This window comes from Lissotriton helveticus, chromosome 5_1, assembly GCF_964261635.1.
Source record: "Lissotriton helveticus chromosome 5_1, aLisHel1.1, whole genome shotgun sequence".
Lineage (NCBI taxonomy): Eukaryota > Metazoa > Chordata > Amphibia > Caudata > Salamandridae > Lissotriton > Lissotriton helveticus.
This window is the reverse complement of record NC_136065.1, coordinates 1374070852-1374359209: the sequence shown is the minus strand read 5'-3', so window position 1 is coordinate 1374359209 and position 288358 is coordinate 1374070852. Positions and strand designations below refer to the sequence as shown.

The 288358-nt window shown below is 47.4% G+C and overlaps 2 protein-coding genes across 7 annotated transcripts; one reads left to right on the top strand and one right to left on the bottom strand.

Annotated features, from left to right (window-relative positions):
* Window positions 1-65794: 65794 nt before the first annotated feature.
* On the bottom strand, window positions 65795-243123 carry FANCE (FA complementation group E). 2 transcript variants are annotated; one of them, XM_078644313.1, is made up of 11 exons: window positions 242996-243123; window positions 215781-216015; window positions 186697-187426; window positions 185649-185693; window positions 143014-143073; window positions 118549-118692; window positions 107100-107223; window positions 103115-103190; window positions 71437-71503; window positions 67419-67544; window positions 65795-66934 (listed from the first exon to the last, which is right to left on the bottom strand). In XM_078644313.1, the coding sequence occupies exons 1-11, from the start codon at window positions 243120-243122 to the stop codon at window positions 66830-66832; spliced, it is 1839 nt and encodes a 612-aa protein (XP_078500439.1). In that variant the 5' UTR covers window position 243123; the 3' UTR covers window positions 65795-66829. The 2 variants fall into 2 exon arrangements, with proteins under 2 accessions (XP_078500439.1, XP_078500440.1); XM_078644314.1 differs by having other exon boundaries at window positions 242992-243070.
* On the top strand, window positions 243117-260232 carry LOC144755420 (uncharacterized). Of its 5 annotated transcripts, none has more exons than XR_013594891.1 (4): window positions 243117-243244; window positions 251145-251322; window positions 251781-255673; window positions 258121-260232. XR_013594891.1 is itself a non-coding variant. In XM_078644315.1 (3 exons), exon 3 carries the CDS (start codon window positions 256863-256865, stop codon window positions 258090-258092), a length of 1230 nt encoding a protein of 409 aa, XP_078500441.1. In that variant the 5' UTR covers window positions 243117-243244; window positions 251145-251322; window positions 251781-256862; the 3' UTR covers window positions 258093-260232. The 5 variants fall into 5 exon arrangements, 3 of the variants coding, with proteins under 3 accessions (XP_078500441.1, XP_078500442.1, XP_078500443.1); XR_013594890.1 differs by having other exon boundaries at window positions 251781-258221; window positions 259123-260232; XM_078644315.1 differs by having other exon boundaries at window positions 251781-260232.
* Window positions 260233-288358: the final 28126 nt, after the last annotated feature.

The following is a 288358-nucleotide window of genomic DNA, read 5'->3' as shown; positions in this document are numbered from 1 at the left end:
GAATTTAGAATCACTCAAAAACACCCAATTCCAATTTCCGTTTTTATCCACATTTAAAAATAAATACAGACAGGAATATAAATTGTTTTCTGTCTGTATTTATCTGTAAAAAACAGGGAGCCTTAATTACAATACATTAGCTACAATTCCCACAGTAAAAACGTCTGCAGGATTGATAGAATTTAGAATCACTCAAAAACACCCAATTCCAATTTCCATTTTTATCCACATTTAAAAATAAATAGACAGGAATATAAATGGTTTTCTGTCTGTATTTATCTGTAAAAATCAGTAAAAACGGAAAACAGGGAGCCTTAATTACAATACATTAGCTACAATTCCCACAGTAAAAACGTCTGCATTTTTCATAGTAATTTTCTTTTTTAATGTTTCCTTACCAGTGGTTTGGTAGCCATAGTTCATTCAGGGCACCTTTTCTCTTTTAAACTGCTAGTCATTGTTGGATTCAAATTAAACAGCTCTGAGCTCCTGGAGGTAGGACTAAAATCTACAGATCTCCTGTGAGAAGCTGGCCTCGTATATGATGTCCACTAATGTAAGTGGAAAAACGAAAAAAGGCTCGTGTCCTGTCACTACCCGGCATAGACCTCTCAAATATGATGCAACAAAACATTGAGCGGATAGGTTATTACGGATTCTTCCTGTATGAGCTTAGACAAGCAATTCTAAGTTCATGTGATTTATTTCACATCACTTGTGACTTATTTGATGCACCTGTAAGATAAAACATTAATTAATGTCATAGGACAGAAAACACATCATTCAGTAGGTCACACTTATGAAAACATCACAAAATTCAACATTACAACAAAAACACATCAATGAAAAAACACAAAAAGAAACATATACGCCAAAGCAATTGCAAGTTTCCTACAAGTGTCCTACTAACAGTCAGTCCATGTTCAACACAAAAAGCACAGGCGGACAATTAACAGTTCTAGAGGTCCTGCCTGTGTGTGGGGCAAAGCGCTATACAGTTGTCACAAGGGTTGTCTGCCCAAAGGGAAAGACATTTCTTTTAACTAATTCCCATACACCAGTTCTTCCTGACTACATGATACCTCTGTGGACAACCCTTTATGAGGTGTATCGGATGCAGTAGTTCATACCTGTGGACCACCCAGCCACCAATGGGGCTATAGTGCCCTTCATGCTCTTACAATGCCACCCTTAGCAATTATGAGCCCCAACCAAAGTAGAGCCTTCTTCTACCTGTCCCCCCCCATGTTGTCCGTAATATGTAACAGAATTAGTTTGGGGTCTCTGGGAAATGTCCACCTCAGAACTGTCTCCAAGGTCCCCTACACCTCCTTCCAAAAATGTAACAACACCAGAATGTATGCACAATGTCCCTATGGGGTCTCCACATCAAATGCAAGCTCCCAAAGCAATCAGCCCCATTTTGAAGAGCTGTGGCCTCATGAGGTATGTGCGATGTAGTAATTTAAGATGAATTAAGTGAAACTGAGAGGCTATCAGAGCCTACCTGGGGACGGCCACTGATTCGAACCAGTCCTCTTTTTCTAATGGCCACAAGTCATGCATCCATGCTGCCTGCACTCCAACCATGGGATCTAGTTGGTTAAGCATCAGCATCTGATATAGAATGGATAATTTGTGTTCTTCAGAGTCAATGAGTAGGATTTTTGCCTTCAAAGTACAGCTTTCAGGAACAACCGCATCCTTGAGCAAGTATGGTGCGAGTGCATGGCGGAGCTGTAGGTAGCGGAAAAACTGGGTGCGGTGCATGCAGTACTCCATCTGCAGCTCCCAAAAGGACTCGAGGGACCCATTATAGAGCACATCTCCCACGGTCGATATGCCTATAGTGTCCCATCAGGCAATATCGCGGAGTACTGCAACCTGCGGGAGTCTGTTCCTCCTCCACAGAGGCGTTTCCAGTGCCAGTCTACCCGCCCATCTCATGGCCTTCGTCCAATCTTTTTAAGTATATTTTTCAACTCCCTAACTCTACTAGTCACTGCAAGAATAGGCTAAAATTCAACCAAATACAGTCATTATTAACACTTATGGTACAGTTTTTAGTTACTTGCCACAGGCTAAGATCCCATAGGGCTTCTTCTTTGAAGGCAGCAATTTAGTCTGCCCTTTCTTCAGACTCTGCATGGAAAAATTACTTTAAATCTGCAATGATCACAATGGAGGCAGAAACACTCTGGCGCTTACCCACATCAGCGGCACCGTTTAGGAAGCTGCTAAAGAAGCAAGTGAAACTTCTCTCTCACACATTTGATCTGGGTGCTTTCAAATGCAAAAAGATTTCCTTTTACATGGCCACTTCTTTCATAGATAATGTACCCTTTGCCTATCTGGTATTCAGCAAGTCCAGGCCATTGAGACATCTTTTCATGTGCAGATCTTTTTAGTCCCACTACTAGAATTCCGGCAAGAGAGGGCCAGATATAATTATTCTATTATTAGTGGTCACCTGTATACCTACAAGATCAAATCTTTGACATGTGTTGCGTTCATATGCTCTCATTTGTTATGTGAAATAATCTAATAGTTTAGACAGGTCTTCCTAAAAGTGGTTCTCGTAAGGTGACTGAGGCCATACAGTACGCCTTGAATGGTGAAAATATGCAATTATTGTATGCTCTAAATAAATTCATGCACCAAGCAACTAAGTTATTAACTGCAAAGAAGGTCCATACTTTTAATTCAGTCCTAATTTGGATTACAGTAGTAAAGGGGATTAACTGACATCATAAGTGACACAAGAGAACAACTATAATAAATGCCTACTTAGATCTAGGCTTTTTTTTTTTTTACAATAGCGAGCCACAACACTAAAAGGTTGAGGCACACGATTGCCTCGATTTTGAGGGTTATCTTAGAAGTTATAATATTTATTGATTCTTTCAGACAACAGTGGTCCCTTACAGGAGAGAGAATTAGGAACAATGAATATAGACTCAGTCGTTACTATATTGATTTAACATGTCCAGCCGGACAGAGGTCTGATATTTACTTGTAAGTAATAGAGAAAAGGCATTACACAGTAACACACGGTGGGGCACAAGCCTGTGCCCTACTTAACACATGAAAAACACACTGTAAAGGACAAAACAGGGAACAAAGGGCTTTTAGGCAAAAGCTTAAGGTTCGTTGCACCGGTAATTGCACAGTGTGAAAGTACAACAAAACACAACCTACACCTTTACACTTTAAGTACACATAAGGTTTGGAATGTATAAGGTGTTTACAAATGGTCGACAGCGTTTCGATCCGTTAAAGCGTTACGCGGATCATCATCAGGACATAGATATTATGCCTGTTGGACCTGGGGTCTCCAAGTCACATAGGATAGCCTGGCACCAAGTGGACAGTCCTAAACTAGAGTTCAAAAGTGTTAGCTTGCGTCACACCCTCACAGTAATCTAGCGTCCATCCATTCAAAAATAACGACACTACACCAATTTAGAAAAATACGGCTGTTTTATAAAGTTCTCTTTGATCTCTCTCTTAGTTTCTTAGCAGTATTTCTGTTTCAGCGCAAAATTAGCTCCACATGTAATTATTGACAATATGATAAAAATTAGCAGTATCTTTGTTTCAGCGCAAAATTAAATCCACATGTAATTATTGACAATAGGATAATTCTTAGCAGTATCTTTGTTTCAGCGCGTAATTAGCTCCACATGTAATTATTGACAATAGGATAATTCTTAGCAGTATCTTTGTTTCACAGACCTGGCAGTCTAACAACTTAGAACTCACTTACAGTTAGACTTAGGCTTATTCATTAACCATCTTCTTTCATTACCAAATTGAGCCTCTACCACCTACCACACCGCTGGAAGCGCGCTGGAATAGCGCTGTGTAATATTTTTAATGCGACCTCGTTTTTGTATTTGGGTTTTGTTGTGTTGTGTGGTCTACTGACTTACCTGTTTTTAAAACTCGCTGTTTGCAGCTTTGCTCCGCTCCCCTTACTGCATATAAAAAGGGCACCCTTGTGCCTCCAAAGCACCACTATTTCGGTGGGTCCGGGTCCGGGTCTCAATTTCGGCAGCCATCTTGGTTTGGGGCTTGGGATTCGGCGGCGGCTGCCATCTTTGAGCGGACTCGCGCGCCAAGGGCTTGCAGGTGAGCCTATTTAAGGCGGTCCTTCGTGTGGTCGGGTCCTCTACCACCTACCACACCGCTGGAAGCGCGCTGGAATAGCGCTGTGTAATATTTTTAATGCGACCTCGTTTTTGTATTTGGGTTTTGTTGTGTTGTGTGGTCTACTGACTTACCTGTTTTTAAAACTCGCTGTTTGCAGCTTTGCTCCGCTCCCCTTACTGCATATAAAAAGGGCAACCTTGTGCCTCCAAAGCACCACTATTTCGGTGGGTCCGGGTCCGGGTCTCAATTTCGGCAGCCATCTTGGTTTGGGGCTTGGGATTCGGCGGCGGCCGCCATCTTTGAGCGGACTCGCGCGCCAAGGGCTTGCAGGTGAGCCTATTTAAAGTCGCTCCCCTACGCGCAGCGGTACGCGCAGGTGGACGCCCTCGCTTAGCCTGAGTCGTGCCGGAGTCCTGCCCGTCTGCGCCCGTCAGCGTCCCGGAGGCGCCGGGGCGGCGGAGGACTGCGTCACGGCCGGTTGATGAGGGAGGATGCGTACTTACACCTCGGCGATGTTGCGTGCCATGCGGACTTTCTCATGCTCTTGCCGCTCGGTCTTCCCTGGGCGCTGTAACGGCAAGCGGCGCTGTCCGGCCTGTGGCTGGTCGCCCACGTGGACACCGGTCAACGTGCATAGACCTCCTGAGGCTTCCGTTAAACATCTGTGCTTGTTGCTGAACACAAGGTCGCTGGGCTGTCACGCTCTACACTTATTCGATCTTCTTGTGAGGGAAAACCCTTTGTGTCTTCTCCTTACCGAAACTTGGTTGGGAGAAGCGTCAAACCCTGACATTTTCTCTGCTATTCCTCCGGCTTATAACATCTACCGGCAGGACAGAGAGAAGGGCAGGGGCGGTGGAGTGGCGGTGGTGGTGAGGAAGAGTGTCTCATGCTCGGTTCTCCCCCCGAACCCCATTGGGAGCTCGGAATCCATTGCCCTCACGCTTAGACTGTCCCCGTCCCAAGCACTTAAGGTGCTGTTGGTTTATAGGGCACCAGGCCCTATGGGTTCCTTCCTGGAGGATCTGCAGGTTGCCATCTCTGAGCTGGCACTGACCACTCAGCATTGTATAGTGGCGGGCGACTTTAACTTCCATCTTGATGTGACAGGCGACCCGGACACAATTAAACTGCTGGATATAACATCCCCTCTGGGTCTTGTCCCATACGTGTCTGGTCCCACGCACGAGAGAGGGCACACTCTTGATCAAGTGTTCTCATCAGTTCCGGTTGCTGATGTAGAAACCTTGCCTGTGCTCTGGACAGACCACAGGCTGATCAAGTTCTCGGTGTCGGAGATTGGGCGGCCGGGTAATATTGCTCCCGTGTTACCTAGACCAGCCTCGAGAGCGCTGCACAGAGTGACAGCCGACATGCTGGAGCAGGCGCTCGCGGAACACCCCTGTCAGCTTTCGGGTGTTCTGGAAAAAGACACGGAGGCCTGGCAGTCGTGGCTGACCGAAAGGTTGGACGATCTTGCCCCGCAAGTTGCCCCTCGGTCCACGGTAGCACGGCAATCTGCGCCGTGGTTTACTGAGGCGTTGAGGGTGGCTCGCAGCCAGTGCAAGGTTGCTGAGCGGGCCTGGCGCCTTCAGTATAATGGGGAGGCTAAACTTGCCTACAGGGCGGCTATCAAGGCCTATCACCGGGACATCTTGGAGGCCAAGAAAGCATACCTGGCTAGGAGGATTGAGGCAGCGGCGAACTCCTGCAAGGAGATCTTCACGGTGGTGAAGGAGTTCACGTCCCCCAGCTCCCAGACACCCCCGTTAGTATCATCGGAGTCGTGGGCTTGTGATCTTGCCAGCTTCTTCACCAATAAAATCAAGGCGATTCAAGCCTCCTTCTCGGAGAGCACCGTGGATAGTGATTGCGGCCCCGGTGCGGGATGTGAGCTACCGCCCACGCCTGTCGCTGTTTTGACAGATTTTCCTGCTGTCACGAGCGAGGCGTCGCGGGTGCTGCTTGCCAGCCTTAAATCGGGTTCGCCACTTGACCCCTGCCCTGCCAGATTTTTGGCTGAGATGGCGGCGGTGGTGAATCCTCTGGTTAATCCTATCCTCAACGCCTCCTTGAGGGAAGGGAAGGTGCCTTGTACCTGGAAGAGGGCGATGGTCATTCCCCTCTTGAAAAAGCCAGGTCTTGATGCTGAGGTCTTGGCCAATTATAGGCCAATTTCACTCTTGCCGGCGTTGGCTAAGATCACCGAGAAACATGTTCATGGCGTCTTGTCGAGCTTTTTAGAAACGAACCATCTGCTCCATCCTTCCCAATCCGGATTCCGTCCTAATTTTAGTACGGAAACGGCACTGTTGGAGGTCTCTGAGATCATCAGGGAGACTCTGGATGTTGGTGGCAAGGCCATGCTAGTCATGTTGGACCTGTCGGCGGCCTTCGACACCGTCCCTCATGCGGCGCTCCTCGCCAGGCTTCATGACATCGGCATTAGGGGGACGGTGTTCAAATGGTTTACATCTTTTTTGGAAGGCCGCCGCCAGACGATCTGGGTCTCGCAGCGCTCCGCCGAGATGCCGCCTTTGGGGGTTGGGGTTCCACAGGGCTCTGTGTTGAGCCCATCATTATTTAACATCTTTATGACCCCTTTGGCGGTGGCGGTGGAGGCGTATGGGGCCCAGATCGTGTCCTACGCCGACGATACGCAACTCCTCTTCACATGTGGCAAAGACCAGCCATTTGATGGAGAGGGTATTCGGGCCTGTTTGGCCATGGTATTTGATTGGTTCCAGCATAACAACTTGAAGGCCAATTCCAGCAAATCTGAGGTTCTCTTTTTTGGATGTGCCACTGACCCTGAGTGGCGACAATGGTGGCCGGTTGAAATGAATCCCCCGGCACAGTCATCTTTGGTTGCCAAAAATCTCGGGGTTAAACTTGACAATAAATTGTCATTGAGAGCCCATGTACTTGGTCTGGTGGGCGCCTGCTTTGGTGTTCTGAGGATGCTCCGCAGGTTTCTTCCATTGCTCTCTGCGGAGCATAGGCGGATTACCGTGCAGGCGCTCATTGGATCCCGGCTGGACTATGCCAATGCCCTTTTCCTCGGCCTCCCAGACTACCTGGTCCAGCGTCTACAGGTTGCACAAAACTCTGCTGCCCGCGCGATTTTTGGCCTGCATAGGCGATCGCGAGCCTCGGGGCTGCTTCAGAAGCTCCACTGGCTGCCTATCCGTAAGCGGATTATGTTCAAATCCCTTACGGTGATGCACAAGGCACTGTTTGGCTCTGGGGCCGGATATTTACGGCGCAGGTTGATTTTCTATCGCCCTGCCCGCCTACTGCGCTCTGCAGCTCTTTTTACTGCCGTGGTTCCTCGCGTGCATAAGGCCCGCACTGGGGGCCGCTCCTTTGGCTTTAAGGCACCTCAGTTGTGGAACTCCTTACCACTGGCGTTACGCAGTACTCCTAATTTGCTTCAATTTAGGAAGAGCTTGAAGACATGGCTTTTTAATGCTTAGTTGTTTTTTGGGGGGTTTTTCTTTTCTGTATTGTTTCGTGTTATGTTATTACACACTGATTTGTTTGTGGAAAGCGCCGGGACACTCTGTCGGAGTAGCCGTGCGCTATATAAATATAATTTAACATAACATAACATAACAGGTTACAGGTCCCTTGAATAGTGCTGCAAAACCAGGCCTAGAGGGAATGGTGCTCTGATAAACCCTTATCCAGAATATTCCCTTTGTTCCCCACCAGCCCTCTTAGTTCACACTGACCAGCATGACATTACAAGCTCTCACAGTTCCATTCATTGGTATCAAAGATTTGGCGTTATAGCAGTAACCCTGTTCTCCTTAGGCTGCAAGTTGCCCTTCACCCTGGGTTATGCTTTCCTGAAGGCAGCCTTTCCGTGTATGACTGACCAGTTATGATGTCGCACAGGGCATGAGGTTAGTTCTTTCAATAACACGAAGGTGGAAAAAGAGATTATTCCAAGCCCGTCAGCTGTAAGCCAGTGAAGGCGGGCTCTTCAGTCAAATTCGAGAGGCTCACCCCTCCCTCCACTATGCCGAAGCCGGGTAGGAGGCCTTCTCTGACTTTGGGCCCCGCTCTCCACTCCCTGATCTTACCGCGTAGGTGGGGGGCTTGTCCCGGTTCCACACTCTCTTTTGCTACCTCGTTCCACTCGTAACTCCGCTCCGCGTCGTTTCCGGCCTTAGCGCTGCAGGACGCACAGCAGCTGATGGGGGTCGGAGCTTTGTCGATTCCTCCTCACAGCTTCCTGCTCCGTGTCCCGCCCTCCTCGCGTTCGTCAGAGGGGAGGGTGGAGAATTACGCCGGCCGGCCTCCTTCAGGTTCACGCCTCTTTCTCTTCCGGGAACCCGCTCGCCTGCCTCACTGTTCCCTGCAATACGGTCTGCCGCGCTCGCTACACCACGGCGCTCAGGCAGACCCTCCCGACTGTCCTTTCTCCTCAGGGGCCCAGGAAATAGCGTCAGTGGGATGAGGACGGAATTGCCATTTTCCGGCGCCACCGGGTAGGTCTATTTCCTTATGATCAGGAAGTTGATTAGGAAGGGAGCGAGGGGGTTCTTAACGCCGCAGTTCCTCAGCGAGCCTTCCCGGCGGGGTCACTCAAAAGGAGGAGGGAAAAATGAGGGCAGGATAATCTTCCTTTGCTTAGTCCGGTCCTGTCCCCTGTGTCTTGCCTAACCAGTTAACTTCGTTTTTAAAAACAGAGGCTCTACGGCTGTTAGGAGCCTAGAAGGTTAAAATGCTATCAGGGCTCAGTCAGAAGTTAGGGTCAGCAGAGTAGGGCAGCTGAACCTAGGGACAGTCTACCTCTTAACTTTGCGCTGGCCTCCCTACACTAATGCCTCACTCCAAACAAGGTTCTCTCAGGCTCTCTGGTCGCTCTACAAAATGGCTGTCCTGTCCTTGGTCTTTTTATAGGCTAGCTCAGGACACTAGAACCAGCTGGAAGGTTCTAGAGTCTCCCTATGTTGTCCTATGGGCCCCTTTCCTGAGGTAAACAGTTGTGGCAGTTACTGACCACCATTTTGTGTAGCCAAACTTGCCCTAGAAAAAGGAGGGATTTCTAGGCCTATGAGGAACCATAGGGTCAAGGAGTACCTAACCCCCAGGTCAACACCTTAAAAATTCCAGTGGACATCAAAAATGAAGGGAATTGAGGGGCAAAAAGGGGACAAAAATAAATAAATAATAGGAGGGACCACCCAAAGGGCGGACAGGTCTAACAATGCCTAACAATAGGCAGACCCTCCAGGATTTAGCGATTTCGCGATTTGCCGCGAAATCGGCACTTTTGGAGAAATGCCGCGATTTTTACAAAAGTGCCCGCGAAATCGGCACTTTTGTAGAAATCGGGCAGCATTTTTACAAAAGCCGCTGTATCCTGGGGGGTCTGACGCAGCTCATCCAGTTTCACGCTGTGTGAGCCGCGGCACAAACATACCTCAGACGTACAAACAGGGCACAGAGGCAGGGGGAAGCCAGGCCCCCTCGCGTGCTGATGGTTTCTGCCCTTCATTTGGGGAGAAGCGCCCCCCCACCTCCTCCGGTTCATTTTTAGAGCTGGTTTATTTCGGGCTTTTCTTTTTTCGTGCTCTAGTGTCAGATCTTTGTCGTTCTGCGAGACCTCGGGGTTTCTCTCCGGAGGATGCGAGCGGCAGTTACCATCGGCTTCCTGCACGGAGGACCACAAACCGGAGGGAGAGAGAAAGAGGGGGTGGAGGCACATGTGTGAGGAGAGGAAAGGGGTGAAAGAAAGGGAGAGTGGCTGGGGGCACATGTGTGAGGAGAGGAAAGGGGTGAAAGCAAGGGAGAGTGGCTGGGGGCACATGTGTGAGGAGAGGAAAGGGGTGAACGCAAGGGAGAGTGGTGGGTTTAGAAGGAAAGGGTAGGGGTGAAAGAAAATGGGAGGATAAAGGTGAAAGGTGGAGCGCAAAGGTAAAGAGGGGGAGCAAGAATGAAAACTGAGGGTATGGGGCAGGTGAGACGAGAAAGAAGGGGTGAAAGAGAGGGGGTGTGAGCAAAGAAGTCATAGAGGTAGGAAAGAAGGAAAGGGTAGTAGGGGGTGAGAGAAACTGGGCGAATGAAAGTGAAAGGTGGAGAAAAGTAGAGAGGATTGAGCAGGAGAGAAAGAGGGAGGGTGAATGCGCGAGAAAGAGGGCGAGAGAGGAAGGGGAAGTAAGACAGTGTCTGGAAGAATGAAAGTATGAGAGTTAGAGAGAGAAGAGAGGGCAAGGAAGGGAGAGTGGGCGACAAGAGAACTAGAGAGGCAGGGTGCTAGAGAGATCCGAAGATGGAAAGAGAGAGGGACGGGGGAGAAGAGACTGGGCTGATGAGAGAGATATCGATAAGGAGAGAAAGATGTGTGTGTGTGTGAGAGAGAGAGAGGATGAGTGAATGAGGCACAGAAAGAAGGGGGCATGAGAAACAGAAAGCTGAATGGGACAGTGGAAAGAGTGAAACAGGATGGAAGATAGAGGAGCTAAAAGCGGCAAAACTACAAACTTGAAAAAGAAAACATTTCCACATATGTTTCGTTCTTCTGCACTCAGAGAATGTGTAACCTCCTGATAAAGCACTTCTTTATAAAAATGCGCATCTCCCAGCTCCAACATTAAAATAAAGATGCCTTATTTTCTTAAAAGCGTAACACATGAAATAAGAATACCGTGCTCTGCAGCCCCGAGGTTCAGCCGGCAGTTGTACAAAATCGGATGAATTGAATTCTCCTTATTTAATGCAACCCAATATAATTGCATCCTAGACGCTAGCAATTACAGGCCGGAATTTTCTGCAGGAGGCGCATTGAGAGATATGTTAACTGTACTGTTAAGGGCTTATCATTTTTTACCCTTTTGGCATTCTGCTAATCTCCGATCTATGCCCTGCTTGACAGCTACTCACTCTCCATGCTATTGAGCCCTTTGTTGTAGGAAAAATGGCCCAATAAAATGCCGCAAAATTGCCGCTAAATTTCCATATTTGTGCCGCTAAATTTCCATTTTTGTGCCGCTAAATTTGCTAATCCATGCCGCTATATCCTGGGGGGTCGCCTCAATTGCCTATGGGAAGGAAAATACAAATTTGCAGAGGTTAGGGTTCGCGACAATAGACGGCAGGTTACAGAAAGGGTGAGACAAAACTTCATACACAATAGGAGGAAGTAACGTGCGCCTAATGCAGAAGGAGTAGTTTCTGTCCTGTAACTCCAGTTCTGTAGTAGGGGTATCTCTGTTATAGTCATAATCTAGTCAATAGTCCCGCCCATGTGCGTGGACCCCGGAGCAATCAAAAATAATCTCTTACAGTGTCAAAAAATGCAGAACTGCACAGACACTTAAGAGAGAATTTAAAGACAGATAATGCAGCCTAAAAGGCTACACTGTCCAGTACTTCAACTAGAAATCCCACCACAAAATCCACAAAAACAGCAAAGCCTGTACAGATTTCCCTTGCTTTAACAGCAAAATCCCTCTGGAATGATAGAGAGAAGAACCTGGACAGACAAGCCCCATAGGCTGCCATGATGTGGCTCAGAACAGGATACTGTGCCTTTAAGAGAACTTTCCAGAACTTCACAGTATCCCAGAATGCACTGCAGGTCCCAGTTACTTTCAGTTCTTTTTGAAGGCGTAACACGCCAGACCTGTAGCATTCCGTACATGAATATCTCTCTCCACCAGGGAGGAGGGCGGGCGCTTATGACTATAACAGAGATACCCCTACTACAGAACTGGAGTTACAGGACAGAAACTACTCCTTCTGTAGTAGGGGATCTCTGTGTATAGTCATAATCTAGTGAATAGAATGGCAAGCCCATCCCCACACCAAAGCGGCGGTGGAGAAACGACCACTAATGTGCGAACAGATTTCGCGGCGAAGCCTGCCCAACCTGAGCGTCTGCCCTGGCATCAGTGTCCAGGCAGTAATACTTAGCAAAGGTATGGACCGACTTCCAAGTGGCCACCTTGCAGATTTCTGCAATGGGAACATTACGAAGCAAAGCCGTCGTGGCAGCTTTGCCCCTGGTGGAATGAGCCTTAGGTTTGCCCCCTAAGGTCTTATTAGCTTTGTAGTAACACAATTGTATGCAGGACACAATCCACCTCGAGATGGACTGTTTAGAGGTAGCAAGACCCGTCCTGACTGATCCACAATTAATAAACAATTGGTCTGACCTACGAATATCTTTGGTTTTATCCAGATAAAATTTCAACACCCTCCTAACATCCAGGGAATGTAAAGACCTTTCCGCTGGAGATGAAGGATTCTGAAAAAACGTAGGCAAAGTTATAGTCTGGTTGACATGAAAATCAGAAATAACCTTGGGAACAAATCTAGGGTGAGTACGCATAACAACCTTAGAAGCATGAAATACAGTATAAGGTTCTTGGCAACACAACGCCTGAATTTCACTCACCCTGCGGGCCGATGTAATGGCCACGAGGAACGCCGCCTTCCAGGACAGGTGCTGCAACGAAGCCTTATGAATAGGTTCAAAAGGCTCCTTCATCAATCTGGACAGCACCACGTTCAATTCCCATGAAGGCGAAGGAAGCCTGAAAGGAGGGAATACTTTCTTCAAGCCTTCCAAAAAATCTTTGATCACAGGGATCTGGAAGAAGGAAGTCTGTGAAGGGCATTTCCTGTAGGCAGTCAAAGCAGCCAGATGAACCTTAATGGAATGGACATTAAGGCCAGACTGCGCCAGATGTAGTAGATATGGAAGGATAACATCCTCCTTGCATGTCGTAGGTTCATAGTTCTTGGACTTGCACCAGATGCAAAACCTCTTCCACTTGTAAGCATAAGAAGTCCTAGTGGAAGGTCGCTTAGCCTCCTTCCGTATGTCCATACAATCCTCTGGGAGATTCAGATTGCCATATTGTACTATCTCAGGAGCCATGCCGCCAAACTCAAAGACGAGAGGTTGGGGTGCAATATCCGCCCCCCGAACTTCGTGAGAAGGTCCGGCCTGCACGGCAGCCGCATGTGAGGAAGGAGAGACCGGCGAAGCAGGTCCGTGAACCACCACTGTCTGGGCCATTCCAGGGCAATCAGTATCATCCGCGCCCGGGACTGGGCCAGCTTGATGAGAACCGTTGGAATCAGGGGAATGGGTGGAAAAGCGTACAGAAAGCTGTTCGACCAGTTGATCCATAACGCGTTCCCCAGCGTCCCCGGCTGGTAGTACCTGGAAGCGAAGTCTCGGCATTTGCTGTTTTCGGCTGTGGTGAACAGATCTACGTCTGGAGTTCCCCACCTTGCGAAGACGTCTCCGAGTACTTCGTCGTTTATGACCCATTCGTGGTTCTCCTGAATCAGTCTGCTCAGTTCGTCTGCCTGAACATTCTGCACACCTGGCAGATGGGTGGCCGTTATCGTCAGTCCTTGGGCCAGGAGCCAGTGCCAGATCGCCTGCGCCTCCTGCGACAGAGTGCGGGATCTCGAGCCCCCCTGCCCGTTGAGGTAATACATCGTGGTCGTATTGTCCGTCTGTACAAGCAGAGAGTTGGTCTGGAAGGACGGGTGAAACGCCTTCAGTGCCAAGTGAACAGCTCTGAGTTCCAGGAAATTGATGTGGTACGTGGACTCCGTCGGGGACCACGTCCCTTGAATCTGTAAGTCTCCGGAGTGCGCTCCCCATCCCTGGAGAGAAGCATCCGTCACGATAGTCTGTGTGGGAATGTCCTTGTGGAAGGGAACCCCTCTCAGGAGATTCTCCGCCGAACACCATCACTTCAGAGACTGAAGAGCATGCAGAGACAGTCGTATCTTGTCGTCCCAAGATCCTCTTCTCTGGTCCCACTGTTCCTCCAAGCACTCCTGCAGCGGTCTCATGTGCAGCCGCGCATGTGGCGTCAGGAAGATGCAAGACGCCATCGATCCTAGTAGAGAAGACACCTTCCGCACTGTCGTAGATGGAGTGGACATGAGAGCCTGCGCCTTCCGAAGGAGTGATAATCGTCGCTCCTCCGAAGGAGACACGCTTGCTGACAGCGTATTGATGGAGGCTCCCAAGTACTGAATGCACTGGATCGGAGTCGGGACAGACTTGGACATGTTCATGTGCAACCCCAGCTTGTTCAAGAGAACGCACGTCTTCTGGAAGTGCGCTTGAGCTTTCGAGAAGGAGGAGGCCTTGATCAACCAATCGTCCAGGTACGGGTAGACAAACACCTTGTTCTTCCGCAGGTGTGCCCCTACCACCGCCATGCACTTCGAGAAAGTCCTGGGCGCAGACTTCAGCCCGAACGGAAGTACCGTGTACTGATAGTGATTGGTGCCGACTTGAAATCGCAGGAACTTCCTGTGTTTGTGTGCAATGGGCACATGGAAGTACGCATCCTGTAGGTCTATAGCACATAGCCAATCTCCCTGTTGCAACTGAGGATAAATCTGATGCAACAACAGCATGCAAAACTTTTCTCTGCGAATCCACTTGTTTGCCTGTCACAAGTCTAGAATGGGCCTGAACTCGTTCTTGTCCTTCTTGCGGACCAGAAAGAACCGGGAGTACAGACCTCTTCCTCTTTGAGACAGAGGTACATCTTCTATCGCCCTTTTCCTTAAACGGATATCGGCCTCCGCCTGGAGCTCGCACAGTTGATACTGCGAGCTGACCGGCGAAATCGATGGAGGAGGGCTGGTGAACCGAAGACTGTATCCATTGCAAACAATATTCAGCACCCACTTGTCCTGAGTAATTTTTCTCCACTCTGCCAGAAAAAATTGAACGTTTCCCCCACCGGAACGGGTAACGGATGAAGGGGAAGTAACCACTCAGGATCGAGACCCGGCCGGGCCTTTGTTCACGGTAGAGGACTGTTGGCCACCTCTACCCCTCTGGCGTTTTGGAAAGGGCCTCCGGAACTGCTGCTGTTGTTGCTGCTGCTGTTGTCCCGAAGATTGTCCTCGTCCTTTCCCCTGCGAACCGAACCGCCGTTGGAACGTGCGGTAGGGCTTCTTGTCTTTGGGCTTCTCCAGACCCACAGCCGTCAGGGTCTCAGCCTTTATACGCGCCATTTCATCGTCGGCATGTTTCCCGAATAGTGTTTCACCGGAAAAAAGGCAGATTGGCCACCCGCTGTTACGCCTCAGGCTCGAGTGACGTAAGCCTGAGCCAAGCATGGCGGCGCTGGTTGACCCCGTGACAGTAGCCATGTGCCGCCAACAGTGCGATATCCGCAGCGGCGCTGGTGGCCTGGTTCAAGACCAGCATCCCTTCCTTGACAATTTCTTGGAAGTCCTCCCTTCTGTCGCGCGGTAGAAGGTCCGCGAACTGTTCCAGGGAGTCCCACAGCGCACGGCCGTACCGCCCCAGCAACGCCGAATCGCTTGAGGCCTTCATAGTAGTGGAAGAAGTCCCACAAGCCTTCCTTCCAGTCGAATCAATCCAGCGGCTTTCTTTATCCGGTGGCACGGTGGAGGACGGGGAGGTAGAATGCAACTTCCTGGCTGCCGTCACTATCACGGAATCGGGCACTGGGTCCATTCGCAGGAATGCCGGGTCCGAATCCGGCGCCCTGTACTTCTTCAGAAGTCTGGAGGGAGCAGCCTTCACCACCGCTGGTGTAAGGAACAGCTCCTCCGCAGGTTCGACCAGTCCTGGCACCAACGGCAGCAGAGGGCGAGACAGGTGCTTCTTGTGAAGAGTCTCGAATATCACGGACGTCGTAGGTGTAGGAGCCGTCACCGTGATACCCAACTTCGCAGCCCCCCTCAGGAGAACCTCCTGGAACGTGCCGATGTCGTCAACCGGAGACACCCTAGTCTCCGGGGAGTCCGATAAGGTAGGCGAATAGGAGCGAGTCCTAGAGGAGGCCGTACGGGACCTCGATCTATGCCTCCTATGGCGATGTCTAGATCTAGTGGAAGACCTGTGTCTACTCCTCGATCTTCCTCTCCGTCCGGAGCGTGACCGTGATCTCCTAGGTCTGGGACGCTCTGCCGGCCTCCCCGGGGCGGACGTCCTGGGCTTGGACGGGTCCTGAGGCTTAGGAGTCCCTTTGGGAGGGGTCGGAAGCCTTGGTAACGAGACTGACCTCGGTGGAACCGGGGGCAGCTTGTCCGGCACATGAGGCCGCTGTCCCGTTGGAAGTGGAGGCAGAGGAGGCAACGGAGGAGGGGTCGGAGCCCTCGGAGGGAGACCCCTCCGCAACGGAGGCGGAGGCGTAACAGTCTTCTTTGGAATATACACCTCTGAGTACACCGATCCCGGTGAACCGCCTTCCTTTCCAGATCCGGGCCGTGGGGAGCCCCCCACAGCCTCAGGCCTCTCATCATGATCCCTCAACGTCGAAGAACGGTGACCAGACGGCGAGCGTAGGCCCCTCGACGTCGAGCGCCCCTTCGGCGTCGACCGTCTTCCATGCCTCGGCGTCGACCGCCTTCCATGCCTCGACGTCGACCCTGACCATCTCGACGATGACCTCTTGTGTCTCGACGACGACCTCTTGCGCCTCGACGGCGACCTCTTGCGCCTCGACGTCGACCTCGACCTCGACGGCGACCTCGACCGCCTCGACGGCGACCTCTTCCGCCTCGACGGCGACATCTTCCGCCTCGACGGCGATCTCTTCCGCCTCGACGGCGATCTCTTCCGCCTCGACGGCGACCTCTTCCGCCTCGACGGCGGCCTCGACGACGAGGATCCCCTCGACGACGATCGCTTCCTCTCCGTCGACGGCGGTGTCGCCTCGACGGCGAGCGCCGACGCCGGGCCCATCGACGCCGATCACTTGACGTCGACGCCGAAGACGACGATGACGAAACCGTCAAAGGATTCGACGGTGGCCTGTGCAACTTCCTAGACGCCGACCGTCGACGTTTCCTCGACCCAGAGCCCTGGGGAGACGGGGAGCAGGCCGTGGTCATCCCTCTCGACGTCGTGGTCAGTGCCACCGACCCAGACGGAGAATGGTGATGTTTGCTGGACTTCCTGCCCCTGGGGAGCCCCCCAGAGGCCTCAGCATGGGCAGAAGAAGCCCCTCCAGACCCACCTTGCGCCTTCAGCCTTCTTTCCTCGAGGCCCTGAAGCCTGATCTTCTGTCTTTCCTTCAGGGTCCTGCCAGAGAAGCCTTGACAAATCCCACACTCCTCAGGTATGTGGGAAGAGGGAAGGCAGAGGAGTCTCATTTTGCCTTCTTCCTGGAGCACTCTGGGCATTTGTCAAATAATGCAGGCATATTTGACATCAAAAGGGAGCAAATACCAAGAAGAACAGCACAAAAGTACTTTAGAAGCACTAAAATCGAATTTAAACCAATAAACCCTTGAAAAGGGAGAGCTCAATGCTCCAGGGTCCTGCTTGCAGGAGCCGGAAAAAAGAACTGAAAGTAACTGGGACCTGCAGTGCATTCTGGGATACTGTGAAGTTCTGGAAAGTTCTCTTAAAGGCACAGTATCCTGTTCTGAGCCACATAATGGCAGCCTATGGGGCTTGTCTGTCCAGGTTCTTCTCTCTATCATTCCAGAGGGATTTTGCTGTTAAAGCAAGGGAAATCTGTACAGGCTTTGCTGTTTTTGTGGATTTTGTGGTGGAATTTCTAGTTGAAGTACTGGACAGTGTAGCCTTTTAGGCTGCATTATCTGTCTTTAAATTCTCTCTTAAGTGTCTGTGCAGTTCTGCATTTTTCGACACTGTAAGAGATTATTTTTGATTGCTCCGGGGTCCACGCACATGGGCGGGACTATTCACTAGATTATGACTATACACAGAGATCCCCTACTACAGAAGGTTTAGAATATCAAACAATCAATTAACTGCTTATCAAGTTGGGAGTTAGAAGTGTAAAAAGTAAAGCATGCACTAGCAAACATTGGACTCATGGTGAATTAAGGGAGTATATAGAGTAACCGTTCCACAGACATATTGCAACTCTACATAACATGTTGGGCAATGGACTAACAAACGATCAAGTCAAGGTCATATCAATATTTGGTCATTCTCGCATAGACCGACCATGGTGTATTGAAAACCAGTTAGATCTTAAGGTGTAATTGAGAAAAGTGACGGAGAACCAATTTGGCGAGTCGGGGTGTAATAGGCGCCGTGATGTGACTAGAGCAATCATGCTATGAGCCGAAGTGAATGCGGGCTTGCTTACCGAAATAGTGAAGGTGGGACGTGGTGAGCCGCGATGCGAATAGGATCCAGTGAGACTTGAGAACCGCGTCAGTCAACTCAGACGTGCCCCACCTTGTGTATTGCTGTGTAATACCTTTTCTCTATTACTTACAAGTAAATATCAGACTTCTGTCCGGCTGGACAGGTTAAATAAATATAGTAACGACTGAGTCTATATTAATTGTTCCTAATTCTCTCTCCTGTAAGGGACCACTGTTGTCTGAAAGAATTTACTCCCAAGGACCCTTTTCGACTTTATTGGGTCCCCTTGTTGTTCTCAAATATATAATATAATATTTATTGAAGCACTCCCCCAAAGTTTGGGAGGTTTTAACTGATATTTTAGGCTGGTTTCATTATAATATTGTCAGGGAGGTCCTTAAGTGTTTTTGTAAGGATGTCCTCACTTTAAATATTAATGGATTTTGCACTGATGTGATTGGTATTGTTGATGCATTTCTGCCCTTTCCTTTTGTACAGTGGGAAGCCCTACAAAGCAGTGAGTTAATATAAAATGTAGAAACTGGCTCTATTGTAATCAATCACATTAGTTACAATTTCTGTAATCATGTAGGCCCGAAGAATTGCTATTCACATTCTTAATTTCAGATTGGTGCAAATTTACTTTATAATATTATGGCACTTCTCAAAATATTCAGGCTTTCGCCTTATAAGCTGCGACAGTTGTAGCTTCTCACTCTCATATACTATTCTAACCAGTGTTTTAAATGGGCCGGTACTGCCCGGTACAGAGTACCGGCACTTTTTTATTTTGGGAGGGAGAGTACCGGCACTTCGCAAGAGAAATGCTATACTTTTAATTGGAGAGTACCGGCACTTCTCAGAAACAAGCAGGTACTCTGTTACAGAGTACCTGCACTACTATTTTTCCATTTCAAGCACTGATTCTAACAGAAACGTTGTCGAGGATTGTGGTTTACTTTCCTTACCCATTATTCCGCAGCAGTTCAATAACAAAGAAAAACGACAATGTCCATAGCATTAAAATAGTACTAAAAATGTTAGCCATTGAATCAATCAGCTCCCTGAATGCCCATAAGAATCTGTGGTAAAGACATTTTTCTCTTTTCTTTACTACAAAGATAGCACCTCCTTAATCAGTTTAGAATGATCTTTTTTTTCATTACTTAATATAATAATAAATATGGAACCATCAAAGAACAATTCACTTATCAACAGGCAAACTAAAATATCATAGACCACAGGTGTATTAAATCATTTTTTTAGAATATGAAGCACAGCAATAACCCAATTGGAAAAATCCTGGTCGCGGTGTATTTAATAGAATAAAAACTTGGACTCCCAATTTTTTTTTTTTTATATTCCATGACAAACAGTAAGCTAGAATTATGCTAGATCGAAGCTTAGGCACCACCTGTACAGCCATGGATGCAATTCGTTGAAAATAAAACTTTTTAAATGTGGGCTTCTTTGAGCAGCGTTCGGCCTTCACAATGTTATCTAATATTACTCCTGATAAGATACATTTGGTAGCCATAGCCCGTCTGACCAAAGTGTGCTGGAAGTCTCACCTCATCAGTTCCTGCATGAGCAATCACAATTTAACTTTGGTATTGAGCAAGTAGAGTTTCTAGGGTTATCTGATTTAGAGCCATCTGACATGCATAACCCCATGTATGTTAGTCATGGCCCACTCTAACACATTTCTTAGAGATGGGATCTCAAAGCAGATTGTTCAGCCTGTCTCAGATCATCAGTAAGGGAATTAAAACATGTCGACTCTTTCAGCCATCAGCTTACTAGGGAGCATAAACCAGAGCAGAAGGTATATCTCTTTAGCACCTCACTTCAAGGTATTGGAGAGCAGGAGTACAAGGGTTACTCAGGGAAGTGGTGTGGTGCTAGACTCAGAATGTAATAAGCCATCCAAAATAAGTTAATAATCCATAGTCTGTTCGGTGCTTTATCTTTAAAAAGTAAGTACTTTACTATTGATACAAAACTCAATATTGCAATGTAGTTTATAAAGCTTTCATACACTAGAAGGTTTCATGTTACTGAACTATCATGTAAATTTCAGCAGATGACAAAAAAGAAATTTCAAAGTATGCTAACCGGTCCAGGAATTTAGACCAGAAAGCGCCAAACCTGTAAACGGGTACACTAGGAGGGTTTGGAGGCAGTGGCTGCTGAGGGGTGGTGGACTGACCTGACCGCTGGCCACCCGACCCACAGGGCCGGTAGGTACCGCATCCACGACCGCACAGAGACTGGAAAGCTTGTGCAGCACAGTAGCTGGGTGGATAAGGACGTGGCTGTATGCCCCTTCCATGGCCGTGAAAAGCGGATTGAGAGTGATGAGGGGCCATAGATAGGCCCATGGGCCTGGCGGTAGCCCTGCTGTCCTTAAAGCGATCCAGTGCTGAATCCACCTTGAAGGGACTGGAGCAATTAAAGGGCATGTCCATGATTGATGTCTGGACATCCCCAGAAAAGACAGTAGTCCTCAACCAGGCGTTGCCTCCCAGGGCCACTGTCGACAAAACCGCTCTGCCCAGTGAGTCGGTGGCGTGTAGTCCATATCTAATGGTAAACTTAGCTGCATCTCTCCTGTCGGCAACAGCCTGGGAGAGCATGGCCCATGCTCCGTGGCTGTTGGCAGCACCTGCAAACCGTATCCAACAGGGCGTTTAAATAGCTGCCCAAAAGGCATGCAGTGTTCACTGACCGCAATGCCAAGCTGGTGGAAGAAAACATTTTCTAGCCTAAATTGTCCAGCCTCTTGAATTCCCGGTTCGGCAGGGCAGTTAGAATGTGCCAGGATTTTAATGAAAAGCTGTCTCTTGGACTATCAATCCCTCCGGGGTACGGTGTTCAGTGAGGAATTTGGGGTCCACTGGAGCGAGGCGGTGGGCAATAGTCCTGTTCACAGGAGCGTCTGAGCTGGGCTTGGACCAGGTCCCAAGGACGACATCAGTAAGTGCTTCATTAGATAGGAGAAGCAATTCTGAAGGAGGCACTCCCAGCTGAAGCACTTCCATCAATAAATAGTCTTAACTGCCACTGAGGGCAAGCTATGGTCCAGGACTTCAGCTGCCCTCCGCACGACCATTGCTTTCTTCCCCCTACTGTAGCCACAGTAGGGGGAGAAAGCATGCCAGCATCTGGAGAAGTATCCAGTTAGCTGACTTCACCCAGATCCTAAACAGTCCTAGGAGTCATAAGGAGGGTATTTTTCAGGGTTCCAGCGATCCCTCCCATTCTTCCCAGAGTCCTAACCCATAGGAATAGGAACTCAGGCTCCGGCCTGAAAGGCACAGCTCCAGTCGGTGCCAGCATCAGATGCAGCCCCTCCGGCTTCGTGTCGGAGTGGGGAATGAGAATGGGGAAGGCGCTGCCAGTGGGCACCTAGAGCGTCAACCTCAGGGCCAGGGCCAGGGAAGGTCGTCATGACAACTGGTGCCGATCCAGATCCATCTGGGGATTAATGGAGCCCGACTTGTTCCCAAAGCCACCGGCGTGGATTCATGAGGGACCCACTCCTGAACCCGCAGGGCCCGAAGGCACATCAGACTGCATGGGCCACTCAAATATGAGGGGCATGGCCTCCTAAAACTCTTGAATTTTAGCAGGGGTTGCAGTGGCTCCCGGAAGTCAGGGAAGGTATGGAGTTGGCCCAGGCTTAACTGCGAAGCCAGGACTTGACTGACACTCCCTTGTCTCGTTGACTGGTGGACACGTTGAAGTCGAGGCATGCTTCGACTTCTTTTTCTTCTTGTGGGACCGAAACTTACCAAAAAGGCTTGACTACTTGGAGTGAGATGAAGACCTCGAACTCTGTGACCGACCCCTGGGCCAGCCCTCTCACCCTGTACCTCAAGTGACGTGCATTGAGCCACCAGGAGCTTAAGGGATCGCTTCCTCAAGGCCTTTGGATGCATGGTGTGGCATTCAAACAGGCCTTTGTGTCATGGTCTTGTTAAACGCAAACAGGGTGCGGATCAGTCACTGATATCTGGCGGTGACAGCTGCCTCGGGGCTTGAAGCAGGGCTTCTTTAATGACGTTCTACCAGCACATTCTCTGAACTGCACAGCAAGTATCACCTAGCACCCACTGAAACTTATCGCTATGTGCAAATACGACATGCATTGTAGAAGGCGCTGTAAAAGGAATAGGAGCTCCCTGAATCCTTGTAGCTAAAGGACAGATTGTAAGATTACTACATGCCCCTTAGAGCAATCTCCCTCGCTTATCAAAAATTTATTAATTACGCCCGATACCTTAACTCATCTATATGAACAACGGGAGTGTGATCTTGAGGGCCTAGAGGATGATAAATGGCCTGAGACCCTGGCATCTCCCAGGGAAGTGGCTGTAAGGTCTAGGTTCCGCCTAGTGCAATAGAAAAGTGTTAGAAGGGCGTTTCCAGGGGAGGCTAGAATATGTACCTGACCACCCTGTGACCAACCTCTCCTACGAACACTGCCGAGCACTGGCGTGAGACCCTTCAGGGGAAGAGTCTCGGATCCAGGATCGCACGTGCTGAGCTAACACCACTCGACAAAGGGACACCACACCGTAGATTTCAGGAGAACGTATTCTTTATCTCTCAAGCAAGAAAATGGATCTTTATGATCCGCAAGATTCTTATGTACAAGCAGAGCAAGGGCTCAAAGAGTCTCGGTAGGGATTAGGGTAGTGGGACAGTCTTAGTTTTTAAGCTCGATGCAGGTGCGTATCCAGCGCAAGCTCTCAATCCTCCAGATGGGGGATACGAGTAGATCTTGGGTCCAGCCTAACCAGGATAGTCTCTGTGCCGCGACTATGTCCGCAGGGCTCGAGCAAGGATGTGGCAGTTCTTACGGTCTTAGGGGAGCCGCAATCGAATCAGCAGGGCTCAGGTGTTTTCAAGGTTGCAAGGGAGCCGCGAACACGTCTGCAGGGCTCAGATGGTTCAGGGCAGAAGTCCTTCTCTGCCGGGTAGGAGCCGCGACGATGTCAGCAGGGCTCAGATGGATTCGGGCATAAGTCCTTCTCTGCCGGGTAGGAGTCGCAACGATGTCTGCAGGGCTCAGATGATTTCGGGCAGAAGTCCTTGTCTGCCGGGTAGGAGCCGCGACGATGTCAGCAGGGCTCTCGTAGTTCCAGGATACAACTAACTTGATCGTCCCAGAGCATCCCTTGATATATGACTGCTCCTCTTTGATGTCTGGAGTCCTTGCAGGCAGAGGTCTTAGCACCTGGGGGCCGCTTGTTGGGGGTTCCTCCCACGCGGCCTCTTTCATCCTTTCAAGTTGGGTCTGGAGGGATCCCAGACATGCAGCAGGCTTGGAGCCAGCTCTCAGGGAGGCCGGATGGGCGATCGAAACTCATCTCTCGAGGGGAGGTGGGAAGTGTGTGATCGAACTACTCCTCCCTCTCTCGCTCACGGGGAGCGCTCTACCCCCCAGCAGGGTATGGCCCATCTAGGGCCGAGGTCGTGCTGGGGCCGGGGGCGGCTATCTTAGGTGCATGGGAATGGGCACCGGAGGCCTTTGGGGCCTATAGGGTTTGGGTGCGTCCGGTACCGGGAAGATGGAGGGGGGAGGACGGGGAAGTCCAATGTCGTGGGTGTGGATCATGGAGGGAATGGTCGGGTAGGCCGTGATAATCAGGGGCCTGGTGTGGTGCACGGGTCAGGGAGGACCACGCCACGAGGCCGGGTCTAACACGCGTCCCCCCCAGCTGAAAGTTGGGGAGAACTACCCATCCTCTTGGGGGTTCTCTTCGCTGAGGCGGAAGAATCTGGAGAGGCCGTCAGCGTTGGCGTGGTCAGTCCCAGGGCGATGTTCTACTGTGAAGTCCATCCCCTGGAGGGAGATTGACCATTGCAGCAGTTTGGTGTTCTCTCCTCTCATCTGCATGAGCTACCGTAAGGGTCGATGATCTGTTTGCACTCGGAAGTGGGTTCCGAACAGGTAGGGTCGTAGTTTCTTGAGGGCCCAGACTACGGCGAACGCCTCTCGTTCGATGGTGCTCCATCTCTGTTCTCGGGGCAGTAACCTTCTGCTAATGAATGCTACGGGCTGATCTATGCCTTTCTCATTGAGCTGGGACAGTACGGCCCCAATGCCGTGCTCGGAAGCGTCAGTTTGGACTACAAACTCCTTTGAGTAGTCGGGGGCTTGAAGCACGGGGGCAGTACGCATGGCGGTCTTTAAGGCGTCGAACGCCTCTTGGCATGGGGGGGTCCACTGCACTCTCTCTGGCTGTGTCTTGGAGGTTAATTCTGTGAGGAGACCCACTAGGCTGCCATAACTTTTTATGAACCTCCGGTAGTAACCGGTGAGGCCCAGGAAGGCTCGGACCTCGGTTTGTGTGGTGGGCGGTTCCCAGGCGAAGATGGCATCGATCTTAGGCTGGAGAGGGGCGACCTGCCCGCTTCCGACTTGGTGCCCTAGGTAGACTACTGACCCCTGCCCAATCTGGCACTTGCTAGCCTTCACTGTGAACTCTTCCAGCCCGGCCAGGACTCGATTTACCAGTCTTTGAAAGGTGGCCGGGGCATTTTTCATCCCGAACGGCATCACTTGAAAGCGATAGTGCCCGTCCGGGGTGGAGAAGGCGGACCGCTCCTTGGCTCCTTCTGTGAGCGCAATTTGCCAGTAGCCGCAGGTCAGGTCGAAGATACTCAGGTAGTGAGCAGACCCCAGGCGGTCAATGAGCTCATCTGCGGGGGAATAGGGTGGGCGTCTGCTCGGGTGACTGCGTTGAGCCCCTGGTAGTCCACACAGAACCTTAGTACGGGGGCGACACCAGGGGTCGCGGCTTTTGGGACCAGTACCACCGGGCTGGCCCAGGGACTGTCGGAAGGTTCGACCACCCCCAGGGTGAGCATTTTTGAGACTTCGGCCTGGATGCAGGTCCGGACTCGGTCGGGTACGCGGTAGGCTCTGTGTCCCACCGGTGGGCTGTCTCCGGTGTCCACGTCGTGGACACACCAGTCGGTGACCTTGGGGACCAGAGAGAATAAATCAGAGAACTGCCCCAAGAGCTGGCGGCAGTCTTCACGTTGCTGGGGAGTGAGGGAGGGAGAGAGGCTCACTCCCTCTATGGAGCCATCTTTCTCCTTGGCACACAGGAGGTCAGGGAGAGGCTCCGTTTCCTCTTCTGCCCCGTCGTCTTTGGCCAGGAGCAAGCTCAACTCCGTCCGCACAAAGTGAGGCTTGAGGCGGTTCACGTGGAGGACCCGAAGGGGGTTCCGAGGGGATTGGACGTCCACCAAGTATGTCACTTGGCTCTTCCGCTCCACGACTTTGAAAGGCCCTGTCCATTTATCTTGGAGGGCACAGGATTTCACCGGGGACATCACCCAGACCTGCTGGCCCGGTTGAAACTCGACCAGAGTGGCATTCTGGTCATACTAGCGCTTCATCTCCTCCTGGCTCGCCTCGAGGTTGGCCTCGGCCAACGCTCGGAACTTCCGAGGTTGGTTTCGGAGGGCTAGGATGTATCTAAAGACATCTGGGGGTGGTTCTTGGGGTGCCGTCTCCCACCCCTCCTTGACCAGGCTGAGGGGCCCCCGGACGGGTTGCCCGTAAAGCAACTCAAACGGGCTGAACCCCAGGGATTTTTGGGGGACTTCCCGGTAGGTGAACAGGAGGCAGGGGAGGAGGACATCCCACTTACGCCGGAGGGGCTCGTCTAGACCCATGATCATCCCCTTCAAGGTCCGGTTAAACTGCTCGACTAGGCCATTTCCTTGGGGATGGTACGGGGTGGTGAATTTGTAGGACACTCCACATTGTTGCCACAGGGACATCCTGTATTTGGAGATGAAATTCGTGCCGCGGTCGCTCACGACCTCGCGGGGAAAACCTACTCGGGAAAAGAACCCCATCAACGCCCGGCCCACCACGGGTGCCGTCACTGTGCGGAGGGGAATGGCCTCAAGGGTATCGGGTGGCATGGTCCACCAGGACTAAGATGAATCGGTGACCTTGGGAGGTTCTGAGCTCTAGGGGCCCCACAATGTCGATCCCGACCCGCTCGAAGGGTGTACTGACGACGGGGAAGGGTTGGAGGGAGCCTTGGCCGTTCTTCCACTTTTTCCACTAGCCTGGCACGTGGGACAGGACTTGCAGTGGGCCTCTACGTTCGCTCGCATCTTGGGCCAATAAAAGTGCGTAACTAAGCGGTGATAGGTCTTGTCCTGGCCCAAGTGTCCCACCAGGGGTACATCGTGGGCCAGGCCTAGGAGGAAGTCTCGGAAGCGTAGGGGAACCACCAGCACCCGGGCTGACCCTAGCTCGGCAGACTTCTGCTCGCTGTACAAGAGGTCATTCTCCCAATATACCAAATGGGTTCCGGACTCGTCTCCCGCAGCTTGGGCTTCGGCCTGTTGCCGGGGTCCGACCAGGGAAGGGCAGGTGGCTTGCTCCCGGCAGAACTCCTCTCGGGAGGGGCCCCCCTCGTGACGCCATTGTGCCAACTGGGGCAGATCACCTAGCCCAGTGGTCTGTACGGAATCGGGATGCAAGGGTTTGTCATCGGCGACGGGTTCTCCTCCTAGGGAGAGGCCGTTGGGCTCGGTTCGGTCATCCCTGTCTTCATCTACGGGGTGTGGCTGGGAGGCTCGGCTTCGACTTCCCCGAGGGGGGCAGTCGGGCCGACATGGATCGCGTGGTGGCGCACACCCATTCCGGTAGGCCCATCATGCCTAGGTGGGTCTTGCGCTCAACTTGTCCCCACGGGGAACTTTCTAGGTCGTTGCCCAGGAGACAGTCGACAGGTTGTGAGGTTCGGACAGCTACGCGTAACTTGCCTATCACTCCCCCCCATTCGAACGGTACCAAGGCCATTTTACACAAGCTCTCTGTATTGTCGGCGGAGAGTACGGGGCACAAGACATTCGGGATGATTTGGTCCTCTTTGACTAGGTGACTGAGGACACCTGTGATGCTCGCCCCGGTGTCACGAAGGGCCTCTACTCGGTGGCCATTAACTGTCACTAGCTGCCGGTACTTTTTGGTGTTATCGGGTAGGGGGGCTCCGGGAATCATTTTTTTTTTTTTTTAAAAACCTTTATTGAGAAACAGGTATAAGTACAAGCGCAGGCCTACAACCACAAGGGCCGGCCGCAAAATCAGGAGAGTCAAAAGAGAACAACATCAATGTGTACGGTAGGATGGATACAGGATAGACGAGTAACGAAATCGTCACACAGTAAGCGCCAGGATAAGAAAGGTTTCATTTTATGATGTATAGAGGAGGCAGAAGCCATATCTACCCATGTGTCATGCAACATACTCAGAAAAAGAGGGGGGGGACGAGAGGGATGCAGCCCCCTACGCAATCAAATAACCACAGTAGAGCAAAGCCCAGATACATCCAATGCCCATCAAAGGTTCAAAAATAAAGGACAAATCGTAGCAAACAAGTAAATGGGTCACCGCATAGACCGCCCTCCCGCCCCGAAAAAGGAGAAAGTGCAGACACTTACGAAACGAAGGAGAAAGAACAAAGGGACATAGCCCACCCCCTAGAAAGAAAGCAAAAAAGGGACCATAGAAGAAAACAAACTAAAATAACAAACACCCCCCCCACCCTACATCACTGTAATGGCTATGGCCCATCCCACTAAACAGCGTGCCTGTCGCCCAGAGTCACCCGAAATATAGAAGAGAGAGAAAGGGAATAATAACGAAGGGAAAAAAGAGAAAGGGATAAAAGGAGAGGAAAAAGAGGGAAGAGAAGGAGAGGAGAGAAGAGAGAAGCCAGCGACCGAAATACAGAACACCACCCCACCCGCAATAACGGATCACTAGTCGAGGTCAAAAAAGGACACTGAGAAAAGCCTACATAAAGGATGAAGACAGGGACTGTCCAAATGATGAGGCACGGAGATGCCAATTAACAAAACAAAAGTCCCGCAGGCACCCAGGCACGATCACCCCTGTCCACTTCTATGAAAAGCAGAGCTGCCAGGCCCCGCCATGGCCAGGAAACAGCATGATACAGTGGGTCCATACCAGTCAAGGAAAGCAAGTGGGATCTTCACGGAACACCGTCTCGGCGAACAAAAAGCAGCCAGGAAAACTCGGCAGCAGTCAGAACGCAGAAGTAACCCAAAGATCCACGTGGCCAAGCACAAAGTCCGGGCTGTCCAGAACAAAGCAAAGAAATCAGGATGTAGGAAATACTGCTGCATCGGCACCGGGTCCACTTGATCCCATGGAATCGAACACCCAGCCGGATATCCCAGCACAGCAGCTGGAGAAGTCTCAACAATACCAACTCGGGGAGACGACACCGCGTCACAAAATGGCTGAACAACCATGGCGGCGATCCACAACTCCAAGTCCCGGCAGTGCAAGGACAGGTCGATCCGCAGAGCACCCAGGGCGAACAAGACAGTACTCCGTGTAGGGGCCGCCCGAATCAAACGAGGTCTGGGGAGAGCAAATGCAGCAACGTCCCTGTCTCCAGGAGGAAGACACTCCGAGGGGCCATCCGCCATCTTGTGCATATCGTCCGCCGCCATTGTCGCATCCGCCGCCAAGCCCACCAGGAGTGCCGGAGGCCCCAGGACACACAGCCGATCCGCGGCGGATGGCGCTCGGCGGAGAAAGGAGAGTCACCAGAAGAACGGGCGTGCTCCCCACAACACTCGGGGGAGCCCTGCACCGGATCCCAGGCGGGACAATCAACAGGAGTGGGCTTCTCACCCGAGGGGTGCCGGACAACGCGGCTTCTCTTCTTCGGGCCGGCAGGCAATCAGGCATGCGGGGTGGCCCACCATCGGGGGTGGGTCCGCTCCGGCGCCTCCGGCTCGCGGCTCTCAGGCTCCCACCATCGGGTCTCTTCAGCGGTTCCGGGCCGCCGGCACTCCGAACACCTCCGGGCAGACACAGCACTCGAGGCCCCGGCGTCAGGGCCGGGAAGGCCAGCAAGGTTACAAGGGCAGAACGCAGAAACCACTGCACGCCAGAGCCCCGGAAAAGGACGGTAAGTGAAGGCTCTTCCCAGGTAACCAAATTCGGAACACCCCGATCAGGATTAAAGACAGGATAGGCGGCGGGGAGGAAGGGATCTCGGAGCGAGGCGTTTATGCGACTGTTCCGATCGCCATCTTGGCTCCTCCCCTCCGGGAATCATGTCTTGGTCTCCTAGGGAGACTAGGGCCATGGCAGCAGGTTCCCAATCTTCGGTGTCCTCCATCTCCTCCCCTAGGGCTGTGTTGGCCATCTGTCGGGCTGGGGGTGCTGTCGTGGTGGGTCGCTGGGCCATGGGACACAGGGGGTCACTGGCTGTTGGCAACGGAAACATGTGATGGTGACCCGGTGCCCATGTCTACCTGGGGGACCGAAACTGGCTGGCGGGGGCGCTGGAAAGTTCTGGGGTTGGCTTCTGGGAGGACTATGCTGGGGACCTGATTGGGACTCCCTCTGTCTTCCTTGGTTCTCTCCCCCTCTCTGGCGGGGAGATCCCTGACTATTTCGGGGGTAATCTCCTATGGGGCCCCGGGGGACCCGGGTATTTACCCAGCGATCTGCTTCGACGGCCAGCTTCCTCGGATCTGCGAGCTTGCTGTCCAGCAGATGCTGGCGTAGTTCCACAAAACAGTTCGAGGACAAGTGTTCCCATGCAATGAGGTTGGTTACTTCTTCAAAGGTGGTAACTTTGATCCCCTTGATCCACCCTTCTAAGGCTCGGCTGTAAAAGTTCACGTACTCCACCCACGTGGTGCCAGGGAGCTTCTTGCAGTCTCGGAACCGCTGGCGATACATTTCGGCGGTGAGCCCGTATCTTGTTAGGAGGGCCTCTTTCATGTGGCTGTAGGAGGTCTGCACTGAGGACGGCAGGTCGAGCAGGGTGTCTCTTCCCTCGCTCAGGAATCGACCCCACAATCCAGCTCCCCAATCCTGCTGTGGGACTCGGTGGGAGGTCATGGCGACTTCGTAGGCTTTGAACCACTGCTGGATATCGTCGTTTTTATAGTATTCTTTCACCACATCCTTGGGGATGTGGACTTTTGGCTCTACCGGGGGAACGGTCTCTCGGTTCCCTGGGGGCCGGCCTTCTTCGCTTCGGGCCTTCAGTTCGATCTCCTTCAGGCCGCACTCATGCTCGAGTTGAAGTCTCTTGCCTTCATGTTCTTGTTGGAGTTTCTTTTCTTCCAACTCCCCTTGCACTCGTAGCTGTTCCACCGCTAGCTTCTTTTCTGCTAATTTTAGCTCGCCCTCGATTTTTAGCTTGGCCATTTCAAGTTCGTCATTGCGGCTTCTCCCTCTGTCCGCTAGCTCTTCTGGGGAGAGGCCCACATCTGGTGCGTTGCTTCATACCTGGGCGCTGCTGCTTCCTCTTTGGGTGAGTCCGGGTTCGGGTGCTGCTCCGCTTCTCCTCCTGTTTGGGAAAGGGTTGCTCCGGACTCCACCCAGGCTTGTAGGGCTTTTTGCATATCTTCTTTCGTATTTAGGCCTGTGGTAGCGATTTTCTGTTCTTTGCCAAATTCCTTCAATTCTTTGTGTGTGTACTCTTCAAGCTGTTCCGCACAGAACATAGTACTCGCATCGGTTTCAGTGGGACTCTTGGTGTTTCCTTCTGCCATCTTTGTTCGGTAGTGTGTCAGCCGCTCACTGTACGATCTCTAGATTGTGGGCTCGGATCCCGTCGCTTGCCACCAATGTTAGAAGGGCGTTTCCAGAGGAGGCCAGAATATGTACCTGACGACTCTGTGACCCACCTCTCCTAGGAACACTGCCGAGCACTGGCGGGAGACCTTTCAGGGGAAGAGTCTCGGATCCAGGATCGCACGCGCTGAGCTAACACCACTCGACAAAGGGACACCACACCGTAGATTTCCGAACGTATTCTTTATCTCTCAAGCAAGAAAATGGATCTTTATTATCCGCAAGATTCTTATGTACAAGCAGAGCAAGGGCTCAAAGAGTCTCGGTAGGGATTAGGGTAGCGGGACAGTCTTAGTGTTTAAGCTCGATGCAGGTGCGTATCCGGCGCACAGCTCTCAATCCTCAAGCTGGGGGATACGAGTAGATCTTGGGTCCAGCCGGACCAGGATAGTCTCTGAGCCGCGACCACGTCCGCAGGGCTCGAGCAAGGATGTGGCAGTTCTTACGGTCTTAGGGGAGCCGCGATCGAATCAGCAGGTCTCAGGTGTTCTCAAGGTTGCAAGGGAGCCGCGACCATGTCTGCAGGGCTCAGATGGTTCAGGGCAGAAGTCCTTCTCTGCCGGGTAGGAGCCACGACGATGTCAGCAGGGCTCAGATGGATTCGGGCAGAAGTCCTTCTCTGCCGGGTAGGAGCCGTGACGATGTCTGCAGGGCTCAGATGATTTCGGGCAGAAGTCCTTCTCTGCCGGGTAGGAGCCGCGACGATGTCTCCAGGGCTCAGATGATTTCGGGCAGAAGTCCTTCTCTGCCGGGTAGGAGCCGCGACGATGTCAGCAGGGCTCTCGTAGTTCCAGGATACAACTAACTTGATCGTCCCAGAGCACCCCTTGATATATGACTGCTCCTCTTTGATGTCCGGAGTCCTCGCAGGCAGAGGTCTTAGCACTTGGGGGCCGCTTGTTGGGGGTTTCTCCCACGCGGCCTCTTTCATCCTTTCAAGTTGGGTCTGGCGGGATCCCAGACACGCAGCAGGCTTGGAGCCAGCCCTCAGGGAGGCCGGATGGGCGATCAAAGCTCATCTCTCGAGGGGAGGTGGGAGGTGTGATCGAACTACTCCTTCCTCTCTCGCTCACGGGGAGCGCTCTACGCCCCAGCCGGGTATGGCGCGTCTAGGGCCGATGTCGTGCTGGGGCTGGGGGCGGCCATCTTAGGTGCAGGGGAATGGGCACCGGGGGCCTTTGGGGCCTATAGGGTTTGGGTGCGTCCGGTACCGGGAAGATGGAGGGGGGAGGACGGGAAAGTCCAGTGTCGTGGGTGTGGATCATGGGTGAATGGTCGGGTAGGCCGTGATAATCAGGGGCCTGGTGTGGTGCACGGGTCAGGGAGGACCACGCCACAAGGCCAGGTCTAACAAAAAGTCTGCACAGATCCTACTATGTATGCACTACTATGGTAAAGATGAGCATGGCAGCGACCCTACTGTGTCAAAGGAGCTGGGGTCAAGTGGGGGCGTTTTTCCACATTATTTGCAGCTGTCCAGCACATTGAGAAATAATGGGAGTCAGTGGTTACTTGTCTGAATAACATTCGTAGGAGCAACATCGGAGCCTCTGCAAAGTGGTGCCTCTCGAATGTTTGGGATGCTACAGCCCTTACCCGTGTGAACCAGATCTGGATGAAATTGGGGATGATGGTTGCTAAGTGCAATACTGCACGCTTATGAAGCGCAGATCGTAACAAACAACTGGGAGATTGGGAGCGGGACATTACTGGTGCATGCTAGTGGAGAAAGGGGTCTGTGAGGGCAGGGGTTGTCCCCAAAAAAGGGGCCAAAATATGGGGGGAGTGGATTGCACATCGAGGAGGCCAATGTGCCTCCGTTAAGAGTACCGGTTTCGATGCTCACTCAGATTCTAATGCAGCCATGTGAAACGTCAAGAAGTGAGTGGAGATAGGGGTTCCTAATGGCTGGAGGGAAACTGATTTGGTTTGACTGTGTCTCAGTGCTACAGTGCATTATGTTTATTGTCCATGTATTTTTGGTTGCTCTGTCTGCAATAAAAAGATCTTTAAAAAACAAAACTTCGACAAAACGTCAAAGAAAGCGTATTCAAAAGTGACTAAGGGGTAGCTCTTCCCGGATCTGCACGGCCTAGCGTGGAAAGAAATTAACTGACACCACCGCACTTAGGTGTCACCTACATTACATAGTGAATGATGCCAACAATGCCACACAGAGATGAATGACACCACCTACCAGCACCCAAGGGCACTGTTCACGGAAAACTTCCAGATCCAGTCTGATGCCTGGGAATAATTCGAAGGTAAGACATCTGCAATCTCTATCAGATTCAAGTATTCCTGCCTGTCTCATTTGAAAGGGATGATATTTTCACTAAAAGCTGTATAATCTGTGAACATTAGTGCAATCTAGCAAAAAAAGGAAAGACGAGTGATCTTGGGTTAGTGTAGTTTTGAGGAATAATAATTTGGATCTGTTTTTTTATAACAGACTTCTGGACCATGTAGGGCTCTAATTTTGACTTTGGACTGGCATGTCCAATGATTTACATAGTTATACACCTCCCACACTTGGTAGGCATCGGTGTGGGTTTACAATCATCTTTAGGGAGATGCTGGGCCTAAGGAAGATACATTTACAGTCCATTAGCAAAGTTGAAATTTTAGGCTTCTCATTGTAATTTTCTGGTTCCTCCTCCCTGATGAGCTTACTTTGATACAGGCCTCCTGGGTCTCCGGGACATTTTGTAGAAGATTTCTTGATATTTTTGGAACCTATACATTTTTCCAATGCTAAACGTCTTTTCTTAGGTAACTTTATTTATGGACAGACTCAGCCAACAGGGTACTGACAAGAGATGCTGGCCACTCTCTGGATGCAATAGGTCTAGTGCAATACATTTATGGCACAACATGTGTAGCAGTCCATACACTAAACCTGATTGACACACAAGGCCTTATTAAAATGTTGATAATACCTCAATCCCAGACAGGCAATGTTTGACCTTCTTTAGTATCAAAGGAAGGACTCTTTCAGGGCAGAAAGTGAGTTACAACATGACATTATGAAGCACCCTTGGGGAAGAATTCACATAAAGGAGGTTGACAGCCAGTTAAAAACATTCTCTCCCACAGTTAACCCACGTCAGTTGATTTGATGGTGGTATCGGTATCTGTAGGAAAGTAGGATCTGCTTTCATGCTTACCCCCAATTTTTGCTGGTGTTATTCGTGTTTTATGACTAGTCTGACTGGGATCCTGCTAATCAGGACCCCAGTCATCAAGCTTTCTCCCTAAATATGACAGTGGTAAGTACTTTGGTACCTTCCCAACTGACTATGGTGTCTCCTTCTAAGTCCCTAGTATATGATCCTAGGCACCCAGGGCATAGGTACACCAGGGGCCTTCCCTGGGTTCAGCATGTATTGTACCTCCCAAGGGAGGCTACTTAAACTGTGACTGCAGGCCTGCCTTTGCTGCCTGTGTGAGTTGATGCTTGCACCTCTCATAGCAGATATACGTTTCCTTTTATTTGAGGTCACTACACTTAAAACCTATAAGTCTCCCCTATGGCAGGCTCTTCAGTCCTGAGGGCAGGGTGCTTGGTTATAAGTGTGAGGGTGCCCCCCTGCATGATCAAGACACCCCTATAAACCCCAGAGTCAATTATCCAGGCATTGTAAGTGCAGTCAGCCATGTCACACATTTAGAGGACATCGAGTCAGTTACGAGATGTCTAAATATTGGCTGCACCAAAACCGGTCATGTTTGGTATCTAACATATTGGAATCCTACCCCAACACCGATTCCAGTGTTGGATGTAGGATCCCATGTACTAGGGTGCCCCCCTGTATTCCTGGTATCAGCCTTTCAGGGTCTAACAGCACGTAGTGCTGCTGCTGATCACAGACACGTTTCTGCCTTCCTGCAGCTGAGCTGAGCTGAGCTTCAGCAATGGAAGGTAGAACAATAGGTTTCCTGTCACAGGGAGGTCTGACCACCACCCAGACAGTACTTGATGTATTGGAGTGGCGGGCACTTGTCAGTGCCACCAGACCGCCTAGAAGGGCACATTCGCTTCCATCCTTGCATACTCCTATAACCAGTTCTGGGAGCCCTTGGCTCACACTCTGGCACGAAACTGGACAAAGGACATGGGAGTATCCTCCTCTCTTATAATAACTGGACAACCAGAATAATAGATAAGATTTGTACAGCAGCTCGACTACCAATTAATCTTCCAAGAAGGACCTCCATCTCCTTGACACTAAAAAAGCTGCATTACTTACCAGGCTAAAAAGCCTTTTAAAAAATCACGTTATAGTGTGTACAAGGCTTTACATATGATGGGTTCTATCAATCTAAGAAATAAGCTCAGGAATTGCCAAACAGGTCACTGATTAAAATGAACTGAAGAAGGCCTTCTGGTTTAGAGAAGATTTGACTCTCCCGGTTTGGAGGCAGAGTGTTTTTGGTACAGGTAGCATTTTCTGGAAAATTTTACCAATGGCACCGCATAAATCACCTGATCCTGGACAGTTCAGGAAATCTCTCAAAATGTGGCTGTTTACTAGATAGTGGTTGGGGTAATGAATGACATAGAGATTCATGCTGCTTAGCACCAGGTTGCCTTTTAGGTAATCGTGCACTTTAGAAATATAATTACTAATAATAATGATAACGCAGGAGTCTCTAATATTTGTACACCTACTCTTAATCCCAGTCATCAAGAGCCTATCTGTGTACTTTAATATCTGAAAGCATATATTCTCACTTTCACTCAGTAACACTCCAATAATTCTTGGGAGACAGCCTGGGTTATTCCTGTGGGACAATTCTCAAAGGTACCCTTAGAGCACGGGCACTCATAGTACGGCCCGCTGGCCGCCAGCGGCCCGGCAAGCCTTCCTGGGCGGCTCACGGACCTTGCAGACAATTTACCCGTGTTTAAAAAATAAATAAATAAAGAGTGTCTGCAAACAATCGCGCAGAGACTCTGCTGCTCTGTGGGGGCCCGGGCATTCCAGTGATAGTCAGAGTGGAGCTGCAAGGGTGCTAAGAGGTGAAATACAAAAGCCTCATTAACATACAAATGGTCTTTGAAAAGGCCTGTGAAGTGTTCGGGTGCGGCTGTGTGTGTTTGTGCCCAGAAGCTGTCTCAGCCCGGGCACACACAGGTAGGGTGAGATGAAGAGGGTGACAGAGGGAGGTAGAGGGAGGTAGACAGAGGGAGGGAGGGGGCGGGAGAGCGAGGGAGGGAAAGGGTGGGAGAGGGAGGGAGAGCGAGGGAGGGAAAGGGAGGCAGACAGAGGGAGAGCGAGGGAGGGAGGGAAAGGGAGGCAGACACAGACAGAGGGATAGCGAGGGAGAGCGAGGGAGGGAGAACGAGGGAGGGAAAGGGGGCAGAGAGAGAGCGAGGGAGGGAGGAAAAGGGAGGCAGACAGAGGGAGAGCGAGGGAGGGAGACAGGGAGGGAGGGAGGGAAAGTGAGGGGGAGGGAGAGCGAGGGAGGGAGGCAAAGGGAGGAAGAGGGAGGGAGAGCGAGGGAGGGAAGGGGAGGGAGGGAAAGGGAGGGAGAGGGAAGGCGAGGGAGGGAGCGAAAGGGAGGCAGACAGGGAGAGGGAGGGAAGGAAAGGAGGGAGGGAAAGGGAGGCAGACAGGGAGAGCGAGGGAGGGAAGGAAAGGAGGGAGGGAAAGGGAGGCAGACAGAGGGAGAGCGAGGGAGGGAGGGAAAGGGAGACAGAGAGGGCAACAGAGAAAGGGAGAGGGAGGGAGACAGACAGAGGGAGACAGACGGAGACAGACAGAGGGAGGGAGACAGACAGAGGGAGGGAGGGAGACAGACAGAGGGAGGGAGAGGGTGACAGAGGGGGACAGACAGAGGGAGGGAGACAGACAGAGGGATACAAACAGAGGGAGGGAGACAGACAGATGGAGACAGAGAGAGGGCGACAGACAGAGGGAGGAGGGAGGCAGAGGGAGGAGGGAGACAGAGGTAGGGAGACAAAGAGAGGGAGAGGGAGGGAGACAGAGGGAGAAAAAGAGAGGGAGAGGGAGGGAGACAGAGACAGGGAGAGGGAGGGAGACAGAAGGTGACAGACAGAGGGAGGAAGGAGGGTGACAAACAGAGGGAGGAGGGTGACAGACAGAGGGAGGGAGGAGGGTGACAGAGGGAGGGAGGAGGGTGACAGAGGGAGGAGGGTGACAGACATAGGGAGGGAGAAGGGAGGGAGGGAGGGCGACAGAGTGAAAAGGGCGACAGAGTGAGGAGGGAGACAGAGTGAGGGAGACAGAGAGGGAGAGGGAGAGTGAAGGAGAGGGAAGGAGGGAGAGGGAGAGGGAAGGAGGGAGAGGGAGACAGAGAGAGAGAGAGGGAGACAGAGAGAGAGGGAGACAGAGAGAGAGAGGGAGACAGTGAGAGAGAGAGGGAGTGAGACAGTCGGAGTGAGTGAGACAGAGGGAGTCAGGGAGAGAGAGAGGGTGAGAGAGGGAGTGAGACAGTCTGAGTGAGACAGAGGGAGAAATAAGGAGAGAGGGAGGGAGAGAGGGAGAGAGGGAGAGAGGGAGAGAGGGAGAGAGGGAGAGAGGGAGAGAGAGAAAGAGAGATGTGTGTATGCCGGGTCTGGTGGCCTGCAGGGACCTACCTGTGTTCAACCTCATGTTCAGTTTCTTTTGTTGCTCTAGCCCTGCCCCTCCCCCACTGACTCCACCCCCACCGGTGCGGCCCTCAGACACAAACCACACTGTAAATTTGGCCCCCGAGAGAAAGTACGTGAGTACCCATGCCTTAGAGGAAAGTGACAACAGTCTCTGAAACTCTTCCACAGATTTAAAGGCAGTTGATGTCTATGGTTAGCACGACTTGACCTCTGCCAATATGGGCAAATCATTTCCTCTGATACAAGAGTTCTCCCATATATTTTCCCCTTCTAGCGCAGTACCTTTTTGTCTGTTACTATATTTTTGCATAGACCTCACCTACAATGTCCATGGACCAGCAAGGATAGTGCCACTTGAGGCGAATGGCCTCTTTATGGTTCAGGGTAATGCCACTGCACTCTCACTTTGTGGGTACACAGGTTTTAGTCAATACTGCAAGGATGGTTCTGGCGAAGTAGTGCTAGTCTTGCCCCAAATTGCAGTAGATTTCTTCAGTGTCCCCCATTCTCGTCTCCTTTGCAGACCTCCATCTTCTATATAGCCTCGTATTTGTACAAGGGCATCTGCAGTGCCCTTTCCCAGCAGTCGCTCAGCCACAAGGTTGAGGCAGTGTCAACTGGCAGGCTTAATTGAACTCTCCAGATTACTAGTTCCAATTCTGGCTCGGAGAGTTAGAATAGTTACCTCAACCCTGGAGCAGAGAGTGTTTCTTGGTCGCAACTGGTGGTGACATCCAGTAATCTGGTAGAGAAACTTTGGATTCTGTCCCATCTTATGGCAAAGTTGCTGGCAGCATTTGTGCTCTCTAACAGTCGGCTTTGACAGTGGTTCTAGTTAGTTTTTACCAGATTGGTTGCTCCATAGTTTTTGCTGTCAGGTGTTACTAGCGAGGTGACATGGAGGTGGAAATCTGAAGTCAGTAGAGACCCCAAAAGAGAGGGGGCTGACCCCTTAAATTCCATGTTAAACTTGTGAGGGTACCTTCCAGAGAACAATGGAGCATAAAGCAATAGAGGACACTTCCTTATTTTAAAAGGGGCCTGTCTCCTCTCCTCCACACCCAAAAGTCCCTCAGGAATGTCCCAGAGGAGCCCTGCAATGGCATGTAAATAAACAAAATTGATTTCACTGTAACTACAGCCATACAGCATATGCTCCACCCACTTCTTCTATACAGAGTAGTATACGCTTGAAACATCCATGTCCTACAGAGATGGGCGAAGGACCCAGTTGCAGGGGACTGGTAGAACAATTTAAAAAGATGGGAGAGGCCAAGAAGCAACTCTCCCTGGTGGAGACAGGAAACAGTGTATGCCTTGCCACTAGTCTTATCACTGCAACTACTGTCAGTACTCCCAAGACCACGGGTAGTTGAATTTGGTATAGAGAGTGCATATGGTATGCCTCTCAAGACAACAGAGTGCTGCCCTGAGTTACAATCAGATAAAGTTGTTCTTAAAAAATCTGACTTTAGACCAAAGGGATATGGAGGTGTCACCATTGACCTACTTGGTTACTTTTAGGGGGTCAATACATTTCAAGGGGAGAGTGATCTCTGTGAAAATGTATGTCAAAGAAAGGTGACTAACTTATAAGTTGGCTTCACCAAAGAGATATGCATGTGTTTCTTGATCCCAACAAAGATCCTCAGGTCTGTCTGAAGGAGTTGCTGCCTGTTAGGGTGGTTGACTATTTGGTTAATGATTTGATGAAAGATTTTCCTGCTGTTTTTGCAACTGACCTAGGCTGTTTTAAAAATGATGTACATTGCATAAGACTTAGCAAAATATTATCCCTAAGGTTGCCAATGTTAGGAGTGTTCCTCTCTTAGTAAGAGACAGCATGAAGAGTGAGCTGGACAAACTTCTGGCGAGGGGTATCATCCAAGAAGTTGAGGCAACATAGTGGGTCTCTCCGGTAGTGATGGTACGTAAGGCAAATGATGAGGCCCGACTCTGTGTGGACTTGAGGGAACTAAACAGAGCAGTGGTCGTTGACCACTGCCCTCTACCCAATATTGCTGTGCTCCCGTGAAGGGGCGAGGCACTTTTCTTCATTGGATTTAACATCTGCTTACCACCAGGTTAGGCTGCATCCTTCCTCTCAAGAATACACAACCTTTGTGACACCCTTCGGTACGTTCAAGTTTCTAAGAATGCCCTTTGAACTAATTTCGGCTGCCTCAGTTTTCTAAAGGGTAATGGAGGGCATTCTTGGAGATGTAAAGGGTGTGAAGGTGTATCAGGATGATGTGCTCATTTTTGGAGTTGATTTGGAACAACGTGATTTGAGGTTGAGGTCAGTTTTAGGGAAGTTACAATATGCCGGACTCACCCTTCGAGCTGACAAATGCATGTTCAATGTCAAGGAAATTGAGTACCTTGGACATTTTGTTTCAGCAGAAGGAATCAAACCAAAGAAAACTCTTGTGGATTCTATCCTAAATTTGCATTCACCATCTAGCAAAGATGAACTTATTAAATCTTTGGGCATGGCTGAATTTTATCATAAATTCATTCCGAATTTTGCAGGAAAAACCTTATCCCTAAGGTCATTGTTGAAGAAAGGAAGAGAATTTGAGTGGTCAAAAGATTGTGAAAAGGAATTCATTGGAATTAAGAATCACCTCAACAATGCACCATGCCTGAGTAGTTTTGACCCTGCAAAATCATCTTTTCTCATGACCGATGCCAGCTCAACTGGTCTAGGGGCAGTACTGTTACAAAGGGTAGATGGTGTAGAAAAAGCCATCTTGTTCATCTCCAGGCCCCTAAGAGGTGCGGAACTGTCTTCCCAGTTCAAAACAGTGCTAGGCAACCTTCACCAAATTCCAGAACAAGGAACCTGTGGTTTACAAAGAAGGTGTAGAACACCACACAAGCACCTTGACCAAGAGGTCTGATCCCATCTCTGAGCAGAATGCCCCCGGCCTGCCTTGGAGGGTAAGGTGGCGTAACGCCCGAGATAGACTCTCGTATAGCCACCTTCTTCGCCAAGTACATCAAAAACCCCAAGAAGGGCATCGGCTGCTGGCAGTCGTGCCAGTATAAACTCCTGGACATTACTGTTCCCTTGATTAAAATTTGATATGACAGAGGATGCCAAGGCGTGTTGACCAGTTTGGCCGAACGGGCAATTATCTTTCTCGGCAATGACAACTGCGCCAGCTCTACTGAGAGGTGCAGGTCGTTGCTCATTAAAATTTATCCTAGGTTAGGGGACTTGGCCACATCAGAGGCAGGTTAGGTGGCCCAAGGTAAGCTCTTTGGCGATCCATTCCTCAAGGAGTCGAATCTAGAAGGAGCGTTGCTATTTTCGAGAAAAAAAATTCCACACTTAAGTATAAAAGTCCAAAAGAAGATCCTCGAAGTGTCTGATGTCAAATTCTTGTTCTTTATTTGCATCAAATCAAATCATCAATGTCAGCCAACTTGACAAACAGGTAATACTTTTCACAGCCAACGTGTTTCGTCCCCTTCTGGGACATCATCAGGGCTTTAATCAATATACCTCCAATAGGTCCTTGTCTGATCTCACCCGTAATATCTGATCCGACCATGTGATCCACAAGCCGGGACACCTGCTCTTTTCGGCTAAGCAACGTCTCAAAGGCATCTTACCTTCATCACGGTCTCACATACTCCCAGTATGTTCCTCCCTCAGACGAGGCCAAGGAGGAACTCAATTGGTAGCTCTCTCATTTGGTGGCATGGAATGGCTGCGCCATTTTTGGCTCACAGCCAGATCTAGTGACTGAGACCGATGCCAGAAGTTCGGGCTGGGTGATTATTGTGGGGAGTTCACCGCCAGCGGCAGATGGTCCGCCGTAGAGCAGTCCCTCCATATCAACTACCTAGAGCTGTTGGCGGGTTCAATTGTCGTCAGTTATTGGACCAGAGACAGGGTATAGTCATGTGTTCTTCTGAGGATGGACAACCTGACGGCAGTCGGCTACATTAATCATCTAGGGGGTACGTGGTCCAAAAGCATTTGCAGATCTGGCCAAGAATGTCTGGGAATACTGCCTGGTGCATAACATCTCAGACATGTGAATTATTTGTCTCATGAAAGCCACAGAGGTGTCTCTGCTACAAAAAGGTTTTTAAGAGAAAAGATTTGGTTTCCCAGATTAGATAGTCAGGTCGAAGAAGTGATTCAGACTGGTCACTTATGTCAATGTACTACCAAAGAGACAGGGGTGGAAGAATTACACATGTCTGGGTTGCCAGATGCAGTATGGTCTAATATAGCAGCAGATTTTTATGGACTATTTGATTCAGGGCATTATTTATTAGCAGCGATTGATGAGTATTCCCATTTTCCTATAGTAAAGGTGGTGTTGTCAACATCAACATCAGTTGTACTTCCTGATCTTGATGAAAAATCTTCAACCTGGGGAATACAAAATGTATTGAAAACGAATAATGCACCACCGCTCAGTGCCAATGAATATCAGAAATGTATGAATTATCTGGGGATAATGCCCAGATGAGCGACTCCAATGTAGCCTCAGGCGAATGGAAAGGTTGAAATATTGATTGCCACAATTAAAAAGGCTGTCCAAAGAGTAAAACATTCACAGATTTCGATAAACCAAGCTCTATGTCAAGTTCTACATGATTATCGGAGTACTCCTCATGGATCAACGGGAAAATATCCTTCAGAACTGATGTTTGGGTAACAGAGAAGAGAGATAAACTTGGATGCAGCATCTCACAGCACATCCACCAAAAGATCATGCCGAGACAATGGAAAAGGACAAAGAGGCGGAAAAAAATGAAACACTATGCAGAATGTAAAAGTTAAATTCAAGATCGAGAGTATCAGATAGGTTACTTGGCACTAGTAAGGCAACAACAAACACAAAAATCTTAATGTAGATTTAACCCTGTACCTATTGAAATGACAAATTCAAGGGACGGCAGTTACAGCGTGGATTGATAACAAGAAATAAGAACTTTTTCAAGAAGTTTAATGGTCGAGTGGCTGCACAACAAGATGTGCAACTGAATAATCAACTAGAGGAACAGGTCTGAGAAAATCTGTAAGGATTTCAAGATAACCAGATTGACTAATTGAACATTGTTAAATTATCATATATATATTTTTTTTCCTCACTCTCTATTTTCTCTTTATATCATCTTTTCTTAAAAAACAAACAGGGGGGAGGTAGGAGAAATGTAGTAATGTGATGTTATGGAATGTAGGGAAAGCTTTCCTAGAATGGAAGGGGTTTAGAATATAAGCAAGTCACATGTAAGGGACTAAGGAAGGCTACAGGCAGCTTCCTCGTGAGAAACTAATAAAGATATTCAAGCCCACCTGAGAGTTCGTGTATTGTGTACAATTTGGGCTAGCACATGGATTCTCAGGCTGAGTGCAGATTAAGTATTTATGCATAAACTTGTGACAAATAGGATACCTAAACATGCACTGCGCATACAAGAATTGGAGTTACTTTTAAATTATTTGTGCTTTGAGCTACCATTCTTCTGAATACCCTAATTTTCCACAATTGCCCTATAATTCAGGGCATCTATGGTGACTTGTTCTCAGTTGTCTTGATTCTAGTTTGTATTTCCTCATACCCTTCTTGTGCTTGTACAACCGGTGCCCAACCAGTGCCATGCTTCAGTAATATTCAAAGAATCCATAATGATTTAATTACTCCTTTTTAAACCTTCCTACAAGCATTGACAAACTATAGAGCACCATCTTCAAGCAGATTGTCTTACCCTGACCACCTTGAGTAAGCCCATTGCATTACCATCCAACCCTTCACATAGGCAACCCTCTCCTGTTGCTGGCCCTCTGCCAGATCCACCATCTGGAGCCCCCACTTCTTTATCAGATATTCAAGCTCATTTCTAATGTTCCCAAGCCATTGGAGAGCACTGGTAACACTCAAATACCAGGTAACAACCTTCACCACACCGTCATCCCTTGGAGTGGATGGTGTAGTTGTTAACTTTTAAAATCAACTAAATCTGAAAATTCACAAGAAAGTATAGCTCATAACAAGGGCTGAGAATCTCATATGTCCCCTCAAACACTCACTGCTTGCACTTTCATTTGCTTCCATCTGGGTATAATGCCAACTTTGCCAATTCTCTCCTTGAGTGCCTTTCAATGTTCTCAAATGGAAAATGACATTCCCAGATTATTGGGAGAATTAACCTCCAAAGCAGCTGCCTTTCAAGGTTCTCAATTGGAAAATTACAATCCTAGATTATTGGGAGGATAGAATTCTAAAGCAGCTGATCAGTGTATCAAAAAATACGTCTTTGCAAATCATATTTATCAATCTCAGATGAAATGTGTGGACTGAAAATCATGCTCTTTTCTTCCACTACTTTTTTTAGGCTTACCTAGTAATAAAGAAAAGATCAACCCAGCATGCGTTAAAATTCCCAATAAAAACTCTGAATACCCAGTGATCTTTTTCCTGTCCAGATAATGTGCTTTTCACTGCAATGTATGGCAAGCTTTTGTGCTGTGTTGGCAAGCTCTTGGTAGTCTAGTTTTCAAAACAGCCAGTAGAGTTCAATGCCTTTGACAGCAGTTGGATTCGCCTGGATTAAAATGATTTAAACAAGAGAACAATCAGAAATGAAGTGGAGATAGAAGTGTCTGTCCACCGACTGTCTTGTGTATGAGGAGCATTTCAAAATCAGCCATAACATGAAAAGATTGTGTTAACAAAATATTAACACTGAAATTATTCCACTCAAATTTTAAGAAACAGGTATTCCATTCTGTCAATACAACCCCGTTCACATCTGTGCCTCCCAACCCAACAGCAGCATTGTCTCAATCATTTAGTGACTGTACCACCTCCACCAACAACGAAAATAATAAGGAATCAGATGTAAGACACATAGGGGCACATGCCTCAAAGGTTTTTGCAATTGCAAATGGTGCGATTCCGAAAAATCGGCCGTTTGCGATTGCAAATCGGCCGTTGGAGATGCATGAAAGTATTTCCCATGCGCAATTTAAGAATTTGCAAATTGGTGGAAACATGGCGGCAGCCTGCTAAGCTGCCGCGGTGCTCCGTGACCGAGCTCCTGTTAGAAGCCACCCTGGCAAGTTTTCCCGGAGTGGTGCGAGTATGATTTATTGAGGATGATCGCGGAGGCTCCCTGGAAAGTGAAAATCTGTGTTTAAAGCTGATTTTGCGGGGGAAACGCGGTGCCGCTCTTATCACCCTTATCGCAAATAGTCTGTTTTTCCTCTCTATGCCGGGTCTTCACTGTTGTGCTATCATCGGAGCTCCTATACTGCTCTATCCTCCTGTAGCGGACTCGGCGCTTCCCGTATTGCAAACAACCCCGCTGGCCTGGGCTCTGGTCTTCGGCCGCCCTGGAGGACAGAAGGGGCAGAAAGGCACGAAGTCTTGTGCATGTTACTTGCAGCGGCTCCGTTGGAACTCAGCGGTGTGAGGCGGCGGCGGAGGAGGCACAGCCGGTCTCCGCCGTGGCGGTGGAGGGGTCAGAGGTAGTCTGTTCAGAAGAGAGCGGTAAGAAGGGCGTTTCTGTTCACCTTCCAGCGTTATTTGTGTCACCCCATCTGCCTAATCACAAAAATTAAAGCAAATGTGGGCGGAAAAAGAAAGAGGTGCTTGTAAAGGCTGTCCCTTTGGGTTTGGGGTCCGTTGTTAGCCCTGTGGAGTCCTCAGTAAATCTGAAGCCTTCTTCATATCTATGCACTGAGGTAAAGACAAAACAGACAAGGTCCTCTAAAGCCCCAAAAAACCTCAAGGCGGTGCTTAGTTTGGGAACTAAAATTACTCCATCACTACGTTCCTATTTTAAAGCAGCCCAGCAGGTATTAGATCTTACAGAGGATCGGGTTATGTCTGGTCCATTACATATTGCCACTGTAGCTGCCCCTGCTTTTAAGCCAACCTCTCTTTCTGCAGATGTCGATCCTGAGTCTTCATTGTTGTTATCATCTAGCCCATCTCTGTGCAGCGTGTTGGAATTGCCCTGTCTTGGTGAAAAGGTCTCCCTTGAATTGGGTGCAGCACTTGTTGGTCCGACCCTAGAAATGGCTCAGTCATTGTTAGACCCGCTGCTACCTTTGGGGCAACTTTCGGGGGATGACGAAGCTCACAGCAGGATAGTTGGCGAGTCTTCTACTTCTAATGAAGGGCTTACAGGTGGCATAGGAGCACATGCAGTTGCAGGTGTAGAGGATCAGAATGATAAAGGAGGCTTTCAGCAAGGCGGTCCTACTATTCTCAGCAGCACCGATTCAGAGGGTCCTGATTCTGGCATTACTGCTGCCTCTCTACAATCAATGTTCTCCTCTTTGTCTTTGGATATAAAGAAGGGTTTTGATGAGTCTTCGGCAAATCAGATTGAGATTAGGAACTTTTGTGAATCCCTGGACAACAAGATCGACGGTCTCTCATCAAGAACAGGGAAATTGGAGGAGACTGTAGCTGCATTATCGATTCATTTGGATCAGGCTAAAGAGGATAGTGTAAAGCTTAGAAGGGAGGACCTGGCCTTGTCCGATAGGATGGAAACGTTGGAAAATAACGCCAGACGGAGTAACATCCGCATCCTTAATGTTCCTGAAGGGTCTAAGGGGTCAGACATTAAACAGTTCATTACCCTACTATTGAAGGAGTCACTATGCTTAGACCTACTGCCTGAAGATCTGGCTACTGACATCCAGCGGGTTCACAGGGATCCTTTCAGACGAAACCCTCAAAGGTCTAAACCTCGTAAAATCCTCGTAAACTTCCACACCTATTCACTTAAGGAACAGATCCTTAATCTGGCCCTAAAACATAAGTCCTTGGCTGGGAAAGGATTTATCTTCCAAATAAGGTCTGATCTCTCCAGGGTCACTTTAGAAAAGCAGTGGGAGTTTGGCAGGCGGTTAGACGCATTTAGGAAGTTAGGTGCAACCGCACAACTCATGTTTCCTGTTGCTTTAAAAATAATGCACAATAACAAGATGTTTAACATCAGATCAGTGCAGGCAGCAGATGAGTTATTGCTGGATCTGGGCAATGAGGGCTCTTCTGAGTATGCCTATCTAGGCTAGTATCTTCGTGGCAGCTATGTTATTGTCCCACTTAATTTGGAATGGAAGCTTGGATAAGCTTGAATAAGTAAAAAAAAAAAAAAAAGAGTACGAAAAAGGAAACAAAAAAACAAGCATTTACAATGCAATAGGTCTCGGGTTAATTAAGTTTGAGCTATTGGCATTGCTAAATATTGCAACAACAACTGCAACAAAAGCTATTGGTGTTGCATTATTTAGCAATGCCAATAGCTCAAACTTTAATAATGCAAGAACTATTGCATTGCAAATGCTTGTTTTCCTGGTCGTTGGTACCTGTGGTGGGGCACTACGTGAGTCTATGCGCTGTACAGCAGAACACAGTTCTCAAGAAGTGTATAGTGCCCCACACTGGTATACCCCAAGACACTACGAAGGCCAGTCCGATGCTGGCGTGGGGGGGATGGAAGGAGGGTGGGGGATCGGGGGAGGGGAAAAGTTAACACCGTTCCAGATGAGGGGGCTTTGGCTGTGTGTGGTGGGGTCGAGCTGTGGCTGTGTGATGGGGTCGGGCATGTCAAGGGTGGATGTATGTATGTGGTGCGTGCGTTCATTCAGCGGGGATCAGTGCGGGCTGCATGGCATAGATGAATGTATAGGGAGGGCATGCATAGGTGGGGACGTTCGAAATGGATGAGGGACATCCCGGGGGCTGGCGGGAAGTGTTGGCTTTCTCGTGTTCGGCCTTTTCATGCCTGGTCTGAGCTGATATGTTTCCGTCCTGTAAAGAGCGCTCACGCAGTGTGTTCATGTGCTGGTGTGAACACTCCTCTAAGAGGTTGTGGGGTTCAGTGCTACAAGCAATGGGCTGAGGGGAGCTGTACCCCTAAGTTTAAATGCTGCCTTGTTGCTATATTCCACAAGAGTGGAATTTGAGACCTCTGGACAAGAATGTATATTTTAATTAACGTTGCAACGCAATGCTCCGAAATGGGAAAGTATGAAGTCTGGCAGTGAAGCTACATCACCAGCTAAGGCCGCTTCCGGTCACACATTCTATGATGCATGCAGCGCCTCGCGGTCTGTCACCCACTTCCACAGACGGGTATTCTGCGTGTCTCCTCCTCAGTTTCCAGCCGGTATATCTTACACGCCTACGAGCAGTGAACGCGCCGCTTCTGAGCGCCCTTGTAGCGCTGGTCTCCACCTCCGGGGGAAGAGCTGGGTCCGATCCTCTGCTTCGCTACACCCGCCCCTTCAGACCCGTGCCAAACATTTTTTATTTATTTATTTTATGCGTTTTTATATAGCGCGGACTTTACCCGAATGTGTCAGGGCGCTTCACAGTAGGAAAAGAACTGATACATGAAGGAGAAACATTACAAGTTTACAAATTAAATAAAAAAGCCAACGTTAAGTTACATGAGGCAACAAGTCAAATACCGCTGCTTCCTGAAATAAACCTGCCTGTTTATCAGCACCGTGCGCCCCTCTGCAGACTCCCCCTGCATTCCAAAGTCAGTCACGTGACCTCTTCCCGAGGCGCGCTACGCGATCCGATTCTTTCTGCCATGCTGAAAACAGCAGAAGTTCACGCGCACAATGTAATCCTATGGCAAAGTGATGCGCGTGGCCAGCTCTTGTCTCCACTTTCCTCTCGTTGTCGGCTGAGCGGACAGCTATAGTTCTCTGGCGACAACGCGCTTCGCGCGTTTCTAGCCGAGACCTAAAAAGGGGGGTGACGGTAAAGAGAAATCTTCTTCACTAATGATATGTAAAGGGGAAGGGGAAAAAAAAAAAGGAGAGTATAACCCTGTTCAAATATCTCATCAGATTTTTAGTAGTGGGAGGACATGTTCTCGCCATATTTCTATAAAATGATGAGGGGTGATTCCGGCCTTCCCCTAGTTTATATGTCACAATCTGTAGTAAGTAGAGTTTGTGGCAGGGTGGCCTAATGGGAGCTTGGGGTGGGGTGCTATCTACTGGACATGTTCCGCTTAGATATAGGAAGGGTTTTCCGAGGGGAGGTTGTGGGGGTGGAGGGGGGGGGGGCACAGGGGCAAGTGGAGGGTAGGGTTGTGGGAAAAATTTAAAAACCTCCTCATTTACCAATTGAGCTTTGTTGGGTATGGTATTAAGCAGGTAAAGTTTAACAAATTATTTTTACAGTTAGGGCAGGATACTGGAAACCTCCTGCTACATGGGTGGTTAGGTGGAGTCTGGGTTAGTTCTTATGGGTAGTTTAAAACTTATCTCCTGGAATGTTAATGGCCTCCGCACCAAACCAAGATCAGATAAAATTATGCAGTATTTGCGTGATTCGGATGCGCAGGTCATTATACTCCAGGAGACCCATTTGACCCAGACTGAAATGCTTGCTTTAGGTAAGAATAGGTGGATTGACTTTTCGGTATCCACATCACAAACTATGAATAATAGAGGTGTGTCTGTCATCTTTAAGAAACAATTAAAAGCTAGGTTAGTATCCCAGTTGGTTGACCCAGGTGGCAGATGGGTCATTACCACGGTCATCATTGCTGGGGCGCAATTTACAATTCTGGGCTATTATGGGCCTAATCAAGATGACCCCTCAACGTTAGAATCTATTTTTTCTCATCTATTGTCCTTTCCTGAACCAATTATCCTGGCGGGGGACTGTAAGATAGTATTGGATCCGTTTTTAGGCAAAACTCCTAATAGTCGTCCCCTAGTCCTTTCTAAAACTAGGACCTTTTTGCTTAACTCTATGAAACAATATGGGTATGTAGATATCTGGAGAGTAAGGTCAGGGCAGCAACAGGGTATCTCTTTTCGGAATTATAAATATCATCACCAGTCTAGAATAGACTTTGTATTAATCAGTCAGAGAATGGTGGATTCCGTTAACAGTATTATTTACCTTCCTTTACATCTATCTGACCATTCAGCAGTGTTTATAGAACTTGTGGGGCTTCCCAAGGCTTCCCCTAGGAGTTGGTCATTTGACCGCTCTTTACTTCCACACCCAAATGACATTGTGTTTCTCAAAACCGAAGCCCAAAACTTTATGAGCATTAATATCGGTTCAGCGGCAATTGGAGTTGTTTGGGACTCCTTCAAGGCTTTTTTGAGGGGTCTCATCACTGGTAAGGTGTCATATCGAAGGAAACAGTATAAGGAAGAAGTTGCCTCCATTGAAGCAGATATAGCTAAAACACAACTTGATATAGATGCCAATGCTGCTTACCCTGACTCCATTCTAAAGCCGCTACATAATAAATTATTTTCTCTGAAGGGCCACTTGGGCTCGGTTTTAAACCAGAGAATTCAGCAGAAATGGGAGGCTAGTAAGATGGCCCATTTTCAGTATGGCGAGGGTGCAGGGAAGCTATTGGCCTGGAAGGCTAAAACAGACCAGGTCCGCAACAATGTTGAGTCTATCACCGTTAGTAATACTATATTCTCCTCAGATGAAGATATCAGACGAGCCTTCAGAGAGTTTTTTCAATCAATCTATCACGAGGACAACAAGATCGATCCAGAGCTTATTGAGGGTTGGTTGAGTGGAATCTCTCTCCCAGCACTCTCTGCGGAGCAGCAAACATTCCTTGATAGTATTATCTCGGAGGAAGAGGTCAGGATAGCCATCCAAAGTAGTAAGAAAGGGAAGGTGGCAGGACCCGATGGGCTCCCAGCCGAAATCTATAGAGGCTTGGAACAAGAAATAGTAACCATCCTCACCATTTTATTTAATCAAATCTTACAGGATGGCCAGCGTCCCCCAGTATCCTGGGACAGTGCATCAATCACCCTGATTTTAAAACCAGGGAAGACAGCTTCTTGCTGTGGGTCTTATAGGCCAATTTCAATTCTAAATGTAGACTACAAAAACTTTGCTACAGTTCTCGCAAAGAGGCTGGCGTTGGTGGCCCCCGATATTTTACATCACGACCAGAAGGGGTTTGTTAAGGGGCGTCAATTATACGAGCTGACATATGACCTGATAGGGGCTATCAACATGGCATCAGCCGAGGCCCTCCCTCTGGTCACTCTTACGTTGGATGCAACCAAGGCCTTTGACAGGGTAAATTGGTTATACCTGTCGGGGGCCTTGGCCAAGTTCAACATCGGTGGGGGCTTCCGTCGGGCTGTCAGTCTTCTGTATAAGAGCCCTACAGCTCGTATTCTGGTCAATGGAGATCTATCGGACCCCTTTAACATCACAAGGGGGATGAGGCAGGGCTGCCCACTCTCCCCTCTCCTATTCGATTTATTCATTGAACCCTTCGCTCAACGTTTAAGGGAGGATGTTAATATCAAACCTTTTATTTATAGGGGATGGGAGAGAAAAGTGGCCCTGTACGCGGACGATGTTCTTATCTTTTCATCAGAGGCACATACTGCACTTCCCGCAGTACTCAAAACCGCTCTAGAATTCAGGGAAGTCTCTGGGTACGAGGGCAATGCCTCAACAACCGAGATGCTTGTCTGGAAGGATGATGAATGTGATATTAGCATACAGCCTGGGTCTAGTATGCGTTATCTAGGTCTCAATATTGTGAAAGACATCAATCAAATTGGTATAGCTAATTTCACAGTTGTCGCAAAAGCTTGTCGTAAACTTATGCGATCATGGGCACAACTTCCACTATCTTTATTAGGGAGAGTTACTTTGATTAAAATGACTATGTTACCTAAAGTTTCCTTTTTATTTAATACCATCCCCCTTCATTTTGATCCATCTCTGTTAGTAAAATTACAGGCGGAAATTACTTCCTTTATCTGGGATAAGCACCTTCCGAGGATTGCTTGGAAGAGACTTAGGCGGCGCAGGGAGAAGGGCGGGTTGGCAGCTCCGGATCTGCAGATGTATGCATGGGCGTTGCAGCTCTCCCATGTCCGAATGCTGTTAAAGATGCCTACAGATCTTGGAGTTGGGACCTTGTTTTCAGCTCTGCTTAAAGGGGAAGGAGTTAGTCAGTCAGGCTTTCTGATTAAATTCGGTGACCCCAAGTTCTTTAAGAAGATTAAATTGAAGGTCTTGCAGGGGATGGCAAAAACTTGGGCTAAGCTAACGATGTCTATAAAGATGGGGTACTTCTGCAGTAGGACACCTCTTTGGGGTCTTCCTGAGAGCCCAGTGTGGCTGGGAGACAGTTTAGCTGTTCCGTTGAGAGAAGCAGGGCTGGAGGTTTGTCTATAAAGTTGGGGTACTTCTGCAGTAGGACACCTCTTTGGGGTCTTCCTGAGAGCCCAGTGTGGCTGGGAGACAGTTTAGCTGTTCCATTGAGAGAAGCAGGGCTGGAGGTTTGAGGAGATCTTTTTATGGAAGGGGGCTTGCTCCCATGGGAATGTTTAAGGAATAAAATCGGCCCAAATCTTGCAAGGTTTAAATATATGCAAATTGCTAGCTGGACCCACTCTTATATTTCCTTGCCATCCCGTGGGAACAGATTCCCACTCGGTGGTCACAGTAAGTTAGTATCCCTACTAGTAGACAAACCCCCTGCCAAGAAGGAGATCTCCCTATGGTACAATCTGATCCTGGAAGAAGTTGATGGCGATTTTCGGCTACCAGATTTGCTGTGGGGCTCCCTCTTTACTGGTCGCTATGTGCATGACCTGTGGATTACATCGTGTAAGGTTTTATGGGACATCGTCAAGCCTGCATGGTTACGTAGGAACCATCGTTTTACACTTCATAGAGCATACTATTCCCCTCTAGACTTTCAAAATTCTCTCAAGGGAACTCAGTAGCTTGCGCCAAATGTGGACTGGTTGCTGCCTCGGACGCCCACATGTTCTTTGAATGCCCCCGCTTGGCTCCATTCTGGGATGCTATAAGTAACACACTTTCTGCATCATTGGGCTTTCAAGTAGTGCTAGAGCTCCCTCTTGTGATTTTTGGTATATTGGACGGGGTCCAGAGCCCGGCAAAAAGTTTGCTGTTTTATTCCATCTTACTTGCCAGAAGGGAGATCTGTAAAAAACGGAAAGATCCTATATCACCTTCTCTCAATGACTGGTATTTTTCAGTCTTGCAGGTCTCCAGACTAGATCTGGCTAGGGCTGGCAATCAAAATAAGAGAGCATTCCGGCATCTGTTGGTCTGGGAACACTGATCTGGCCAGGGTTTGTTGTCCCGCCCCCCCCGGGTCCGATGATTACACAGCTGTGGTTCATTCTCCTTGCAAAGCCTCTATCCGGTTGGGAGCCCGGTACCTAATGGCTGTATTCTCCACCTGGTATTATACTCTTTTTTTGGTTTCCTTGTGTTTGTCTCTGGAGGAAGCGTCATTGCTGAGGGATGTCGATAATCCACCTTAGTTAATCCCTTAGTTAATCCCTGCCAGTTTTACAAACTGTGACAGCATGTCGTATTCCCACCTGCGGCTACACCTGAAACCATGGTGGTAAATGAGGACCAAAAAAAAAGAATTTGCAATTATTTACGAATTCCTAAATTGCGATTGCATTTAAGGAATTTGCAATTCCTTAAATGCAATGCTAGAAGCACTTTCAAATAGCGATTTCGCTATTAGGGACCGCATATTACAGACAAATCAAACTTGTCTGTAATTTGGAAAAACTATGAAAAATTGCACTACAATGCATTTTTAAAAGTTTTAGGTCACATACACCCCCCCTTGGGGTATGTGTGCGCGCAACATGGGTGCACATCACAATTTCAGTGGTGCGTAATTTGCGAGTACCTACTAGTACTCGCAAATTGTGCATACAATTTCCCATTCATTCCTATGGGCCTATAGGAATGATTGGGAAGTCATTCCTTAATTGCGACTCGCAATTTGCGACTCGCAATTAAGGAATTTCCAGGAATCGCTATTTTTTTAGCGATTCCTACATGCATAGGCTTTTGCGATTCCTTATTAGCGCATCCTTATTTTTCGCTAATAAGGAATCGCAAATGACATGTTTGATGCATGTGCCACATAATTCGCTACCCCAAGTTGAAATTCACTTTTCTCATTCTAATGAGTTTAGATGCGGAGATGGAATTTTCTAATGTTGTCTGGTAATATTTGTTTGGCACATTGACAGAATGAACTTCGGAAACATTTTTATTAGTAGAATCAAAAGAGTGAATAATGGGAAAAAGGCGCCTTAAAACAAAAAAAGGGTTATATTGAGCGTTATCACAAAGTAACCCTACCAGACTGCTTTCTCTCACCACTATTTAACCTGCTGTTGGCACCCCAATCAACAGGATAAGTAATGTCATCTCAGGTGTTAAAATTGAAGAAAAAAAAAGTATGGATTGTAAGTGATAAGTTGGTCACGATACGTTCCCCCACAGACATCTATACCAGAATTATTGAACTTGGTAAACGTATTTTTTCTGTTTCACGCTTGAAAATAAACTGGTCAAAATTGTCTCGGATGCCGATTTCCAAACTGGTAAAAAAAAAATTTGAATGTAAAGGCTGATAAATACAATGGGAAGCAAGCATGTAATGTATCTAGGTGTGTGTATACCCTAGGAGTTGCATTTCACTGTACAAATTAAACCATGTAGAGTTAATAACATTCATCAAATTAAATTTAAAACATTGGCACAAGCTTAATTTATGTCTTTACATAAAAACAACACAATTACAATTAATTAATGTTTTACCATGCATTTCTCTAGCGATTTCAAGGTATTTGTGCATCAGGTAAATGTTTTGTAACTTAACATCGAAAATCTAACAATTAATTTATTCTGGAGGCAAAAAAGAGTCCATCTTCTTTGGGTAGATTTTTTTGTTGTAAAAAAACAGATTTTGATTTTCTTTACTAACAAAAGTACATTTTGTTTTCACATTTTTTCAGACGACACGTTGTTTTAAACTGAATACCAAAGAATTACATACATTTGCCTGTATTAAAAACAGGTTATAATAGAGCTTTCAATAATTTTCTTTTTACAAACAGATACAAAAAACAGACATTAAGTGTTGTCAGTATGATTTGATACAAAAGTGCTTTCAAATTAGCCATACATTTTTGGATATAATCTTAGGAAATTACTATTGTTTCCTAATTAGGGTAATCCACACATTCCTATTTATTGGAAATCTTGGATAGGCTCTCACATAATCACAGTAAAACAAATACTGTCTGTTGGAACCTGGGATGACAGGTCACCTAGGGTAGCCTGGCCTAGGGTAAGACATGCAATTCTAGAGGCACAAGTGTGAAGGTTGCAAACCACCCAGCAGTAAATCCACGCAATAACACTTAAAAAGGACACTACACTAATTTGTTAGGAAAATATGTACTGGTTTATAAAAATAATATTCTCTTTGTTTTAGTTCTCAGTATTCACAATTGGAAATTACACCTTTAATCAGCAGAAGTTAATAACACTTTTCTGTCTGTGGGGAAAAAGAAATTACAGTCTAAACATTCAGATGTCATGAATTCAAAAATGCTTACTTTTAGTAATGTGAACTTATCTCAGTAGGATTACTTTCAGCAGTATTACCTTGCATTAATGATCAACAACAACAATTCATCTCATTACATTAACCTGCCAAATCCACTGGCTTTGTCTTTACTACAGTGTTAAACTCTTTTCCTCCCGTATCTGCACCTTTATATACAAAGTGAATGCACACCCAGTGAAATGTAGGGAACTCACAAGTTCTCAGTAAGCATCAGCTACCTCCATAAGTGTCTGAAGGGGGGTCCTCAGTTGATAGGAACTGTCAGCGCTCTTCTGACTATAGATTCAGCCCCCCTGGTTTCTGGCTTGGTAGATGTCTTTCTCAGACCTGTCTCAAGGAAGCTGGAGTTATGTAACTATTTCCCCCACCTACTAGGGCACAGCTCAGGAGTAAAGACGATCAGAATGTCGGGGCACCTTTCTAGGCACTAGGATTCGTGATATGAATATCCCCAGAGAGGGCTCAGCACTTTCCCTCCTCACCCCCACTCTCCTTACTGTCTGTGTGTCTGTCCTGCCCCAGTCCCCAGGAGTGGGGGCTGACACACGGCTCCGCTGTAAATGCCACCGGCAGCGGTAACGGCCGCCTATCCCCGCCCAGCCAGCCTCTCAACCTTGGTGCTGGTGTGGTAAGGATTGATGACGGCGGCCCTTCGTTCCCTCACTCGCTGTCTGAGGGCAGGCGCCAGACGAGCTGCCTCTGGTCCGGCTATGGCCCAAGTTCCCCGCTTCTCTGGGGATGTAGGCTGCACCTTCGCCCCTGTCCTCACCGGAATCGGAAACGCTGAGGAGACCGGAGACGCGTTGCCGCTTGGGAGCCCCTCGCTCCTTTCTAGACGTAGGCCTCAGCCGCGCAGGCGCGGGGGAATCAGTGACACGGCCGGCGCCGCCTCCTTCACCCGGGAAGTACACGCCTCTGCCCTTGCGCGGAGGAGCAGTGTCTCGCTGCTGTTCTGCCCGCCTCACCTTCAATTTCACCGCGGGGCTTTGACAGCTGGCAGCGCCACTCTCCGCGGACTGTACACCTCAACGCCCCCTCACGCCTCCCAGTAGAGACGCTTCAGCAGCGCGAGATGCCAGAACACACCAGGCACAGTTCTTCCAGTCCGGGTAGGCTGGAACTTCAGAATGAAGGCGGGGAGCCAATTACTAAACCAATGGGGGGTTTGAAGGTGGATGTAGGACACGGCCCAAAACGGGAAAGTGTCCAAAGTTCTTGATTGCTTGACTGACCCAGATTAATGTCAGACCAATGAAAGGGTTTGGTCAGGAGCACAAGGGGGAACGTCTTCTGAAAGATGTTGTCAATCCAGTAGACCAACTAACTTCTTCTAGCGCGTCCTCCTCCTCACACTGCTGCCTCTCTCCTCTCACACTCTGGACTACCCAAAATGGCTCCCTGCCCTTTTATAGATAACCCACACAGAGTCCAGTAGGGTCCAGAAAGTTCTGGAAGGCCTAAGGTTATCCTATGGGGCAGTCTAAGATGTGGCAGTTGGAAACAGTTAGGGCCCTCCATTTTGTGAACTACTGCATTTTCCTGACAGAACAGGCCTCTAGGCCTGAGGTGAAAAACTATGAGGGAGAAAAGAACACCTATCCCCTTGACTAACACCTAGAAAAAGTTAGTGGACAAAAATTATTAAAGGTATGAGGGCAAAAGGGGGACAAAATAAATAATAAATTGGAGGGACTACGCAAGAAGCCAGACAGGTCTAACACGCGTCCCCCCCAGCTGAAAGTGGGGAGAACTACCCAACCCCTTGGGAGTCCTCATCACTAAGGCGGAAATACCTGGAGAGACCGTCTGCATTGGCGTGGTCCACTCCAGGCCGATGTTCCACCCGGAAGTCCATTCCCTGTAGGGAGATGGACCACCTCAACAGCTTGGGATTCTCCCCCTTCATCTGCATTAGCCAACGAAGGGGTCGGTGGTCGGTCTGAACCAGGAAGTGCGAGCCAAACAGGTATGGCCGCAGCTTCTTCAGAGCCCACACCACCGCAAAAGCTTCCCTCTCAATTGCACTCCACTTCTGTTCCCGGGGAAGCAGTCTCCTGGATAAGAAGACCACAGGCTGATCCAGGCCCTCTTCATTTAGTTGCGATAACACTGCCCCAATGCCATGTTCTGATGCATCTGTCTGGACAATGAACTCCTTGGAGAAGTCTGGGGCCCTCAGGACCGGTGCTGCACACATTGCCTGCTTCAACTTTTCAAAGGCTTGCTGACAAGCCTTCGTCCAAACTACCCGTCGAGGTTGTTTCTTTGAGGTGAGCTCTGTGAGGGGCGCTACAATAGTGCCATACCCCTTCACAAAGCGACGGTAGTAACCTGTGAGGCCCAGAAAAGCTCGGACCTCAGTCTGTGTCTTGGGGGGTTCCCAGGCCATGATTGCCTCAATCTTTGCCTGCAGGGGCTGCACTGACCCCCTACCCACCAAGTGTCCAAGGTACACAACCGACCCTTGCCCAATCTGGCATTTGCTGGCTTTGATGGTCAATCCAGCTTGTTTCAGGGCCTGGAGAACTGCTTGCAAATGCTGCAATTGGTCCTCCCAACTGCTACTGAAGACAGCAATGTCATCCAGGTAAGCAGCAGAGAAACTCTCCATTCCAGAGAGGACCTGGTTCACCAGCCGCTGAAATGTGGCAGGGGCATTTTTGAGCCCAAAAAGCATCACGCAGAACTGGAAGTGTCCCTCAGGCGTGGAGAAGGCTGACCTTTCCTTTGCTCCATCTGTCAAGGAGATCTGCCAGTACCCCGAAGTGAGGTCAAAGGTACTTAGGTATTGGGCAGCTCCTAGCCGGTCAATTAACTCATCCGCCCTAGGGATCGGATGAGCATCAGTCTTTGTAACTGAGTTCAGTCCTCGGTAATCCACACAGAACCTCAGTTCAGGTGTGGTGCCTGGTGTCGCGGCTTTTGGCACGAGCACCACCGGACTGGACCAAGGGCTGTTAGAAGGTTCAATAACTCCCAGCTCTAGCATCTTGGCAACCTCTCCATGGATGCTAGCCTTCACCTTGTCAGACAGCCGGTAGGTCTTCGACTTCACTGGTGGGCTGTCCCCTGTGTCCACATCATGGGTACACAGGTGAGTCCTTCCCGGGACAAGGGAGAACAACGTAGAGTACTGCCCCAGGATCTGGCGGCAGTCCTCCCGTTGCTCAGGAGTTAGAGTGGGAGAGAGAATCACTCCCTCCACTGACCCATCCTTCTCTTGAGACGAGAATAGATCTGGGAGAGGTTCGCTTTCCGCTTCCTCTTCCCCATCAGTCACCATCAACAACATGACCTCGGGCCTCTCATGGTGGGGTTTGAGACGATTGGCATGCAGCACCCGTAGGGGCTGTCGCGGGGTCTTAAGATCCACCAAGTAAGTGGCCTTACCCTTCTTTTCCAACACCTCAAATGGGCCTGCCCAGCGATCTTGGAGGGCACTAAGCTCTCCAGGCTCCATCACCCACACTTTCTGGCCAGGTTCCAATTCCACCGGGTGAGCATTATGATCGTACCATTCCTTCATTACTGCCTGGCAGGCCTCCAAGTTGTCAGAAGCTTGCTTCCACAACTTTGCCATTTGGCTCCGGAAGGCCAGCATGTAGCTCACCACATCTTGAGGAGGCTTTCTGGGAGACTTTTCCCATCCATCCTTCACCAGGCTGAGAGGTCCACGCACAGGGTGCCCGTACAACAGTTCAAAAGGGCTGAAGCCCACTCCCTTCTGCGGCACTTCTCGGTAGGAAAACAGCAAACAGGGCAGGAGGACGTCCCATTTCCTCCGTAGGCTCTCAGGCAGACTTCTTATCATGCCCTTCAGGGTCTTATTGAACCTCTCTACCAGTCCATTCGACTGGGGGTGATAAGGAGTGTTGAACCGGTAAGTCACTCCACACTCCTTCCACATCGCCCGCATGTAAGCCGACAGAAAGTTGGTCCCCCTGTCGGACACAACTTCCTTAGGAAATCCTACACGGGTAAAGATTCCCATCAGGGCCCTAGCCACCACAGGTGCAGTGACAGTTCTCAGAGGAATGGCCTCTGGATAACGTGTGGCATGATCCACCAGAACCAGGATAAACCTGTGACCAGCTGTGATTGGTGGATCTAAAGGCCCTACAATGTCAATGCCCACCCTCTCAAAGGGTGTGCTAACGACGAAGTGGTTCCAGGGGAGCCTTCAGCTTCACCCCTGTTTTCCCACTGGCCTGGCAGGATACACATGTTCGACAGTAAGTGTTGGACGCCACTTTCATCTGAGGCCAGTAAAAGTGGAGGACAAGCCGTGCAAAGGTCTTGTCCTGGCCTAAGTGTCCTGCTAGGGGTATAGCATGAGCCAATTCTAGTAGAAAGGCTCGGTATTGTTGCGGGAGTACCAAGGCCCTTGATGAACCAGGCAAGGGTACCTTGGGTTCACTGTAGAGGAGTCCATCCTCCCAGTAAATATGGTAGTGTCCCGTAACATCACCTGCTGCTTGGGCTTCCGCCTGTCGCCTCAGTCCCTCAAGGGTAGGGCACTCCCTCTGCCCCTTACAGAATTCCTCTCTGGTAGGACCTCCCTCCACATGCCACTCAGCAGGGATGGGTAAATCCTCCAGAGAGTCTACTTCCCCCTCCACAGGCTCCTGGTCCACCATCGCGGGTGGCCGATCTGTCACATGGGGTGTGGAAGCCGGAGCAGGCTCTTCCTATCTCCGGGTCTGTCCCTTTTTAGCAGCGGGTTGGGCCATTGTTCCAGGCTCCAACCCAGGCGAACTCCCTCTCCGGGCAGTCGCAGACCGTGTGCTTACACAGGCCCAGTCAGGTGTACCCAGCATCGCAGAATGCGTCCGGTATTCCACCTCTCTCCAAGTGTTGTGCTCCATGTCATTCCCCAACAGACAATCGACTGGCACGGCAGGGCTTACGGCAACTCGAAGTGAACCTGCAACCCCCTCCCACTCAAAGGGAACCTCAGCCACTGGATAGTGGCCCATTCTGCCGTCAGCCATCGCAGCGGGGTGGAGTACATTGGGAACCACCTGCTCTGGAGACACCAGTTGACTTCTCACCATAGTCATACTGGCTCCTGTATCTCGCAGAGCCTCCCCTCTTTGGCCATTGATGGTGACCCATTGCCCATACTTTGTAGTATTTGGGGGCACCTGGATCTTTGGAACCATCTCCCGTTCTCCCAGGGACACTAAGGTGACACCCGCCCACTCACCCCCCTTATCTAAGGGCAACTCCTCCCCGAGCGCTAAACTAGCTACTCCCGGTGGTTTTCCTCCGGTGGGAGGGGGTGGTCTCTTTGGGCATCTGACATCTCCCTTATAATGTCCAACACCACCACACTCAAAACAGTGGAGAACCCTTGGCTGCTGGCTTTGGCCAGGATTAGGGTTTCTGGGCGGGATTGCCTTAGGGGTGAAACCTGTTCCCTTCCCTTGGAAACTGTTTTGGGGACCTTTAGAGAACTCCCTCTTTTTGTCTCCCCCCTCCTTCTTCTGAGGGGCGCCCTGTCCGGCCTTTTGGGAATCCCCTCCAGTCCCCTTTGAGGACACCCGGGTACTTGCCCAGATGTCCGCCTCCTCTGCAAGCTTCCGGGCATTGGTCAGCTTGCTGTCCACCAGGTGTTGGCGCAGCTCGGGAAAACATTTCTCGAGGAGGTGCTCTTTCAAAAATAGATCATACAACCCCTCATAGTCCTTCACCTCACTGCCCTTGACCCAGCCCTCCAATGCCTTACGTGCGTAGTCAAGGAAGTCCACCCAGTTCTGGGTACCCAACTTGTGGATCCCCCTGAACTTCTGACGGTACCTTTCTGGGGTAAGCCCAAACTTCCTTACTAATGCTAGCTTCATGATGGGGTAGTTGATTTGCTCCTGTGGTTCCAGGGCCAGCAAGGTGTCCCGACCAGCAGGAGGCATGTATCTATACAAACCACCCCCCCAGTGCTTCTCCTGCACCCCATGGGCTCTTAAGGAGACCTCATAGGCAGCCAACCATTTGGCTATGTCATCTCCCTGACTAAAGCTAGCAATTAGGTCTTTTGGCAAATAGGGTCTGGACTCCCTGGCTGTCTCTTTGGATTCGCTGCCACCATTTATTACAGGAGAGGGCCCCCTTTGCAGGGCCTGGAGTTCCAACTCTTTCAACCTGAACTCATGAACCATCCTCCGCTCCTCTTTCTCCTGCTCCAGCTTAGCCAACTCCCATCTCAATTGCCTTTTTTCCCTCCTGTCAGTAAGCTCGGCTTCAGTTAAGCTTCCCCCAGAGGCGCTACTGCCCTTGCTGGAGTAGGACACTGGTCCTGGGAGTAGGTTTTCCCCCTCAGGGTGGAATAATCCCTCTATCTCCACAACCGTGTCCCGGTCTGCCCCTTCATCCTCCTCCTTCCCTTCTTTGTGTGCCTCCACCCAAGCCCTTAGACTGGTCTGGAGTTCCCCCTTCTTGGCACCATGCTTAAAAAATACCCCCATTTTCTGGCAGAAATCTTTCAGCTGAGCCACAGAATAGGTATCTAGGTTTTCTAATGCAAACTCCATTTTACAATAGGCAATACCAAGTTATACACACAAGGAAATTAGAGTTGCAAGGGCAACCTAAAGCCACCTCCACCCCACCACCAGGAACAAATTTGGAAAAACAAAAGGACAAATTAGGAGGGCCGCTAGGAGAAAGCTCCTGGTGTAGGCTTAGTGTATTACGTTCAATTACTACTGAGTAGCTGCAACCACAGTCCAATCCCACCGCTAGACACCAATCTGTTGGAACCTGGGATGACAGGTCACCTAGGGTAGCCTGGCCTAGGGCAAGACATGCAATTCTAGAGGCACAAGTGTGAAGGTTGCAAACCACCCAGCAGTAAATCCACGCAATAACACTTAAAAAGGACACTACACCAATTTGTTAGGAAAATATGTACTGGTTTATAAAAATAATATTCTCTTTGTTTTAGTTCTCAGTATTCACAATTGGAAATTACACCTTTAATCAGGAGAAGTTAATAACACTTTTCTGTCTGTGGGGAAAAAGAAATTACAGTCTAAACATTCAGATGTCATGAATTCAGAAATGCTTACTTTTAGTAATGTGAACTTATCTCAGTAGGATTACTTTCAGCAGTATTACCTTGCATTAATGATCAACAACAACAATTCATCTCATTACATTAACCTGCCAAATCCACTGGCTTTGTCTTTACTACAGTGTTAAACTCTTTTCCTCCCATATCTGCACCTTTATATACAAAGTGAATGCACACCCAGTGAAATGTAGGGAACTCACAAGTTCTCAGTAAGCATCAGCTACCTCCATAAGTGTCTGAAGGGGGGTCCTCAGGTGATAGGAACTGTCAGCGCTCTTCTGACTATAGATTCAGCCCCCCTGGTTTCTGGCTTGGTAGATGTCTTTCTCAGACCTGTCTCAAGGAAGCTGGAGTTATGTAACTATTTCCCCCACCTACTAGGGCACAGCTCAGGAGTAAAGACGATCAGAATGTCGGGGCACCTTTCTAGGCACTAGGATTCGTGATATGAATATCCCCAGAGAGGGCTCAGCACTTTCCCTCCTCACCCCCACTCTCCTTACTGTCTGTGTGTCTGTCCTGCCCCAGTCCCCAGGAGTGGGGGCTGACACACGGCTCCGCTGTAAATGCCACAGGCAGCGGTAACGGCCGCCTATCCCCGCCCAGCCAGCCTCTCAACCTTGGTGCTGGTGTGGTAAGGATTGATGACGGCGGCCCTTCGTTCCCTCACTCGCTGTCTGAGGGCAGGCGCCAGACGAGCTGCCTCTGGTCCGGCTATGGCCCAAGTTCCCCGCTTCTCTGGGGATGTAGGCTGCACCTTCGCCCCTGTCCTCACCGGATTCGGAAACGCTGAGGAGACCGGAGACGCGTTGCCGCTTGGGAGCCCCTCGCTCCTTCCAGACGTAGGCCTCAGCCGCGCAGGCGCGGGGGAATCAGTGACAAGGCCGGCGCCGCCTCCTTCACCCGGGAAGTACACGCCTCCGCCCTTGCGCGGAGGAGCAGTGTCTCGCTGCTGTTCTGCCCGCCTCACCTTCAATTTCACCGCGGGGCTTTGACAGCTGGCAGCGCCACTCTCCGTGGACTGTACACCTCAACGCCCCCTCACGCCTCCCAGTAGAGACGCCTCAGCAGCGCGAGATGCCAGAACACACCAGGCACAGTTCTTCCAGTCCGGGTAGGCTGGAACTTCAGAATGAAGGCGGGGAGCCAATTACTAAACCAATGGGGGGTTTGAAGGTGGATGTAGGACACGGCCCAAAACGGGAAAGTGTCCAAAGTTCTTGATTGCTTGACTGACCCAGATTAATGTCAGACCAATGAAAGGGTTTGGTCAGGAGCACAAGGGGGAACGTCTTCTGAAAGATGTTGTCAATCCAGTAGACCAACTAACTTCTTCTAGCGCGTCCTCCTCCTCACACTGCTGCCTCTCTCCTCTCACACTCTGGACTACCCAAAATGGCTCCCTGACCCCTGCCCTTTTATAGATAACCCACACAGAGTCCAGTAGGGTCCAGAAAGTTCTGGAAGGCCTAAGGTTATCCTATGGGGCAGTCTAAGATGTGGCAGTTGGAAACAGTTAGGGCCCTCCATTTTGTGAACTACTGCATTTTCCTGACAGAACAGGCCTCTAGGCCTGAGGTGAAAAACTATGAGGGAGAAAAGAACACCTATCCCCTTGACCAACACCTAGAAAAAGTTAGTGGACAAAAATTATTAAAGGTATGAGGGCAAAAGGGGGACAAAATAAATAATAAATTGGAGGGACTACGCAAGAAGCCAGACAGGTCTAACACTGTCCATAGACAATAAAGTTGTCCGCTAAAAGAACTTTGCGACCTTATGAATCTCAGACAATATTTTCAGGACAATGACTGCAGATTTTGATCATCCTTATATGGAAATAGCCCTAAAACCTGTTAGGATGATTATAGATGTATAGAATTAAAATGTATACAAATACCTGATAGAGGACAATGTATGTCTTCTTCCAATAAAACAAAAAAAAACAATATTGGGAGACAATTTAACTGTGACACCTTTGGGGAAAGACTTGTTTATATACGTAAATAAGCAACACAAAAACACGTGGTAATATCCTAATCGTTTTGGTTAAATAAAAAATTGTACAGCAACTTTACTGAACTCCATAACTGAGAAAAATATGTGTTGCTAAACTCCCCAAGCAGATTTTATTCATAATTTTCTTCCATGGCCAGAAGTGTCTCAGTAGCACAATAAAATGTACGCTTCTAGGAAAAAGCAAACAACTTTGGCTAAAGCAAAGTCTTACGATGACAAAAAAATGATTATTTTGACAAGCTGGAAGTCTTTCAGAAAGCTACATGTTGATAATTGGATGCTTGAAATTGCAAATTTGTCAAATAGAAATATCATAGATTTTGCTTAAGCTCAGGGGCATCTAGAACCATTTAACTTTGGGAAGATGTTATTGATCTTTAGGGCTCAACGTACTGACTAAATTAACAGCCTAAGAACTCAAGATATTTCATATTCCTGTTTTACATGTATATGTTTAAATACATTCTTGTATGGATAAAAGGGGCCACATTAAGACCACTGGTAAATGTTTAACTCTTTGTAACATGGTGCCTCTTTAAACTTCTTTCCATATTGATGAAGCTTTTTTTTAGAAGCCTCATAAGATCTCGCTGCTTTACCCTCAGCAGTCATGTTTACTATCCTAACTGTACTATCCATCATATCATAGAGGAAATAGGTGGCCCTCTGTCAGGTAGCCTGAAAGACCGATTTGGAGAACACAACTCTACTATGGTTTTTGCACAGTTTTCCTTCTTTTTTTGCTACCATCACTACTGTCTGGATTAATAACATATTTGAGAGGAGGTAGTGGTATCGTTCTTGTTCAAACATGTAGCAGTTTCCCCTCTTTTTAAAAACATCAAGATTGCCCCAATAAGATTATTGTCCAAAAGTTGATATCTCAAGTATCATTAAGATTTTGGAAAAGGTAGCCATTTTCAGCTTAAGATCAACTGGACTTTTTTATCTTCTCAAACTGTTAGCAGTAAGAATTTTGACCTAAGCATGAAACTGAGGCTATATTGCTTAAAAGGTAATCTTCATCTGGCTGACAATTTGAGCTTGGTGGTATATGCTTGTGGTTCGCCTGGACCTGTACCAGTATTGAATAGGGGGCACCATGCCATACTTCCCCACTGATTCCCAAATATTGCAGGTTTTTCAGATGCCTCATTTGATGGGTTCATTGTGTTTCTTCCTTAAATAAGCTCAAGAGTTAAAACATGCCAATTCATCTCCCGTAGAACATTGTTGTAGGATTCCTCTGGGTTTGCCTTAATCCAGAGGACACCATTTTATTTCTGAGAACTTGGATCAAGACTTCAGGAATGTTTATGAGACATATTAAGTACTAGTATTAACTCACATTGCTGTTAACTCTCCATAGACACGGACTGCTCCCACAGAACGAAACATCCTCCATTTTGTATATAATCTAACCAAGCCATTTTAGTGTGCCGGTTGTCCCTTCTCAGCATCACATTTCCTACAATCATTATGCACTAAGATGATCTCTCGTAGCTACCCCTTCTTTACTGGGTTAAACTAGAAAATGGCCACTAATCCGCTTTAGATCTTATACACTTCTGTCAAATTTGCAGGAATGCCTATCCCTAACCCTTCACCTCTAATTAATCTACTGCAAGATTTTGCGGCTGAGCATTGTCTCAGATAGAAGCTCATTCACCACGGTCTTGCTCTATTCCAATCAATAAGACACAGGAAAGGGATGTTTCTGATCTGTGTTTAATTCCAACAGCAAAGTAATTTACCAAAATGCAATGGCCTTGCAGATCTTTCTCGTAGTCAGGGAAAGAGTGTTGGTGTATGGACAACACATTTTTTTTCTCCAGATCCATAAGGTTGTGGCAATTGGATGATTGGATGTGAGCACACTTTGATGTATTCCATCCTGGGGATCCAAGCATGACTTGGCTGCTATCACTCTAGGAGACCTAAGCTTCAGCACAACTGCCAGCCAATATGTTTAGCTTTGAAAATGTCCCTATCCAAGGAGAAACCCAGAGTTGTTGCAGTGCTTCCTGTTGACGAGTCCTTGAGGTTTGGGAGGCGAAAATTAGCCCTGGGGCAAATTAATTTGCAGAGATAGGATTGACCACACACAGAGCATGTAAGGGCCAGCGTTTTAAACAGAGAATAGTCTACTTGGTGTTCCAAGAGTTATGTATACTGGCACGGTGACTGTCCTCTCAGTTTATCAAGTGCCATTATGTCTTTGGTTGGAAATAGGGATAGAAAGGTGGTTACTGACTGATGCAATGCAAACAAATACAGTTTTCCCACAAGGCTTGTAATAGATGTTTATTTCTGAACGCACTACCAATTTTCCAGGAGTAATATTGCATTCACCAGAGTAATCTGCTCCACACTCCTTCACCAGTTCTGTAGAATACAAGCACTTAGCCCTACTGCCTAGATTTTGATTTGCTTATTGCACGTTTGCCGGATTGCCTAATTTCCAACAGTAGGGTAACCAAGATCTTTGGAACAAGCAGCAGTTGTCAGGTGGATAGGCTTGGAAAGAATGCCGGTTAGAATTCGGAGGAGGCAAACAATATATTTGGCTCAAAAGATAAATTGCCCAAAAGGTATCTTGAGTGTGGTTTCCTAATCCATGGCAGCACCTGAAATCTGCCAGGAAGTCCACTCTGCAACATTCAGCCTTGATGTTTTGTCTTCGGTCAGTGTATAAACATGTAAAGTCTGGGGAGATGTAGAAAGGTTCAGGCAAAAGACATAATTTCAGGAAGCAAGCAACCGCTTCAGAGCAGCTTGGAGAGATTTTTTCAGGAATGTTTCATTCAAGGCTAGAGCACTGGACAGTGGCTTATGGTGAGACACCAGGATCTGTAAGAAACACAAAAAGGTTTGTCAAGACAATATAGTTTGAATCAAAGCCACTGCCTGAGGCCACTGGCAGGTCTGGGTCATTGTGTTAAAGCTTCTTCTGCTATGCCCAGGCAAAAATAGTCATTAATATCCTGGAACCAACACAACAGCCACCATTCTACAAACAAAACAGATTATGTTGATTGTACATGGAAAAACACCAACACTACAACCACCTACATGCTGGGACTACACAATCACAAGAGCTATCACTGCTCTTCAACAGCCATTGCCATATTATTTCCCACTGTCACAATCTGAACAGCCACGTGACACCCATCATAGCCACTACCGTGCCACAAACACAAAACATGCCACTGTCCAAGAACAGCTGCCACTACATTCTCTCAGAAAAGCCTGTCATGCACGATATTAGGTAAACACTTGCACATTGAGTTGTCTGCCTCCTGTTGGTGTACACTGCCTACAAGACAGTACTCACATGATTCTGGTATTTGGTCAACAAGTTCAGCATCAGTTTGGCAAATTTCATGGAACTGATAAACTTTGGTGACCACTGGCTCAAATTCTGGATCAACAGATCAAATGTACCAGATGGCAGCTCCACCTGCAAAGAGACCGATAAAGAGTAAACAATCACTGAGACACCCAGATGTAGAGATAGGGGCTCCTGCGGCATACAGCTTTTACTGTGATGCTCCGGGGAATAACTGCAGAGGTTGTTCCAGGGACACCCAGTTGAAGGAAGGGCAAATGCTAATTGTTTAACAACTTGGAAAGCAGTAAAAGACTGAATGTGATAACATGGGAATTAGAACAAGCATTGGCATAGCCAATAGGTCTCGCCTTTGGGACCTTATAAGTATTTAGTTAGGCAGCACAATGTCCTTGGTGCAACTACATCAACTGTTGCATGGCTAAACACTTATAAGGTCCCAAAAGCGAGACCTATTGGCTATGCCAATGCTTGTTGCTATTTCCATGTGTGCTGCCCTGTGCAGCACACATGGAAAAATCAAAATTCCTTGGTTTGTTTATGTACAGGAAGGTGTCCCTTCCTGTACATAAACAAACGTTAAAAATAAATGCCATGTTGTCACTTCCATGTGTGCTGCATGAAGCAACACACATGAAAGTGACAGAATAGCATTTCTAGGATTGTTTATGTGGAGGAAGGGACACCTTCCTACACATGAACAATACTCCCCTGAATGCAGATACCCATGCACTCTGGTGCTTAGCGCCATCGCAGGGGAAACGCAAGGCTGCACCAGATTCTTCTAAATATGGTGCAGCCTTGCGTTTAAAAAGTGGAGGAGAGAGGCGTTAAGCCAGGAAGGCTAATGCCAGAGGAGAGAGGTGGGAAGCCAGGTAGGCTAACGTCTCTCTCCTCCACTTCCATGTACATATCCCCCAGAGTGTTCAAAACGATTTCCAGAATTATATTACCTTGACGCCCTTGTCTGAGTTTATGGAAAAAGGCCCCGCGAGGGGAGTTGAGGGTTTTCAAACGAGGTGCTGACAAAGCCGCTAAGCCCCCCACCATGCCTGCCCCCACCCCCCTCGGGTTCCACGATCCAAGCCCAGACAACTTGGCCTGCAGCAGCTTTGGGCTTGTCCTCGCACCGCAGCTCTCGAATCAGGGTCACTTTAATTACACTCTACACGTCCTTAATTACATTGGTCACGTCTCTTTGAAAGACCCCCACCCTAGTTGTTTCATCCCCCTTCAAGCCCTGGATAGAGCCCCCTTCTCGGAAAACCAGACAGCAAAAGATGCAGCTAACAGGAAAGTCGCCCCACATTCCGAAAACCCAGTCTACAAAACATGCAACTAACAGTAGGCCGTGATGTCGAAGACAATCTGCAGGCCAGAGAGAGGGTTAAGGGACCGACAGAAAAAAAGTTCCCCCTACCCTGCTCAGTGATCTAGGGCCAGGAGTTCAGGCAACTGTGAGGGCAACAGAGCCTCCTTCTCTAGCCCCAATATCGCAAAATAAACAAAATGATGGGAGATAATATCAAAAGAAGACTAGACACCATAAGGGACAAAGATCCTCCTATTGGGACCCACAGCAGCATCAATGGCAATACAAGCAGAATCATTTCAGATTATAGTCCCTGCATCACCCACTGTAAAACAATGTTTCAAATCCAAGGAATGCGTAGATGAAAATACAGTGAAGGCCTATTAGTTTATTGCTCATATCTATCAACTACCTTTACAAATCACTAAATAGGCATAGAAGGGAAATACAATTATAAAACACGTAAGTATCTGCTATCGTGAATCAGTAAGCATTCGTTTGCCACACACATATTACAAAAGAATATCATGCATGAGAATTATTTTCCATAAACAAAAGGGTTTACAAAATCGCCATAAATTATTTATTGTACCCAGTATGAGGTCTCGAAAATGAGGAGCTGAGTGTGAGTTCCTTCTCACCAGGAAACCGGTATCTGTGCATGACAATGCACTCAAATAACAAACACATCAAAACACATTCTTTAACTTAATTGTTGCACTTTGTTAACTCAGCAGTCTCTCCATTAAAGGTAAATGAAAGCAGGGCATTTTATCTACAAACCCAACCTTATCAAGGGGCATTCCAACACATAAACACATCTTTTCCTCAGGGTACCCTCTGTCTCCATGCTTGGTAGCATTCCTGAAAATAAGCTGTGTGAGGAGCATATCAAATGACAGCAATTTTGGTAAAATATATATAAAGAAACAAGCAGTCTTAATCAACTTTTAATAAAAAGGTAACATTTATTAACTGGACGTCACACAATATTTGATTAAAAAAAGGAAAAATAAAAAAAACATGAAAAGCTAGAAAGGCAGTCTTTGGAAGCATAATGACCCTTGTCTCATGTGGCCTTAAAGTTGAGAGGGATTAAGAGAACAATTCAGCATAAAAAATTGTGTGTTATCCAATGAGCCCACTAGAAGGTAGCATCAAATCAAGATTCTTACTACAGCACATGCGTGGCCAGTAGAGTTCACAGGAGTCCGGGGCAGATTTACGAACTTTTTAAATGTAAAGCACACACAGCAAGCAGAGCTGCTGCATTGTGCTAAAGGAAAAGAGTACACACGGTTTCACTGGAACATAAGTAGGTGAAGGGCATTAAGGCTCCTGCATTGGTTGTTTCTTTCAATAAAATCTAAGCAGAGTATATAAACGGTGTTAGAATGTTATAGGAAGAAAGAGGAATCTTTGCTTCCAAGGGATAGGAAGTTGAGGGCCTTGCAGACAACAGTTGTGAACACCTTTTCGTTTCTGAAGACAAAAGGAGCGCCGCGGCGAAAGTGAGAGCACCGTGTTTTAATGACCCGTGACGATGGAGGAAAGACAGATAGCGGTGCGTGCACGCGCGTAACCGCACGCTGGTGGCCTTTGGCAGAACTTTCAAAAGCCAGCTACTAAATGTCTCGGCCAGACTAGCGCATTCGCTGGATCAGGCCGAGACCTAACAAGGAACGGACCCTGGAAACACCATAAAATAATCTGCTGAAAAAAAAATTGCTATATGACAGATGCTTACAAAGCATACCAAAAAGTAAAGTAAAGGGCCATCATTGAATTAGTCTACATTGAAAAGTTTTTACTCTAGTTTGCGTAAGTTGCCTCTTGGGAACACTTCTCTTATTGATAAGTTTCTTGCGTTTAAATATCACTCTAGGGCCGAGAAGCTACCCATTACCCTTGATTCTGCTTGTGAAGATTGGTCTCCCTCAAATTAATGGCCCAGTCTTTTTTCTTGAGCCTCCAGACATATACGTTTCTGAACTTCTGTTTCATGGAGTGGTTTCTCCTCCTGATTTTACTACTAACTTAAGATGCATCCCTGTGCTTTAAGAAAGGAAATTAACACTCTCACTCCGTTCTTACTCCTGCGATCCTGCTTCAGAGGATGAAACACTCCTCCATTGCTTGTGATCTTAGAAATGTGACATTTCTCTAGAGGGTGCAGCCTGTGTTTGACATGTTCCTCTTGAGGGTGTATGCCAGTGAATGACATGTTCTTTCGAAGATAGCTCAGCAACTTCATATCGTGGGCATGAACTACTTGATATATAGATTGAATCCCTTCAAAGCCAAAAGTTGATAAACTGTATACCATTACATTTGGGTAGTCACAGCAGAGAGAAGCTGTAAAAAGCATGGTATCAACTGGCCACATACACGCCTCTTCCTCTCTCTTATTGTAAGAACATATCATGATCTACAAGGTAGATCCAGTTGCTGTTATATTGAAATATTCTTTTGTTATCTTGAAACTAATGCTCTATTGGTTTTCAGTTGGTATTTTTTTTAACTTTGAACATTTTATTTCCAAAGTCTTGCATAATCTAATGACAAATAAAATGTATACACTGTTGTGGAATCCAAAAAAACATATGTAACTTGTCAACTGGAATTTCTGTCAAAAGTGATCTCATTTCTCCTTCTGGGTAATAATGAATTGTGGGAATATCTTTCACTTACCCCTCTTTCCAGCAGCGAATGAAGCACTGCAATGACATCTTCAGACCATGGTGCCTCGAAAATCTCACTGCAGAAAAGAACATTGATGCCTTGTAAGAGCCAAACAAGAAAACACAGATGAGAACTGCTGAAACTACCCCAGACGCACATAGCTTGCTGATCATGTCTACCTTGGTAACTGGGTCCTTATGCATCATATTTACTAAGGAGACTTTTCAGGTGGGTGAGATAATCCAATTTACAATTATCCTAGGTCACACCCATTAATTTTTATGGTGTCACCCACTGAATGGTAAATTTCAGGGTATTTCGAACTCAAAGGTTTGAAAATAATGAAGAGTGGGAGAGGAAGTGAGGGATAATGGGGAAGGCAATGTAGTCATGTGAGGTAAGTGTGCAAGCAAAAGAAAGGAAATGTCAGGAAGAGAGAAAGTAAGGAGAATGAAGAGGGGAACAGAAAGAATTGAAACGAGATTGAGAAAGTAGGAAAAGAAAGGGAACCAGTGAAGGGACTGTGCATAAAGGTGGTGATGTGGGACAAGAGGAGGAAGCGAATGAAAGGAAAGTTCAAATAAGGTCACATGGTAGATGCCGATATGGAGTTAGATACCATGCCATCATGGTCCATAAGTGCCTTCACCTCTGTATTCAGTTCACCTAGGAATGAATAGGTCACTCTCCTGATATGCGTGAAACGTCTGAGGGATGGTGGCACAGACAATACAGCAAACACAACAAGATGATGGACGGAGTGCTGAAACTTTTCAATCACACAACACTTGGAAAGAGAATGAGCTAGCATCTCAATTCCATTTATAACAAACACTGGCAAAGCCAATAGGTCTGGTGTTGTCTTTTGTCTTTGTCAATGCATTTTTTGTCATGGTTCTTGCTGAACCTTACTGTTGCGGAAGCTGTTGGGCCCTCGTCCATGTAAAAAAAAAAAAAGAACACTGCCTAAAAGCAAAAATACGTTTTGGTCGGTCTCAAAAACCACACACTGCCATAGTAGTCCCTGGCACTGGAGAGAACTATTTCTGTGCTTCTAATGAAAGAGCAGAATGCCGTCACTCACTGTGAAGTTAGTGAATGGCTAAAGTGGGCCAACACTCTGCCCCATAGTGTATGCTGTAGTGGGCCTAAGAAAGATGTGAACGCTACATTAACAGACCAATGGATGAAGAGTGCTAGGTGAAAGTCCCTAGAAGTATTTTATGCATATAATTTTAGTAAAGTTAAAAGGTATTTTCTAACTCCAGGCCTAAAAAGTGGCTCCTCAGGTGAGGTCTGTTGGTTGACTTAAAGTCTGTGAGTGACTTGGAAGCAAATGAATCAGCTATGCCAAACGTATACATTAAAGTTTGAGTGTAGAGCAGTTTCTGCTCAGTATTCCTGCATGTCTGGCATGAACACGAGCAATGATCCGTCTGTCTGCTTCTGTATCCTCAAAGAGCAAATGGACTCTCTTTTACAATTTCCTGAGCAGCCTATAAGGAACTACATCACCCATAATGCCCCGTTTTGTCAGGACTTTGAAGACAGTCTTCATTTGCTCTAGTGATCCCCAGAGACATTTTACTTTTTTGTATGCCAACTCTAGTGCCCGACTTCATAGATCCAACAATGCAATTTCAGGTGAAGTATTGATATCCCTTTAGACCAAGTTCGTTCTATTCTGTATGTTTTCGCCTATGCAACCTTAAATTCCCTTGGCGCCTGTTGGACTTGGCCCTTCTGGCAGGTTCACCCCTAAACTTTTTGCTTTTGATATGTGACTTGGTGTTAGTCATTTTTGGTTTCTGCGCACTTTACCACTGTGTCCCAGGGTAAAGTGCGTGCTTGTGGTAAGGTTGGCCTGCCCTCCCATAGGAATGTATGGGGAATGTATGTGTCCCTGGTAGTTCCTGATGCGTGGGGAGTGCAGGGGTAAATTTGGTATGTGCGAACTCGCGAGAGTGAATGCTGCGCGATGATGTGTGCGGCGTTATTGTGTCTAGTGTGGAAGTGCCACTTCTAGAAGTTGGCCTGTCTGTGCAGTGACTGTCTGGCTTGTGATTGGCTGGAGCTGGCTGGTGTGCCTGGCTCCAGAAGTCAGGATGGATCTGCCCCGGTGGTGAATGGGGAGATCTGCATGTTGATGGCAGGGAGGGGCTGCACCTGGGACCTGAATATGGCTGGGCTTTCCCTCCACAATGCTGGCTCCGCCCTCTGTGGTGCGACTGATGACCCTAGCCTGGCCAGTGAATGGGAAGAGGGGCTGAGCAAAACAAAGTGCTCCAGAACCAGCTGCGTCTGGTTTTTCCTACACCCTAGAGACAAAGGGATTTTGTGTATAAAAAGAGGCTGTGACCTCATGTTAAAGGTTCATGTTTTTCCGGACTAGAATCTACCAGGGGCGTGCTGCTGCTGGGGCCCAGGGGAAGGCTTGCCTCCCTGGGCCCTGCCCAGCCCCTGGATTGCTGATGGACTTGGAGGCTGGAGGACTTTCCTTTTTCTTGGGAGCTGCTTGCTCCATCTTTTGGTATCCAGGACTTTGTGGGACCCTCCTGCCCTCTTCACCTATGACGGCTGTGTTCCTGGGACTCTCCTTGATGTAGGGGTCCTTTTCTGGGGCCATTGGTGCTTTCTGTGCCCCCAGCACCTCTGGGAGCACTTTATTTGAACTTTGCAGCATGGAGCTGCTCTCTGACCTGCTCGTGTTTTCAGGCAGGAGCCTACCCTGCATATTGCCCGCATTTTAATTATTTTTATTTACGGGTGCCACCCTGTTTATATGCACCGTAGCGGGTGCACACCCCGCTTCTACGTTTATTTTTAAAACCGAGGGTGCTCACCCCTCATTTTGCCCCCGTTAAATCACCGCCGCGGCACTCGCGCCGCAAAATAGGAAGTCAGGCACCGTAGTGCCTGACTCGGGCGGGACTTCCGGTTCTACGAGGAAGTCCCGCCCGCCGCCGTGCTCCGATTGGGGGAAGCCGCGCAGAGCCCCGACGGCTCTGTTTCAAGTCCTGGTCCCGAGAAGGGGGACCGGGTGAAGATGCCCCCGTGCCTGCCTAGCAGGGCTCCCAGGAGTGAGGGGAGCCCCGGAGACAAAGTCCCGAGCAACGCGAGGTGCAGCGGATCCCAGCGAGGCTCTCCAGAGAGCGAGAGCCCCGCCCGCTGCACCGGCCGAGAGAGGAATGCTGCCTGCGCCCCCCAGAGCTGGTGAGTGGCCTTCCGGTGGGGCACGGTTGGGTTGTGCCTGTTCCAGGCTCTTGGACAGTGCTGGGCGGCCCCATTGGGCAGAGGGCTGCCCCAGCGAGAGTGCAGAGTCTCAGTGGAGGCTCCATGGCCAACAGAGCAGCCCGTCTAGCAGCGGGCCGCTCCCACAGGTGCTGCATGTTCATTCTGAGCCTGCGGGCTCCGTCAGAGATGGCATGATTATTTCCCGAGCCAGATGGCTCCCGTAGGGGCAGTGTTAGCCTAGAAGGGCTCCCGAAAATGCCCATTAATTCTTAGGGCCTCGAGGGCTCCACCGTTGTGCACAGTTATTCCTAGAGCCAGCGGGCTCCCAAACTTTGCACAGTTTTGCTCCCAAGGGCTACTGAGAGCCCCTGTCGCAGTTATCATTCCCAGCTGCCCAGCAAGTAGTGGGCAGCTGCAACGTTTAGGTTTTCTTTTTAGGGACATGTACTTTGGACTCAGGAGTGAGTCGCACTCCTTCGCCCCTACTTGGCCTTCCCCAGCTGCACAGCACTTAGTGCCAGCTGCAGCGTTTAGGCCCTTGCTATTGTCCCCAGCTGCCCAGCAAGTAGTGGGCAGCTGCTATGTTTAGGTTTTTGGCGCAGTGGCGCAACCTGGACTTTGATTTGAGTTATGTGCTAAATGTGATTTCTGCGCTAAATATGATTTATGTGCTTCTTAGGTTGCTAGGAAATGTACTGTGTGTAGAATGTTTTGCGCACCCTGTTCTGATACCTCTAGACATATGTTTATGCTTAGGAGGTTGTTTTATCTAGTATGGGTCATACTAGTGTGTTCTTGTTTCCCTGCGTGATATATGCCTAAGGTGGTTAGGATTGCGTAGGAGGTATATACCTGTTACCAGTGGTTACTGGCTGTGTGCTACCTTTTGCTATTTTTGGTGCTACAGTTATTATATGTGCTATGTGCTAAGTGTTATTCCTTCAAAGTGCTAGTTCTAAAAGTGATTATTCCTGACAGTGGCCCATGTGGCCCTGTCCCCTGTAAATTCTGCCTGTGCCTATGGCACATTGTAAAGTGTGTGTTCATTATCTAATGTGTTTGGTATAATACAAAGGCTATTTTTATATAATCTTGTGTGGAGTTCCTTTTGTGGGGGGCCTTGGATGTTGTTGCTGGTGGGTGCGTGCGCAAATACTTAACTTACATTGCCTCCGGGGTAGGCCTTACTGCTCGTGTCACGCTACAAAGGGGGTGAGCAGGGGTTATCTTGGCGTGTAACTCCCTTGCCCTGACTAGAGTGGTGGTTTCTGCCTGATTTTGGCGCCAGCCTTAGCCAACCGGAAATCCCATTTCTAACAGCGCCTTTGCTGGTAAGCCCAAGGCCTATCCTTGGTCTCTGCCATCCCTAAGTGTAGCGTTAGCTAGTTCTAATTTATTTCAAGGGGCAGCAGGAGGGTGCCCATACCTCTCAAGGCCTAGAGTGTCCTAAGAGGGTGAAATTAAGTTTTGGAGGGTGATCCCAATAAAACTAACAGATGGTTTAGGGGGCGAACACTGCTGTCAGGACAGGTCCTATTTCACTTTGTGGTTTAAATCTTTTTATTAAGTTTCCCAATAACAATATCCGCCACCTCCATCCAATGGCCGGTGGGGAAAGCATTATAAAGCAAATTGAGAGGTTAAAAAAAAATAGTTATAGAATAGAGAGAGAAGGTAGAGGGAAGGCGCCATAGGGAGCTTGTGCTGGTTTTGGGTTGGGGAAATTGTGTATTCCTGTTCTGTGTTCACAGTACCGCTGAGAGAGATATCTAATGGTCCGGAATATGATCCCTGGTGAGTCCTAGCATCCGAAGGTACCTGGGGCATGTGAGTGCATAAAATTCAGATGACAGAAACTCTAAGGTGGAGCCCCATGTTTTATCGAAGCGGGGAAGCCAGAGTGTCAATCCTGCTCTAATCTTTTCCATCCCGATTACTTCCCATAGCTTGTGCAGCCAGTCCAGCCTTGTTGGGATTTCCTCTGTACCCCATCTAGCCAGTATCACCTGCTTGGCAGCCCCCAGTGCTAGTGTAATGGCTTTACCCCTGCATGATTTTAGGGGATATGTTAGGGCGTTGGGGAGGTCTAAGAATATGCAACTCAGGACGCTTGGTATGTCTGTGTCATAGGTAGCGTTTTTGTCAGGTAGTATAGAATCCCAAAAGGGTTGTAACTTAAGGCACTGCTACACCACGTGGGTCGGATTTCCTACCTGGCCGCAGTGGCGCCAACAATCAAGTGTCACTCCCTGGCCTACTGGGGGCCACTCTTTTGGGGGTATATTACCAATAATATGCTATCTTGAGGAACATCTCCTTTCCTGCCGTACTGCAGGAGGCGGCCCTGGCTGTGTGCACTATATCTTGCCATTCTTTTAGGGAGAACTCTTGTTCCCATTCTAACTCCCACCTGCGCTGGTGTCTTATTTTGCTGTGTGGGTACAAGCAGAAACAAGTCTATATCCGAGAGCAGGCGCTTGTCTGAATGTCGGGTTATGAGCCATTTTTCGAATTTGGTTAAAGGGCGACTTGCATGACTGCTGATTTGTGTTTGCGTAACCCAATGCCTCAGGGCCAGGTATTGCCAGTATGTTGTCTTAGGTAGGTCATAGTTTGTAACTAACTGGGGGAGTCCATTATCCCATCCTCATCAAAGAGATTGCCCACCCTTTTGCAATTGGCCTCCTGCCACTTAAGGTAATTCTGCCTGGTTCGTGCGGAAGGGAAGTCCGGGTGACCAATGAATGGGGTCAAGGGAGACGTAGGGGTGGACAGTCCACAGGACACCTGAACCCTATCTCACACCATCATCGTGGCTCGCATAACTAGATAGATGTGGACCCTGGCAGGGTGGTGACGACTGGGGAGCCAGGGCACTTTCCACACATGTATGCCCGCTATTGCACGGTCAATAAAACACCAATGCTTTTCCGCCATTTGCTTGTACCCTTCGGTCAAATACCGAAACTGTGCGTCTTGGTAGTATCGCTCTAAGTGTGGAACTCCCAGTCCTCCGTCCTCCTACTTCAGATACGTTTGGGGGTGTGCCATCTGAGCCTTCTTTTCGCCCCAGATAAAGTCTGCTATCAAGTGCTGCAGTTTGGCCAGGACCTGGATTCCAAGTTGCAGTGGCAGGGTCTGCATTACGTACAATATTCGGGATAGCAGCGTCATCTTTATAGCTGCTAGTCTACCTAGCCAGGCCAGTGTAAGCCTCCTCCAGTTTTGGAGTTCCGTCCGGGTGTTGGACAGCAGGATACCATAATTCCCACGTGCCGTGTGTTCCACCGTGGGATATATCTGTAGGCTCAGGTAGGTAATCGTACTTCACTTTGTTGAAGATTAAGGCAGAGAGGCATCCACCAGCTGATTAAGAATACAGCTGTTGAATAGACTGCAATATATTCATTTAATTTTGGTACACAGCCAAACGCTCCTGGGAAATAATCAACACCCTTATTATGCAGGCCCTGATATCCCCAACCACAAAAGCAAAAACAACCTGTTTCTCCGACAAATTGATAAGTTAGTATGACAGGTCAAAAGACAGTAGATCAGGTGTAAGGGTAAGTTACACCTTCCCCACATATAACTCTTTGGTATGACTAGAACAGTAGATGGGCAGTCCCTCATTGAGATACTAGGAAGAAGTACATTTTGGGTCATGACCCAAGGCTCTCTCAGGATAGATGACATGGCAAAGCTTCAGCCTCACTAGTCAGGCTTCATGAAGGTCCTCTTGGCACGAAATCCAGATGTTTACAACTTTTCTTCACATACCGCAGCTATCTAAAAACATACAAACCAAATATCGAAAACCACTTAGTCCAATCACACCTCAAATAGCCACAGATCCATCAGTTTTTCAGCAAGCAAGAAGCGGCTTGCAGCAAAGAAAGCAATTTCTAGTCACAACACAGACTATAGTCTACATTCAAACTGAATACACCAAAACCTCAAAAACAAAGTTAAGGGGAAAAAAGAAAAACACGAGTTAGAAAACCAAATTTAGTTTACCTATTTATTTTTACTGCACTTAGTATATCACAAACACGGCCCAAAGACTTTAGAGCGCTTTACACAAGAGAGGACATTTACAACAGAAAATGCATCGACCCCAGCAATTAACCCCACGATCCTGTGCGCAGAAGTCGTAGGAAGATGAAGATAGTTAGGTAAAGACTGTGTGTAGACAGTGATGTGATGAAAAAGTGGGATAGATGAACAGTGTGGAAGGAGGCTTAAGAAGAATTCAGCTAGTGTGTGAGGGTGAGGAGAAATAATGGGCAGTGACTTAACCAGAGAAGAATTGGGGCAGGTTTTCGAAAAGGGTGGGTGGTCAAGGGAGCCAAACGTCTGAGTTACATTTAACAAGGGCTGATTGCAAACTTTCTACGGAAGAGAAAACGTTTGAGCTTGTGTTAGAATTTTGGGGTAAAATGTGGTTACCGCTTTCCTGAGCGTTGCTGGGCCTGTGTTCTTGGCCACGTGTTGAATCTGCCTTATTTGGAGCTTTATTGTAGCTACAGACATCACGGTTGGGGTCAACGTGGCGCCTGATGCGGAGAATGATGCCAACACCGCATGCCAGGTTAGTTGGCAGCATTCATGATGTTGGATTCCTTGTCAGCATTCAGATGGCACCAGATCCACGTGTTTTTAAAACAAATGTGACTCATCTGGCATCATCTTGGGAATGAAGCCTTTTTTCTACTGTAGTATTTAGTGCCAGCCCAATCCACGAAGGTAAAACACCTTCCGCAAAATAATCAGGGAATGCTGTGTAATGCGTTGCAACATTGATTCTTGTCTGTTCCTCGCTCAGACGCATTTTGAGGCTTATTTTTTGCCTTCGGGTTGTATGATTTCATGCTTGCCTGTTCGATTGTGCCTGTATTCAGAGTTGGTATTCTGAACTCACATTTTTTTCCTCTGAATACTGGAATTTTCCAGTGATTTTCTGCGATCTGCCTTTAGCTCCTGTGTTTATACCACAGTGGATACGAGACCGATCTAACCTGACAAAAAAAATATGTTTTTCAAGAACTGCAACCAGAAATCAAGCGCCTGACAGCTCGGTCTTCTAGGCAGCCAAAGGTGATTGTTAAGCTTGGGATGGAGAGAATTATATATCTTATGGTTGCACTCCCCGAGACGGATCGTGCACTGTGTGCTCTTCTTTTAAAGCTGGAGGTTCTAATTAATGAGCAAAAGTTGCATAACCTAGCATAATTCTGGTAATTTCACATTACCCTTGTGCGAAATTCCAGAAAACATGCTATTACGTCATGTAATTACATTCCGTTTATGGTAAAAATGTAGCGTAAGTGCATTGGCATAACACGAACAAAAGAAGGCACACACCTGTTGTTCACAGTGCTTGTTTTTTTGTGTGTGATTTTTTAACCATGAAATTCCGGTTTTTCCTTCTGTGCGATAATGCGTAATTTTGTGTAACTTTCCCGAACGTCTGCATAATTACGCAACAGCAATTTATGCTTACTTCTCATTAGGTCTGGGCGGTAAATTCCGTTCTGTTCGTGGAATTTAGCGTTCCGCAGAGAACGGGAAATTGCCCAAAATTATGCATTCCGCGACTTCGCAAAATGTTTTGCTTGTTCGCGTTCACAAAATGCGTGTTCGCAAGATATTTCCCTCCAAGCACGCAAACAGCGATTGCGAACAGTAAAAAAGCTTCCCAAACAAGCAATTCCACGTGTTCGTGGAAATTCTGCGTGTTCGCGGAGATTTTTTACCGTTTTGCGGAGAATTGCGTAACGCAATTACGCAAATTTCGCCCACCCATACTGCTCATACAAGGGTTTCCGAACTATATAATCTGAGCCTTTCTGACATTTTCAGCGTCACTGCTATTTTTTGAGGGGTAGAAATACGTGTGGAACGCCCTATGGGTGGTGCAAGCTGTGTTATACAATGCTCTGGCTTCTAGAGGTAAATATTTGACTGCCAGTTGTTCAGAGTAATGTGGGAAAATATTTTAGTGCCTAAGACACAGTGTGCTGCCGCATGTAACACTGCCTTCAGGGGGCTAGCTGTGCTTCAGCAGGACCAGTCAAACTGACACACTCTCTAAAGACGTTGCAATTGAAAGTGCGCGCTGTTTGCCATTGCACTGACTTGTGCTTGCCGATTAAGGGCCTGCCTAGAATTTGCCAGAGCAAGACATTTGCCAAAAAGCGGCTCATGTCGTAATCAATGATGCACTCTTAATTTAGCAGATGTGACATTCAGATGTTTTTGACTGATGTTTTGCATCTGCATTACATTAAATATGTCTTTTTAATTAATATTATTTTTTTTATCAAGGAGGACACCAAAGGATTTTACGTTTTCAATGATGGCAAGTTTGTAGTCAAGAATACTGCATGGCTCGTTCCAAGAATAAACTGGTAAAGTGGATTGTGACGATGATGTATGGAAACACTTGGTCGGTAAAGGGTTGAGTTTCAGGTGGTTAGAGGTCACACATGGTTGCACCGTTTGTAAAATTAGGGCACAATGTAGCAGGTCTTGGGGAGAAGAAATCTTTAGAATGACCCGTGTGGCAACTATATATTGATGCTAAAAGATCTGTTATCTTTACGGTTCTGGTTAAAGAATACGGCGACGGTGTGGGCGATTAGAGAAGAGGTAAGGGGTTAGGATAATGTTATGGTTAGGTTGACAATTGGTTAGAGTTAGGGGTACAGATAGGATCAGGAAATGAGCCAAGGTTTAGGTTTGGGAGGGATGTGGGTTAGGGTATGCAACAGTAACAAGTATGTAACAGTAGAGGATAAGCAAAACAGTTAGTCTTAGGGTCTGCTTTGGGTTAAGGTACCTTCCAGCAAGAGTTAGATCCTATGGAAAAAAAAGTAATTTATTTCCGAAGGTGTTTAGCTTTCAGATTTTATGACTCATACACAGGGTGCATTAACATTTGAAATTGTGGCCTCTCACTTTTAAATTATTTTGTTGTCACTTTTTAAATAAAACATTTCTGGCATGATTCCCTGCACTGGGGGCTCCTCAGAGAAGCCCCCAGTACGCCCGGTAACAGCCTTCCAGGGTCTGCCAATAAGCTTGTGCTGCTGCCGACTCCAGGCACGATTCTGCCCTCCTGCTGCTAAGCTGAGCTCGAGCAGGGGATGGTAGAACAATAGGGTTGCTGTCACATGGAGGCGTGACCACCTCCCAGACAGGACTTAGTGTATTGAGCTGGGGTGGGCGCTTGCCAGCACCACCAGACTGCTTTGAAAGACACATTTGGTGCCCTCCATGTACATTCCAGTTGGAACCAGTTCTGGGGGCCCATGGCTTCCGCTCTGGAGCGAAACTGGACAAAAGACATGGGAGTATCCTCCCCTCTGTCCAGCTCCTCCTCTGTGAGGGATCCCTGAATCGTCACAACCCTTTTCATAGGGTACATAAGGGCTTACCTTGGGTGGCTCTTCAGATTCGTCGAGGGACAAGATTCAGACCCAAAACCACTTCAACTTCAACCATCTGGGCACCTTGGACTTCGACTGGAACCAAGACTGCATCTAGGAAGGCTCCTGCTGCTCCTGGTCTCTTTATCCTGCCAGCCTTCTGCGTCATCTGTGCCCATCCAGGTTCTTCTCCAGGCCTGTGGGCATCAAAGAGACCCGAAGTAGTGAAGGAGTCACTCCCCAGCATCTGCAGGCTCCATAACTAAGCTGACCGGTCTGCGGCTCCTGACATCCAATGGACTTCGAAAGGTTCAGCAACACAGGTGGTTGTTCTGCAACTCCATCGAGGCTTGACCTGTACTCCCTGTAATTTTGAAGACAGTATCCCTCGTCGGAACTGCTGAGACCAGACCCCTGTGCACCGCATCCACTTGCCATTGCCTAGGCTTGTTGGCTCAGCACTCCAGAGACCTTTGAGCTACAAAAAGCTCCAACCTCCAACATCTCTTCCTGTCAAGTTTAGCGTCCGTACCGTATCCCCTGCACCGTAGGCCTTCTTCTATTGTTGGCTGCTCGAGGTTCTCTTGAGACTTCTGTCTTCGGCCTGAGGGTCCGCCTGGGAGTCTTCTCTTGATTCAGTGGGCTTTTCTCATGCTTGGGGCCTGCCCTGACTCTCCTACACTTGGTGAATCCCTTGGACCTTGCGGGTCCCAATGTTGCTCCTTCATCGTTTTCCATGTTTGTTGCTACTGCCAAGAACTTGTTGGTGCTACCCCTAGACACCGACTCCCTGGGTCTTGATTTCCGATGTGGGACACCTTGTGAATGTTTTCTAGTCTTCCTCAGGGTCACCTGGTCCGCACAGCTGCAGTGACAAGCGCACCGCCATCACTCCTGCATCTTCTGTCATCGGTGGGCATTGCTCTTCCTCTGAGTGGCATAGACTCTGTGCCCTCTGCTTGTATGTTCTTCTCTTCAAGAATCCACCATTGGATTCCACCGGACTCTTGCACAGTCTTCGCCAGCGACATCTTTTCTGAAATCCTTCTTTGCGCACTATGGCGGTTTCCGACGTCACTTGGCACCTATGCACCCGGCTTTCCTGGTGTAGGTATCCTGGTTCCTGGGGTATGCACGGGTGGGGTGACTCTCCAACCTTCTGGGTCTCTTCAAGGTCCAGTGTCTTCTGGTCTTCAAGGTGTCTTCTTCAAAACTGCACCTGCGACTTTCCTGTTGACTTCTATGGAGTATGCGGCTATGTTTCCACTCTGCACACAGCCTCCGTGGGTTCCTAGATACTTACCTTGGGTGGTTTCTTGTTTCCCAGCTCTTCTGGGTCTCCTGGTCCAAGTCCTGACTTCGGTCACAGTTCTCATTCCACTTTCTTAGTATATGGCTTGGTCGCCCACTGGAGACCACTGTGTATTGTGCTTACTTACCGGTTTGCAATTGATGTATTGTGTGTATTTGTGTTGATATCTCTGTGTAGGAGATATACCAATGTGTTAGTCAATGTTGTGTACAAAATAGACATATTTTTATAACTGCATTGTGTGGTTCTTTTTCGTTTAACCTACACTACGTGATTAGATCTGGTAAAACAAGCTGCTTAATACTGCTTCTGAACTAAGCCTGAAGACTGCTGCCCCCCAGCTACCACTTAAAGAGATTTCTAAGGGTGTCTACGACCACTAAAAGCACCATAAGGGTTTCCTAGATTAGTGCAAGGTGCTTCACTTAAATAAGTGTGAACCATATACTAAGCCAGCCTCCTACAAATTTTTATTTTATTGGAAAACCATGTTCTTCCATATTATCACTCCTTACTCTTCCTGTACACATCCTATTCATCACATCAGTTCTTTGATTCTTGCAGGTTGGTGTGAAATAAACCCAGCGTAGTAGTGCTTAAATGCTTATTCCGTCCCCCAACTCATACACACAGGTATGGTAGGCATGTTGAGGGCAAAACATATGTACTGGGATTTTCAGAGGATAGGTGCTATTTGACTTGCTTGGACTGAGGAAAACACAAAGGTGATGTGGAATGCTTGCAAAAGTTGGTCCACATCCTTTTGGGCGGGGTGCAAGCAGTGACAGAGTACTAGCACTTATTGATTTACTTTGAAGATTGTCCAGAACATAATACTGACCAACAGCAGTGAACACTTAAAACAGAAAAGGGGAAGGAGGAGGGGGGGAGAGGGGGAGTTAGGAAATAACCAAGATCACCACTACTTCCCAACTAGAACGCATTCCACCATCATGAAAGATGCGACCCATTAAGGGTTTTGATTGACTACTCAACCTGTCCCAGGCTTCGAAGGGTCAACACGTATGCCTGTACGAATGGCTGCCATGCATGAATCTAGCCCAGATAAACGGTACACATGATCCCTCAATGGCCTCCTGGTTCATCAATAGCATTGTCATCAGGGTGGGGGTCAGGAATGTTTTTAGGTTCATTTTTAAAAACTCTCACTTTTAATAGACATATTACTAAAGCATGATGCACTGTCATTTACAGACTGCACATTTCCATTGAAATAGCCACAAACTTTCCTAAAGACATGCAGTTTTACTGATAAAACTATATAGCGTATGAACGATAACGGGTAAATTGAGTTTCAGGAAATATTTATCATTTGCCCATCACCAAGTAAAGTGTTCTGATTTATTTTGATCCTATTAAATATTTGTTTTCATCACACATCATTACTTAAAAAAGTGCTTTCCCAACTACTGAAATATATTTTGAAATATTTGTACAGTTCATTTGCACGGTATTTTAATGTTTTTGTTTTTAAAATAAACTGACATCCTATAGCCTTTTATTGCACACAGCATGAGTGTCAGACAGTTCACTTTACTTTTCTTTCTGTGACTGAAAAATTAGAGGATTTTGTAAACACTTCCTCAAGATAAAAAAAGGAACAATATGTAATAAGACATAAGCAGATGTCTGACCTCTGTCTTTGAAAGCACAGCAAGTGTTACAAGATTTAATGGCATTGTTATGGTTTTGGTTTTTTTACTTTCTTACTTATAAGTACACCTATTCTTTGTCAGTTGGAGTCTCTTGCCAGACCAGGCCAGTAGTCCTTAAAAATAGCTCACCCTAATACATCTGACTCACCATAGTATGTGGGCAAGTAGATTTTTCGAGTTCTGAGTGGTAACCAAAAAGGTTGTTAATAAAAGACTACAATATTAGAAAATTGCAAAACAACTGTGGATGCATAAGGAATCCACCATAAAAGGTCCTGATGGAAGCCACGAGACTGTGGTAGCAAGGTGGCTGAATATCTTGACCATTTGATGCCTGGGACATAATCTCCCATTGGGCGTCCCATCTTGTTTCTAATTTTACCAAGGAGCAACTTTTTTCATGTAAACTCTAGATAACTCCTTAGGTCATTTTAATTTTAGGATCCCCTCCATCAGATCTAAAACAGCTCCCTTGTGTTCACAAGATAGAGCCAGTGTGTGTGTGACAATGGGTCCCAACATCAGGACTTAATGATGAAGCATTCCTCTGTCTGATGGTGAGAGTCCTATAAAAACACAAGATGAGTGTCAAGGGATAAGTTATCTTTAGTTTGGATTTGATAACTTAGCATTCACGGGGCACCTCTTTCATGTTGCTGCAAAAAGGTGGATTCCATGCACTGTGATTTGGATAAATAAGTTCTAGATTTCTGTAAGTCAGGTACAGCGCCATCAATTGATAAACATGTAGAATGTCATACTGCTTTTAAAGAGCATCAAAAAAGGAAAGTCAAGTAACATATTAAAGCATATGGCTGACTTTTATAAATTACCTGTTTAATCCTATAAGTGTAGTGGATGAATGATTCACATGCACCACATTATCCATATATATGCATCACATTATCTATATATTTCAGTGGATGTGAACGGTACGTCCACCACACTAAAGAAGAAAATCCTTCTGGTGCTGGCTGTTTACAAAATAATGCCAGGAATCAAGCAAGGTGCTTCCCCTAGGGCACAGAAAGCCTACGCTAAGCTTAAACAAGCATTTACAATGCAACGGTCTCGCCTTTGCAAAAGTTAGAGCTATTGGCATTGTAAATGACAAAATTTGTATTTATGTGTTGGTTTTGAAAACAGGTAAATAAATGGCATTGTCATTTACAATGCCAATAGCTTAATCTATCGCAAACGCGAGACCTAAAAACATTCCCCCTACTTGAGAAGTAAGGGCACCTCGCAAAGAGAGCAAAGGTTCAGATCAACAAAATACTGACATATTCAATCAGACTCGAGACGAGGACCCTCAATTTTCAGGTGTCTCATTCTCTGCTACTCTCTCTTAACTTTGCCACATGTAGAAAACAAGTTCGGCTCTTTAAGACTGCACCCAACCACCAAACACATACAAATGGGGAATGCAGCGCTCTTAGACCCCTGCACATGCAGGACGCATCTCCAGTGAGTACGGAAGTCGCACTGACCACTTTAAGATCCAGCACGCCGTCCTTAGCTTCCTGTAACAGGGTGACGAACTTGGTAGTGAGCAAACCCAGGCTCTTCTCGTGGCGGCCGGAAGTGCCGCTCTGGCACTCAGTGGCAGCGGCCATCCTCCGCGCTCGCCTTCACGAGCCCTCCTGCGTCGCAGCCTTCTCTTCAGTCGGGATCGTACACGGCTGCCCCGTGCGGAGCAGTAGAGACAGCACGCGAGCCCTGGCAGAGCTTTCACAGAGGAAGTGACGTCGCAGCCGCTCACGGTTGCCAGAGTAACAGGATTGTTGGCCCGTGTATGGCATGAAAGCTGCCGTGCTATTTACACCTGACTCGTGTGCTGAAACTATTCCTAGTTTTCAACTTAGAAGTAAGAAGAATGGCAGCGCCTGTTGAGGGGAGGACTCAAGCCCTACACTCCGTGCCCGTTAGGAGGCTCCGGGCGGGGACTCCTAGGAGGCAGCAGTGAACTACAGGCACAGGGTCCTTACCTCTTCTGTTCCGGTCCATCAACGGCGCGCCGTGGCAGCCAGCGTCCAAGACCAGCGTCCCTCGGGTCAGAGTGAGTCCAGGCTCGGCCGCTGGAGGAGGCTCGGTCCCGTGTCCACTGGCAGCAGCTCAAACGAGGAGCCTACTCTCCAGCTGCGCCTCCATTCAGCCAGGCCCAGGAACAGATGGGGGAACAGACCAATGACCGTCCGTGGCTGGGGGTGGGGAAGACGCGCAGGAAATAAAAGAAATTACTCTTTAAAGCCCCGTCCCTTTCAGACTGGGTGCCCCGACTTCCTGCTGGGGTAAAAGGTTCCTTATCTTCTTTATGGGGCCATCTGGACCCTTAAAGAAGATAAGAAACCTTTTACCGCAAACGTAAAGCAAGGAACCCAGTCTGAAAAGGACGGGGCTTAGCGAGAAAGGAGAACGTCACTAGGACCTCTTCTCCAATGGCTGGCCACCGTTTAGGAGGCCACCCAATGGAGAAGAGGGGCGGGGCTTAACCCTCGCTAGTGAAGTACTCCTAAAAACATAAAATCTCGCAAGCTCGACTTCGCATGTGCGCAGTACGCCAAGCGAGACCTAAAAAAGAAAACAAATCTATAAAAAGTGGGGGACTGCCTTCTCTTCCCTGGAACTGGGCCTGTCCTCACACCCAAACTGCAACATCTGTCTTTCTGTCCACTCCCCCTCCTCCCACTCTCGGCAGATTGGGAAAGTTTAGCAGGAGGCCTACTCAACGACAGGGAAAATTTGCTTTAACAAAAGGAAAGGGTGGGGCGGCCTGCCCAGGCCTCAGGTCATGCTCCCACCCCATAATATTCATAGCAGTCTTCTTGCTAGGAGAAGCTTTGGGAAATCTCGAGGAGTTATCCAACAATCTGATTCTGGGGGCAAGGGGTGGGGGGTGGGGGCAGGAAAGCCCCCTAGACAACAAGATTCTTTTTGTTTTGTTAAAGGAAAATATGGTGCAGAGTAGCCCACCGAGGCATTGGGCCTTACCCCCATATCTAGGGGTCCCCACAGTCTTTCTCCCTCCCATTCTGGGAGGTGGGGGAGGGGAGAAAAAGCCAAATGAACTCCAGGGTTCATTTATAGGAAAAAATATAGGTTAGGTGGCCCACCTCGTCACACCTCCATTTCCTCCCACCCCTAATGCCCCAACAGTTTTTCAGATATTCTGTGGGGAGATTGGAGATTTTACCCTACCAATCTGCACTGAGGGGGTAGAAAACCCACTGGATGCCAGAGATGTTACAATTTTAAAAAACTGTGTGGGGCTGACCAATCATTAGGCCACCTCCTCACCACGAAGACCCCAGTAGTCTTTCTGCCCACCTTGGCATTGAGTATCGCCATGGCAAGTAAAAGGAAATGTTGATTCTTTTGGGTGTAATTCTGACATATGCACTAGGAGAGAGGGGTAAATATCATTTTCCTCTCACTTGCCATGGTGAATAGCTGCAGTATGTTGGCTCTGCATCAACCAGGAAACTCTACAATCTCTGGGCATTCCTGAAACCTAATGACCCAGGCTAATTCATTGTGGCTTTGTTTGTGTGGATCCCACTCTGTTTTTTCCCGCAGAATGTCCTGCAAGCGTCAAACTTTGACTAAAATTCCACATATTCTTCACATTTCTATGAAGGAAAGAAAGTTCTGGAACAGTGGGAACCATAAAAATTCCTAAAATAAGTCGTTCCCCTACTACATCTGCTAAAAACAGCGCCCTATTTGCACCCTACATGCATTATTGGCTGATAAAGTGAATGTATTATTCATATGACCTTACGGAAATATGACTTGCTGGATGTTGGTTCATATTTGGAGCATTCTTTTTTATTATGAACGATACATTATGTTACAAAAATAATACAAGACGATTGATGCTTCTTGTACAACTCGATTTTCCTGCCTCATTCAGTAGAACCTGAGTTGCAGATGTCACAAAATGCTAAGTATTTTCTGTGATTAACCTGCTCAGAGCCTGCATCCAGTTGGACCTGCCGTTTTTGTTCCAGACGTGCACCAAAGTCCTTCGGCAGGTCTCCTCAGAAGTTGCAAACATAGGGAGAATAACTTCACAGGAGAGTACTGGCTGCACGAGAAATCAATAGAGAGCAGACTTGGATAGAGCGCTGCCCCACAGTTCGCAAAGGCTTTGCTCCAGAAGCAAAGGGACCTGGGGACCTCTTCAGACGTTCCCGCCGCTCCGGGGTGAAGCAGCCTCCACTGCAACGAAGGAGGATGAGCGCCACTCCTTCAGTGTCCAAGGTCTTCCAAACCAGTCTTAGAATTTACTGTGGCCAAACAGACTTTTAAAAATAGGAACATGTAAGCGTAAAAGGCACTCTACGCTCACAAAGCAGGGAATCATTCTTGATAGACATTGTAGAAAAACCCCAAGAGACGGGAATAAGGAATTTTAAGAAAATCACCTGGGGACAGGGCTTTAGAGCCAGCCAGCACCAGACAGGTTTAAATGCTGCAAAGGCAGCGACAATTACATGAACTGATTATGAAGCATTTGATTGCACACGCACACGAATATAATAAGTGGGACATAGAAGAAAATTGGTATTTCAGACTATCAATCACATACAATTTTTTATTAAGGTTTGGCACAAGGGCAAGACGATGCAGTGCACCGTGGCTTGAAAAGATCTCACATTAACTTGCTGGTCAAAAAGCTATCCCTTCTTTAAATAAATAAAAACAAGCCACATAAGACAGAGGAAGGAGAGTGCAGTCATGCTCCCTTCAGAAGCACAAGAACGACAAAGGCATGATTTTAAGGCTGCTCTATGAGTTTACAATCTGAGGCGGGCATGAAGGGTTGGAAGGCGAGAGGTATGGGTGAAGTCAAACCTTATTCAATGCAAAAAAGTGTCAGGAAAATACTTAGGAAGGGAGGTCAGCAGCCCAAACATTTTATTACTAAATGGACGTGGCTTTAGAAACCTGTGTTGTGAAGCCTTTCATCCCTTACTGTTTAGAAACTATCTACCTGAAAGTGTGGAGTGTGCTCAACAGATTGCAATTACAGATGGTCTCGCAGCAAGAAACTCTGCTTCAACAATTTCTCTTCAAGCCACATAGCAATGAAGACAACCAAACGGTAAAGTCTATGTACTGACCATAGAGTAATGCGTGATGTATGGTCAGTAGGAGAGAACAAGTACAAGACTCTGTGTAAGAGTATGACTGGATGTTCATATCAGGGCGCTCAAAGCGATGGAGGAATTTAAATGTAAAAGGTTTCCTTCTGAAGGAGCGACAGAGCACAACACCTCTTCAACTTATATAGGAAGCAGCCAGAAGAAGGACATCTTTATGTCAATGCCTATCCTGTGAACCAACAAATATGCCCATAGTCAGGGCTTTAAGTGGGTGGGGAGAGAGAGAGGCTCTCAAAGAGGCGTGGCCAATGTAATTTAGGGCATGGCTTATAAACAGGTAAGCAAAAAATCTTTGCTTAGCCTAGTGAGCCGCCCCACTTGTATTTTGCTGTTGCTATCATTGCATCCAGATTTATGATACAAGTGACACCATACCTACAAGTCAGGACTATTGGCTTTGTCAATGGTTGTTAGTTGCATAAGATAAATAGCTTGTATTTAATATTGAAAAAGCTTCCACTTAAAGCCCAGGTGAAACCACGACGATTTTGCTGCTCCTGAATTTCAAAAGAAGAAGGGAAATCCAGAGAGAAATTGACTCTTTCAAATACTCCCCTTCTCCTACAACGCTCACCTGGCATGACATCATGCCGTAACCTCTCCACTCGTTATAAGTGAGCACTGAGCAGTGTGAGCACGCGCACATCGATGTGCCTGCTGTCACTGCAGTTCAGAAACAAACGGACTGCCTGTGCCAGGGCATAAAACAGAGCCTGATAGGGACCCGTTTCGCGGCCCCCTTTAAAAAACTGCTGGTGCTCAGCACAGGTGAGACCCGGTTCACTTAAAGCCCTGCCCATAGGGCTACCTTGTGACAGGATCCTCCTCAACTTTATTCACGAGACAAAGGAGTCATGTTAGAGTTATCAGAGAATCAGAGAAAAGTAACGCCACCACTGGGCAACGCAGCCCAACAATGGAACCTTTGTAGGAATGAGAAGTAGCTGCCGGTAGAGGTAGAAGACAGACCTGAAAGACAAGCCAAGGTTCATAATCCATGGATGAATGCGACACTGCTAAATGGCCCAGAAAAATCAAAGAGAGGACATACAGAAAAAGCAACAGGCAAACAAGAAAGTAGTAGAATTTAAAGGATACAGTGCAAACCCCAACGCTGCCACAATCTATATATTTAATCTGTACCTAGTCACCTTAAATACTTGGGATTATTTGACACAGAGGCTAAACAGAGGCTGCACAACCCATCCTTCCCCTTTGACACCTATAGTAGGCAATTCAGATTTTATTCTGGGGCTGGATAGATGGAGGGTGCTAACTCCTTAGGGATTTCTACCAAACTGGCATTATCAAACCAAGATTTTACGTCCATGTTACAGATACCAGAAAGAGAACGATACCACTACCACTAAATGTGTCACCAAGTCTCTCATGAGGATGTTAAATGAGCAGTTACCCAGCCCCTACTCACATTTGTGAAGTTTTTTCAAACACCACAACATTTGGTCTTGAATCACAGCCACAAATAATCATATCAAGCTTAGCTAGCTGAGAAAAATACTTAGAAACACAATTTGATCAAAAACAACGGGAAATGATTTATCTGCAACACAAACTTTGCGTATCGGTCACAGGGTCGAAAGCCCCTACATAGGATATTATACAGGTTGCATTACACCCCTACCAGAATGCATATTATGAATCTGACACACTCTGAGCTCTGCTGGAGGGGTGTGGAGACCACTGTTCCACATCTACTATGGTCATGCCCTAAACAAAAGACTATTTGGTCTTCTATTCTCTCACGCTTCTTGTGTGTCTCCTGCACTGCTGCGTGTTGGAGGAGCGCTGCTTATCTTTTAATATTTTAAGGCTTTTACATTGATTTTATCTTTAAGGAGGTCTCTCACCTGTCTGGTTCGGGTGGAGAGGGGCTCCTGACTTGCCTCATTGTCACAGACATTTTTATTCGTCCTACTTGGGAAGCTGCTAGGCGACATCTTCAGGGTCGATGGTCTAGTCTTAGACCGACCGGTCCGACCTCCTACTTATGGAAGCCGCAAGCCCGTCTGTGTCCAGACCACGGCCAGCATCAGCCATGCTGCTCAAATTTTGAGCTGGACTCATATTACTTGGTCCAGGGACCAGCTGCTGTACATGAACAAAGCGGCCTGCTCGGGTAAGGCCAAGGCAGACCTGGGGACAGGAGCCTCGGAGTGCTGTTGCAGCACTTGCACGTTTAAGCTAGTGGTTAATGGAGGGAGGAATAGAGGCAATATTGCCGCCGCTGCACCCCCTTAGCCAAAAGTATTAATATCAGGGCCTACTTGATCAATTGTAGGTCTTTGCCTAAACATGCAGAGGATATCTGGCTCTCCCTGGAAACAAACTTCTGGGATCTCATGTTATTTACAGAAACTTGGCTGAGGAAGGGCACAAACCCTGACCTGATGCTGGCGGAACCCGACAACCTTTGGATCAGGTGCACTATTGGGGGGGGGGGGGCAACAAGATAGGTGGGGGTGTAGGAATTATCCTCAGGGACGGTGGGGAGATCTCCACTAGGAGAGTGGAGCACATGGGGAACATTGAGGCTCTGACCTTCTGCGTTAGAATCTCATCCTCCTCCTCGGTGGCCAGAATGTTAGTTTACAGACCCCGGCACCCCTTCTAGCCACTTGTAAGAGCTTTGCGACATCACCGCTAAACTCGCTGAAGTATGCCAATCTTACTGTGCTTGGCGACTTCAACGTACATGCGGATGATGAAAACTGTTCCCAGGCCTCACTGTTAGTGTAAACTTTAGAGGGTCTAAATCTTTCGCAATTGGTTACCAACCCATCTCGTACTGCGGGCCATATGTTTGACTTAATTTTTTCCAACAACACTACCCTTACAATGGAGGCATCTTTGCGCCTGACTTGGTCGGACCATTTCTTGGTACCGTTCAGCTTCAGTTTAGAATCCAGGCCGACTAAATACTTGTCGATCACTGACAAAAGAAGAAACTGCAGAAAGGTCACCTCAGAAGCTATGGGCCTATACTTCAAGAAGCTATCCCACAGATGACTGGTGATCCTGACAGTGATCCATCCAGCTTTAATTGCTGGGTTACCTCTGCCTTATACACGGTCGCCCCTCTCAGGCCAGTGACTTCTTCTAGACGGAAACCCTCAGCCCCCTGGTTTTCCACGGAACTACGAACAGAGAAAGTCCTATGATCTGGCTGCTAAATGCTTCTATAAAGAGGCTCTGAAAAGATTCCATAGGCTAAAGCGCAGCATGATGAGGTAATCTTTTTCTAACCAAATCAGTATATCAGACAACTCAGCCAAAGAAATGTTTTAAATTGTCAAGAGCTTTACCAATCCCGCAGCTTTGGATAGTACAGTTGTGCTCTCTCCTACTCTCTGCTCTGGCCTGTCAGACTACTTTGAGGAAAAGATCCAAATTATCTATTCCGCCTTCCATTTACCGGCGTCTCCCTCCTCCCAAAGTATAACTTCCGACTCCCCCGGCACCTGGTCAGAATTCCGCACACTGCCTTTGGAAGTCACTCCGGGAGCTGTCCAGTTGAAAGTCGGGCTCACTAGGAGATCCATGCCCTGCTCGGTTCTTCACATTTTTGGCCCCTTGGCTTAATCAGTTTCTGAACCAGATTCGGAGCTCCTCCCTGAAAACTGGTATTTACCCAGTCGCCTGGAAACAAGCATTTTTGCTGCCTTCATTAAAGAAACCACAGGCTGATCCAGCGGACCACAAGGATTTTAGACCCATTTACCTACTGCCAGCACCGGCGAAAATTCTGGGGAAGGAAGTCCAGAAGCAACTGGCAGTTTTACTAGAAACGAACAGTCACTTCCATGACTCGCAATCGGGTTTCAGAGCTAGGTAAAGCATGGGGACCGCACTCCTTGAAGTCTCAGAAACAATACATCTGTGGAGCAGGGCGCTTCAGCGATGCTGGTGTTACTTGACCTATCCGCATTGTTCAATACTGTGGCCCAACCGATTCTGTTGAGAGATTGAGACAAGTGGGAGTATGGGAAATAGCTTGGTCTTGCTTTCTGTCGTTCCTGGAGAATCGGTTGCAACAGGTGTTTCTACGTCCTTTTGTTTCATCCCAGAAACCCCTTGTTTGCGGGGTTCCCCAGGGTTAGGCCCTGAGCCCGCTACTATTCAATGTCTACCTTGCCCCACAGGCTACCCTGGTGAAGACATGGGGTGTGAGGGTAGTCTCCCATGCTGACGATACACAGCTGGTGTTCTCTGTCAAAGAACACTCAGAGGCGGCCTTTCACAACTTTAAGCAATGCCTGAAATACATTTCGGCTTGGATGAATGAGAAGTGCTTAAAGTTTTTAATGCCGAGAAATCTGAGGTCTTGTTTTTCAGTCAGGTGGATCCTCCATCGTCAAGTCTGTGGTGGCCCTCAGAGCTGAACCCACCACCTAACCCACTGGAATCCGCCATACATCTGGTGTTCAAATTTGATAATGACCTCTCGTTCAAGACACAGATGCGCCATGTCGCTTCCAAGTGCTTCTGGAAGTTAAGCGCACTCAGGAAATTTTTACATTTCCTGCCGGAAGACTGCAGGAAGACAATGGTCCATGCCCTGGTGACCTCTCAGCTTGACTATGCGAATAGCCTGTATCTGGGGATGCAAGCATATCTTGTGCGCAGGCTGCAAGTAATTCATAACGCTGCGGCCAGACTGATTAGGCAGGTGCTGCTTCGCCATCACATTTCCCCACATTTGCGGAAACTGCATTGGCTTCCTGTTAGCAGGAGGATTGAGTTTAAGTCACTCACTCTGGCCTACAGAGCCACCAGGGACTAGGGCCTCGGTTATCTCAGGCAGAGATTGCAAGTATACCATCAAGAGCGGGCCCTGAGATCAAACCATCTGCGACTTATGCGGGCTTCCGGCTTTTTCAAAGCCAGGATAGGTGGCAGTTCTTTCGCGGTGAAAACCGTGAAACTGTGGAATGCTACGCCCGTCGACTTCCGTATGTTGGATTCTGAACAGGCTTTTAGGAAAGCATTAAAACCTGGCTTTTCAACAAGTCGTAATTGACCCGCTTTGACCCCGCTTACTGAGTCTGCGACTAGTGCCAGGACACCTCAGCTAAGGTAGCCGTGCACTGTATAAGTTTGCAATATTATTATTATCATTATAAAATAAATTGAAGAGATAGACTTGACAGACAAAACAATGTCAGCTTTACTGTAGATGGCATTTACCCACTACATTCTACATGAGGCAAGATAATAGCATCTCCTTCTTGCGGGAAAGCAAACAGCAATATGGCTGTGGGGAAAATCTGTTATTTCTACATAAGAACTCTGGTTGCCGAGACGATGGCAATAGATAGCCAACAAGATGACTACCGACCATCTGAGAGATGAACCTAAGGAACCCGTTCCTTCAGCACCTTAACAAGGACAATAGAGGCCTTACATGCCCAACAAGATTAAGTGCTCTAGGGCCTCTTGGCCCCAGATGACCACTCCAGTAATTAATGTTAAGGACATGTTTTTACCCATGGGATACACTGTTATTACTGGCAGAATGCGGCTTGACCAAAGTGAGAAAGGAGGGGTGAGTGTGGGCGGTTTTGTGTAGTGTTTTATTGTTGGCAGAACACGGCCTAAGTGAGTTACAAAATCCAAACAACATTATTGAACAAAAGGATGTAGTGAATGTGCTGTCCAAGACAATGAGATTTAAAAACATTGTCCTTTTATCAAACAGTATCCAATCTAACCACAATCCAGGAGCACAGCTTCAAGTAGATCATGGAAGGAAACAGACCATGCAATGTAACACAGATGTGATATGTGACTACCTTTGCACAGTGAAGCAATGGCAGTTCGTCCAGACTGTAAAATGTTATTCTACTGTTACAGACACTTTAATTCACCTACGAACAGAAGACTTTTAGTTTATTAATAGCTGCCTAGAAGAAGAGAGTGGCCCCTCCTGACTTTGGAGTAGTAGCGGAATCGAATAGTTTTCTTACCTGTCGGTGTAGTTTTGCAGCTTGAAGATCTTTCTGGATTCACTATGCTGTGCATTATTCCGCGGTCTTGTGGTTGGGTCCGGATTCGTAGTCTTTTCTTTGTTTTTTTTTGTAGCCCAGGTGGGCGTCGGCGTCACACCCCTTTGGGTGTATTTCCGGTGACGTCGGCATGCTTCCTGCGGAAGCTCCCACTCTTGGGCGCCATCTTCGGGTTCTTTTTTTCCGTGTTTCTTTCTTTTCCGAAGTAATGGCAATGTTCTATTCAGGTGATATTTTACCGCTTTGTACCTTCAAAGTCTTTTCCACTTTTCTATTTCCACCTCTTCTCTCTCCAGCCTCATCTTTCTGGCGGAGGTGGGTGGGTTCGCTAGTGAATCCAGAAAGATCTTCAAGCTGCAAAACTACACCGACAGGTAAGAAAACTATTCGTTTTGCAGCGTGAATCTTTCTGGATTCACTATGCTGTGCATAGATTTTGTAGCGGTTTCTCATCTCTGTGGCGGTTGGGTGGAAGATGAGCGTTGGGTATTGAATATGTGCTGTAGCACCTTCTGTCCAACTTGAGCTTCCTTGTTCATCTGTATGTCCACACAGTAGTGCTTCGTGAACGTGTGCACCGAAGCCCATGTTGCCGCCAGGCATATGTCTTGTATGGGTGTGTTAGCCAGGAAGGCTATTGTAGCCCCCTTTTTCCTAGTGGAGTGGGCACGTGTCCCCTCTGCTAGCTCTTGTCCTGCACGCTTGTGGCAGAGTTGAATTGTCTGTGCGATCCATCGTGCAATGGTCTTTTTGGTTACTGCCTTTCCCCATGTAACTGTTGGCGAATGACACACAGAACTGTTTTGTTTTCCTGTGTCCCTTTGTCCTCTCAATGTAGTGCATGACTGCCCTTCTGGCGTCCAGGGTGTGCAGAGCTCGCTCTGCGGCAGTTATCGGTTTTTGGAAAAAACTCGGTATCTGTATAGACTGGTTCATGTGAAATTTAGATACCACCTTCGGCATGAAGTGTGGGTCAGTCCTCATCACAACTCTATCATTGTGTATTTGTATGTAGGGCTCTTGTAGCGTCAGAGCCTGAAGCTCGCTTACTCTGCGTAAGGACGTTATTGCAACCAGGAAAGCTGTTTTCATAGTTAGCATCTTTAAGGACGCCTTGTGGATTGGTTCAAAGGGCTCCTTCATGAGCTCCGTTAGGACTACGTTTAAGTTCCATGCAGGTGGCGGCACCCGCTTGGGTGGTGCGATCCTTTTCGCTCCTTCTAGGAATCTCTTCACCACCTGTGATGTGAAGAAACTCCTGCAAGTTTCTCCCCTTGTGTAGGCGACTATCGCTGCCAAGTGAACTCTCAAGGAGGATGAGCTAAGGTTCTTCTCTAGCAAGTGCGTCAGGTACTTTAGCACTGTGGAGTCCTTCTTCATTTTATTGTGAAGTCTTTCTTGTCTGCACCATATTGTGAACCTTTTCCATTTCGCAACATAGCACTTCCGAGTGCTAGGTCTTCTTGCCTCCCGAAGTACCCTCAGGGTACTTTCTGGCAATCTTAAATGTGCGAACTCTATGTCCTCAGGAGCCACGCTACTAGGCTCATGTTCTCTGGCTCTGGGTGGAGCACCTCTCCGTTCTGCATGGAGAGTAAGTCTTTCCTCCTGCTGAATCTGTGGGGTGCACACTGTGTCATCTCCATGATCTCCGACTACCATGTCTGCCTCGCCCACTGTGGTGCGACCAGTATCAGTGTCATGTTGCTCGCTCTGCATTTGCTCAGTACTCTGTGCATCAGTGGTATCGGGGGAAAGGCGTAGGCAAATGTCCTTGACCAATCTATCCATAGGGCATTCCCTAGTGATCCTTCCTCGGGCTGCCTGGATGCGAAGTTTTGGCATTTTGCATTCTGGCGTGTGGCAAACAGGTCCACCGATGGAGTTCCCCACCTGTCGAATAGGCGCCTTGTCTCCTGAGCATTGAGCTCCCACTCGTGGGATGCCGATGTCTGCCTGCTGAGCCAGTCTGCTTGTATGTTGTCCTTCCCTGGCAGGTGTATGGCTAGCAGGTCTATCTTGAGAGGGATGGCCCATCTCCATATCTCCTGCGCCAGCGTTGAAAGCGGGGCTGACTGTGTGCCCCCCTGCTTGTTGATGTAGAACATCGCAGTGGTATTGTCTGTTTGTATCAACACCTTGTGTTTGTACAGTCTTGTTTGAAAGGCTTTCAGTGCAAGGAAGATTGTCTTCAATTCTAAGTAATTGATGTGCTTTGTCGCATCGGTTGGTGTCCACAGACCCCTCACCTTGAGCTCCTCCATGTGAGCGCCCCATCCCTTCAGGGATGCGTCTGTGGTGATGGTCACTGTTGGCGTTGGGGGCGTTAGAGGCTTTCCCCTTGCTATGTTCTCCATGGTCCACCATGTCATCTCCTTCTGCACTGCGTGCGTTACAACCACTAGATCCTCCCAACTGCCTGTAGCTTGTGACCATTGCTCCTGTAGCCATTCTTGAATGGGTCTCATGTGGAGTCGTACATTCGGTACCAGGTGGATGCATGATGCCATCATCCCCATGATCTTGCTCGCAGTCCTCACTGTCCGAGCTTGTCCCTTCCGGTAGAGGCGAGTTTCCTTCACCAGCGCCCTCGCCCTCTTCTCGCTGGGGAACACCTTGCCCTGTAAGGTGTTGATCTGTGCTCCCAGGAAGATCTTCACTTGTTCTGGCTCCATTGATGATTTCTTCCAATGGATGGAGAACCCCAGGCTTATGAGCGTGCTTGTCACTGTATGTGCGTGCATCTTGCATTTCTGGTATGAGTTTGCTTTCACCAGCCAGTCGTCCAGGTAAGGGTATACGTGTATCCCTTGCCTTCTTAGGTGCGCTGCGACTGCTGCGAGGCACTTTGTGAAAACTCTTGGTGCTGATTTTAGACCGAAGGCCAGTGTCGTGAACTGGTAGTGGCTTTCTCCGATGGTGAACCTGAGCATGTGCTTGTGCTTTCTGTTCATTGGAATGTGCAGGTATGCGTCTTTGAGGTCTATTGTGACCATGAAGTCCCCGATCTGCAATTGTGGGAGCACCTCTTGCAGGGAGGTCATTTTGAATTTTTGCGTTCTTATGAATTTGTTCATGAACCGTAAATCGAGAATGGGTCTTATTGTTTCGTCTACTTTTGGTACCAGGAAGTACGTTGAGTATACTCCTGTGTTTCTTTCCTTGAAGGGTACCCGTTCTATGGCCTGCTTCTGCAGGAGTTCTTTTGCTTCTTCCTGAAGGCACTGCAGCTGCTTCCTTGCTAGTGGCTTTCTTTTTGGTTTTCTGCTTGTTGGCCTCCCCTCCAACTCTATGCAGTATCCGAATTGGATAATGTTGAGGATCCATTTGTCTGATGTGATTTCTCTCCACTCTTGTAGGTGGAATCTTAATCTTCCTCCCACTGGTGTCATGTGGTCGTAGGTGTCTAGTTTGTCTTGATCCATCTGTACGTGCTGCCCCCTGGGGTCTTTTTTGTGGGCGGGCACACGGATTTTTTTGAAGTCACTTGGAGGTGGGCTGCTGCCCCCCCTCTTCTATTTTGTCCCCGTCCATTTCTCCCTCGAAAGGACTGGCCTCTTTGTTGGTACTGCCAGGACTGCTTCTGATGACCCTGCTGAGTCTGCGAGTCTGCCTGGTGCGTTTGCTGGAAAGCCTGGTGTGATGTACCTGGCTGGTTTCCGCCTCTCCCGCCGGGCCTCCGTGACGGGGTGCCCCTCTTATTCCCTCTGAACTGCAATGCTCCCATGGATCTTGCTGTTTCGTTATCTTTCTTCAGTTGGCTGAGCGTTTCATCAACTGTTGATCCGAAAAGCGTGCTGCCGTTGAACAGATGCTGTGTTGCACCTCCGGTTTGAAACCGGATATCCTGAGCCAGGCGTGCCTCCTTTCCGTGACGCCCATCATCATGAGCCTGCTGGCGGTGTCTGCCCCATCCAGGGCCGTCTTAAGGCAAGAGTTTGCCGCGTTTTTTCCCTCTTCAACCAGCTTTTCGGCTTTCTGTCTGGCATCCTGGGGCAAGTCCTTCACCAACTGCCCCAGTCCCTCCATGATTTGGTACATGTGCCTGTTTATCAGGGCGTTGGAATTAGCCATGCGCCAGTGGGTCGCGGCATTCCGTTCGATCCTTCTGCCCACCAGATCCATCCTTTTGCTCTCCTTATCCGGTGGTGGGCCCGAGGTAGTGGGTACGTTAGCCCTCCTCCTTGCTGTGGCCGTGAAAATGGAGTCTGCGGAGACCGTGCCCTGAATGTAGGCCGGGTCCTTAGTGGCATGCTTGTACTTCTTCTCAGTTCTGGGAGTTACTGCCTTGCATGTTGCGGGCTCCCTGAAAGCTTCCTTCCCCTGAGCCAAGACGCTCTCGAGCATTGGAAGGAACTGGCTCCTCGTTTGTGTTGGGAGCAATGTTTCTAGAAGGAAGTCTGCTTTCTGCTTCTCTTCGTCGAGCTTGAGCTTGAAAGCTGCTGCGGCAGCCTGTATCACCGAGTTGTAGGCCCCGATGTCGTCCGGCGGCGAGGGCCTCGAGGGGTAAGTGTCGACCACCTCCTCCGGGCTGTCGGTGTCGACATCTATGTAATCTACCTCCTGTAGGTCAGAGGGTGTCGAGTCTGCGTCTGTCCTGCTTTCCTCTTTCTCCCCATAGTTGTAACTATCGTAGGGATTCTCGTACTCCTCCTGGTCGTCGATCACCTCGACGTCCTGGTCTTGTTCCTCGACGACTTCGGCGATCTCTTCCTCCTCCTCGACTGCCTCCACCACCGGTGGCTTGGTCTTGTGAGGGATCGTGAAGGCCTTCATCTTTGCATCGAAATCTTTCTTTCTGCAGGATGTTCTCCATTTCGGCCTCGAGGCGCCTTCTCTTCTTCTCCATCTCTGCCGCGTGTTACGCGTCGGATGGGTCGGCCGTTCTTTTCGGCGGATGGTTCGTCGCCGTACCTTTCGGCGTAGAAGTTTTCGACGTCGACGTCGGACCGGATCTTGGGTCTCTGGTCGTCGTCGTCAGTTTCGGGTCTTTCTCCCTCGGCGTCGATCGATCCTTTTCGGGGACGATTTTCGACGTTTTCTGCTGATCAGCAGCCCTCGGCGCCGGGGACTCCTTCTCGGAGGATCCGCTGGGCCTGGGAGTAGTCGCGGACGCCGCCTTTTTAGGCGTCGGCGCTTTCGGGGTCTTGCCCTCGATTTTTCTAGACTCAGAGTCTCTCGGGTTCTTGGGGGCCGAAGAGTCTCCTACCTTGTCAGAAGTCTACGTGTAATCGGTCTCTACGACCGTGTAGCTGTCGTCTTCGGCGGCAGCGTTGTCTTCTTCCTCGGAGGACATCCCCAGCTCGTAGAGGGACGGAGTCGGGGCCTTCCCCTGCAGGGTGGCGTGTGCTACCCTCTGCCTCTTTCTCACACGAAGGGTCTTCGGGGCGAAGGCGGAACAGGCGTTGCAGTCTCCGCTTTCGTGGTCCACCGGTAGGCAAAGGTTGCATACCGGGTGCTGGTCCTTCTGCGCGTACTTGTGGTGGCAGTTACGGCAGAACTTGAACGGCGTGTTGTCCATCATCGAGCGTCCAGGGCCTCTCTGGTCGCGTGTTCGTCGACGGTCGTCGATGATCTCGATGAAAAACGCCTTCTCCTCGCGGCTTTTCGTCGATGAAGTCCCCTGTAGTCTTCAGATGACTTCTCCTCGTCTTTTCTGTATTTTCTTTCTTCTTTCTCCAAAAATGTCTGGAGCCCAAACGGGAACGATCCAGACCCGACCGCGGAAAAAAAGAATCTGAAGATGGCGCCCAAGAGTGGGAGCTTCCGCAGGAAGCATGCCGACGTCACCGGAAATACACCCAAAGGGGTGTGACGCCGACGCCCACCTGGGCTACAAAAAAAAAAAAACAAAACAAAAAAAAAAAAAAACCAAAGAAAAGACTACGAATCCGGACCCAACCACAAGACCGCGGAATAATGCACAGCATAGTGAATCCAGAAAGATTCACGCTGCAAAAATAAGACCTACTCTTTGCATGTACCATTTGTACATCTGTCTCTTTGTAAGGGGGATATGACCATGATCACGGTACGGACGGTTTAGTCCGTACCGTGAGACGGCGACCGGGAACCACAGGAGGAGGGATACCTAAATACGGCGCACTGCCACTAGAGAGACGCACCCGTTTCTAGCGAGCCTTTTTATTAGACGGATCCCCTTCCGGCTACCTCCTGACACACACCAGTAGTCAGAGTGCATAAATTCGAGAATTTTTGGCAATCAATAAGGCAGATTGCCTGGCCACTAGTACTTTCTACGCGACTATCGTTATAGAACTTACTGTTTCTAAATAGTCACATTGGACCTAACAGTGTCTCTCTCCTATATAAACGTCCAACATATGAATACTAGTCCAGACCTATGGTCATATCACTACGACTGAACCGAGCCCGAAGCCCTGAAGAGTCGTGTTGACTCAACTGTACACGACGAAACACGTGTCGGCTGGCTTTGTATGACATTCCTCAAGTCTGGAGAGAATAAACCAACGTCTTGCTGTAACCAAGAACACAACAAAGAATCTGCTTCTGTCTCTTTGAATACTCATCAGTCACTGTACTGTTTATGTGATACTGTACTGTAGTAGCGAGAGCATAACTGTATATAGTTGTTTAGTCCCTTGACTTCTTAGACGGTTAAGGGTGTTTTTCCGCCTGCTCTTCACGCACTACACACCAACCTGTCACTCTATACTTTGTAACGTATAACTGAGGTAGTGCGCCCGAGTGATCTGAATCTCAAAAAAACCCTTTCAATTGTTTCTCTTTGTAAGGGGGGTTTGGGGGATTTACTTTCTTTATCCACCCAACCACCCTTATATTTTTTACAATATAAATTTACCTTAACACCAGGATTAAATGGTCCAGCTCTAGACATTCTTCGATAATTCGGCACAACAACTCCACAAGCACGGGTCCTGCGAGGTAAAGATAGGCAGTCACCAGCTGAAGTCTTTGGAGGGATTGGAGTGACAAACTGAGGAACTTAAGGCTTGATTCACAAAACATGAGCAACGTGAACACAACTGATCAATAACTGCACACAATCAAAGTATACAAGCATTTACACATGCATAAGCTATGTATGGAACAGTATTCACATACACATATGACTGTTCATCTAACATTGAACGTACCTACTTTATGCATTACATACATCACGGATAAGAGGGTTATCTTAATTGAGAAACTAGTGAGAAACTACTTCATAATAACGTTATTTCGATCACCAGGATAATTAAAGTGCAATTTGAAACATAAAAGCATCTCAGCAGCATACATTAAACGAGCAATGTGATCCTCCTTGCCATCACCTTCACACGGTGTGTCAGTGAGCTTCAGAGTCTTTGTGTTAAATCACCCATACACCACCCTCTTCCCAGACAAACTGGTTCTGCGGACTCAGCTATCTTTTCTGCCTAAAGTTGTAATGTCATTCCATATTGATCAAACCATCACCTTGCAGGCGTTCTATACTCTGCCTCACCCCTCAAAGGAGTTAGGTGAAACTCCTTTGTTTGGACCCCAAGAGAGCGCTGAGCTTCTATACGGATCTTACCAAACAACACCAGGTGGATGTACAGCTCTTTGTGGGGTTCACTGGAACGAAAAAAAGGCAAGGCTTAGCAGAAGAGAACTATCTCCCCCTGGACCGTGCACTGCCCAAAAATCTGCTTCCCACTGACTAAAAAGCAGCTTCTGGATGACTGCATGCTCAGTCCACCAAGGTTGCTACTACAGCTTTAGCACGTGGAATCCCTGTCCTAGACACATGTCAGGCAGGTACATGGGTTCCTTCAACACATTCACAAAGCATTATTATCTGGACAGGCAGGTTTGCAGAGAGGGACACTTTGCCCATTCCGCCCTGCAAGGTTTGAGTATATTCACAGACCCTGTCTCCTATACATACCGCTTTGGTATGGTTGATTAATCTGGGGCTAGAAGTTTCTTTGGTAACGCTCTTTCTGGTAGAGACTCTATCTAGCTACAGATTCCTCACTGACCCTCTCATCCTCCCCGTTCTGTGATTTGACTCTATCCATTAATAAGATCCCAAGTCTAAGACTCTGCACTCATCACATTCGAATAGTCCTTGGAGCTTTGCATCCAAGTGCATGCACAGCCTCAAAATCAATTGAGGTCAGTTTTCATGAGTGGAGCCTATATTGGCGAAGCACGTGTTTTCTGGAGCGAAACAGAGTTAGTGGAGAGCCGCATAATGCCACCTGACGGAGCGCCAAGTTTTGGGATCCAGTCTGATGCCTGGAGAATATTCAAAAGGTGAGGAATCTTGCTAAACAGAGTCTCTATCAGAAAGAGCATAACTAAAGGTAAGTAACTTGTTCTTCTGAGTATCGAGACAGAGACATGGGTCTCACCAAATTGAGCATGGATGTGCAGTGCAACAAAACTAAATTGGAACCTTATGATATTTTGATGTATAAAGGCCATCCTTCAACAGGGGGCCTGATCCGGATTGGTGGCAACCTGCAGATACAGTATCCACCAAAAAGATAGTTACTGGAGGTATCTTTTTATCTGATGGATGCTTCTTCTTGTTTATTCCTCATCTGTTGAATAGATACCACAGCAGTATGCTCTGCCAGGTGGTGGGTCTGAAGGAGTAGTCCGACAAGTAAATCCTGCAGCACTGAACAAGCAAAATGGTCTTCACTTCTAAATTCAACCAATAGGGTGGTGCAGAGTGTGTGAAGGAAAGCCCAAAAGAGACTCATCTTAGCCAAGGAACACCCTGGCTAGTGCAGATGCTAAAACCTTCACTCAGGTGGAATGAAGGCCGATTCCGTATGGTGGGTACTTTTTTTGCAAGGGCATAACCAATTTTAATACAGAAGACTATCCTCTTCTGTACTGCCTTGCCCTTTTTGGTGCCTACATAAACACTGGCTACCCTGCAAGGGTCCAGCCGGTGTAGTCTCTCCTCATCCAGGTGGAAATGGTGCAGAGGGTAGAAGGTGGATAGGATAATGGTCTGCCCCAACAGGAATGGGGTAACTGCCTTGGGCAGGAAACACACTTTAGTCCTTATTGTTAGTTTGTTTCTGTTGAAAAAGGTGTTGGGATAGGGGTTGGACACACTGATGCAATGCACTGAAGTGATGACAACCAAAAAAATACATTTCCCAGGGTCAACAACTGCAGCTGACAAGGCCCCCAACAAAAAAAAGTCAAAACGAGATTTAGGTCCCAATGGGACATGACAAAGGAAATAGGGAAACTTATGTCGCACCTTTCAAAAAAAGGTAGAACAATTAATGACATAAACAAGGATGGCAGATCAGGAAGGCAGAGGAATGCAGAAGCCACCGCCAGATCCCATACACCTGCACCCAAATCCAGAGCCTCAGAGAGGTTCCCAGCAGAGAGGATGAGAACCCACATGCTAATTGGCCAGTCCTGCTCTCTGTCAAGATTTGGACAGCCTGTCTGTAAAGGGAGGACAGGAAGGCTTTGAGGGCCAATCGAGTCACCCAAAGCTCAAGCAGGTTCATTTGCAATACCTCGAGACTCAAATCCTGAGACCTCTAGTTCCGGCTGATGCACACCCCACCATAGGGTGACTGCATCTGTCACTACTGTGGCCACTGCTGGTAATGCGCAAAAGGGCTTCACATGTACCAGGCAGTCCCTTAACTAACACCATAGCAAATCTGTTGCGACGCTGGAGAGATTCTGATGGCTGACAGATCACTCCTGTTTGGAACCACTGTATACACAAGCACTACTGGACAGCCCTCGTGTGCCAAGTTTCTTGAGGCAGAGGAGAAGCCTCCAGCACAACTCCTGCAGGTAGGACACAACATTGAAACTAGCTCGTACAGAAGGAAACCTCAGAGACGGTATCCCAATCAAAGGCCCAAATCGTTTCATGAGGACCTTAGGCACAGCAGAAGGACCCGCAGCACTCCAGAACAATGCCACCATGGCATGTAGGAACAAAGCCGGATTGGTACCTGTGATGAAAATTCAGGGCAGGATGAGAAGGATGCTGGCATGGCACCAAAAATGGCGTTGGGGGTCGGGCCTGGCAATGGAGGTTGGACTGGTACTGAAGCCGGGTGTGGGACCAGACACTGCCCAAGGGCCAGAGTCGATGGATCCGGTGTGATGTCCACAAGCTCAGTCTCGAGGAGGACTCCACTGGGGGTGGAGAACGCAGAGCCAGCCTGCCATTCGAGCTACAGCAGTGCCTGGGAAAGGAGCTTTCATGAACCTTTTTCTTCTTGTCGTTCATCGTCTTTTCCTTAGAAGATTTTGAAGAAAGGGAGGAATGTGCTATCAACTGATTTCGAACGCGAACAATGCTGAGCCAGCCGCTCATCGCGCACCATCATAAATGTTGCCTCCTGTTCCTTGTTCACTTTAGTTTGTATAATCTAATGATAGTGCTTTGGGCCGAGACATCAAAGGCATACCTCGTGATAGTCTGAAATGACACTTGTCCATAACCCTAACTTCTTAGGAAGAAACATCCCTAACACACTGCGAAACGTTTTAAAGAGAAAATGTTTGAAAATGGGAACATTCTGGGACAGCAGCTTGAAGCGCGCAGAAAAAGGGGAACTGGTGTCAGGATGGTGCCAGGATAGCTCCAGGAACATTACACCTGCATCCTGACCGGAGCCAAGATAGAGCCATGGCCACTTATCGGCGACGGAGGCAGAGGTATAACAAGTTGAAGGATCCCATCCGGTGCCTGGGGATATTAAAAATGATGAGGAATCTGCAGGCAAAAGTAAACATAAGGAGGCCAGGTTTAGAAAAATGAACAAATCACATGCAGGAGCCGCCTCCGAAATTACCTTTCTCTGGAGTCAACAGCAACGGGCCAATCAGAGCGCTGCATGTTGCGTGCGCGTACTTTGAGCTGAACAAGCTAAGGGCTGTGAGGAGAAGCCGTGACGCAGGTTCGGTGAGGAGTAGCACCTACAGGGAATGAGAGACATAACCGGTCATTACATACATTTGTGGGATAAAGAGATGGACACGAGACAATAGGTAACAGACAGACTGTGACACAATCGAAGAAGGTAGACTGGCTCAGACTCCGAGTTTGCCGCAGGTTTTTAAAATTTTTTTTTAGGAGGGATGTCCAAGTATGTATTTTTAGGTCTCGCCTGGCAAAGCAGAGCATGCGCTGCTCTCGCCATGGAGAGGACCTTTTGCAATCGATTCAGCTATGGACCTTTTGCAAATGCCAAAGCTGAATGCACGCGCGTGGAGATGTACAAAGATGGCTGCTCTCGCTATTCACAAAGGTAAACATGCACGCATACGGACAACAAATTCACGCGCATGTGGACAGCCCGACGCCATCTTTGTTTACTTTAATTTTGTCCGTACGCGTACATGTTTACCTTTGTGAATGGCGAGTGCAGCCATCTTTGTACATCTGCAAGCACGTGCCCCGCCCCCTCCCCTTCAATCCGTTTACTAACGCAGCGTGCTCTCCTCTCAGCCTCGAGAAGCGTCCCGAGCCCGGCCAATCAGGTTTTCTGTGTATATATTTGCCCCCCAGTGTATGTAAGGCAGTAGGGGGAGGACCTGAACTCTGGGCGGGCCTGCCATATGTTGGTGTCACTTCCAGGTTCTTCGGGCCTGGCTGGCAACCACTGAACCGCATGCAGGCCGGTCATGCTATTGGGGAGTAGTGAATCTGCGTGTGTGGACTTTTGGGCTTCTGTCTATCATGGTGCTGCTAGGCCCCTCCCACCCGGTGTGCAAAGCTGTGGGCCAGGCCCAGACACCCGGTTATGTCTTTTACTCTCTGCCAGTGGGGGCACTGCCAATAGCCTCCTCTCTCCGAGGGGGCGTGCAGGGTACTTCATCAGGCATTCAACCCAGGCCGCCGTATCGGACACTGACAGTGAGAGCAGTGTGCCCACTGTGAACGGAGCAGTGGCGCTAGGCGGCAAGATGCGACAGCCAATCAATGGCGTGCACTTGAAAGCGTTTGCATGGGTTTGACTTATGGCTGTTTTCTTACGACAGCCGTGTCTCCAGGGACTGCATGGCAGCGAGGTTGCCGGTGACAATCAATGAGCTGCACTGGTAGCCAAAGTGCATGCCCCAATGTCTGCATGGCAGTGTGTGTGTCTGAGGTTGTTGGCATGACTCTTACGTCCGTTGGTGAGACCAGTGCTACGTCGGGGTCACAGTGGAGTGCTGCAGTCACAAAATCCCAGCTGGGTCTGCACATGTGTGCCGGTAAGAGCGGCACCTTCCTCAGTATGTAAAGGGTGGTGTAGCTGTCATCTCGGAGACGCCAGTCACAGTGAATTGTGCAGGCATGTGTTGCACTGAGTGAAGTGTTGTCGTGGCATGGCTGTGTGGGCAGTGGTGGGTGCCTCGAGTGTGGTGGTGTGAAGGGCGGCACAGGTCAGTCCTGTCGCTGTATGCGCACACTCTGGTGTGCAGGCAGTGGGAGACCTCTTTACACAAAGACGGGCATGCGGCCGTGTGCTGGGGGGGCGTGGGAAGTCAGTGAACAGCTATTCCGATCAGGGCACCACTGTGAATATGAAAGCAAGGATCAACCCTTAGTATGCAGAGCTGCATAAGCCACAGCATAGCCCCATCTCAGTAAGTGAGCGCAGTGGTTCACTCTGGTTTGCAGGGCAGTGGCCACAGCAGAGTTGTGCTGTTGTATGCCTGTGAGAGCCACGCCACACTCCTAGTGTGCAGGGCAGTGGGCGTCTTGCTCCTGGTGTGCAGGGCTGCGGCATCCATTTCCCACAGCGCAGGCCTGCCCTTGTATGCCTGCGAGAACCACTCCCTACTGCTAGGGTGCAGGGCCGTTGGCAGCCATTTACCACAGCGCAGGCCTGTTGCCCTAATGGTGAGATCTTCTCACTCTGTGGTGGTGAGAGCCGTGCCTCACACTGAATGGGTGGGGCGGCGGCATGCATTGATCCTCGTTCCTAAAGGCCTCTCACTATGTTCTGGTGGAGGCCGAGGACTGGGACTTGCACCCTTCCAAAGCTCTCCTTCTGATAGCTGTTTACATGCCAGTGCTCACAACACCACCGATCCACCATTAGACACGGAAAAACAACACAGGAGCAGCAACCCGGCCAGGGAGCACCTGTGGGGCTTGAGCTTGTACGATTCCCTCCCGATTCAAGTCCTGGCAGCAGCAGTAACAAGCATTTACAATGCAACGGTTTCGCCTTTGCCAGTTAGAGCTATTGGCATTGTAAATGACAATATTTTTATTTATGTGTTGGTTTTGAAAACAGATAAATAAATGGCATTGTCATTTACATTGCCAACAGCTTAATCTCTTGCAAATGTAAGACCTATTGTACCCTACTGGATTTCACTGAAGAAATTCAGAGTCTGGTCTGCAGGTGTCACGTGACAGATGCCCAATTGACAGCTGAGGGGGTTAAATCGTGCTGGGGTGGCACATTAAGGCAACGCTTGCTGAAAGCACTACACTACCCTACTGGAGTGTCAGTCTTTTTGGACATGGTCCACTCACTCAGCCTGTCTGGGCTTTTGAAGAGTATTTTTGGGCTTCTGGCTCAAACAGTGGGTATAGTGAAACTACATGTTCCAGCATGTTTGGACCAGAAAACTGCAAAACTAGTAAAGACTTTAAATAGCCCCAAAGCGCTTGGGCATTTGTTGACATAAACGCTATTTGTCATATATAACACTTTCATCGACCTGGTTGAAGGCAGTGGGCACCTACCTTGGAATAAAGAATTGCAGGACAGGTTAGTTGTGAGTAGACCAGCAAAAAGCCCCCCCCGTACCCTCCCTCCAAGATAGTTTTGATTTTCTAGTTTTGTTTAGTATTGTCCATTTACTTTTCTTTTTGGTTACAGATTTGTGATTGATCGTTTATAGATTTTCCACATGTTGCTGTGCGGCATGTAAAAAACTTGACAGACCAAATTGATTTCGCATAGGTGTAACCTATTGGCTTTGCCAATGCTTGTTGTTTTTACACATCAAATTAGCTAGTTCATGGAACGATATAGAATGTGGCGTGATCTGCTTTACTAGCTCACGCTTGATGGCGCGCGGTTGCCTTTACACCTCCTTAATGTAATAATGTAAGTGGGCATGTAAATTTGCTGTGCTGATAAAAAAATATATATATATATACACACACACACACACGCTTTGAGAGCAGCAACTACATTACCAGTAGGTACTAGCTCAGTTTGTCTACTGTGTAAAAGTTTAAATTAGTTCACAGCCTCAATATACTTTAGCCTATGCATATTGTAATTTGGTCCGGCTTTAGTGATACTTTAGGTGCACTGCATACATAAGTCAATAAAGCTGTGCTTTGCATACATCTGAAATACATTTTCATTTCTGGATATCTGTGGTGGCATTTTCAGAATTGGATGCTATTATTTCTTTATTTGCAGCCTGTAACTTTTGGGACCCTATCGCAGTCCACATGCGTTGTCTGGGGAAGAGGATTGTGTATGAAGTGAAAGTAAAATAAAACATCTGAGTTGTAATTTACAGTATCACACGTTTCCTTTACACGTGGTTGTGCATGTGAGTAGCAAGCCATTTGCTGCTTAGTTTGTGAAGAATACATATTTGTACAGTCGTTGGGACAGGAATAGTCCAGATCCAAAACAGAATCTGCAGACAGGGCCATGTTGTGCAGTGTATTGAAATTTTTTTTTTGAATTGCTGCCTCGTGAATTCCTTCTATAAACAAGCATTGGAAATGCAATAGGTCTCGCACCATTAGAGTTAGTGCTTTTAGAATTGTTTATGGGTTTTTTTTGTAAATGTTTAGCATTTTTGTTTCCTGTAGCCAATGCTAAAGTATTACAAATAAAAAAAGCCATAAACATTTCTAAAAGCTCTAACTGAAATGGTCTGAGAACTATTGCACTGTGTGAGGGTGAGGGTGAGTGAGGGTGAGGGTGAGTGAGGGTGAGTGAGGGTGAGTGAGGGTGAGTGAGGGTGAGTGAGGGTGAGTGAGGGTGAGGGGTTGAGGTTGAGGGTGAGGTGTTGAGGGTGAGTGAGGGTGAGGGTGAGTGAGGGTGAGGGTGAGGGTGAGTGAGGTGTTGAGGGTGAGTGAGGGTGAGGGTGAGTGAGGGTGAGGGGTTTTGGGTGAGTGAGGGTGAGGGGGAGTAGTTGAGGCTGAGTGAGGGTGAGTGAGAGTGAGGGTGAGTGAGGGGTTGAGGGTGAGGGGTTGAGGGTGAGTGAGTGAGGGTGAGGGGTTGAGGGTGAGTGAGGGTGAGGGTGAGGGAGGGTGAGGGGTTGAGGGTGAGTGAGGATGAGTGAGAGTGAGGGTGAGGGGTTGAGGGTGAGGGGTTGAGGGTGAGTGAGGGTTTGAGGGTGAGGGGTTGAGGGTGAGTGAGGGTGGGTGAGGGTGAGGGGTTGAGGGGGAGGGGTCGAGGGGGAGGGGTCGAGTGGGAGGGGTTGAGGGTGAGTGAGGGTGAGTGAGTGAGGGTGAGGGGTTGAGGGTGAGTGAGGGTGAGGGGTTGAGGGTGGGTGAGTGAGGGTGAGGGTTTGAGGGTGAGGGGTTGAGAGTGAGTGAGTGAGGGTGAGGGGTTGAGGGTGAGTGAGGATGAGTGAGAGTGAGAGTGAGTGAGGGGTTGAGGGTGAGGGGTTGAGGGTGAGTGAGGGTGAGGGTGAGTGAGGGTGAGGGGTTGAGGGTGAGTGAGGGTGAGTGAGGGTGAGGGGTTGAGGGTGAGTGAGGATGAGTGAGAGTGAGGGTGAGTGAGGGGTTGAGGGTGAGTGATGGTCAGGGTGAGTGAGGGTGAGGGTGGGTGAGGGGTTGAGGGTGAGTGAGGGTGAGTTTGAGGGGTTGAGGGTGAGGGTGAGGGTGAGTGAGGGTGAGGGGTTGAGGGTGAGTGAGGGTGAGGGGTTGAGGGTGAGTGAGGGTGAGTGAGGGTGAGGGGTTGAGGGTGAGGGGTTGAGGGTGAGGGGTTGAGGGTGAGTGAGTGAGGGTGAGGGGTTGAGGGTGAGTGAGGGTGAGGGGTTGAGGGTGAGTGAGGGTGAGGGGTTGAGGGGGAGGGGCTGAGGGTGAATGAGGGTGAGGGGTTGAGGGTGAGTGAGGGTGAGGGGTTGAGGGTGAGTGAGGGCGAGTGAGGGTGAGGGGTTGAGGGTGAGGGGTTGAGGGTGAGGGGTTGAGGGTGAGGGGTTGAGGGTGAGTGAGTGAGGGTGAGTGAGGGTGGGTGAGGGGTTGAGGGGGAGGGGTTGAGGGTGAGTGAGGGTGAGGGGTTGAGGGTGAGTGAGGGTGAGGGGTTGAGGGTGAGTGAGGGTGAGTGAGGGTGAGGGGTTGAGGGTGAGTGAGGGTGAGGGGTTGAGGGTGAGTGAGGGTGAGGGTGAGTGAGGGTGAGGGGTTGAGGGTGAGTGAGGGTGAGGGGTTGAGGGTGAGTGAGGGTGAGGGTGAGGCTGAGGGGTTGAGGGTGAGTGAGAGTGAGTGTTGTGAGAGAGGGGTGATGAGGCCTGGTTGTTGTGAGAGAGGGGTGATGAGTCCTGGTTGTTTTGAGGTACAGCTGATGAGGCCTGGTTGTTGTGAAGTATCTGACTTTCTTGTGAAGACAAGTGCGTCATAAGCTTAAACGAGAGCCTTGCATTCTCTGTTCCCGATCCTTGCACCCATGCATGGCTCGGGTCTCAGGGCAGCTACCAGGAGTTCTAACAGCTCTCATCAGGTTTCTACAGCTAGTTCCCCGGTTTTGTGGGCTGGGCATGAATAGTGGGCAAGAAACAGCTAATTATAGAAGGGCCGCTTTTGAATGAATTAATTAATAAACCTTTACACCGCAGATATTCAAAGGTCAAGCCACTGATGAGTTGTGATGTTTTGTTTTGTAAGAGGTGTTAAGCTGACTTGCAGGCGCCGGAGAGAATTCACACGGCAATTTGCCCGCCTCCGTTTCAGTTGCAGACTGTTTATGAGCTCAGCAGCAAGGTTTTGGTTGGTTAATCACAGGAACCCTCAAGAGGTGTAGAATTAAATGTTAAACCTGAGGTAGGATGGGGCCTTCCCACGGCTGCATTTATCCACAGTCCGGCTTCCAGGAAGAGGTGAGGTGAGTGGCACACGTCTGTCTCGTACAGCTTTTCCTTGGGTTGGTGAGCCTGCGGGGGCTCTCGTAAGTCAGGCTGCCCTGTTTGCCTCTGGAGAAAGACAAGCCCTAGCTCGTCTGCAGCGAAAGTGGGGGTGCTGGCTTGTGGCCATGACAGACGGTACACTGAAAAGCAGAGTGGAGGGCGGCCTCTGAATTCCAGCATGCCCTGACGTGTCGGCGGGGACAGAAGTGTATGCAGCCCCTCCTCCCCCCACGCTCAAGGCTGGCAGCCTGAAGGAAGAGACAGCTGGAGCGGTGGGTTATGTGAGGAATCTTTCACTCGAGTGTGCCGGGTCAGAGGCCTACCTCTAGGGTCAGTGAGCAGAGCCTTGTGTAATGTGTGCACCTGCAAACAAACCAGGACAAGCACAAACGCTAATACACACAGCCCTGTACACACAACGAGTAACGGCTTGAGGAGGTGAGGGAAGGGCTAAAGGCAACAATGTCACCGGGTGAAAAGAAAGAGAAAGCAGGGTAACCTGACCCAGGAGGGGGGAGGAGGGAGGAGAAATGCGTCTCGGCTGGAGCAGGGGGCGGAGCAGGGAGAGCGGGCTTAGAAATGTACTTCACACGGCCGGCCGGTCGTGAAACTGAAAGCATGGCCGGCCGGCCGTGAAAGCCTTTGATGCCGCAGGGGGTGGAGCGGCACCAGCTGGGAGAGTAGGCAAGGCAGGCGGCTGGGGGCATGTGCACGCGCTTTTAAGCTCAATGCGCATGCGCATTGAGCTTAAATTTCTCGTGCACTGCAAGGAATCGCCACGATTCCTTGCAAGTTGGATAAAGAGTGGATAAGCCACCATAGTCTCGCTTGCTCGATGCGCATGCGCATCGACAGGCGAGACCTAAAAAGCAGGCTGTATAGTTATTGGTGTCCCCAGAAACGGAATGTAACTCTCGCACGATATTTTGAGCGTTTCCATTTGTGATTCTGTCGTTTGCAGTACTAAGCAGCTCACAATATCATATATCCAAGTTATATAGGATTGTTCCATATTGCAGTCTGTCGATGTTATTTAAAACTTTACGCACTGCATGCTTTCTCTGTGTGTTCCCTCGCTCTCATCGGAAAATTGGATTTGAATGCATATTTAGTTTGTTACTGCAAGATGTAGGGTTTGCACATTTAGTTCTAGAGTCAGCTGGAACTGAAAATATAGTGCTGAAATCAGCGTTGTGGTTTCCAAGAGTGTATTATTAAGAAATACTGCTTTTGATTATTTTTTTGTGAGCTTTGACAATTTGAAATTATAATAAGCACTGGTAGCTTCCCGGAAAACTCCAACTTACCTCGTTTCCAAGTATGGATAGTATTTGGAAATTCAATCCCAACTTTGATACTCAATTATGTGGGACTTCATTCCTACTGACTTCCTGTAATTCTACACCCACGGGTAAAAATATTAGCGGCCGTGGAGTGCTGCAGAGTTTCGACATGTTGATTCAAGTGGCGGACGGCTAAGCCCGTGTGCCTGCAGCAAGAACGTTCTATAACTTTGAAAGGCTGGAGGACTGTTGTTCCTGCTGGGATTCTTTGATGCAAACTGGACGAGGACTGATTGGAGCACAGTTGGCAGTGTTTTAGTGTCCTGCAGCTAGATCGAGTGCTGGGTAAGTGGAGGGTTTTGACTGGGAGAAGTAGAAGACGTTTTCCAAACTGCATCCTCGAGGCGGCTTTTATCTATTTCGTATGAATTTTGAGCATCGTTTGGCGACGACCTTCCTCAACTGTATCCGAGGCACATACCCCAGCTTTGGGAGCTCTTTCAAGCTGCTTACAATCATCCCGATGCCAGTGGTGTATTCGGTGCAGCTGCCTTTTGCTATTTTGCAGACACATTTGTGGATTTCGCTCAGTAGCATGCTCGGGAAGACGAAATGGCAAGGAGGTTAAGATTGCACTTCGCAGCAAAAAGGAGTAACACTGATCCATTGCCAGACAGCTCAGGGGACTATCTGGATAGCAATGCTTTTATGTACCCAAGAAGACTGTCGCCCACCTCTGCTCCAAACACTATACAGATGAAGCTGAGTAATAGGGAGGCCGCTGTGCAACCTGTGTCAGCGGAAATCTGGAATTCACAACCGTGTGTGCCCTTTTCACCTAAAACAAGCACCTACGAGGACACAGGGGGCGGGAGAGGACACGAACGGCGGGAGGGGGGCGGGAGAGGACACGAACGGCGGGAGGGGGGCGGGAGAGGACACGAATGGCCGGAGGGGGGCGGGAGAGGACACGGACGGCGGGAGGGGGCGGGAGAAGACAAGGACGGCGGGAGGGGGCGGGAGAGGACACGGACGGCGGGAAACGTGCACAGGACAGCGAGGGGGGGCGGAAAGGCACACGGAGGGGGCGGGAATGGACAGCGCATCTGAATTCACTTACAGTGAAAGGGGAGGGAACGGAAAAAACGTAACTCCGCCCTGGGAAAAAATCTCGGGAACGCCCCCGAATCTGGTCCGGCCTTGACGGACAGATCCGGCACTCAATGGCTAGCCTCCATTTATGGAGCTAGCCAATGAGAGCCGGGGGACGTTCCCGAAGTGCTTATTGTCAACATAGGATTTCACCTGCGCTGAAAGGCTGCGCAGCAGCCTTCGGCAGGCGAAACCCAAAAAGCAGTGAAAATGCAATAGGTCACGCCTTTAATTAAGTTAAAGCCATTTGCTTTGCTAATGGTAATGTATAGCAAAGTAAATGGCTTTCATTTAATTAAAGGCGAGACCTATTGCATTTTTAATGCTTGTTCTAACTTGAGATACGAGTTACAGTTCTATAATTAGATCAGTGACGATACTCTCTTCAATAAAAATAAAAATTTGCAAGCGAATGGATGATGGCGATCGGTGCGCTGAGGCAGCTGGCGCCACCGTTTCCTACTCGTCGAGACAATGAATGAGCCTGCGACCATTGTCCGGCCAGAGCCAAAGTTTGCTGTCGATGTCTCTTCACAGAAGATGTCTAACATCCATGTCTGTCAGATCAGACGCAGATGGCCCATCCTGTCAGAAAAGATAGGCACGGTTCATATCCTGCCTGAGCAGAACAAGAGGAGTTTTTGAAGAGAGGCTTTTCTAAGGAAGGGAAAGGAAGTAGAGTGGTCAACTAAGGCAAAGCGCAGCAAAAGGGAAACCGATCATAAGATACAGACAAAATCCGTTAGGGATTTCCTATTGAAAGCGTTGAGCATTCCCAATTGTTACTCTACAGATGGACTTGGGCGTGGAAATAATAACAGATTCAAATAAAGTAGGATTTGAGATTCGTGCCACATCACAGCATATTTGATTAGGTAACTTGTGAATGGATGGATTACTTTATGAAGGTTTCCTTACCCATGCACTCTATTATGCACCTACGTCTGGCATGCGATAGTCTAAAAAATAAGTAGGTTCATGGGGCAACAAGCTACCACTGTTTAATTTCAAACTATTAAATGACAATCAACGGCCTGCATGCAGCAAACACAGAGGACACAGAAAAAGGCAATAATATGTAGTCCCTATAAGACAAGATATGGGGAGCAATTATAACACTAGCATAGCAAACATGGATTAAATACGGTCGGGTTCTCAAAGGATAATGAGACTAAGGGCGAAAACTCAAAGCATGGACTGTGGTGGAAGGTCTCCATGCCCTCACCTCTAAATTCGATCCATCCCTCTCCATCCTCCCTTTTATTTAGGCACACTCCGGCACCATCTTTCAATGAACTAACTGACAATTCTTCAAGCTTCTCCTCTCATCAACCTTGTTTCCCGTTCATCAATTCAATCCCAGTCTCTTCTCCATGCTCCTTACAAAAATGTGGTTCTTGGTACTGTGTGAGGCTTGCCAGCTAGTTCAGTAGATAATCACAGAAACAAAACAGTGTACAAAATACTGTACACCAACAAATCCAAAAGACTCAAAACAACGACACCTGCAACAACCACACACACACACCGTATACACGATGGTGGAAGGTTAAAAAAGAAGCCTTCCCCGAACCCCTTGTGGAGACATCTACTGGGATATGACAAAAAATGGCAGTGGCAGTGAAAGAAAACTGACAAAAACAGTAAAAACAGGCCACTTGAAGGCAAAATGTCTAAGAATTAGTTTATGGCACGTCTAGCACATGAATACACCAAGCAAGAGTGAAATATTAGACCGGCGGTCAGGGAGGGTCTTGCATTATTTGGTGGAAGACCGGAACACCAAACCCCAGCATTCCACAAGAGCAGTCTTAAATTAGATGAACTGCTAGGAGGCAATTAAACACAAAATAACTCAGCTTATGTGTAAACAGTGTATGGAGTACTATACCAAACCCTAAACACAACAAATGATTATAGGTTGATTAGTAGTGCAGGTCAAGAAATTTAAAGGGACGAATGTGAAATCTCAAGCAGGCTTGTAAAGGTTAGTTAAAATTGCTGTGAATGGTCCCACTAAGCAGATGCTGTCCCAGTATCCACTGATAGCTTCCAGAGGTGACTCCCAATTACTGATCACAGCCTTCAAGGCAGGATACTCAATGAGACAATTTCATCAGGGGGATCCACATAAAACCATATTCTTTCACAGTGAATACTAGATATCCCTACCGGTTTCACCAGCTTCCAGAGGTTTCTACTTCCCTAGAGAACGAAATTTGCTAATGCAGTTGGACATTTAAGGTCAATTTAGCTGGCCATTTTTTTGTGCAGTTTTTATATAGCGGGAACTCGACTTGAAGGTATCAGAGTGCTTCACATGAACACAAGTTACATTACACAAGGACACATTCATTTTATGTAGGCACAGGGAGATTAAGGGCCCGATTTAGATCTTGGCGGATGCGTTACTCCTTCACAACATTATATCCTTTGAGATTTATATTCCAACGGACGGGATATCCGTCACCATTGTGACGGAGTAACCTGTCTGCCAAGATCTAAATCGTGCCCAAAGTGATTTGCCCAGAATCACAGGATGTTGAGCCTACGGCGAGACTCAAACCTGGTTCCCCAGCTCCAAAGTCATCAGCTCTGGACGTTACCCCACATCATGATTTGCAAACAATGAATCTGTAGGAGTATAATTCACACATACATCAGTTATACTAATGTTATTAGGTAAAGCTTCATAGGACAGAGTAGTGAAATCCAAGATCTCCCATCCTCTCATCAGCAACCCCCACAGCAGTGGCCTCATACTCACACGGTGCAGGAAGAGGTGCTTGGACAGCACTGCTGCGTTCCTGTAGCTGAGGTCAGGGCTAAGGGACTGCAGTTTGGTGCAGAACTGTACTAATGCCTGCTCCGAGAGCTGTGACACCTGCAGTAGCGAACACAGCACCTCCAGCTGAAGGGAGATGGATAGAAAGACACTGTCAGCTGTAGGGCACAAGACATGAAAATGAATAAAATGATAGTGTAACAACCTGGGTGGAAGAGGGGCAAAATGGCAGTGAAAGAGGTAGGAAGCATCAATAGGCAATTAATGAGCAGTGACCCGCATGAAAAGTAGGCATAGTGAAGAAGGGGGAGCAAATTGATGCTTTCTTCAATCTGTAAGAACACATCATGATGTTAAAGAAACAATTTAAACTCCCCACAAAGGGAGGGCAGATTTGTTTTGTATCATGTTTACTTTATGGCTAAAAGTGATCCTTTGATAAAAAGCGCAATGAAACAGTTGTACGCATTTTATAAGGGTTGGTCACTATTTCCAAGTAAGTTAAAAAAATTATTATCAAAGTTGTGATTGTTTGCAAAAAAGATACAAATGGCTCCTGAATAACTTTGATAATTTACCGGCTGCATACATTTCATGTGAAAACTCAAAAAAAAGTTTCACGTTCAATTCTTAATTTTTGAGACATAATTTAAGAGTTTTAACTTTAATGAAATTATTCAAGAAAAGATCTAAACGTTAAATGTACCCTGATCATTCTATATTTATTCAAACACTGTTTAAGAAACTTCATGCATGATTTTCACAAATGGACTGCCTGTGGAATTATTTTTTTTTTTTACAAAGAATATCACTTTTTGAAAAGTTACAATTGTTGTCCGGGCAATCAAAAAACGAGTTACTTACCTTTGGCAATGCCTTATCTGGTAGAGACTATCTAGCCGCAGATTCCTAATCTTAGAATTATCCCCAGACGTCAGACTGGATTTGGGTTTATTTTGCGTGCTCAGTACTCCTACACGTTGGTATGTGGTGTAGTTTGGCTCCGCGTGGCATTGGTCGCGCTGGTAGTATCGTTCGTGGTGCCTATGTAGCCGCCACCCAGGCACGTTGACGACAGTCCATTTTCGCAACTTTCCACACCAGAAGATCGGAGCCATGAAGTACACTGCCCACGGGTGTTTAGGACCCTGAAAGGGGAAAGCCTTGTCCTAGAAATCCATTCGCAGAGTGGGGAGGATGGATGGGTCGGTAAGGAATCTGCGGCTAGATAGATTACCGAAGGTAAGTAACTTGTTTATCTGATAGAGACCACTAGCCACAGATTCCTTAACTTAGAATAGATACCCAAGCAATGCCTCCCCAGCGGTGGGTCTGCAGACCAATTTCACAAGAGGAAGTCCTGCAGGACCGAACAGGCAAAGTGCCCATCCCTTCGGACCTAACTTTCCAGGCAGTAGTGTTTGGTAAACGTGTGAAAGGATGCCAAAGTCGCTGCCTGGCACATGTCCAGGACCGGAACTCAGCGTGCTAACACAGTTGTTGCAGCTTTAGCTCTGGTGGAAAGAGCACTCAAACCCTCAGGTAGTTGCTTCTTAGAAAATGCATAGCAGATTTTGATACAGAGCACGATCCATCGTGAGATGGTCCTCTTCTGGACGGCCCATCCTTTCTCTGCTACGACATACCCCATAAAGAGTTGGTGGTCCACTCGGAACTCTACTGTGTGAACAAGGTAGAACGACAACGCTCTTTTTGAGTCCAGAGGGTGATGTCACTCCTCTTCCTTGGAGGAATGAGGCGGAGCGCAAAAAGTAGGTAGAGTGATGGATTGGCTTACATGAAATGGAGTGACCACTTTCGGGAGAAAGGAAGCTCTCATAAGAAGCACCAGTTCGTCTGGGTAGATGTTTAGATAAGGAGGCTTCGATGACCTAGGCTGAATCTCACTGACGCTCCAGGCAGATGTTGTTGCCACCAAGAAGGCTGTCCTGATGGTAAGGAGCCTGAGAGGACAATTGTGCAGGGGCTCAAAGGAAGCACACATAAAGAAAGTGAGGACAAGATTGAGGTCACAATGCGGCATAATAAAGGGAGATGGTGGCGTTGGGCGTGGCATGGCGGCAACTAAGATGGCCGCATAACACCGCGCCGCAGCTAAAGGGAGATCAGAAGGCCCCGAAAATCCTGCAGTAATCCTGCCGTCTTACCGACCTTGAGGACGGGCTTGTTTAGCAGGTGTGCTACGGAGTCGGGAGGAGTTTTTCCAGTCCCTCTCCGTCGACGGGGAGCACAGCGGCGACGACCGGCAACCAAGAGTTCTCCGGGGCCTGGGCCGAAGGAGTGCATGAGGGGGAGCACAGGCCTCGAGTGATCAGCAGGCCGGGTGCGGAGGGGGCGCGTCGGCGCCAGCCAGGTGGTGAGCGACGACTTTGGGGCGAAGAGCAGCGGGCCCCATTCTATTAGCTGCTCCACCGAGAAATACTGACCCGAGCGTTCTGGCAGCAGGAGGAAACTGCCCGCCCGTATGGAAGGGGCGAAGGGTCCGTGAGGACGGGTCTTGGACCCACGTGGTGGCTGGAGTTGGCTGCCTGCGGCCCCGGGGAGCGGAATAGATCGGCGCTAAAGAGGGAGGCGAGTGAAGGCCGGGGACAGGCAGTGGCAGGTCCCGGCCGGTCTACAGCACCCCGCCGGAGAAGCTAGTCGGTGCCCACTGACGGGGAGTAAGAGGCGGCAACACATCGGAAGGACGGAGGGCCCGGGTGGCCTGGTCCTCGCTCCACATGGTGGCAGACGGCGGCAGCTGATGGCGATTGGAGGAGAGCACGGAGTCAGGCGAGTTGACCTGGGCATGAGTGGTGGTGACTGAAGAGGTGCGGTGACCCCGGTCCGAGGGGTGCTGCGTGTGGCTCGCAGGAGGGCGTCCTGATAGCGACGTTTCCCGGGGGTGCTCAGACCCTGGGACGGAAGATACTGCCCACCAGGGGGCGGCCCTGTTGGTCCTTAGCGGGGGGTCTGGAGGCAGAGTGGCGCCGGCGGAGCCCAGGACTGAGCTGTAATGACCGCAGCGACGGCACATTGTGGACGGGCAGCCCAGTCGAAAGTCCAAACAATCTCCACGCAAGCGCCTCCTGGGCTACGAGTGGACGGCGCTAGGAGTACGTGGGCAGTGTAGTGGCGGAGTGCCCAAGGGCATGAGAAAGCAGTGCATCCCCCCGTGGCCCTGTGGACAGCATAAGACACAGCTATGAAGCCCAAAAAAGCCACCATGACGCAGACCAACACCATGGACAACTACACGGCCTCGGCAGATGGTGGGGGTGAGGCCCACACCGGGAACTTGACCGACGCGCCGGAGCCCTCCCTGTCCTCCATCATGCAGGCCATACAAACTTTGGGCAACACGCTGGAATCTAAGATTGACAAAGTGACCATCGAGATGGCGCTGCAACGGGCGGACTTAAACAAAACTTCAGAAAAAGCCACTCAAAATGCCACGGACATTGTAGAGCTTCAGCGCACTACCAAACTGTTGCAGCAGCAGGTCCAGCACCTGACCCATCAGCAGAAGCTGGCGGCGGCCCGGCTGGAGGACCAGGAAGGAAGGGCCTGCAGGAATAATATACAGGTGGTGGGAGTGCCGGAGAAAATGGAGGGGCCGAGTGTGGACTTGTTCTTGGAGGACCTAATTCTAAATCACCTTAAGCCCAAACGCCTCTCTTCATTTTTTGGTACAAAAGGGGGTGGTGATGGACGGAGCATCTGCACCAATCAAACAATCACACCCAGTCAACAGATCTGGGTTTAATCCATCACTGTTCTTTAGCCCACTCTGCCACCCCAGTTCAGACATGGCCATATGCAAATCAGTCTGACCCTGTGCCTCATGGGAACAGTCCAGCCCGAACTGCCAAGCCATGCCTTCCCTGGACCGGAAACAAGCTTCCGAGGACCGGTTTCTGGCATTTCAGCCGTCTTCAGCCCGGCTTGCTTGAATCCAGGGGCAAGGTGTGCAAGGGACTCACGTCTGAGCATGCCCTGCCAACTTATTGCGAACAAAGTGGTACAAAAGGGGGTGGTGATGGACGCAATCATTGCTCGGATCCTCAATTATAGAGACCGGGACGCCATTTTACAGGCGGCCCGCCAACATGGAGATCTTCGGATTGAAAACGCCCCAATTAGACTCTTTCCTGATTTTACGCTTAAGGTTCAGCAAGAGCGGCGCTCGTTTGATGGCGTCAAGAAAGAGCTTTGTGATCGTGGCATTAAATATATGACGATCTTCCCGGCACGTCTCAAGCTTCTAGCGAACGGGAAATCCTTCTTCACATCCCCGGAGGAAGTTCATGCCTGGTTGGAGGACCACGTGCAGTCATCGGGAGGTCCCAGGCCGGGAGGCAGATGGAGGGACACTGTTGCCCAATCTCTGACTTCTTCTATGGGCTCCACAGGGAAGGAGCATTGGCAACAGGGCGGTCCTCGAACGCCCAACAGTACCAGGGCCCGGAGTCTATCGGCCTCGCCGGACATGGGATGAGATGGCCAGGGTTGTCCTGGCGTGAAGGGCGTCGATGGAGTGCACGTAACGTATAATGACTCTCCTGTGTATAAGACGGCTGGGACACTGATGTGGGGGGGGGGGCACTGTCCCAAAGGGTGGCCCCCGGGGGGTGGGGTGTCTACCCTATATCGGACATATCGGAACGAAAGGTCAGTAATAATTGGGGGGAGGTGGGGAGTGGTCCATTTTGCGTTGACCCCCGTCTTTGGATATGGTGAGACGGCTAGCTCGATACAGTGGTGGGCCGGGTGAAACCCTCAGGTTGCTGAACTGGTTGTAGCACTCACCCCCTAGGTTTTCGTTGTAAGGGCTACAGGCGCTCTGCTTGTTGGGGTATGTCGGGCCATGTTGGCCTGCGAAGCAGGGTAGCAGGGTGGGGGGGAGGTATGGGGTTTGGGGGGGGGGAAGGTTGAATGTTTGCTTCCTGCATTTATGTTTTTGCATTGTACAACTGTTTTGGCTCCAACGGCACTAATGGTGGGCAGGCGGGAGGTGGGGGGCGGAAGGTATGGGCAGCCGTCCCTAACGGTTTATCTGATAGATGTTTATGATGCACACATCAAGGGCCCAACAAGTCAATATATTGTCCTGGAACGTTAATGGCCTGCAGAACAAGATTAAGCGCACCATGGTGCTTCAATATCTCCATAGGCATGCCCCGGATATTGTCCTACTCCAGGAGACCCACCTGATTGGAAACCATTGCAAGGCCCTTAACAGATTCGGCTACACATTGCGGGCCATGCAGGTTTCACCACTGGCTCCAGAGGCGCTGGGATCCTCATTAAAAATTCCCTTCAGCTGGTAGTTGGGCGGCAATGGTTAGACCCCTTGGGGCGCTATGCAGCACTTTCTGGACAGTGGGAGGGACTGACGCTTAACCTCTGTTTATTCTACATTCCCCCAAAGCTGCACAGCACTATTCTCCCCGATATTGGGAAACTACTCTTGGATATGCCGACTGGGTACTGCTCTTAGGGGGATATGAATGAGGTCATGGCTAGGGACATTGATAGGTCACAAGCTCTGCCTGCCAGGGGGGGTATGCCATCTCCGGGACTTTGCGCATGCTATGGGCTTGGTGGACCTATGGAGGGCACATAACCCTCACATTCGGCAATACACACATATATCCGCAGCGCATGGCTCAGGGTCCAGGATCGATTACATATTCACACAGGTGGGTCATATGGGCCTCTTTAAGGGTGGCTATCATAAGACAAGAGGGATATCCGATCACTCCCCGGTGGGGGTGCAATTACAGGGTCCGGAGAGGGAGTGGGCTAATCCCCCCCCGGCTTGATACCTTTCTATTTAAAGACCAGGAGTTTCAGGAGCAGTTCCTGGAGCACGTACACCAATATTTTGAGGAAAACGTGGGCTTAGTTAGATCACATGGTATCGTGTGGGAGGCGTATAAGACCGTAGTTAGGGGTTTTGTACAGGCGGAGGTAGGAAAGCGTCGAAAGGACAAGTATGCACAAATTGAAAGACTAGAATCGGAGTTTCACGCCTTAGAGGGCGCAAGGGGGGAGACGAAGGAGCAGGAGCGAGATCTTCGACACAGGTTGCAGCTCCTAGAAAAAGAACTGAAGGATGTACTTTCTGACCAGGCGAGATCGTGCGCCCTAGCCAACTAGAGGCGTGTGTAGCATTTAGGGGACAAGGCCAATAAGATGATAGCCTGGCTCGAGAAACGGGACAGGGAACGTAACTGGGTGCCCGGGATCCGAATGATGGATGGGACGGTGAAGGACACAAGTGTGGGTATAGCGGAGGAGTTTGCGCTTTATTATGAGGCGGTATATCGGTTGCAAACTACAAGGCGAGAGCAGGAATGCGAGGACTTCCTGACCCCCCTACAGTTTCCCGCCCTGGATCCGGCGGATAAGGAAATCTTGGAGTCTGAAATTACAGTGAAAGAGGTGGAAGATGCCATGGGAGACCTACAGGCGGTGAAGGCGCCGGGTCCTAATGGGTTTCCGGCAGAGGCGTTTGGATGTGTGTCAAGTAGAGTTGCGCCTCATATGTTACACATGTTCAATGAGGCCAGACAGGTGGGGAAGCTTCCGAAGGATCTAAGGTCCGCAACGATCGTAGTAATCCATAAAGCCGGCAAACCGCAAGACTTGTGCAGTTCATACAGGCCCATATCTCTTCTTAATTATGAAACAAAGGTCCTCGGAAAGATCCTGGCCACAAGGCTGGGGGCGGTTGTTCAGTTTCTGATCCACCCGGATCAGTCAGGCTTTATGCCGCACTAGAGCACGCGGCTTAATTTACGGCGCCTTTTTGGTGTATTACAGGCGGTATCTGCCCGACCCAGCGTGACGGCGGCCCTGCTGTCTATTGATTCCCATATGGCTTTTGATAGCAAGGAATGGCAGTACATATATGGAGTTTTGGAGAAATGGGGCTTTGGAGACAACTTTCCGTCGTGGGTGAAGCTGCTGTACACCGAGCCGCTTGCGAGGGTCCGAGTCAATGGCGCCTTGTCTAGGGAATTTCAACTGGGTCGGGGCACGCGGCAGGGCTGCCCGCTCTCCCCGACATTATTCGCCTTGGCCCTGGAGCCGTTGGCGACCTGGGTGAGGACGGAACCCATGGAGTGGGGCATAGACCTAGGAGGGGGCTGGGAAGAGCGTATATCGTTGTACGCCGATGACGTTTTATTATATGTTCAGCGGCCAGTCGCCTCCATTCAAAGGCTGATGGCACGTTTGGTGAGTACTCCGGGTATCGTATCAATTGGGATAAATCCCTAGGCCATGTATTAGCGGGGCCGCAGACAAATTTAACTGAGGCCTGTAGGGGTCTGGTTTGGAAGGAGCTATTCCGATATCTGGGTATTTGGATCACAAAGTCAGAAACAGAGTTCCTACGCCTGAATGTGTCAGCTCAACTGGAGCGGCTACACTGGGATGTCGAGCATTGGAAAACTCTCCCGCTCTCCTTGATGGGGCGCGCTGTTTTATTAACAATGATGGCCCTTCCCAGTCTGTTTTATGTTCTGCAAAGTATGCCCTTTCCGGTCCCGGAACAGATTTTTAGGGTGGTTGAATCGGAACAACGCTCTTTACTATGGAGTGGGGGATTCCAGAGAATAGCTCTCAAGAAGCTACAGCAGGGGGCGTATGAGGGAGGACTCGCCACCCCAAAAGGCAGCGGTGGTAGGGGTGTGGAGGCGGGCGACGAAACTGCTGGGCTGGGAGGCGAAACTCACGGCGCAAACCCCACTATGGACCGGGAACTTCCTCCCAGAGGTTGCGCAATAACAGGGTCTTCGTCAATGGAGCCTAATTGGTATTGATGTGCTGGGTGATATCTGGAAAAGGGGGGTATGGTGGGATTTGCTACCTTACAGGCAGAATTTCAAATGGGGAGCGGGCAGTTCTTACACTACCAACAGCTTAGACATGCCCTAAACCAACATCTGCGCCAAGGGGAGCAACTACCAGAGTATGCCCCGCTGGAAGACAGGTTACTGATGGACCCCATGATCGACAAAGCCATCTCCTTCACGTATAAAAAGCTCATTAATAACCTGGCAGACCCACTGGGACCTTTGCGGGAAAAATGGGAATCGGATATTGGGCTGCTAAAGGACGATGACTGGAGGGAGGCACTGCAGAGTCCCCGGGAGGTGGCGATTCGTGCCCGGTTTAGACTGGTTGAGTTACGCATTTTACACCGTTTATACACACCGTGCACGGTACAATACAGGATAGGATATGTAGATTCTCGGTTTTGCATAAGGGGGTGTGGGGAGGAGGGCATCTTTTTTAACATTTTGTGGGATTGTGCCAGAGACCGGGAATATTGGTCCAGGCTGGCAGACATCATGTCGGAAGTGGTGGACGCAGAAGTTCCACTAGAAGCCAGATGGCATATCTTGAGTGTGACGAGCGACATCACTTGGCCGAAGTGGGACAAGGTATGGCTGACTTTGGCGAGTATGGTCGCCAAGAGAAATTTAGCAAGATTATGGGGAAGTGATCTCTTGCCAACAGTGGAAGAATGGGGGCGGGACCTGGACTGGTGCCAACGGGCTGAGAAAGTAATATATAAAAGCAGAGGATGCCCCAAGAAATGGGAGAAAATATGGGCAGCATAGAGACGGTACAGGGGAGAATTGATGGATACCCAGTCTGTGTCTGACCCTGCTTAATGTGGTGCATGTATTCTGGTCTTCAACTCTTGAGTACACTGTTTATGATGATTTTATGAGTCACTCTGCCTCCTTTGAGCCCAACGGACTGCTAATGCTGATCACTATGGACATGCAATGGATTTGGGGGGATATGTGGGGACTGAACTGCAGATGATGATTTGAGGATGGCCTTCTTCATTTCTGTGGCCTACGGGACGCCTATGCTAATACATAGGTGTCTATCCAGGAGCTTGATCTTTGTATGCAGGTCATATTGTTAATACTGATTGCGTGGTTGACTTTATTTTTATGTGCCAATGAACTTCAGATGGCGACTGATGTGCGATTTTATGTAGCTAGTTACTACAATAAAAAGATTTTCACAAACAAAAAAGGGATAAGGTGGCAACCTATTAACAATAGGGTATTTGAAAAGGGATGGCTGACAGGCAACCGCAGAAAAGCTGAACTAGCAGAGAGATATCCCCTCAGAGTGCCCAGTACCTGCTGGGTAAGGGAAAGGAGGAACAGGAGAACCTGAGGAAGAGGGACAAAAAGGTGATCAATTTGCCTTTCTGTAAACCATGCAACAAATTTTACCCAACAGCAGGCGTAAACTGTGTTGGTGGAGGGTCACCATGCTGGCAAGATAATGTCAGAGACTTTGAGAGTAAGGTCGAAAGCTGTCAACTGTTGCCGCTCAATTTCCATGCAAGAAGACAGAGCGTTGACAGGTTCCAGAGGAGACCCCTCCCCTGCTGCTGCGACAGAAGATCCTCCCGAAGGGGCAGCCTGATTGAAGGACCAATGGCCATGCTCAACAGCTCAGGATACCAGACTCTCTGTGCCCAATCCAAAGCAACAAGGATGACTTGCGGCCAGTCGTTCCTGATCTTCTTGAGAACTCTGGAGTTGGTTCTGAGGAAATGCGCAGAGTTTACTCCCCGCAACCGGCTCGATGTACCGGTTCTGCTACACGCAGACAGGAGATGTGTCGAAATCCATGTTGCAAGTATCTGGGCCATTTCCAGAGAGCCAGGCACAGGAGAAGGGGTAGATACTTTGATATCCCTGAGTTTCAAGCTACAGGAGGCAAGCCAACAAACCCTTGCAGATCACTTGGAGTGAAGGCATACTCCAGCTCTCCTTCAGCAGTCAAGTGAGCAGCAGGGTCACACACAGAAAAGCAGGCGTCCCAGTCAGCAGTCTAGTTGAGTTATTTAAGCAACACAGCAGTTCTCCTGACAAAGCTTCAGTTACTAGTTCAATAGTGTCTTATTTTAGGTGGTGAGGGAATCAGTACTTTGAAGTGCACAAGTATCCCTTTCAACCCAGTTGTGTCTGCCATCTGTGGGGAGTAATCAGTCCCTTGTGTGGAGACAGGACATTGCTTATTGGAGTGAAGGGTTATCCCCTCACTTCCATCTTGCCCAGGCAAGGCCACCGGAAAGTGGATGTATGTAGATGGGTACTCAGACACACCTATCCTTCCTATGCTGTGGCTGTCTCACGGGAATGTACAAAATGTAGCTGTCACCCAGCCCAGATGTGTCTAAAAGTGACATTTCTAAAATAGAAATGCTAAATCCAACGTTACCAGTAAGGAGGATTTATCATTACCATTCCAAACATATAAAACATGAAAAAACTACTCTTCTCTGATCAGGTATTACAGCTTAAAAGTGTATTAAGGAATTCCCAATGCTAGCCTATGAAAGGAGTAGGACTCACAGAAGTGAAAAATGAAATAGGCTGTTTGTCACTACCAGGACATGCAAAACATACCAGTAATGCCCTACCTTTCATTTACACAGCACCCTGCCCATTGGGCTATCTAGGGTATACCTTAGGGTTGGCTTTCTTGTAATAAAGGGGCGTTACAAGCTGGGCTAGTAGTGTTAAACGCCAAGTCTGTATGGCAATAAACAGCACACAGAGGCCCTGCAATGGCAGGCCTGAGACAGGTTTGAGAGGCTAATTATGTGGGTGGCACAATCCGTGCTGCAGGCCCACTAGTAGCATTTAATCTAAATGCCCTGGGTATATGGTGTTCCACTTTACAAGGGATTTACAAGTAAATCAAGTATGCCAAACAGGTGTAAACCAATTATACCATGTTTAGAGGAAGGAGCACATGCACTTTAGCACTGGTTAGCAGGGGTAAAGTGCCCTGAGTCCTAAAGCCAACAAAATCAGAAAAAGAGGAGGAGGAAGGCAAAACGTTTGGGTGACCTTATTTATTTATTTAACTTGTAACGCGCAACAGCTACCCGCAGTGGGTTTCCCGGCGCTAGGGATAGACTCAAGAAGAAAGAAGTATCAGGTAATATCAAGCAGACCAGGACAACGGGCAGATCACTCAAAAAGCAAGGTCTTAAGTCCCTTCCGGAACTGCAGCAAGTTATTCTCCAATTTTAGAGCAACTGGTAAAGCGTTCCAGAGCTTGGGACCTAGATGAGCAAAGGACCGCCCACCCATTCTGGCAAGTTTGAATCTTGGGATAATAAAGTCTCCATTTCCAGAAGATCTAAGGGTTCGATGAGTCCTGTATGGTTGAACTAAGTTCTGTAGGTATTTAGGGGCTGTGCCCTGCCTAATCTTGAACAGATAGCATAAGGCTTTAAATTTAATCCGGCTTGAGATTTTAAGCCAGTGTAAGTCACGCAGAGCAGAAGATGCTGAAGTTCTCCTAGGAACCTTCCGAAGTAGGCGGGCAGCCGCATTGTGGACTACCTGAAGAATCCTAATGGTTGCAGCATCAGCTCCCAAATAGAGAACATTACCGTAGTCCAGGCGGGAAACAACCAACGCCTGGACAACAGTTCTCTGAGTGGATAGGGGCAGCATCCATAAAACTTTCTGGAGCCATCTTAAGGTGGAAAAACAGATCGCAGCAACCTTTGTAGCCTGCTGCCTCATAGATAACTTGTCATCAACAAGGAAACCAAGGTTGCGAACCACTGTGGCTGGTTGTGGAAGTGGTCCCATATCACTAGGCCAATGTTGGGGGCCCCATAGATTTTTATTCTTGCCCAATATCACCACCTCTGTCTTCTCCCCGCTTAATTTCAGACAGTTCTTCTGCATCCACTCGGCCACGCGTACCAGGCCGAGCTTTAGAGCAGAGGGGCTGTTCTCATCTCTGCCTGACAGAGAGAAGACAATTTGGGTGTCATCGGCGTAGGAGAATAGCGTCAGCCCCGCTTCCTCCACAATGGTGGCCAGGGGTCTTACGTAGATATTAAACAGTACGGGGCTGAGTATAGACCCCTGGGGAACACCATAACCAATGAGCAGATTGTTTTTTGTTTTTTTTTAATTTTTTTTTTATAAAACCTTTATTTGTGCATATACAAAAGTACAAATACAGGCCTACAACCCTCAGGCCGGCCACAAATATCGTTTGAGCATTAGCACATGCAACATGGTGACGCAATAGCACAGCAATATCAATAATCGAGCAGTCAGGAGGTACACTGTAAATCACGTGCTATCGCGCCGCAGGAGCATTGAAGGTTAATTTTAAAAGTTTTCCGTAGCAACTATTAAAGTCCAACTGTTCCGTTTTAATTGAAAATAGCAACTATAAACTAAGAAAACAGGGTCCATGTAGGCGTAATATAACAGTAGCCACAGAATCACACACAGCCAGCAACACAATGTCAAGTCCTTTCAGGCGGCATGGCGGCCCAGAAAATGTGCAGCAAGGGTAACAGAGCCAATATCTTGACAAATATCTACCGCCACCCGCCCACCAGCAACATCGACATGGACCCAAGATAGAAAAGAAAAGAAGAACTAAAAAAAAGAAGAAAAACAAGGCACCATAGAAACAGAAGAAACCAAAAAACCCAACCCCCAACCCCCCACCCTACACGCATGCAGAGGCTACAGCCTACCCCCCCCCCCGCAGTGTGTCTGTCGCCCAATAAACCCGAAATATAGAATAAGAGAGTGAGAAAAGAAAAGAAGAAAAGTATCATAACACCGAAGATATAGGGAGCAAGAAAAGAACAGCCTAATCTAAAACTCCCATGAAACACCTAACCCCGGAGGAGGGCCACAATCACTGATTCCCGGACTCCATCGCCCGCACAAAACTTCCGCCCCTTACACAAGGTCAAAAAAGAATACAGTCGTTGTAACCGCATGTGGGAAGGGATATCACAAATAGCGCCCCCAATTATACCGAGATAGCATTACAGTCCGGGTCCCCGCCAGCCGATCAAACACAAATTCCAATATCACGAGCAGCAATACTCACCCCCAGACCCCCAGCCCGCTAAAACACCCACCCCGTAAAAAGGATCAAAAATCGGACACATCAATTGCAACCTAAAATGAAAAAGGACAATTGCAAATAGCGCGTACAAATGTTCCAGGAAAGCATCTCCGTTCAGGTCTACGCCAGCCAAGAGATAAAATCAGCGCAAAATTATGCAGTTCGGGGGAACATAAACAAAAGAAGAGAGAATCAGCACGACTCAGGCAATTTGGCACAGTAGGCACACACAATTACGAGGAACATATCAGAAGAGCAGTCCGAGTCGAGTCTCTGCCAGCCAGTCCATAACGAAAGTTGATAAAGATTCCCTCAGCCCTGGCCAGATCTTGAGCGTCTCTTCAAACATGGTCTCCGGGGGAGGTCCGACTCAAACAAAGCCGGAGGACAAAATGGCCACCACCGATGAAAAGAAGGGAGGCAGAGACAAAATGGGCACCACCAGTTACTTGCCGAGCTGCAGGCACACAGGATAATCACCCCCGAACTCATGAAAAGACATCCAATCCATCGCCCGAAATAAAATGTTTGCAAGGCTGCAGGTTCAAAGGGGACCGATGTCAGCAAAGTCAAAGTTTGAAACACTAACCTCTCCGTAGACAAAGTCTCAGACCTTGACAAAAGGGGAAACATTGTAGCGCCACTGAAGCAGTTGGACGGCCGTTCACAGGCATCACTGCAAATAGGGAAAATCAACACCTCCCCGCACTCATTCCGCATCCCGGCGCCCCCCACAGAGACAGACAAAGGCGAGCCAGTACAGTCTTGATAGTTAGGCGAACTCCCCCGATCCGAGAGAGGGATACCGTCGAGCCGCTCACCCAATTCACCGAAGAAGGCACGCCAGTCACGGCGGAGCCCAGCAAGTGCGGCCAGGATGGCCCCGTACGTTGGCATCGATCGCAGGCACTCCAGCTCCACAGTAGGGAATGGTACTCTAAGTGCAGCCTCCGGCTCGCCATCGGGCAGGGTGGTAGAATCGCAATACGAGACAGCCCTCACCATCTCGGGGACGGCAGCCGCCATTCCTTCTTCCCCGGGATGCGTACACGGAGAAGGGGGCGAGCGCGGTTTCAAGTGAGCGCCCTCCGGGTCGCCGTTGCAAGCACAATACACGGCCTTGGGGCGCCGCACGGGGGATGCCACTGCCGCTCCGTCTCTAGGCGAAGGCAAGCACAGGGGTGACCACTAAGATGAAGCGGCTTCGAGGAGTCGCAGCGCCACTCAGGGAAGGTAGCCACAGCGGGTAAACGGCTGCACGACGAGTCGTCCTTATGGAGCGAGGCACTCGGGTGGTCAAGGGTCCGTCAGATTCCCTCCTGTGACGGCAACGTGGATGAGCGCACCGGCGCACCCCGGGCTCAGCAGGCCGTTGCCGGGCCAGTGACCGCCGGCGGAGAGAAGGCAAACGGGTCCCAGTGCCAGGGCTACGGCGGTCGTCCAGGCAGCACGACGATAACTCTCCCAATACGGCACGCAGGGACCTCAGAAGATCACAGGTAGAATCAGCGCGGTCACAGCATCGCTACGCGGCGGTCAAAAGTCAGGATAAAAAGGCAGGATGTCGGTGCTGGGTGCACAGGCCCGCGGAGCCGGGAATCAACACGTCTGTTCAGGTCGCCATCTTGGCTCCTCCAATGAGCAGATTGTAGATGTAGCTTTAGCCAAGAAAACCTGGAAGGTACGCCCACTAAGAAAGGAGGCAATCCAGGCTAAAGCCGGGCCTGCCACTCCCAGGGAGCGGAGAGATCTCAAAAGGATGGAATGGGACACGGTATCGAACGCAGCACTCAAATCCAGCAGGATGAGTGCCGAAGTTTCACCTTGATCGATACCGTGTCGTAGACTCTCCGTAACTCCGAGAAGTGCTGTCTCTGTGGAGTAGTGAGCTCGGAAGCCGGACTGGGATGAGTGTAGAAAACCAGAACTCTCCACTAGATGGTTCAGTTGAGTGTTGACGTGCCTTTCCAGGATTTTCGAAAAGATGGGCAACAGGGATATGGGCCTAAAGTTAGAAGGATTAGAAACATCCGCACCAGCCTTTTTTAGAAGGGGCACCACCATTGCATGTTTCCATGCCTGGGGTACATGAGATTCATTTAAAGAGGCATTTAACAGTTTTGTAAATACCTGATATAAGTTAGGATCTAACGTCTTCAGGATTTTGGCAGGTAAAGGAGAGTGCCATTTTGAAACACTTCCACTGAACATGAGTGTTTGTATTGTACTGTTCACCTAGTGGGTAAGCGAATGCTCAGTAGTGTAGGCTTGAACTGTTTATGGTGACAAGTCTGTAGACATGCCCCATTTACTGTGAAAAATGCAAAAAGAACAATCGATGGACAGAATGCAGAACAATGTCATACATTCACCCCAGTACAGAGATCTGGGCCTAAATTGAATATGCTACTTACCAGTATGCATCTGTTCTTGGCATGTAGGGCTGCTAACATTCATATCTAGTGCATAGATCGCCGCCTAGTGTTGGGTCCGGATGATTGCACATTGTTGTCCTGGAAGAGTCTTCGAAGTATCACGAGATAGGTGGCTCCTCCTCTGGACTACAGTGCGCATGGGCATCGGCTCCATCCCCAGACTGTTTTTAGCCATTGTGGCAGAGATGGAGTGAAATAGTGTAAAGGATGTCCATGCTAATGATGAATGCAATAGAGTGTCTGCAGCCGCTACGGGCACCGGGGAGGAGGGCGGGCGATATGAATGTTAGCAGCCCTACATGCCAAGAACAGATGCATACTGGTAAGTAGCATATTCAGTTCGAGGCATGTGGGCTGCTAAATTCATATCTAGTGCATAGAATACACAGCAGTCCCTCCATTAAGGGCGGTTGCCCGTGCCAGCTGCAGAAGCTTGAAAAAGTGTCTTGAGAACAGCCTGTCCCACAGCTGCTTGCTGTTTGGAATGCACATCTACGCAGTAATGCTTGGTAAATGTGTGTGGTGTAGACCATGTGGCTGCTCTACAAATGTCTTCTAACGGAATGTTCCCCAGGAAAGCCATGGAGGCCCCCAATTTGCGTGTGGAGTGCGCTCTTGTGGGTATTGTTAAAGTGCGTTTAGCCTTTTGATAACAGATTTGAATGCAATTAACAATCCATCTGGCTATTCCTGCTTTGGAAATGGGGTTGCCTTTGTGTTGTGCGGAGAAGGCAACAAAAAGTTGTTGTGTCTTCCTAAAGGGTTGTGTTCGGTCAATGTAGTACATTAGCGCCCTCCTAACGTCTAATGTATGAAGCATTCTTTCTGCTACCGTTTGTGGGTTTTGGAAAAATGCAGGCAGGTCAATAGTTTGGTTGATATGAAACTGTGACACCACCTTTGGAAGGAATTTGGGGTTAGTGCGGAGCACCACCCTGTTAGAATGTATTTGGATGAACGGCTCTTGGATAGTGAGCGCTTGCAGCTCACTAACACGTCTGAGCGACGTGATAGCAACGAGAAAAGCCACTTTCCACGTTAGAAACTGAAGTTCGCATGAGTGCAGTGGCTCGAAAGGTGGGCCCATCAGCCTAGTGAGGACCACATTGAGGTTCCACACAGGAGCTGGTGGAGATCTAGGAGGAATGACTCGTTTCAGCCCCTCTAGGAAGGCTTTAATGGCAGGCACCCTGAAAACAGAGAGGTGCTGTCTATTCTGGAGATAAGCCGCTATGGCGGATAAATGTATCCGAATGGAAGCGTACGCTAGATTGCATTTGTAAAGATGTAACAATTAGCAGATGATGTTAGGAATGGATGCATCTAGCGGGTTGATATTGTTGTCAGTACAGTAAATGGCAAACCGCTTCCACTTTGCTGCATAGCAAGCTCTGGTAGTGGGCTTCCTTGCCTCTCTGATGATGTCCATGCATTCAGGAGGCAGGTTGAGGTAGCCAAACTCTAAGACCTCAGGAGCCAGATCGCCAGATTGAGTTGTTGCGGATCTGGATGCTGAATGTCGCCATGGTTCTGCGTCAAGAGGCTGGGTGTGAGATGCAGCCTTTGATGCGGTACCACGGAAAGTTCTAGAAACGTGGTGTACCATGGTTGGCGTGCCCATGTTGGAGCAACTAGGATGAGAGTCATCGAGTGTTGCTTTAGCTTTCTTGCCACCAGCGGAATGAGAGGCGCTGGGGGAAAAGCGTACGCAAATTTGCCTGACCAGTTCATCCATATCGCATTCCCCTGCGATTCCGGGTGAGGGAACCTGGCGGCAAAGCTTTGGCATTTTGCGTTTTCCCTTGTGGCAAACAGGTCTATTTGTGGATGACCCCACTGCCGGAAGTACGGGTGGAGTACTGATGGATGTATCTCCCACTCGTGCATTTGATGGCTGTACCTGCTGAGCAGATCCGCCATCTGATTGTCCTTGCCCGGGAGGTGTTCTGCCATGAGGAAGATGTTCCTCTGAATGGCCCACTTCCACATGCTCTGAGCCAGATGAGACAGCTGTGGCGAGTGAGTACCTCCCTGCTTCTGGATGTAGTACATGGCTGTCATGTTGTCCGTCCGGATCAACACGACCTTGTTGCACAGATGTACTTTGGAGGACTTGAGCGACATGAAGATTGCCATCAATTCCAGGTAGTTGATATGCAATCGTTGTTGCTGGGTTGACCACAGTCCCTGCACCGTGTAGTGGAGCACATGTGCTCCCCACCCTTGGAGAGATGCGTCCGTCGTTAGGACAATCTGTGGCACAGGCTCTTGGAACGGTCGTCCCTTGCAAAGGTTGTGTGGATTCCACCAATGCAGAGAGTTGTATGCCCGACCGGTCACCAACACTAGGTCTGTCAGTTGTCCTCAAGCCTGTGTCCATTGATTTGCCAAGCATTCCTGGAGGGGGCGCATGTGCAACCTTGCGTGCGGGACTATGAAGATGCAGGAGGCCATCATGCCTATCAACTGCATGAACACTCTCGCTGGCAGGGAGAGTTGCGGTCTGAATCGTTGGATCAGCGACTGAATGCTGTTGATTCTGACTGTGTTTGGCTGAGCCATAGCAGCCAGGGTGTTTATTGTCGCGCCCAGATACTGCCGTACATGGGCTGGTTGAAGGTGCGACTTTGGGTAGTTTAGCGAGAACCCCAGGCTGTGAAGGAGTTGAATAGTGTGGGACATGTGTGAGGCGCACTGTCTTTCCGACTTTGCTTGAACGAGCCAGTCGTCGAGGTACGGGTAGACATGTATGTTTTGTCTCCTGAGGTGCGCCGCCACTGCCGCCAGACACTTTGTAAACACTCGGGGGCAGTAGTCACACCGTAGGGTAGCACTTTGAACTGATAGTGCTTGTTGTGAATGGTGAACCTGAGGTATTTTCTGTGGGACGGGTGGAGTGGGATGTGGAAGTAAGCATCCTTGAGGTCTAAGGTTGCCAGGAAGTCCCCTTGGTTTAGAAGGGGAAGTATCTGTTGCAGGGTCAGCATGTGGAAATGTTCCGACAGTATATACATGTTGAGAGGGCGGAGATCCAGAATGGGTCTGAGGGATCCGTCCTTTTTTGGGATGAGGAAGTACAGGGAATAGACCCCTGTTCCTTCCTCTTCCACTGGCACGAGTTCGATTGCTCCTTTTTGCAGCATTACTAGCACTTCCTGCTGCAATAAGTGCAAGTGCTCTGCCGACATAGGACGGTGTCTTGGGGGAATGTTTGGAGGAGTGGATGTTAACTCCAAACAATAACCGTACTGGATTAGTTTTCTCACCCACCTGTCCGTGGTGATGGACGACCAGACTGGCAGGAACTGCTGGAGTCTTCCCCCGACAGGTGTTGGATGGTCGGGGGGCAGTGACAGGGAGTCACTGTTTGTTTGCGGCAGAGGAACGGGAGTTGGTGTTCCCTCTGCCTCTGCCTTTGGCACTGTTACCTCGGTAACCCCCTCTACCTTGCTTGGGATACGAGGACTGCGCACCACCTTTTGTGAATTGTGACTGTTGTCCCATGTGTCCTCTGGTAACACCACGCGCTCCTGAGCGACGAAAAGTGTTGCCCCTGAACTGTTGTGATTGAAGTGCCCCCATGGACTTGGCAGTTTCGTTGTCCTTCTTAATTTTTTCAAGTGTGGTGTCTACATCTGGGCCAAACAGTCTGTCAGGATTGACGGGCTGGTTGAGGATTGTAGTTTGGATGTCAGGCTTAAATCCAGATATACGAAGCCAGGCTTGGCGCCGTAGCATGACGCTAGTGTTAATTCCTCTAGCCGCTGTGTCCGCTACATCAAGTGCGCATTTTATGGCAGCGTTTGATATAAGCTTTCCCTCTTGTATGAGCATTTCGCCAGCTTCTTTATACTCATCAGGCAGATGTTGAAGGAGCTGTTCTAGGGTGTCGTAATGCGCCCTATCGTAACGCGCTAACAAGGCCTGTGTGTTTGCGATACGCCATACATTAGCAGCCTGCGCAGCGACCCTCTTGCCAGATGCCTCAAGCACTTTCGACTCCTTGTCTGGGGGAGGAGCTCCACCAGTTGTTTGGGAGTTTGCCCTCTTGCGGGCATTCGCGACCACCAACGAATCCAGAGGCAACTGTCCTCGAATATAGGCAGGGTCCCCAGGTGCTGGTCTGTATTTTTTCTCTATTCGTGGGTTTACCACTCTCGCCCTTGTAGGTTCTTTAAAGATCTCTGGCGCATGTTTAAGGACACCTTTCAACATAGGAAGTGTTTTGACTGTTCTTTCTGAGACAGAGAAAGTGTCAAACAGGAAATCCTCTTCCACTGGGTCAGCATGCATATCTACATCGTGATTTGCAGCTGCCCTCTCAATTAAAGCATTGAAAGCTGCTGAATCCTCAGTTGGTGAAGTACGTGCCCCAAAACCTTGTGGGTCCTGCACCACCTGATGACTTCCCAGGTCCCCAGCGTCGTCATATGAGTCCTGATGCACATCAGGGTCATTGCCAGTAGGGAAGTTGTATTGTTCATCTTGGTCTTCATCCTCACCCCCTGATTGGGTGGGGGAAGGGGTTGGACTCCTCCTTGGGGGAGGTTTCAGAGGTTCAACAAGGGCAGGTAAGTCCTGTGTTTGCCTTTTCTTTTTCAGTGGAATTACAAAAGTCTCCAGTGGCTGGGAACTGATCTTTCTCTTATAAAGCGTCATCTTCCCTGTGTGGGCATCGATGTAATGCTCACAGTCGTCCTCAGATGCTGTGTGTCGAGGCAAAACAGCACTGGACGTGGAATCCGAAGTCCCCGAGGTCTTCGGCACCGTTTGGGGTGCAAACGCCTTTGGTGGCACCTTCGGTGGTAGTGTATAGATAAGTTTAGTCGACTTCTTGGCAGGTGGCTCCATCGGTTTCGGATCCGATGGCGCAGACTTTGTCGACGGCAGGGCTTTCTCCCGAATCCTCTTGAGCGACTCGGTGACCTGTTTTGTAAATGAAGCCGAGGGTTTGACGACTGATGCTTCATGTTTGTCCGCTTTGGAGGCTTTCGGCGTGGCAGAAGAAGGCACCGACGAATCCTCGACTCCAACGGTTCGCTGCCCTGCAGCTGTCTTAGACGCCGACGGCGTCACCGCAGATCCGGTGTCTTTGTGCCGAGGAGTAGCGGCTCCGGCCTTTGGATCCGGGCTCTTAGTGGCCTTTGCTTCGACCGACTTTTTGGAGGGTGACGCCCCAGACGTCGAGACGTGATGGACCACCTTTTTTGTGGACGTGTCCTTGGCCACCGCGTGTGGCGCCGGTGACTCGACGGCCTTCTTCGCCGGCTTCGTAAGTTTGGACGGGACGTCAGCCGTCTTAGATGTCGACGAAGCCGTTTGTTTCGGTTTCGTTTTCGACGTGTCTTCGGCCATCTTAGATGTTGTCGAGGCCGTAGGTTTCGGTTTCGGTTTAGGCGTGACGTCGGCCATCTTAGATGTTGTCGACTGTACTGGTTGCGGTTTCAGTTTCGATACGCACAACAACGGCTCCTCCGGTGTATCCGTGGCCGGGCCCGAAGACGGGGCTGGGGATATCGGTGCAGGGTCGTGGGTAAGGCCGAGTGGCGATCCCGTGACCTGAGCCTGAGTCGAGTAACTTTCGGGGCATAGCTCGTCCTCTGAGCTATCTTCCGCGGCCCCATAGACTTCTTCGTCGTCCCCTACCTCATCGACGTATTCAAGGTCTTGGCTCTGTCCTTCGATGTATTCTTCAGGATCGGCCTCGACCTCCGTTGATGGTGGTGAAATCTCAAGATGACGGCTTTGGCCGTCTTCTGCGGGGTCGTCGAATATGTCGTCGGGTGCCGGTGCTGCGTGCAAGGCCTCGAGGCGCGCCGCGCGCCGATGCTTGAGTGTCTTCTTCGACCTGAATTTGGCGCAGGCCATGCAGTTGCCCTCGTCGTGATCCGGCGAGAGACATTTGTTACAAACTGGATGTACGTCGATGTGTGGGTACTTGGACCCACACACGGGGCAGCGCTTGAACGGACTCCGTTCCATGATGATTTCGTCGGTGTCTCGCTGCGAGTACAGGGCCTCGATGTCCGAAGAGTAGCAACTCCCCAGAAGTCCGACACGAAGAGTCGGACGATGCTCGGGACCGTTCGCAACAATACCGACGCGAGTATCGAAGGCCTTTTGGCCTTAAAGAAGTAATTTTTCGATTCCGACAAGGAGGCGTCGAAATCACATCCGAACCCAATGGCGGAAAAAAACAATCTGGGGATGGAGCAGATGCCCATGCGCACTGTAGTCCAGGGGAGGAGCCACCTATCTCGTGATTCTTCGAAGACTCTTCCAGGACAACAATGTGCAATCATCCGGACCCAACACTAGGCGGCGATCTATGCACTAGATATGAATTTAGCAGCCCACATGCCTCGAACACATTGTTTCTTTGCTCACCATGCCATTCCAGTTTGGACCCAGCTATATGCAAATCAGTTTGGACCTTGTGCCCAATGGGAACAGTCCAGCCCGAACTGCCAGACAGGTCCTCCCTTGACTGGAAACACGCATCCTAGGACCGGTATCGGGCTTTCAGCCCTCATCAGCCAGGATAGCTTGACTCCAGTGGCATGGAGAGCACGAGACCCACATTTGGGCATACCCGTCCCACTCAGGATGACAAATGCAAAAAGAACAATTGATGGACAGAATGCTGAAAGCCCGAAACCGGTCCCAGGATGCTTGTTTCCGGTCCAGAGAGGTCCTGGCTTGGCAGTTCGGGCTGGCCTGTTCCTACAAGGAACAGGGTCAAGACTGATTTGCATAAGGCTGGGTCCAAACTGGGGTGGAGTGGTGAGCAAAAGAATGATGGATTTAACCCAGATCCTTGTGACTGCGGGTGAATGTTTGCATTGTCCATTATTCCATCCACCAATAGTTTCTTTTGCATATGTCGCCCTAAGTGGGAAGAGTATGCCCAGACATGGGTCCCGTGCTCACTAAACCACTGGATTCAAGCTAGCCTCGCTGATGAAGGGTGATGCCCTGAAACCAGTCTGAATTGGCAGTTCGGGCTGGACTGATCCCACAAGGAACAGGGTCAGGACTGATTTGCTTATGGCTGGGTCCAAACTGGGGTGGTGTGGTGAGCAAAAGAATGATGGATTTAACCCAGATCCTTGTGAATGGGGGTGAATGTTTGCATTGGGCAGCATTCCGTCCATCGATTGTTTCTTTTGCATAACTCATTTACTGTGAAAGGCATATGTTAAAGGTAATAGTCTGTTAAGGGTGGATTATTATTGTACTCTGGTAAAGCCTGTAGACCAGTATTGTGTCACATAAATTCTCCCAGAATACCGTAGAAGGCAAGGGTTTTGGCATTAGTTACTGCCTCTGACAATCCCTGGGTGTAGTAGGCTTACACTGAAATGATCCTTTTTAGGCCCTTTTATCATGATTCGCACATTGTTTTGCCAACTGTTATTTTGCATATATTTGCAATTCTATGACTGTATATATGATGGTTGCTCTGGGGAAAGCTCATGTTCAAAACTCAAATGACTTGAGTTGTTTATGTTGACAAGTGCATGTCAAAGACTGTATACCTAGTTTGTTCATTGTTAACAATTATATTGGATGCCATAAGACTGGCTGGTTTATTATGAAAAGTTACAAGAAAGGCAGTAGGTCCGTCACTTATTCATATATTCAAGCCAATAATCCTTTAACAGTGGATTGTTGGTTAACTGTGCATACACTATGCACAATACCATTCCAAGACGGCTGCCCGCTGCCGTGTTTAATTTTGCACTTATTTTTTATTGAAAATTACTTTTAATGTATTTTTTGTTTTATGCACATGCATGTTGAGTTTGTGCGCGTGTGTTTTGTTGTGGATGGGTGAGTGAGTGAATGCAAGAATAGGCTGATGGATTATAGGATGCAGGAATGCAAAACTGAGCGATAGAGTTCATATAAGATAAGCGAATGAGTGCCTAACCTCATCAGTGTCTGAAGAGACACTTTCAATTATTAGCTAGGCCAATTGATATTGCCATTGCATGTTGAATGGTGACATTACAGTGGCATGGACGGTAAACAGTTGTTGGCACTGACTGATAGAAGTAGGGAAATACATTCAGAAAGCAACAGTAAACCTGTGAGAAAAGAAAAAGGTGTAGTGCTGCTAGAGTCCAACATTGACTAACACACACACTCTTGAACATGTATATGAGCTACTAAGACACCACACATTTAGAGAGCCCAGCCCTACTTTGCCCTAATTTCAGATGAAATTAATCTTTACACAACAAAAGTAAGAGCAAGAGAATTTTTTCCAAGGAGACAAGATCTGAGTGCACTCTCTTGGTACAAATATTCAGTTCCCCTAAGTCTTGTATACGAACAACTCTTCTATTGGTAGTTTGGAATAATGAACATTGTTTCACCTGTTGAGTACAAGGACATTTGTCATTATAACAAAGACTTAGGTGAACTGAACCTTTGAGCTGAATAGGCTAAACAAATCACCTGTACCCTGCTAAAACACAATATTTAATGTACATCTAGGTTAATACATCCAAGTTATACTAAACACCACTCTTTTAGTGTGAGAGCATGCAACTTAAAACGCTAACAGGCTGAGTGCTATTCAGAAGAGGACACCCAAATTCAATTTAGGGAAGAAGAGAGTCAATTGGGACTGATGTAACATTTGCTGCTGTAGGGGACCTTTGCTCCATATCGGGCTGCTAACACAACTAAGCAGCGTCCTAGTATTGACCTGTCCTTGAACCAGCCTTGAAGCTGGGTATCAAAAAGTTCCCCAAACGCCCCTAAAAGAACCATCCACTTATGGTTAGGAATGCGACACCTCAACAGCACTGACATCCATGAACAGCCGCTTCACAGTCTCAGGTACTGGCTACCTATGAACAGGAGAGCCACATCACTGATCTGAAAATGCACCCTTCACCTATCTGCCAGCAGCTTTGAAAGCATCTATTCAACCCAAGAACCATACATTGTTATAATCAGGACAGATGCCCTCACTGCAGCAGCTGGCCCTGAACAGGATAACTGCACTATATATAAGGCCCAAGTGGGTGATATACCATACACCTACCTGGGCGGAGTCACACTCGTTTAAAACCTGCAGCTCAGTAGAAGCGAGTACATCTGGCCTCTGAAAAAGAAGTGGAGACGACCTTTATTTAGTCAATTATATCAGCAAGCCTACTCACAATGACACCAACTACCACAGATTCACTAACGCAAAAGGCCCATCAATTAATAATTTATCAAGTAAAATTCCACTTTAACGATGGCAAGCTTTACCGTCTACCATGGTTTCATGTGAAAATATGCAGACCAACATATTTTGCAAAATAGCAGACCAAAATCTCGATCTTACAAAAACATCGCCCTTCAAACATTTAGATCTGTATTCAGTTTTTGAATTCAGTCATACGAAGAATGGATTTAATATTCCCTCTCCAGTCGAAGTGCATTAGGTGTTAGATGACAGTATGCTTGGTGCAGGTTGAAATTTATATAGAGAGATATTTACCCATGGTCGAGATTTTGGCAGTCTGACCCATTGACAATGTTTTTTTACGAGACTGTGTTTTCACAAGTTACCATCTTCTGTGCTTTTTATTATCCTTCCTTAGAAGCAAATTCCACTAGTACAACCAACTTCACTCCTCATTCTCTATCTTGGTAGCGCCCCTCTTCGGCAGTAATACCTGGTGCAACTGGGCTGAAAACGTTACATTCTTTTGGCAACAAAATTTCTGGTGGATAACATATCTTCTTGCATATTCCTCACATTATGAAAATCCTCCAGGTGTCAAACTGTATCCAGAAAACCTGTGTTCCTCAGCAATAGCTCTCCAGTGCTGCCAGGTGGCACATGCAAATCTAACCATGACAATGACAGCAGGTAACAAATGTTCATAACTTGGTCTTTCCTTCTCAATGGCACTAACTCATCGAAAGAATAAGAAAGACTGTGTATTATCTCCGGGAAGATATAGCGACCACCAGAAATATCATTAGATAAGGTAATTATCTTTTTCTTTTAGCAGATTACTCAATTTAGAAATAAGTTCCAAAGCAATCCTCTTTGGAAAGTGTGATTTAGTATCACTGGATAACGAAGGACACAATGCAACACAGTCTGGTCACATGCTTGAGCTGTGAGACAATACTTTTTTTACAAATATATATGGAAAGAACATCTTTCTAGAGTCGACGAAGAGAACGAAAGTGAGCAAAACCTACAAAGAGCTGATCATCTACTTTATTCTGTATTTTACAGTCAAAGTAGTAAGAGCACATGTGTTCTTGGTAGGGTGAGGAGGAGGACAGAGTGGATAGGTTAGCGTTCTAGCTGCCCAAGCACGCCTATTCATGAAGGCTGCAGCACGGACGCAAGGCTGAAAGGAGGCACACCGGTGTCACCACTCTCTGGAGGTACTATCGTTTTTTACCTGTAGCTTGAAATATTGCTGCTTAATTGTTGTTGAATTTGACTACCACAACAGTTTTATTTACCTGCCACAATTCGTTTTTATGTTGTTTTTAGATAATTTCTACTCGTTGTTTTACTGCACCTAAATCTCCACCTTGACCATAAAGAGGATCGTCCTCCTCTTGGTCATAGAGTGGATAGGTTGCTACAGGATGCTGTCTGTGAGGCCTAGGAAGCAGTGGCGGTCGAAATGGAACGGCTTCGTAGCTTCGACCACAAGACCTATTTGACGAGGGCACACGCTGAGGGGGACAAGGCTGGGACGCTGCTCGCTTGGTTGGCTAACCCCACTAAACGTAGCCACCCGATCTTGGCCATAGAGGGGGAAGGGGGCCGCACGTATAACACCCAAATGGAAATACTAGACAGCTTCCAATTGTACTATGGAACGCTATATCAGAGTGCGTTGGAGTGACAGGAATGCGAAATTGACACTTTCCTGGAGGGGCTGCAACTACCGCAGCTAGACCAAGAGCAAGCAGAGACCCTGGGCAGGGATATTGAACTAGAGGAGATCGGGAGTGCTGTGAAGCAGATGGCCTGTAATAAAACCCCGGGCTAGGACGGGTTGCCCATAGAATTTTATAGTAAATACCTGGAGCAACTTGCTCCGCGGCTCCAAACGGTATATAATGAAGCCAAGGTTAGAGGCCGGTTACCTCAGTCCATGTGTGAAGCACTAATGATCCCGTTGCTGAAGCCGGGAAGGGAGAGCTGCAGACCGGCATCCTATCGGCCGTTGTCCATGCTGACAACGGACTACAAAATCCTGAGTACCATACTGGCGACCAGACTGTTACAGCACATGTCGGGGTTGATCCATAGCGACCAATCCGGTTTTATCCCCACGCGAAACACTACTATTATTATACGCTGACTGATACGCTTGCTGGGAGACCCGAATGCGCATTCGCCTTTAGTACTATCAATCGATATTGAGAAGGCGTTTGATAGCTTAGAGTGGGAATATCTGTACAGGGTCATGCAGCGCTTTGGCCTTGGAGACGGTTACATAGGCTGGACGAGAGTGCTGTATACATCAGCGATGGCACGAGTGCGGGTGGGCTCCCTTATATCGCACCAATATCGGGTGTGCCGTGGAACTAGGCACGGGTGATCACTATCGCCTCTGCTGTTTGCATTGGCGATAGAGCCCTTTGCGGCGGAAGCCAGGACGGGACATTATTACAAGGACCTAGTCTACAGGGGAAGCCCACAGTTTAACTCGCTGTACGGGGATGACCTCCTGATGTTTCCGGAAGACGCAAGTGATGCGCTGGAGGGCGCAGAGAGACTTCTTGCGCTCTTTGGGAGGCTGTCTGGTCTAAAAGTCAACTGGTCTAAATCCTGTTTATTTCCACTGCGACAGGGAGAGATGCGACCTACCACCCGCCCGCTGCTCAATTGGGAGCCCAGTTGCCTGAAGTACTTGGGGGTGCATGTGTACCACAAGGCTGCGGATATGCTGGAGGGCAATGTGGGCTGCTGTATCCGGGCACTGAAGGGCTGCATGTCCTTTTGGACCACCCTCCCGCTTTCGGTAAGGGGGCGCATTTCATTGATGAAAATGATAGCTTTGCCACGCCTTCTTTACTACTTTCGCACACTGCCCGTGTGGATACCCGGTTCTGTCTTTCAACAGCTGAGGTCAATACTAACATTGTTTCTCTGGGGTACAGGCAGGCGTAGAATAGCGTTAGCTACGCTGCTCCGACCGAAGGATGAGGGAGGGCTAGCGGTCCCGGACTTTGAGCTCTATTATCTGGCGGCTCAATTGCAGATTTTCACGCAGGAAGTGGCGAGGGTGTACCGAGGTCCAGAGCATGGGAGGGAAGCGGGCACCCCCCGCCATGTTCTAGCGTACATCACATTACAGCAGAGACTCGCCCTCAGAGATTTGTCTCTGGAAGAGCAGACGTTTAGGCTCTGCTGGAATCGATCGCAACGACGAGCGGGGGTGCGGCGAATGTACGCACCTGAGATACCGCTGGGGATGGTGACGGCGCTCCCCCACGGCGGCGATTGGTCACGATTACAGATGTGGGAGGACGCGGGGCTGCAAATAATGGGTGACCTATACGAAGATGGGGCGTTAATCCCATACCAAACCCTGCAAGATCGATTTGACCTTCCAAGGGGGGACTTTTTGATGCACGCTGCTGTGACCAGAGCTATGCAGGTGCACTGGGGGGAAGGGATTCTGGAGCCCGCTACGTCCATGGCTTGCCAACATACCATGATAGCAGCTGGTACTTATAAAGCGGTAACGTGCCTTTACTCTAGGATGTTGCGTGAAACTTTGCAACCCTTATCGGCACTGAAAGCTAAATGGGAATTAGATCTCCAGATAGAGATCCCTGACACCACTTGGGCGCAACTAGTGAGGCAAGCAAGGAAGAGCACGAGGAACGCTCGCTTCCAATTGATACACTTTTATATCCTCCATAGAGCCTACCTCACACCGGGGAAAATCGGGAAGTATTTTGGAGTAGAGAACGCGGCATGCCCCAGATGTACTGCGGCAGGGGCGGCCTTGGAACATATGCTGTGGGACTGCCCCCACCTACGGGACTACTGGCGGGAGATTGGCGAGAAATTAAACGAAGTAACAGACAGGGATTTACAATACAGCAAGGCTATCAGCGTATTGCACTGGTTTCCGCACACACCCAGGAATAGGATCACGAGTAAATTTATAGATATGGGTTTGATCCTGGCCAAAAGAGAAATAACAAGGAACTGGAAATCGAAGAAGGGCCCTACGCACAGGCGGTGGGTTAATGAGTTTCTCAAATGGGCGGCGAGCGAAAGCACACTCAGATATCAGCTAGCTCGCCGCAAGTCCGACGACAGGACATAGGAGGCGGCAGCGGCGTGGGAGACGTTGGTGCAGGCCATGCGAGACAGCACATTGGAGGAGGAGGAGGGACCTTCCGACTTAGGTGATGAAGCTCCCATAAACACACCAGGTACACTTTCCCCATAGTTAATCAGTCACTCCTGATAGTACTCATACACACACACTAACAGCGAGCTCAGGCGTAGGTGGGGGCACTTGTGGGTGGGCAGGGGAGGGGGGTTAGGGAGTTAAGAAGTTGGGGGGGAGGTGGGGTTCGGGGTGGGAGATTAAAAAAAGTAAAAGCGGACTGCAGAAATCCTTGCATGAAGAATACTAATGTTTAAAGGTTGCTGAGAATGGTGATCCATCGCTTGACGACGCCTTCGGGTTGTGGGTTTACAGGCCGTGTAAGGAGTTCATCTGAACAGGAAATACGCACTAGCGTTGGCAGTGCAGGGTCTTCATAACAGTATGCTGTATATATTGGTTCTGCAATAAAAAACGTAAAAAAAAAAAAATAGAGTGGATAGGTTAGCGTTCTAGCTGCCCGAGCACGCCTATTTAAGGCGGCAGCAGCTTGGACATGCGCAGCGGGTGCTCCGCTGGCACACAGAAGTCATGCCAAAGGCAAGCCCTTCTGCTCCCGACCGGGACCAGGGGCCAGGAAACCTGTGCAAATCCCCTTGCATTACTCTAATTTTCAAAGGTATAATGCTAACGAGCTACGGCAGCTCAGGCCTGCCTTGTTCCCACAGTGCACGCATACCAATGAGCCGTATAGTCCCCTAAGAAACAGAGCGCTCTGCCTGCACTGGAATTTCACTTGGGACAGGAGCCCACACTACAATCACATCACACAGGATATGTTGGGAACGATACACACTGGAAAATGGGGCTCATAAACAGCAGATCCCTCCCAGGGCACAAAGTAGAGATTGGGCTGCTTCTAGAAGAAGAATCACTTGACATACTGTCCATCACAGAAACTTGGCTCAGAGAAAGTTCAACTCATGAAATTATTATGACCCTCCGCCAGGGCTCCAGCATTAGCAAGCATGACTGGTTGGGAAAGCCAGGTGGAGGGGTGGCCATTATCAATAAAGAGCAGTTTAGCTGCTCTGTCACACCCCTAACATTAACCAATTGCGAGACCATGCAGTTCAGAATCACACTCACCCCCACACCCTTATTCTACGGAACCCTCATCTACAGGTCACCACGGCCGTCTACAACATTTCTAGATGCCCTTCCTGACCTCCTAGCCAGTTGCATTATAGGGAAAGGAGCTTTCACAGCGCTTGGTGACTTTAATATACACCTTGACAACTCCAACAATCTAGCTGCCAATAGACTTCGCTCAGACCTTGAAGCCTTACAACTCTCCCAGCTGGTGGGCGCCGCCACTCACGAAAAAGGGTATATTCTGGATCCTATTTTCTCTAATGACCCTAAAGTACAGGTGCTCAGCCCGGTCCAAGTCCCTTGTTCTGACCATTGCTTCATCCCTTTTTTGTACGCTAAATCACTCATTCAAACATCGTCGATTGGTGACATGAACTCAGGCAGGAAATGGCCCTGGGTTGCTCCAGAAAGATGGATCAATTTCCTAAAATCCACCACACTGTCCCCAACAGATGGCCCTAACGTGGCCCATACGCATTTGAGGGACTGGATTAATTATTCAGTGGAGAAATGCTTTTAGAAACCTCAAATGAAAGCACAATGTAAGCCCAGAAGAGCTGTTTGGTTTAACAGCCAGCTAGTCTCTCAAAAAACATAAGTGCAAGAAATTAGGAAGGAATTGGAGGAAGACCTATGCCCCAGACCTCAAGATGCTATACAAAAGTTCCATCCGACAATATCACGATGATATCGAGGTAGCCCAGGCTAAATACTATGAAGAAAGGATTAATATAACCTTCAACTCCCCCAAGGAACAATTCAAAATCGTAAAGTCGCTCACCACGATTGAGCAGTACATCTCCACACATCAATCCTCCCAAGACAGATGCAATGAGTTAGCCACTTTTTTCAAAAAGAAAGTGGAAAATATATAACTTATTGCACATGAGCCCCATGGGTGGCTCTGAAGTGGAGCAGGACACCTCTGGCAGGACAAGACAGCTCTCCAGCCTAGGCCAACATGGCCCGTCAGCAACCCCAGTACTAGACACCTTTCCGGTTCTAAGCAAAGAACAAACAGGACTCCTACTGAAGAACATCAAATCAGGTTCGCCACTCGATCCTGCCCCCCTCACATTTTACTCCAGGGTGGGGATCCCGCCCTCTCCACAATGGTTCACCTTGTCTCGTTAGCCCTGATCACTTGGATAGACCTCAAGAAGTGGAAACATGATATCGTAAAGCCACTGCTCAAGAAGCCTCATCTTGATCCCACGGTACTTGTGAATTTCTACCCCACTCACTGCTACCCATGCTGGGTAAAGTAGTGGAGAAACATGTCAACAGTATCATTTCACAATTTCTTGAGGAGAATAACATCTTGCATCAGACTCATATGGGTTTCCGTCCTGAACACAGCAGGGAGTCTGCTCTCCTCCTGATCACAGAGAAACTCAAAATGATACTGGACCAGGAGGGATCCGCCGCCATCCTGCTCCTTGACTCTAGTGCAGCATTTGATACAGTTGATCATAGTATCTAAATACACAGATTAAGGGAGATTGGGATTCAGGACAAAGCCATCCAATGGTTTGCCATGGAAAAGATAGCAAGCTAGATGGCCAACTGCAGCCTAAAGCTTACGGCGAGAAAAACGGAGCTGATGTTCCTGGGCAACTGCACAAGGCCCTGGAACAGGATCAGCTGGCCTGAAAGCTGGGTTGCACCCTTGCTTCTAAGCCCTCCAATAAGAAATTGGGGATGTGGATGGACCATAATCTTTCTATGGAAACCTAAGCAAAAAAACTCTCAGCTACCTGATTTGGAATTCTACGTATGATCCATAAGATCATAGATCTCATCCCAGAACAGGCCCGGAGAACGGTAATCCAGACATTAGTTTCTCATGACTGGATAACGCTAACTCCCTGTATTTGAGGGCCCCAAATACGTAGTCAACAGGTTACAGGTTATCCAAAACACTGTGGCCAGGATGCTCCTAAAGATACCCAAGCAGGAGTCAGTGAGATCCTCGCTGAAAATTCAATTCAATTTATTTATTTATGATTTTGGAACTCTGATGAGATCCACATAAGAGAAAAACAAAGAAAAATATACATTTTCATACAATAACAATAAAAAATACAAAAAAAGAAAACATTTTATAGACCACTAATATATATCTAAAAAGCTTTTAAAAAAGTTAAAATGTTTTGTGACAGAACATTTCATTGGGTGGATTGTAAATGGCGTCTATAAATGCGGTGGCAGACAAGATACTTAATTTTAGACAAATTGGTCTCAACCACTTACGCCGATGTGAAAGTAGAGCCGGACAGACAAAAAGCACATGGTTCATATCCTGAATTGAATTATTACAAAGATCACACATATCTAAGGAACCATACCATCTGGACAATAAATTATTCAAAGGTAGAAGATCCTGCCTCAATAAAAACCAGAAACGGCGTACACCATTTGGGAGATTCCAAGTAACATAAGATTGTACTTTTCTTATTAGGCAGGAGTCGATGGCCAGAGAAACACCCTTCTTTGAGATACGGGCTTCCCTATCCATCTTAAAACATAGTTTCCAGGAAGCCAGTTTCAAAGTGGACTTCAGCTGGTATGCAGATAGTGTAAAAAGTGCTGATTCATCTAATTGTAAAAGATCAACTGCAGTTCTAAATTTCTTTACAATTAGAGAATGCTCTTTTAGAGTTCCTAGTAATTCTTTTTGAATAAGATGTCTTAAAGTAACAGGTTCACCCTTTGCGAGGCTGGAAATCCATCGGACTATCCCTGCGAGGCCCTGAACCCAACTACTACGCAGGCCAAATTCCAGCCTAAGAAAAAAGTTCCACTGCCTACCTATGCAATCCAGGGTCAGGTTTAAAGCCCTTTGCCTAGCCTATAAAACTGCACATGGCAGGGGTCCAGCCCTGCTAAAGTCCCTCGTCTACCCATATGTTCCCAACAAATCACTCAGAACTGCATCTGACTTCCACATGAACACACTAAGGATAAAGAGATCTAGAAGGGGAGGGAGATCTTTTTCTCAGTTGGTACCAAAAATCTGGAATTGAATGACCACTGAGTTAAGACTCTTAAAGGACGAACGCAGTTTCAGGAAAAAACTCAAGACCTGGCTCTTCCCATGAGTGCTCCTCCATACCTCCAAGCCTCTTCTCTGCAGCGCTGGGAAGCCCTTGGACAGCCATGTGCTTTATAGATCCCCTAGACATAAGGATGGAAGAGTGATGAACTGACTCATGTGACTCATTAGTCAGATACAGCCTTCGGCAAAGAAGATGGACAAGCTCGAAATACCAGCTGGTCTGGATTGAAAACGGTGAAAAGTGACCAGACCAACAAGGTTTGTAATTAACTGACACTGTGGGCTGAAGTGATTGCCACCAAGAACACAGTCTTCAAAGTAAGAAGGTGAACCGAGTAACAGTACATTAGTTTAAACAATAAGCCATAAAAAGGCTGCCACTTAGATAAGATCACACTGCAGGGTAAAAAAGGGGCTGGGGTTAAATACATATAATAGGCCTGTGAGACAATGGGGCCAATAGGGGCGACGTGAAGAAAGATAGTTGAATGGGAAAATACATGAAGTCAGAAAGGGCAGCCAAGTAGTTAAAAGTGGAGAACATCAAAAACTAGATTTAAAAGATGTTTAAACCCCTAGACTACCAGCAAGCAAATAATATGGACCAGCAACTAACATAGACCAACTTGGTTAACAGGTATTTATGCTGCAAGGATGACATCCCCTTGTTCCAGTGGCAAACAGACAGTTTTTAGTCACCACCTCTCGTTCTCCATGCATGCGGATGAAGCATCTATGGCCTGAGGTGGAGGACCAGACCTCCCTGCTGGGGAAAAGATATAGCATGCTTGGAAGAGAAATAAGAGGGCAACGCTGAGTTCCAACTGATCAGTGTTCCAAATCCCCATCACCCAATATGAATCAGCAGTACTTGATACTCTTGTATATTCTGTAGGACCCTTGAAGAGAGGGATCAGTGGGAGCGCATAGGCCAGATGCCGTAAAAAGCTAGCTGAAGGTGCCCACCAGGGAACCTTTCGAAGGGAAGTGAAAAACACAGAATAGACTCTTTCTGTTCTGGGCGGCGATGAAGGTTCCATGCAAGAACATCACAATCTGAAAAAGAGCATGTTTGTCACTTCAGGATGACGGTCTTACTCATGGTCCTCCAGTGAGATCTGACTCAATATATCTGCCCTCACATGGAGGGTGCCTGCTTGGTAAAAGCCAATTGGATAAAGCCCTGCTGTAAGGCCCTTAGCCACAGCCATAAGGTATCTCACACAAAGTCTCCACTGACATGCTGGACGTTGGTTGTGTTGTCTGAAAGGAGTGAAATGACACTCCATCAGATGAAAGAGAGAAAGGCCTTCAGGGCATGGCAGATCTCTTGCAACTTCATCATACTGATGTGCAACAGTTATTCTGATGTGGATTAAAGGCCATGTGCTGACATGTTCCCCGTGTGAGCGCTCCAGCCTAACAAGGAGGCATCCGTAACAACAGAGGCCTACAACTGTAGAGGCCTGAACGGACGACCTACCATCAGATTGAAGCTACACATCCACCAATATACAACTGAGAAGACAAAATTGAAGAGCTCTATGAAAACTGAGAGACTAACTTGATGGTGCAGCCACTGTTGTCATTAAGCACCACTGACAGGCCCTTGCCGCCATCTACAATGCAACACCAAAGTATCTCCAAGCCCATCGAGCTCAGCAGAACTAGGATCATTCCTTGATACAGAAACATCAGAATCATACCCTGACCAGTAATCCTCTAATGATGAGGAAAAGCTCTCATGCTGGTCATGTTCAGTACCACACCAATGAAGCTCAGTCTCTGAGTGGTGGCGAGATGGGACTTCTCGATGACGATGATGGAGAACCTGAGGTCGAGCAGAAGGGTTATAGAGTGCTGAAGATAGGCTGTGACCTGTGCCAGAGATTGCCTTCAACAGCCTATTGTCCAAGTCCACAAATACATGAATTCCTGACCTGCTACCACAGCCACCACCTTGGTACAGAATTGTGGAGCAGTAGTGAGACCAAATGGCAGTACAAACAATTGGTAGTTCTGGGGCCGCGGTATGAATAAGAAATAGGGCATGTGAGCTGGGAGGATCAGCATATGTAATTAGGCTTCCTGAAGGTCCAGGGACAGTCTAATCACAGGGATTGAGGCCAGCAGCACATGGCTCAGGGGTAGCATATTTAAACTTGTCCGGCTGATTGAGGATGTTTAACAGCCTCATATACCGAATGGGTCTGAGAGACCTATCATTCTTAAAGAGAAAGAAGCAAAGGGAGTAAAAACCCAGGCTCCTCTCCTCCAAGGGCACCACTTCTAAAGCCACTTTGTTCAACTGGGCAAGAATGTCTGCCTTAAAGATCAAGCATGTGCCGGATAGAACTTGCTTGCAGAAGGAGGATGGTCCAGGGATGTCAAGAGAAACAGGAAGGCGTATCTCCTGCTGAAGCACCCAGCAATCATTCGTAATAGACTCCCAATTGTTGTTGAGGTAGGAAACCCTCCTCTCATGCTGAAGTGTGTAATGGAGGAAGGATTAGTCAGAGTGATTTTGAGGGGATGGATCCAGTGGAAGATGAAGAGGCTGGCTCAGATGCTGTTGGACTACCTTTCGTCCACCTATCCTTCAAGACAAACTACTATTGAGTCTGGACTGGCTGGGGAAGTTGCCAGGAGGATTGTCCCCTGGGGAAGGACTAGAAGTGCCATTATAGTTGGCAAAACTGTTTCTGAGGGGAGAAAATGGTATAAATTCCTGCATCAAACTCCATCTTTCAGAAGTACTTGGCATTAGCATGATTTTAGTTATTCCCTTTTATAAGATTTAAATTAGTTTTCTTGTTAGCCTATTTGCAGCATACAAGACATGATCCTGGTTGTGGTGCCCAAAAATATCTATATCTCAGGATTGTCTTGTACATAAATGAGATATAACAATGTCAAGAACACAGAGGTGACGCATTACAAGAATATTGGACGTGACATTACGGTCCTGCTTGTCACTCACAATCAGTTAGATTAGGCAATGGTGATTTTTAGGTCTCGCTCGGGCAGCGCATGCTTTGTCTCTTTGAGATATACTGTATTCAGAATATGGGCTTGGAGGACCATCCATCTTTTTAATTGGTTCTTTATTCTGTGCTTCGGAAATGCTGTCTTCTGTTTGATGGATACGCTTCGTAGTCCCTCCTTTTGGACTTTTGTATCCTCCCATGAGGACTGCTCCTTTTACATGTGTTCTTACTCATCAGGCTATGTAGAGAGCTTTGAGAGCACTATTTTCTAGGCATGCCTTCGCTCGTTAAACTATCTGTTTACTTAGCTTTGGCAACTTAATTTGCCCTGCCTTCACTTGTTCTCTGTGTGCCGCCCCCCACACCCTAATCCCTGCCACAGAACTGCTTGCCCTCCGATATGCTGCTTTCTTTTGTTTAATTTAAACAACGGTTGTCATACTTCAATCACTTATGCCCTCTCTCCGTACCCCCTCATCCCTCCCACAACACTACTTGCCTGCCCTCACCATCCCTCCAAGGCCGCTGCGATTGTAGCTTTTTTCATTTAAATTAGAACATTTATATAGTGCAGGCAGTTAGGAAAAAAAGTAATTTGTCCACATCACAAGATGTTGAGCCGAGGCTCGAACATGGATCCCCAATCCCCGAGTCAGCAGCTTTAACTGCTGCGCCACATCCTTTCACTGTGTGGATCCACGTTAGAGTCTCCTTTGTTACAGCAGTGCCTCTAATGTGTTGCTCTTACGTCAGGGGACTTGTGTGGCAGGGGGCCTTTTATTAGCACGGCGCCCACTGCTTCAACAACAGACTTCATGCTTGTTTTTTTTAATTAACCCTTCTTACACCCAATCTCCCTGTGCCGTCTCTCATGTGCTGTCTCTCACCCACCCACTCGCCCCCACCACAACACTGCTTGCCCTGCCACACAACCCCTTCAATTAATACATTTATACACTGCAAGCGAAAAGAGGAAATTTGCCTAAATTCACAGGATATTGAGCCTACACCGAGGCTCAAACATGGATCACCTGCGGCTTGTACACATTCCCTCCACTTTCTTGTGCTATGGCCGCAGTGTTGGGTGCCTGAACGAGGCTCCAGTTAGGTGCGTGCTCTCTCAGCAACTTAATTGAGCTCGCCACGTTTCGAAGGCTACGCGGTGGCAGTTGCCAGACCCGAGCGCAGCAGTCAATCATTTATCTCTCCTCTTGTAGTATCCTGATGACCAGAAATCCTCACGCCATATGAAGTGTAGACTTTTAATCCAGTCACTTGATACAAAGTCACCATCGTTTTCCTAAATCGGTTTTTACTTTCCAAGGCATTCAATCTGAAAATGTTGCAAGACTCTTGTGTAAGGCAAGTATCTTCACATCTATTTTAACAACAAACACTACTTAAATACCATGGCTTGGTTAAACTGTTCAAATAAATCTGTTCAGTCAGCATAAATGACAAAACGATATGCTATTTAGTGTATTTATAGCTTTTGGTAACAGCTTTTTCCTTTAAGGTACGACTTGAGAGTTCCTGTAAAAAATACAGTATTGAGCAAAAAACAGAAAACAATTCTTTCACATACCAGCCTTAAGCTGCTGGACGCAAAAATCCAAGTTTAGGTGAAAATGACAACTCCTCTAATAACACTATCAGCAACTAGCACAGCAGAAAAACAAGGTTACATCGAATAAATGTCCTTCTGTTGTATCTTTTTTTCTACATATGAGTTAATGCCTCGGAGTGTACTTGTAGGACATGCTAAAATGGTGGATATGGTAAATAAAATGGAGTCTGCTGTTTACTTGTGTCAAGCAAGTAAACTTTTTATTATTCTCGGGTAAAGCTCATTTTTTTCCAGGCAGCATGTTACTCTTCTCTCCCCTCCCTCATAATCTATTTCCCATTTTCTGATTATCCAGCACTGTGAGGTCATACAAATGGCAATAGTGTTATATGCAAATATGATCGCTCCACTGCAAACAAAAAAACAAATGTAAACAACATTGTCATTTTCAACGCTAATAGCTCTAGCTTTCACAAATGCGAGACAATTGCATTGCAAATGCTTGTATTATATAAACACTGGGATTTGGCCATTTTAGATTAGAGAGGTCTTCGACCGGAGCTGTCCAGAGATGTCAGGTTCCCTATCACCAGCTGCTGTCCTTCCTAGACTTATGTTGGATCTGTGGAGCTAAAACGGAGTTCAGCTGAACTCTGATCACAGAAGGCTCCCTCCTCCTCCTCCTTCTTTCCGGTTAAAGGTCTGTAAACACAAAGGCACTTTATATGGGAGGTATGCAGAGTGGGAATTGTAACACTTCCCATGTAGGCAAAGTTAGAATATTTGTATGCTCTCAGGGTAATGTATAGAGAGTGATAAGGGTGTGTGTAAGAAGTTGGGAGCCTGGTGCTGTGATTCATGATAGAAACATTGGTCGTGTTCACTCTCCTCTTAGTCCTAATAATAGCAATCTGTTCTTTGGTCATAGCACATGTACTAATTCATAGAATAATGCAGTAAATATTTTTAAACATACATTGTGTCATCATTAGAACAGATGCTTGAGTGTAACATAGTGCGAAAGGTGAGGTGTGTTTCCTGAATGCCGCTGCATCCCTGATAGAGGGACTGTTCCGTTTACCAGAGTGCACATCTCCAGGTGAAACCGGACAAGCTGCATGTCTGCGGTAGATTTGCTGTTCTCATACATTGAACTCAGTCCTAGTGCTATTGTGCTGGGCGGGGGCTAAACACGTAGACTTAGGGTAAATCCCTAAGATATGTAACATGGCGCCCAATGTGGGGCTTATTTTTTGGGGGAGCCCGGAGTAGTCTTGAATGAACACACCCAAAAGAGCAATCATTACAAGTATACAGAGACATCTGTTTTAATCATGGTTTATTTATTTATTTATTTATTAATTAAGCTTATTAAGCGCAACAGCTACCCAAAAAGGGTTTCCCGGAGCTGAACAGGTTAGGTACTAAGTGGCCTCACGTTGCAGACAGGGATAGCGTTATTGATTGAAAAGCCAGGTCTTGACGGCTCTGCGAAACTGGATATAGCTTGTTTCTAAGCGAATATTCAGGGGGAGAGAATTCCAAAGAGTTGGTCCAATGTACGCGAAGGATCTGCCACCCATTCTAGAGAGTCTAATTCTAGGGACAGTGAAGTTGCCTTTGGATGAGGATCGGAGATGGCGAGAGGGAAAGTAGGGGCAGACAAGGGATTGAAGGTCTAATGGAGCTGATCCAACTTTAGGTTGGAACCTCTTGCAGATAAATAAGGAATCCCTATGCCTCTATGGTTTAGTGAAGCTTGATTCTTAATAGGTAAATCCCTATCTGTGGACTCCCATTTTTGATTCTCATTGATTGAATCTATTCACTTAATGGCGGTAACTCCTCTTGCAATAGGAGTTAATTATAAAAAGGCCGTAACACAACTCCAAGCAAACGGAGTCCCCAGCTCTGGGGTAACAAGCAGTTATTTTTGTAATAGCTGCGCATGCAGTATATGGATGTATAACATTTTACTCAGGGCTGGAGTTTGAGGCAATTGATGCTAATACATGACACTTTCATGCATACCGACCAGCTGCACAAAAGTAATGAATATAGAGCATTCCAATACTTTGAGATCCCTCTCACATATCAGGAGCATCAAAATTGGTTTACGAATACACGTCAGACTGGAGCATTTTAGTAATGAAGGAGCTACTTGGCCAAATCATGGACGAACACATGTGCACTTACTGTAGCGGAGGTACTAGCACTACTAATTTAGTCAGGACATACCAACAATATGTTTTATGAACCTTAAATACTAGACAGGCTCCAGTAAGACCTTTGGTACAGGGACAAGTTGCCATTCAGGCAATAAGTCCGCAGACAATAAAAGCCATTATGGGAAAGGTGCCTATAAAGCGTAACACAATAGCCTTCTGGATTGCTCGTAAGACCAACCTATTAGAAGCGGTCTACCCTCACACACCACCACAAGATAAACATAGAATTCTTACTATGCGCCTACCCTTAGGAATGGTGACACCCGTAGAGAACTGTAACACCTGTGGAGGCATGTTTTCTATGCATGTATACTACGACACATGTAACACCCTTATTGGCAGTACTCCCAGAGGTGATTAAACGGACACAGAGCTGCATCAGCCCTGGATCTCAGAATGAAATCAATCAGTAATTTTGCACTGATGTCCTTCATCTTTTTAAGCAATATTCGTGGGAAGTATCAGCACTGGCTGTACGTCCAAGATTGGCACAGGATCAGGAACAAGAGCTACCTAAAACCATAGCGGAGACCTACACATCTGTGGGCTGTGATACCTTACTGACAAGGGCGGTAAAACCGTGTATTACAAGTAAAAATAAAACTGAGGGTAACATTAAAGATAAACCCACATTAGAAGCCAAAACAGAAGGTAAGGGTGAGAGAAAAAGCCGACCAAATCTTCTGTAGCTCAAAGGTCCAGACGGGGTGGTTACAATTTGTGGAACCGCAACAAGATTAAAAAGCCGAATCAGTATGAGTATTATATGGGCGTTCTTCCCATTCTTTTCAGGACTCTGATGATCGGAGGGAGTCGAAGCGATTACAGACGCTAAAATGATTATACGAAACAAAAGTGAGAATCAGCTGAGACACCGAGGTTAGTGCGAAGAAAGAAGAGCAGGGTCCGGACTCTAAAGCACCTGTAAAGAAGAAGAAAGTAGCTGGACTTTCTAGAAAACATGCCCTACACACTAGGGACACTTGTGCAGAACTGGACTTTGGCGTGAATGCTGCTAGACAGACAGTGCAGCAGAAGGAACAATAGTGTATCGGCCTCTACGAGAGTTTCCGCTGGTGAATCCAACTGAGGAGTACATACAGGTCGAAACTCCAGACAGACATTGTGGCCCAGGGTTTACACTGTAGAAATACAAACAGAAGGAGATATTCAGTGCACGATAAAAGCAGCCTTCTGGTCACATGTATCTGAGTCCTATGATATAATCTTGGCAGAATGGGATTGGCCTCCAATCTTTATTAGGGAACCATCCTGGGGGGCATAAATATGCAGTGTACAATACACACAGTACAGGTCTTTTTGCACATTAGGTGTGTTAGAAATCTAAACCGACATTGGATATTGCTAATGTATTCTTTAGTCAAAATAGATCACCTGAAAATAGCTATCAAACCACATTTACCAGTTTCAGCTCCCAGTATTCCTTCTAAAGTGTTCGTTCTAAAGGCTCCTCACGGGCTATAGAATAGTTCAGGTTTATTCTCAGCCTGCATTATAGAAATCTTATAACCAGATCATGAAGCTTTGTCCTACATTGACGATATCTACCACAAAGATGATGATTTAAAAACACGCTTAACGCACGTGGACTGGATAGTGACCATATGGGCCTCACACAGTTATAAAATACATTCTGTAAAATAGCTTACTTAAATGTAGTCTTCCTAGCCTATGGGTTATCTAGCGACTGAAAAGGAAAAGCACCTAATTTCCATCACAAATGTGCAACTCTGCAACCTCAAAATACACTTAGAAACCTGCATGCCCTATTGGAATTTCTGATCTTTGGACGAGCCTACTTACCACATTTCGCTGAGTAAGTTAAACCATTGTATAATTTGATAACTCCCACGTTTTCTCCAAAACACTAACCAGATAAACTCTCAAAGCAGACACACTGGATTCAAAATATTTGCAAACTAGTGTTAACAAAACAATCTTAGTATTGAGAATCATACCAAGTACCTCCAGGTACACTTTTGTAATCTACAATGAGGAACAGAATGTTCCCATTGCATACAAATTACACTTGTGCTCAAATGCAGAATCCTATTTCGCATCCACTGCGAAAATTCTTGCAGCTGTACAATCCCTCATTCAAGAAGTGTCCTTTGGTGCAGGGAAAACAAATCTTTGCTGTATGCCCTTGAGGCTGCCACCAAAGCCAGCATTCCTAATGCTCGAACACTACACCTTACGTGGATTCAGTGGGCATCATCCTTAAATGCAGTGGAAGTGCAGTTTCAATATGATTCTACCTTAAGAACAGAAGAATTTCTCTGGTGTGAGCAAAAGCTGCCTATAACCCCAGATGATGCCGTTCCTGGACCTAGGTTGGACCCATGGAGCTAAAACGGAGTTCAGCTAAATTCTGATCACAGAAGGCTTCCTCCCACTCCTTGCCGTTCCAGTTAAAGGTCTAATGATATAGATGCCCTCTGTGTGGCAGGTATGCAAAGCAACAATTCAAACACTTCCCCTGTAGGCAATGTTAGCCTATTCCTTTGCTCTCCGAGTAGTGTAACGAGAGTGATAAACATTGGTGTAGGAATTAGGGAACCTGGTGCTGTGAATCAGGATAGAAACATTTGTTGTGTTGACTTTCCTCTTAACCCTGACAATGTCAATATGTTCTTTGGTAAAGCACATGTATTAATTTGTTTTTTGAACATGCGTTGTGCCACCATTAGTACAGATACTTCAGTGTGACATTCTAAGCATTAAACTTGTATTTCCTAAATACCACTGAGTCCCTGAGAGAGTGACTGTTCCATTTACCAGAGCAGCATCTCCCCCTGTGAAATGGACCAGGTTGCAGGTCTGCAGCAAACCAGACCTGTCTTTCTAATACATATTGCATTGAACTCAGTCATTGTGCTATTATGTTAGAGGGGCTAAAATTGCACTTAGGGTATATCCCTATGATATGTAACTGCAAGGCCCAGTAAATTTAATGTGGCACATCTGTGGTTAAAGTGTAAGAGAGTGACACCTCGAGGAAAAAGATTACTTCTCTTTCCCATGACCTTTTTGAAGGAGGATTGGGTGATCACTCCTTGTCAGGAGATTTACCTGCAGGAAGTGTCATTCTGGGTCCTTGCCAAGAGTAACATGGCCTCCTACTACTTGGTGTCTTTCAGGTGCATGGATGACCAACTGTAGCAGGCCATGTGGTCATGATCACAACATAGACACCATATTCTGATGATGCGAGTTTCACATAAAAAATATATTCTTTCAACGCTATCCTCAGGGTTAAACCTCGAGATCACAGGACATGGCTTGACCTATTTGCAGTTGAATTTGTTGGGAATTTAACTTTTAGAAATGAAGAAGTGCGAGGGACATGGCCTTGCGGCACAAGATGACAAACACTAGTCTTTAGTGATCTGGTGCCCGGCGCCTGAAATCCTTCAACAGCCTGCCTTATCGTGCATCCTGCCGGCTACCGGAGGCGAAGGTGCGATTGATTAGGTTTCTGCCTTTCTTGGGCTGGAGAAGGCCAGGGGGATTGTGGAGGGGTGAATCACGAGTCCACGGTAAGACTCTGCCTCGCACATGAAACGGTGGATGCCCTGGGAAAGCGCAGTGGCTTGACCATAGCATCTTTTGGGTCTTGTCCTGGGAATGCGAAGGCCCTGCAGAGAAGCGGAGTCTGTCCTGAGGATCTAGCCCGACTGAGGAAATGAGCCACTGACATTGGACGGGTGGCCTGAGACGTAGCCTAACATCTTTGGAAGAGTTGAACCAGTAGCTGCACTGGTACAGCGTCAGGCCGTCAGCAACATTTTCAAGGCAAAGGTTGGCCGTCAGCAGGCCAGACAGCCTCTCGATGATGGTGAACTGATCAGGGAGAAGGAGGATGCGGCATTGGAGTGCAGGTGTGGGCAGGCTGGCTGGGCTGGAGACGGGGATGGGTGTGGCACCATCTATCCCCAGCAGAGAGGAGTGGTAGCGCACCGTGAGACTCTCCCAGAGACGAGGAATTCTTTTTTTTATTTCAAATGATTTTATTAGAAAAAGTTTTTTAGCATATTCAGTACAGAAAGAAAGAAGGCAATACTGGTCCTGTTATAACGCCATTGTGGTTACAATTGGCGTACACTACATATTGTTTAGGCGTTAACACGTTGGGTAGGCAAGACTGGTCAGGTTATATCGCCATTGGGGTTAATATTGCGTACCTTCTGAATGGTTCGACAATTACACGTTGGTTAGTCATTTACGATCCATGGCGTTTGCGACGTTGAATGGTCTCTGTATCGCCTGGTCGAGCATCTGGGGAGCAATGCAGAGGCTAACTGGGAGGTTTCACAGGTTTTAAGACCAGTCAGGAACCAATTGAGGCTGAGGCTGTGAGGATCTTGGAGGCCCCATGGACATTATAGTTTTTCCTGAAGACTTCCCTTACTTTCATCCCAGGCCACCCACCATTACACACCACAGCACCAGCCCCGGAGCTCGCCCCAGCAGCCACGCGTCGAACCCCGTGGCCCCCTGCCGCTAAGCAGGCGCCGCAATCGCAATTTTTTTTTTTTAAGGAGTTTATAAAGCGCCTGGTTACGCCTTCCGGCGTGTCCCCGTGCTGTGGAGAAGGGGCTAGTACAATAGTAGAGAGAAGCCACCGGTCCGAGCTCATGCTAGAGGGTTATTCAGATAACAGGTGAGTTTTGAGAAGACTCCTAAATCTGGTTTCTGATTGTTCCATCCTCAGACAGAGCGGGAGTTTATTCCAGCTTTGCGCAGCTAAGAGGCGAAATGAGCGACCACCCATTCTCGCTTTCTTAATACTAGGGATTACCAGCTGTCCTGTCCCGCCTGATCTCAATGTTCTGCCCGGTACATACCTCGTAATCAGGTTTCCCAGGTACATTGGAGCCTTGTGCCAGAGGATGCGATGGCAAATAAGAAGGGATTTGAACAATACCCTTTTCTTGACTGGAAGCCAATGAAGAGCTTCAAGGGCTGATTTAGACGCTGCCCTTCTGGGTAGTCTCAAAATCAGACGATCTGCCGCATTCTGCAGAACTTGAAGCCGCCTGAGATTCTTTTCCGGAGCACCCAGAAAAAGGACATTCCCGTAATCTAGGCGGGAAGTAACTAGAGCATGCGTCATAGTCTGCCTGGCCTCTAGTGGGAGCAGATCTAATGTTTTGTTGAGGGTTTTTAATACACCAAAACATTTCCCCACTAGCCGGTGGATGTGGCCTTCATAAGAGAGGGCCGAGTCCACCCAGACTCCCAGATTCTTGGCCTCTAGACAGGGTATAGGGGTGGGGCCCAGACATTGTGGCCACCACCCTGAGGTCCAGTAAGATTTGTCTCTGCCAACCACTATCACCTCCGTTTTGGCTCCGTTCAGCCAGGAGGCAAGCTCCTGCATGCACTGCTTAAAGTTGGAAGCCTCAGCCGAGGGTGCTTGGGATAGGGAGATCAGCAACTGAGTGTCATCAGCATACGATACTAATTCCACTCCAAACGCCTGCACCACCTCAGCCAGGGGGGACAGGTATAAGTTGAATAAAGTGGGGCTCAGGGCCGAGCCCTGAGGGACCCCCTGCTCAAGTGCCACCTCTTTGGACTGAAAGGAGCCTCGTTGGATCTGGGAACTGCGCTCTGTCAGAAAGGATTTCAGCCAGCCCAGCGCAAGACCCGAGACACCTCCTCTGTTCAGACACTGCAGCAAGGTGAAATGTGCTACAGTGTCGAACGCCGCACTGAGGTCTAACATTATCAGTGCCATGGTGTGTCCCGCATCTACTCCTTGCCTGATGGTTTCTGTGGCTCTTAACAGAGCGGTTTCGGTGGAATAGCCCGCCCGGAACCCTGATTGAGAGTGATGCAGAAGCTTAGCCCTCTCCATCTGTGCGGTCAGCTGGATATTGACCACTTTCTCCGATACCTTCGCTACATAAGGCAGCAAGGAGATGGGTCTTAGATTTTCAAGAATATCATGGCTGAGAGTGGTTTTTGTCCTGATAGGTAATATCACCGCTTTTTTCCAGGATGCTGGCAGCGTATGGGATGCAAAAGAGATCTCCAGGACGTGCCTAATGTACGTCTCAAGAGTCTCTAAGCTCTCTCCCAGCACCCTGGGAGGGGCTGGGTCACTGGGGGATCCAGACTTAATGCTGAGACAAATGCTTCTTAAAATCTCTGGAGGAGGGACTATGAAGCAGTCCAATTTTTGTCCCACTACACTATCTCCAGGCACTTCCTCAAAAGCCAATCCACTCCCTGGATTGCTAGTGAAAGAAGCATAGATGTTCCTAACCTTCAGAGAGAAATAGTCCGCTACTCTGTTACATTCTTCTACTCGCTACTCTGTTACATTCTTCTACTGAGTCGTTACCCGGGGCATTCGAATCAGCCACCGTGGAGATCTCTTTATAGATTCTAAAGAGTTCCTTAGAGGAATTCTCAGCCTCTCCTATTCTGGTTTTATAATGGGCGGCCTTAGCTCCTCTGAGTAGGACTTGATATTTCCTCTGTCCTTCTCTGTAGAGCCTCCGCTCCTGCGTTCTAAACTCTCTTCTCCAACTCCTTTCCAATCTCTTGCATTCTGCCTTGGCCTTCTGCAGGTCGGGAGTGAACCAGGGAGCAGATCTTCTGACTCTCCCTACAGATTTCTTCAATAAGGGAGGTGCCACTTTGTTGAGGGCCTGTAAAATGCGCTCATTTAGGTTTTTACTTGCATTCTCACTGTCCGACCCTCCCGGTGGGCCTCCTTCCCTAAGCAGCAAGTTGAAGGTGTCTAGCGAGAAGTTTTTCCATTTTCTGCAGGGAAAGTTATTGGTCCGTCCCTTCAGTGGGTCTTCTATGGTTATTGCCATACTAAAAGGCACCAGGAAATGGTCAGATATGGGGACTGGAAGTGGAGTCCCTACCTCCACACCCTCCCAGCTGGCAAACACTGGATCTAGCAAGTGACCTAGTCGGTGGGTGGGGACAGCCGACTTAAGATCCAGCTGCATAGACTGTAAGTCCTGACGTAGTTCGACCGCCTCCTTATGCAGAGCGTCTTCAAAATGCATGTTTATATCACCCAGCACAAGAATATTGTTCCGCCTGATCGCCAAATGGGCTATGCCATCTAGAAGACTGGGCTTAAAGTTCCCAAGTGCTCCGGGAGGTCTATAGAGGAGGATCCCGGTAATAGAAGACTTAGGACCTAGTTTTATTACAAAGTGCCCTGCCTCACTGCTATTCACCAGTAAGGGTTCAAGGGAACATTCGTAAGGTGCCTTCGTGATAACTGCGATTCCACCTCCCCTGCCCTCTGGCCTGTCAACTCTAACTATAGTATATCCATGGGGCAGGGCCTCTACTAGATCAGGGTCCGAGTTAGGCCCCAGCCAAGTTTCAGTCAGAAATAATACGTCGAGATTTTCATCTATGAGAAGCTCCGAAATCTCGATGCTATGCTTACTGAGGGATCTACAATTTAGTAATCCGTCCATAAGCTATTTCAGACCTGTCTGACTGCCCTGCTCCCTTCTCCCCGTATAGGAGCAGTGTTGGCACTTACTCAGTCGCATCGCCGCCATGGAATGTCTACAAGCCATCACCAAGGGAGGGCACAGCTGTAATAGTTCCTCTCTCCCATACTGAATAGGCTGGCAATCGATTTGGGCAGGGGTACAGGCCCCGGTCCCCGTCCGGCCGCGGATGGGCGCAGACGGGCTTGCCTTCGGCGTGCCTTCGGCTTGCCCGCTGCACGGCCGCTGTCCTATCCGCATTAAGTAGGGGAAGGGGCGGGGGAACTGGAGCGCTGACCTGCTTGCTGTCTGCCCGGAAGTGCTGGGCTCCTCCTCACCACCAATTCCCCACAGATTGTGCTGCTAACTTTTAAAATATTAAAATGATTTCTCAGTACATAAGCACATAAATCGCCCACGCTCTTACTCAGCGCAATGAAGTGGCAATAATAATGGTAAAAGCGGATGGAGCCTCCCTGCTCTGCCAAGGCCCCGCCAACCGTCAATGGGCTGCCGACGGGAACAGCACTCGTCACCGTAGCTCAGACCTGCGTGGCAAGTGCCGGCCAGAGTAGGCTCAAACACGGCGTCCACGTCCCTGCAGACCGCCGCCGGTATCAAGCCTTGCCCTCTCCAGGGAGCCGCAGACTCAGTGGGCAGCATAGCATGGCAGTCGCGAGTTCTCCGCAGGGGCCGTCGTGAGGTTTGAATGCAGCAGGGGCCGCGCGTCTGCCCCGCTGGAACCCGGCTCCCGCAGAGTTACAGGCCGCAGCGCCCGGGGCTGTCACAGATAGCCGTCGGGGTCCTCATCAAGTGCCATTGAATCTCGCAGGCACTGTGGATGCGGGCTAAGGCAGGGAAAACCGCCAATTTGAGAGGATGCACAGGATAAACGGGGGGTTCACTGCAGAGTGTTAGCAAGATGCGTCCGTCATCTTAGGCGCTTGGCCACGCCCCCCCATGTTGAAAATATGCTTCATTACAACCTTTCCCAAGGTCAGAGTTGTTAAGTTCAACTCTTACTTTTGATATCTGACCTGTGGTGGTGGGAGTGCTACTGGCTGTGGTGCCCCTCACTACTCTAGAACTTGGCACCTCCGACCTACCCTTGGGGAACACTCCTCTCCTCTTGAGCCCACCATCACCTTGCTACACCACGACGGCCAGATGCACGCAGCTGCGACATAGCGTGGGTGGGGTCTGAACTCCTCTATATCTACCCCATCCGCCCCGTGACTACCTGCATTACCTCACGCACAGCGCCCGGATTCCTGGAGGTGGGGACCCCGGCACCCTCAGACCCACGCGAGGTGTGCCCTGTCCGAGCTGCGTAGTCAGGTTGTTAGAGTCCTGTGGATCCTGCTCCTGCTCCGCTTCCACGCAGTGGGACGGTGATGGCTTCCATCCTTTCGCCCGGCGTTGCTTTGCCCAGCTGGTTCTTGGCTCCTACCGGCGGGAGGCAATGGCGTCCGGCAAGGGGTCGCGGCCCCAAACTCAGAGACAGATCAATAAGAACTCCTGGAGCGTAAGAGGGGACAACAGAGACGCTGCCCCCTCGGGAGATCTGAAGCTCCCGTCCCCCTCGCAGGGGGCAAAGACTCCCACCCTGGAGGACGTAATGGAAGCCATCGCTGGGGTCCGCTCCTTTCTAGAGACTCGAATTGACTCCGTGAACATTGAGGTGACCCTCCTGCGAGCTGACTTACGAAAAATGGACACTAAAGTCAAAGATGTAGAAGTCAAGACGGCGGCCTTGATCGACGACACCTCCACACTTCAGCAGCAAGTTGCCCAGCTTCAAAAACAGCAGCAGTTGATGAGCGAACAGTTGGACAACTATGACGGGAGGGCGAGACGGAACAACATCCGTATTCTAGGGGTCCCGGAACGAATGGAGGAGCCCTCAGCGGACTTATTTGTGGAGTCCCTGGTTACAACGCACCTTAAACCGAAGCAACTCTCGAACTATTTCTCCATTGAAAGAGCACATAGGGTCCCGGGAGGCAAGCCTAAGCCGGGGGCCCCCCACGCCCCATTATTGCGAGGGTCTTCAACTTTAGAGACCGTGACGCTATATTGTAGTGTAGCTCCTATTTTCCCAATAGGCTCTGCGCATTGGAATAGTACCTACAGCAGTAAAGGCCTAGGCCAGACGTTAACTAGGTCTACTACTGTCGATGCTAGACTTAATTTTTGGGTTTGCCAGCTAAGCTCAGAGTTCGCTAGAAACTTTCTCGAATGTTCAAGGAAGGATTAACTCCCCTGATTAGACAAGAAGGGATTTAGTTTCTGACAACCATAGAACATGACAACTTTGCTCTCCCCTAATCAAGAGTCAATCTCAAGAGTCGTGTGAGCACAAGGCAATTATTTTACTCAGTCAGTACGTGCATTCTTAGTCTCATCAGAATGTAGAGAAAAGGAAGCGACGGGCGTGTTCAATAAAAGATGTTATTTATTGATCAGTCTCTTTTCTCGTACAAGAGAAATGGATCGATATTATTGCAATACTTATAGTTAAGTAAAGTGCATACATTAAAAGCAATAGTATAAAATAATACTGTAAAAACATTGATATGGTTTCTGAGCCATATGATGTTTTAAAATGATTAAAATATATTTACATACACATATACATTTGACTAAACGTGCTCAACTGGTGTTTCTAAATACGCCTACCCCGTGTACCTGACCTAAGTCTAATGCGTGGGCGGGAATAGAAAGTTACAGTTTAAGTTAAGTTTGTTTTTGCCAAGTGAATAACTAAAGAATTCTCTAGGAGGGGTTATTCAGTTCTGTACCTGGAATTTAGGATGAATGAGGAATGGTATCTCTTTCTCTGCTCTCGATATTCCAGGCTGCCTGCGAGGGCTACCCGGAAGCGCCGGTGCTGGGTCTCTCGGCTTGAGATAGCAGCGCGTCTCTCAGCGCGTCAGGAAGGCGGGGCTGCTGCCTGCGGGGTCTGCTTCTGCTCTCGGCTTCGGCAAGTATGGCTGCTCCGTCTTGTCACCACGCGTGTGTTTGCATAGGGCAAGGTCGGCAATATTTATACCTTAAAGGTGCCGGGATTGACGTAAGGATGGACATAGGTACGTCAATAAAGATGTCATACGACTTGCTCGTTAGCACATTCTTTACTAAAGTTCTCTGTGAAATCAAAACAATGGCCGCACGGATTATCCAGGTTGTCATAGGTTTGATTTGTTATGAGAACGTCGTATGCCTTATCAGGGGCTGGAGGAATGTCGCTTGTCTAATTAGATCTCAAGCGTTATGACCTAATCAGATAACACGTTCCTGTGCCGTAGTGTGACTGCGTCAGATAACGGTATCTGCATCATGGGGGATTTCTTGCCTCATGGGCTGACTGTTAGTTAACTAGCTAGGTAGTTTAACCAGAATAGGGTCAGGAATAGGGGGATCGATTCAGAACCTATAGAAATACACGACACCCACTCCACGCTAACTATGGTCATATCTACTAATCTATGCATAGTATAACATAGTACAACATACTATAGAGTATAGTGTATACCTTACCACCCCAAAATACATAAATGCATTTTGAAATTTTCAAATATACTGAAAAATTGCAGTCATATATATTGTATGCACTTAAGCTATGAATTAAATGCAAAAGTAAACACGCATTGTTATGCATTATTGCTTGTTGGTATATGAGAAATACACATGAAATGGCTCTTAATATGGCTATACAGAAAAAAAAGTCGAAACCATTTCATCACATAAAATATATTGTGAACATACCAGCGGGCAGCTAAAGTCTATATAAAGTCTATAAAGTATCTAAAAAAATAGAAATCTTAGTTCTCTAGGAATAGTTTCTTACTTTAAGCAGAAGGTCAGTGTCCCGGGGAAAAAAAATATATAGAAAAATATTTTAAGGGCTTGCTGAAAAAGGTTGCTGTCCGTGAACTGGATTGTAATTGTTCATGTGACTTTATTTTTTAAGTTGAAGGCCGGATTCAGGGAACGCCGTGTGCGAGTTTACTCAAAAGTCTCTATTTCTGTTCCGGAGAGAACATCATATCATTCAGGCTTTCGAAAAAACTGTCAACAGCTTCATGGGAAAGTTCCACTAAGTCGGAAATAGGGGTAACCATGCATTCATGCGCATGATTGTCTGCATTGACATTCTGATTTGCATTGCTGACAGAAGGTCGTACCTGTTCGATGTTGCTTTCATCTTGAACTTCAGTACTCTTCAATCGCAGTGGTGAAGATTCCAGGAATGCCGTCATCAGAATTGGCAGCCTTTGAGGGCAGCACAAAGCGTGAACCTTGGTAGGAACCAGCAGTGTATCTGCATCCACCGGCGCATCCGATTGTAGTGTCAGACAGGTGTCTAACACGCATTCTTCTCCGCATAGCAGACACCTTAGTACAGGTAAAACACATCTTTGCCACATTGGTCGAAATGATAGAAACCAAGTCATGTTCAGGTCTCTAAGCCGGGAGAGTCCCAGGATTTTTGATATCCGGTCCCGGTATCCAATGGCTAGGATCGTATCTTCCATTGTCGTGAGAGTTTGTTCTGTGACATGGGTTGCCATAACGAAAAATAAGGACTAGGAATAGGATTCCTGCAATTAGTCCCAGGATCAAGGGAAGTCCGCCAAAAATCGAATGGACGAAATCTGGAAAAATACCCAGTATGGCTTTGAATGGTGTTAATGCCATCGAAAATACTGTCTTAAATACCTTTGAGACCCCTGTGGTATCAGAAATATTTAAGATTTCGCTCAGGATTTCCGCGAAATGTACGGGGGAATTGGTTGATAATAATGTATGTATCTCTGCAGTCGTCCTTGCGACTTGTAGATCATACGTTTCTTTTGATGACGTGAGCCTTGTAGGCGTCTGAAGAAGCACTGTTTTCATTCTGCTTAAAGTGTCTATTCGAATAGAAGTAATTTTCAAACCGGGCCATGCCCTTGCCTCCCTGTCTGGAAAGGAGCTGGGGAACAAAGAACGTCCACAGCACTTGACCTTCGCCGTCGTAGTGACGAGATAAGGAGTCCCGGGCATAAGACTACAACATCTGCGGTCTACAATAAGAATGTAACTCCCATTATAGAGTCTTTGAAAGAATGGTTCTATTTCAGTTGCAGGTGCGCCTTGCTGGTGACATGAAAGGTTGTATGAATTCCCTTCACAGGCTCCGTGCAAACTAATACCGTTACACAGAAGCGTGCCGCTTAGTGACATAGCACAATTGTTGCCACTAAGAAACACTTTCTGTCCTTTGTTACTGACACATGCATGTGAATAGGGCAGGTTCCAAGTTGTTTTAAGGTACCCCTTTCCCAATTTCTCGTACATGCCAGCCTGTATATATTTTTGGCAGTATTGAAACCTGAAGGTTGAGATTGGAATATTTATGATTCCGTGGATTATCCATTCACTGACAGGTCGTTCTGACATTGTCAACGGTAATCTTTCTAGTTTTTCAATGCTCAAGATTGTATAATCAGCACCCTTCTGCGCCATACCGATTTGTCTATCAGTAAGGTTAAAGATTTGGAATAGTGACGTTGTGTTGATTAAACGCCAAGGCACGTAGCCTGAACGCAGATTTTGTAACGTCCAGCCAAGCTGTACAATAGAACGCAATTGTGACTGACCATGTTGTAATAACAGTAAGTCTTGCGATAATATATCGATTGCTGAAGACACAATGCTGTCCAATGAAAAAATTCTGGAGGACAGAGTCATTAACCCATTGTCCACTACAGAAAGTGATTTTTCCAAATTAATACGATCAATTTCACGTATTCTCTCTGCTGTTTCAATTTGAGTAACCTTCCAGGCCTCATTGTATGCTGCATATACAGAGGCTGCTATGAAACACTTTTGACGCTGTTTGCGTGGTCCCATTATGAAATCACGCAAGTCAGCACCATCAGTAAGTAAAGTTAGGTGTTGCTTAATTTCAGGCAGTGTGGAAGACTGTAGCCATTGAAGGCATAATTTGCCCACACTGTAGGTTGTTATTATCCCTGGGTGATGTCTTTGGGGATATCTAGGGTCTGGCCTGGTCATTTTGAAACCCTGTGTTTTATTCAGGAATCTATCTTGACAGTTATTTGTATCTGTGGGCCAGATCAACCATTGTTTCCAATCAGGATGTGTTCTGTTTTGGTTAAGTATATGGTTTATGTCTATTCCTTCATCTGTATCAGAGTTATTGCTAAACATTGTTGGCTTTGGAATAGACGGGTTATTTAAATCTTTGATTTTGGCTAAGCCAAGACAGGTGGTTTGTTGAACAGTGTCATTTAAAAATATCATTTGTTCTGGGATCATGCAGGCTCTAAACAAAGCTTCTATACCCTATACTTGCCATTCTTTTGTACCCCAAACACTTTTCAAATCAACATTTTTGTCCCAATAATCGAATCCAAAAGTATTCATTTTTTCAAAGAATGAATCAGAATAAATCAATTTTGTGTTGGTTATCATGGTTTTGGTCCCTGTCTTGTTTGACAATTTATAATAAAATGTTTCAGCATTACTAGTGTTAAAACCTTGAAAGTATGAATATTTGTCATAAACGGTTCTAGAGCTCCCTTTTGGAGGTGTAGCACAATGTTCCCATTGATTAAAATTTAAAACATTTCTAGGTTGTGCAGATTTATGCAAGAAATGGTTACCATAGTGGTTATAGCAATACATACTATCATAATTTGTAGAACCTTGCAAATAATCATGTTTTGTAAATTTAGCAGACATTACTAAGTCAGACATCATATCGTTTATACTTTCAAAGTCCCAATCATCAGCAAATGAGTTTGGTTTTGCAAAGTCACTCAAAGAGATCTTAATTTGGTGTGGATATTTCAGGATCTCGACCGGACCATAAATTTCATAGTCAGTGTTGTCCCAGGCTACCCCACCAGGTATTGGAATTGCTGTGAAGTTGGCTGAAGAAAGTTCTGAAGAAAGTTCTCTTTTCTCGACGTGTGAAGATGTGTGTGGTTTGAGGACCAAGTTGATGTTCTGACTTGCTGTGTCCATTTTAGCATATTTTCCCTCAATGAAGCGTCCCAAAGTAAATACCATGATGAGCCAAAGTATGAGGATAAATGCACCAAAACCCACCCAAAATTCAATCCATGGAGAAATCAGATATGTTTCTTTTAGTTGTTTCAAAAGTTCCTTCGCTTTGTCTTTAAAGGATTTTGATGATGGCTGTGTCTTTTGTTCGCTGAAGCCGTCAGAGGAATCATCGAAGTTGATGAAGTAACCAGATGCAGTTCTATCAATTGTTCCAATTGGTTCAGGATTTTTGTTTTTTGCATTTTCACTTGGTACTTCAGTATAGATTGGTGTGTCTCTGCTAAATGTCTTTATTTGGGTTTTCAGAGGTCTAAGTTCTATTGCATTGTTGCATAGTCCTTGTTGTTCTTCTGTAGGCGTTTCGAATGTGATGAGCCTCTTTGATAGGACCTCTGTACTGGTAGCAAACCTTGGTGTTCTGCTACTTATTGGGAGTCCACTTGGCCTACTGTTTGTTATCGGCCACATGTTGTGGTTTTACCATGTCGATGGATACAACTCGGTTCTCCTTTTTTCCAGCAAGTGGCGGTAGTACAACTGATCTTGTCCCGTTGACAGACAAGACAGGAACTGCTTTTCTGTAAGAAGGCCCAAATTCCTTCTTTACCGCGATCTTCTCCCTGACTAGATCCCCGACTTTTGGAATCCAGACAGGTCTTGCTGGGACAGGTGGTGATTCTTCAGTGGTTGTTGGCTGTTGTTTCAACTGTATGTTGCTCAGGTCTTTTCTTGTTTTGTTTAAGTCCTGCAAAATAGCCAAACGGTCTTTGACATCAAAGCTTTTTTCTGTTACCACTGAAGTCTGACTATCAAGGTCAGAGATCAACATCCTAGTTCCGAATAATAATTCGTACGGACTGAATCCCTTCAGAGAATTTCTTGGCAAGTTATTTAGACTACGTTGGACACTTATTAGATGTTTGACCCACCCAGCTCCCGAACCTAATACCTTTGCCGTTATAGATTGCTTTATGTCACGGTTTTTTCTTTCAACAATTCCGTTCCCCTCAGGGTGAAATGGACAAGAGTACCGCAATTGCACGCCCATGCTGACCATGGCCTCCTTATAAGCCCGAGAGCTAAAAGCAGGACCATTGTCCGAATGCAGAATGCCAATTGCGTATGTGCCGATAAAGACCCGCAAATCTTTTATAACAGTTCTGGCGTCAGCTGAGTGCTGTGGATCTACATTATAAGTGGGAACTAGCCTGTATATGTTAATCGCAAGCCATTCTTTTTGCTGGTAATATTATCTGCCTTGATACGACGAGGTATTAAACTGCTTCTCTCCCCACTGCGATCTCTGTTGCAGTTTGGGCAGTTTTTTACAAACATGGTGTAGTGCAGGCTCATGCCTGGCCACCAGTACCGTGATTGTAATTCTTCCAGAGAATTTTTTAATTTAAGGTGTCTGTGACCCTCGCCCATGTGTGCGTCTGCGATTAACAAGTTTCTCCTGTCCATGTTTGGAATCACTCTATCCCCCACTCCAGGGATTCGAGCAAAAGGGACGGAGTTTGCATCGATTATGTATGTATAATTGAGTGGATAGTTGATCGGTAACGCTGAGCAGTCGCCTTTTGATGACGTTTTCACCGCCAGCAATGTTTCACCGTCAATGTATTTTAATGTACGCTTTTTTCGATCTACGGGAGCCGATTTAGTGGCTGCCGCTGCGGCTGTCTCAGCCAATGAATTCCCCACAACGTGAACGCCATCACGTTGATGACTCAGTGAGTGAGTCACGTGAGTCTTTGGTAGTTCTTTCTTCAAAAGAGCTACTTGTTCCCAGAGAAGTCTCTGCTTTATTGGTGCATCTGTGTCATCTTTGTAACCGTTCTGAATCCATGTCTGCAAATCCTTGTTATATGCTTTGACGCAGTAATATGAATCGGACACTATAAGTGTCGGGAATTCGCGATCCGCATTATCTAGCGCCATTTTCAAAGCTATTATTTCAGTTTGTAGTTCTGAATTAGTTTCTACTGAGTGTGATTTTGTTAATAGAGGTCTTAGTTTACCTCCGCGCCACACTTCTTTTGTAATCTCACATGTGGGGTTGTATGCTTGTTCTCCCCAAACGGAGGGTTGAGCATGTCCGTCTGTATAGATTACACAGGCGTAATGTCGTAGAGGCAGAATGTCGATTGGCAGAGGATACGTCTTTTCATATTTTAGATTTTCCAATTCTTCTAGTTCTTAAAAGACTGTCAACCAGGCAATACTTGATAATTCATATCCTCCGTACTGGATTTTCAGATGGGCAATTCTGGATTTTTTGAAGTTGAATTTGTAACCCTCTGCAGCGAAACCAAGTATTATGGTGTTCACTCTTTTCAAGTGAGTTTCCAAGTCATCATCTGTTAAGTAAATGTCATCGACATAAGATAATGCTTTATCATCATATAGTTGTAGTAATTCTGTTACTCTTGCTGAGAATACCCCCGGGCTGTTCTTGTACCCCTGGGCTAACCGACAGAATTGTTTTTGAGTGCCATTTACTGAGAAAGCTGTTAAATATCTGCTCTCTGGTGCTATGTTTTGACAAAAGAATCCGTTGGAGATGTCCAAGGTAGTTTTGTATTTTTTGCGCACTAAGTTATTCATTAGTGCAGCACTGTGTGAGTTTTGCACTGCAAAAGTTTTGCAACATGTGTTAAGGTGTCGGTAATCCAAAACTAGACGATATGAATTGTCTGGTTTGGAGACCGGAAACAAAGGATTGTTCATTTGTGAGGTGCAAGTTTCAATCACCCCCTGGTATTCTAGCTGATCTAGTATTTCATTTACTTGTTTTTTAGCTTCTTGCTTAATTGGGTACTGCCTTTGTGCAGTTGGTTGTGATTTTAACTGGACTTTGTGAGGAGGAGAATCCTCATCCCATCCTACATGATTTTTATATAAAGCAGGTGCTAAGGCCACTGCCCACTTTCTAGCAAGTGTGTATTTTTTATGAATCGGGATTTGATTCGAGAAGGCAGGCATAATTACTTCTTCGCCATGAGGGCACTCCCTGACAAACTCTGGTGGCCAGTCTTTTTCAGCTAAAAGGATGTCATAACCCTTTGAGAGGTTATCCCAAAATAGTCCCCTTATTTTCCTAGTCTTATCTCCCTCTATACGTAATGTTATCTCGTATATTTTGTGGGGCTTGCTAACTCTGGTATCTGCAGTTTCCACTTGAAGGTATTCATTCGTGTCCACTGTCTCCAGATGATTCATAAGGACTTTGCGAGCTATGCTCACCTCTGTTGCGCTGTCTAGCATTGTCTGAGCCCACTCTCCGTTTTTCAGTTGTGTCCTCAGTATTCTCGGCATTGTTAACTACCTTGATACTGGCTACCTTCTTTTTTGGAAATTGTGATTTCTTTTTCAGTTGAGCAGGTTCCTTGTCTTTGGACTTGGCGTGCTCTTCTGATCGTCCTCTTCTTTCCGATTTCTGCGAGGAATTCTGAAAAGATTGAGAGGGACGTGTATCAATGTCTTGATATCTATCAGGTTTTTTAATATTATCCCTATTTCTAAGGTTATATCTATTCCCAGAGGGTTCACTCTGGGGTGACCTTTGTCTCGGGTTTGGAGATTTCTCTCTTCGCCTAGGAGACCTTCCTCTGGACTGGAATTTCTTTTCTTTAGGATTGGATTGTTTGTTCCCATCCCAGTTCTTTTTTGGTGAATTATTATTATTATTAAAAAACATTTTTTCTGGACTTGTAGTCAGTTGCGGTTTTACTGGTATTCCACCTAGACTATCTCTGCCTAGTTCTTCATAGGATTTTTCTATGATTCTGGCAATTTCAGCTGGCTGGTCTGCTATATCTGTCTCTTTTAACCTCTGGCGGATCGCCACGTTTGCTGCTTCACCCTTTATGTTGGCTAGTAATATAGCCGAGACCTGCTTGAAGTCTTTTAGTAATTTCATACCAAGAGTTAAAGCAGGTTCTGGACCGTATTCATCTTGAATTTGTTTTAGCACATCTGGTATTACCGAAATGGATGGAACACCGTGCGTTTTTGTGTAGATGGAAGCAAAGACTGTACCCCAAGTGTCACAGTCCTCAATGTGTGGTGCGATTCCCATTGGGAGACATATAGTCAGAATCCTGTGTTTTTCTAATGGGGTGGTGTCAGGAAACACCGCCTCTATTTGGGTAATTTTCTGTGCCAACCAGAATGGTATTTGTTCCCGTTTAGCTGGAACTTTACCTAGGCAGGATTGGATGTTCTGTGGTGTAATTTTATTTGTGTTCCCCTGGTGAGGGGTCAGCTGTGGAAGTTTAATCGCTGGCTGAATTGTTGAAGTCCGCATTACATACTGAACTAATTGTCTGTGAATTTTTAGTAGTTGTTTTAGCTGTATTAACAGCTCTGCTGCAGGCATTCTTTCGATGTCTGGATATGGTGTGTATCCGGCTAGGACCGGCCACGTTGCTCCTGGTCTTCCTAAAGGACCGAGCCTTGTAATGTGATTGTTATGTATTAGGGCGCCATCAAATAAGAGCAAATGCTCTTGGAATTTGAGTGGTACTTCCACCTCCTCGAAAGGAGTGTACTCATTAGGAGGTTCCTCTACTTTGTAATAGTGGAAGTACTTTGTTATAGTATTAGCTGCTGGAAAATGTATCCATGTATAGTATACCTCTGTCTGCCGATATTCGTGTGCCTCGATTACGAATATGACTGTGCCACCTCTAGGTGTCAGTCCTTTTTCTATAAGTTTTAAGGTTATAGATCTCCTTTTGGCGACCGGAATGAGTATTATATCCGCGTCTGCTGCTTGCATGGTAGCATCAGCATCTGCTATTTCAGTAGCTAATCTAGTAACCTCTCGTTCTTCATCGCTGTCCATTTTGCTGACAGGATGGTATTATGTTTATTTGCAGATCAGGTTTCTTTATGGAAACAGAGATTAGATGCACAATATTTTGGAACACTGTTTATCCTTCAACGTTGACTAGACCAAGAACCATACATAGGAGTTCCCTCCTGCGAGGTTTTGGAGGATATTATAACCTTTCACCCACTCCAGACGTCTTTGGAGTATTTGGGAAAAGGGGTCTGAGTGAGAAAGCACGACTGAGTTACTCTAAATGTCTTACGTTAGTTTTATCGCCCTTTCCAAACGCGTTGGGCGCCATGTAGTGTAGCTCCTATTTTCCCAATAGGCTCTGCGCATTGGAATAGTACCTACAGCAGTAAAGGCCTAGGCCAGACGTTAACTAGGTCTACTACTGTCGATGCTAGACTTAATTTTTGGGTTTGCCAGCTAAGCTCAGAGTTCGCTAGAAACTTTCTCGAATGTTCAAGGAAGGATTAACTCCCCTGATTAGACAAGAAGGGATTTAGTTTCTGACAACCATAGAACATGACAACTTTGCTCTCCCCTAATCAAGAGTCAATCTCAAGAGTCGTGTGAGCACAAGGCAATTATTTTACTCAGTCAGTACGTGCATTCTTAGTCTCATCAGAATGTAGAGAAAAGGAAGAGACGGGCGTGTTCAATAAAAGATGTTATTTATTGATCAGTCTCTTTTCTCGTACAAGAGAAATGGATCGATATTATTGCAATACTTATAGTTAAGTAAAGTGCATACATTAAAAGCAATAGTATAAAATAATACTGTAAAAACATTGATATGGTTTCTGAGCCATATGATGTTTTAAAATGATTAAAATATATTTACATACACATATACATTTGACTAAACGTGCTCAACTGGTGTTTCTAAATACGCCTACCCCGTGTACCTGACCTAAGTCTAATGCGTGGGCGGGAATAGAAAGTTACAGTTTAAGTTAAGTTTGTTTTTGCCAAGTGAATAACTAAAGAATTCTCTAGGAGGGGTTATTCAGTTCTGTACCTGGAATTTAGGATGAATGAGGAATGGTATCTCTTTCTCTGCTCTCGATATTCCAGGCTGCCTGCGAGGGCTACCCGGAAGCGCCGGTGCTGGGTCTCTCGGCTTGAGATAGCAGCGCGTCTCTCAGCGCGTCAGGAAGGCGGGGCTGCTGCCTGCGGGGTCTGCTTCTGCTCTCGGCTTCGGCAAGTATGGCTGCTCCGTCTTGTCACCACGCGTGTGTTTGCATAGGGCAAGGTCGGCAATATTTATACCTTAAAGGTGCCGGGATTGACGTAAGGATGGACATAGGTACGTCAATAAAGATGTCATACGACTTGCTCGTTAGCACATTCTTTACTAAAGTTCTCTGTGAAATCAAAACAATGGCCGCAAGGATTATCCAGGTTGTCATAGGTTTGATTTGTTATGAGAACGTCGTATGCCTTATCAGGGGCTGGAGGAATGTCGCTTGTCTAATTAGATCTCAAGCGTTATGACCTAATCAGATAACACGTTCCTGTGCCGTAGTGTGACTGCGTCAGATAACGGTATCTGCATCATGGGGGATTTCTTGCCTCATGGGCTGACTGTTAGTTAACTAGCTAGGTAGTTTAACCAGAATAGGGTCAGGAATAGGGGGATCGATTCAGAACCTATAGAAATACACGACAATATTACAGGCTGCTAGGTCCGGCCCGCCTCTTCTTTTGGAAAATACTCGCATCTCCATGTTCCCGGACTTCACGGTCAAGGTGCAGGCGAGGCGTCGCAGCTTCCTGGAGGTCAAGAGGGCGTTGCACGACAAGGGAGGTAAATACTCCATGCTCTTCCCGGCGAAACTACGGGTCGAATTGGACGGGAAAACATGGTTCTTTCTCTCGCCGGAGGAGGTGTGGGACTGGCTGGAGGGTTGGAGCAGGGTCGGAGGTTCTCCACTGAACCGATTTTCGCCGGAGGAGCCCTCACGTGAAGAACACCCGGCCTGAGAGTCAGGACCTCTTCACCAGACCTTTTGATGGAGTGGAATGACATCCTTATGCTGAGACGGGCCCCGTCAAAAATGCGGGGGTCTCCTCCTTGCCGCTGTCTCATGGTTGGTGGAACAGCTCGGGGCACCGAGCTTCCTCCTTTGGGGCTGGACTCTGTTTCTGGGACCTCTTTTCCTCGGCCGAGTTCGGACTACACCAGCTGATTGACAAGTAACTTTTTCTATTATGTGAATGTTGTATAAGTCTTATGGTATAACCTTGCAATAGTATTACATTTATAATGTTTTCAGTCGGGCAAGCGGCACTGTCGGCTCATTTAGTACCCTGATTATGTGTGGGAGGGCGACAGGCACTCTGCCTAATTGGGGTGTGGATAGTTCTGAATCCGTGGGCAAGGAAGCAGGGTGGGGGGAGTTTGCAATGTTTTGAGGTTGTCATGATGTTTACTTTTGTCCTTAGCAGAGTTCTCAATGATCGTTCCATTTCGCTCATCTATCCTCGTACTTCCAGCAGAGCAGTCTTTAGTTTGGCTTTCCTGCTTGTCCAACGTCCTGTGGTGATTGGCCTGTTCTCCTGGCTGCCACCTGGCTCCCGAGGTCCGTATGTCCTGACCTGTCCCATGCTTCGAGCGGCCTCTGGGCCTGGCCGCCATTGGTGGTTCCTTCTTGGACGACCTACCTACTTGACCCTCCAAACTTGCAGCCATGACTCAACAACTCTCTAGGTCCCTTTCTATCCTCACATGGAACGTTAACGGTTTAGGTCACAAAATAAAAAGGAGTGTAGTCCTTCAGTTCCTTAGGCGTCACTCCCCCGACATAGTCTTGTTGCAAGAGACCCATTTGGTTGGAAACACCTGTCAGGCGCTGCAGCGAGGGGGATACAAGCTCCTGGTCCACGCTGGGTTTACTTCTGGGTCCCGGAGTACTGGGATTTTAGTCAGGAAATCTCTTGCACTCACTTACTCACGCTGCTGGGCCGACCCCCTAGGCCGCTTAGTTATCGTGGAGGCCACCTGGGAGGGGCGTCCCTTGAACATCGTTTCCGCATACCTCCCGCCAACTTTAATACGAGACTCCCTCAAGGAATTGGGCACTCAACTGTTAGGCCTCTCCCCGGGTACACTCATAATTGGTGGGGACTTCAATGCTACAATGTGTGACGACCTGGACCTAGGGCCTAAGCGAAGTTCGCACCGTCAAAGCTCGAAACTGGCTGACTTTGCCCATGCTTTTGGTTTAAAGGACATCTGGCGCCATCACTTTCCTGACACACCATAATTTACACACTATTCTAATGCACACAACAGTACGTCGATGATCGATTATTTCTTTTGCCCCGTCGCAGACGTTGGCTGTTTTGTCTGCCCGAGAGGTCTCCCCCGAGGTACATCCAACCATTCGCCACTTATGATAGACCTAACCTACAATCGCCAGTTGGTGAGGTGACCTATCGTTATTAATCCCTGGCTCGTGCAGATTCCCGATATTAGAGAGGCGTTGCGGGAGCGTACCGAACTTTATTTTGAAGAAAACGTAGGCCCAGTAGACTCAGCTGTTACGCTCTGGCAGGCCTATATGGCGGTGGTGAAGGGGGAAGCACTAGCCCTTAAGACGAGTCATCTCCGTAAACATGCTGAACACATTACGCAAGCGGAAACAGCTCTCATCAGCCTTGAGGCGTCCCACAATGTTGCACCATCAGATTCCACCGCAGCACGTCTCCATGCCCAACAATTGATCTACAAAGCGCTGGCCCAAGAGAAGGCACAGACACGGCTACTCCACACGCGTCATCGGGTCTATGAATTTGGTGACTGTGCAGGCAAGATGCTTGCATGACTTGAGCGTCGCGATCAAGGATCTAGATGGGTGTCATCCATAACTAGGCCAGATGGATCTGTGCTGGTAGATCCCCAAGACATTGCTGAGGCGTTTGCCGATCACCTTGAAAGGGTCTATACCGCTGGCGATGGATATTCGTCCGTCGAATCCAGACAACTGCTGGAGGAGATGCGCCTCCCGACCATCTCAGACTCTGACCGGCTTGCCTTGGACGCCGATCTCTCCACGGACGAGCTCACCGCGGCGCTCTTCAATGTGAATTCCGGCAAGGCTATGGGCCCCGACGGAGTCCCAGTCGAGTTTCTGAAAGGAATGGTCCTGACATTATTCCCCATCTCTTAAATATGTTTCTGGAGAGCCTGGAGCTTGGAGTGCTCCCTCTCGAGCAGCGATTGGCCTCAATTGCGGTCATTCTTAAACCTGCCAAGCCTCCCACTGCATGTAGCTCCTATCGGCCGATCTCCTTGATCAGCGCTGGGGCCAAGGTCATGGCTAAACTACTAGCGACTCGTCTTCTTCAGGTCCTTCCTTCCCTCATTCACGATGACCAGTCCGGCTTTCTTCCGGGCCGTAACACGGCGCTAAATCTCCGAAGGGTGCACAACGTGCTCAGCCGTCAGCCCACTTTGTCTCAGGATGCGGCTATATTATCCCTCGATGCAGCGATGGCATTCGACTCGATTGAATGGCCATACCTGTTTGAGGTCCTTCACCGATTTGGCTTCGGACCCAAATTTATTGGATGGGTGCGTCTTTTATATACGGACCTCTTTGGCCAAGTCCGGGTCAACAATTTCCTGTCCCGGAGATTTCCCCTCCATCGGGGCACCAGACAGGGCTGCCCCCTCTCCCCCTTGCTTTTCGCCCTTACCCTGGAGCCTCTGGCTCACTGGGTCCGCACAGACGTCTCAATCAGAGGCCTACGATGGAGTGACGAGACTGTAGACAAGATCTCTCTCTACGCCGACGACATCCTGATATACGTGTCGTCCCCGCAGTCCTCCATTAACAGCCTGTTCCACGTCCTTACCAACTTTGGTAAATACTCGGGCTACGCTATAAATTGGACCAAATCGGTGTTGTACATGTTACATGGCCCGCCGCCTCGCCTGCCCAGGGGGTTCTCAATCACATTAGCCACTGAAGGCTTTAAGTACCTTGGTATCTTCATCACCCCCGACTTCCAACAGTTCTATAACCATAATCTGTTAGGCCCACTACGTAGGCTTCGCAGCGACGTTGCTCATTGGCGCTCACTCCCGCTCTCTCTCCCGGGACGGGCGGCACTGTTTAAAATGTTAGCGCTTCCACGCTTCCTGTATGTCCTACAAAATTGCCCCTTCTTCATTCCAGATTCTTATTTCAAGGCAGTGGAAAGTGAGCTCCGACTGCTACTCTGGGACGGTGGTCCCGCTCGAATTGCTCTCTGTAAGCTTTTTCAGGGCTGGTATGATGGGGGTATAGCCCTCACTAATCTCCGACTTTATTACTGGGCCTCCCAACTGGTGGTGATAAACCACTGGATACACGGCTCACCTCTGAATCCGGCCTTCCTCTTAGACAGGGATCAAACAGGGCGGGAGGGCTACCTGGGCGCCTTATATAGTAAACCCACAAAAGCTAGATATGTTGGTCCTATGGCGCACACGGTGGATATCTGGCACAGAGCCAATAGACGGTTGGGTTGGGCTGACAAACTTACCAAAACCTCGCCTCTGTGGTCCACGCAACGTTTGGGCTCCCTTTGTTTCTCCAGGGGATTTGATAGGTGGGATGCGATTGGGATCTCTGAAGTCGGAGACCTCGTGCATAGAGGTAAACTGCTGACCTTTGTTGACCTACAAGCTAAATATGCCCTCGCATCCACCGAGTTCTTTCTATACCTGCAAATCACACACGCTCTTCAGGTTGCCTTTCCAGATTTCGCCTCCATACCTGATACCTCCCCTTTGGAGGATAGGCTGTTGTCGGAACCTCTTCCTGAAAAGGCCATCTCCCTTACCTATCGTAAGCTCTGCAATAACCTTCCCGACTCCTTCGTGTCACTACGGGCCAAATAGGATGCAGACCTGGGTCCTTTGGATGACGACGTATGGCGCTCAGCGCTAATGTCCCCGAGGGAATCGGCTATTTGTCATAGGTTTAGATTGATCCAACTAAAAGTGCTGCACAGAGCGTATATGTCTACCCTCACCTTGGCCAAAATTGGTCGACGACCTGACGCATTATGCTTACGTGGATGCGAACTCCCTGGGACCTTCTACCACATCCTGTGGGATTGCCCTGTGATACAACGGTTCTGGGCGGCTACGCTGCGGAAAATGAGCAGCTCTTTGGGCAGACCGCTCTCCACATCCCCCAGGGAATGTGTCCTTAGCATTTGGGGGCCGAATGACCTAACTGCTCTTGAGCTACAGTGGGCTGCACTGGGGTTTCTGATGATCAAACGTTCCATAGCGATGGGGTGGGGCTCCCCGGACGCTCCATTAGTGGTGAGATGGGTGGCCGCAATGGATCAATGCATGATAGCCGAGAAAACTGTGTATAAACTGAGGGGCTGCCACGGAGTATGGGACAAGAAATGGGGACATTGGAATGCATACCGTGGCGAACTGTGTGATTCTCCAACGGCGGAACTGGCGATGCCCCGTAGAGGATCTAGGACCGGGTGTGTGGGCTGAGTAGTGTGGGATTGGCCCTCATTGTGATATGCCTCTGTTCTTTCTGCGAACCATGTGATGCTCCGACAATTATGTTTTTTACCAACAGGGTTCTGTAGCGATGTAGCACCACAAATTCGAGCTCGACCCTTTAAATTGGCCTGCAGGCTGGCCTGACTTTCTCTGCTGGACTTCTTTCCTCAATTGTTGTTTTTTGTTTGAATGAAAAAAGTGGTCTGAATATCCTGTTCTGTGTCCACTGCAGGTATTGCTTTGCTTTTATTACGGTTTGCCTCTCTTGGAACGCCGTCCGACCTAAGGGTTGTGGACCGAAAGGCTGTGTACTATTCTTTAACTTGTTCTTTGCCCTTTACCATTGCCTGCATGTACGCAGATGTGATTATCCATTTGTTTTTCTTTATAATACACCACAATAAAAAGTTATAAAAAAAAAAAAAAAGAACAGAGATGGGAAACCTACTTACATTATGGATTGCTCCTGGGTTTGCTCTCCAAAGTATTTTGCTTTTTCTAGGTGTTCCTCCTGTCAGGACCATACCCGCTGGCCTTCTCTATCTGGCCAGGCTCTCCTCCTGCATAGCAAGGCACACTCCTTCCCACTCTCAGCAAGCAGGAAGACTGACTTCTAGGCAATGCAGAATTCAGGTAATTTCCTCTCACCTTTGGGAGACTGGAGGTCAGGCAGACAGGCGTTCGAGCAGGAGAACATTCCCTTATATCGTGCAGGGCCCATTCCTGTCCCTACAGTCAAAATGATTCCATATGTAACATCTATCACAGTATGCAGTGCGACTACGTCACAACCTAGGGTCTCGGCTGTATAATAACCCACCTATCTGAAGTGATCTCTGCATGTGACAGACTGTCTAAAGGGTCTCTCCCCAGACTTACTGTAGATAAAAGGGAGCTATGTCATTAACTGGGAAGGGGTATGTTCATCATCAACCATGGGATAAGGACAAGACGGCGCCACAATTGCTTCACTTGTGGCAGTAGATTTGATACTGGCCATCCAATAGGGGATTCTGTACATCTAATGCACTCTAATAGGGGTCCTTGCTGCAAATCATGGTCTTCCCTTGAGCTGTTTTAATAGCTATAGGCTGGCGGCGGCCTCTTTCAAACTTTAATTGGAGAGTAGCTGGTTTAGTTGCCCCACCTTACGTTATTCCAGTCACCAAGTTACTTGTGTGTCTGTACTTACTGTATTTATGAAGCATGTTACAGAAATGGTAACCCAAGCAGCAGTCTTCCCTCCTCCATCACAAGGTACCAGGTCTGCAGACATTTCAAAAGTACAAAGGAACACTGCCACTCATGACCTACAACAGATCATTCGCTCAACAACTTGGGCAACTGAAAATGTCAGTCCATTAGCCCCAGCTAACAGCCAAGGCCACATGACTCATCATGTGAGAAGAAAATGCTTACCTCCCCTTCTGTCTCCAATAGCTCTTTTAGTCCAGACACACTCAGCTAGAAAAGAAAGTAAAATGACAGTAAAGTTCTCACTAATGGCATACTTTACACCTCCTAGTACTTTCCTTGGCAAGAGTTTATAAAGACACTCACCCTCTTCATCCAAAGACTGAACAAACCTCTACCACTCGTCACCATCTTGCCCTTATCTTGAATTTGTGCCCATCTTGAACTGGATCTTGACGCTCTGAACTATCCTACTGCTCTATCCTTACACCCCTACTACTCTGTGCTACTCTTACCGTGAAGACAAACCACTCACTAGCTCTTAGCCTCTCCTACAGTCAAATGACCAATGATCTTTTCAAGGCTCTGGACTTGTTCGATGCCATTGAGGCCTTGAACCCATGTTCTTCTGCACATGTATTTAAGTGGGAGTATGAATCTGTTCACCTTGTATTATAACATGTTAAAAAACCATCAATTAGGCTGGATTAAAGGCATAGGGACAAATTAAACAAATGACATGACCGTCTGCTTCCAGAAACAGCAGGTGCACATCAACCAAATACTTTTAGGAGGTGAAAGAGAATGACTATGAAGAAAAGTAGTTTTCAAAACTAAAGAGGACAGATTAAAATAACAACAAACCCTTTGTCGAAGCATCACCAAGCAGATTTTGAAGTCCACCATAAAGATTTTTCTTTCCATGATCCTCCCCATAGTCAAACATCAGTGACAAACATGGAAATAAATACCCGTCTTTTCTGAAAACCTATATGTGTGCGCAGGCCAACACCCTTACCCTTCACCAGATATGTTCCATCATCTTTTCCAGAGTAGACCACTAACAGTAGAAAATAGAATGCACAATGCACTAGGTCATCATAGCGGTTTTGTTGTTAGGTCTGTCTATTTCTATTCTTTGTCAAGATCAAACTCTAAATCACGTGGTTGGACTCTAGTATTTTTCATAAATTGCACCTTGCTTAGATACCCAGTACAGGTTTGCACTAAATAAACACCATTAATAAAATAAGAGTAGGCACAGTTTCAATACCTTTATGGACTCTGGAAGTTCCCCGCATTGGCCTGGTTCGAGTGCTAGTTGTCCAGGATTCGCAGTCTGGCTCTGAGGCAGTGGTCTTCCCATGGCCCTTGTCTGAGACGGCTGGGACTGTGATGCATGTCCTTCTGTGGCTCTGGTGTGATTGTGGGATGCAGGTATCCCAGCGTCCCCGGAGCCCTCTTTTGCAGCTACATTAAAGTCTGTGGCATGTTCAGCTGAGAGTCCCTCAAATAGGTCAATGTCTTGATCCTTCTGTGCGGCGCGGCTCTTCTTAGCCTGCTGCCCTTCCTCAGGGCCCCAAGGTGGAGAATCAGGGGCAACATCAGGGTTTTTCCTCTTTTTCAAGTTCTGTAATTCGCGGCCCATTGCTTTCTCAGTGTCTCTGCAGTGTTGCTTCTGCCAGAAGTCCCTGTACCAACCGAGCCTGTAGTCAGTCCTCAAACTACCCTCTGCTTCACTGGTAATTCCTCTGCACAGATCTCTCAGCTGCTGCTGGCAATGTTCTGTAAGAGGATGTAAGAGGGGAGAGCTGTTCTCTCTCTCTAGGTCCCTTTGCAGTAAAGCTCTCAGTGCCATGATCCAGGGGTCCGAAGAGGTATCATGCCCTACAGCTTCAATGACTTCGCTCAGACAGGTCTTTGGCATTGGCGGGTGTGCCACAAGCAAGAAACGAAGGAGATTCCTCTGACACATCAAAGGCAGCAAGAGGATCAACGGCTTCCTAGCAAGTGAGGAAAAAATGCAGAAGAACAGAGGTGAACAAGTACCACTTCAACCCTCAATCTAGACCTCAAGAAACTTAACTGATGTCAGCATGACCCTTACCAATCTATTAATCCATCTAGTCACTACCCCCTAACTTAATGTGCAGCTTGGTACTCGCTGCTTACATCTACTAACAAGTATGTTTGCATTCTTTCTGAAGGAATGTGGTATTATTCTAGCAAACCGGATAGTTTTTTAACCTACTGTAAACTGGAAAATGTGGGACTATTGACAATCCTTCAGAAGGGATTTGTAATTCCTTTTTGGAAAATCTGTATTCTTTCGTAACCATTATACAGTTCCTTCTCTGTGTCACCTGCTTTACGTATGGGTGGAGACAGTTAGTCCCCTTTTTGCTACGGCCTTGCATTGAACAATGTCACTTTCTTTGCCGGTTTCTAAATCAAAGAAACTCAGAAAGCAACCATTCTAAGAACACCAACTAGAGCTGTTGATTATCTGTAGAAATCATCCTTGGAACCAGGGGTCACAATACCATATCCTGCATGCCTCCCTTCCCACCCTTCTTCCTGACAAGTCTTTGACTACTAGCTGCCCATCCTTCTTGGCTCATCAGGAGTGGTAGTATTTTGCCAAACATGTTGTCCAAAACTGTATTTTATCAGCACTGTGCCTAACGTTTTGCTTGCAATTTATCATTTGTAAACTAATTTGAAGTCCATTCATGGAGTGCAACATTGAAATTGAAAGTCTAGTTTGTGTGCAAATGATTTGTACCACAACAAAGTTTGCTTACCATTTCCTCCCTACTGATTGTCACACAACAGCCTCCTTTCATTCCATCCACCACTTAAGCACTCCATTCAGGACATACTGTTCAGTTATCCATGTAAACAGAAGATCAAGGATGACTTCCTGCACCAGCTTTACAGCTAGACCCTGTTAGTGGCCTAGGCCAAAAACCCTCCTAATACCCTATTCTGAATTCACATTATATCACATTATATCACCAATCAACATCTCTTCTTCGATCACCCCTTCTTTCAATTAGATAATACACTGGCTCTACTAATTTTGGTATATGAAGAACCCTTGTTAACACTGCTTTATAACCTTACTGCCACACATTCTGTGGTCACACCTGCATCTCCACAGGGCAGACACATAGGGCCTCGTTAGGATGTCAGTGGGACTGACACCAATGGCACGTCAGTGTCAGTCCCACCGACATCTGAAGCTGCGGTCGAACCGCCGCATTACAGTGGGTTCGGTCCAACCGCATGCGTGAGGGACCAATCGCTGTGGTTCCAAAAGGCTCAAGGAGCTTGTTGGTCCTGCGGTCGGAATGTAATCCCTACAATGAGGGGGGGTGCCTGCTCAGGCACCGCTGCAGGAAGTACAATGGCCCTTTCCGACGGCCTTCCAATGGCGGTCCGGCTGCCATTGAAAGGCTGTCGGAAACAGACTAGGAATGCCCCCGTCCCTCAGCGGCCTCCACTATGAGGCCCGGGTGGCACCACAGGTGCCCCCACAAACATCCATGCTCCATTTGGCAGGTCCCATGAGGTGCAGGGATATTTAAAAACATTAATTTAGGAGTTGGGACTTGTGCTACGGCCCTTTTCCGGGCCACAGCACAAGCCTCAAAGCAAAGAGGTCTGTTTTCAACCCCCTCCACGGGGTCGGATCCTAATTTGGCTGTCGAGACTGCCTACTACCTGTGGGCCAGTCCCGTTACCACAACGATGCCAGTCAGACATTCGCCCGACTAGCATCGTAATTAGTGCATAGTCTTAAGTAACAATGGTTTGACCAGAACGCTGCTTCGTATTTTGGTTGCACCTATGTGGTTCCTGTGTTCCATTGTGTTTGAATACTTCTGTGGCTTTTACCAGATAATTTTTTTGGGTAGCAATAAAGCCACGCCTGGGTGGACATACCAGTTTTCTGGTAAATCTGCTATTTAATTGGGAAGCAGGGCTCTCAGATTTTGAGCCAATCCTGTTCCTAGGTGAACATTGCAGGCCGCAAGGATCATTTTAAACCCCAAGTTTCATCAACCTCAGCCATGGCACTACATAACCAGTACTTAATCCTGATTGACATGGCTGTACCCTAACCCCTCACCCGTTGTAAGAAGTTTATCTTGCTACCACAGGCAAAACAGTGACTTGTCATAAGAGAAGCTTTAATTAAAGTGGCAATTTGCTTGTAAATCACCACCACCTTGGTGTACGGTAAGAGTCTATACCAGAATACCATAATAATAAGGACTATCCGGCAGATGTATGCAATAATAAGGCACTAACATATCTGTCTGAAAATCCTTTCCATAATAGATATGCCTAGCTTTGACTCCAAGTCTGCAAGGACCGGGTGGAAGCAGCCATCTGCTGCTCACCACAGCATCCAATGCTTCCCACTTAGGCCAAGCTACAAACATACACTCTAGGAACCACACAGAAAAGCTTTGCTCGGGTAAACAGAACAAGACATGCATAAGTAATAATATTAATAATAATAATGCTCATACTGAACGGCTATGTACCTGCACCTTTTCTCAGAGTCAACCAGCACAACAGGTGAATAGCTCTGTGTCCCTAGCTCTACCACTCCCCTGAAATACGTATCTGTCAAAAGAGGTGAATACCTCTGTATTACTGAGGTAATAGCACTGGAAATGAATGGTTCGATGCAGGGAATCAGCACAAGCAACTGTGTTGCTCTCTAAGATTATAAAACCAAATTAGTCCAGACATAGGCACAGGTATACACAAACACAGTTCCCTCTAGGAATACAATACCTAAGTCCTGTACTCCTGGCCTAACTATACTCTTCAAGTACACCATCACCTCCTCCTCAGGGACCGCTTCTGGATGGGAGTCACTTATGGCTAAAATCTCCAGTATCTATGAGCCAAGGGCTTGGACAGGCATGAGGCTTGCGACTGTTTTGAAACCTCCTCCTTTTCTAATCACAGTATCCCTTAAGAAAAGGTCGGTCACATTGGCAGAAATGTGGCCAGGTTTCGAAACTAGACAAGACTGGATTCCGGAGATGGTGTCGTCAGGACAGATCCATCAAAGTGAAAGTAGCCCAACGTGCTCACAGAAGCCAAGACATTGAATAGGAAGTTACCACTTGTGTGCAACAGGGACTTTTATGCACAACCTCGACATGGACAATTCCCTACTGCTGGCCTACTGACTCACAACAAATTCACTAAACAGCAGGTCCAGAGCACAGGCAAAAATGATGTTGCCAACCTAAAACCTTTCAGTGCTACACTGACAAATAACGAGTGTGCACACAGGACAGCAGCACCTTTCTCCACAGTCACTCAGCTGTGGATGAACCCCCCTCCAACTTTATCTAAGACTATGTGGGAACAAAACTGCACCCCAACATTTAGACACGCCAAAATGTACCACATTTAGCTTTCCCACAGTTTACTGGATCAGAGATGGTGTAAAACGTCAATTTCATGAGCAATGTGTCCCTGTGTTAAGACACTTTTCCGAATATCAAACTAGCAAAGTAAAACAATTGAAAAAGTTATGGGATTTAACAGATTGAATGGACCCCACTCTATAACTGAGATCTATATCAATAAAAATCATTTTTTTTAGCAAGATAAAAAAAAAATAGGCGATAACAGTTTACATGCCACAAAGGCTTTCTGAATCAGTTATACAGAGTAGGTAACATCAGAAAGTATTCAAAGGCCCTAATGAGCAGCAAAATCAGTAGATAGACGGGCAGCATCCCTAGAACAGGAAAGTCTTCTCTACATGTCGCTCACCCCCAGATCAAGGTGTTTTTATACACAACTCTTGCACAGACTATTAGCAATCCTACAGTTTCATGGTTTTGGGAGTAAACGTATAATTTCTTTAGCAAATCGGAACGCAAGAAAAATAAACGTCATTACCTTAACACATAAGCATCATCCCATTTTCTCTAACAATTATTCAACACCCTCTATGTTAATGTCATCAGGCGATGTTGGGACAAATGTGAAACATTTAACAATAAAACTTTCTTCAGATGAATACGACTAGTGAAATAACGGAAAGCATAGCAACATGTTTTGGTAGTACATCCGCACCATGGAAAATTTCAACACAAGCAGGACAACTACTGTAATGACATCAGTTTAGCTATGCTCTGCTGAGCCTGTGGGGAGATGGTGTATACTGAGAGGGATGGGGGAAATTTAAGTGGGGGGTGGGGGGGAGCAGGCGTGAGTGACAAAGACGAAACTAACTAAACCACATTAATCACTTCATTTCTATACATCATAAGACATTTTTCGAATGCAATTATTTGAATTCAGTTTACAAATGTAGAATCGTGTGGAAATTAATATTGCAAGTTATTATTGATGCACTAAAAAATAAACCCGAAAAACCTTTCTTCAGCTACTATGGGAGAAGTGGGAGGGACAGGAACTGCCGGCTCTCACTCCCAGTTTCAGGTCAGGCATTCATGAAGTATACGTAAAGACCACACACCTAAAAGAGGACAGAACGCAGACAGATAAGGCTGTGTGGGTACCAGGAGGCTGACTGATGCTGCACACTTTATCCAAATTGTTCGTTGCAGAGTGTCTCATCAGAGGTCGCACACAGTGAAGGCGACTGAGCAGTGGTCCGACCTAAGGTCACCTTATCTGGTCTCTTTTCAAGACCCTGAATCTAAATTGTGATAGGGAACTGGGCTGCCATTCTCGCCCCAACTTGTGAGCTCTAAAGAAACCGGTAACCTCAAGTTGCAGCACACTGTAAACCTCGACTTTCTCACTTACGTACCCTACATAAATTTACACTGGTCCAAGGACTGTGGCCTGCCTGGCTCATGAATGCTGTGTGATCCACGTACAGCTGCAGTCTCGTGGAGACCCGAAACATTGCAACTCATTCCAAATGGTCATTTTAGTTCTCTGGGGAGATGGTTACAGGACAGGGACAGAAAGCACCAGGTCTCCTTGCGCTTTTTTGAGGGGAGCCCCACTTTTGAGGGATCTCCTTGACGGATGAAAGAATTCTCCCACATGAGGCTTGTAAAGGCAGGAGCGTGGCAACTGGCTCTTCTTACAGCTTCAAAACGCTGCTCACGGGCGGAGCTCAGTTCAGACTACAGGGGCATCAAGGTTTTACCAGAGGACCCGCAACGATGCTGAATATGCTCCAAATTGCCTCGATGTATCACATACGAGACCCTGATCAGTGGAAACTGACACTTCTCAGTATTTACCATCAATAGTTTGTCTTTTCCTCACCAGTGCAATAATGCGGAGGCGCAGGTAGAACTTCCAGTCCAGGATGCATATTTCGAGACGGACCGGTATTAGTACACTGTGATGTGTTCTTTTAAGCAGGTGGTATTCATCTCTTTCCTCAACAGGAGCAGTGTTGTGACGACGTTGGGTGTATTGATGGAAAATACATACTGCCTTGATTTTTTAATTTTTACACTTGTGTCCAGCCGGATGGTGTCCTGCTGCAGTTGTGCAGAAAGCCATCAAAGATGGTAAGCTAGTCAACAAGATAAGTGGGTGCTGGTCATGATGGGTTTGTAGATGCTGGTTTTGAAGATGGTGCAGGCTGGCAAGAGGAGACAATCTAGTCCCACCAGGATGGGGCAGAAGGCATCATATTAATTCATGACCAGTATGAGATGTGCGGTGCCATGCAGAATGCCCTTAAAGGGGGAGGAACAATGTGGAATCAGGGAGGCTATAGAGCAGGGCGTAACCACCATCCTAGTGCAAGAGCATGAAGGTGTGAACAGCAGTCCTGATATTATTTTGGAAAAAAGTTTCACTTTATTTAGATAAGCAAGCTGGTACAAGGCAGTCTTTGTGTTTTGTCAGTGGGTTCCTTCAAGGGAAGGTTGGTTTCCAGGGTTAATCCACGTGGCTTGGCATTCAGTGAAAGATGGGATTCAAAAACATCAATGTCATTAAGCCAGGTTTGTACTATTTATTAGTTGTTGCTCCTGGCAAATAACAGGAATTCTATCTTAGTGGAGCAGACCTTCAGGAAGGCACCGGACATCCAGGGCTTGATGAGATGCAGACAGAGTTTGAGGCACTGGATGTCCGGAGCGGAGGAGACTTGGGGTTGTGTAACGTCGGTATACTGGATGTAATCTGTGAGTAAAACTCCAAGACACTCAATGTAGAGGTTGAAGATGACAAGAGACAGTTTGGAACCCTGTGAGACCTACATATGAAAATATATGAAAAGGATAAGGTATGCATGAAACAAATTAATATCAACTTGTCAGAGACCTCATAATCCAACTAATATAGGACACAATCACTTTAGATAGAGTATATTTCTTTTTTATATATTGGAGACCTCTGACACATTTCGTAATTATGATTTGGAGTCAGGATGGCATGTTGTCAAGATGGGTCACCTCCCCATTCTAGCAAAGGAGGCTTAAGTGATGCCTCCCCCTGGTGCTCCACAACGGTATCAGATGTCCAGTGGGTAGCACAGTTACAAAAATGTTGAATCAAGATTATTAACCGAGAGGAAAGAGGAAATATTGTTTTTTTTGTTTTAAAAAAACTTTATTCACAGCTGCAATATCACGTATTTCCGCATTACATTACACAGTGTCAACATATCAGCTGGTGTTTTGTATTTTCTCCCCGTGCATGTCCCCAACGTATCGTTTCTGAACAGTGATACTAGACAGGAGACCTTCAACCTTAGTAATACACAATTCCGTTTCATTTCAGCATCATACTTTGATACAAAGGTAGTGTCTCAACATCCCTTCACCCTCCCACCTCCCCCACCCTTTTGTGTGCATGAACTTCCCATCTCCCGGCGGTAGATCAATTTTCCCATCAAAAGTGTGCTCGGGCGTATCTGGCTGTTGTAGGCGGTAATGTAAGTTGCCTCATGGGGCATTACAGGTAATAATACTAAGAATAAGGCTGACTGGGGCACTCCCTCACTCATATTCCGTGTGGCTTTTCCTGTCTAGGTCTCCGGCCCGTTCCCTGCACTCAGGCTGAGGTCCTCGCTCTCCAGTGTAATGAGCATATCCTCCCATTCTTGGGAAATTGGAAATTTCCGGAGGCCTCGTGATTCCTCCTCCGAAGTGTTGTCCCCTCCGCCCTTCCCCATTTAAGTACTTCTGCCTGCCACAGGAGTATCCCTGGGGGTCTAGGGGACTTCCATCTCATTGTGATCGTCCTGAGTGCTAACAGCAGTGCTAGGTCCAGTAGTTTCAATTGGGCCTTTAGCGCCTTAGGACTTCTGCGCAACCCCAACAGACAGTACAGCGCCTCTTCCAGCACCGGCAGGTTCGAGACCATCCGCAGCATCCGGCATACCCCCAACCAATACTCCCGGAGTCGTGGGCACAACCATAACATATGTAAGAACCCAGCCAGGTCCTCTCCACAGCGTGGACACTTATGGGGAGAGCCCGGGAAAATCTTATGGAGCCTCATAGGGGTCGGGTATGGCCTGTGTAAAATCATCGCTTGAATAAATCTGAACAGGACATTACGAGATACCCGCCTGGGATGTTCTAGTATCGTGGCCCAGTCTTTTTCCGTCAGCTCCTGACCCGTGTGGTGCGCCCATGTTCGCATAAGCGCGGTGAGTGAGACTGCAGCATACGCCCTAACCCCTGTGTACAACCATCTCACTAGGTGTCCTCCCGGTCCCAGATAGTATAGCAAATGTACTAGTTCGTGTTGTGGGGGTTGTAGGCGTTGTGGTGCCCACCTGTGTTGTATGTAGTACGTGACAGCGGCATGTAGTAGGTACAGTCTGGGGGGGACACCAGTGGCCTGTACAAAGGCCTCATGAGTAAGAAGGTGATCATCTCCAAAAAAGTCCCCAACTCTTTCCACGCCCACCTCGTGCCATGACCGAAGCGCCCTGTCCGTAAGCCTGCCTTGTGGCGTCGGAACACCCAGCAGGGGAATGTTAGCCGCATACGCCTCAGCCGAGGACGTATATGCTAGGGCTTTCCGCCAACATCTCAGAGCTGTGCGCAGGAATGGGTGACACTCCGTAGGAATGCGGCTCTTCTGGAGTAGCAGGGCATGCAACTCTCCCCGTCTCAATCTGTCGGTCGTATAGTCTATTTCGTGCAGGTTCCGTCCCGCCATCCAATAAGATAGCCATTGAAGTTGGCTAGCATAGTAGTAACCTCTAAAGTCAGGGGCCCCCAGCCCACCCTCTCTGGTGCCCAACTGTAGCTTACGAAGGCCAATCCGTCGTCTCCCCGCCCCCCAGATCAGAGTGGTCAGGAGCGAATTGAGGGTGTCAAAGATAGACTGTGGCAGAATTACCGGTAGATTAACAAAGAAGTATAGAAGGCGGGGGAGCATGACCATTTGAGAGATCGCGATTCTTCCCATGATAGAAAGTGGCAGTGTCGTCCAAAACCCCACCGAGGCACGGAGACTTGAGATGGCTTTGTTAATATTTCCCGCTATCTGGTCCTCTTGTCGCCTATAGACCTGAATCCCCAGGTATTTGAAATAGGAAATATTGGTAACCAAGGAGGAAATTCAATCACCAATGGGTACCAGAGTCTAATCAGCGATGACGGAGGACTCACTGGACAGAAGTGTACTAGTAAACGTACTTTATATTCAGAGATCTTACAAACGTATTTCTCTTACAACTTTTCATCCCACAGCTAAGACACAGTTGTCACCCACGAGGCATTCCAAACGCTTCTTGGGGAAGTGTACCAAACCATCTGCGCTCATTAGGGTGGCTCCACAGATGTCAGGAACGTCCAGTAACAGATGACTGAAATGTAAGACTTTGACAGAGCAGGGACAGGTTATTAGAAGTACTCATGGTGCTGGGGAGGGTGTGGGTGTGTAAGACTCTGGGTGAAAGGAGCACATTCCTCATTCATATAATCCAGCCAAATAGGGCAATTCATGGGGAGAGTCTTACAGAAAACCAATGGATGGACGGATGTCTTAGCATGCATTAGAAATTATGTGCTGCCTTGCACAGTACTGGTCTCAGATCCAGTGTATGTAACGCCCTTTCAACAGATAACTTAGGTGAGCACTTCCATGCTATGGTTTACAAGTGGCAGAGAGACCTTATCAACAAACTTCAAGTGAGATGCAAGTCAACCCCTTTCCTCTGTGGGTGGCAGTATTCTGCATGATAGTCAAAAAGGGCTGAACCACTCAGAGCAAGTGAAATAATCTGGTTTTGAGGCCACTGATATTAATGTAGAATTTTTTGTAGAGCCAAAAAGAAATGTAATACGTTAAAGACACCAAAACACTCAGACTTTGCTGCAGAATAGTTATTTGTAAATTGGCCGTCTGGTCTCTTTACTAATGCTCCTGCATCTTTATGGGAGGTTTAAGTACTCCGATTCTATGAATTCAGAAGCCATGCGGCGGCCAAATTCAGTAACTTGGGATCCCGGTCCCCGACTTGGCTCTGATGAATCAGACTGAAAGATTATCACAGACGTGGTGGTCTGCTACCAGGTCACAAAACCTGTGATAGCCTCCAATCAGAGTGTGTGACGATTTCCTATCTGCCTCATGGATTTTAAAAAGGTTGTTTTAAATACAAACCACACGGAACCCTTATTTTGGCAACCGACCGATCAGTGTATGTAGGAAAGTAGGATCTTTTTTTATGGTTACCTCCAGTTTTTTGCTTGATGTGATGCTGTTTTTGACTAGTCTGACTGGGATTAGGACCCCAGTCTATCTGCTTTCTCCCTAAATTGGTCAGTTCATTACTTAGGCACACCCCAGATTGGATACAGGGGTACCCTTATAAGTCCCTAGTATAAGGTACCCATGTACCCAGGCCCTAGGTACCCCAGAGATCTCCCATGGCCTGAAGCATGTATTATGCCACCCATGAGAGACCATTCAAAATGGAACTACAGGCCTGCCATTGCAGCCTGTGCAAATTGGTTCATGCACCACTTACTAAAGATATAGGTTTACTATACCTAAGGGTCACTGTACTTAAAACCTATAAGTCACCCCTATAGCAGACCTTTGTAATCCTGAAGGCAGGGTGCTTGGTTCTAAGTGAGAGGATGCCCCTGCATGAGCAGGACACCCCTGCAGCCTACGGAGTCCATTCTTCCGGGGTGTCAGTGAAGCAGCCATATAGTATATAGAGGGCACCGTGTAATTACGCGATGACCATCTCGAAAACAACTGCAACGAATCCTAGCATGTTTGGTATCAAACATGTTGGAATCATACGGTGTGTGGGAGGTATGATTCCAAGCACTGGAAGAGCCCTCTGTTAGGCTATCAGCGTTCCCAGTACCAGCCTTCTAGTCCGGGACAGCACAAAATGGTTGCTGCTGACCAAAGACACATTTCTACCCTTCTGCTGCTGAGCCAAGCTAGAGCAGAGCAAGGTAGAACAATAGGCATCCTGTCACAGGGAGGTGTGACCACCTCCCAGACAGGATTTAGTGTATTTAGGCTGGGTGGGTGCACTTGCCAGTGCCAGAAAGTCTGCATGACGGGCACATTTGGTGTCCCTCTGCATAGTCCAGTTCAAACCACTCCTGGGAGCCGTTGGCTCCAGCTCTGGCGCGAAACTGGACAAAGGACATGAGTGTAACCTCCCCCCTGTCCAGACCCTCCTCTGGGAGGGTCCCTGAATCTTCCCAACCCTTTCCCTAGGGTACTTAAGGGCTTACCTGGGTGTAGGTGCCTAGGTTCGTCGTGTGATAAGGTTCAGACTACTGCCTTCTACCGTCTGGGCACTCTGTACTTCGTTTGGGCCTGACTTAGTCTCCCTTCCAGGCTTCTGCATCGTCTGTGCCTGTGCATCATACAGGAACCTCCAAGGCCTGTGAAGCATCAAAGACAACCGAAGTAATCTCCCTTGGAGTGAAGGAGTCACTCCCCTGCTATTGACGGCACTGCAACTAAGTCGACCGATCTGCAGATCCTGAGCTCCACCGGACTCCGTGGGCTCTGCAACACAGGTGGTGGTTTTCCCAAGCTCCCGTGGCCTGTTCTATCCTCTCACCAAGTTTGAGGCCAACATCCCTCGTGGGGAGTGCAATAACCGAACCCCTGGGTACTGTGTCCAACTTTCAGTTGCAAAGGCTTGTTGGCTTATTTGCAAAAAGATCTTCGGGCTCCAAGTAGCCCCAACCTCGAGCATCTCCTGTGACCAGAATTTTCAGCCACACTGCATAGTGTACACTGTGTCCTGCATCTTTTGATGAGCTGCTTGAGGTCCTGTTGCGACTCCAGTGCTTTTGGCCTGTGGGTCCACTTGAGGGTCACACTTGTTTCTTTTGGGCTGAGTCCCTTGGACCCTGTTGGTCCCAATATTGCTCCTTCTTCGAGTCCTGCGTGGCTGGTTTTTGCCAAAGCTTGTTTGTGCTCCTGCCGGACAGAGACCCTTCCTGAAGCACCCAACATTAGAGGGCATTCGTCTTCCAAGTCGCCTGGTCACTCCTGAGTGATTTAGACTCTGTCTCCTCTGCTTTCAGGCACTCATCTTCGAAAATACACATTTAGATTCCCACTGACACTTTCTCCTCTTCCAGCAGCTGCACTTTCCTGAAGTCCTCCACTGGGTTCGACTGCGGTTTCCGACACCACTTCACACGTATGCACCTGGCTTCCCTGGTGTTGGTAACGTGGATTCTAGGGTATCCACGCGTGGGATAGCTCTCCAACCTTCTCTCTTCCTCTGGGTTTCTTCAGGGTCCACTGGGAAGGGTCCTTAACCTTTAAAAATCCAACCGCGACTTGCACATAGAGTTGTACGGAGCACGTGGATCTGTTTCCACACAGCACACACTCTCCGTGGGCTCCCTATCTACTCACCTCAGTGGTTCCTTGGGGTCCAAGCACTTCTACGTCCTCTCAACACTGTCTTGACTTGAGTCGTGGCTCTTATACCACTTTTTTAGTATATGGGTTGGTCCCCCCTAGGGCCACTGTGTATTTCGTGCTATTTACTGTGTTTCTTTGCTAACGTATTGTGTGCATTGTGTTTATCTCCGTGTTGGAGATATTGGAACATACTAGAGAGTATTCTATAATAAATACATATTTTTATAAATACTTGGTGTGGTTCATTTGATTTAATCTATACTATAAAATTGCATTCTGGTACAACAAGCTGCTTTACACTCCTCCGGACTAAGCCCGAAGGCTGCTCTCCACAGCTACCACCTAGAGAACTTTCTAAGGTTGTCTAAGACCTCTGAAATCACCATAAGGGTTGTCTGGACTGGTGCACGGTGCCCACTTACATTAGTGGACATCATATACCAGGCCAGCCTCTCACAGTGTACATCTGCCCTACAGTGTGTTAGGAAGGATAAATCTGACGAAAGAGCAATGTTTTGAGATGATGGCGAAAGTTAGGAGTGGGGTTTTTCTAGACCTAATGAAGACGGCAAAGAATTTCATAATCTAGAAATAGGAAAGGGAGACATTTTTGCCTCCTCATTTTTGTTTTATGCGGAATTTATTTCAATAGGTACCTGTTAGTGAATGCTGGTGTTTCACTAAGCAAGGTCTTGTGGATTATGCAGAAAAGTTTAAACTGAACTCTTTGCTTTATTATGAGCCAGTGAAGTTTCAGAAGCAGTGAACTGGAGTGAGCAAAAGAGAGTCCCGTAAGAAAACGGGGCGCATTATTTCGGATGACTTGATGCTTAATTTGTAAACAATGCAGTAACTCCGCCCAAAAAGGGAATCGCATAATCTAAGAGGGACCCTATAAGGGCACTAACCGCAATATATTTGCACTCTGCTAACAACATAGGAAGAATCTTCAGTAGTATTCTGAGGTAGAGTGCAAGAAGGCACTACTGACTACATCTGACGCCGCTTGACTCAACTGGCAGTCAATCTTCACTTTTAAACTTCTGTGAAAGAAGTTGGTAATGAGCCATTCTCAGAGGGCCAATGTGTATCAAACCAAAGATCACAGCAATTATTAATGATCAAAATCTGTATTTTGCCACATGTGCATACGAGTACATTTTGCAGTAACTATGTGACCTTCAGAATTAGGGGCCACTGGCTGGAAAGGCACTAATGGAGTAACCTTATATGGATTAATGACAGAGGACCCAGTCATGGTATGAGGCCATATATCCCAGTAACTTTTATCCTCATTGTCAGAGACATCTATTAAAGGTCTCAGCAATGTCAACATCGTGAACTTGGTCATTGATTTGCCTGGTAAGCATTTTTGTTTAAATACTAGGTCTTTACAGCAGGATCTCAGGCACCATGTCAAAAACAGTTTTTTTGGATTACAAGGAAGTGAGAATTTCAGCCAGGCAGTGGGAATCGACCTGCCGCCAGCTGTACTGAGTAGAGCTATGCAGTTCTGCGACACAGCAGGTTTTTGAAGCCTGGGCGTAAAACATGGGGAAGGAAAATAAGACACAGTCTTCTAATGGAGTCACCTTGATTATCTTCTCCTCTTCGTTCCTCCTTGAGCATACCGAAGGTTGTGATGGCCATCCCACTCCCCATGAGGCATAGCGTCTGAGAGGGTTAGCAGCTATCAACATACTGCTTGGAGTTCCCGGGAGTTGGTCTACAGGGGATGGCTCCTCTCTGGGCTTTTCTGTCTCCCTTTTTATGGCATGGCATACATGCATTGGATCTCTTTAAACAATAAATTCTTGAACCTCAACATGGCAGCAAGAAATTCTCCATATGGAATCAGACTTTTTCCGCTCCAGGAAAAAAACTCAGTAGTATTCACCCGATATGCCAAAACGTGAAAACCTGTCATTAGGGCTCTCATTAAAATGAAAAGTGCACCAGCAGTTAGCCAGATTAAAGATTTTTAGACTGAGTGAAGAGGAATTCAAGTTACTAGAGGATTTCAAGGAGAGGTGGAGTTCCTCCCCCTTGAGTATTTTTTTATACCTCAGACTTAAGCACTCCATGAGAGAATCCTTCCCTTATTTCCCTGGCTGACCCAACCCCTCTGTTAGTGCTGACTCAACTGAAACCCATTCTTCTTCTAGAGACGTCAGCACTAGACTTTACAAAGCAGCGCTTGAAGCGCAAAATATCCCTGAGACCCACATTAGGAGGAGATGGGGGGGAGGGGGAACTGTGGCTTGGGACAGGAGCTGCCTGACGTACTATGATTTTAGACCGAGAGAATTTCACTCAACAGTAGGCATAGACTAGTGCACTAAGAATTTATACCTATGGTGTATATACTTGCAGGCCTTTGAGTAATGGGACTAAATGTGGACACACGGTTCAAAAGGTATGGTTGGCCTAAGGTGGAATATTTTCACTTTGCTGGGAGATGTCCGCAGATACTGAACTTATGGAATCAATCATTTCAACTATCACCAAAATGACTAATGAAAAATAGATTTCCTCCCGGATTATGGCTCTGCTTGGATATGTAAAAGAGATCAAGAAAAGAGTAAGAAGATTTACAGCACTAGCAAGCTTATACTCCAAAGCGTGTGTCCCTTGCTCGCTGTGCCACTGGATTCAAGCTAGCCTGGCTGATGAGGGGTGATACCCCGAAACAGGCCCCAGGATGCTGGTTTCTGGTCCGGGGTGGCCCTAGACTGGCAGTTTGGGCTGAACTGTTCCCATGAGGATCATGGTCAAAACTGATTTGCATATGGCTGGGATCAAACTGGGGTGGCATAGAGAGAAAAAGAATGATGGATTCAACCCAGATCTCTTGACTGGGGGGTGAGTGGTTGGAAAATGTTAGCACTCCGTCCATCATCTTATTGTGTTTGCTGTAATACTAAAGTAGACACTATTAAGCATTTACTCTTCCACCCATGTCTTACCTGAAAGACATTTGAGACACCATCAGGAGCTATCTCTTGGAAACAACTCCTAATGTATAGTTAGAGATATAATGTTTTTTCGGATTTTCAAGATGAGGGATGACTGACAAGATATAAGATGGCCTTTGGAGTTTCCAACCATTAGTAATAACAGGGAGATAATACTAAATGGAACATACTTTGATGTTATTCATCCTCTCAAGTACTAAGAAAATTATATATGGCCCAGTATAAAAGGAACAGTTTTTAAAATCTGATGTTATCGATGTTCATTTAATAGTACTTCACTACTAAATCTGACTCATGATTCTCATTTGGTGAAGTTTATGCCCAATACAACCCACAGCAGCAATCCTGAAACCCGGAAAACTACAGTCAGCACAATAAACCCTCATGTAATTCAGTTTTATTTTTCAAAGACCCTCACCCACTCTATTGGTGGCATGCTTCATCAATAAATCTTATCATAGTCCCTATAAACCAGAATGAGCTCATCCTTGGTGGAGGGAAACTTTGAATATTTATTTTTGGGGTATGATCTAAAGATAAAAATACCTAAGAGCAACCTGGTTTTCTTTTACTTTGGGTGCCCAAGGTATAGTTAAAACTAACTGGATGCTTCTGGAAATTATTTCCAGTATTCCAATGTCCCAATATTAGACAACATGTTTCATCTGAGACACACCCGAGTATGTGAACAGTGCTGACTCTGTCATTGCCCTACTATTGGGTTTAATGTGGGCTCCGATATCTTGTCTACCGCTTTCGGATGGTTCTTTCACTGGTTTGGATAGGGAGTTGCTTTCTTCTTGTCCTGGGGCTGGACCTGTTGTAGTTTTAGGGTTTTTCTAAAGTTGGGTTGCCTCTGCCTGGCCTCCCTGGATCCTGGTTCTGGGCTCCTTCAGTGAACGAGGGATTAGGCCCACTGCTCAGGGACCCAGAGGGCGACTGCAGTTCTTCAGTATGGCATCCTTCATGACTTATAATTTTTGTTAGCAGGAACGTTTGGGGTCTAAACAACATGGCAAAACGATATAAGATACATGCCTACCTCAAAAAAAGAGGAGTACATATTGGCCTCCTGCCAGAGACCCATCACACTGCAACTGAGAGGGAGGCACTACGCAAAAGATGGCGGGGTCAGATATATGACACAACGTGTTTGGTCTCTGCCAGATGAGTTCTGCTGGGTATGTAGTAGTCACAGGTCGACTAGGAGGGAGTGATTTGGCCATAGCCTGGATCTACGCTACTAACACAGATCAAGGAGGGTTCTTTACTGAATTGTCCAGAATTCTGACCCTGTATATGGCTCAAGTCATACTGATGGGGGGAGATTTTAACAGTGTTGCTGACCCTATCCTTGATCGGTCTCTTTCGCAGCTGGACGATTCAACGGTTCTTCGTTTAGCCCGTATATTTCAGGATTGGCAGCAGTGGTGGGGGTTGGTGGACTGTTGACGGTGACTACTCCCTGGGGTAAGGAATTGCTCCTTCTACTCCGTTATCCATGAGCTCCACGTCCAACTTGATACTTTTCTGTGTTCTCCTTGGGTCCATGGGGTCGTATGCAATGTAGAGTATCTCTGTCGAATGGTCTTGGATCACAACCCAGTGTTACTCTCCCTGGATTGGCACAGAGAGCGTCCCCGCATTCCTGACTGGTGACTACGTGTTGAGGTCTTGGAAGACCCAGTGTTCCTACACGCTATTGGTAAAGCCATACGGAACTACTTTTTAGATAATGCTGCCACTACTGCTCCTCCCCCGATTGAGTGGGACGTGTTTAAGGCAATCATTGGGGGTGCTAAAATGGTGGGAGTGCGGCTAACACTAGCTGGGGAACTAGAGACCCAGCAGCAGGTACTACTTGATCTAGAGGTGGCTAGATATGAGAAGCCATGGTTGGAACGCCAATTATTAGACAACAAGTAGCTACTGCCGATCAGACTTGAGAAGCTCCACTGGTTCGATTACTGAGAATGCATGGTCGGTGCCGATACTGAGTGAGATAAAGCAGGAACACTGCTATTGTGCTTACCAACCCAACGTCCAGGGTCTCTTTAATACTGGAGGTGGAATCGGACGCTGGTGAGCGCCTCTATAGCCAGGCCCGTATTAATGGTAGGTTCGCTGAGTACTATACGTCCTTGTATACCCCCTACCTGTTCTACCCCCTCAGATACTTGCTAAGTTCTTGCCCATGACCCGAGGCAAAGCCCCCGGAGCAGATTGCCTGCTGATCGAGTTTTAAGCAACATATGTGGAGGAACTGGAGCTGAAACTTGTTGCCGTCTATGCTGTTGCCCTAGATGTAGGCCATTTACCGGAATCCACTTGTGAAGCCCTGGTGATCCCGCTTTTGAAACCAGGCCACCCCCTACTTGTTGTTAGGGCATACCGCCCGTCCATGCTTAATGTGGACTATAAAATACATAGTCGGATATTAGTCAGTTGCCTTTTACCCCACATGCCCATCCATGTTAACCAAGTGGAGGTTATACTGGGGCGTAACACTCGTAGACTACTCTCTCTTCTGAGTGCCGACTTCTTAGATAAGCACAGGGTGGCGGTTGTGGCGAGATCGAGAAAGCCTTCGAAGGTTTTCTGTGGGCTTTCCTTTATCAGGTGATAACTAAGATGGACATTGGACCTGGGTTTGCAGAGGACCAGGCTTCTCTACTCAGGACCTACGGCACAAATACGTATACCAGTAAATTGATTTCAGACTCATATGTAGTGGGGTGGAGAACTAAACAGTGGTGCCCTCCTTTTCCATTGCTGTTTGCTATTGCAGTTGAGCCATTAGACACCGCCTCTCATTCTACGTCCCCACCAGACACCTCGCTCCGCCCAGACGGGCCTGGCTGCCGCCCCCCGGATCCACAAGACAAGAATCGGAAGAAGATCCTACTCTGAACTTTGCCAAAAAGACCTGGAACACCCTGCCAACCGACCTCAGACAATCCCTGTCGCTGACCCAATTCAGGAAGGACCACAAGAGCTTGCTCTTCGACTGAACACCTTAGCGCAGACGGGTCAGTAGCAACACTTTAGAAACCCTGATTATTGAGTGCACGCTCTAAAGCGTCCTCTTGAGGACTGAAACTACAGGGTATGTACTGCCTTATATGCAAACAATAAGCTCCTATTCCTAAGGGATGTGGGCGCGGATTTTCCGGGAGCGATAGTTCTACTGGAGCACTTCGGGAGGGTGTTTGGCATGTGCATTAACTGGCAGAAATCCCATCTGTTTCCGCTCTGTAGCAACTAGCCTCAGCTCCAGGATCTGTGTGAACTTACATGGGAAGGGACATGCCTGAAATATCTGGGTGTCAAGATTTACCGTAATCCCAGAGACCTCCTAAACGGTAAATATGGCGCTGCCTTCGGGGCTCTTCTCACTTGGGTGGATTTGTGGAAAACCTTGCTGCTGTCCATGGCGGGTAGAGTGGCTGTGGCCAAGATGATGGCACTCTCTCTGCTAGTGTACTTCATCTCGATGTTTCCCGTCAAATCTTTTGGGATCTTGAATCACTGATAATTCCTGGTATGAGGGACAGGCAGATGTAGAGTGGCAATGTCAAAACTATAGCACCCAGTGACAGAGGGGGGGACTGGCGGCACCAGACCTGGAGGCCTACTACTTAGCGGCGTTGATACAGTGGTTAAATCAGTAGATCCATGCTTCAATGAGCCCTAGGGAAGAAGCCCTCTTGAATCCCAGACAGCATCTCCGGGAGGGCTCCGAAGAGTTATTGGTCATTCAGCACTGCAGGCAGCGCTGCCTACAAAGAACGCGCATTCGCGCACCATACTCGCCAGACCTGCCATTGCAATGGCTGGAGTTGGTGGCTTGGGATGGGGCCCTTGATGAGCCACACAGAATGGACCCCATATGGAGAGGCCCGCATGGGGGATCTCTACAGAGATAGGTCTTCAAAGAGGAGAAGTACTCTATCAGCGACTTTCGAACTACTGGGGGCTGATACTTATTACACCAGGCAGTGGTAGCGACCCTACGAGATCATTGGGAGACTCATAAATGCTGCCAGGTGCCCTCCACTACCACTGGTCGCACCAAGGCAGTTACGTGCCTATATCAGGCTTTAAGGGCTGAGCTCATTACACCATTAGCAGCGCTGCATGAAAAATGGGAAGGGGACTTTACACTCCCAATCACGGATGAGAAATGGGCTTTAATCCTTGCCAGCATCTACGCAGTATCGAGAAATGCCAGATTCAAATTAATCAATTTCTATTTCTTGGGCAGGCCCTACCTCACCCCTGGTAGGAGGTGGTGATACATTGCCTTAACCAAGTTACCCAGAGGATGATCTCCTGTACTCCTATAGTCGGTTTGCTTGGGGGGTTCCTGCGCCCAAATAAATTTTAAACTACTACTAGGTTTGTGGACCTGGCATGAATTCTCGCGAAGCGGAAATAACCATGCATTGGAAGGCCACCCGAGGCCCTAGACTGTCCAAATGAAGAGACGAATCGTTAAAAGGGAAGGATTGGAAGGTGCAGGATTACTTCGAGAGGTGAGGAGAGGGCACGTATTGATCAACAGGGCAGAGCCTGAGATTATTTAGTAGATTTTCTTAAAGAATCTGATTCGGACATCCTGGACCAGTCCCCACAACCTGTAGACGAATTAGATGGCGAGCATGTTAAGAGCCACTTGATCCCTGAGCGGTGCATATTCTGTGAGCGTTTGATTATAGGAGAGAACTGAATGAACACTGCGTTAGTGTGATAATACAGATTGTGAGATAACAGCGGCATGGGATTGGGCGGGTCAAGGTGGAGGGAGGTTCTCCTATAACAGGGAACGGTTCAGTATTGTAATGCACTATGTACATTGGTTTGAAATTCTATGGTTTTATACTTGGTTTAACCATGATTAATATACACAGTATATGGACACCAATATTGTTACTGTATTGAGCCTGCAATTGAATTGCTTGCATTGATAACAATAAAAACATGTGTTTAAGGGGGGCAGACCTTGCTCGCGACCAAGATGGCCGCTGGAGCCCCGGGCTCCGTCTCGTCGTGTTAATATCCTGGCAATATCCTGCAACACTTGTCTGATTTTGGCCTCAAAAGACCTTGACCCTGCTGTCGGAGGGGCAGCGCTGTAGGAGGGAGAAACTTCAGACTACTTCAGTGGTGTGAGCCCGGAGAAAAGGCGGTGGGAAGCAGGCGCAGCTTCCAGGCCTACAAGCCACGGACTGTGGTGAGCGGCGGGACGGCGCTGCGTCACAGGACGTGCGGCACCAACTCCAGCACCCGAACGGAGATCAGCTGCTGCCTGCGGAGCCCCGAGTAAAGTGAGAGCGGCGGCGGACTGCTGTGGTACAGCGGGGACGAGTGGCCTCCCCCCCTTCCTTCCGCCCCTGCGGACATTGGGTCACTGCCGTGCCCTGATGAGAAGATTGCGACAGGAGGCACGGTGAGAGGCGGGGCTCTCGGTCCGCGAGATCCCCCAGGGGAAAAAAAAGTGACAAAGAAGCGGAGGATCCCCGCAGCGAGGAGTGGCGGCGGGTTGGGGAGTGAGAGGCCCGTACGGCGTTCGGGGCCCCCACCCCATGTGCTAACGGGGGCTGGACAGCGAGAAGCAAAACTTGGAATGCCTTTGGTAGCTGCCTGCCGGGAGTGAAAGTAGTCCCCATAAGAGCGAGGGGAGCACATGGACGTGGGGAACTCGGAGGAGCTACTCCCCTGTACAGACCTGGCAGCCCAGAAATAACTGTCCAGTGGAGCGGGTTGCATGGCATACGCGGGGACCTGGTCACGATTACGGCGGGGGGCTGAAGGGACCGGTGCAGTGTGGAGGATCATCCCCCCCCCCCTACATACTACTGACCGCGGCCTGTGGGGATAGGTAGAGATCTTGGGGAGTGACGGCGCAGCGGCACGAACACACCTGCGGAGGGTGGAGACCGACTGGTGGAGCCCGCCAGCGAGGGAGACAGCCCTGAGCTCAGGAGAGGTGGTGCATAGTCGCAGGAATAGAAAATATCTGGTCCCACCTGGGCCTGGCCAACGAGTCCAAGACATTTGCCGGTGGTGTCCACCAGTGAGGCCAGCGGGTTGATGCCCCCCTCCGCTCCTGAGGCAGCGCAACCTGTCAACAATTGAAGTTGAGCCTGGGACTACGCATGCGGTCCCATTTACCCCCCACAAGGCAACATGGGTTGAGGAGACAAAACCCAGACAAAGCTGCCGTTCGAACTCCCAAAACGCCGACGATGCAGAGTCCACAAGACTGCCGGCAACGGAGAGCGAGCATGCCGGTACGGACATACGGAGCTTACTCTTATCAATGGAAAAAAGTTTACAGGGTGGGATAGCGATGTTAGGCACGAAAATGGATGCGCTGACTTACAGGATGGATAGAATGGTGGAAAGAATGGATGAACATGCTGAGAGACTTGCTATGTCGGAGAGGAGGATCACGGAAGTGGAAGAAGCGCATACCACACTAGACACCGACCACAAGAAACTGGGGAAACTCATGCAGACCCTGCAGGACAAAACTGAGGACCTGGAGGCCGGCTCGCGGTGCTGCAACCTCAGAATTACGGGCCTGCCAGAGACCACCCCTACGGGGAATATGGAGCTGTTCATAGAGAAGCTGTTGGTCACGCTGCTTGGAGAGGGAGTTTTTTCGACAATGTTTGTGGTGGAACGGGCGCATTGCTCCCTTGGCCCCCGACTGCGGCCAGGTGCCCCAACGAGTCCCATAATTGCAAAACTGCTCAACTACAGGGACAGAGACAAGGCATTACAAGTGGCACGGGAGAAGAAGACACTGAGGTTTGAGGGTTCGGATATTTCGATATATGCTGACTTTACAGCGAGAGTGCAGGAAGCACATAAACATTTTGTTCCGCTAAAGAGACAACTACGTGACCTGGGCATAGACTATGCTATGCTGTACCCTGCTAAACTCTGTGTAAACTGGCAGGGGTGATCCCATATATTCACGGACCCGAAGGCCTTACAGCAGGCTCTAAAGGGGTGGTCAAAGGAACAACGCAGAAGTCCGGAAGTCAGTTGCTGGATGAAGCAGTTGGTGGCCCGATGGAGGAGCAGGACTGATAAAGAAGGACATTTGCAACAAGTAGAAGTAAGGTGAAGGGGGCGCGATCCTGGGCAATATAACTGATGTGGTAAGACTCCTATTGCCCAGAGCAGACAGTACATTGTAACTGATGGAACGAAGGGGCGTGTAAGTGAAACAAGCAAGGAGGCATAAATTAGGTGTTCATGTGCAGTTTTGGAATCGAGTGATGCATAAGGCTTTACACGATGGGGCAAAGGGGGGGCACTAAGCAAAGTGCGATACAGCTACACTCTTCACACACGGAGTGATCTCTGTCCACGCGTGCTGAGCACCACAGTACTCTTTATCGGGGTTTGTTTGTGGAGAGTTTTATTGGGTGGGTTGGGTGGGACTTGAGGCACTGCATGACCATGTTGAGGGCGGTCAGCTGTGGGAGGGGGGGAGGGGGAGATTGGGATGGTTGTTGAATGTTTGGGAGGACTGTGTTTGTTCTTGCATACAGTGCACGTACACACGATAGACTAGGGTACATTATGCGCAGCAACTACACTGATGGCGCGACAGGCAACGGCATAAGAGCATTGTCATGGAATGTCAGGGGTCTTAACGACCACCGGAAGTTACATAGGGTTCTGAGCTACCTGCACAAGCAGAATATTGATGTTGCCTTACTACAGAAGACCCACCTACCACCGAGGAGCGCGATGCTGCTCTGTAGGGAGCTCATTGACAATATAACCGCTGCAGGATTCACCACGCACGCAAGAGGCTTGCTGACATTGGTGAGCCCCAAGTCAAAGTACACGTTAGAATTGCTGAGGGCGGACACAGGGGGCGATTTGTAATATCCCGATGTAGGGGTCGGGGTATTGATTTGGTGATAGTGAACGTGTACGAACCTAACTATGACTGCCCAGAGTTCTTCACATCGCTGGCTACAGCTACACGTAGATTCCACAATGCACAGTTTTTATGGGGAGGGGACTTTAACCTGGTAAGGGACCCGGAACCCGGACAGATCGGCGGGCCTCACCCGGAGACCCGCTGCGGCTGCGCTCGCGCTGGGCAGCGTGATGGTCAGTATGGACCTCAATGACGTATGGAGAACGCGCAACCTGGGACAGGGGGGCTACACGCACTATTCAGCCTTTCACAACTTGCATACTCGTATAGATTACTGGCTAGCCTCTACGTCACTGTTAGACCAAATCTGGGTCTGCCAGGTCCTGCCGCGCACACTCTCAGACCTTTCACCGTTGCGATTAGTCCTGACCACCCCTAAAAAAACAATACCACCGTTTGCATGGTGCTTTCCGCCCTACGCCCTGCTGGACCCACTCTCAAAGGGGGAGCTTGCGGAGGCGATTGAAACATATTTTGGGGCAAATATAGGAACAGTGGACAGTTTTGAAACAATATGGGAGGCTTTTAAGGTTTATATTAGGGGCATAGTGATGAATAAAAAACACTTGGGGGTCCTTAAAGCCATAAGGCAGAGACTAGGGGACTTGGAACTGAAATTGGGGCAATTAGAGGAGCGCCTGGTGTTGGATAATAATGAAGACCTAGAGGAAGAGATTAAGGTATTGTTAAGCGAATATCATGAGAAAGCAGACAGGGAGGTCAAGCACATGTGGAAGTATGCATCGGCACGCACGTACGAGGAGGGAGACAGGCCAGGAGCGGTACTGGCAAGGGTGCTGAGCGCGAAGTGGGGGAAGATGCAAATCACGACAATAAGGTCGGCGGAAGGAGAGCTCTTAACCAATGAAGCAGATATAGCGGATCGGTTCCGACAATATTACAAAGACTTATACACGTCAAGAACAGGGGACCTGGATGGAGAGAATTTAGACTACCTGGAGCACATTGAACTTCCATCTCTCACAAACACGCAAAGGGAATTTCTAACGCTCCCCATAGAGAAGGATGAGATAGTAGAGGCCCTGGCGGGTATGAAGTCTGGGAGTGCCCCGGGCGCTGATGGACTCACGGTGGGTTTTTATAAAGCCTTTATGGATCTCCTACTCCCACACCTGGCAACGCTATTCGAAGATATGTGCGAAGCGGGTAGTATGCCACAGTTGATGAGGGAGGCGATTTTGGTGGCTGTTCCCAAACAGGGAAAATCACTGGAGGGGTGCAGTTTGTCCCGCCCACTTTCCCTCTTAAATGTGGACACCAAGATATACGCAAAAAACTTAGCTAATTGCCTGGCGCTCCTGGCTCCGGAACAGGCGGGGTTCATCCCGAGCAGAAATCTGACATATAACATCCGTACCATTTTTGGAACAATGCAGCATGAAAAGCAGGATAAAAAGGCAGTGGGGGTATTTTTAGACATGGAGAAGGCTTTCGACTCTGTGGAGTGGCCCTTCCTGAGGCAGGTTTTGAAGAGAATGGGACTAGGGTAGGCGCTCTTGCAAATGATTAGCACCTTGTATAACAGCCCCAAGGCGAGGATTCGATTGGGCAATTTGGTCACGGACACCTTTACCATTTCCAGGGGGACCAGACAGGGCTGCCCGCTATCTCCCTTGTTGTATGCCCTAGTCGCGGAGCTGCTGGCATGCGCGCTCAGAGAATATCACGGGAACAAGGGCATTGACTTCCCGCCATACAAGATCGTAGGCTCCACTTATGCCGATGATACGCTGTTATACGTTTGCGACCCCGAGAACAACTTGTCTGCAGTGCTCAGAGAGGTGGTTCACTTTGGCGCGCTCTCAGGCCTAAAAGTAAACTGGGCAAAATACATAGCTTTCCCTCTCACTCCAGCCACAAAGGAATTTGAGATGGAGTTCCCACTGCAGTGGACTATAGACTCCGTCAGGTACCTAGGAATTCAGTAACATACGGATTCTGAGATAGTATTTAGAGAAAATTACGGGGTGGCCATCAGTAAATTGGAGGATGATGTAGAGGCCTGGTGCCGCCTCCCACTCTCACTTATGGAACGCATCTCCCTTATGAAGATGGTGGTGTCACCTAGGTTGTTGTTTCTGTTCACAAATATCCCAATGGTGATACAGCGTGTCTTCTTTCAAAGACTGAAACAAACTATGATAAAGCTTGCCTGGGCGGGCAAACAGGCCCGGGTCCAATGGCAGGTCCTTACACTACCATACAGTCTGGGAGGCCTGGGTGCTCCAGACTTTGAGTTGTACTACAGAACCACACAGGGAGTCCACATGTATACCTGGATTCATATTGACTTGAATATCCCATTTGTCCGGATGGAAAATCTTTTTGCGGACCCTCTCCCCTTAACGGCGACGATATTCAAGCCTGTTGACCGCCGAATGGGAATATTAGATTCGATAACTGCTACCAATCATGCATGGCGTGCTTGCTGCATCAGCAGGGGGGAGCATTGTTGTACTCGCCTAATATGCCAGTGGAGTGGGCCCTCTGGTTGGCTCCCTGCAGAGACAAGGGGGTGATAAAGGCACAGCACCAACTGAAAGTCCTGACGGCAGGGGACTTGTTTCAGGACGGGAAAGTAAAGACCTGGGAACAGGCATCTGAGACTGCGGGAGCAAGCACAGTACTGCAGCGTTTTCAATTTCACAGGGTACGCAGGGCCCTGCAAGAACAGTTAGGAGGAGACCTGGATGAGCCACCGGAAGTGCCCGAACTTACCTATGATTAACCTGTGATTAAGGCTGAATCCCCACGCAAGATAGTTACCAATATCTATAAAATAGCAATGACCCACAGGGAGAATAGGTACACTGCTGCGAGGCTGGCATGGCAATGAGACCTGCAAATAACGATAGACGATTATATGTGGCGATACTGCTGTATGAATACAAGGAGAGCCTCACTACATGGTAAACACTGGCTTATACACTTTAAATACATTAATAGGATGTACTACACTATTGGCTGCGGGAGGAAGCGACATGCGAGAGATGCCATGCGCCAACAGCAGATTTCTTACGTTTGGCGTGGCTATGCCCGGGAATATATGCCTATTGGGTAGAGAGCTTCAGGGAATTGAGTAGAATAGTAGAAGTATCGCTGGACCCAGATCCCGCGGTAGCCCTCCTGGGATACTCCAAAAAGCTGCCTAGGGCGAAGCGCAGATTGGTGGACATGGGCATGCTTATAGCTAAACGGGTGGTGGCCCTGTGCTGGATGAGGAGGCCAACGCCCACGGTGAGGCGACGGACGCATGATGTGCTGTACTGCTGCACGCAGTCACAAAACTACAACGAACGGCTTCTTCCACTTAGCAGACCAAAATATTTCTGGGGACTATTTATGGCACAGTTACCCAGTGGGAGTGAGGATGCAGTACAGGCGCGGTTGAACCCCCAAGGGGAGGCTGCAACGCAACACAGTGTAACACACAATGAATGAATCTGGTTTGACAGATAAGACTGAAACTGAGTGAGGGATTTGGGTAAGGTCCTACATGTAACGTGTGAATTTAGAGAAGGCGAGCACATGGAACGGGCACCGATGGAGGGAGCGGGCGGGAGCCTAAACGGCGGTGCTTGATGCGGAGGGGGCTAGACCGAGGGCGTACTGAAATATCAACAGATAGAGAGTAGCTGGAACACTGCTGAGACCCACGCAGCCCTATTCAAGAGGACTCCTCCTATCTGTACTAATGTTTGTGTTTTGAGTACAATGTGCCGCCTGCCCCATGTTGGGTTGTTGGCATTAGGGCTGTGTATATTCTAGGAAGGAGGTGCGTTGCCAAATATTCAGGTGTCTTACTCTGTACGACTGTATGCTTTTTGTATAGTTATGTAATAAAATCTAAAAAATATATATATATATTATTTTAAACGTGTTTCAAAAAAAATGTCTAAGAAGATTTGCATCTGCACTAGGCATCCTTTGTATTTGTATGTTGCAATGTAGAATTTCTTGGCAAAATACAAACGTGAAAAGGTGATGACAGTCTCCATTTGAACCCGAGAAGAGGAAAGTTGAGCTGATACTCTAAATGGAACAATTCTCCTGTCCTACCCGGGATGCCTCGAGAGGCCAATGGCAGTCATGGCCCAACAGAACCCTGGCATGCTCAAACACTGTGGTCAGTTTCAAGCATTGACCCATTCCCTGGCTGGGAAGCAGAAAAGGAGAAATAACACCGTAAAGACAGCTTCACGTCAGGGATAAAAATCAGGAGTATAACACACCGGGTGCTTTGTATTCTTTCTGACTCGCTCCTTGTCTACGTCAATTTATTAGGTTACACTACTGAGCGCTACAACTTGAAGCGATGCAAGTGGCACTCTTCTGGTGAAGGCCCAAAAGGGGAACTTTAAGGAACGATCCAGAGCCCTCCCTCCATTAAAGCACGACATGCCACCTGCTGGTGCTAGAGCACTAGTGTGCCCAAACAGAAATGTAAAAAGAGTTACAGAAGGGTACAGACCAGTGGCATCCAACAGCTTAACTCCTTTGGCCTCGACGAAAAGGGGGCAGAGACAACCCGAGCTCTGTATGCCAGGAACGATCAGATTCATTATGAAGCACTCCATCTGATACTCGGGTAATCTGGAAGTATTAGATGATACAGTACTGAAGGCACAGGATGCAGCTAATAAAACCAGTGCCCCAACACTGTTTCTATCCTCTATCATGCTTAGATAATCCGACCCTGGAATGGGCAGTGAATCTGACTCTGGCCTGTTCCCCACTGTATAAGGACTGCAGGTACAGTGTAATAAGGCATTCCAGTTTGATTTCAATGATAAAAAGAATTAAATTAAGTATCTGGGGAAAGAAAGTGCCTGGCTTTTGTTTTTTCACATTCCAGAGGAAAACAGCTAGAAGAACAGCATAATAGGATGAAAGCGTCTCAATCTGGGCTTGCAAAGAGACTGACTGGGGGAGATGTTCAACTGAAAACAAACATAAAATACCGAAGAATACTTCTGAGACTTAGTTGGGGGGGGGGGTGATGCTGCAAGCATACTTAACTACTGTTGGTCTTTGACTTCCTGCTTCATTGTTTTGTTTTTAGGGCTCTCTCTGAATTTTACAAGTCTACAAATTGCTAAGCCTGCAAATGACTGGTGGTATGTCTATCGTTAGAGTCATTCAGTCCTAAAGCTAAATTATATTGTGTGCCTTTGCCTCTGCTACATAGGGGAATGACTAGATTACTGATCCAATTAGTTGAGCCACCAGCACCACAAGTGAGAAAATTCATATCCACCTACTAAAGGCTCTGTATTCGACTGGAACCCATGAATCCACCTGGTCTTGAAGGAGACAGCCTCACTGGAACATTGCAACCCCTTGAATGACCCAAGACTGTAGGAAAAAGCCATGATTCCTCAGCTAACCCTTACAGCTTGCTATAACGTCATCCAAACATTCAGGTCAAAAGTTAAAAGGTTCTTTATACCTGGTCCGACACTCTCAAACCACTCATTCATCCATCCAATATAATAAAATAATTCCCAACGAATTAAAGGTCTCCCTTACATTGTGAGTCTCTTCTCTGGTCCCTCCAGGGAGGGCTCCTGTCTGCATAGGGTTCTCGTCAAGCTCATCCAATCAAAAGGTTCCTGGCCAGTCCCCTGCCAGGAGGACTGGATGCGCTGGAGCGTCCGAGAGGCTGTCAGTGACCCAGATGAGCCAGACATCAGTGCATTTAGCAGAAGGCGTGATGGTTTATCAAAGGGCTCCAGCCAGAGAGGCGTTCGTGCTTCCATCGTAGCTGCAGATCAAGGCGGCAGACAATGAGCGCAGGGCAGGCAGGAGAGGATGTAGATAAAGAAACAACAAGACATAACTCAGTACAATGCATAAAAGAAAAAGCCACTATGTATTTGAAAGGTATTTCTACCTAATCCCTTTATTCACCCCATTACAGGTGTAGACAGAGGACAAGGCTCTTAGATACTTCCAATTGCAGATACACCCTGGGGGAAACATCCTTTACAACGAAACTTTTACCACGCAGTACCTTTACAACGCAGGTATTACAACGCAAGTAGTTACAACGACTTGCGCTGGAGGGCGCTGGAGGATAGGGAATAGTTTAATTTACTATCCAACACCTTCCCTACTATCCACGGGGACTGGAGTTGGAATAGTAAATTAAACTATCCACTATCCAGCGCCCCCCAACGCAAGTCGTTGTAACGACTTGCGTTGTAATACCTGCGTTGTAAAGGCATGCGTGGTAAAAGCATGCATTGTAACGACATACATCCCACCCTGGCACCTGACATATAGGGCGAAGTCTAAAATCCAGTCTAAAATCCTTCCAGATCACTGAAGACTGGCTGGAGAGGAAACGAGTTTTCAAGCGGGTGGATGGTGGGTGACAAAATGGGTGCACCTTGAATTGACACTGGAAAAATAACAGGGTGCACTCTATACATGCAATATGAGGGGTGTCAAGATGAAGAGCTACTTGGGTCCTTCTTTAAAGACAGGAGAAGCTCAAATGTGCAAAACACAAGGGAAAAAATTGGTTGTTCCTATTATTTACCTCAGTAGAAGCAGCAAGTGGCATTTGAGGGCCATCTTAAAATGCTCAAAACTTAGATCTCATCTGCCAGTGTTGGGACACAAGGCGGGGCAATACAATACACTCTAAAGAGGCGCAATGAATGCAAGCTTGGATACCCTGTAGAGCAGTGTTTCCCAAACTGTGGTCCGGGGACCCCCAGGGGTCCGTGACACATTCCCAGGGGGTCCATAGGCAACAGTTTTAAAAGCACAGAAATATTTCTTGTATAATTAGCAGCTTTCCAGCAACAATAAAAGTGTCCAGAGAATGCCAGTGATTAATGTACCTGCTGGAGAGCGAGGAGAGTTTTGTTCAGTGGCAGCTTTGATTTAAGTAATGTAGCACAGAGGGTTAATGTGCCTACTGCAAAGAACGTGTAAAATGCATCTTAAAAAGCAGCATTTTATGTGCCTAGGTTAGTGGTTACTGCTTTTGTCACAGAGATTCTTTTGTTACTGTGCACTTCATAAGTGACAATCGTAATCTAGCAGAGGGACCTATAAACTGTCATCAAAGAGCTGCTTGCAAACTGCATGGTACCAGTTAGTAACTTATATTTAGTCCCAGTTATTCATTATCCTGATGCTGCTAAAAAGATATATTTGGGTGCAAATACATTTTTAATGTTAAAGTCAATGCTAGCCACTGTGTTATGCTCTGAATCCTGAGTTGTGCTTTTCCAGACCAATCACTCTTTAAACATTTTATATACACACTGATTTACATGTATGATTCAATGTCTCTATATGTGTGTGATGTAAAGTGCTCTGACATCCTTCAATGGTATGAGAGATGCTACAAAACAAATGAAATACACGTGACAGAGGGGCTAATACTTCAACATAAAATACTACGGGCCAGATGTACGATCTGTTTTTATATGCACGAACAGGTTCGTGAACCCGTTTGCGCATGCAAAAACCTATTGAGCCATGTACTATTTCGCGAGTCGCAATTTGTTTGTGACTCTCTAAATAGTATAAGTAGTATTTATTGAGTGATTAATGAAAATCAATACAACAAGAGGACATTCAATATTAAAAACAAAAGAAAAGAAAAGAAAGAAAAAAACAATCAGTGTGAAAAGATTTAAAATCAAGTAAAACAGCATGAGTGTGGGAAGCGTATGCTGTATTGGAACTTCCACAAGTTAAAAGTCAGGTTATGCCTTGGATGGCCTGTCCGTTAAGGCTAGTCGTGCTTGGTAGAGAAATTTGGCAAAGTTTGCCATGTGCTTCACCATGTCCAACAAGTACAGTTGGAGGACTGCATCTTTTACCGTACGTGTGCCCAATTGGAGAAGAATGGGCCTTAAATAGATTCTACGGATCGACAGCAGGGCAGGGCAGCATAATAAGATGCGAGACAATGTTTCACGCTTATAATGACAGAGGCGGCACTCTGTGATCGCTGGTCTGACTTTAGCTGAAGGATACAGGTGTTTTAAGGGGAGCGCATGCAGTCTTGCCGCTAAAATCCGTTGTAGGGCTTGTCTGCCCAATGTCTGTACAAGGTGTGGTTTGTGGCCATTTAAAACATGAGGAGAGCTTTGGGACTCATGGAAGCCTCTGGCCATCAAAGCTTCAATGTCCAGTTTTCGTGAGCAGGATGTAACTTGCTTTTTCAATACTGTTCTGATGGTTGTATTTTTTGTTGAGTTAGGGTCCCAGTTCTCTGTTGCTAGATGCAAAAGCTCTTTGGCTGATGTCAAACCGGCTGACCACGGATTGCCTGGCTTTGTGAACATTTTGTTTATAACATGCTTCATCGAGTTCTTTGGTGCTATGGTGGTTAAGTAGTAATATTTTGCCAGGCTCGCTAGTTCTTCCAGAGATTGCCGGGTAAGGTTGAATTCTAAACAAATTAAAGTGTTCCTTGTACATGACGGGAGGCAGAATAGCTTTTTGTAGGCAGCACAATTGATTTTTTCGAGATCTTGACCCAATTTTCCTGGGAACGCCTGTATAGCGTAGTTGAGTGAAGGTAGTAATTTTTCTCTTAGGACTCGTTGGATGGCCGTGGTAGTTGGGCTTTCCAAAGTGGCATTAAGTTTACAAATAGCGTAAGTGACCATCTTGGCTTTCTGCTGGAACTTTAGTCGATGAGCCTTTGACCGGCCAGTTTCGCTGAGCCAAACTCCGAGGTAGTTATATGATTGTGTGGTGGATAGCGTAAGTGGTCCCAGTCTCCATTTTGTTATCTTCTTTTTTGGATAGCGGCCAAAAATCAGTATTTTCGATTTTGTTGGGTTTGCAACCAATTTATTTTTGGCGTTGTAATCTGCTAATGCTGTTAGACCTTTTTGCAGGCCGACTTTGGTGTGGTCCAAAAGGACCAGGTCATCTGCGTACTGAATCAGTTGGAGACTAATCCCCCCCAATTCTAGGGATCGCCAGGTTTGCTCCCTGCAGTGCCTTACCCAGGTCGGCTGTGTATAGGTTGAAAAGGAGCGGAGCAAGAACGCAGCCCTGCTTTAGCCCGTGATTTGTGCTAATTTTTCCAGTAGCTGATTCACATGAGAGTTTGACTCTTACCCACGTTTGGGTGTACAGTGATCTGGTGGCTTGTAGAAGTTTCGGGCAGATGTTCCAGCCCGCCAATTTACTCCATAAGATGTTACGATCTACGCCATCAAAGGCTACTGTGTAATCAATGAAACAGGCGAAAAGGGGCTGATCGCCCTGAGCCATTGATTGTTGTATTATGTATGATAGGGCTATGATGTTATAAATGGTTGAGCCTCCCGGGCGGAATCCTGTTTGGTAGAAGGGAAATAAGTTCTCCTTGGTGGCCCAATCTGCAAGTTCCATGAGGAGAGAGCTTGCATATGCATTGCCCTCCACATGCAGTAAGGCGATCATTCGATAATTCTTGGGATCTGTGTTTGCCCCTTTTTTATAGATTGGGTGTAGCAAGGAGCCCCTCCAGGAGTCTGGGACATCCATCAGCAGTCTGCACTCTGCATACAACTGGCCCAGGTTCTCTGCCCAAAAGTCGATGTCTTCCCTGAAGAGGGAGCCTGGTAGGCCATTAGGTCCAGGGGCCCCATTATGGCGTATTTCTTTCAAGATTGCTCGTAAAGCCTTTCTTTCTGTAGGTGTGGAGTTGGCTAGAGGGGCCATAGGTTCAGTTGTTTCTTCCTTTAAATGTTCGTCAGCGGGTGTTGTTTTGCTTGGATTTTTCTCTGAGTCTTTAGCATATAGAGTTTTTACGTGAGCAATCCAAGTACTTGCGTCAAGTGAGTTCCCTCTAATACTGGGCTCATCGTTGAGCTGGTTTATATATTGCCAGAATTCTTGAGTCTTGCTGGGGGCAAGCAGCTCGAAAACCCTCAACCATTTTTGCTCCGTTGCTTCACGTTTCGCCTGCCAAACAACTTTTGCATGGGTCTTGGCCGCCTCCTTCAAGTCGTTTTTTGCAGTTATAGATCTTGTTTCCCGATAGGCTCTGCGTTTGGAATGGAGTGCTTTTGAGGAGTTCCTAATTGCTGGCTGGAATCCCAGTTTATAAGACGGGTTGACCTGGGCTCTTCGTTTCTTGTTCCCTCTGAGTTGGTAAGCTAAATCATATGCGAGCTCACCCCACTTTCCGATTCTACCCTGGTCGTTGAGGCCGGTCTGCCAGCCTTTCCAGGTAGATTTCTATTCGGCGAACTTATGGGACGGGGCGATTCCCCATTTGATTCTTTTGAGGAGACTATGATGCTCGTCTCCGTTTGTGGTTCCAATATGGTGAAAAGTATATCTGCTTTTTGCATTCATGGTCAACTCTATTTTGAGAGCGGCGTGGTCGCTTTCAATCCGAGGTAGAACTTTATAGCTTAAGATATGATTCTGTAAGCGTTCACTGAGTAAGATGTAGTCGATTGTTGTCTGGTTATTAAAGGTAGGAATTATCGATGCTGTTGGATTGTTTTTTATAGTTATGTAGTGTTGGATTGTTTTTTATAGTTATGTAGTGTGATGTTGCCAGCTTATAGGCTCGCATTAGGGCGTTGAATCTTCTGGTACTTCCATTATGATGGTTTTCATCGATTGTGTGCCCTATATCATGCATGTTGAAGTCGCCCAAAATAATCGAGTCCATACCTGCATACCGTAACAATAGAGTTTCGATCTCGTTTAATAAGTGGGTCAATTTGTCGGTGGAGCCAGTCCATGCCGATTAAAATAGATGTTAATGAGGAGAATTGGAGTCGGGCCATCAATCGTTGTGAGGCCTTTCAGAATACCTGCCAGGAGCATATCTGAAGTGTTCTGTATTAATAATAAGTTTACTTTCAGTGCGTGCTTAATGTAAATTGCAATGCCCCCTGAAGGTCTCCCAAAGATGTTCACTTTTTTTGCGGGTTTGGAGTATTCGGCATAATTCCATAGTGGTGTGGAGGAAGTGGCCCATGTTTCCTGTACGCAGATTATGTCAGCTCCAGCCATGAATGCTACTGCTCCTGGGCTTTGCAAGGCTTTGTGTATCCTCTAAATAGGTTTTGCAACTTGCTATTTGGAAGGGGCATTCCCTTCCAAATAGCGAGTCTCAAAACCATGTACAAATGTTTTGCGGAAGCAAAACAGTCACAATTACCACCTACTTCAAGTAGATGGTAATGCATTCGCAAATGGGAAGGGGTCCTTAGGGGACCACTTCCCCTTTGCAAATGCATGCAAAATTATTTTTTAAGGTCAGGCAGTGGTCCCAGGGTCCTCTGCCTGCCCTTAGAAAATGAAACGAAAATGTTTCATTTTCTTTCTTTTTTTTTAAATGCATGGTAAACAGGCTGCATTTAGTTTTTAAAAAACGGCTTTATTTAAAAGCAGTCCGAGACATGGTGGCCTGCAGAGCCCAGCAGGCCACCATTGCTGGGAGGGCTGGCATTCCCAATGGGCTCGCAAATTGCGAGAGGCTCATTAATATTAATGAACCTCGCAATTTGCGACCCCCATTGGGAATCCCAAACAGTGTTAAACACACTGTTGTACATTTCATTTAGCGACTCGCAATTTGCCACTCACAATGTGTCGCCAATTGCGAGGCGCTGAATGAAATGGTCGTACATCTGGCCCCAAAATCCTTAGTACTTTGAGTATTTGTTTTGTGTGCACACGTGTGGATTTTTTTCGAATTACTGTTTTAATGTTTGAAATTTAACTCATACAAATTGCTTGGGGGTCCCCGGCTTCCAGTGGTGACTCAATGGGGGTCCTCAGGAGTCAAAGGTTTGGGAACCACTGCTATAGAGGATTTGTGACTGACTGGGTGCCATAAGGCAGAAATATAATGTAAAGACATGAACAAAGTTAGGTGGATCAAAATCCTGGGTAGATCTAGGGCTTTAAATGGGAAAAGTCCAGCCTGTACTAAGGCATGGCATGAATTAAAAACTAACTCTGAAACGGACCCTATCTTCATGTCATGAGCATACTTTTGGGATGGGAACGTCCCAATACTGGCATGTACCTGTTACCTTTGTACCCGACAACATATGTATCCGGTATCCTAACTTTTATTTTGGCCCAGGTGCCATGCTAATTTAGTATGTGTGCATATGTCTAGGTCTTTTGTTGACTTTATGTGGTCCAGGACATGTCCTGTGACCTAGATGTGCACCAAGGGTGTCCTCATATTGAACGGAGGATTACTGTTCCTGGCCTAAGTTTAGTGTATAAGGTACTGTGGCAGTATTATGAGTTTTGTGATGATATAGTACACCAGAACTTGCACTGACATCCAGTGTATATGTCGAATGCATGCATGTACAGTATTCATGCAGTACGTATCTGTGGTACGACTCTGCGTACATAGTAGTCTGAGAACTGAAGTCATTGATACCCATTTTGGATGCCTCTAGTTTAGCATGGCATGGATGGCAAATGAGGCCGTTATCCCTAGACATTGGAATTGTAATGCCTGTATTCCTCTGGCTGGAGAGTGGAAGCTCTGACACTGAAGTGAGGAGGAGGATGTATAGAGAGCTACTGGTAGAAATTCCATGAAGACTTTGTTAGCAAGGGGCTGCAAGTTAGTTCTTCCTGAGCACTCCCATTTGGCTGATAATGTGATGAAATGTGTAACTCAGTTTCTGTTGTTCATGGTGAGCAAGTTTCTATGTCAGGTCTGCCCTTTTGCATGTCCCGGAATACTGATTCATGAAGGTAATTGCAGCCATATCCAGAGAATGTTCACTTTACTGTGCCCATGTCTTGGATAGTCCTGCTTGGACCTAGCCCCACTACTACCTGCTGTAAGGACCATCGTTTTGCACAAAGGCTGTTTCTAGAGAGCAGCTAGAAAGACACTTGAAAGAGAACTACCCCAAACCGGTTCTGGAGTTTCAGACAGAGGATCCACATCCCCCGTCTAGAAAATGTGTATAAAAGTGGCTTCCAAACTATCCCAGTTTGTACCAGTTCCAAGTTGGTCATGATCAAAGAAGGGAGTGCTCTGCCGAGTACTTGAAAGGCTGCTGTGTGACCATGGCTGGTGTCTGCCTGACAGTCAAACTCCCAGGGTTAAGGGAACATCACCTGAAGTCCTTATTTTTTGTTGGAGCAGCTGACGCTCTGCCTAGTAACCTGCCTACTGCAAAGAGAGGGAAGGAGTCTGCGTGGCCCTACACAAGGAGATACTGTCTTTGAGGAGGAGCCCAGGGTTTTCTTGACCTGCAGAACACTCAGAGAAAGCGGAATGCCTGAGAGAGCAATCGCAGGAGCAACCCGTGCAACAGAGGGCCTTCCAGGCACCCTCCGTAGCTCCTGGCGAATTACCTTGAAAGTCTGCGTACACCTGTACGTTGGCCCAATGCAGACTGCATCTACTGTGCCATGTGTACTGACTCAGATAACTGCTGTAACTGCCTACCATGTGCATCGTCCCAAGTATCAGCCTGGGTTTGGGCTGCATCTGGCTAACCATGTATTCTGCCACAGGTCAGGCTGGCATCTGCCTCACCATGTTTATTGGCCTGGACCAGGGCTGCAAATTCCTGCTGTGTGCATAGGCCCCACAGAGAGCTACATCTATCCTGTATGTTTAATGGTCCACGTGAACTGCAACTGCGTAACTTTGTGTACTAACCAAGGTCAGGCCACCACTGCCTCACCTTCTGACCGCATCAGCCCAGAACTGTGCTATTGCACCCATACAGTAGTACCAGAGCCCGCCCAACAAAATCTGAATAGTGCAGAGTAGACATGCCTGATGTAAGTAGTGCCTGCCTGCCCTGTGGCTGCTACTGGGACTGCACACGATTATTGCAGACCCTGGCCTGCAGCCAGACCGAGCCACTACACCGAGGTGTGCGCAAGGACTAAAGACTATTTCTGCCCTCAACAACAACAGGGTCAAGCACATGAGTAAACAGTAAACTGAGTGAAAATGTCACTTTTGGGAAAATGGAATCTGCACCTTACAAATGAGGTACAGTAAAGAAGTGGTCAAGTAACACTGATTTCTTAAAGCAGAAATCAAACAAATCATCCCATTCACAATACCTAATTTTAGATATCACATTTGCAAATGTATGCAGTTTATTTGTATTAAAGTAGTGATTCGCAATCGTGGCAACGCAGTTGCTCCATCATATCAATTGAAACCAAAAAACATTTGCAAACTGTGGTGCTCAGGTTTAGGGGAATAGGGAATGGAATGTGGTAGTGAATAAAGTGAAAATGTGGGGGTAGTGGACAAGGACAGGGTAGTGTGACATATATATACATCATCATCATCATATGGTGGTGCTGATCCGGCCTTAGTGAAAGGTCAATTGTTCCACAGAAAACGCATAGCACTATATGAACACTGTCACATTGTTTATAGTTGTCCTGACTTGTGTTCAGGTTGAAGTTGACGTTTCAACCCCTAGTCGATATGCTAGGTAAGTTCAGCCTTACGGTGGGGTCTTCATCAGGACTAGTGGGATAGGGAGCACCTAAATGTTAACCCCTTCGACGCTCATGACGAGCCCAGCTCGTCATGTAGTTCCCATTGATTTCAATGGAAAGTCAATGGACCTACATGCATACCCCTTAGCAGCCAAGTGGTTAATAGATAACTGGCGTAAAGGTAAGCTTAGGGTCACAGGAATAATGAATGCGTATGAATTGGGGGATATGTTACATAATTAGACATCCAAAGTGTTCCTTAAGGTCCGATTAGTTGTGTTGGGTGGGGCTCAGCTGAGCTCCTAAAGGCAGAGAAGACACCTATGTAGTCTTACACAATAATAATTTAACTGGTGTAAAGAAAAACACCCAAAACTGAGTTGTCACTTGCTTATATACCAAATGGATGTACGGCCATCTGTGCACATACGTTCAAAGGGAAATTGCAGGTCAATCGATTGCTGTCAATTTCTAGATCAATCTAAAGAGACAGGGAAACAAACTGGTTAAGAAGGGGAGTTCTAGGGCATTAGCTGGGTATAAAAACACAATAGATTGCCTCAGACTGGCCAAACTTCCATAGAAGGTACCTTAGATGAGGAGCAATGCGCTTCAAAGGCCGAACAAGTAGACATGCAAATAGTAAACACTGAACATATAACAACAGGCAAAGCATACAAAATGAGAAAAGGAACAACAAGAAACATAGTAGCTATAGAGTAACAAAATTGAACAGTAGAATAGGCTTCCAGAGCTGTATAGACAAAATAATAGTCAATTTGAATGGATTCAGGTCTATTGTTGAAAGTATTTATTCAAGAGAAACTGTTTTTCTTCTTTTTTTAAAGAAGAGGTTGATGGGTTAGATCTGGTTTCAGGAGGACATATGTTCCATATTCTAGGGGTAAGAACAGAGAAGGAGCGGTTATAGGTTCTCTTCTTTTGGAATTTCTGTGGTTTCAACAGTAGAGAGTTAGAACTTCTTAGGGACCCACTCATACCAGATTGTTTCAGGCTGTCTTGAACTGAATCCTTGCTTCGAGAGAGATACAATTGGGTTGCGTTGGATCTGGTGTGATGTGATCATGTTTTCTTGCTCTTGTGATGAGTCTTACAGCTGAGTTCAGTGTAGCCCTTAAAGGGTCCAGCCTAGCTTTGGTTAACCTTGCCAGGGTAGCACTCCCGTAATCTAAAGAGAGATAACTAAGGATTAGACTGCTAACCACAAGTTATCTGGAGGTAGGAACGGTTTGATTTTCCTTAGAAAGTGGAGTTGGTGATTGGCTCTTCTGGTGGCTGCACTGATGTGGTCTTGCATATTTAAGTATTTGTCTAGAGTTATGCCTAATGATATCATGGATTCAACATGTGGGGTCTAGCTGAGTACCGATAGTTGTTTGAACCATTCCCTTATGTGGGCAGAGTGGTTGTGGGAGGTGATCAGGAGAAATGTTGTCTTGAGTGTGTTTAGCATAAGATGATTGCGTGTTAACCAATGTTCCCTCTAATTTTTTTCCTCTGTGTGCGGCAGTGTAGGGTCTCTGTGCGCTGCAGTCATAGCTATGTGCGCCACGAACCAGACTGCGCATGCATGCAGCGCCAAATATCACTCCAAAGTTTTGCTTGGAAAATGTGAAAAGACTGTGCATTTCCACACATACAGCGCCACGTTTGGGTCTTAAGGTAGGTTTGCAATTCGGATACGAATGCCATGACATGACATGAATTGGTTACACAGGCAAGTACACTTCGGATTCCTAACTGGAGCACTGTTCATGGGTGGGGAAATGTTGGGAGCCTATATAAGAACACATATACACAATAAGTTACGCGCTTACATAACATATTGACAATTTGATGGGCAAGCTACTGAGTAATGTCAGGCTATCTCATCAAAGATAGTGTATAAAATGCGATTAACTTGAATACTTTCACAAAGGCCCAGGATCAGACCCGCATCCATGCTCTATTAAGAAAAGAAATACATCAAGTCCAAAAGCATAACGTGTTTTAAACATCGTGCTTTTGGACTTGATGCAGGTGGCATCTGGCATGCTACTTGTTATATTATATAGCTGGATGCAGAGAGAGAAAGAAGCAGCAAATTACAACCAATGACAAAGCCAATAGTCCTGGCTTGTTGTTGGTGTAATGTTACTTGTATTATATTTCTGGATTCAGTGGCAGAAGCAGCAAAGTACCAGTCAGGCAACACACTATGCTAAGCACAGATTTTCAGTTTGTGTTTTTAAGCCATGCCCTTAATTACATCGGTCACACCCCTTTAAGAGACCCCCTAGTTTTTTTCATCCCACTTTAAGCCCTGTCTATAAGATTTGTGGACATTTACTGTAAATATAAAAGAGCCTATCTAGAAGTTCTAACATTATGGGATTGGGCTAAATGTAATAAAAACTTTTCCTATGTTCTTTGTACTGCATCTTCTTTGAGGAATACACCTCGTGATCCTGCAAAGGCGCTTCATCTTTTATCTTATCAGGCTATCAAATATAGCGTGAATGACCCTATTATGCCTACAATGAAATAAGTCACAATCCTAGAGAAAGTTACTTTGAGAATCCTGTATTGTTTTTCAACATATCCTCTCTGAGAGCTTCCTCTCATCATCCCCAACTTAATTGGATAGTGGCAGTTTGGATATTAGACGGATACGTATGTGAGAAAAGAACTAATCTGGAGATCTCAGATCATGTTTGCCACATCAGCAGAGGCTGTTACATGGTAGGCCTCCTTTTTGAAGAAGAAACAGATACAGGTCTCTGTAATAGGTTTCATTGAGTCTCCATGCTGGTTACCAATTGGGTGACCTAGTCACCTATCCTCTCCCATTTAGTAACTAAATCACCTCCAGGACACTATGCGAGATTTAAGCTGTGAAGTTTCCTTATTATGTGAATGACTCAATCATATACAAAACTGAAGACATTTAACTGGATAATGCAAGTCTATAAACTATTAATGCTGTTGTCAAAGACTCAAGGAATCTTAATTGGCTAACCTATACTGTCCACTGCCAAGTGTAAACGGTTATCACTATCACTTCCAAAATTAACAGTACCCAATTCATTAATGGATGGAAATACTTCTTAGTTGGCAAGATTACTTAACTTGTTAATACTCACAAAAGACATCTGCAGTGAAACGAATGCCATGAGTTTGAATCCGAGTAACGCAGATTCTGCCTTCCAGCCTTCTACGGTTGGTTAATTGAATCCCAGTAAACTGGGCAATAGTAACTTCTTGTTCTACAGGGCTTAGAATTGGCAACACCACAGCATGAAGTGCTACATATATCACCAAATAATGTATTATTGGCCATTACAGTTCCTCGTCACCTGTCCCTCTCTACCTGTACCACACCTTTGCAACATTCTTTTTCCACTTTTATAGTCGACCTGGCACCAGTCATCATGCTCTCAAGGTGAAAACCTCAGTGTATGTTAAACTAGGCCAATGCTTTTGTCTGCTCCCCCATGTGCTATAGACACCCATTTAAACACTCCTGCCTCTTCTTCAGTAATCATAGAAAAAAACTTTCTCGGTTTCTAAGCTAAACTATTGGAACAGCTTCTACTTTGGTGCTCCCACAAAACGCATCAACAGAGGACAGATTCTAGGACACACTCACTAAGCTTGTAGTGGGTTCCCAGAAATGCATTCTTGCCACTCCATTAATCCTTATGGCTGCCTGTTAGTTCTAGAATTTGGTTAAAACTAACCACCATAGCTCAAAACAATTTCAAAGCAAGATCCCAAACTACAGTTAAAGAGATTTCCCACCAGAGGGATTTCCAATATTTCCTCACCTTAGAGTTGTAATATGTGCATCAGCTCATAAAGTGACCGATCCTGTGTTTAAATATACAGGGATTTAGTGAAGAAACCTTGACAGTAATTCACTCTCCTGATTGGCATGCTATATATTCAGAGCTGGACTTAATTTACTAAAATCCCTGATTCTGAAATCTTGCTGTTTTTGCATTCTCCCTCAGGTCACTAATCAAGTTTGCCCCATGCCAGGTTCATTTAGTTCTGAAGTTTTTTGTGTAGAAGGAGTGCTTGAATAGCTCTTGGTCTCTTCTATATAAACAAACCTACAACTTTGTATATTTGGGGGAAAGCTGCAATGTTGTACATGTGAGTACTTGAACTGAGTTACTGTATTTCATGTGATACTGTTATACAGTTTAAACCTTGAATTTGCTATTACTGACCAAGGAACAAAACACATATTTTTAACGCCACTGATTTGAGATAGCACAAAATGGGTAATAAAGTTCAAAGTTGTTCCGAACAGGGGCCACCAAAATATTTCTTGCCCAGGGCCTCCAAAATTGTTAAGCTGGCAACGGTGGCTGCGGCAGGCATAGATAGCTTGTCTGTGGCCTGGGCCACTCAGTGGCAGCCCACGATTTTCTCTTCCTAAGACTTCCAAGAACACTATGTGAACATTCGATTATTAGGGATTACTTCTACTGTAGGGTCTCCCTAATCACCCTCCTTCTATGTCTTGCAGACGTGATATACTGGAAGGTAGTATGTAATATCAAGGACTCTACAGGGATATGACTCAATGTACCAGAAGACTAGGTTATATGAGACAAATCAGTACCGGAGATGATATTACAAGAGGCTCATTATTTACAGTACATGCCCAGTGCTGTTCGCTACTTAAAAAGTAAATAGAGGGGCATCTGAGACTTGCATGCTTATGAATTGTCACCCACAGGAATGCTTAGAAGGTAGGGGGCTAACTAGTGTTGATATAAGATATATTCACCATCTACAATAGCTGGGAGACCAGCCTTCTGAAAAAACAGAAGTGGATAGGGATGCAAAGAATTACCACCAATATGGCCCTGTTTGCTGCACATGTTTGTAATAAGAGACGTCAGCACATTTCCAGGAAGAGGCATTGCATATTTTTTCTGCTTCATATGTAGCTCAGCTTGTGCTCTGCTTCACTTTTCTGAACACTAAATCTTCTAAAAGGATGACAATATGGCTTTAAAGAGTCTAACTCTAGCCAGAGTGATATCAGTGTTCATTTCTCTTATTTCCTTAGAAGACCATTTTGAAAACTAGGCTGAGTGTATTCAGCAATGGTGCTAGGAAGTAGAGGCGGGTGGGCCATGGAAGAGCCTGATCCATGTCTCTGGCTGAGCAAGAGGTCCTCTCGGACCCTGGAGCTGAATGTCTATCTGTACCTGCCCGACCACCCTCCGGGGTTAATTTAAAATGCAAAAAGTTTGTATGGTGCAAGCTCTGCATGAAAGTCTGTCAACAGCTCTGCAGCTGAGCAGTGCCCGTCACTCGTGACGTGCAATGGTATTTGATTTACACCTTTTCTTTTGCTAATAAATGTAATTGTCTTTGCTAAGCCTCTCCTACAGTCGGCCTCTTTGTTAATTTCGGTTCGGTTCCTTTCCTTCACTTTACTTTACTTAACATTGTAATTTTATTCAGAAAGTTCTGGTGTCAACTTGATTCAAAATGTAATTACAGACTACGTATTAACCTTTGAAGTAACACACGCAGCTAGCACTCTTAGTCATAAAGTATTCTAACTTTACCTTCATATGGATAATACGAAATATAAAATGACCAGAGCATTTCTAGCCACCAGAGCCCTCAGCCTTGCACTCAATCTGCACGCAGCCTCCCTTTACTACCAAACCAATACAGCAAGTCTGCAAACAAGGCAGATTAGCCTAAAAAACACACGCTGTGTTTTGAAACTTCCTGTATTGTTCTGATAGTAAAGCGAGGTTGCGGGGGAGATTGAGTGCTTTTGTTTAAATATCCATGTTAATCGCAGCTTGTGAAGGGGCTGCAATTATCATGGATACCTAAATAAAAGCAGACAATCTCCCCCGCAGCCTCGTGTTACCTAGCAAACATTACATCAAACAGTGCGTGCACTTCAGGGCAATAGAAAAAGCACACACACGCAAATGGCCACATTAAAACACTTACCTCCGTAATATGGAAATGCCCGTTTTTCGCGCAGCGGCCTTTTAAAAGCGGCGGCAGCGCGAATTCTCTCCTGAGGTGTGCCCTCTGTGCGCGCTCCACACATGGCTCTGCGCGCTCGGGGGTAGGGAAGTGCGCGGCCGCACGGCTTATTGGGAACACTGGTCTTAACCACTGTTGAGTTTTCAGTACGGCACAGTTAAGCATTTTGATTTCTTCTGGTGAGAAAAGTTTCATGTACAATTGAGTATCATCAGCCTACATGTAATAATATATGTTCAGAATTTCAGTGACAGCTTCCACGTACAAGTTATAAAAACCTGGACCCTGTTGTTTGGTATATTGTTGTGCAAACATTTATGATATATCTATTCTTGAAACAGATGAGAAATTTCACTCAAATAACCCAGTGGCCAGGTTTCATAGGACGGTTGAATGTGGATCCGTCACTGTGTTGCTTATCAATTCGAATATTTTATGTCACTACTTCTTGAATTTTTTCCTTTCTAATCACTTTACACATCCTTTCTGCACCCCTTTGCTATGTTGCAAGCTCCATTTTGGGCAACCATGATTATCTGCAATGTGTTGCAGTTAAAAAATGGTGGTATTTATTTGACCAAGAGACAATGGATTAAAAATATTGCTCTGTGTTAATACTGTTGCTTGTTGTATGCCCGTATCATCATATTGTTTTATGAATACGTGAATGGAAGAGGGGTAGGAAGAAGTTTCGAATTTGCTTAGTCAATTGACCTCTTGAGTTGTCAGGCAGTTGCAACTGGTGGGTGGCGGATCGTGGTGGACAAGTGGAAAATGTCCATTGGAGCACAGGTTTTGAAGAAGGGCAATTAGTAGACCTGTAATTCGAGGTTACTGTTAACTTTTGAGCAGTGAGTATTGTGCCCTAGTGTATTGCAAGCTAAAGGAGAAGGCAAATCACATAAGTTGGTTCTCGGGAGGGGGGGGGTTGTTTCAGGAGTCCTTATTCATAATACCAGGCCTAGGTCAATCGGCAACAATTCCACCATTGAGAGCAATGGCGACAGGTTATGCAGACGTTGTAAGGAAGAAGTGGTAGATGAAGCGTGAGATTCAGTTGCGGAGTAGGAGAAGAGAATTTGATGAGGTAGAAGGGACAGTGTCTGACAATTAATTTGTAATCCTCATAAAGATTTTGTCAAACCATTCTAGATTTCAGCCATGTGCTTGTTTAAGGATGTTCCTGTTGTTGTATAAGGAAATGGTTAGTTCAGCCTTGAAGTCTGATGAGGGTATTCTGGAGATCCGAAAACAGAGGCGTTTTCATCGATGCGTTATCATAGATGTATAAGTCCGGTGCACGGATGTTATGACTCTTCTCTATTAAGCTCTTCAGTTATTGAAGTAGATAAGGTCTTTAACCACAACTCCTTTTGAGGTAGAAAGGTAGGCATCAGATGAGCGTTTTGGGGGTACATTTTGAGTCATTTATGTTTGAAATTCTTGGCAGCGTTTTTCAATAGGTTAGGGGGGTAGTTAATTTTGAAGGCATCACGACCCACCAATGACAGCAAGTTGTTGGCGATGTTGTCTGGAGCCATGAAGGATATTGGAACAATGGTGTGAGTGGACTTTATAGTTGTAGTGGATCTTTCAAAAAGACCATTACAGGATGCCCGCCCTATTTGATTTGAGCCAAAGTGGTTACTGGAACAATGGTGTGCGGGTAAGTAGAGTTCTATATCAGTTAAAGGATCTTCACTTTCTATTTAAATTTGTTTGGTGGTGGGGTATAAGTGACCTATCCAAAATGGCTACCATTCAGGGGGCTAAATCCATTCCTATTTCTATTGGAGGTAGTTGAGAGGGGATGGGCATTCAGTGGGAATTCTAGGCGAAATGGGGCTGCAGCAGACTTCTTCTATTTCTATTGAGTCACAGCCTGGAGGGGAAGCATCAAAATGGATGCCTGTCTCAGCATTGTTGTCAATGAAAGGGCACTGGCAAGGGAGGTGTCAGTCCTGGTTACAAACTGGTAACAAAATACGACGAGTCCTAAGCAACAATAGAGGACTGATGGGTGGTGCGTGGTGGTAGTGCTGTAGGGCAGTAGATCATACCCTTAATGAATGCCAAGATGGCGGATAATCCCTCAATTTACAAGGAATTTGCTTAAAACGTGAAACCCTCCTGCTGGATGCCTCACAAAATTCGCTAAGATCAGTAACCTGAGGTTGGGAAGCTTGCACAGTAACAGGCCCCGAATCAGAGCAAGAACTCTCCCCCTTTCAATTAGAAGTGGGTTTATTCTGAAAAGTAGGCACCCATGACCGGAGCCGTCCAGCTGCGGAGAATCCAACGCAAATACTGGCCTTGCTAGGGGAGTCTAAACAACCGAGCAACCACGCTCGAGAATGCAAGACAAAGATAGCACACGGCTCACAGAGCATTACAATTACTACAACTCAGCCCTCCAGTGCTTCAGCCTGGGGAGCGAGAGGCTGACAAGGGTGGTTGAGGCATACATGCCAACATTTTAGGACAGGGACATGGGAGATTTAAAGTAAAAAATCTGGAGAATGAAAATTCCCCATTAACTTCTGTTGTTGAAAATGCAATTTCAGGCGGGAGACAGCTAAAATAAAGTCATTTTTGGCTTGAAAATAGGTAGTCTCCCGTCTGAATCGGGTCTGTTGGCATGTATGGTTGAGGCGGGGAGCAGCAGCCCTCAATAATGCGATCAGAGGTGCGGGACGCTTGCAACGGAGGCCGTCCCACCTCCAACCAATGTCGGCTCAATACTGTTGCACAATCTGAGTCACAGTCAGATGGAGAGAACATTGAGGCCAGATTATGGGACAGCGAGCGCAATCGCCAACAAAGCGGTTCAGGGGGCATCAACTCATCAAACTTCTGCACCTTCCCTGCTACTGACTTACTTTGTTTCTTAATCTTCGACAAGCTGGTGGGGGCGGCGGGCAGTAATGCATGGGTCTGTGTCAGGTCAGCAGCGCCGAGAAATGAGTCTTTCCCTGGTTAGCTGGATTTGCCAGGAGAGTCCTGGTTTTTCCACATCCATCTTAGCAAATTTCATTAAATTTAGCACAAGCTAATTTACAGAGAGGATTGACTGAACACAGAGAGTTGTAAGTTATTACAGTGGAGAAGTGTGGCTCAGTGGTTAGAAGCGTCAGACCTTGATGCAGAGGTCTGGCCCGGGGACCAGGGTTCGATTCCCGCCTCGGCAGGTCTCGAGCTCAAAAAAAAAAACTCCTTGCATTTTACAAAAAAAAAACCGACAAAAAAAAACTCCTTGGACCTGATATTCTCGCCTCAGTGCCTATTCTAATCATGGGTCCCACGCTGCAACTCTGGGCAATAGCTTGCTTAATCTCCACGTCGGCCCCAGCAGCGCAGGGTATGCCTGGCTTCACCTTGGGGGTGCCCAGGAGTGGACACTTCACATGGAAAGCCAAGAAGGGTTCCTCTGCGGTATGAATACAGCGCCACGAGGCCTGAGGGTAGAAGTGCGCTATATAAATACAATTCATTTCATTTCATTACATGTTTCAGTGAGAAATTATTTGGCAGGCCAAGCAGAAAGCAATGTATTAAACACAGATTTTACGGTATGCAAAAACTGTATTTAATCTTATTGGAACAGGAAGGCTCCTGGTGGCTCTGAAGACCGTGCCTCCCTGCCCTATGTTGATCTCCTGGCAAGTCAGTGGAAAGTTGCTGATCTCTACTGCAGTGAACATAACAATCATACATGTCCACTGAGGGTCGCCTTATATACATGGATTGAGACCCTAGAGCTTGGCTTTGCTATTGAGGGGTTCTGCACAGCACTCCTCTTTTACAAAGAGTGGCTACTGCACTCTCTGCCCAGGCTGTGGTAGACTGACAGTGGTGGCAGAACTAATCTATACTCTGGGGTATATGTAACCCTGTATTCTTTACGAGGGGTTGCCTACTAGCCCCCTCCAGTTAAAGTCTGTGTAGTCTCACTTACTTTGGATGTTTTTGCCTCTGTCATTTCTGGGATGTGTATTTTGAGAGCCAGTGGGTTCACTGGGGAGAAGATGGTGAGCCATTGTGTTTAGGGTGAGCCAAGCTGGTATCTATTCTGCGGAACATTCCAGTTAACCTGTGTCCCTACCTATTCTGTATAGGAGCTCGGTGGGTCTGATACGCACTAACTCTTAGGCACCCACAAGGAATTGTTCAGGAAGCCAAGATCCAGGAGTGGAATCCAGGGGTGTTGGATTGCCATTCCTTGTAACCCAGGAACAGGGTTGAACTTGAGAAGGTGTCTCTGTAACAGATTAATGGTGAGAGGAATTTGCCAGTCTGACGGAAGGGGCTGGGCTTCAGCTCATCAAGCGACATATCAGCAGAGAATGAGCGGTCTGTGAAGTTTGTGGAAGCTATTGGTGACTTGGAACACAAAGAAACTGCAGACAGCTGCTCCAGATAAGGAAACTTGCTAATCATTAACATGGTGGGAGACGGGGGGCTCCAAATTGTCATTGAAGTTGAGACTGCATTGCCCTGCCCCTCCCCAGTGCTGTGGGTGCTCTCAGTTACAATCTGTATGTAGCTGGGGGAAGAGCGTGCGGATGAAAAACTACGATTGTAACCCTTGGACCCTGCCCCACGACTTGCATATTCTCCAGCTTATTCCTTACTTGGTCTGCAATACAGCATGTAGCCCCCTATTGGAAAATTTAGACTGTGACCATTCTAATATCTCTAATTCTTGCAAAAGCGAGACCTATTGCATTGCAAATGCGTGGTTGGGGTATTCCCAGGTCAAACAGGATTACTTTAGAAGCCATCCCAGAGTCATTGGATGATCATCCAACTACCTTAGAAGTCATTTACACATCATCAGACATCATCAAGCTCTTGAAGTCATCAGCAAGCTGCAGAAGCTCAGCCTGAGGATTTGAGGATGACTTGAAAATGAGTATCTGATGACTCTAGTAGGTGTCATTATTGGTGATGATTAAAGGATGACTTGAAAAGGAGTACCTGATGACTATAGTAGGTGTCATTATTCATGATGATTTAAGGAGGACGTGAAAATTAGTATCTGCTGACTTCAGAAGGTGTCATTATTCCTGATGATGACTTGTAAATGACTCTCCGATAACTTTACAAGATGACATTGTTCCTGATGACTTTGGGGTGATTTGAAAATAAGCATCTGAATACTTCAAAGGTACTATTGTGTTTTCAATAAGATGTTTTTGCGTCTGGTGATTTTAACAAGAATTGTTTGTCTATTTAAAGAGCACGTCCACCACTCTGGTTTCAGTTTTCCAGAAAAATGCAAACTGTTGGATGATTGCACAATGAATTGCAGATAAACGTCTGACCTCCTGCAGCTGGGAGCCCCAAAACCCAAACACACCCTGAACCCCCAAATTAACCCTTGCACCCCAAAACTCACACACCCTGAACCCCAATATTAACCCTTGCACCCCAAAACCCAAACACACCCTGAACCCCAATATTAACCCTGGCACCCCAAAACCCAAACACACCCTAAACCCCCAAATTAACCCTTGCACCCCAAAACCCACACACCCTAAACCCTAAAATTAACCCTGACACCCCAAAACCCAAACACACCCTGAACCCCCAAATTAACCCTTGCACCCCGAACCCAAACACACCCTAAACCCTAAAATTAACCCTGGCACCCCAAAACCCAAACACACCCTGAACCCCCAAATTAACCCTTGCACCCCAAACACACCCTGAACCCCAATATTAACCCTTGCACCCCAAAACCCAAACACACCCTAAACCCTAAAATTAACCCTGGCACCCCAAAACCCAAACACACCGTGAACCCCAAAATTAACCCTTGCACCACAAACCCAAACACACCCTAAACCCTAAAATTAACCCTGGCACCCCAAAACCCAAACACACCCTGAACCCCCAAATTAACCCCAAACCCAAACACACCCTAAACCCTAAAATTAACCCTGGCACCCCAAAACCCAAACACACCCTGAACCCCCAAATTAACCCTTGCACACCAAACCCAAACACACCCTAAACCCTAATATTAACCCTTGTACTCTAAAACCCAAACACACCCTAAACCCTAACACTAACCCTGGCACCCTAAAACCCAAACACAACCTGAACCCCCAAATTAACCCTTGCACCCCAAAACCCAAACACACCCTGAACCCCCAAATTAACCCTTGCACACCAAACACAAACACACCCTAAACCCTAATATTAACCCTTGTACCCTAAAACCCAAACACACCCTAAACCCTAAAATTCACCCTCGCACCCCAAACCTAAACATGCTCTAAACCCTTAAATTACACCTGGCCCCCAAAAACACAAACCCACCCTCAACCCTAAAATGACCATATACGCCCTAAAATCAAAAATTTGCTAGCATTCGCAACAAGAATTTTCAATTCTATTAAGGACACGGAGGCGAGGATTATGCTTCTCAATCTTTACTGCATTGAACATAGCAGCCAATGAAAATGTATATTTTCACAGTAACAGTAAAACAAAACTTCATTTCCCATGAACACCAATGGTATAGGCACGCCCCCACAGTCCATAAGAACCCCTTGCGTGCACTTCACTTCCTCTTTCTTTGAGGCGATAAGTCCATAACTTGAACAATAACAAATCCTCCAACATGGAAGAGCACTTCAGATCAACATCTTGACGTCCATCGTCTGTCAGTCCGACTTTTTCTCAGCTCCTGAAATAAAGGAAATAACACCACCGTAATCACTGAATACTCGGGTGGGCAAGCGTATGACATACTGTACATTAAGCCGGGTGGGATAATCCTCGCCTCCGTGTCCTTAATAGAATTGAAAATTCTTGTCGCGAATGCTAGCAAATTTTTGATTCTATTACAGGACCGGAGGCTTCAGATTATGCTAGTTTAACGCTGATTAAATACCACTGAAGTAATATCTCCCACCGGCTTATAGTAAAACGTTTTAAACGTAGACTCAGATGACCAATCTGCACAACGCATGATATCTTGGATACTTGATCCCAAACCATATGACTTTGACGCCATAGCGCCTCTTACTGAATGAGCACCAAAGATCTGTGTATCAACACCTGCTTCTTTCATAATGAAGCGAAGCCATCTGGCAATAGTGGCAGCCACCACCGGTTTAAAGGGCTTTTGAATAGCAATCAACAATTGAGTACAGCCCTGAGGCCGTAAGGCCTTTGTACACTCTTCATAAGTCTTCAAACATTGGACCACACATAATTTATCATTTTCAGAAAAGGAATTATAAGAAATATGTCGTGACAATGTTTTAGTACGGCCTGTAATATGAAAACAAACCCCTTCTGGGGTAAACACTCTACCTGTTACGTCGAGCGCTCTCACATCCGAAGACCTTCTGCAAGCTGATAAGCAAAGCAACATGGCCAATTTCGCCGATAATTGTTTCCTAGACAGGAGAGCATTAGCCGGCCATTTGTTGAACAACGAGATCACTAAAGAGACGTCCCATAACCCGGTATACTTGGGTTTGGGAGGGTTAGCCACCCTGATTCCTTTCAACAATTTACAAACTACCGGGTGCATGCCAACCGGTTTCCCATCTACCTGAGCATGCCCGCAGAGATAGCGGAACGAAAATTATTTACCGAACGGTACGCTAAACCATCCGCCGCTTTCTCTGATAGGAAATTCAAAATTTGGGACAGCTCTGCCCCCACGGGATCCAGATGCCGTCCCACGCACCAATCCACCCAGTTCTTCCAGGCTGTGGAATAACGTTTCCTGGTGGAGGGAGCCCATGCTTGTTTGATGAATTCAACAGTGTCGCTCGAAACTCCCGGCAACTGCCACTGTTCCCGGAAAGCCTCCAGGCCATCAGCGTTAGCCTGCCCTCCAACAGCAACGGATGTTGTTCCTGTCGAGGGCCCTGCAACAACCACGTCGACCCCGGTAACAACCGGGGTCGATCGCAGCTCCACTGCAACAACGTGGGAAACCACGCTTGTGACGTCCACCACGGAGTCACTAACACAATTTCCGCCCTTTGACGTAGCACTTGAGACATCAAGAAGGGTGGAAAAGCATAATGAATCCCCTGTGACCAATCCTGGAGAAAGGCATTGGTCGCTGCCGCCATCGGATCCGGCCTCCAGCTGAAAAACCGGGGAATCTGATAAGTCAGTCTGGAGGCGAACAAGTCCGTCTGAAACGGACCCCAACTCGCTTACAACCAGAGGAACACCTGGGGAAACCGCTTCCAGTCGCTGTAATCCCGCAGATATCTGGAATTCCAGTCCGCCACTTGGTTGGACTGCCCCGGGATGTACTCCGCTATTACCGATATCTGATGTTGAAGGCAATAGTGCCAAAAATCCTTGGCTATTTGGACTAGAAGAGCCGACCTTGTGCCGCCCAACTTGTTGATATACACGTTGTCCAATCGCAGGAGGATGCAACAGGATATCTGCTTCGGGGATAACGTGCGGATCGCAAATGATCCTGCAAGCAGTTCCAAACAATTTATATGAAGTTCGAGCTCTTGCGAGGTCCACCTGCCGCCTGTGGAAACCTCTCCACAGCGCGCGCCCCAGCCCCATCGACTGGCGTCTGACTCGATCACTACTTCCGGCTGAGAGCCGAATATTGCCCTGCCGTTCCAGGCGTCCACGTGTCCTAGCCACCACTGAAGTTCCGTTGGACCTCTTCTGAAAGGGGGACAGAGTCTGTGTACGATAGTCCCCTCTGAAGATGCCTGATTTTCAGACGCTGGAGGGCCCTGTAATGTAGGGGCCCCGGGAATATAGCTTGAATCGACGATGCCAATATCCCCACCACTCTGGCCAGTGCTCTGAGCGTGACCATCTGTTTGTCCAGCAATTTCACAATCTCCTTTTTTAACTCTCTCAATTTCGCTTGGGGCAGACACAACTGCGCCGTTAGGGAATTGATCGTGAACCCTAGGAATTCTATCACCTGAGTCGGAACCACCACTGATTTCTTCAGATTTATCACAAAACCTAGGCCTTGAAGCAGCGAAGTAGTCATGGTCAGCTGCTGCTGTAGAGTCGACCGGTCCTGCGCCATGATCAGGATATCGTCCAGATAAATGATCAGGCGCACCCCTCTTTCCCTGAGAAAGGCCACCACCGGCTTCATCACTTTGGTGAAGCACCAGGGGGCCGAGGAGAGACCGAAAGGAAGGGCCCTGTACTCGTAACATCGTGCGTTCCAGAGAAACTGTAGGAACCTGCGGTGAGGAATAGAAAGATATGCGTCTTTGAGGTCCAGCCGGACCAACCAGTCCCCTTCCTGCAGCAAATCCGCTAACAAATGAATACCTTCCATCTTGAAATGGTTGTAAGTTAGGTACTGGTTGAACTCTTTGAGGTTGAGCACTAACCTGTTGCCACCTCCTTTCTTTTGAACCAGAAAGACATTGCTGCAGAAACCACGAGGGCCTCCCTGACATCGGGCAATCGCGCCTTTCTGCAGCAAGTCGGCCACCTCTTTGTCTATGAAACTGTGATCTAGTTGGGAAAAATGGAGAGGTGGAGGGAGGAACGCTTGCGCCGGGGGAGAATAAAACTCCAGCCGAAAACCTTGAATGGTTTGCAGAACCCAAGCTTCCTGAGTCAAGGCTTGCCACTGCATCAGACAATGCTGCGTGCGCCCCCCCAAAGGAAGCAGAGAAACGTCTGCAACACTCACCGGAATTCTGGTGGGACTTGAAACTTGCTCTGTTGTTCCCCGACTGGAAACGTCCTTTGTTGAATCCTCTCCTAGACGGATAGAAGGTACCACCGCGGGTGGAGTCCCACTCTCCACGCCCTCGACCGAAATCTCCTCGTTGGGAGCCTCGCTGGAAACCTCGGCCTGACGAGCGACCCCCGCCTCGCCCGGCCCTGTTGAAAACACCCTGCGTGAGGGCTCGTTTGATACCACTCTGTGCCTTGTCTAAGGCGGTGAATGTCCCCACATACTTAGTGACATCTTTAACGAATCGGTCCCCGAAAAGACACCCCCCATCCAGGGGGCCCGGTTCGGCCTCAGCCAATTCCGTCAGGTTACTGTCCATTCTGAGCAACAAGGATTTGCGCCTTTCCGAAGATATTGCGCAATTTGCGTTACCTATCAGGCAAATGGCGCGTTGAGCCCATTCAGCCAAGATGTCAGGATCTACCGGTTTAACCTCTTCTTTGGCCGCCAGGGCCATCTCCAGGATCTTCGCCAGGGGTCCCACAACGTCAAGCATCTTATCTTGGCAGCCCCGTCAAGCCCTGTCTAACCCCCTTTTGGGGTCCTTTGAAAACTTTCTCAAAAAAGTCAACATACTGGCATCAATCTCCGGAGTATCAGCTACACCATCTGGGATAATTGGACGTGGGCACTCCGACCGTAGTCGGTTACGAACTTCCCTATCGAAGCTCTTCCTGAGGTGTTCGTGAAGGTACTCAGAGACCTCCGTCGGCGGGACCCAGTCCGAAGACCGAGGGTGAACTATGTCGGATGGCTCAAAGCGAAAAGTCTTGGCAACTTTATCTTCCGCCGAAGTGGACGCAATCTTAGCTTTCTTGGGAGGAGGAGGACGTTCCTCTGAGGTGTCCGTATTGGTATCAGTATCAGTGGCGGTGATATCAGTGTCCACAAACACCGCCCTTTTACACTTCGCTTTCCCACCTGAATACGGCTGGTCATCTGCTTCCCTGGCCGGCAAGGAGGCCATGGAGTGCGCATGCGGCCACTGTTTCTGCGCGGCCGAGCCAGCGGCTGAAGAAGAAGGGATTGTCTGCTTTTGTTTCTTCTTTCTATCGTATCCGTGGCGTTTCGCAAAACCCTCAAGTTGTTTACGAATGGGGCGTAGGGCCACTGCTAGTGCCTGTTGCACTGTCTGAGGGACCTTAGTCTCCATGGCTCGATTCACCGAAGCTTGGACCGAGGCATCCAAAGCCTCTACTATATGGTCTTCCAAGACAGCTTCCTGCTGTCCATCAACCATCTCCTCCCCATCTGCATTCTCCTCCTCTGGGTATTTTACCCACTCCTCCATGGTAGAGGAACACCTCACAATACAATATAAGGGATAGCACCCTATGAATCTCACGCCTGGGGGGGGTCAGCCCAAAGCACACACAATAGTAATGAAATAAGGCAACGTTTCCCAAACCCCCTCAGCAAAGCTGTAGTCACGAGGTCAGTGACCTTGGCCCCAAAGTCTGTAGAGCGTGTGCACACTCTGGGCCTTCGCTATGTAACACCAACAGCACTGGCGATCAAACAAGAGGCAAGCCGGTGTGTGGAACGAGCGAAATGCGCTGTTCCGGTATGCCAGGGAATCGCGCCGAGGCGCGCCGCCCAAACGCTACCAAAACTACCAAAAACAAGCCCAATTTGGTCAGCGTTTCCGGGCGCGCGCGTCGGCCGAGAGCCACCCGGCCTGAGCGTCAGGGCGTACTAGGGGAGCCCAGCGCGCCTTCAGGCAGCCGGTAGCGGGCTCATATGGATAGCGCGGCAGCCCCTTGCCGGTCAGGGACCGTTTCAATGAGCGTGACAGGACGCGCGCAGCACAGCGCGATCGATGACAGCCAAAAGCCGGTCGGCCCGAGACTAAGCAAACAAGGTTAGAAATATAGCAATATCGTCACAAACCAGCATCAAATGAAAAACAGTGTTGCAAACGCAAACTCTTTGTAAAAGCGGATGATCCCGCATACAATCACATATCACCCAAAACCCCCAAAGCATCCCAAACACAAGCAGATTGAGGGTACCAGGGGGAAGGTGCACTTAACTCTGGCTTGAGCAGCAAAGAAAGAGGAAGTGAAGTGCACGCAAGGGGTTCTTATGGACTGTGGGGGCGTGCCTATACCATTGGTGTTCATGGGAAATGAAGTTTTGTTTTACTGTTACTGTGAAAATATACATTTTCATTGGCTGCTATGTTCAATGCAGTAAAGATTGAGAAGCATAATCTGAAGCCTCCGGTCCTGTAATAGAATCCAAAAGCCCTACAAACCCCCAAACTTTTTATGAATGCGGAATGCCGGGAGGCGCTGCTGTGATATGATACTTTCTGTACCCCCAGGCTGCACTTCCTTCATAGAGTATTTCCATAAACACATAGTTTAGTGGAATCCGATTGTTAGATTCTAACAGCGGACAGACCTGCTCATGGCCCGAGGAATAGGTCTTGCAAAGGAAAACAAGCGTTGTCGTCATGGTGACTGCCGAATTCACTCCATCACAATACTAAAATACATTTTTAAAAAGCAGTTGCCTCGAACACAATGCCAAAATCACCTACTGTAAACCTTCAGTCTGCCGGCTGGCTGGGACTCGAATCGCAGATCCTCAATGCAGAGCAACTCTCTCACCATTTCTTCCTCTAGCAAAAGCCTACGCACATCCGGGAGCGCCGGAAGTGACGTCATTGTTCTGCGGCAAGAACGAAGACTGCCGTGAGTGCAATGGCCATTAAAGGGACAGATGGATTGGCATCTGTCTCTTTATTTTTCCAACTCCACTTCCTTCGTCGATTCCAGCGTATACTCAGGTAAGTGCTGCAGCTGTTATAAAAGAGCAGCATCGATCCTCCGCTCTCGGTCCCAGCTGCTCAATTTCTGTCCCAGACCAGCTTCCTCATTTTTCGGAAAGCACGAGTTTTCATTAAAGGGGCAAATTCAGACGCAGCTCCCTGCATGTGTGTGCTTCGTACGTGTTATAATGAATACCTGCGTTGCAATGTGTGTGTATTATGTGTGTTTGATGTTTGTCTGTATCAGCCTGCCTGCTTGTTTAATATGCACCTTTTGTGTTTGAGCATGTGTATGTGTGACGTAGTGCGTGCCTGTGTAAGTTGTGGAAAATTGCAAAAAGCCTAAAAAATGTGTTTTACAGCAAGTTCTTCGCCGTAAGGAAAAATACATTACTGCCCGGATATTGTAGGTCCCATGTTGGTTCCAAGTGCACCTGCGTGTATTCAAGATTCTCGACCAAATGGAACAGTTTTCGATCTACTGAAAAGTTGTCCATCAAAGAAGGCTAAACACATTTATTTATGTGAATATTGTATATTGTTGAGCATTACTTGTGTCCTTGCAACTTGTAGTGAGCATTCATTACTAAATGAATGTGTGCTCTATTGTTGAATCCTGGTCACGTTCCCCAAGCTGTGTAGTGTGCAGAGCAGCACATCTTCTAAAACACTGGCAGTTTTCATGGATGCGTTTCAAAGCATAAGGATAAATGCTTCAAATAACTTAGCCGTTGTAATGCTGGTTCTTTATTTTGTTTGCTATTTGTGTAATTGAAATGCCTGGTTGCCTGTGGCGATTGGGGTTTACGCCCTATTTAGGAAACGTAGTCCGACGTATTCCAACATCTTGCAATATCTACTTTCGCAAAAAAGGCTATCATTCTGGTTTCGTTCCATGTGCATACAATGTTTTTAACTTGTTTGTATATATTATTGAGACGGGGCCAATTACGTATTCCCTGTTTGCGCTAATTTACCTTGACCGCTAAGATCTCTGTAAAAATGAAGCCGGTCTTGTTACATCTGCCACTATCGATCCCAGCCATATATTATCCAGTTACAACCTGACCTACTGCTAAAGTACTGAGGCAGAGGGATCGAGCCCTGAGATAAATCACATTAATATTTCCTATTTTCTCTCTTTCTCTCTCTCGCTTTCTCTCTCTCTCGCCTTCTCTTTCTCTCTCTCTCTCGCCTTCTCTTTCTCTCTCTCTCTCTCGCCTTCTCTTTCTCACTCTCTCTCGCCTTCTCTTTCTCACTCTCTCTCGCCTTCTCTTTCTCTCTCTCTCGCCTTCTCTTTCTCTCTCTCTCTCTCTCGCCTTCTCTTTCTCTCTCTCTCTCTCGCCTTCTCTTTCTCTCTCTCTCTCTCTCTCGCCTTCTCTCTCTCTCTCTCTCTCTCTCTCTCGCCTTCTCTTTCTCTCTCTCTCTCTCTCGCCTTCTCTTTCTCTCTCTCTCTCTCGCCTTCTCTTTCTCTCTCTCTCTCTCGCCTTCTCTTTCTCTCTCTCTCTCTCTCTCGCCTTCTCTTTCTCTCTCTCTCTCTCTCGCCTTCTCTTTCTCTCTCTCTCTCTCTCGCCTTCTCTTTCTCTCTCTCTCGCCTTCTCTCTCTCTCTCGCCTTCTCTTTCTCTCTCTCTCTCTCTCGCCTTCTCTTTCTCTCTCTCTCTCTCGCCTTCTCTTTCTCTCTCTCTCTCTCGCCTTCTCTTTCTCTCTCTCTCTCTCGCCTTCTCTTTCTCTCTCTCTCTCTCTCGCCTTCTCTTTCTCTCTCTCTCGCCTTCTCTTTCTCTCTCTCTCTCGCCTTCTCTTTCTCTCTCTCGCCTTCTCTTTCTCTCTCTCGCCTTCTCTTTCTCTCTCTCGCCTTCTCTTTCTCTCTCTCTCGCCTTCTCTTTCTCTCTCGCCTTCTCTTTCTCTCTCGCCTTCTCTCTCTCTCTCGCCTTCTCTTTCTCTCTCGCCTTCTCTTTCTCTCTCGCCTTCTCTTTCTCTCTCGCCTTCTCTTTCTCTCTCGCCTTCTCTTTCTCTCTCGCCTTCTCTTTCTCTCTCGCCTTCTCTTTCTCTCTCGCCTTCTCTCTTTCTCTCTCGCCTTCTCTTTCTCTCTCTCTCGCCTTCTCTTTCTCTCTCGCCTTCTCTCTCTCTCTCGCCTTCTCTCTTTCTCTCTCGCCTTCTCTCTTTCTCTCTCGCCTTCTCTCTTTCTCTCTCGCCTTCTCTCTTTCTCTCTCGCCTTCTCTCTTTCTCTCTCGCCTTCTCTCTTTCTCTCTCGCCTTCTCTTTCTCTCTCGCCTTCTCTTTCTCTCTCGCCTTCTCTCTTTCTCTCTCGCCTTCTCTTTCTCTCTCGCCTTCTCTCTCTCTCTCTCGCCTTCTCTTTCTCTCTCTCTCTCTCTCTCTCGCCTTCTCTTTCTCTCTCTCTCTCTCTCGCCTTCTCTTTCTCTCTCTCTCTCTCTCTCGCCTTCTCTTTCTCTCTCTCTCTCGCCTTCTCTTTCTCTCTCTCTCTCGCCTTCTCTTTCTCTCTCGCCTTCTCTTTCTCTCTCTCTCGCCTTCTCTCTCTCTCTCGCCTTCTCTCTCTCTCTCGCCTTCTCTTTCTCTCTCTCGCCTTCTCTTTCTCTCTCTCGCCTTCTCTTTCTCTCTCTCGCCTTCTCTTTCTCTCTCTCGCCTTCTCTTTCTCTCTCTCGCCTTCTCTTTCTCTCTCTCGCCTTCTCTTTCTCTCTCGCCTTCTCTTTCTCTCTCGCCTTCTCTTTCTCTCTCGCCTTCTCTCTTTCTCTCTCGCCTTCTCTCTTTCTCTCTCGCCTTCTCTCTTTCTCTCTCGCCTTCTCTCTTTCTCTCTCGCCTTCTCTCTTTCTCTCTCGCCTTCTCTTTCTCTCGCCTTCTCTTTCTCTCGCCTTCTCTTTCTCTCGCCTTCTCTTTCTCTCGCCTTCTCTTTCTCTCGCCTTCTCTTTCTCTCGCCTTCTCTTTCTCTCTCGCCTTCTCTTTCTCTCGCCTTCTCTCTCTCTCTCTCTCTCGCCTTCTCTTTCTCTCTTTCTCTCTCTCTCTCGCCTTCTCTCTCTCTCTCGCCTTCTCTCTCTCTCTCGCCTTCTCTCTCTCTCTCGCCTTCTCTCTCTCTCGCCTTCTCTCTCTCTCTCGCCTTCTCTCTCTCTCTCGCCTTCTCTCTCTCTCGCCTTCTCCTCTCTCTCGCCTTCTCTCTCTCTCTCGCCTTCTCTCTCTCTCTCTCGCCTTCTCTCTCTCTCTCTCGCCTTCTCTCTCTCCTCTCTCTCGCCTTCTCTCTCTCTCTCTCGCCTTCTCTCTCTCTCTCGCCTTCTCTCTCTCTCTCGCCTTCTCTCTCTCTCTCGCCTTCTCTCTCTCTCTCGCCTTCTCTCTCTCTCTCTCGCCTTCTCTCTCTCTCTCTCGCCTTCTCTCTCTCTCTCTCGCCTTCTCTCTCTCTCTCGCCTTCTCTCTCTCTCTCGCCTTCTCTCTCTCTCTCGCCTTCTCTCTCTCTCTCGCCTTCTCTCTCTCTCTCGCCTTCTCTCTCTCTCTCGCCTTCTCTCTCTCTCTCGCCTTCTCTCTCTCTCTCGCCTTCTCTCTCTCTCTCGCCTTCTCTCTCTCTCTCGCCCTTCTCTCTCTCTCTCGCCTTCTCTCTCTCTCTCGCCTTCTCTCTCTCTCTCGCCTTCTCTCTCTCTCTCGCCTTCTCTCTCTCTCTCGCCTTCTCTCTCTCTCTCGCCTTCTCTCTCTCGCCTTCTCTCTCTCTCTCTCGCCTTCTCTCTCCTCTCTCGCCTTCTCTCTCTCTCTCGCCTTCTCTCTCTCTCTCGCCTTCTCTCTCTCTCTCGCCTTCTCTCTCTCTCTCGCCTTCTCTCTCTCTCTCGCCTTCTCTCTCTCTCTCGCCTTCTCTCTCTCTCTCTCGCCTTCTCTCTCTCTCTCTCGCCTTCTCTCTCTCTCTCTCTCGCCTTCTCTCTCTCTCTCTCGCCTTCTCTCTCTCTCTCTCGCCTTCTCTCTCTCTCTCGCCTTCTCTCTCTCTCGCCTTCTCTCTCTCTCTCTCGCCTTCTCTCTCTCTCTCTCTCTCTCTCGCCTTCTCGCCTTCTCTCTCTCTCTCTCCGCCTTCTCTCTCTCTCTCTCGCCTTCTCTCTCTCTCTCTCGCCTTCTCTCTCTCTCTCGCCTTCTCTTTCTCTCTCGCCTTCTCTTTCTCTCTCGCCTTCTCTTTCTCTCTCGCCTTCTCTCTCTCTCTCTCTCTCTCTCGCCTTCTCTCTCTCTCTCTCTCTCTCGCCTTCTCTCTCTCTCTCTCTCTCTCGCCTTCTCTTTCTCTCTCGCCTTCTCTTTCTCTCTCGCCTTCTCTTTCTCTCTCTCTCTCTCTCGCCTTCTCTTTCTCTCTCTCTCTCTCGCCTTCTCTTTCTCTCTCTCGCCTTCTCTTTCTCTCTCTCGCCTTCTCTCTCTCTCTCTCGCCTTCTCTCTCTCTCTCTCGCCTTCTCTCTCTCTCGCCTTCTCTCTCTCTCTCTCTCGCCTTCTCTCTCTCTCTCTCGCCTTCTCTCTCTCTCTCTCGCCTTCTCTCTCTCTCTCGCCTTCTCTCTCTCTCGCCTTCTCTCTCTCTCTCTCGCCTTCTCTCTCTCTCTCTCTCTCTCTCGCCTTCTCTCTCTCTCTCTCTCGCCTTCTCTCTCTCTCTCTCTCTCTCTCTCTCTCTCTCGCCTTCTCGCCTTCTCTCTCTCTCTCGCCTTCTCTCTCTCTCTCTCGCCTTCTCTTTCTCTCTCTCTCGCCTTCTCTTTCTCTCTCTCTCGCCTTCTCTTTCTCTCTCTCTCGCCTTCTCTTTCTCTCTCTCTCGCCTTCTCTTTCTCTCTCGCCTTCTCTTTCTCTCTCGCCTTCTCTTTCTCTCTCGCCTTCTCTTTCTCTCTCGCCTTCTCTCTCTCTCTCGCCTTCTCTTTCTCTCTCGCCTTCTCTTTCTCTCTTGCCTTCTCTTTCTCTCTCGCCTTCTCTTTCTCTCTCTCTCTCTCTCTCGCCTTCTCTTTCTCTCTTTCTCTCTTTCTCTTTCTCTCTCTCGCCTTCTCTTTCTCTCTCTCTCTCTCGCCTTCTCTTTCTCTCTCTCTCTCTCGCCTTCTCTTTCTCTCTCTCTCTCTCTCGCCTTCTCTTTCTCTCTCTCTCTCTCGCCTTCTCTCTCTCTCTCTCTCTCTCGCCTCTCTCTCTCTCTCTCTCTCGCCTTCTCTTTCTCTCTCTCTCTCTCTCTCTCTCGCCTTCTCTTTCTCTTTCTCTCTCTCTCTCTCTCTCTCCTCTTTCTCTCTCTCGCCTTCTCTTTCTCTCTCTCTCTCTCGCCTTCTCTTTCTCTCTCTCTCTCTCGCCTTCTCTCTCTCTCGCCTTCTCTTTCTCTCTCTCGCCTTCTCTTTCTCTCTCTCGCCTTCTCTTTCTCTCTCTCTCTCTCTCTCGCCTTCTCTTTCTCTTTCTCTCTCTCTCGCCTTCTCTTTCTCTCTCTCTCTCTCTCTCGCCTTCTTTCTTTCTCTCTCTCTCTCTCGCCTTCTCTTTCTTTCTCTCTCTCTCTCGCCTTCTCTCTCTCTCTCTCTCGCCTTCTCTTTCTCTCTCTCTCTCTCTCTCTCTCGCCTTCTCTTTCTCTTTCTCTCTCTCTCTTCCCTCTTTCTCTCTCTCGCCTTCTCTTTCTCTCTCTCTCTCTCTCGCCTTCTCTTTCTCTCTCTCTCTCGCCTTCTCTTTCTCTCTCTCTCTCTCGCCTTCTCTCTCTCGCCTTCTCTTTCTCTCTCTCGCCTTCTCTTTCTCTCTCTCTCTCTCTCTCGCCTTCTCTTTCTCTCTCTCGCCTTCTCTTTCTCTTTCTCTCTCTCTCGCCTTCTCTTTCTCTCTCTCGCCTTCTCTTTCTCTTTCTCTCTCTCTCGCCTTCTCTTTCTCTCTCTCTCTCTCTCTCTCTCGCCTTCTCTTTCTCTCTCTCGCCTTCTCTTTCTCTCTCTCGCCTTCTCTTTCTCTTTCTCTCTCTCTCGCCTTCTCTTTCTCTCTCTCTCTCTCTCTCGCCTTCTCTTTCTCTCTCTCTCTCTCTCGCCTTCTCTTTCTTTCTCTCTCTCTCTCGCCTTCTCTTTCTTTCTCTCTCTCTCTCGCCTTCTCTTTCTTTCTCTCTCTCTCGCCTTCTCTCTCTCTCTCGCCTTCTCTCTCTCTCTCTCTCGCCTTCTCTCTCTCTCTCTCTCTCTCTCTCTCTCGCCTTCTCTTTCTCTCTCTCTCTCTCTCGCCTTCTCTTTCCTTTCTCTCTCTCTCTCGCCTTCTCTTTCTTTCTCTCTCTCTCTCGCCTTCTCTTTCTTTCTCTCTCTCTCTCTCTCTCTCTCGCCTTCTCTCTCTCTCTCTCTCTCTCTCTCTCTCGCCTTCTCTTTCTCTCTCTCTCTCTCGCCTTCTCTTTCTCTTTCTCTCTCTCTCTCTCTCCTCTTTCTCTCTCTCGCCTTCTCTTTCTCTCTCTCTCTCTCTCGCCTTCTCTTTCTCTCTCTCTCTCTCGCCTTCTCTTTCTCTCTCTCTCTCTCTCGCCTTCTCTTTCTCTCTCTCTCTCTCGCCTTCTCTTTCTCTCTCTCTCTCTCGCCTTCTCTTTCTCTCTCTCTCTCTCGCCTTCTCTTTCTCTCTCTCTCTCTCTCGCCTTCTCTCTCTCTCTCTCTCGCCTTCTCTTCTCTCTCTCTCTCTCTCTCTCTCTCGCCTTCTCTCTCTCTCGCCTTCTCTTTCTCTCTCTCGCCTTCTCTTTCTCTCTCTCTCTCTCTCTCGCCTTCTCTTTCTCTCTCTCTCTCTCGCCTTCTCTTTCTCTCGCCTTCTCTTTCTCTCTCGCCTTCTCTTTCTCTCTCGCCTTCTCTTTCTCTCGCCTTCTCTTTCTCTCTCGCCTTCTCTTTCTCTCTCGCCTTCTCTTTCTCTCTCGCCTTCTCTTTCTCTCTCGCCTTCTCTTTCTCTCTCGCCTTCTCTTTCTCTCTCGCCTTCTCTTTCTCTCTCTCTCTCTCGCCTTCTCTTTCTCTCTCTCTCTCTCTCGCGCCTTCTTTCTCTCTCTCGCGCCTTTCTCTCTCTCGCGCCTTCTCTTTCTCTCTCTCTCGCCTTCTCTTTCTCTCTCTCTCTCGCCTTCTCTTTCTCTCTCTCTCGCCTTCTCTCTCGCCTTCTCTCTCCCTTCTCGCATTCAACTGCCTCGGATCATGTGTTAAATATTTATAAGGTGGAAGCACGCACAAGTTGCAGTAACGCGTGCCTTCCCCATTGAGTGAGATCTTATAAGAGGTTTCCCCATGCCCTCTTCTCGTTTCAACTGCGGGTACTGCATGTGTCAACGAGGTATGGGATCCCTTTATGTTAAATTGCATCTCTTACCAAACTTCCAAACACCTCTGGCAAACACTTATAAGGTCCCAGAGGGGAGACCTATTGGCTATGCCAATGCTTTTGCTTTATGTATTTGCCATTGTAATAATGCATTTTGTTTCATTTATAAAGCCATTACATACTGCACAATTAACATACAATACTACTAGCAAAGCTAATATCTTTAGCTTAATAAAAGGTGAAACTTATTGCATTTTTAACGCTTGCCCTTTCATGTTAGGGGTGCCGGTGGGCAGAGGGTAGCAAGCATCTGACTCTCTATGCATCTGCGGGGATAGGTAACTTGATTTCCCGTCACAAACCCCAGTGTGAAAGTTCACTTATTGATAGTTCTTCTATTTCTCTCATAATGCCTCTACTTTGCTATTACTATTTGTCCTGGGCAGCAAGACCTAAGCATACACTCTGGCTCTCCAAAAATAAAGTTGATATTAGGTAATTTCCTCAATGGCCTTCAGTGCATGCCCAAACACTTCTTTGTAGTCCACAATCTAGGCATATTAGATAGAAATTGCACCAGGTCAGTGTACTTTTTGGGGTGCTTTTCTCCAATTAAATCTGTTAATCAGTTTGATATGCTTTGTATTTTACCTCTGAAACTTAAACCACACACAAACTAATTCCTGATTTTTATATCTAGCAGGACATAATCATGGCTTCATTCAACGTCCTGTTTTTCACTTGCGATCATTCTGTGTGTGTTCGAAAAGATGGTGACTTCCTGCTTTTGGACAATCCCGGAAGTTCTTTGTAGATGAAGCTGGTTGGCCAATCACCGAAGAGAGATTTTAAAGCTATGATTCTGTTCCAATCATCTGGTAAGCACAATAAGTAAACCTTTATAATAAGTTTGCAACTGCAGGATAACGGTACAAATTACCAACCTGTTTCAGTAAAACCTACATTTGTGATTAATTAATCCAATAATGGACAGTAAAAATGAACATGCATGTCCCCACATATGCCTTGGATTGCTCTCCAGAGACAAATGTAACACTTATGAAAAGCACTGAAACGTTTAGCTTGTGGCACTACTATAAGGCAGCTATTTTTGGATAAACTATTTTCAGGAGGTTCAAGTTCAGGCTTACAATGTGTACTGTCTATTAAGGAAAACTTACTTACTTGGTTATGGATAGATTGTACATTTTTCCTTTTATTATCAATACCTCTTTAAATTATATATTATGGCTAGAGCATGAAGATATATTGCAAGTGGTCAATGTGTTCTTTTCTGTTTTGAAGTTCATATATTTTTTTCTCTTGCTTTTTTTAGTGAAGAAACAATGTCTAATGATTCAGGATATTTTTCAAGAGATAATTGCAAGCTATTCTGGCACAACAGAGGGTCTAAAACAGGTGTTACTTCAAAGGGCACTGGAGAAAAAGCAGATGTTAATGGACTGTGGCAATCGGGGAAGCGCTGGTAGACATAAGAGGGTGTTACGCGAACTACAAGAGGAAGAAATTGCAGAGAAAAGAGGCAAGGACAAAAAAGCCAAGCAGGGTGGACTGGATTATATAAGAGTTGGTAACCAAGCTCCTGCTGAAAGCACAACTTCTCAGCCTGGTGATGCAAGTTCGCGGAGGAATTTGCAGAAACTTGAAAACCTGGTCCTTTTAGCAGGGATGGCTAGTGTCCTTCATCAAAAATCCACAACTAAAAATGACGCATCAGACCGTGAAAATGAACTTGTCTTGGAGTCCCCGCTTAAATCCAAATATCTAGGACAAAAACACTTTCACCACGTCATCCTAGAGTAATCAACACTCATTCTGAAAATATAATGGGGCCATTCTGATGTAATCAATAGCCATCCTGAAGCTGTCATAGGATCATCCAGGAATAATCCACACTCATCCAGAAATTGGCATGGGATCATTCCAGAGTAATCCACTTCCATCCTGGATCGGTTATAGGATCATCCTGGAATAATTGACAGGCATCCTTAAATTAGCTAGAACCCATCCTGGAGTAATTCTCCCTCATCCTGAAGTTGTCAATTAGTATTAGTGGAGTTGTAAAAGGTAATCACTCCCTGCCAGTAGAATCATCAGAACACCATCCTACTGTAGTTTTTGTGATGAGTCTAGGTTCGTCATCACATTTACATTTTTTGTCCTACAGGCATACTTCAGGATGGCTTGAGATGACTTCCCCAGATAATTGCAGGAATAGCCTGACTGTAATCATCAGATGAGTCCAGAATGACTCCAGGATGATCTTCCTTTTTGACATGGGTTGTGCCAGTTTACTGAACCATGGCGTTTCAAGCCAGGTGGGAAAAGAGAATATGGTTCAAAGAGCATATGGTGCAAGATGTAATTGAGGAAGAACATGGTGTGTGTGTTGGCACCTGCCCATTCACTACCAGGCAGTATAGGGGAAGTCAAAACGAACAGGTTGTAATAAGTCTTTAGAAAACGGAAAGAAAATATTAATTATGTTATAGACAGAGGCACGAGAAATAAAATGACCAGCTGTCTACGACTTACAAGCACTGGGCGTTACAGTCCTTCGTCCGCAGTGGATCGTTTAACTGGTGTCTGTCATTGATCCATATTCTGGACACAGCGGGAACGCAAAATAACCAATCCAACGACAGAACATATTTTGAGGGTAGAAAGCACGCCTAATATGTAAAGGAACTCATGATTGGCGCATTCGGTGGCATCTACACCAATCCTAGTTTGTCACACAGAACCCTGAAACATGATTGGCTTTCCAGTCCGCACAACCCTTCGTCCGGGCACGGCAGCCATCCTTCAATCAAAGAGTGATGCCCAATTCTGGCCGCGTTATGGGGCAGTGTTCGAATTAAGTAACAGTCTTTTCAGTTCCTTTTGGCAGCTGCTCTTGCGTTTGTGGTCCACGCTTGGTGTGAAAGCCATGCGTGATACGTCCGGTCTCTGGCAGGATACAGAGTGGCAGTTTGCCATTTACTGGCAAAGGATATTCCGTTTGTTATGTGGCAATGGCTCAAATGGCACCCTGCTGCCACACTGACGGCTCTTTTTTTTTTTTTTTAGCATGTCTGGCCTTTGCGGTTTTCTATAGCGTGTACATGACTCTTAAGGCCAGAACAACACCGAGTCAGGTTCACCAAACTATTGTGGTTCCAATGACCAGTGCCATGGAGATGAAAGATGAGGCGCGCGTATGCCTTTGCTTACATTACAAGCACGATGGTCCGTGGAAGACAAGGGGGGCTTGGGGGGGGGCAGCTGACCGAAGGGAGGTTTCCCCCCCCCCCTCCCGGGCGGTTTGGGAGGTCAGGTGGGGGGGGGGGGTTTACTGCAGCTTCCGGCAGAACTTTCTAGAATCGGGCTTGTTGGTCCTACCAAATGGAGCCCAAGCATTAACGCTTGCGGCTCCCCCCCCGGCCACCATTTTAGGGGCGATGTTGTATCAGTACAGAGTGGTTCAGTTGGAGAGGGTGAGTGGGCTCAGATGGATCGTGGGAGGATGTGTCTTTTGGGGCTCGAGTTCAAGAGACTGGTATTTTAATTTCCCCTGTCCTTTCTCTGGGGCCCAGCGCGATGGTTTCGAGTAATTTGGCGCAGGTAGCTTCATTTCCTTCGAGGGGAGGTGTGAGTAGAAGGCCTGGGATGGGTGCCAGGTCCTGGGAAGGTCTTGATATTTTTCCTTCTTGGTCGCAGGGTGTTTTGGAAGCTGGTTTGGACAGGAGTAGTACAGGTTTTGGTGGTCTTAATGATGCTAGTCAGTCACGGGAGTTGGTGGTTCAAGGACAGGTGGGGCACGCTGGCCCTAAGCTGGGTCCCGCTTCAACTGTGATGCAGGCTATGCTGGAGGACAGTAGTGGGGATGAGTTGGTGGAGCCTTCTCCTCCTCCCGCAGGGTGAGTTTTTCATCAGCTGATGTGGGGTTGAAGAATGATGGGATTTTGTTATGTTATGTTATGTTATTGGTTTTTATTGTGCGCACAGCTACTCCAGCTAAGGAGCGTCCTGGCGCATTTGACAGGAAATGCATAAAAAACATAACACAGCTAAAAAAAGAAAACCAGGGAGGACCACTCTAAGTACATAACACAGGCTGGGGGTTAGAGACTAAAACAGGAATGTTTTCAATGCTTTTCTAAAAGCCATAAGATCCTCTAAGAGGCGCAATTCCACCGGGAGAGAGTTCCAAGCTGATGCCGCCTTTACACCAAAGGAACGGCCGCCCATACGGCAAAGCCTGTATCTAGGGACTACAACCAGGGCCTGGCCCTGGGAGCGAAGAGTGCGAGTAGGGACATAAAGGGAAAGAAAGCCAGACAAGATTTCAGGGCCTATGCCTCTCAAGATCTTAAAAGCCAGGCAGAGTACCTTGAAAAGAATACGCTTCCTTATTGGAAGCCAGTGTAGGGAGCGAAGAACATTCGCCACCGAGCAGAATTTAGGGAGGCCGACAATCGCCCTGGCTGCGGCGTTTTGTACCCGTTGTAATCGAGTAAGCTCAGCCTTTTGCAGAGTAACTCTTTTAGGGGCTCGTCTGTTTTTGGTGTAGCTGGTAGTCAAGGGTCCGGCACATCAGTCCAGCCTTTTTCTTTACAGGTTAGGGACCGGCGTGGGACTGCAGACTCGGTAGGGCGACAGGCGGCCCATTTTCACCGAGGAGAAGGGAGGGTGGAGCCTGGCGCGGCACATTCCGTACCGTCGGGGGATCCCGGCGCGGTCAGCAGATGCAGGTCCGGCGCGACCTCGCTGGCCCCTACACACCTTGATACAAGGAGGATGGATTGGTCTGCTGAAGAGGCTATTGGGATCAGTCAGAAGTTGAGGGAGTACCGGCGGGTACAGTCGGCTCCCCCTTTAGGTGGTCAAAAACGGCTTGGTAAGGCCCTATCTGTGGTGGAAGAGCCGACAAAGGCTCCCAGGAGTATGTTGGTGTCAAACCCTCCTCAACTGGAGGAATCGTTGAATTTGGATTATGATGAGGACAGCCCCGAGGAAGGGGAGCTGCGTGATACTGTGTTGGGGGGGGGCATTTTCATGCTTCTTGTAGTGTTTTACAGGCACCCGTGGCGGTGCTCCCAAAGAAAGTGGTGATGTCCGGACCAGTTCGAGAGCGCGGCCCCACAGGAAGGGTTCCTCGGATGGTGGACAAAGTGGAACGTCCGACATGGAGGTCGGGGCCAGGGCAAGCCCCCGTTTTAAACCCAGGTGAGATTAGTGAACCACGGGCCAAACCGAAAATGGTGTCTGTGGGGATCGGGGGTAAATCTGTAGAAGAGACTGGGGATAAATTGTACAAGGGTCGGTACATTAAAGATCAAGGAGTGGGCACAGGTGATGTTAAGGGTGCAGCTGGCAAGGATGAGTGCGCCACAAACACCGAGTCTGTAGGGGGCGCAGAGCCCTTACATAGCAGGGAATTGAAAATTAAAAAAATACCCTACATGGGTGTGACAGCCTCTGGGGGCACATTTGATGGTGTCTACCAAGGAGAGAATTTGGAAAGGTGAGTACGTGGAACCTTTGAAGTTACTACATAGGGAGGTGCGTGCTAAGGAGGGCTCGAAAGAGGAGGAATATGAGCTGGCTAAGCGCCCTAACGCACCGCTCACTATTGAGAACTGGACATCAGCATTTTTTATATACGCTAGTGTCTATTGCGAAAAATTTCCTGAGCGCTGCGTGGCTTTATTTAAATACATGGATGTTATCAGGAAAGCGCAGATCACTGGTAGTGGCTTTGCATGGGTGCAATATGATGAGGAATTTAGGGCGCGCATGGCTTGGGATCCTGATGCAAAGTGGGGCGAACTGGACACTGATCTTTGGCAGCACACCATGGGTGTTTCTGTTGGCGGTAAAACCATTTTTACTGCTAGTGGTCTTCCTTTAGTGTATCGGCCCTTTCAAGGTAAGCCAACCAGGGGAGGGGTGGGAAGTTCAGCGGTCATTCAGCCAGGAGGGGGAGCTTGTTGGGATTTCAACAAGGGCCTGTGTTCAAGGGAATACTGCAGGTTTAGGCACAAATGTTCTCAGTGTGGTAGGAAGCACCCATCGGTCAAGTGTTGGGGGCCTCGGCCGGGGCAACAGTGGCCCCAGCAGAGTGCTAGCGCGTCCGGCCCTCCTCAGCAGTCCCAGGCCATTAGAGGAGGGAAGAATACACCAGGAGCTGGGCCCAAAGGCTCGTACTCCGGTTAAGCTTGATAATTTGGCAGACAGTTTACGGTGTTATGAAGATGTGCGAGCTCAACAACTTTTGCTGACAGGTTTTCAAGAAGGTTTTCGTCTGGGTTATTCTGGTCCTCGTTTGCGGCGATGGTCCAAGAATTTGAAATCGGCTGATGAGCTCAAATCAGTGGTGCAGGGTAAACTTGATAAATAAGTGCAAGAGGGTAGAATGGCAGGTCCCTTTGATGATTGGCCTTTGGAGAACTTGATTATTTCACCAATAGGAGTCGTTCCCAAAAAAGAACCAGGGCAGTATCGTTTAATCCAGCATTTATCATGGCCGGAAGGGGCATCTGTTAATGATTTCATTGGCGCAGAGTCAGCTTCAGTGTCCTATTCATCAGTGGATGTGGCAATGTCTTTGGTGGTGAAAGCAGGTCCTTTGGCGCAAATGGCAAAATGTGACATAAAATCAGCATTTAGACTGCTTCCAGTACATCCTGAAGATTGGAGTCTTCTGGGCATCCATTTTCATGGAAAATGGTACGTGGACAAGGCACTGCCACTGGGCTGTTCAATATCCTGTGCTCTTTTAGCACTTTTTTACAGTGGTTTTTATGTACACCAATCTGGTCATGAGCTGGTCACACATTATCTAGACGATTTCTTTTTTGTAGGGCCCCAGGGATCATCTCAGTGTCAGGCAGCTTTGGACAAATTCAAAGAACTCATGGAATATTTGGGAGTCCCACTTGCACCGGAAAAGACAATGGGTCCTTGCGCGACCATGTCTTTTTTGGGCATTGAGCTTGATTCGAGAGCAATGCAGGCTCGTTTGCCACAGGATAAAAAAGTGAAGATGCTGGACCTTATGCAGGCTATGTTGGCAAAACCAAAGGTTACAGTGAAGGAGGTTCAAGTCCTTTTGGGACACTTGAACTTTGCTTGCAGAGTGGTACGAGCGGGTAGGACTTTTTGTAGGCGGCTGGGCAGGGCTCTGTCAGGTCATCATTTGCCTCATCATAGGATACGACTTACTGCTGGGGTGAAAGAGGATTTACGGATGTGGTCCACCTTTCTGCATTCTTTCAATGGAATTCCTTTGGCTCAGGAGCAAGATTGGCTGTGGGAGGTTCAGATATTCTCAGATGCGGCTGGCAGCGATGGTTTTGGCCTGTATTGGCAGGGTAGGTGGTGCGCAGAGAAATGGCCTGAGCAATGGAGGGATGGAGGCAGAAGTATCGCCTTTTTGGAATTGTTTCCGGTGTTGGTGGCTTTGACTTTGTGGGGCCAGGATTTGGCGCACAAAAAGGTTCTGTTTCGTATTGACAATCGAGCTGTAGTGGACATTATCAACAGGCAGTCTGCTAGAGATACCCAGATTTTGAAACTGCTGCGCGTCTTTGTGTTGGGTTCCCTTAAGCTTCAGGGCCTTACACATTCCTGGTGTGGACAATGACATTGCGGATGCTTTGTCTCGTTCACAGTGGGAGAGATTCCATGGGCTTGCCTCGGAGGCGGACAGGACCCCGACTCCCATGCCGGAGCACTTATGGGAGGTCGGCAACACAGGGTCGTACAATTGGTGGTAGGTTTGTTGTCTTTATCTACGCAATCTGCTTATGAGCTGGCTTGGAGGGAGTTCTTAGCGTCGGGGGCTCAAAGACGTGCACCAGGTCCTGGACGTTTGGAAGATGTGGTACAATTTATTCTGTGCTTGACGGACAAAGGGCTATCCAGGGTCACCATTGCTGGGAAGTTAGCGGGCATTTCCTTTATGGGTAAACTCCTTTGGGGTTACGTTCCTTCGGCCGGTGAAGTGGGTAGGAGACTGTTGGAAGGGTGGTCCCGTGAGCAAGGTTCCAGGCAGGCAGTTAGAAACCCTTTGTCCTGGCAGAATTTGGCCATCCCTTTGTTTGTAGAGATGATTTTGAGGTTTGTCTGTTTTCCACCCTCATGGTGTGGATGTTTTTTGGAGCTTTTAGGGTTTCAGAGTTGTTGGGTTCCAGATCTAGTAAAGGTATTGGGTGGGGGGATGTACATTTGTCTGAGAAAGGTGTTCATTTATGGCTTCATCGTTCAAAAACTGATCAAAGGTCCAAGGGTAAGGGGATTTGGTTGGAAGCTTCCTCCCCTTCAAGTACATGTCCTTTATTTTGGGCCAGGAGATGGTGTACTGTTTCTGGTGGGGACCCTGCAGCTGGCGTTTTTGTTCATGCGGATGGAATGCGAGTCTCTGAATACCAATTGCGCATGGTTTTGCGCAAAGCTTTGCGTTATATGGGTTTAGATGACAAAAAGTATGGCACACATTCTTTCAGAATTGGAGCGGCGACTGAGGCGCATAACCGGGGTTGGTCTGGGCATGATATTATGCGCTTGGGGCGTTGGTCCTCTAGGTGTTTTCAGCGCTATGTACGCCTTGAAACGGATGCGGCGCATGCGTCATCCCCTGTGTCTTAAAATCTGATGCTGCTTTTTCATTTCAGGTTCGGTGGCTGGTCCCCGATCGACATCTATGACCATCTGGATTGTGGGCCATTCATTCGTGAAGCGGGCGCAGTGTCATGCACGGGATAGATATTTTGGTTCAATGCTTGGTTTTAATGAGAGTTTTTTTCAATGTGTCCTGGAAGGGTACAGGGGGCATGTGTTGGAAAGATTTGATTCCTGCGCTAAATTCCTGGTTGGGTGGGGGACATTGTCCCGATGTTTTGTTGATCCATCTTGGGGAAAATGATTTGTGCAGGGTGAAGGGAGTGGTTCTGATACGAGCTATGAAGAAAGACGTTTCTCTGTTGAAGCAGCAATGGGCTGGTTGCCATGTGATGTGGACGGAATTGGTTCCTAGGAGATCTTGGAGAGGAGCTCTCAAGCCCAAGGCTATTGACAAGGCGCGGAAAAAGCTTAATTTAGAAGTTTCCAGGTTTTGCAGAGATTTGGGCTTTGGTCGTGTGACTCATTCTGACATTCGTTATGACGCAGTTGAGTTTTTTCGTGATGATGGTGTTCACCTTTCTTGTTTGGGCATGGACTTATATCTTTTGGAGTTGCGGGAAGTCTTGTCCCGCTGTTTGAAGATTCAGGAGTTTTCTGGCTGATTTTACCCTGTGTTGGGCTTGCTTCCTATTTTTGCTTGACATGTTCTTTGGGGGGCAGAAAGGGGGAGGGTACTTTTGTCCTCTCCCCGCTTTCTGGGTGGCGGGATTTAGTTGTGTTTTGTCAGGCTTGGCAATTTTGTGGTTGGTTTTAATTGGTTGTTGCATTTCGGCAGGGGGAATTGGGCAGGATGATGTGTGGGGATGTATACATAGGTTGGGGGATCAAGAGGGGTTTGAGAACAAACGGTGGAGTTTGTTTTATGGTTTGGAGGGTTGATAAATTGAAATGTTTATTGCGGGGGTTTTTGCATTGTTGGATTTGTAATGATGTAATGTTCGGGTGGGGGCGGGGTCAATGAAGTTTTAGGGGTGGGGGTGGGGTGTGGAATTTAAGGTAGTTATTATTTAGTGAGGTTTAGTTTTGTAAGGCATGGCCGAGGTTTTAAAATTGTTAATGTGCACCTGTTTCAATAAAAGCGGCCTTTTTCACACACAAAATCTTGTCTGGTGGTCTGCTCACCCCCCTCACCGCTCCCTCCCAAGGAGGGCTTGGGGGGGGCAGCCGACCGAAGGGAGGTCCCCCCCCCGGGCGGTTTGGGAGGTCAGGTGGGGGGGGGGGTTTACTGCAGCTTCTGGCAGAACTTTCTAGAATTGGGCTTGTTGGTCCTACCAAATGGAACCCAAGCATAAACGCTTGCGGCTCCTCCCCCCGGCCACCATTTTAGGCTTGGTGGCCGGGAGGTAGTGCTGAGAATTCCCCCCCCCTCTCCCCAAAGTTTTTTGTGCCTTTCTTGTTTTTTATAACTCTATAGTTTAGTTTTCTTACTTCATTTAGGAATTTTCTGTTTTTTCCCCTTTTTCTCTTCCTTTTTTCTTCTGGGGCGTCTTTTTGTGTCACAGGTGTACATGGGGTCTTTTTCTTTGTAACTGTCGCTTGGAACAGGTGCTGTGCGGGATTTAGTTGTGTTTTGTCAGGCTTGGCAATTTTGTGGTTGGTTTTAATTGGTTGTTGCATTTCAGCAGGGGGAATTGGGCAGGATGATGTGTGGGGATGTATACATAGGTTGGGGGGACCAAGAGGGGTTTGAGAACAAACGGTGGAGTTTGTTTTATGGTTTGGAGGGTTGATAAATTGAAATGTTTATTGCGGGGTTTTTTGCATTGTTGGATTTGTAATGATGTAATGTTCGGGTGGGGGCGGGGTCAATGAAGTTTTGGGGCTGGGGTGTGGAATTTAAGGTAGTTATTATTTAGTGAGGTTTAGTTTTGTAAGGCATGGCCGAGGTTTTAAAATTGTTAATGTGCACCTGTTTCAATAAAGCGGCCTTTTTCACACACAAAATCTTGTCTGGTGGTCTGCTCGCACCCCTCCCTCCCAACCTAGAATGAATGAAAGCACTCGCCCTAGCTCAAGAATTAAATAAGCAACGTATTTATTAATTTTGCGTAAAGCCAACCAACCGGTGATGGGTGCCCACGTTTGCCATCTCTTGACGCCCTAATAAAAATGGGTGAAAGCAGGGGACAAGTCTTAATATAAATTGGAGGGGGGGGCACGAGTAAAGGGCAGGCAATGTTCATCAGTACCTCTTCATCAGAAGTACTGTTGCAACCATATCGCGCCCTCCTTACAGTCATAGGTGAGGTAAAAACGTAGTAGTGGTCAATACATATGCATGTAAGCATGCAATTTACGGTTCATATTTTCATATAGAAACCACATGCGGGGTAAATTATAATTTTTCTGCTTTTATTGGCAAGAAGAGGCATATTATTTAAGCTCTTTAAAATAAACTAGATAATATCGCAAATTAAAATATGAAACAAACATTTAAGTTATTTTACTAATATGTGACATGCAGATTTTCCATGTATGAAGGAGTTGACCTCATGAAGGAGACAAAATAACATTATAAAAAGGGTTGCTCGTTTCGTTCATTAAAAAGTGCAGTTTTCCAACAAATAAAGTAATCATTCTGCCTTGAATGTTTAATACTTGCTTGCTAAAGGTACGAGACGCGCGATTGCTTTGCATTGCAGCCTTACAAGTATCTGGCACCCCGCCTAAGTCTCCTTTAGAAATGCTAATCACTCGATCTCACTTTGCCTTTTTGAACGAAGACGCCTGGCAATAAATACACGAGCCTTTCGCAGGGTCAGCCAGTAAGCAGTGTGAAATGTCGTGGCCCATTGCTCGGGCACCCATGAAATGACTGGAAGGGGGGGGGGGGCGATTTTTGGGATATCCCCATTGAGATACAAGTAGTGATTTCAAAAATCTGGCATGGATCCGGCCCTCCAGGACCGGTTTGGAGACCCCTTATAACTTGGTGTCAGTGCCCTAGAATATGTTCCACATAGGTTCAGCACGGAACAGTGTGGTTTGCCATTACTAACAGAATGTTTAGCTGAGGCTGGGATTCGAGCCTGCTGCTTCCTAAGTCGGCAATTCTAGCTCCGAGGCCGGTGCCATTTCTCCCCGTACCCATGCCCAGATTTCATTCTGAATGGCACTCTTACATAGGTCGCGTTCTGCATGGCTCCCGCACAGGTCGCATTCTAACTGACACCTCTTACTCTGGGTGCGTTCTGCAAGGCACCCACAGACAGGTATACATTTGTATGGCACCCGTAACAGGTTCTGTTCTGCAGAGCACCTTTACACAAGTCCGAACAGTTGCAGCTATCTATGAGTGCATGGCTCGTACGAAATCGAGCTGGGTTTTTGACAATCCCATTTCAGAGGGAGGCTGCATTGATGAGCTCAAACTCCACCCATGAGTAAAATGTCTCCATAGTACACGCCACATCTGTTACAAAAGTAACTGCTCTTCTTCATCAGGGGTGCTTTGAGATGCAGAGTAACTGCTTCCCTTTAATTGGCATCTATCACAGTAGGTACCACCATGGTGAACGGGTTCAATTGGAATTGGAATCAAAGAATGAGAAAACCCACAGAATGGGGAATAACTTTTTAGAAGTCATGCTTGGCAAGCATGCGCAAATAGGTGCTCTTTTCTCCCCAGTAGGAGGTAATGATTACTATGGACGTCTCCGTAATAATGGTTTATGTGTGTGTGAAAAGTGTAAGAAATGCCCCAAATGCAACTATAAGATCCCAACCCCACGTTGAGCACCAACTGTTCTGTAAACTACGACTTTGGTGTAGTTGTATAAGGTTTGCTTTCCCACCCACGGATGACACAGGCCAACTCAGTTCAATGCACCAGCGCTGAATGTGATAGACTGGTTTTTGTCGCCCCGCAGAACCCCACCAAATACATTGTGGGAGTAGAGTAATTGCTTTTAGGTTACAAACAGTCCCTGCAATGGCAACAGGGGTACCATGGCAAAAGAAACAAACCTACTTTGTCATTACCAATATCATACACTGCACTAAGAAGAACAGACACTTTCATCTGAAAGTATGTATTACAACCAAGGCGATCCTGTTTCTCAGCACATATAAAACAGCTACACAGGATATCATAAAAATTGCAAGAAAGCATATTGTGATGGGAAATAAAATAAACATTTCTACCATATATAAAATGTGATTTAAAACCTTATACTCTAAAACCTACACTAAGAGAGCATGGAAAGTAGAGCAACTTGCAGTTTAGAGTTTCTTAAAGAGAAGAAATGCACTGCATACCTTGTTGATAGCAAGAGCTGTTATTATCAGCAGAGGCTTGAAAGCAGTGTTTCCTGGTAAGGATAAACGTGCTGCGATAGCGGCCTTCCTCCGGGACTTGCTACATCCGCACCAGGCGAGATGTGGCGTCTTCGAAGTGTACCGGCAGTATGTGAGACCGTCTCTGGTAGAATCTTGTGCTATAATCTGGACGAAGGAGCTCTCCTGACAAGTGGCAGTCCTTATCTGCTAAAGGAATTTCTGACATAACTTTAGAAATGTCTGACATAAATTATGTGCAGCAAGGTGTGTGTCCCAGATGTTTCCTTATGAACCTATAAGGTGAAAACACGTCAATTCAGATAACCCGATCTAATCTATATGTCTGTATTGGCTCCTTGTGGCATCAGGTGTTTTATCTGTCATTAGCCAAATTACTTCACACTTTCATGGTTCTTAGAAAGATCAGGGTAGACGACATCAACGTCAATGGCAGACATGACCGTGATTCTGCATAAATGTGAGGAAATGGTGACTCCCTCTGCCTAAAATTAAGAAGATGGCGACCTCCATTACCTGAGATAGTTGGGCCTACTTAAAATGGAATAGGACCTTAAGACTTTATGTCAGTGTTTGATCCCTAGTGTACCTATTTATGGGGGCGAATCTTTATTCAGGATGCACGTTGATGACGCTCTGCAGGCCATAAAGGCGGGCACTGAATCAGCTAGATCCCTAGGAACTCTCCAGTTCCGTAATACCCCTTTTCGTGGCACGCATGGCTGCGGATCTTAATCGTATCATGGAGCATACCAGAGATATCAACCGCAGTTTTATCAGCAGTTCTTTCGACCCGCCTAGCAACAGCATCAACCCAATCCAACACCACCATTAGCATCCTATTCTAAGCAGCAACCAAGTAGGAGACATGCTGTTTAATACAGAGATACTGCCAGGAAGCAGTAACCACCTCAAGGGGCCAGCTACACCCCCATCTCATCTTTCAGTAGGTACCAGAGTTTCCCAAGAACAACATTATTGGAGCCAAATCACGAAGGACAAGTGGGTCCTAGATCTCATTGCGTATCTCCATACCCTGGAGTTCACTCAGTTTCCACCTCAAACTCCACCAACAAAATTCCTCCTATCTCACCGTCCTCTTCTTCGCAAGGAGGTTTTACCTATGTTGTCAAAAGGGGCCATAGAACAGGTTCCCCACACTCAGAAAGGAAAGGGGTTTTACTCCTGTTTTTTCCTAGTGATGAAGAAGTCAGGGGATTGGCACCCCATTCTCAATTTCAGGAAACTCAACAAGTACCTGAAGAAGCAATCTTTCCATATGATTACCCTCCAGAAATGTTTTCACCTTCTCAACCATGGAGATTTTCTAACCAGCTTCGATCTTCAAGATGCCTATTACCATATTCCCATCCACCCCAGGCTTGGCGAATTTCTCAGATTCACAGTAGCCGGCACTCATTACCAGTTCAATGTGCTCTCTTTTGGTCTCTGATCCGCTCCCTGGATATTTACGAAATGTCTTGCCCCAGTGGCAGCCAACTTGCGGAAAAAAGGCCTTCAAGTTTTCCCATACCTCGACAACTGGCTGATAAAGCTCCTTCCTTCCAGCAAGCGTCGAGGGATACTTCCATGTGTCTTCACCTCTTTCAAAGCCTAGGGCTCACAGTCCACTTCCAGAAGTCTTTTCTTTCGCCTTCCACAAGAATAATCTTTCTGGGAGCAACTCTAGACACATTGCTCGACATGGCATTCTTGTCCGTAGACCGCAACAGAAACTCTCCATTCTGGCCCACTCTTTTTCAAAAAGAAAGTGCACTTTAATTCGCTTTATTAAATCTCTGCTCGTCATTATGTCTTCAGCTATTCTCCTTGTGCCTCATGCTCCACTCAAAATGCAACCTTTTCAAGAAGAACTGCATGCACAGTGGCTCCAAGTTGAAGGGCAATTTGACAACATCCAGATCACACCTGTGATGAAAACAGCTCTGGTGGACAAGCTCCTGCAATCTCTCTGCAGGATTAACATCCCCCCCTTTCGGAATACGTCATTACAACAGGTGCTTTTCTAGACGGTTGGGGAGCTCTCTTGCAAGACCTTCAAATTCAGGGCAAAGGGAGTCGAGCAGTCCAGAATGCATATCTACTTCCTCGAACTCCGAGCAATCTCGCTGACTCTTCAAGCTTCCTTGCCGATGTTTCTGGGGTCATCCATGTTAATAAGGACAGACAACACTATGAGTATGCCTTACCTCAACGAACAGGGAGGTACAAGATCCAAGATTCTGTCCGAAGAAGCTCAAACTGTCTGGCAATGGGCCCTACATCTTCAAGTGTCCATAAGGGCATAAACAACTCAGAGGAGTGCACAACTCTTTAGCATACACTTTGAGCAGAACGACCCAAAGCTGTCACAAATGGGAACTGAACCAACTGGTTCTGGAAGCCATATTTCAGTTATGGGGCATGCCCAAACTGGATCTTTTCGCATCTCAAAAGAACAAGAATTTCTGGTTTTACACCAGTAGATACCCTCAAAAGGTGTCCTGGGGAAGTTCCTTTTCAATGCAATGGTCTGGGATTTATACCTACACTTTTCCTCTAATCCCCCTTATTCCCAGGCTTCTCCAGAAAATAAAAAGGGAACCATGCCTTTTAATACTCATTGCTCCACAATAGCCCAGACAACATTGGTTTACAGAGATCCTCGTGTTTTTGGAGGACAACCACATTCAATTCAAGCCCCAAGTATACTTCTTGATGAGAAACCAGCAGGTCCTTCCAGGGGTGTGGAATTTAACAAAATATCTTCTTGTCTGTGGGGCAGGTTGCTTCATAAATGTACTTGTCCTGTAACAATATTCACTTGTCCCTTTTGTGCCATGTATTGCGAAGGCAAATTGTGGCGGCAATTACATTATGTAAGAGTCCTGAAATAGCCTCTCTGATTATGCCAGTGCCCCTTCCTTAGTAGGGTTTGAAAACTAGCAATTTTCTTTTGTTGCCACGTTTCCACAGATCTATATACTGGGCAACGGTAAGCAACAGTTCCAGGATTTGGCATGCCCTTTTGAGTCTGTGAAACCTACTAACTTGCATGTTTTAAGGGTTTTCACCAACTCTTCTATAACCTTTTTCCATACTGAGAAAGGTTGGAAATGTACTTCTGATAATGGCAGACATAAAACGTCTTCAAGGGTTGGGAAAAAAGTGGTTGGAGGGAAAGTGAACTTCCAACCACTCAGATTCTCACAAGAGCAAATCTACACCTGCATATTTGGTCATGCTAAAATGAAGTTCACAAATATTTTCTAGTACTATTTCTTGTCCTACTACTGTAAAGTCTTGTGAATTCACAAAACTGTATATTTGCACTTAATTCAAGGACATGGGTGCACTTTTGAGACTTTATTTAATAATTGGGCCCCTAATTAGGTCTGACATTAACCATGACCTTTTGTGTTTTTTTTAATTCTGTCTCTCTCCCTCTGTCTATTGGCTAGCATCATTGTGAGTAACAGCGTATTCTGTTCTTTCACCGGGAGCATGTCGACACAGTCCGTGCCAGGAACTACTGTGGCAATGTATGCTTTTTGAGACCAAATCTATTTTTGCTTTTGCTAATGTTTGTTATAATGGCAAGGGTCCGGCAGCTCCCACACCAATAAGCTTTTACAAAACCAATGTCCAAACAAGTCACGCTTTGACAAAACTAAAAGGCTATCCAACAATTTCAGACCTACTCGCTTTACTAATACTTGTTTATTTTTAGGTTTCCCATAATCTTATTAAAACTGGTTACACTGATTTTCCATTATGAGTGCTTTGGGAAATACTAGCATTCATTAACACATTTAACAGAATGATGCTGCAGAGAAATGGTACCTAAAATTTTACAGTATTTTCGCAAAATGTTTTTGCATTTTTTTTCTGAACATTTTAATTTGAAAGCAAAAAATCATCTCTTGCTTTCAAGCTTCTGCAAATATTTGCATCTAATTAGAGAGCATTCTGGGAGCATTATACATAGCCTCATACTGCTAAACATTGAAAACGTGTGTACACATTTTAATACTGGAACCACTGTAAGTAGCGCAGTCTGAGCTTACAACATTTACTCAGAGCGCTCACCCTAATAATAAAGGCTTTGCCTTAATGAACCATAAAAACAAGTTTGAACAGCATTAACACATGGACACAAATATTACCACAACTGCAGGCAATGCCTTTCTCTGATCCATAATGTGATACTATAAACTGGCAGCCAAAAGGTTTGTGCTGTAGGGATTTGGGCCTACTAGTCCCAAGGACAAAATACACAAGAAAACTTGTTGCCCTTGACCCCAAACAGTATGTCCCGGGCGTCGGGCTATAGGAATTCCACATTCCTGTCCTTCATACAGACCTGATTTCCCTGCTTTTATCAGCCTTGCTCCTGAGCACCATGAGCTTCAGCACCAAGCCATTCCAGAGGATTTCAAGAGTATTGTTGCAAATGACAAAGCTGATTGTGCCATCAAAACATATTGCCTCAAATGGTAACAATTTTGTCTTAGGTGTGAGAAATCTAAAGTACATCCTTGTACATCGCCTCCAGAACAAGTGTTGCCATATTTGCTATCTCTAGCCAAATGCAGTCTAGCGCACTCCTCTCTTAAAGTGCCATCTAGCTGCTATTTCCAGGTACAGGCAAACTTTGGCGTCTCCTTCCTTGTGGTCTCATAGATTAATCATCCAGTTTGTTAAATGACTCTTCAGAGTATATCCTCCAATAAAGTCACCTTCACCTGCATGGCAGCTTAACACTGTACTATCACAACAGATGAAAAATGCATTTAAGGCTATGCGTAGGGCTGAACCCCAGTTCCTTACATGGAAAGTGGCATTGCTACTGCCTTTCTTCTGTCAGAAGATTATGTGAACTCCATGCTTTCACTCTTAACAAACTTTTCTTACAATTCAAAGACCCCATGGTAATTCTTCGGACTAATCCCAAGTTCATACTAAGGTTCCCACCAATTTTCGTCTCAGTCAACTGGTTATGCCTCGAGCCTTTCTTTCTCAATCCACACCAATGGAAACAAGTCTTCATACTCTTGATGTCCAGAGATGTTTACATTTTAACTTGCATCGCACAACGCGTATTCGTACCACATATTAGGTTTGTGGCCTAAGGCAACAATAACCAAGGTGGACCATTGTCCAAGCCCAACATAGCAAGATGGATTTCAACAGCCATTCAGTTTTGTCATTCTAAGGTAGGCAGGCCTTTAAGTCCAAAGACTAAAAGGCACTCTACTACGCAAGCAGTTTCCACAACGGAGGCTTTATTTGCTGTGCTGCCAATCAAAAGTATATGCTGTGCTGCAACCTGGAACAGCAGGCACACTTTCACCCAGCTCTAATGTCTGCACTCAGCACAGAGCACTGATAGAGCTATTGGTCAAGCGGTACTTCAGCATATTTTCCAATAAGGTTAGCCTGTTAACATACAATGTATCATGTTGTACCTACTAACCACTGTCATAATCATGTGTTCTTTTCTTGCTAATGTATTGCACTGCTAACTATTCAGATTCAAGCATGTGAATCTATGAAAGATACCCCACTGCTGGAGAAACAGCTTGTTACTTATCTGTAACTCCTGTTCTCCAGTATTGGTATCTTTCATAGATTCACATGCGACCCGCACTCTTCCCCTTGGAGGCTCTCCTTCTTAGCCAGTGAGGACTATTTCACCAGTGCTTGGAAAACTCTGGGAGAAGATGCCTCTGATGGGAATGTTCTAAAGGTGCTGTTACCTTATTGGTCATTGTTCAACTTTTGTCCTTTTTTAAAAAGGACTTAGGCTACTAAGATGAATCTTTCATTCCCTTTGCATCATATTGTACTGATACATACTGCTTTACTATGATACCGTGGCACTCCCACTTAGACAGGAAATGATTCTATCATGTTATTGGAAGCTGGCTCTGTATATACTATACCAAAGTAAGGTATAGTGTGCGCAGAATCCAGTGTATCCCCAGAGGTATAGTCGAGGCTAAAGTTGATAATACCTTACTCTCTTTTGTGGTAGTGTGGTTGAGCAGTCAGGCTTATCAGGAGGGTAGTGTTAAGCATTTGGTGTACATACTCGGCAAGAAATTATGCCACACACTGAATGAGTGAATGAAGGATTTTTAAAGCGCATGGCTGCCTTAGGCTTCCCAATGCTGTACAATCAGATACTGACGTTATGCAGGTTGCATAAACAGCCATGTTTTAATTTTTTTGCGGAATTGTAACTCCCCCTCTATTAGCTTAAGTTCTAGTGGAAGGGAGTTCCAAAGTTTAGGAGCCAGACGGTAGAAGGATCTTCCTCCCCATTTTTCCCTACAGACCCTGGTTTGAACTAGCCTCTCCTCAGCGCTGGAGCGCAGCTGTCTCTTTTGGATGTAGAACGAGATCAGATTTCTTATTTTTTTAGGGCCTTTCCTATGTCGTACTCTATGGACTATAACCAAGGTTTTAAACTTTATCCGGCCTCTACCGGGAGCCAGTGAAGTTTCCTCAGGTGCTTTTTTGCTGATTCCCGTACCGGGATGTTACACAGCAGTCTTGCAGCTGCGTTTTGGGCTATCTGCAGCTTCTGGATGACATATTTTGGTGCCCCTAGGAAGAATGAATTTCCGTAATCCAGTCGCAAGGTGACCAGCGAGTGGATCACAGTCTTCCTTAGTTGAGTGGGTATTCTGTCTAGAATTTTTCAAAGGCTTCTAAGAAGTCCAAAGCAAATTGCCGTGACTTTATTGGCTTGTGAAGTCATGAAAAGATTAGTTTCTACCCGGAAGCCCCAAGTTTTTCACTGTGTCTGCTGGGGTGGGTGGTTTACCCAAACAGGCTGGCCAGTTTATTAATGGTCTAGGTATTGCCTTATTTCCGATGAGTAGCAACTCCGTTTTTTTCCCATTTAACTTTAGACCGCTTGCCGTCATCCATTCCTTTAATCAAACATGAAAACAGTCTTTCACCATCCCTACTATTTTCTGGATCCAGGGAGATGACCAGCTGCGTATCGTCAGCATATGAGGTCATGGAGATATTGAATTCCTGTCCAATTTTGGCAAGTGGCTCCACATAAACATTAAAAAGTGTTGGACTCAAGGTTGAGCCCTGAGGAACTACAGACTTAAGTGACATCATTTTGGAGCAGATATTATTTTCCTGTACCTGGAATGAGCGTCCGTCCAGGAATGAGGTTAGCCACTTAAGTGCCACTACCTTTATTCCCTTGTCTGAAAGTCTTCTACACAAAATACGGTGATTCACCGTATCGAAGGCTGCGCTCAAATCGAGTAGGAACAGTGCTGCAGGTTTTCCCGTATCTAATGACTGTTTTAACTCTTCCACCACTACCAACAGAGCAGATTTGGTGCTATGTTGTGGCCTGAACACCATCTGTGAGTGGTGGAGACAGTGATTGGTGTCCAGGAATTCTGTCAAGCTCTTATTGACATGTTTTTCCAGTATCTTGCCAGCATATGGCAGTAAGGAGATAGGGTGGTCAATTTCTGGTAGTGAGTGGTCCGCATTAGCTTTTTTTAGTAAGGGTTTTATCACAGCATGTTTCCACGCCATTGGAACTATACCAGTATCTAGAGATTGATTCATAATCTTTCTAAGAGTGGGTACCACAATCGGTGCTACTGTTTTGAGGATATGGGGGGCTGCTGAGTCCAAAGGTGAGCTTGACTTCACTATGTCTAGTAGGGATTCAATGTCCTTTTGTTCCATATTTGGAAAGTTAGTAACCAAGTTACCAAGACTGAATCCAGACCAATTGTTTGTATACAAAGTTTGTTTTGCTTTATTTCTAGAACAAAGGTTTGCTTAGTAGCAGGTGTTATATTTTAGACAATGGTACTTTTCAAAATGCAGTTAGCACTGGTTTTGGAGGAACATTCAGATGACTTTTCAGTTGAGAAAATGGTTTGCAAGTGATTGAAAAACACTTGAAATTATCTTTAGATTACTTTCAGATTACTTTGTAATTACTTTTCTAGTTTGGCATGAAACAAACTGAATACACAGTCTAAGCCACACAGGACATTAGGAAACAGGTTAACTCTTTTCACAGTGCTAAGTTACTTTTGTTTGCAGGACAAGACAGCTCATCTTTTAGAGAAAAACCCACAATAAAATGCTATGGAGAAAATGAATTAAGCAATTGCAGGTCAGTAAAACGTTTTTTTTAAGGGTAGAACTAAGGTTCTCCAGAGTTCAGGTTGGCACTCAAAATGCACCACCAGCGGCACTAGGGCGGCTGGGTGCAGGGAGCCAATGTTATCCAATGGGGCTACAGGGCACCACAATTGGGGGCTGCTCATGGGCAGGCCACCCCATTTTCAGAGCCAAGCTCCTAGGGTTAAGGTCAGGGCAAAGAGGGTCCCAGGTTAGCACCAAGCCCACACCACCAGCGGCGAAGGGGCGGCTGGGTGAGGGTGCTTAGGAGGTGTTGGGAGCCCAATGCAATTCTATGAGGGTTGCCGGTTTTAGATTTTGGCTGCAGGCCCCGTCCATGAAGTCTTCTGGAAGGAACCAACAACTGGGCAAGTGAGTTGGAGGGCTTGGGGAAATAAGTGCACATAAGGTCATCTTCTCCAGGGCGTGGGGTGGCCGGATGCAGGGGTGCCTTTTGAGGTCAGGTTTCATCCTACTGGGCCACTCACGGCGGGGGGGGATGGGGGCTCTAACGGTGGACCTCGCTGGGAATGGTGGGCCACACTTGGACTCTGGCTGTAGGTGACTTGTGCAGTGCTGGATCCTGGTGTCAAGTTTATTTCTCCTCAGCAGGCTCAGACTTTCTTTGGAGTTTCTTTTGAACAGAGCTGCTGTTTGCAGGAGATCCGGTCTTTGTTAAAGACAGTCAGTTCTCCTAGGAGTTTTGGAGGTTGCTGGCGACAGGACAAGCCGACTTTTGGCACAAGATCTCAAACTGCAAACTGGCCCTTAGGGCTGGGGTCAAGTTGGGTCTTCTCTACAGTCTCCTCTGCTGTGCAACTTCTTCCGCCCTTCTTCTTCGTAGATTGCATGCAGTAATCTACCATCCTGGGTTCAGGGATGCCCCTTAAATACTATATTTAGGGGTGTTTTAGGGGTCTCAAGGTAGTAGCCAATGGGCTACTGTAGGAAAGTGGCTCTATATATACTGGACCAAAGTAAGGTACAGTGTGTATAGAGTCCCCAGAGGTTTGGCAGAGGCTAAAGTTGGATATAACCTTACTCTCTAAAGTGGCAGCTTGGTCGAGCAGTAAGACAATATCAGAGGACCGTGTAAACGGACGGAAACTGCTCTCATCAAAGCAGCGGATGATATCAGACTCATCCGGGACCAAGGAGGGACAGCTTTGCTGGTACTCTTAGACCTCTCGGCAGCATTCGACACGGTTGACCACAAGACCTTGGTCGACCGTGTCGAAAAAATGGGTATCCAGTCCACTGCGAAAAACCTGCTTGCCTCCTTCTTGGCTAATAGAACTCAGGCGGTCACTCTGGGACCATTCCAATCTGCCAATTTGTCGTTACCGTGTGGGGTTCCTCAAGGCTCATCCCTTAGTCCGACACTATTTAACATCTATGTGTCGGACCTTGCTAGTGTCATCAAAGCACATGGGATGAGCCTAACCTCATACGCAGATGACACGCAGTTGGTGTTAGCCATTAAGGGTGATGGACAGGAGGTGGCAGAACGGTTCCAAAGAGGCATGACCGCTATCGGTGAGTGGATGGCAGGAAACTGCCTGAAGCTTAATTCCGAGAAAACGGAGGTGGTCATTTTTTAGCAATCTCTTGCCATCCTGGCCGACAACTTCGTGGCCATCAGCATTTGGCACCCCACCCTGTCCTACCCCCAAGGTGAGAAATCTGGGAGTTACCTTTGACGACCAGCTTAACTTTATGGCACATGCCAATAAGGTAGCGTCCACGGCCCATTTTAAACTCAGAATGATAAAGAAAATCCTGCCTTTTTTACCTGACACGGCCGCCAAGACCCTGGTCACGTCATTGGTTTTAACCTCACTAGATTACTGTAACGGACTCCTTCTGAATGCACAATCTAGAGTCACAAAAAAGCTGCAGACGGTACAGAATGCGGCCGCACGCCTGCTGTCCAAAAAACCTAAATTCGCACCCATCTCGGATACTCTGAGGAACTACCACTGGCTATCTATCCAAAACAGGATAAAGTTTAAATCAATGTGTACAGTCTATAAGGTAATGCAGGATCAGGGGCTTCGTTTCCTTAAAGATCATCTAATACCTTACAATCCACCCAGAAAGCTCCGATCCTCATCACTTAACCAATTAGTGGTCCCACGTAGCAGAACAGTCACAATGGGTGACCGCCGCTTTCTAGTTGCGGCCCCCAAAATCTGGAATACCCTACCACACCACGTCAAATCCTGCCCTTCACTCCTACAGTTTGGAAAAAGTCTGAAGACGTGGTTATTCAACCAATAATACAGTATACCAACCCTCGTAACTCACCTCTAAGGAGAGACATTACTGCAGTCTAGCGCCGAGACACCCAAGGGTAATCGTTCGCGCTCTATAAATGTCAGTAAATAAATAAATAAATAAATAAAGCATTTGTTGTACACAGTCAGCAAATGGTCTCACACACTCAAGAACTGAACTCTAGGCCAATTGTTTTGTATCTAAAGATATAGTTGTTTTATTTTAAAACCAACAACGTATCAGAATATACTTTCTCAGGATGAGTTACTTTAGTTAAATACTTTTCAAATAGGCAATAGACTTTTTGAATGCAATAGTTAAAGTTTGTTGCAATAGGCAACACAATTTCAAACACAATGCAACATTGCGCTCAATTGGAATTTCTAGTTAAATGCAATTAGTTACTTTGTAGATTACTTTTCTAACCACAGGACTGGATCCTAGATTCAGTCCCCGGACATGAGCTCTAAACAGTTAAGTAAAAGCGTTTTGGTTACAGTAATGAAATGAAATGAAAACAATATTTAATAAAGCGCACTGCTGCCGAGCGGCTTCCTGGCGCTGGGGGACCTGGAACAGAACTCACAGAAGGGGACACAAGGGAACCTAAGAAGGGAAAGCCAAAGAAAAAAGAAAAGTTTTTAAGGCTTTACGGAAATGGCTGAGAATAGGAATGGAACGGAGATGAAGTGGGAGACTATTCCAGAACTGGGGAGCCAAGACGGAGAGATGAGTGCCCCCGGATCTGGATTTGCGAAAGCGGGGAATGTGAAGAAGGGAAAGAGAGGAAGACCGGAGAGTGCGACTGGGAACATAGGGAGAAATGAGGGAAGTGATATAGACAGGGGCAGAGCGAGAGTGGGCACGAAAGGCGAAGCAAGCTAGTTTGAAAAGGGATCTAAAGCGGATGGGGAGCCAGTGAAGGGATTTCAAAGCCGGGGTAATGTGAGAGGATTTGGGGAGGGAGAGAATTAGACGGGCAGCTTGGTTTTGGATGGCCTGTAAATGTCGGGATTCGTGGGAAGGGATGCCCACGTACAGGCCATTGCCATAGTCGAGGCGAGAGATGACTAAAGCCAAGACTATGGTTTTCAGCGCGTCGATGGTGAAAAAGCGAGAAATTTTCCGGATAAGACGGAGGGAAAGAAAACATGCAGACACAACAGAGCTGATCTGGCTGTGCATAGTTAAGTCAGAGCTGACTTTAATGCCAAGGGTACGGACAGAGGAAGAGGGCGTGGGGGGGGGGCCAAAAGAAGGGGGCCAATGTGCAGGAGACCAAGGGTTGGAAGGGCCACCCGTGAGGACAAGTTCCGTCTTATCGGGATTGAGCTTAAGATGGTTAGCGCTCATCCACTCAGAGATAAAAATAAGGGTGGAACTGAACTTGGGGATAGAATCGGGAGAAGAAGACAGATCAAAGACAAGCTGAAGGTCATCTGCATAATTATATACAGAGACCCCCAGTTTGAGAAGAAAAGAAACAAGGGGACAGATGTACAGATTAAAGAGAAGAGGGGAAAGAGAAGAGCCCTGAGGAACACCACAGGTGACCGGACAGGAGGGGGCAGAGAAACCAGAGAGATGAACGGCCTGATGCCTATCCTGAAGAAAGGATGCTAGCCAGGAGAAGGCCGCGCCCCGAATGCCCGCTGCGCAGGCACGGTCGAGAAGAATGGAATGGTCGACCGTGTCAAACGCAGCGGACAAATCGAGAAGCACCAGGGCTTGGTTGTAGTAGTGATTTTTAAGGAATATTATTGTATTTTAAAAGTTGACACTTTTTCAGTTGAAATTACCAATGTTATCCTATGGAAGGAAATTCAATTTGCAGGTAAAGTATGTTCACGTTACTTTTGTAATCCAGTGCTGGACTCCTAGGTTCAGCAATGGGACCTCTATCTAAAACAGGCAAGTAATTACGTTTTTATTGTTGGCACGATTTTTAGAGAATATTTGTAAGTTTTCAAAATCGACACTAGAAACTTTTTCAGCAAAAAGCAGGCAATGATATCCGATGGAAGGAAATTCAAATTACTTGTAAGTACGGTTAGAATTACTTTTCAGGGTCAGTACTGGGCTCAAAGATGCAGCACTTAGGACTCTCCTGATAACAGGTGTGTAATTCGGATTCGTAGTTCGGCTGATTTTAGATGAATATTTTAAAGTTCCAAAACTCCACACTTTGAAGAATTTCCAAGTGAAACCAGTCAATGTTAGCCTATGGAAGAAAAGTGAGTTATCGGCTTTTAGATAAGTACTCGACTGGCAGAGTTAAGGTTCTGGGTATAGACTCAGGGGTCTCCCAGGGTCAGGTAGGTACAGTTGGTACACACTCAGCGGCACAGGGGCGGCCGGGTGCAGAGGTAGTTAGGCCCAGTGTTATCCAATGAGAGGCAGGGGGCCTTCGGTTGGTGGCTGCTGGCTAGCAGGTCATGCGGCTGTGGGAGCTGGGCTCCTGGTCACTTTCTCAGGGCAGATGGGGAAGTAGGATAGGACAAAGGTTGCACTGCCAGGGGCACTCGGGCGCCTGGGTGCAGGGTGCTTTTGAGCCGTCTGGCGCTCAGTGTTATTCAATAGAGATCTTGAAAAGAGAACAAAGGCTGCAGGCTTCGGGTCGGAGGATCTTCTGGAGTTACCAACACTTCGAGGAGTAAGTTGGGATCTTGGAGGATAGGTAGGCACCCCTGAGTTTGGCACAGGAGGTCGGGGCGTCTTTGGACGTCGGGAAATCTTACCCTCTGCTGGTCGCTGTTGGAGGGGTCCCTGGTACTGAGTCTGCAGCCGTCGTCTGGGCCGTCGAGGAGGGTCCTTGGGCACTGGATTCCAGGTCAGAATCTCCGGGGGGACGTCTCAGGGTCTTTGTCCATTCGGGCACAGGTCGGGCTCGGCGGGTGCAGAGTGGACTGGATTCGCGGTTCCTGGTTGGCACCAGGGGTATTGCTGTTTAAGCAGAACCACTGCTTGTGGGAGTCCCAGTCTCTAAGAGGACCAAGACAGGCAGTTCCTCCGGGGTTCTCGAGGTTGCTGTCCACAGGAGATGCCAGGATTTAGCAGGAGCAGGTTCAGGCCTGTAGGGCTGGGGCCAAGTCCGTTTGTGTTGTTCTCTTGTAAGCAGCTGCACAGCAGATCTTCTTCTTCTTGGTCTTCTTTCTTGTTTCAAAATCGGCATCTGAGGAAGGAAGGTTCAGAGTGCCCCTAAATACTAAATTTAGGGACAGGTAGGGAAGGGCAGGGACCAATGGGTCCCTGTCCTGGGGTGAGTACACCCCCCTATCCTGCTCCTCTCCTGTGGGAGGAGGGCAGGAACCTATCTCTGATTGGGCAGGGCTCCCCATCCTCAAGATGGCCGGAGCCCGGAGTTGTGCTTCACCTTGCCTCTCCCACCTGAGGGGTGGAGTTGGCACAGGCTGGCACACTCCCTTTCCTCACATAGGGTTTCCCGCCAGTCTTCCCACCAGAGTGGGGGTCAGAACTTGAGGTGGCCAGTTGCTGAGTGCAGCAAGTGGTCTGGAGAAGCTCACAAAGGCAGCATGCCTTTGAAGCTTCCCCCTGCCCATCCTGGGGGAGGAGACCTAGCACCTCGCCCAGGATGTGCATTGTTGCAGGCCCAGGAGAGCTGGGGGATCTCCACCCAGGGGTCCAGCAACATGTCTGCCGTGTGGCAGCTTAGGCAGCCTCTCAGACAAGACTTGGATTGTAGGTTAGGTTTCAGGGGGCATCTCTAAGTTGCCCTCTGTAGTGCATTTTACATTAAATCCCACACTGGCATCAGTGTGGGTTTAATGCGCTGAGAAGTTTGATATCAAACTTGTCAGTCTTCGGTGTAGCCATTATGGTGCTGTGTAGTTCGTAATGTCAATCTCCCAGCACCATATACTCTTAATGGCATCACTGCACTTACAGGGCCCAGGAATGGCCCTGGGTACTGTAGGGGCACAGGGCCCATGCACCTGTGCCCACACCACTGGCATAGGGCACCCAGCTAGAGGAGTGACTGATGTATGCCAGTACAGTGGGTTTGTGGGCATGGCTCACAGGGATGTGTGCCATGTCGACTCTTTGTTTAGTTCTGTACCAGGACACTCAGCCTGCAAAGGCAGAGTGTGTGTGGCTGGGTACAGAGCCCCTAAGGGTGGCACAATAAGTGCTGCAGCCCTTAGGGGTCTTCTCTGGTCACAATGCCCTGTGTACCTAAGGTACCATTTACCAGGGGCTGACATGTGGCCAGAGATGCCAATTGGGTTTTAGTGTCAACACAGTTTTTAGGGAAGGAACACAGGCCCTGGGCACCTGATTGGCAAGAGCCCAGGGCACACTCAGTCAAAGCACATCAGCAATTAAGCAAAAAGTGGGGGCATACCATGCAAGAAAGATGGCACTCTCTCACAGCTACTTACCTTAGGGTGACTACACCCTTGGTGTGCTCACCCCATGTGGGGGAGTGACCACACTCCCTAACCCTGTTGGGGGATGCCCTCCATCAGTAAGATGGCGGGCACTGAGGAGTGGGCTTCAACTCACCTCCCCCATCTGAGGGGTGGGGTTGGCGGTGGGGTCACACCTCCTGGGCTTGCTAAGTTTTCCAGCCTATCTCCTCGCCAAAATTGGGGAGGGGATGCAAAGGGGGCCTCCCCTACTAAAGGTAGGGGAGTGGGGGGGAGGGTTGGGGGGGCAGGGGAGGTCCCAGTCCAAAGGCGGCAGGGCCTTTGAATCTACTCAGCCCTTCCTGGTCTGTGGGAGGTGTTAGGACCTCCTACCTGGAAAGGCTTTGTTTCTGGACCCAGAGAGCAAGGGCTCTCGCCTCAAGGATCCAGAAACCTGTCTCGTGGTGGCAGTCTGGTGTTTACCAGTCAGGAAACCCACCAGAGGCTGGTTTGGTTTAGGGGTCTTCTCTAGAAAGGACCCATGAGTGCAAGGGTTAACAAATCTCACACTGGAATCAGTGCAGGTTTATTATCCTGAGATGTTTGATAACAAAACCATTATGCTTCTGTGAAACCAGTAATAACAAGTTGCTAGACCATATACTCTTATGTAGCTTTACTGCATTTATAATATCTAAGAATGGTCTTAGATATTGTCAGTCAGTCAAAATACTTTATTCGATAAATCAATATCATAAAAAGACAATAGTACTATACAAAATTTACATATATTATAATACATGGATTATACAAGGTAAAATCACAATCAATTATACACCGTAAAAATATGACCAACATTTTTTAAAGTTCTCTTTTTAAAAATGCATTTAAAAATACTTTAAGATGAGGTCATGCTAAAAACAGATACAAAACATCATACATTATAGAAACCCACATTTCATTTTTATCCTGTAAACATTTCCATTGTGTAGACATGATACTCGATTTCATCTCACTATAACTCAACTTAGGAGTTATTAATCAACTTCCTATTCTTAATCCTAGCAGCCCCCACTAAAAAACTGGCAACATGAAAGATGATCCTAGGGGTCTGCAGTAATTGTAGAAACAACAGTGCTGGTTTAACTTGAATAAACCCAGCCTCCTTTAGAATAGGGATCAAGAATTTCACCCTTAATGCCGTGTGGTGACCACAGAACATCAAAAAGTGCATTGTGTTCGGAGTGGAAAAACTATCGCACGAACACGGCATTGCATTTGCGGGGGTACTCCAAATTGGAAAATGTCCAAGGTTCAAGTGAATCAAGTTGAACCTGAATCGAGTTAAGAGAAACCGATGATATTGTCGATTCACAGTGGTTAAATACATTTCAGGTCCTTCTTTGGTACTCATAATAATGTTAGCCCTCACAGTAGGTTTTTTTAATTCCGTTTGTTCTCTCTCCAGACTTAGCAATTCACCCATTGCTCCCTTAATAATTGCAATGTCCTTAGATGTTATCGACTCTGGAGAGGAAAAAAGCTCTGGTCTCCCTAACTTAGCAAAACTGTCTTTAATGTATGCTAGCCACTGAATTTTATTATATCTATCTAGCTGTAAGCAGTCTTTCAAAATGATGTGGTTAAGGGGAATTTCCTGATTCAACCAGATCTTCATCCATGCTAGTAGAGGGGCCATTTTTATCATATCTGAAATAAAACCTACTCCAAGTTCAGTGTGAATTGTATATGACGGGGTAGACTGTGGCACAGAGAGAACAGTTCTCAAAAATTTGTTCTCTGTAATCTGTAAACAATCCGGGGAGCAATATCCCCAGATTGAACTACCGTAGGTAGCCACTGCAAGGCATTTTGCTTTGTAAATTTTCATTAGTGTTACTATTGGCCTAGCCCCCAGTTTTTTCGAGAAACCCTGAAGAGCAGAAGAGGTTGTTGCAAGGGAAATATTTCTATTTTTTAACTGTGGACCCCAGTTCCCTTTCTCATCAAAAGTAATCCCCAAATATGGGAAGGTGGGTACTCTACAAAGTTCTTCTTTGCCACAGGTAAAAGTTTTTAGGTTCTTCTTCTTAAAACTCCTACCCAATATCATAATTTGGGACTTCTTAACGTTTATCTTAAGGTCCAAAGAACCCATGAAGTTTTCAAATACATCCTGAAGACGTTGTAGACCAACCCCAGTCCGCGAGAGCAAGACGGCATCATCCGCGTGTAGGAGAACTGGAATTCCAAGTTCTCCTACACGAGGAATGTCAAGGGATGCCACTTTTAGCGCGGGCTCCAGGGCGTTTATGTAAATGGTAAATAAAAGGGGAGCCAGGATGCACCCCTGCCTGACACCCCTTTCTGAGTTAAAGTGACTGGAACAACGGCCCTCCGTGGTGACCCTGACAGAAGCTAGTAGCCCTGAAAGTAAATCTGCCAGAAGATTAACTAAAGCTCTATCAAGACCCTTATCGAGTAAAATTTGCCACAACTTTGACCGATTAACAAGGTCAAAGGCTGACGAGAGGTCCATGAACCCCAGGTACATGGACCCCTCCTTGGCCCTGGTATATTTATCTACTATTAAATGCAAGTTAAGACCTTGGTCTAACGTGCTCCTCTTTGGTCTAAACCCATACTGAACGTTTGATAGGACCCCTCTCTTGTTCACCCATTCATTCAGTTTAAGCAAAATAACCTGACCCAATATTTTCACAGAAGAATCAATTAAAGAAATAGGTCTGTAACAGGAGGGGTCCTGCCTGTTACCCTTTTTATAGACCGGAATATTAATTGATTTTTTCCACGAGGCCGGTATGTTGTCATGGGTTAGGACATTAAAAACGTTGCACAAGATTTTTGACCAAAATTATGGGGCACATTTAAAAACATCCGCAGGGACCCCATTGTTTTTCAGGGTCAGATCTATTGCCCTTTCCACTTCTGCAACCTCAAAGGTTACAGCAGGACCCTCAACAATGTAAGTGGAGACCCCCATTTGTGAATCATTACTAATTTCGGAATAGATTTTACTAAAGTGCTGTATCCAACCCTCGTCTGGGATGTTTGCCTCAAGAGGGGAAATCTCCTCTCCTGAAAATAATGGTTGGTTTATTATTTTCCAAAATAGTCCACTATTTTTTAGGGTATTTGGGTCAAGTAGTTGGGCCCAAGCATCGTCTTTCAACTTCTTTTTTCTTTCTAGAATGGCTTTTTTATACATGGTCCTTAAACTAGCTATTTGAACATGATTTTTTGGAGTGGCCTTCAGGGCTCTAAATCTCCGTGTGCTTTGGAACATTTTCTATCAAACCACCTCTTACCTAGAGGCAGCTTCTGACTTGGACCAGCAAGTAGGCTATGATTAATTTCAATACAAATATTATCAAAGGCAAGAACAACATCTCTATTTTGGGCCCGATTTGCTAGGCATATTGCTACTTCGTCCTCAACCTTATTCAATACCTCTTGCAAAAAGGTTTCAGGAACTATATTTGTCCATTTTAACCTACGTCCTTGATCTTTGACGGACACATTTAGGCCACCTCTGTGGGTCACCGTTTTCAAAGAAAGTAGGTCCGGATGCTTTATTACCAAGATGACCGGGTTGTGGTCACTAAAAACCGAGACCTCAGTATTATAATTTAAAACCTTACACAACAAAAAAGAAGACATGAAAATATAATCAATGATAGTACCATCATCTTTACCCTTAAATGTAGGGGACCTACTTTTACCATCCCCGCAACCTGACTCATATAAATTCCATCTAGCCAGGAAGTTTTCTAAGAACTCCCCCCGTCTAGTATGTTCCAGATGGATAGATGAAGAAAGAGGAGGACCTTCTTCCTCACGACTAATACATGGTAGGGTGCAGGGGTGAATATTAAAATCCCCAAGAAATATTATTTCAAAAGTATTTACATTTACACTGTAAGCTGACAAGAATTTGTCCAGTACATCCAAATTGTAACCGGTACACTCATTTACATTAGAATTGTAAAAGTTTATGAATAAAATCTTGGCCTTATCATGAGTAGAAAGTTCAACAATTAAACAATTATCACATCCTGAATTACATTGAGATATTGTGCCTTTTATATCAAGTTTAAATAAACTTAATAAACCACCCTTGGCTCTACCTGCAACACTACTGGTTGCTGGAATGCAAAAATGACTGTAACCATCCAAAGAAAAGCTGTTGGCTAGTTCCCAGGTTTCTTGTAGAACAATAATATCAAAGGTTTTTAATGTATTAAGCCACACATCATTTCCAACTTTAGCCTTAATACCGGCAATATTCCAGGTTGCAATTCTGAAAGTAGGTGTTGGGGGCTGAGCCAAGGACCTAGGTTCAATTGGGAGTCAATCATTTTCCTCCAATGATGATAAAGGGGTATAGCGATTGAATAATGGTAGAGCTTGATCAAATTGGTTGTACGTGCTAGCCAGCTGATGGCAATAAGGGACCTGGCTGTTTAGATGTTGATAAACATTTGGCGCAGAACAGGCAACTCCCCTTCTGTATCTGTTGACTGGAGACTTATGCTGGACAGATTGTGGAGTCTGGGTATTAACAAGGTGATTATAGAAAAACCCAAGAGGCCTAGCACATACAGTATTATCCGCTATATCTAAGGAGCCTGCTCTGAGGAGGACTGTAGCAACGTGTTGCGGGTGCTTGAAGTTTACAATGATACAGTCCCCCCTAGTGTTCTTTCTCGCATTACCAATCCAACTGACTCTACGTGTAGAAATCATGTCTTTTGAAAAAGCAAATGGGAAACCACAGTTCCTATTCAACCATGCTAGTGTTTTGTTTTTTAGAGCAGCATGGGTTTCTTATCTCGAATCCGTAAGACAGGAATCAACCTCAGGAACATTTATTAATACAACAGTGTATGGAACACACTCCGGAGGGAGATTAACTGTAGTTCTTCTGTTAGGCACACTTTTCCCTCCATTGTTCCCCCCAACTATAGTATTCTGGCTACCAGTGTTTGGTGATGAAGTTTGTGTTACTGGTGCTAGAAGTGATGGTGGATTGCGGGTTGGTGCCTTTGATGGGTGAGTAGCTATTGTATTTTGTGTGGTAACCGTGGCCCCATTTCCCCCTATACTAGCGCTACCTACTACCCCTGTTACATTTTTGCCAGCAGTGGTGCACTTATGTGTTTTAGTCAAGGTTATATGTGATTCTAGAAGACCCCCTAATCGAGAAACCTCTTGAGTAACCTGGTCTAATTTTACAACAAGAGGTCTAATCATAAATTCTAGTTTTGATTCAATGATACTTGCCAATAGCTCAATATGGGCAGGGAGCAGATTATTCAACTCAGCATTATTTGTGGGTTCAGATGCATTCCCTGAACTAGTTGATGTAGGCCCAGACTTTTTTGATTTCCTGCCCCCCCCCCCGCGCTTTACAGGAGCCTTTCTACATGCCCTCACAACTCTTCGAACAGGCGATTGGGCTGGTGAAGACCTAGGGGAGGGTGTCGGGGTCAGACACAGGATAGGATCGGTTAGTACTTCCCGCTCTTCCTGTGTCTCTACTGGAGATACAACATTAGTATCAGTTACGCTTAGATCTTCATTACAACTAACCGCCTGAGCTGGGGGAACTAAAGGCGTTCTCGGGCTTGTAGGTGAGGCTATTGGGCTTACCCTATTTAATGAGTCACCTTTCTTTATTGATTTACTGACCACCTTAACTAGATAGTTGTCCATTGTCCTGGTCTCAATCAATGTCGATGTTTTTGTCGATCTAAGTTTCGACACGATTAATGACACGAGTACTATTAAAAACACAACGTATCACCCAGGATATGCTTCAAAATCAAGTTCAAGTATAGAGGCCCAAAAACATGAGAATAAAAGGTTGCAGCTTAAATATCTCACAGTTTGAATAGGGTCCGGAAGAGATGGGCCAAGATCCGTGGCCCAGCCCAGCCTCTTCTGGCCTCTGACGGCCCCGCCCTTGACCCGGGATTCACCCGGGCGATGCGGAACCAAGGGAGCCTTTATACGCCTCCTGGCGCTTCCAATTCGTGTCAGAGGCGTCCCTGCCGTGATGAGGCTGCTGGGCAATCTAGTGCAAGGGGGCCCCGGCAGAGCCAAGCACGGCCAGACAGCGAGCGAAGCTTAGCCCGGCTCACAGGTGCCACACAGGGGAACAGGGGGTCGGCGGAGCCAAGCCCGGCCAGGGAGACACAGCGGACCTAAGCCCGGCCGTCAGCAGCACAGCAGGTCAGAAGATACAGCTCCCCCCCGGCCTCAATACCAAGGGAGCCTTTATGCGCCTCCTGGCGCTTCCAATTCGCGTCAGCAGCGTCCTTGCCGCGATGAGGCTGCTGAGCAATGTAGTGCAAGGGGGCCCGGCGGAGCCAAGCCCGGCCAGACAGCGAGTGAAGCTTAGCCCGGCTCACAGGTGCCACACAGGGGAACAGGGGGTCGGCGGAGCCAAGCCCGGCCAGGGAGACACAGCGGAGCTAAGCCCGGCCGTCAGCAGCACAGCAGGTCAGAAGATACAGCTCTTAGATATTATAGGGGCCAATCTGCTCGTGCCGATAGGCCATCACATGAGGTATAGCGCACCGCGCCTTGAAAGTGACTTACCTATGACTTTGGCAGTGACTGGTAGGCATGGCACACAGGGATATGTGCCATGATGACTCTTCACTTTTAGCAGCACCAAAACATGCAGGCTGCAATGAAAATGCTGCATGTTTGTGGTGAGAGGTAAAGGGGTGGCATAATACATGCTTCAGCCCTCAAAGACCTTTCACTGCCTACCAGGCCCTTGGCACCCCCGGTACCCCCTTACAAGGGACTTGCAGGTAGGCCAGAGTTGTGCCAATTGTGGGAACAATGGTACAGGTTAGGGAAAGAACACAGGCCATGGGAACCTGATTGGCAGGGACCCAGCGCATACTCAGTCAAAGTGCATCAGAAATCTGGCAAAAAGTGTGTGGGGCGGTTAACTGCAACACAAACCCACTTTCCTACATGTGAATATATGAGAGATACCACTACTGGAGAGCGAGAGTTGCAGGTAAGTAACCAGTTCTCTCTGTCTTGTTAGGTGGTCGGCCCTGCTGCTTTTTGGCCACAGGATTTGGGGCCATGTGAGGGGTGTGCAGTCTTTTGGCACATAATTCTGATAATTATGTGCTCAGTCACTAGTGTTTTTGCTGTTGTCTCTTTGCCTTTGATTGTAGTTTATCATTTGCTCATCAGTCTGTGGTAAATAAATAAATAATACCTCTATTTTTGACTAGATATACAATAACAGATAGCTCAATAAATAAGAGTCAAGATTCGAGGTAGCTGGAGTTTGCAGGTTTAATACAGCATAAAGGACAGGAACAGGACAACCTGCACGGGAATAGGATGGCAGCTAGCTAGCACACCTTAATAACAGGGCACAAGCATATATATACTTAAACAAAATACATGATGTTCAATACAATAGGCGTAGCAGTAGGCAGGGCCTGTAGCAGTCGCGAAAGATAAGGCAGAAAGTAGGTGTAACAAGAGGCGTGAACATAGACATGTGATGTAAACGTAACAGAATATGTCATAAATGGGGCGGAAACATGGAGGGGGCTACCTAAGGAGCCGGGACCTCTAACCTAGTGGTGCGCGCAAACTGACAATGACGTGTTACTAGGGAGAAGCTGGGGGCTATGACTTCTGCGCTAGAAGGAGAGACTAAAGTCTGGAGAGTCAGAGCGACATGTACCTAAACACTATCTAGTATCTGATGTTTAGAGAACATATTGATCGAATCCAAAAGTTATCAGGGTAAAGGCTAACAGACTCTAAGACTGGTGCATGCATTATTCTATATGTAGTGTGTGTTGAGGAATATTAAATGACCATTAATACAGTATTTCTCTTACATGGAGACGTAAAGGCTAGACCATGACGGAAACTATTGATGCGATTCAGTAGCTTAGGAATGCAGAGAAGGAGAGCTAGACTGATAACTAGAATCATAACATACTCTTGGCAGACTGGCAGGCAGAGCCAGGCCGAGCCGGGCACTGTGAGGCAGGAAGTAAGTGAAAGGTCAGGGATACAGGTGGGGGCTGTATCGCTCCTCGGAGAGGGTTCAGGAGACAGGAGCTGAATCTGAGTCCGGGCCCTTTTGAGGCCTAGAAACGGGGACTTTCAATGAAATAACGTGCACACTGAGAAACGTGGCAACGTAACTTTACATAGGCCTAATACTCGTAGCTTTCACGAGAACTGGAAACTGGCATACTAGAGTTGGACACAACTGTAATTGCGTCTTTAATCGATCATGGGGAATACATATGCATATTAATCATGCACATACAACATAACATGGGGAACAGATAGGGACACAGAACATGGCAAATTTTACTTTTCCACATTCCCTCCTTGTCACTACGTTTCCATCAGGAAACATCAATATTCATGATACCATCTATCATTTCATACAGTATCATTTGCTCGTCTCGAATTGTCTTGGAACGGGATCTAGGACGGGACTTGGGACTAGGAATACAAGAGGTAGCACAAATGCCGCAAATCGCAGGGCCACATTGTATACAGAGGCAGCAACTGAATATGATCATTACTGCTATACCTAGGAAGGACAATACTTTCCATCCCCAGGCAGGAATTATACTCCAAAACCAACCGGACCATGTCCAGGTGCCTGGATCCTGATGTAACTGATGGGCAATTTTATGAAGTCTGGTTATAGCTGAATAAACAGACGGCGCGTTATTAGGAATAAAAATGCAGCAACTAGATCCGATGACTCTACATGCTCCTCCTCTATCGGCCAGTATGACGTCAAGAACGAGACGATTTTGGAGCACGACAAATCTCATAGCAGATTGCTCCTCGGTTAAGTTACCTAGAGCAGAGGCAGTCTCATTCACTACTGCTTCAAGGGTTCTGGTCAATCTACGTATTAACTTACTATTCTGGATAGGTCCTATAAAGAAGAAGAAACCTTTATTGAAGTCTGTATACTGTTCTAGAGCAGTTTCAGTTTGATCGACAATCGGGGACTCGATCTCCCTTCTATGTCTAATGTGTACTAGATGTGTGTTTCTATGATAATCGGATGGGGCTAGAAAAACTGGTGGCAGTAGGAAGGCAATGTAACAGGTTCCCTCCCAATCGAGGGGCAGACGAACATATGCGGTCTGACCACAAACAAAATAAGAATGACGTGAAGCTTTGAAAATAGATTTCCCACTGTCACTATACTTGACAATAGTAGTACAATCACTATGTCCTACATGTATGGAACCATTATTTCTGACACATAATTCGCCTTTGACTGGTAGTACTGAAATAGCAGGTAAGTCTGGAGTGGGATCAGACTGGACATTCAGAACCATGAAATTACCATGATTAGTGTCATTCTAGAACAGCGCCACAAATATAGAACGTTTCTGAACCCACATTTTGTTCATGTCTCACCTCCAGAAAGTAAACCGTTTTACATAGACAGACAGCATCCGTTACGAGAAGTACACCCAGTTAGGACAGCGGGTGGTGAAATGCAACGAGTATTTGTTTACACCCCAGTTACCAAGATGGAACTCTTAGAGATGAAGAAGTTAATTCCCTGTCACGACAAAGATCCAGCAGGGTTCCACCGAGAATTAAAAGACATGCTCCGTATGGGAGAATACACGTATCCAGATATTATTAAAATGCTAAAAGTCCTGTTGCCTGCGGGCATATATGAAAAACTCAAGGAAAAAGATTGGGAGGTGGGAGAGAAAAAGATTGATTGGACAGCTCTAGAAGCTGAAGATAAGATACGAGTACCAGGTACCGGTCTTGGAGAAAAATGTAAAGAATTACCAGAATTATTAATACAAGTTTTGCCTAGATTATTAGCCACTAAAAAGGAAGACTGGGATGCAATCTCAGCATGTAAACAGAAACAAGACGAAGACACTAGTGATTTTTATTCTAGATTTGAGAAATGTTTTATAATCAACAGTGGTTTAAAGACGAGTAGCGAGTCATACCCTCATCTTTTTGTTACTAAACTAGTCGAGAATTCAAGTCCACAAGTTAAAAATAGAGTTTTGAAAGTCGA

What these genes read in the sequence shown, in the direction of transcription:
- FANCE (XM_078644313.1), bottom strand. Translation starts at nt 243,122, where the DNA reads ATGACGTCACTTCCGGCGCTCCCGGATGTGCGTAGGCTTTTGCTAGAG. An exon ending in CGGCAGACTGAAGGTTTACA is followed by an intron (nt 216,016 to 242,995) that starts GTAGGTGATTTT and finishes CTTGATCTGCAG; the next exon opens with CTACGATGGAAGCACGAACG. An exon ending in ACGAGTGTGACTCCGCCCAG is followed by an intron (nt 118,693 to 143,013) that starts GTAGGTGTATGG and finishes ATCTCCCTTCAG; the next exon opens with CTGGAGGTGCTGTGTTCGCT.
- LOC144755420 (XM_078644315.1), top strand. Translation starts at nt 256,863, where the DNA reads ATGGCAGGTCCCTTTGATGATTGGCCTTTGGAGAACTTGATTATTTCA.